Source organism: Syngnathus acus, chromosome 16 (assembly GCF_901709675.1).
Source record: "Syngnathus acus chromosome 16, fSynAcu1.2, whole genome shotgun sequence".
NCBI classification, from domain to species: Eukaryota; Metazoa; Chordata; class Actinopteri; order Syngnathiformes; family Syngnathidae; genus Syngnathus; species Syngnathus acus.
The window spans coordinates 12504188-12782855 of NC_051101.1; the positions used below are offsets into that span (position 1 = coordinate 12504188).

Consider the following 278668-nt stretch of genomic DNA (forward strand, 5'->3'; position numbering starts at 1 on the left):
TTTTCCCTCTCCAAAAATAGAAATTTTTTCCTTTTATATAGAACATCTCCTTTTTATTGAATGTTCACAGTTGCTCCATTTTATTTATCAACTATGCAATTTCAACTTCATTCAAATGATTTGCAGGTGTACCATATGTAGCAGGAAAACATGAATACAACATAAATAAAGTGGCTTTGGTTACTGTTCGTGTGTTGCAATGAAATGTTTGAGTAGTTAAATGGAGCATGACAACATTGCAAACTGGACTGAGTTGTTGACTCAACGTGCACACACACGCAAACACACGTTGAATTTAACGGGAGAATTTTGTTTCGGATGAGAAGTTATATGCTCTTTGATGACCTCTGGTGGCCGTCAATGACACTGACTTGCATTGCAAGAACAAAAGGCCCTGCCGTTTCTTTTAGCACCAGAATTTTGGCGGTCTACTCATCTTGTTGATTTGCCCCAGATTATACAAAAACAAACCCGCTGCCCACGATAAAGCCGAGAGCATTGTCATTTTGACTCTCTTCCTAAACACAAACGACAAGAAACAAGTCTTACCTGCCAAAAGATGACACGATCGCTTTTCCTGCACTTAAGAGATATATTGAAACAAGAGAAAATGAGAGGGGGAAAAAAAAGGAAAAGCAAAAAGAGCGAGAGCACAGTTGTTATTTTCTCACAAGCCAACCACAGTGTGTTTTTTATTGGGTGTTTTCAGTAATACAAGTGCACAACAGCAGCGGCGCGGGTAGCCAGTCCAATATACAAGTCCTGCCCTCTTTTCACAGGCAGACCTCCACACACACACACGCACACACACGCACACACACACACACACGCACACACACACACACACGCGCGCACACACACACACACACACATTTTTTTCCATCATGTGGTCTGCCTGCAAAAAAAGCCTTTGAAAAAATACATACAGTACAAAGAAAAAGCGGAAAAAGGTAAAAAGCATGTAAGCTCCTGTTCCATGCATGTTGAGACAAATACAACAAACAACAAAATAAAGAGGAGAAAGTAAAAAGCGCACATAGTCTTCCAGATGCCAAATTGAAAATGAGAATGACATATTTGTGTGTGTGTGTGTGTGTGTGTTGGAGGGCAATGAGTGTGATGCCTATAATCAGGGGTGCACATCCTTTTGGTTTGATCCTCAATTGGGCTTCAATTGGTGCCCATATTTTTCTACCCACCCACTGACTTCACTGAATGAACGTAAAACTTGGCACGTGCGAAATGTGCGGTGGCCGCAGAATTGATCACTGTGTTTAAATATGAATCCATTTCAAGTTTGACGTCCGTTCGTACCGCTGCCATTGTGAAGCTAGGTTTTGCTAACACTGGTTGGTTAAGATAGCTAGCTGCCGCGGGCGACCTCGTTAATTCATACAGTTGAACCACGTCATTTTTGTAGTCAGTGTGATTGCTATAGCCGTATTTCTTTCTTTTTTTTTTTTTGTTTTAGTTGTAAGGTTTGTGTGCTTACTTTAAAACAGTATAAGCGTCAACAATAGTAAAGAAGGAGAACTTGTACTGGGCGCCATTCAAACTAGTCTCCAAAATATTTGCACTTGCAGTTCAAATCAAAAGATTCAGAAAAGTTGTTTACAAACAACACAATGCTACCGCTCCTTCCCACATAAAAAAAAAAAAAAAAGAGCAAAACACGAGGTACACAACCGCGCAGCAACTGGAAACACTTATGAACTTAACATTTTCCCTCGTGTGCACCCCTGCTTATAACGCTGTGCATGAGTTTGTCTTAAATTTCCAATACAATAACTTCCAACAATCACTTATTGGAAAATAAAAATCCCCCAATCGACTAATCTTTGTATAAAAAAGAAGCTTTCAAGTCAACAAGGAACAACAACAAAAAAAAGAGGATTTTTGTGTGTTGTGTGTTTTCTAAATTTTTAAACCCATAAAATGTTTGGGGTGGAGGAAGAGGAGGAGGAGGAGGAAGAAGAAGAGGAGGGCCCGGGTACAGCGATGCACTTAGTGAGTGTGCTTTGACGGAACATGGGGGGGGAAAGAGGTAGAGTGGCAGAGTGACGAGGAAGAAGAGGAAGAAGGGGGGGAGAGCGAGGCTCAAATGTGTGTCTGCGTGCGTGTGTCTATGTGGCATATCTCTTGGTCCACTGCTTGGCTATCCTGTCATGCTCGGTTCTGTTGGTCAGGTACTGTGTGGCGATGCTTCCCACCAGGGGGTCGGCTGGAGAAAAGAAAGAGAAAAAAAAAAATGCAACGACGTGTAATCGGTGGCAACATGTGGCCGGGAGAAAAAGCAGCATTTGGCGTGAAATGACCCAATCAATTTTGGTCTCAATGCCTTACCTGGGTTGCAGTCTGTGAGCAGGGAGCAGATGGACAGCAGCACCTTGGAGATGGTGAGGGCGGGGCTCCAATTGTCCTTCAAGATGTCCAGACAGATCACGCCCTGACTGTTGATGTTGCAGTGGTAGATCCGAGTGCGGAACGTCACCTGGACACACACATCGTTTTGAGTTTCACTTTGCTGGGTTCCGTGTGAAAGACGCACGCCATGGATGACATGGGACATTTGTCACCAAAATGAGGTGGTGGAAGTCATTTAACTCTGCTGCCCTCCCCCCCGCTTTCCAAAATATCCCAAAGGAGTCTGGACATCCGTTCGGATCGAACACAGAGTCCAATGTTTTGCCTCAGTTCTTCCACTGCTAACATCTGGTCCTTCTGACCTCGCACCCGAGCCCCCCCTCCCTTCCCACACACATAGAGGAACTTCTCTAATAGGCCTTGGCATTCTCCAAACTCCCACAAGATTGAACATTATAAATAACCTTCCACCTTCCTTGAGCTCGCTGGGACACAGTGTGAGGCTCATAAGCTCGACTTGAGAAACAAACACAACGGCAAGAAATGCAAGCGGCACACGCGTGGTGGTCATGTGACGACTCCCACCTTGCACAATGGAAATGAAAGTGACGTGTGTTGGAGTGTATTCGAGAAGCGGCGGCACCGAGGGAGCGTTGAGCAGCTGCAGAAGTGGCTGACGTGTGAGAAAGTGGGCTTTGGCTCACCATCACAGCATGGAAAGAGGGAGGGAGGGAGGGAGGGGCGTGGGCAGAAACACCCGAGCCCCTCTAGAGAGGGGAAATGTGGGCGGGGTCTGGCTTGACAGCGCAGCACAAAGACGGAAAGGCAAGCAGGGTGACGGGGTGCACTGCGGTAAAATATCCCGCTAGCGACGGCGTGTCAGGTGCGAGCCCCGGAAATCCTTCAATCCGATTTGAAGGAAAAATGGACTGAGTGGACCAACCTTGGGGGGTTTGAAGGGGTAGTCGGGCGTGAAGGCGATGTCCAGGAAGAAGACGCCTCCTTCGTACACGGAGCCCGGCGGTCCCAAGATGGTGGACCTCCACTCGTAGATGTTGTCTCCTTTGGGGCCGGCACTGCCACGTGGAAACAAAAAAAAAAAAGAACGGAATGCAGATAAATGGAAGTTTTGGGACATTTTCTATTTCCTCCAAGTGAAATGTGTCCCGTTACTTTTGAATAAGAACACTTTTGACTTTGATGTCAGACGTTGGACCCATTCCATTTTATTTGTCACTTTTAGAGTAAATATCACCTTTGAGCAACTTATTTGCATGATTGAATTTTCTCAACGTGATCAGGCGCTGGAAAAACATCCCCCCGATAAAGTTCACCGCCACGGGAAATGACTTCAAAAGCAGGTTCCACGTTGACCAGATGCCGCCCGAATGCCGACAGTCACGTCGGCGCTAGTCAATACAATTTCCATATCGAGACCCATCCTTTACTCCCCCTCCCCTCCCCGCTGCTGTTTGTGATAAGACCCTGAGCTGGAACGCCGCCAGCGAGACACCAGGACAATGTCCACATTACAAAGCCGGGGAACAATGAACAATCCCCGCGATTTCATGTAATTACCGGCAAGGGTGTTTGATGCCAAGCCTTCCCCTGCTGTTGCACAAACTGTGTGTGTGTGTGCGCGCCCCGCGCCGGCTTTCCCTCCAGGCTGTGATATCGCCGCTCGTCTTTTATATTTGGCCAAAAACCAACAGAGACTTCCTGAAAGCAGATCCCCCCCCACAATAAGATCATTCTCCGCAAATAGGAATCGCTGGCGTCCTTTTCCGGTGTCAAGGCCTAATCTACTTTGCCACCTCTCTTCAAGGAGGCCCCCGCTGACTAAGCCTTTCTTAATTAGCTCATTACCAGCCGCGGCGAAAAACGTCCGCCCGGCCCCGGGATTGGGCTTTTGTTCGACACAAAAGCAAACGTTGGGATTTTCCTTTTCCTCCAGAGGGAGACGATAGAACAAATAAGAGAAGAGGCGATCGCGTTACAGTGTCCGGCGTCACGCTTTTGACCTTCGTTTTGAAAACAAAAAGCTCAAGTGTGCCAAGTGCAAAACGACACAAACATTTTCCACGGAAGGTCGACGCGATATGGATTGCAAGTTTCGTGGTTGACAGATGAATGATGTCATGTAATTAATGAACTACTGATTGACAGCAAAACATCGTTATCATGACGGCTGGTAGAAGCTAGCAAAAGTGGCGGCAATTTCCCTCGCCTCCAAAGTTGACTCGGAGCGAAGGCCAGAGTGTGTGTTTGTAGTGGGAATGAAAGCGGCGGTGTGTTTGTCATGAGGAGCTATTGATCTTCAAGCTAGAGGGCACTCACACGTCTGCCGTTTCAATGCGAGCTGTTGTTATCCCCCGAGACAAATCGCACGTGATAGCTATTACGGAGCAAACAGCACTAGCTCAAACAAAAAAAAAAAAAAGAAATCATTGGCTACTTCACACAGAGCAGTGAGCGATTTAACAAGATTATCTTTGTAAGGGCGCATCTTGTGATTTGTATCCTCGGTCTGGTCGCAGGCGTTCCTAATGAAGTGTCCTGTGGGTGTAAATCTTTCCCAGGGTGCAGCTGGCGTTCTCCCTCCGCGGACGCCTGTGAGAAGCTTCTGAGCAAGCAGCTCTGCATCTGCGCTGCTGCCGTCAGCCAAATGCCTTGATTCACTGACTATTTGGGTCATTTGTTTCAAGGGTCTGGGATGCGTTAGCAGGCGGGATTCTCGCCCAGGCCCCGTCTACCGCCATTACGCTCGGGCAGGAAAGGCGCTCTGACGCTTCTTACCACCTCGGACCACCGACAAAGACTACCGGGAATTTGCATCCATTTTGTGGTAATTATAAAATGTTAAACAAATCACAAATGGCGATTTTTGTGTGATACGGCCTAATTGTTTGTTTTGTTTTGGTTAATAAACCGCAACTGGGGAAAATGGTTTTGTAATACATGAATGATATCTGTCCATCTATTGTAAGGACAGTTTATCATCGCTTGGGTGCAAAATAAGATTTCAATCGATTAATCGACGGGTAATTGATGGACATTCAATAGTGTGGACAATAAAAAGTAGATGGGAAATTAGGCGCTTTGGATCCTCCTCCATTAGAAGTATTACCACAAGTGTTTTAGATCAACTACACAGCTTTTATTCTGTCTGAGTGGCACTAAATGTGTTCGGAAGATGGTATCGTGTCACGCCCTGCTCACTCTACATGTGTGTCATCAGAAAAAGCAAAGCAAATGTTTAGAATTATGCGGCCCAGAGCATTTCCAGGAATTATCTGGAGAACCACATCAAAGTAGAGCGACTATGACATTATGTTGTTCGGCTAGCCTGCTTTTTTGGTGGACGGTCATGAGGTGTTTACTCATGAAACACTCTTTCCTGATAACTGTGTGAGAGCGTGTATGTGTGAGAGCGAGTCACAATGTGCTGATGCCTGCGCAGGGTAATGATCGACGTCGAGCATTATTCAGCTCTAGCCAGAGGCCGGCGTTTGCGCCGCGTCAGACGACGGCCCAGATGCCGAGGGAGAAAAAAAAATGCTTATTTCGCCGGAATCTTTGTTGTAGCTCGCTGGGAAAAAAATGAAGGAGGCTCATCAACACACTCTCGCTTTATGAACGATAAAGGAGTACAGAGGAGGCATCAACAGAGATGAAACATGTAGCCGTGAACGACAGCGAGAATAATAAGACAGCTTGTACGGAGGAAAAAAATGATGCCATCAATAAATAGTGAAAGCAGTTGAGTAATACAGATAAAATGCAGGTAAGCGGCAAGATTGAAGAACTGACTAACGTGATCATCAGAAATGTTTACTTTTAAAAATGCTCCGCTGCATGTATAATCAAGTAGTCAGCCAAACACCAGGGGGCGCAAGCACTTTCTCAACTAGTAGTCAGCCAAACACCAGGGGGCGACTGCTTGGTTAAGACTTCATTACACCGCCAAAATAACAAGTGAGGCACGAGCATATTAGTGCGCCCTTAATAAATGTTAACTTCACGAGTGATCTTGTGAAGAAAGCATGCGACATATTTTGTTTATATAACAATAAAAACTCTTTATAGAAGCAGCTAAAATGAAACGCAAATCGACAATAATAACAAGCAGCGGGGGAGCAAAGAGTTTGTGTATTCGGTCAGTAACGTCAGCCGCCATTTTAGCACTAAACGCTTAAAAAAAAAAAAATGGCGTCAGTTGCGTCACCTCTACCCCACCTCGCCGCATGCTAATTGGCGGCGGGGCTCTTTCACGGTCAGCAACTAAGAAGATTGCTTCATCAAAGCTCTTCTCCTGTTAGCGTCAACTCGAGAAAAAGGAGATGTGAAGCGAGTGGCGTCGCCATTAGGAGACGGCGCGACTACGGTGGGGGGGAGAAACGAGCCGGAAGAGTAAATAATGCAGATAATGGCGTTATTTGTGCGTGGCTGTACTCCAAAAGGTCTGCTCGCACACATTCACATACAATAATTGGTGCTCCAAAAAAGGAGACTATGATTCAATAAAAAAGTGAATTATTTTACATTGAATAATTGTTCTAACTGGGATGTGGTATCATGAAGCAAATTGTCACGTGACCAATTTGCAATATTAAGAGCTGTAATTTGTACTACGATTACTATGAGACATTAAAAAGTACATTTAAAGGGAAATTGACATGAAATCATGGAGGGGTAAGAGCCTAGGTTAGATTTTTAAGGCCAAGCCAAACTGCCACGATAATTGCCCTAATTGGACAATTGATCACAAACAGCCCTTGATAACATTGATGGGAAGAAAAAAAAATTTAAGCTTGTCATTACACACCCTCCAAGTAAATATGCTTGAAAAAGCTGTATTTGTACTGTGGAGACCTACAGAATATGATATTAATGGAGATGACGACGGCGCGAATGGTCTCGTTGGGGCCGTAACTGTTAGATGTGAACGCAGATTAGCCGCAGTCGCCGGTTTATCTTTTGACATTTGTGCCGAGGAAATGAGCGGGCGCTCGCCATTAAACCGGCGAACAGGGTGGCTGCGGTGAATCCTGGGAAAGAAAAGGTCACTCCATATATATGGAAATGATCATTGCTGCCTGCTTGGCTACTTCTCAGGAACTTTGGCGGGAAAAACCATCAGCTTGGCAAAAAGAAACCGTTTTTTTTAACACCGCTCTATTTCAAGGAGACGCCTCGGAAGGAGAAAAGGTCGCCGCGGGTGAGGCCGATGTTGCGTTTTACAAGACGACGCTGCGAGTGTTGATAACACTTTTAGTGGTGTCGCTCGCTTGTGATGACAGACTATATCGCGCACTTATATTTTAATGACAGGTTATATATCACGCAAGGATATACTTTATCGGATAACTGTGTATGTCCAACGCAAAGTTTGATGGTAGACTGTCATAAAAAGAAACACTAAATTAGACCCAACCTTTTAGCTCAACGTGATTGTCACTCATATCACATTAGAAGTCGCGATTGGTTTTAAAATGTGAACAAGTTTCGCAGCGGACTCAGTAATCTGGTTAAGAATAATAAAAATACAAATAATATTTAAGTTTATTATTTACAATAAAATCAACAGACCAATTATTAAACTGATCTTGGAAATTAGGCAACACTCCGTGTAAATCCAGCGTCACATTTCCCTTTAAAATTGACTTTAATTAAGTCATTGTCTTCTATTTGGACTCAAGATTTATTCGTAAAATACCACAGTTTTTTTTATTTTCAGGGGCACAATAAGTCTGTGTTTTATTTGCATGCTTGATGCTAATGACGTTTCACACAGATAAATGTGGGGAAAAGTCTTTAAAGAGCCATTCCAAAGGAATCATTCCGGTCTAATTTATTCTCCCATTGTGCGACGAGACGGCCGACAAAAGAGCGACGGCGCATCAGGGCGACCTGATGTAACTTATCGTGTTTATTCACCTGCCAGAAAATGACTTTTGTCAACGACCTGCCGTGAGGAGTGTGCGGCGCGCGAAACGGCAAAATGTCCAAAGCGCTGGCGTGTTTCACGCTCCGAGCGAGGCCATCTATTACAGCCCGCGACAAATGTTTACCGCTAAAGCACCTCCGCAACGAGACTGCTGAAGATTCAATGACACACATGAATCAGACGCGAGCGGAAAACATTCGGGATGAATTAAACTCAGGCTGGAGGGAGGGAAGCGGGTGCCTTCTTTCGGCACAAGCTAATGTTTTCTTTTCCACGCGAATAGAAAAGGATTTTCCTGGATTGCTGTTGAAAATTATGAACTGGTCACGGCCTCTCTGTGTGACACTTTCAAATTCTGTGTTGACCATATGTTTAGCTCCGCTTTAGGCCAGGATTTTTTTTCACCCCTTTTCTGGGTCGCTGGCATTGACGGGCAAGGGGGAGTATGGAGTCTTCCCGCCAATATTCTGCCTAGTAACAGAGCCCTAACGCCTGTGTTGAGGCATGTTTACACAACAACAGTTTTGTCAAATAGACACTTTGGACATCTCTTGTTTCCATTTCTGTTTCAGATTGTTCTTGGTCATTCTGGGCTCGAAGTCTGTATTATTAACACCTCTTTTTTATGCATGTCCCATTGAAATACATCTTTACGGTCTACTAACATCCAATGCGAGCCATCCATGTTGCTTACGGCATGTTTTTTCGCAGTATCTTGAAATAAGTGCTTAGTCACTGTTCTGCTTGACATATTTCTTCTCACAACAAACTAGTTTTTTTTCACTTTTTGGTCCGATACCGAAGTATCTGATGAAAATCGATTCGTGTTCTGCTGCTGATTACTAAAGAACAGGAAAAGAAAGTAGAGATTTTTCTTTTGGTGCTTACATTTTGGTGCAACACAACATTGTGTCAAAAAGCTCTAAAATAGCCGCCATTGACAAAACCAGTCTTTAGTCATTCAACGGCCCTTTGCTGGGTCTTCGTGAAACGCAAAAGCCGCCTATTGCCAGATCTTCTGTTGTTAGTTTGGATTTTCTTTTCTCCAACTGTCACATGTGCGAGGCAACGAAACGCAGATGGTTTCAACTCAGCAGTTTGCAAGGACCTCTGTGTGAAAGCTTTTGACTTTGTATATGTTACACACGCACACTTCAGCTACCTTCCCCCAACCTCCATAGCGTCACCTTGACGGAAGAGCACTTGTGATTTCAAGGCATGCGTCTTTTAAGGTTCTTATTGTGCAGTCAAAGGGTAAACGCACTAAAAAGGTCAATGTCACATGGTAGGGGGGGTCACACAGACTGAAGGGTGGATATGATTCATCAATATTCATGAGGACGACTACGGCACGCCAATCGATCACCCGAGGTCAAAACCAAACAGCGTCGGCTTGTGTTTTCACATCTTTCAGCTAACAATCACCGCAGTTGATCCGCACGGGTCGTCGAACACGGCTGAATAGCGCCCGAGAGCTTTTCCTGAAACTCACACCCCCCTTTCGTCCCTGTCATGAATATTGATAATGCCGCCTGCTGGTTATGTCACTCACAACAAGACCCTCCTCATAATGCAGAGATGATATCATTTGCAAGAAAGATAGAAAGTTACAAAGTGGAGCCGTATTAGCATTAGCATCTCTTCCCACTATGCTAAGCGGTTGCTACCTGCTTTAAGGATGACTTGAAAACTTTCAATTGGTCTGCCCGCTGCCTTCGCCGGATCCTAACGCAGCCAGCCAACAAGACGACATGGTCTTCGTACACCTGCTTGGGTCAGCGAGAACGAAAATAAGACAATTGCGGATGAGAATAGCGGTTAGCCTCAGGTCAATAGCTTGCGGCAAGTCCGATCGCTTCTCGTCTTGAAATATTCATAACAACCGGACTGACGGCGGGGAACGAGGGCAGCGGCCCGAAGTGAAACTCCGTCTTGGTCGTGAAGGTGTTATGTTGAATAACAGTCAAAAATGTATTGATATTTACCACAGTCACTTTTCTATTTTGTCTTTTTTAAAGTGTTCTGTAAGAAAAATCTGACCGTTTTTTTTTTTTTCTGGCACGTCATTTTTCACTTCTTTTTTAACCAACCATTTCCTCTGGGGCATAAAAACCTTCAGCAATATTTCAAGGATTTTTTCCCCCCTCCTACAGAGTATTTTTTGGCCAATTGAAAAATCATATTAAGAACACCTAAAGACTAATATCAGCATGCAAAGTGAATGAAATACCTCGACTAACGTTACACCAGCGTCTCTGCGGAGAGCTTTGGCTGTGTCTTTGACGTGATGGAGGAGGAAAACTGAACGACTTAAATCGCCCTTCTGATAAGCGAAGCTGCGGGAGACGGAGGAGGAGACGTGTCAAGTGAGGAGATAACAAATGAGGTGACGGGACAGCAGATGTGGGAGATTACTGAACTCATCCTGACTAGAATCTAAAACACAAAACAATGTTTTTGTGTATTCATGTGCATGTCAAACTGCAAAATGAGAGAAATAACAACAGAGTGAAAACCTTCTCCCTGTGAGCGAGGGAATGCCGAACCCAAGTGTGAACTTTAACACGCGGCGCTTAATTCATTTTTCTCCCTCAGTGTTGTCGACAACAATTGTTGCCAGACGCCCGTGTCATCAAATTATCTGTCTGCGTCTGGCAATTTGCAGGATCTCCGTGTGAAACAGCCTCTGGTTTCATTCACTCCAAATAATATTTAAAAACAGATCAGAGCATGTAAGCAGAATAATAAACATTAATAGCGCTCTCTGGCTGCATGAATCAAAAGCGAGAAGAGAGGGAGGGACGCGTATTCATTAGAGCCGGATTAGCCGGATACCAGTTAGTTTTAGCATTTTGACGCCTACTACAGTTTAAGTGGCTTCTGCCGCTTTGACGTATGTTGCTTTGCCGCGAACTTGATCCGCTTCACTCGAATCGCACGAGCGATAAATACAAAGGAGGCGACGTCGTGGCCCGCTGGACGTCAACGCCTCTTTGTGGCGGGATGTTTAATTAAGTCTAAAACGACAGCGACGCAAGTGCGGGTGGGAGGGTGGTAGAAATGCAGCTTCATTTGCATCAGTGGGTGTGAGAGTGGAGAATAATGACCATATCAAATCCTTATCCAGGTTTCCTCCTGTCGCTGTTTAAAGAACATCAGCTTTAATAATGACAATCAGCCTCGCCATACGCCGGGCCGAGACACCTGCTGCAAAGACGGGATAACAAATTACCTATCTGAATCGTTTCAACTATTAATAGATCACAATTCCAACATGCCAACAATTTCTTCAACTACAGTCTCGTGACTTTTGCAACACTTGGAGTTCCGGTGTGACACCATGGTATTAGCGCAGCCACTTAATTAAATAACAACGCATCTGCAAGGAGAAACTCTCGGCAGATTAAACAAAAGACGACTTGGTAACGAGACGGCGAGTACGGGAGCGGACATGACATCAATCAACTGGCCGCCGACCATAAGCATCCACCCACCCACCCGGCCGGCCGGCCGTTTGTGGAACGCTCCCAAGTGGATGTCTTTAGCGCCGCTCTCCTTCCTGCCTCCTGAAGAAGGCCAACAGCCTGTGACTCCATTTGTCGCAGCCGCTCAAATGAATAACCTTTCAAGCGAGCTCGGTCCGGGGGAAAAGCGGCGAGCGAGCAGCATACCAAACGAGCGCCTGAGAAAATGTCGCTTCTCCCCTATCGCCACCGCTGTTGCCGTATATATCACCGCAAAGTAATTATTAGATGAAGGTGCTCCCCAAACACACTTACATACACACACACACGTTGTAAAAGGATTATCTCGACGAAGCTTAATTGTTTCCCAGGCAACTCGTGCCCCCCCACCAAGACCACAAAATCTCCTCTGGCGATTATTTTACTTTCAAATGACTTCCTCCGGCCAAATCCTTCGCGAGAGCCAGCCTAGTTTTATTTCCAAAATGGGAGGGAGGGAGGGAGGGGGGTCTAAACTAGATTAAGAGTACTTGAGGAAAACAACATGTAGCTTTGAGTATCATAACACACAAGCCTGGCAGCTGCGATGAAAAGGTTCGCTCTGTTTTTAGCGCTAATGACGTCGGGTGTAAACATGGCCGTCGCCGGTCAGATGACTTTGTACGCAAACTGGTTTGCTTTCAAAGGCGGAAAACACCTCGGACTACAACCGACTCAAAGTATTATAGTACTTAGTTATGTAATGTCTGGCATGAACAAACCTCCCATTTTTTTTTGGATGTATCAAATTCATTGTGGTGTCTTTGATGGATCTGAAGTTAAAAGTTAAGCTCCGTGTTAATTTCGCGGCTCATTTGCACAATTGGTAGACCACATCCAAGCCCGAAACATCTCAAACGGCAACCAACAAAATAAAAAACACTGTGTTGAATCAACCTCGTGTATGTTAAATGGCAGAACCACACAAACAGCATGCGGTGTCTTTGATGAAAGCAGTTTGACGTCAAAAACGAGGCAGACAACTGCTAACTGGCACTGCAGCTAAAAAGCCAGGAAAAACCAATTACTTTCATCTCAAACTACAACAGTCTCCCAAAATTGTGAGTGGGTCTTTGATGGACCTAAATCAATGACGATGAAAACCTAACTCATTATTTTTTTAAACACTGAAGGGTCTTTAAGAGAATTAATGTCGTGCCTTTTTGTACCCATTTGATTAATCTGCCGTAAAATAATCATCTTTGCGTTTCCCGCCACAAACGCCCGCCAAGCCAGAAAACATCAACGACACCACCGTCTCCTCAAACTACAAACAACACCGGCGGCATCAATGACAATATCACGGAAGCTGATAAACCGAGTCCTGCACGGCATCCCCCGAGGGGGATGACGGCTTGCCGGCAACATCTCTCGTCCTCAAAAGGCCCGAGACAGGAAGAGAGAGAGCGAAAACATCACACAATGAGGATTGACTGCAGCGCGCAAATCATTCAAGAATGGAAACGGCTTTTAAAAAGGTGACACTGCAGCTCTCACTGCAGCCAAAAGTGTGAGAAAGGCACACGTACACACAAACAGCAGCATTGTGTACATCAGCAAAGCAATCATCAGGGAGCAGATAAGAGCGTCTCACCTGCAATTTGGAGGAGGGTCTAATGTAATTTCAGCCAGTTCCTTCTGAATCCTAGGGGGAAAAAAAAAGCAACATTTTAGCGTTAGCATTAGTGGTTTCCATCAGTGATGTACTGGAAGAAAGTCTTCAGAAAAGCTCAAGAAATAAATGTTTTCGGTTTTTGACAACTCCATCACGTGAGTTAAATTAGGATTGAATTGAAGTTCTGGAACAATTTGTTGTTTCGTGACAGGGAACCTGCGATTTCAGACGGTGCTTGAAAGCAACACCTTCACCGACCGGTTATTAAAAGTTAAGCTCTTATTTCAGTGAGAAGGTCAAAAACCGCATAACGAGGCTACCTTGTCAAATATTGTGTCATGATGCAATTTAATTGTCAAGATGGAACCTCAAATTCAAAACACGTCCATCCTGCCGATGTGCGGTTTCAAAACAGATGTCAGATTAACTACTAAGACAGTCCTCATCACTTCATACAAAGCGAGGACATTTTGGTTTTATGCCAGCGACGACAAATGATGACAACAATGTGATGTGGGCATCATTCAAAAAGAAAGCAACGCGCGCACAGTTAGCGACCGAATTGCAGTCTAACGTCTCGGCGTTGAAGGCCGCTTGAAGCTTTTAAGCCTGGCGGACCTCATTTCAGCTTCCCATTCTGGTAAATAGATGAATAATACTTTCAGAAGTGCGTTTACATAAGTTTTCAGGAGCAGGATTCTGCCCCACTAGCCGAGATAAACGGAGCTTCACTCTAAAGCCAATCGAACAACAAAATATGTTTCCATTGAGGGTAATGAAGCTCCATTGATATGTGTGTGTGTTGTTTCCTTTCAAAAGGTGGTTTACAGTCCCGTTGAATAGCAGCCATGTTTGAAATGACAATGCCTTTGGGACCAGAGTGTTTTTTTACGCAGTTTCACACCTCGAGGGCGTCATTTTAACAAACAACCCAGTGTACCCTCCACACCGGGGGGGTGGTCTTACCTCTTGGCACTCGTCGACAGCTTAGCAGCGGTTTTACTAGAAATCTTTGTTTCCTTCTTTTTGGGCTGCGCTTGCTCGCGCTCCTGCTCGGTTGGTACCGACGACTCGCGCTGCTCGATGTCCGAGCTGCCGCCGCTGGTGCTGGGGCTATCGTCCGGTCTTTGCACTTCACTGGACATCGTGGGCCCTTGCGTGAGGATGAGGAGAAAAAAAAAAGAGCAAGACCTCACATTATTACATTGGCTTCCTGTGAGGCAAAGACTGGATTTTAAAATCTTGCTTGGTCAAAATATCTCGAATTGGTCTTGCACCAAAATACATGTATGATGTACGAGTACGCCACGAAGGATCCAAGACCCTCAGGTCATCTGACCCAAAAGTGAAGCAGCATAGAGATTTGCTCAAACTGTCCATCTGTTTACATTTGAATTGATCTCGACTGATGTTTGATTTGAATTATTTTAATCAAGTTAATCTACATGATTTCACAACGTTTCCGCAACGCTTGTATATTATTTTGTTCCTCTTTCTGCAATACTTTTAATATTTAATGTGAAGCACTTTGAATTGTTATGTACACGAGGTGTGCTATACAAATAGACTTTACATGAATATAACAAATGTGTATTCCCACGGATTCTTGTTATTTCCCACGAAAAGTTTGCAACTTTGAAAACCCCCGTTATTCTTTGCAACCCTAGAAAAGGAGGATTCTTTGTAACCAACGCTCGTACCACATCCTTTCTTTCTTTTCTTTAAAGATAGTGTCGTACGTGGTTATTTGAGCGCAGCAGGAAGATGTACGCTAAAACGTAACAACAAAGCATTCGTGACACATTAGCGAAGCGACCGTGATGGCGTCATTAACGCCAAACGCAGCTCCTCAGCGGGCGACAAAAACATGGCTAAACGAGAACCCGTGTCAAATGAATTACAAAGGCATGTGAAAACACAGTGGTATTTGTATATTTAGATATATTTACGATGAGTGGTTGGCGAAGTGGACAGACAACAAGCTCGCCTTTCCCGGGTTGGTGGAGGGGGCGTTTCATGGCGGTGGTAGACGTCGGCACTCAAACGGAACGAAAGCCGTAGCGATGCACGTCGGAGAGGGGGGGTACGATGCCCACAGAAACAAGCACTGAGGCCCGGAAAGGTTGGCGACAGTCACCTATGCCGCTCACAAGCGCCAAGCCGCCCCTTTGTGGGGGCACAAGACACAATAGGGGTCGAACGGGGGCTAGAAACCGAGCCGTCCCTGAACGTCACAGGGGAGCTAGCTGCAAGGCTAAAAGTAGGGTGCGTTACAACATCGCCGCCGGGGGGTTTAAACACAGACGGGGGAAGAAGGGGTGAGAGCAGGCCTCGGAGTTGGAAACTTGACGAAAAGACGCATAAAAGAAGGCGTTTCTGTCGGGCAGACGACGGCGACCGCGGGAGGACGGTCGACGGCGGGGCCGGCTGAGGCGACGGACCGTCGAGCGTCCACATTGTGACCCTGGCTCCCGCACAAAGGGAGGCTCGTCTCCCGCACATCCACCTCCACCTCTCTCCTCCTCCGCGGGGGTAATTGGATAAAAACGAAGAAGAAACAAACACTTTCCACGGGACACAAGCTCCGACTGTATCGTGTTTACCTGCTGGCGCTCGGCCGTCAACGCTGCGGTTCGGCGTGATTTTTAATCCCCCAAAATATCGAAGAGACGGGGATCCACAGGAACACGGCCCCCTTTCCACTCGCTCCTGGTCGTCCTTTTGCTCTTCAAACTCGCGTGGTGGAGGCAGCGAGAAAGGAACCGCAAGCAAGCAGCACTGAGAACAAGAACAAGACGAAGAAGAAGCGAGGAAAGGAGGTAAGTCTCCGGACCGGACCACCCCCGCTTGCGCGCTCCCGACACGATGCGTGCACGCGGGACCGCGCTCGACCGCCGATGCTACACTGCGCGTGCGCGCTAATGGATCAATTAAAACTGTGAGAACAAAAGAGTCGTCATCCCCATGCCAGTTACCCAATTTACTGTTGAATTCTTACACTGCTTTTGTTTTGTGGTTCCAGTAGTTATCAGATAATTGTAGTGTTCGAAATTAAAAACATATTTGGGTTTGCGCTGTAAGGCAGCGGTCCCCGACCACCGGGCCGCGGACCGGTACCGGTCCGTGGGTCACTTGGTACCGGGCCGTCCAGCCGCACAGGAATTATTATTTTTTTTTTTTATCGACGATCAATTAATTCAGGTCAAGACGCTCGTCCCGGTCAAGTGACATGTTTCCCCAGTCGACCCCGCAAAGCTAGCTAAAATGAGTAAGAATTTATTTTGAAAAATGGCGATCGTCTCCCAATTACGTCCGTCGGTTTACGTCAAGACGTTTGTCTCGGTCACGTGACATGTCACGTCAGTCGAGCCCGCGAAACAACCAAAAATGAGCAAGAAATAGAGATGTTTGGAAGGCTTCTTCGGAAAGGGAAAAAAGCCAAACGAGGAGACGGAAGAAGAGGTTACGACTTCTAAGAAAAGGAAAGCTACATGTAAAAGAACATTTCTGGAGTCCTACTTAAAATATGGATTTATCGCCACCGGTGACTGACGCGCCAAGCCCACTCTGCATAATATGTGGCGACAGGCTAGCTAACGAGGCAATGAAGCCTATAAAACTGCTTCGGCACATGGAGACCAAGCATCCTTCATTAAAAGACAAACCTTAACCACTTCGGGTGTCATTGTCTCCGATTACGCCTAGATGGGAGAAACAAGCTCAAGAAAGAAACAAGAAAGAAACAAGCTCAGTGCTCCCACTAATTCAACGTAATGGTGAGTTTTATTTTTTATGTCGTTCATACTTGTTTGTATGCCAGTCGTATCATTTTATCTTATCGTATTTATATATTTATTATAAATGTATTATTTATTTATATACATGTATTACTTATTTATATAAAGGCCGGTCCGCGAAAATATTTTTGTCCGTGGCGCAAAAAAGGTTGGGGACCACACTGCTGTAAGGTATATGAAATAACCCCAAATGTTTCAGCTTTTCAATTGTAGGAATAGAAATGTTACCAAATGAACAGAATCGAATTTTGGGAATAAACATAGAAATGTATGAAACAAATACTTTGTTAAATCATTTTAGAACAATCCCAAAGGACTCCAGGCGTCCTGATCTTTCTCTTCGGGTTCACATTTTTCCAAAATCAAGCAGGCCACCGAGCTAAGACGTGTTATGTCACTGCGGCTGCACGCTTGGCTGGCCGGAGTACTCCAGCTTTTGATGGCCCAACTTTAATGTCATGGGATGAGGAAACGTCAAACAAGTGAAGAATTAACTTCATTTGTATTGTTCCATTAGAAGTGACATTTTACAGTTGAAATAGAGCGAGCTCAATCTTGGGAAACCTGTGTGAATTCCCTAGTCAGAGTTTGCCAAAATATACAAACTCTGAGACTGGGCCAAAATGGCCGCTTCAAATGAAAATGGCCGACTTCCTGTTCTTTTTTTAAAGTTCTTGAGACTTCTTGGTGCGTTCTGTTCTGATGTCCACCCAGTTTCATGCTGATCGGTGAATTTAGTGTCCGGAACCAATTTCTTCTAACATTCAAGGGGACGCGAATGACCCCCAACACTTGACTCGTACTCACAACTCCATTGACTCACCCCGCAGGGACGAGCTGATGTTTCAACTTTTACGTCCCCGCATTTCCATTTTAATTGCGATGCCTGCTACGCGGAAAGGCCTCGGGGAGTTGGGGGGGGGTGTTGGTTGGGGTCAACGCAAAGCGGAGAGGCTGGACAGGGGCCCTGATTGCATTTAATGCGAAGCCCGGCTAGATAATTGCTAGCACATGACTGTCGTTTTGGATCGCGTAGACTTCTTAGCTGTGTTGTAAATGTGTGTAAGTGGACTTTTATTGCAAGGTAATGCAGATTTATTCCAAGCCTAAGTGCAAAAGTATTTAGCTCAATCAATGCTAGTATGCTAATTAATTACACTTCATAGATTATTAAAAGTATATTACTTGAATTTTGAGCATTTAGTTTTGGGGACTAATGCATCATTCATGGGCCAAATTGACCCTCTGCAGGTCCTCAGTTCTTCCAAAAAAAGAAAGAGAAACCCAGAAAAAACACCTTGCTGTGTTAAATTAAGGTAAATTATGTGTGTGGTTGTGTTCGTGGGTCATTGTGTGACTTTTAGCCATAAGAATTGAAATAAACACTTTTTTGTGTCTACCGAATCCTGAGAGATTTGGTTTGTGCGGTTGTGTTCATGGGTCAGTGTGACCCGCTGCATGATAACATCCCCAAAAAAGATTTCTTTGAATTGTGGTCAAGTCAGTATGTCTGAGAAAACAAAACACAACATTTTTGTTTGTGTTAAATTGGGCAAATTGTGTTTGTTTGTGGTCATAGGTCCATTTTAGCCGCTGTTTGTTGAACTATCCAAAATAGAAGGCTAGTTTGGGTGGTAAATTGTGTGTGTCGAGAATTTATTCAGCACATATTCTAGTTTTTAAGCCATGTTTTACATCAACCACAGAATTGGCACACCGCCCCCATTAATTTTTTTTAAAATCCTTTTTATAGCCAGTAACCTTTTTATTTTGTAAAGAAAGAGTATTTAATTATCCACAACCTGCCATTACACTTTGTATTTAACACACCCCTGGAGGGTGCTCACACTCCCAAGAAGCAACTGAACAGAAACAAACACTGTAAAAAAAAAAAACTGATTAAAAATGAAAGATCAGACCTTCAGACTGCAATTAACACAACCACTACTGCTTGTGGACCTTTCGTAAATGCTCCATTGTACGAGAAGGGGATTAGTCAAAGGGCACGCCTTTTATTCCGCTCTCTTCTTTAGGATTTCCTTCCAAAATCCTCCCGAGATCTGCGGAAGCGCCCGAGGGGAAGATTTCAAAATAATAAGGAATAAATTACTCAATGGCTGGCTGGTTGGCTTCAATCCACACGTCCAAATAAGGCCCAATGACTTTCAAAAAATGAAACCTAAACAAGATGTCATGCTTCACTGTCCCTAATGAAACGCATCAGTGGCATGATTCATTGATTCATACATTAGTGCCCAACTAAATCCACAAACTATCAATACTGTCCAAAATTGTGATAGAAAATAAAAAATTAAAATATCCAATAGTCACCAGAGAGCACTCCAAAAATACTTTGCTCGTTTTGCAACTTGCCTTGGTCTGATCCGCCAATCAAAGGACGGAAAAGATCAGTTCGCTGTCAGTTCATGCCACATTTTGACCGATTAACCTCAGGCGCGATTATATCAACATGATTAAGCGGCACGGGCGTGATGGACGGCGCTGACCTACATGTGAAAAAGGGGGTGCGCTACCCCTGGGCCCCCTTTTTGGGGCCCCAAGGTCACGCCTGCTCGGTTTTGTCAAAGAAATCCTTTGGATAAAATGTAAGCCCTGGAACTAAACTGAAGCCCCCCCCCCCCTCAACTTTCCAACATCCTCTAACTGCTCACTTCGTATCAACATAAGGGAAGAAAGGCATCGTGGCACTGGCTCATATAATCTTAATTAATTGATTAAAAATATCACAATTTTATGCAGCCTAGTGGACACGTCACCAATTGTTTTTTTTTGTAAGAGTGATAAATATCCCAGAACTGACGTTATTGTCTTCCAATTGTTGATTTGTCACTTGCTGCTTTTAAACACAAGGAGGCGCTCTAAGACCTGCCTGACCACCAGATCCCTCTCTCCTCTTTCTGTAATTGTGTGTGTGTGTAGCATTGACAGCCACGTGCCGAGGTCATTTGTTGTGTTCAGGAGGTGGACAAGGCGTTTAAAAGCATGAAAAATGAGCTCTCATCACACTCGTGCTAACAGGCCCCAGAGGCCTGAAAGCATCTCAGCAGGCATAATTGAGCTCCTGTATTACAAAAAAGCTTTTTTTTTTTTTTGACTCCTTAAAATCAGTACATTTGCCATGAAATTGGATTTGAGCCCAGTAGTAATGAAAGGTTCCATATCTCAACCTGTTCAAAAAAAAAAAAATCCCCAAGGATTCAACTGGACTTGACATATCTCTCATATTGCCATTCATTTTTCTTTTACGTATTTGCATAGATATTTTCCCCTTAAAATGGTGTGAAATTCACATTTCAGTGCATTCCCTCTCCTCTGATATTAAGCAAAAAAAAAAATCAAAGCAAATCTTTTCCTAACAGCAATTAAGGCGGCTAGTGAGTTTCCCTTCTTCTTCTTCCCTGCAGCCTCATTAGCTCAATTAACCCGTTTGCTTTTGTGTTTCTCCACCTTTAATCTTGCATGGATGCTTATGGATTATGTATGCGCCTTTTTTTATTCATCCACTTAGCCTGCAAACATACACAAGTGACGTTAAAGTCACAAGTTTCCTTTTAAAATGTGGATTTTACAATATTATGGGGCTAATTAGATATAAAAAATTCAAATGTGACGTACGTTTATTGCGTCAAGGCTTCCATTTTGAGTCTTTGACAGTGGGAGCATTCTTTCTGCGTACTTCATTTGCGTTTGGAGAGCGTTTCAATGCAAAAAAAATAAATAAAATGGGAGTGTTTCAGTTTCCCTTCGTGATGTCATCCATGCAAACACAAGCAGCCTATATTTCACGAAGCTGGTGATTATTTTCCAAACATAAAAGGCGTGTTGTTGTTGCTTTTGCTTTGTTTGTGAGAATGCAATTGTTATTGTTGCGTTTGGTGCTGGCGGCGATCAATCAGTGGCTATTGAAACACAATCAGGACACACGCGTATAAGTACAACAGTTGCTTTCCAATTTAGACACACAATGGCCTGTGATTGCTGGTCACACGTTGTCGTCTGGTCACTTTTCAAAATGGTGGCTGAGATGCTTTGACTCATGTGTCTTTTAATTTTTTCATTTTTCCAGAAAGTCGCACATCACTCAGAAACAAATGGACTGTCTGACTGACGAATGGATGATTGCAACACATAAAATATAAAAAAAGAAAAAGAGCTGTGTTTGTTCAGCAACCTGTGCTTACATCTTTATTTTGTCTTATATTTTTGAAACAGGACTTTTTCTGGGTTGCTTATTTGAAGCAGTAATTTCCATCCCGTGAGTTAATTTGTCTCTGGGCTCGAAAAGCGAGTCGTCATTAGCAGCGAGACATTTGTTTGTTATTAGTGTGGAGGAATGTAGTCAACACATTTCACAGACAAAGACATGTTCTCATCTATTTTTAATGATGGGAAAATAACATCACAGCAAATATGAAGGGAGGATGCGTTGCTCTGTCTGTGCTGCAGGTGGGGCCAGGAGGACACGCAAATATATTTTTTAAAGCTTCTTTTAATTGGCTACATTCCAAATGGACCACCTCTTTTTTTCCCCCCCATGTTTCGCTCTGTTGGCCCTTTTGCTGCATCTCGACTTGTTTTCCCAAAACATGCATTACTACTGCCAAGAAAAAGCCCAACACCAAAAACAAACTATCAGCACATCTGTACAGAGGAAAAAAAAAACGAGCCATGTTTTTTTTCCTTTTTTTTTTATGTTCCCGGCGAGGCAAATAACAGCAATGATTTATGGCAGTTTCAGTGACCCGAAAACATCTTGACAAACATTTAAAATAAGGCACATACCTGATAAAAAAAGAAATAAAAATTGACCATAAATTTATCTGGATTCCAAATTAACCAACTTTGGTGTCCTGAGTGACAGCATACAACAACTAAAAAAATTCTTTGGGTTTTTTCGCTGAGTAGGCCCAGTGATGTCATGGCGTCAATCGAGCCGTAACGGTCCCATGTATGATTTAAAGACGACTCGCTCACTCGTTAATCACGGCCGACAATACGTCTCAAATCCGGCTGCGTTGTAATATTCCGGACGCTAATAACGCGCCGAGGTCTGTGGTGCTAATATTTCACGTCGTCCATAAAATATTCCCGCCGCAGGTCGTTCTAAACTTCTGAGTCATTCTGCTAATCATAAAAGAAAGCCACAAAAATGACATTGCGCAAACCATACGAAAAAGCCATACTGAAGATTTCAGCGCGCAAGAATCGAATCTGTGAGGCAGACAATCGATTCAAAAGGAAACATGTTTCAAGTTACTGACAGATTGTTGTTTAACACGTGGACGGTTAGAAAATAGGAACAACGTGGGACATGAAAAGCTTTTGGAAAAAATAAATCAGCAAGCTCACTTAAGCAACATGATTTTGAAGCTTCATTTGATTAACTTTCACATTTTTTTCAACCAAGGTTGTTCACAACACTCTTCGCTGCGGTATGCCAAATTTGAGAAGACACATTTATTTTCATTTGGCAGGAATTTTGTCTGCCCCCACAAATTCTGCCTGACAACAAGTGATGTGTCAACGTCCCGTGTATGCTAATGTAAATATTTTATTACAATATTTGTATTGCCTGAATTGATACTGCGGGGGAGTTTCAGAGCTCACTATTACACCACATTCATTCATTCTTGCTTTTTTTATTGTGCTGTCATGCGAGCACCTTATAAAAGTCATTTTTATTTGAGCTGAGAGCACTCAGGCAAACGAAACCTTAGCTGACAGTTTGAGAGTCTCTCATGAACAAAGTCAAATAATACTAAAACACACTCGCACACACATTCCACAGTCGAACAAAACGGAACATAGAGACTGACGATTTGAACTGTGTCCGAGTCACTCGAGGACGCACGCTCGCCTCATGAATATTCATATACTCATTTGCATATTTTACACATCACTGCCAGCGGGAGGGGAAACATTACTGTTCCCTCCCAAAAAATTTGTACACAGCTCGAGAAATTAATTGCGCTACCCGGAGAATCATACACATTCAGAATAATGAAGTGTGGAAAACATACTTTGAAATGTTAAGTAGGTTGATTTGCAAAGAAATTTTCCTGCCATAGAAAATAAGGTAAAGTCTGTATTTTCTTGAATAAATGTACGGTTTTAAGTCTCATTTGAACATTACTAACTGTTGTGTAATGAAAATAAAGCAACTACACGCATTTGAAGGAATAATATGAGTCCTGGACTTTTCCGTTTGATAAAAAAAAATCGTACTTCCTGTTCAATTTCAGGTATGGGTCCTTGAGACTTCTGTTGTGTCTCGTGTTATGACAGACATCTAAGGGCAAATGTTTTGTCGACTTTCCAGGATTCCTCCCTCGTGATGATTAAGATTTGACGCCCGGAATGTCTGCCTCAAAAAAAAAACTGGCCCACTGCCCCGTTCAGTTTTGAGCTTGAGTCCTTGAGACTTTTCCGTGTCTTATTATGATAGATATGTCCACCCAATTTCTTTTAAGTCGGCGAAACTGGTGTCGACAATCATTTTGTTCAACTTTCCAAGAATCCAGAGAATGATCGTAAAGCTTTGACACCCAAAATGGCCACACTTCAAGGCAACATGGCTAACTTCCTGATTAATTTCAAGCATGGGTTCTCGCGACTTTTTTTTGGTGGTGTCCAACCAGTTTTTTTGTTGATCGGTGAAACGTGTCATGGAGTATTTTTTTTGTTAGAAACCTTTTGTGAAGCCTCAAATTTGCCCTAACTGGCAGCTTCAACTCAAACGTTTTTGAAACGGGTCCTTGAGACTTTTTCATACATCCTTTTATGGTCAATTTGGTGTCGATTGGTATAACTGGTGTTGATGGATTTTTTTCCCCTTTAACTTTCTGAGACCGATGTTGAAGACGGAGAATTCACCCCAAATGACAGACCTCATGGGTCCTTCAGACTTTTGATTTGTGGCTCCTGTTATGATAAACCAGTTCACAAAATTCCATATTGATTGGTCAAACTGATGTCCAGGGCTTTTGTAATTTTCCAGAGGGCGCTATTGAGTAACTTTTTGTTATTTTATTGGGAGAAAGCCAAACATCCAACCAACCGCCAGACTGGACTTGTATCTTCTGAGGCTAAATGTTGTGCTAACAAGTCATTAGCATGTAGCATCTGCTACGTGGTCCTCAAAGCAAAGCAATAAATTGCCTTTTAAGAGCTAATAACACGCGAGCTGTTTGCAGCTGCTTTTCCTGACAGCTGTGACTCACACACTCGGTTGTTATTTGGGGTGGCATGTCACTCCCCCTCCGTGGTGCACTGAGTTTAGAATCAGCGGTTGGATGCTAACGACGCTCCTTTTAGAACTGACATGTTAGCATTAAGGTGGCAAACAAAGCAGAGAACTCACCATTAGACGGGTGAGCGACAATTAATTAATCTAGTTCATGATCAGTGGCATGAGATGATGATTAAGTTTGAGTTTAGCAGTAGATGAGTGAGCTGAAATTACACCGGTGAGTTAATGGGGTGTTGACGACTTGACGGGTGAGTTGATTAGTGGTGTGAATCGCCAAGTAGTGACAGGTTTGGTGTTAAATCGAGTGAGATGAGAACGAGTAGACACCCTAATGGAATTGGAAGAATTTTTGATGAAATGGCTTTTATTAATCGGGTGGAAATGTTGAAAATAAGAAATAACCACATCTCTAAATATATACAGGAGACAAAACAAGGTTGTTGTGTTCCTGCTGTGTTACCAGAAAGGTGAAGCGGGCAATTTGTCCTCTATGTGTGTGTGTGTGTGAGTGATGGCTTGCGCTGGCACAGAAGTGTTATGTGTGTGCACCCGAGTGTGAAATGAACGCCACTGTCTACCCGACTAGGCCCCTCCTCTGACCCACACGGCACCGCCAGGGAACACCACTAAGTCAGTCAGTGTGTGTGTGTTTGTGTGTGTGTGTGTGTGTGTGTGTGTGTGTGTGTGTGTGTGTGTGTGTGTGTGTGTGTGTGTGTGAAAGAAAATGAAATGATAGCTTTTTCGCCAATTTGACATTTAAAGCAGAATTTGTGGGTCAGCCCCGGTAGCCTGGCTGTGAGGAAAATGTTACCCGTATTAGTCACCCAGACTCATTTGTGCTGTTAGCGTAGCGGCTATCATGCTAACGAGTTAAATGGTGTCTGTTTGTCCCTCCGGTGCTGACTCATCTACCAACAGAGGAGAAGAAGACCTATGACTTGAGTTATGACTTGCTTAACCCAAGTAATGACTTGCTTGGAATTTATTGCGGACGCCACTTGACTTACTTGGGATTTGCCAGTGTAACTTGATAGATAGCCATAAAAAAAAATCAAAGGCAAAGGGTCAGAGGTGCCCGCTGGTAATCAGGAAGTCCTCTGGGAAAATTAAACCCCCCCCAAAATAAAACTGTAGACGACGGGCGAGGAACCCCAAAATGTGAGCGGGCATTGACCTGCGTGCCAACAATGTAAACAAACTGATTGGTGTTCTGCGACTGGAGTAGCAAGAATGACGGCCAGCCGGGTGGGACGCGAAACGCCACGAAAAGGTCGGCCCGCTGTTCGCCCGCACGTCACTTTGAAATGGAAAAAAAAGGAAGGCCAAAGACGGGAAGCAGCAAAAGCAAAACCATGTGTGCTTACTTTCCACAGCTTTTCCACCCGCCGCTGATAGTCGCCATTACTGTCAATTAGTTGTTGGAACATGACTAATAACGACACGTTACGTGAGCCCGGATAGCTCACCACATGGCGGTCCGAGGTGGGACTCTGGTCTGCGCGCTCATTGTCAAACGACAAGATTTTTTAAAAACACTCGTACGGGTTGTTTGTATGTATAATCCCAACAAAAGTTTGACATACTAAAAGGAAACATTTCTATATTGCCAATTTTTTGAGTGTAGTACCACATTTCGCCACAGCATGCCAGGCAGTACCGAGCACGACTGGACAAGATGCAGCATTGCTCTATGCTTGTTGAACTACCAGTTGTTTAAATGTTTATAATTCCTGTAGCATCCATGCTAATTTCCATTAGCCCATCTATAGCATTTCGCGTTAGCGTTAAGCAAGAGGACCTTTGTGAAAAGACATAGTTTGCTTCATTACATGTGTATTTTGTTGAATGCACTTTTGTTCTATGTCTGTTTTACACTAAAATTCAATTGGGAGTGACCGAGTGCGAAGCGTCGGGTGCGTGATTGTGTTCAAAAATGAAGTACGTATGTTGTGCATGAGTCATGTTGCTTCGACTGCACTGATTGCTTCTCCTCAGTGCATCCAATGTGTTTACGCTTCCAACTTTTCCATCCGTGTCTCTCTTGTCAATGAAGACTTTGTGACCACCACTTATTCCATGATGCGCCTGCGTAAGGATTGTTTGTGCTCGGGAACTCTTTTTGGCTGGCAAACCGGGCGGGCGGGCGTGATCTTGAGTGAGCTGTTGAGGTTGTCATAAATATGTCCATGGCGTTACTTGTTGTGTACTTAAGGTACTCGTGTCAAAATATTCCACGCAAGCAAATGGCGAAGAGAACATTCCGTAAATTCCACTTGTATATCGTAGGAGGGGACATGGCTGAAAATACATCTTCCTTGGCAGAGGTCACAACATTTTCAATCAATGAATTAACAACTTGGCTTCCGGGACCGCTGCTGAGAGCCTGACGTCTTTAACCTTCAGATAAGAAGAATGAAGGACGGCCAGCAACTGTGTCAGAATTGAACCACGTGAATAGAAGCCCGCAGAGGACAACGTGAGGCAAGGACAAAAGTAGTCAGAGCGCCATTGTTCGCGCCAGGCCGTCGTTCAAACCCGGTCTTTGTTCACACCGGGTCATTACCAAGGTGAATCAAATAGTGACTGGTAATAGAACAGCGATAGCTCAGCTAGATAATGGAGCATCATTCTGATTCATCTTTCATGGTGAGAGCATTAAATCTCAAACGCTCACTTTTGACCGGGTATAGTCTCGGGGGGTGCTGACGTCAAGGTCGAGCAGTCCGCTGAATGAACACGATATTTTATTGTGTAGCGCAGATTTTTAAGTGATTGTTGTATGAGTCTTTACCGCAAAAAAAAAAAAAACAGCACCCAATAGTGCTGCGTGGGAAGAGGCGCGGTGATGCTGCTAGCTCGCTGCTAGCTCGCCCAACAGCACTACCAAGAGTGGCCCAAATGACTTTGACAGCTCACATGTTATCTTTTTAATCATTTAAATACTTTTCAAAAAAAGTTGTGTTTTATTTATGGTCACTCCATGACGTATTTTCATATATCGAGGGTGCGTCCGGAATGCAATTAACAACTATTAAATGGAGCGGTAATGTCTTGACTTGTCGGCTGTTATCCTCGCTGGGATTTGCAAACAGCTGAGTGGCCGTGTTTCGCGGCGTCAAGCCCCTCGGGAAGAGTCAACCTTTTGATACAGACGAGCGGCAGTCTTATGTTGTTTTCTTCTTATTTGCTGCGAAAGCAGCTCGGCCTCATTCACTTCTTGTCGGTTAGCCGTTGTTTTCCTCGCGGCCTCCATTTTATGTCAAAGCTCGTAAACGTTGCCGGGTGGTCAACTCACGCTCCGGCCAGAAGGTTTGGAGCGTAAAAAGATGAATCCCCCTCCAGGCTGGACCTTTTATTACTTGAGTTCGGTCATTTCGGATTTAATAGACATCTTTTACTGTGGAGGGAAAAAAATCGTTATCGCGCTTGTCGCGTAGCTCGCTCATTTATAACTAAATTCCCAAATAAGTGCTTTGTGATTAGAAAGTGAGCAAACACAAAGAAGTGGTACAAACTCATCAAGATCATTTCAAACTTTGGACCTTTATGGTGTTGATCTGCTGTTTGACCTTAGTGGAGCTCAGAACTCTCAGATGAATGGATGGAGTTAGAATATATTGTTGGGATGGATAAATAAATGGCTATATTTATGTATATGCTTTTAAATCCTGCACCAGGCAGCATTTGAGTAAAACTCAATAGGACCTTCAAATAAATAGAAGCAATGTGGAAAAAACTGCATTCAATGAAAAGTCTCTGCTTGTATGTGTGTATTGAGCTGGCCCCCAAACATGATTTTACCTTTTAAATATCCAAAGTGACTTTGAAAAATAAAACCCACTGCAGCCGAGGCCAGCGTGAACCTTTTCATCTTAATGAAAAGAGCTGTCTGATAAGCCATTCATTGCTACTCGGTTTTCTTTTCTCCCGATCAAAATGACCAAAGATTATTTGCTTTTCACACCAAACTGAGATTAATTTCACTATACCGTGAAAACATCTGCTTTAAAAATACGTCGCAAGGGTTCACTGCCCGTGTTATAGATTGTGATTTAAAAAAATAAAAATAAATTGCACTGCAAACAGGGTTACTGCGTGTTAGCGTGGCATTATGGGAAGTCTGGCATGCTTCTAGAGTAGATTAAAGCAGTCAGAATAGAGAGGGGGCGCCCTCAGGGGGTCCTCTGAGAATGTATTCATGACAGCAGCCCTAAAAGCCATTGGAAGCCATTCATCGCTTGATGGGACTCAATATTGCCTTTTGCTTTCGGAGCTCACATTGTCTCCCTCGAGCGGCGTCCACTCTCGGATTCATTCCGACCGCTCGGTAAAAAAACCTTATTAACGAGGAGCAGATAAGCAAATAATATCCTCCTGCATTTTTTTTTTTCTTCCTCCCTTCAACTACCAAAAACAATTAGCCGGCTAACAAGAAGGACGAGGAGCTGCCGATTCCTGTCCGGCGCGTCGAGTCCAACCTGGAAAAACAAACGTTCTGACAAATGGACGTGGAACGCACGCACGCACATCTGGACGGTCAGGAAGGGGAAAAAGAAAACAAATGAGAAAGGCTGAGCCAAGCTGTTATTAATTACAAGATGATGGGGAGGATGATGGGGAAGGCCCGAGCATTTGGAACGAGAACGGATGACAAATCAGCCGCCGCCTAAGCCAGTCGGCGGGAATCCCAGGAGTTAAAACTCGAAGATGTATATGCTGTGAGAGACACTCAAACTTGAACACACATGGATGGCGGCTCCTCAAAACGGGAATTTCACACATCCATCATCACGCCGCTTGTTTTTCCTACAAATGTAAAGTTGAGTTGTCCGCGCATCATCCATCACATTCATAGCACTTTATTTATATCACAAAAAAGCTGACATTTCAACAGGGGTGTGTAGACTTTTGATAGCCACTCTATTCTATCTTTCTAAGAAGACAAAAACAAGTGAGCTCATTGTTGCCGTGCTAGTTTCCAAGCCATCAAGGCAGATTCGGGTCAGTGAGCTTGACAAACGACCGGCGGTGGCGTGGCGCTGACCCACAGGTCCAGTCAGGCCTATTAGGGCCCGGTCAGGTCCGAACGGATAATGTTGCTGGCCCGAGTTGTCATTAATTCCCGTTCTTTTATCAATATCTAATTATCTGATCTGTCTGCAGATGCGCAGCCCCAAGATGAAGCCTGCAGTAGAAGTCCTTAAATGGCCGATAAAGCCACGCGGCAGAGATGAAATCCGTGCTCCAGTGGCCGTGTTTTCTTCAGATCATCATCATCAGGTGCGGTCCTTATGGGATGTTATTAATTTACATTAGCTACCTGGTTGGGGAGATAAAGATGCAGTTGTGCAGAGGCAAGCCAAATATGTTCCGGCTGTGAATATTTGATCTATTTTTCTCATTTCGCACACGGCATTTTAATGCATTTTTATCGGTGTACACATTCGGAAATATCGTTGCGTCAAATGTGCCCACAAAGCATGGCGCCTTTTTAATCACCCCAGCAGTGGTCAGAAGTAACAAATTACTTAAATACGAATACTTTGTCAAAATGAAGAATACTGTAAAATATAGCAAAAGAGAATTTCCAAAAAGTGTACGGATTAAAGGCTTTTCAATTAATTTCAACCCTAACTCTCGCCTTGGTTTATGTCCTCTTTTGGGTTAAGTACAGTTAAAAAAAAATTTCGCTTCCTAATTTCTTGCTATTATCTGAACTAGTGTTTTTTGTTTTTATTGTTTTTATATACAAACCATTGCTAGTTTTCTTTATTACAAAAAAATAAATAGTGCATTCATGGCATTTCAATTTATTTCAATGAGCAAAATAGATTCGAGACGTTTGATATGTGGACATTCCAACCTTCGCAAATGACTCACACTTCCTACTTGTGGGGTGTTTGGGTTATAAACACTTGACAAACTGATTTCACCGATACCACTCGCTGCTTTTTACACAGCTTGTTGTAAAAAAAAAAAAAACAGCATGAAAAGACCGTGTTTATCATCACTGCTCCTTCACGCTCAGATTATTGTGGAAGAGATAAGCAACGCTCAGATAACACAGACAATAAAAGTCTGGAGCAGGAAGCGACTCAAATGTCTGCTTATTCCTGTGACATTCCAATGTTTTCTGTTGTACTGCAACTCCACATTCCCAACACTCCATAGGGGGTTTTAAAATATAAATAAGACGTCCAAACAACCTATAAACACATCAGATTTAGTCGGAGACTGAAAGAGTTTTATAGGGGTCACTGGTGTTGGCCATGTTGTGGAAATTTGTTGAAAATTCAATCTCCAAAGCTGGTTTCACTTAAATAACATAAAATTTGGTTGGTATGTCTGTTATGATTAGACCCACAAAAAAAAAAAGAAGCCATGCCAAAAAAAGCGCAGGAAATTTGGTATTTGAGTGTGAAGCAGATAATTGAGCTGAGTAATGCCTCATCTAATATCTGGAAAATGAAGCCCCTGAGGTCAGTTTTACTTGGCAACGTAAAATTGGGGAGGCATGTCGATCATGAGTAGACCCACAAAAATAAAGTCGAAATAAGCTTTGCCTAAAAAGATTTACGAAGTCTGCCATTTTGATTTGAAACAGCCATTTTGGGTCCCTTTGGCCATTTTTAGAAGTTCTTCAATGTCTTGAAACTTAGTGATTTGATCCAGTTGCCACCAAATTTTTAATGATGGACCACGTTAAATCTTGAGATTTTCTATTGTGGGCACAATGTGGTAGTGAAATTTGATGAGTTGCAAAGAAACGGGAACTTCTAATCAGTCAGCTCCTCAAGGTCTGCTCTTGACTCGTGACTCCTGATATTTGGATTTCTTCAAACTGCATACTAGCTCATTTTTTTGTCTTGACTTTGTGTCACATCTTGGGTTGAAGCTTTAATCACTATTTGTGGATGACTCACTTACTGATGGCGGGCATAATATTTGTCAAATTTTCCGTGCTGAGACCTCATTCAAGATGGCTGAAAAGGAACAGAGGAAGTTTTTTTTTTTTTCCAACAGCGAACAAATAAAATAGCACATAATCCCACGTTCTCGTATTCCTCGCTGATCAAATTCAAGTCACAAGTGTGACTTTCTTATCAACACCAAGCGAAATGACTCCTGCTTCTCTCGTATCTCTGCAGTTCCTTCATCCGCTAAGGATAATTTCTCCTCTATTGATTTGTTCTTTTTCACATTATTTCTCGGGTTGGAGGTGAGAGGGGGGACTCGACCGTCTCCAAATGGGAAGATGATTTATTTCTTTAAAGAACAAGAAGGGCAGAATGTTCCGCGGGGTGGCACTCGTTACACCGGGGAGCTTGTAAAGGGACTTTTTCTCTTTTGTGCTACGATTTGATTGGTGCTATGCTATGATCATGCGGAACACGCTATGTTTCATGCTACGGTATATTGCAGGTTTTTTTTTATGGGTTTTTACAGTACACAGGCAAATCTGGATTTAGAGTTGCGTATCTTGCATTGTACGGAAAAAAATGCAGCGTTATTAACAGAAAGAAGAAGAGGCACAGAAAGTCTCCAGATTACTTTATCATCAAGGCTAATTTAAAATAGCCTGCCTATGGCATTTCCGAGTAGATATTAGCATTAAGCTAGCAATGTTTTGAAATGAAATAGTATGCTTGAAAATTCTCTTTTTCTTGTCAGTCATAAAAATACTCTTTAATAAATGACAAAGAGCTTGAAGCGAGCACACTTGACCTCATAATTGGAGAAATGCGCAAGCGAGCGAGTTTTCTGCTCAATTCTTTCGTCAAAGCGATGGCACACAATAGCGCTAAGAATTCTTAGACAAAACCCATAGTCTCACATTTCTTAACAGCGAGCGTTTGAGAACAGGTACAAAGGAATATAGTGCTTATTGAAAAGTGCGTTTCAGGAAGTCTAATTGTCTATATTGTGTCGATTGTTATATGGTCTCTCGAGGATTTTAATACAAACACGCAAAGCACACAAAAGGCAGGAAGACGACATTTACATCTTCACTTGAGGCTGTCGGTTGTCTACTCAGTATTTCTTGTAAAAGTTCAACATTTGCATAAAACAACAAAAATGATGAGATCAAATAATTGTCAAGTCTAGACAATTTTACCCGACGCTGTTTTGCACACGTCAAAGGCAGACATAAACTTGACAATTTTACCCGACGCTGTTTTGCACACGTCAAAGGCAGACATAAACAATGTTGTTTTTTCTGTCTATATGCCAATGCGAAACAAAATTAGCTTTAATTATTGAAACAATGATTGACTTGTCGCACAAAGAAATTTGGGTTCCACCATTCTCACATTTCACCATTGTTGATTAAATACTCTGCACATTGTCGCACTGATGACTGTCACATTTTAGGTGTTTAACTCGTCCGGGCAGTCTTATGTGTTGTCGGATACATGTCGCAGCTAATTTCTTGAACGTTTATGCAAAACAAGCCATGGTTTGTGCTCTTGTCCTATACAGTATCTTCATGTGTTTCTGCTGGAGTTAAGTGGCTGGAATGCGCTAAACTGGAGTCACGCTGCGTTCACAACAGTTGACGGGAAATTACATTTATCCCCCCACTTGGATCCTTTGCTCCCCCGCTAAGTCGCCTCGCCGCTGCAGTGACGGACAATACCGACCGCTAATCAAGGTAAAGGGTCACAGGTTCACCTGAAACGTCAACGTTGAGGTTATTGAAAAGCGTGAGCCGGTAATTTAAGGTGTTTAGTGCGTGTTTACAAGCTGGCAAATCCAGTTGGTGAGTCAAGTGGATTTCATATCGTTTAGTTTCAGTCTGGAAATTGACTTCATTTTCAAAATATTGGCTTGTGCATCCAAAGGACAGGAAACATAAGAAACGAGTTTTCGACTGTGCATACTCGCCGAGGAATCTTTTGCCTGGATGAACATTCGCCCTGAGGGCATGCGATTATTAGGCGGGTGGTCGGGTCTAACGCTGATGTCATCAAAGCCGAACCAGCTCAGCGTGAGATTCACCAGGCTGCCCAAAGACAATCTCCTGAACTTCAACGACAAGAGTAGAAAAGATAAGACATGACAGGATGACTTCATTCACCTCGCTCAGAAACACCTCCTAGCCTCTGTTTTTTTATTTATTTTATTATTATTATTATTATTTTTAAATGCAACGCAAAAGTACTTTTTCTTTCAGTTGTGGCCACTGGCTAATTTAGTTTTTAGTCATGAAGTTAATTCACAACATTTAGCAAAGCTATTAGCAAAGCTACACGAGTAAGACAAAGTTTTGATAGCATTAAAGTTGTGCTATGCTAGCTACTTTAGCTCTTGGGCATAAAAAAAAACAACAAAAAAATCCAAATTATATACATTTACACATATGTAAATAAGTCGCATTTTTCAAGTATATAATACTTAGTATTAGTATAGTTAGTAGTTTTAACGGCCAGCTCTTAAACACCATTACAAAGCTACATCCAACTCTCTTGATTGTTTTTTTTTCGTGTCCCTGTCAGGCAGTACAATATCCCAGACAAACGAGGCGTCCCGCTCCAAAGTATTTCCATCACCGGCAAGACGACGGTGATGAGGTCTCCTGGGCAAACAAGATGGAATTGCGCGGGTCCGCTAATGGATTGTGGAGTGCGATGTCTCCGGAGCGCTGCCAGGTAACCGTTCTCATTTTACCTTTTGCCTCGAAATGAATACAACTCCTGCTTAGATACATTTCAAGAAGTATCAAAACATAATAAGTTATTTATTGCATATATATACAATCCCTCAAAATTGAACAGAAACTTCCGAAGGGCGTATCGAACATGATGTAAATAGGATCCATTAGCAGTACATCCATTTAATGTAAATATTCATTAGAAGCGCAAAGGACATTAACCATGATGTAAATAATATACACATTTTTCCCATGAGGCTTTGCAATCTGTATGCAAAGAGACACGAGGGGGGAGTGACAAATGAACGAGGCGCGGCGTTGTCAGCTCCTATTTGTCAGGTGAGAGCTGAGCAGTCGTCCTGTACGTCCAGCAGGCAGGAAACACTTGTACCCAACACGCATCGCGTGATTCATAATCACAGAATGGCAACACGAAAGGAGAGGGGACAAAAAATGAAAGATGTTTCGACGCCTCGTCTACTTCCCTGAAAAAGCTTTTTTTTCTTTCAAATATTCTGCTGCTACGACAGCACCGTGAGCGCACATCTGATTAAAACCTCCGACAATGTGATTTAGTTGATATAATAATAGTATTTATTGTCATTTAAGTGGGGAAGTGTCGAGGAAACGACACCTGTCACTTTGACCTGTCATTGCGTACGGGTCGTAACAAAATGAAGCGGATGTTCAGACTTTGTTCTCTCATCACTTCAAACTTTTTTTTTTTGCCTTTCTGGCGCTCCAAAAGGGGGTGAGAATTAAAAAAAAAAAAAAAAAAGTTCAGCTTTATTTGCTTTGCTTGTTGAGCTTTAACCAGGCAATATGATTATTTCCAGCGGGCGTGCAGCTGTGTTTGTCTAACCAAAACTCCAATCTGTGTTGGAGATATTGCGTCTGGCGTGGGAATAGGAATCAAATCAGGTAGGGGAGGGGCGGGGGGCTTTATTTACACCCGCACGCTTATTTGGAATGTTTGTTTCACGGTACAAATGACAGCAGGGAGAATGAAATAGTGAGGTCGTTTCATACATGGAATGGATTGCACAATATGGGAAACACGAGTGGGAATATTAAATTGACTTGATTAACATGTGTATGCATAATAGTCAGTTTCGAACATAACAGTCAGAAATCATACCGATAGTTATAAGTGTACACACCCTTGTTGATGGCAGGTCTTTGTGATATAAAAGAAATTCATATGACCCATAACCTGGACAACTCAACTCAAAAAAACACATCTTCAATAGGGAAATTTAAAGTAAATCAAGTGTGATTATTGTGGTTGCACAAGTGTACACACCCTCTTCTGTGGGATGTGGCTGCGTCAATCACACTCAAACTCATGTTAAACGAGTTGGCTCCATTTAAAGTGCCTCCAATTATAATAAAGTTGACATGTTCTAGTATTTGTTTTTTTTTGTTTCGTGTGGCCCACGGGCCATACTTTGCCCATCCCTATTGTGTTGTGAGCCAAAATTTGAGATTCGAGCCGGTGCTACCACTCAAGTGGAGTGGAATAAACCCCCAGAGCAATTAAGGTACTTCATTTCGTTGGACGTGGGCAAGGAGAACTATCTGTTTTCCCAAGGAAATTTCCTGGAAACCAGCTGAACTTCCTGGGAATTTTCCACCTCTTTGTAACTGTGGTCTCCACCCATTCCCTAAGTGGCAAGTATAGAATGATCCAGGGGTCATCTGTAAGTAGTCGAGGAGGGTGAAAAGATCCGTCAGGCAACAAACGGCTTGGTCCGACCTTGGCGGCGGTCACTGCTAAACGGCGGGAGGAGGGGAAAATAGCTCCAGCGGAGCGACAGGATTTATGTGGGTGACAAGTTCTTTACGAGCATTACGCCGAAGATGATGGCAGTCGGTGGTCCCCGTAAATAACCCGACGCTTACATATTTTAGTGACTTTTTGATTTATCACGGAAGCGTCATTGTTGCAGCTACGAAGCCAGAACTGAATTGGAAACGGACACTAAATTTAAACCAAAATGGCCGACGGCTCGGGATTCACAGCGTAGGTTCCGTATTGATTTTTGCACATCCTATCATGATGAACATATGCGACCAATTTCGTATCAATCAGACGTACTTGTGGCAGAGGTTAATCGTGTGGCACTCTCTGGGACTCATCAAATTTTGTTTTCAAAAATATACGTTCTTAAAACTTGACTTGACCACGTCGAAGCCCCACAAAATCATTTCATGCCTTGGGCCAAAATCCATCTAAAAATCAACCGTTTCAAAAATTTGTTGGAAAAGTCAGCATTTGCCAGACAAACGTGTTTGCTTGTTCACAGCGTGAGACACCGGAGGAGCAAATGAGGATGGATTTTTTTTCAGACAGAATGATTTAGCACACTTAGGTTGGACTTGATTTAAAAATCAATCTTTGCTCCAGTAAGACGTCCCTCATCTCTTTTCTCTCGTGTGGATCAAGTATCAGCATGAAACAATTTGTTCCTCTTACTGCTACTCTGCAAACATTATTCGATTTTCCCTCTTATTGACCGTTCAGCTTTTTCAACTTTGCTTTGACTTTCGAGGGGGAAAAAAAAGTAAAATCATATTATTTTCATAAAACTGTCCTTTTCAGTAAGTCCTGATTAAAAAAAAAAAATAATCTAAACAGCAGCAAGAAGATGTGAATCTATTATTTGTCAAATAAAAATTGTAATGTGTTTATATAGTTTATAGTCATTTATCTAATTAAATGACTAGTTTAAATAACCAGTTTTTTGTAAATAGTGTAAAACATTAGTGAGCAAATAAATTGTATTTAATATTGATTAAAAATGTATGAATAGAGTATAATTGATATAATTGCTAATGATTATTCAATATCCAACAATTGAAAATGTCCAAGTTGAAAGCAGAAAAGCCCTCCTTACCACCAGGGGTGTGTGACCTGGACATGTTCTGCAAAGTTTTCTGGGCTCCCTCACAAAGCGGCTTTTTTGTAAACGTATACCAGCAAACATTTGCTGCGGTTTCATCGCAGCAGGATTAGCGAGCCGCAGAGGATTTAATGCATCAGGTTGCCGGGATGGCACGTTTGAGTCACTCAAGGACTCCCAAAATGATGTTCCCAAACAATGGAGCTGGCGAACTACCACACTCAGCTTTTAGTGGGATGGCGCTGACTAGAGAGATTAGCTCACTGCAGGGGGGCCGCGTTTGCGTTGCCATCAAAGGCTGGATTTACAGAGCTCAAGTCACACAATTTGGATTTCTGTGCTCTCAAGTGGCACGACAGGGATATATGCAAGAAGCAGATGGAATCTCCGATTGGAATCAGACCTTTTCCGAAATAGATAGAAATCAGAAATTGAATTAATCTGCCAATGAGTCAGTATCATCTTGGCTCCATCTTTTTTTCAGTAGTGGAAATGGACAAGTACATTAGCATAGCGGTTTAGCTGCTACTAGCTAGCCAAGTACATTAGCACAGCGGAGTTAGGTGCTACTAGCTAGCCAAGTAGCTAGCTAGGTGCTAGTCAAGACTACATTAACAAGTCCAAACACACAAAAAAAATCCCTCATGTAATGTACCTCTATCAAAATAACCAGTTTGAAATCTCCGGATTTTGTGTTGATTTTTTAAGGTCCACTCTCCATTTCATTTCATCCGGACGGTGTTCTTCCACACCAAACCGGTCCAAGCATGCCTTTTGTGGACTTTGTTTTGGAACAGAAAAGGAACTTCCCCAAAGCAGTGCCATAAAGTTGGAATCACAAATCCAACAGGCCGTCATCCAAGCCCTGATCCTGATTGATTGATTCATGGATTAAGAGCCGTGTCTTGATCCTTTTTTTGTGTCTTTGATGATTTGACATTTTTGGCTGGCGTCTGTTGTCGGCACAGCCTTCTTGGACTCGTCCTCTGATGATGTCACTTCTCGTTCAGTGGGAACGCCAGACATCGGGATTTCATTTGAAATCCAAAATGCAAGTCAGATGATCAGCCACGTGGGCTTCCATTCCACACGAGGTGGCAGAAGCACTCATGTGGAAGTGCAGACAGTAAGTTTTGTAATCAAAGACTCCGATACAAATAGACCTACTGATTTCTTTATTTAAGGGAAAAAAATCAAATAAATAAAGATTTGTTCTGTAGTTTTATTTTATAAAATCTCATTAGAATTTTATTTTTTTTTTTTGTATTTCTGAGCTCTCATAGTTGCCAAAATGCTCAACTAAAAATCAGAAAGTACAGTAGCCAAGTTATGAAATGTGTTTGTTTACTTCACGCAGCTGCCCTCCAACTAACCACCCACCCATCCAACCACGCCTCCTCCACGAGACTCCCCAGCTCCCTTCCACAAAAGAGACAGCGGGGCCCAGAGGACTTAATTTGTCCCCGCACACTTTGTCCCCGGCCGGCTCCAGTGGAAGCCGTTTCCAGCGTGTAGCCGGTGACATTCCAACGCTAATGCCTGGCTTGGCTTTCCGCGTAACAAGAGTCAGATGATTGGCTGAGTCACAGCGGATCACGTAGAGCCTGTCCTTCGTCTTAATCCGCTCTCCGGTGGCCTGGAGTTGGCTTCGCCGCCGGTTACGAGTTAGACAAAACCACAGTTTACTCTCGCCGTTCCTCGTAAAAAGCCCAGTTGTTTAGTCAGATGCCATCTGCTGCGGACTTGATTTAACACCACTGTTGTTTTTTTGCTGAGCATTAAGGAAGGAGGTCACCGGGGAACACAGCAGTGACCAATTACTGTCAAACGAAGGCGGGGGACGCTCGCACGCCGATTCCATGGAAGTCGGATCGTCGATTATCAAAGTACTAAAGCTGGGGTGGGAATGGCAATTTTGTTGCCAATGATAACCATGATATCACCACGCAGGCGTTATGCGATAATCGATATTGGAAGGAAAAGCTCCAAGGTTGTCTGCAACCCTCGGCGCCTTTTTTCAACTCACTTGGGAAGAATGAAGTCACAGTCTTGTGAAAATTCATATTGATGCGTTGAGGCTTTGAATTTTTCTCAATTGAGATTTATATTGTAATATTTTCCCAATTCAGTTTTTGTTACTTCTGAAAAAAGTGACAACACAAAATGACCGCCTTCATTTAAAAATACGACAACACTCCACGCCACCTTTTGTTTCACTTTTCTAATCAGCGCCGAGGCCATTCCAATTATACCAAATGTTTTCAAAGCGATGAATTTCCAACAAGATAGTCTCGCCCGGGTAGCTAATAATAATAACACCAACAATGATAATATGCATCTCCCCACGCTGCTAATCTTCCAAAAAAAAAAGAGTTTGAATTTCCAAGAGAGCGTCACATGACTCTTCATCACTTTGAGGCTTTTTATGAAAACCTCAAGTGGTTTCATGCGCGCGCTAATTAAAAGTTCACAAAATGGCGGGGGGGAGGGGGCGTATAAAAGCCATTCTAAATGGATCTTGTTGTCATTCCCCGCACAAGTCGTCTCCTCGCAATCTCCCGCTTCTTGGTCTTCTTCTTCCTCGTTATCAGTCCCTGCAGCCCGTCAAGCAGAATGCGGGCCGAGTGGACGAGCGCAGGTATTGATCTCCGGGGGAAGGCGCGATCGCTGCAGTCTAACGAGCAACAAATTAGAGTCAAAAGCTTTTGCCGCCGACTCAAAAGACACAAAAGACGCGGAAAGCCGATCGAGTGAAGCGGCGGCCCAGACAAAAGGTGAAATCAAACTTGAGGGAGATTATCAGCAGCTTTGATTGACTTCACACGCCGCCGCCATTACAAAAAAAAAACACTCGCCGGGAGTCTAATAGAACTTAACAGCTCCTTTGATATTTATTTATCGTCACAAGGGCACATTTTAAGCCGTGTTTGTATTTTAATCTACATTAGGATGAGGCCTGATTTTGATCTGATGAATTCGAGGCCGATTTGTGTCAGCGAGAAGGTAAATCCATTTGCTTTTAATCTGCTTCTAATCACGTCGTTTAAACATAAGCACGGCGAGAGCTGTTTACAATCTGCCAAAAGCTTTAAAAACGGCGAGTTGGCGCAAGGTAACGCGAAACATTTTTGCTTCAATATACCTCGTGTACAGCGTGTTCTCCGACCCATGAGCGTTTGAAGGACCACCTGCTAGCAATCACGTCCACCGGCCGGGACTCTGCGACTTAGTCCGCTGTCTTCTTCCATTTACTCCAAAGCAAAGAGTTGCACGGCAAATAAAAGGGGAGGAGAATATTTTCATCCTCCCAGCTATGAAAAACATAAAACAAGCGAGGCGAAGGGTCAAAAGTTTGTGGAGTTTGACAAACTGCTAATATTTTTTTTCTCGTTCAATCTCACAGCAACTGGTTTCCTGCCCCGGCAGAGTCGCTATCTCCCTGCATTAATAACGTCCTCAGCTGCCTCGGTCCCAGATGACTCCCAGCTGTAAATGGAAACAGCCAGAATAGTTTGGAGATGCTGCCACTTGTTCCAGTCTTCCTCGAGTCGCTCCCGGCTTGGAGGCCCCCAGGTACGAGCGCTTATCTGGCCACCCGCTGATAAGAAACACGTGGAGGGGAAGCGGTGGGAAGTCAGACTTGAGTCGCAACAGGCTAAGTGGGGAGTCGGGGGCGGGGGGGGGATGCATGTTACAAAAAGTTGGAGATGCTCCAGTGAAAAGTCCTTGCAATCACAGGTCACCAAAAGAACACTTAGCACTAACACAATGTTAAGCATCAGAGCTGCACTATAAAAAAAATTACATAAAGACTGCAACGTACAAATTTTGGCACTTCAACTCGCAATATATGTGACAACACGAAATTCAAATTGCATCAAACTAGTCATGAATGTCTCTTGCCAAGACTTGCATGGGAGACTCCCTTACGCAAGGCTTTGCCAAATCTCATCAAATTCCTGCCAGATTACACAAGATTTTATTTCCTGTAATATCCATGTCTCTCACGTTTTGCGAGATTTTTACGAAATCATGTGACTTGACCAATTCCTATGAGATTCCGGCTAAATCATGCTCGATGTCCTCGAATTACACAAAATTAGATTTATGCAACTCTCATGCAACTTCCGGAAACATCTCGCGAGACCTTCTCTAAATCACGCAAGACTTCCACAAAATTATTTTAGAGACGTCAGCATCATGTGAGACTTGCACAGTGAATGTTGTGATCTAATCATCCAAGAAATATCATGTGAAAGAAATAATGTGAGACTTCAGCAAATTTCACAAGATTAGCACCAAATTCTACAGGAATTCTGCTGATTCACTTCTTCAAATATTCGAAGGCTTCAAGCTAATCACGTGAGATTTATGTAATTCTTGCAAGACTTCCACGCAATTATCCAAGATTTACGTAAATCTCACAAGACTTCTGTCACTCTCACTCCGACAACGTTTGAAACTTGATAAGTCACACTGTATTTTTCCCCCCCGTGCCGTCTGCACGAGCGCCTTCTCCCCGTGACGGCCGCTTGATAAATCTCAAACAAACGTGAAGCGACACGCCGGGACGTTCTTGAGAGGCGAAGCAGTCGCAGCTCTCGCTCAGCCTTACATCATTTTGTACGCCAGCCAACTCATCAGTTCGGACAAGTTAACACAAACGCACCTGCCTGAGAACAAGCACTGGCACAAATGTATGCCAAGAAATGTTCTCATGTGCACCAGCAAAAAGGTTTTCCGTTTAAAACAATTTTCCACTAAGATCAGCGTTTAATGATAGGCTTGTGCAAAAACCGATTTTGTATGGAAACCAATTTTCAGGAATGTTGAAGCTCCTCGTAGCGCTGAGCTAATTGGCTGATGATTATTCCAATGTAGTATTTTTTTTGGTAAATATATTTTTATTCTTGATACTCCAAACAAATAGGATTTTGACCAGCATCTTGCAATAAATTGCTTTGGACATAAGAGGTTCTACTCGAGATTCACAAAGCATAAAAGCGGGCACACGATTGCGACAATTTTTCCCTCCCAGAATGATTCTGTTAACATGATAGCGCTTCATTCCGCCTTGTGGGTCAACAAGCTCCCTCAGGAGGCCCATTTCCCCTCTCTGGCGTCTCCTTTACGAGCGCTGCACGGATCCTGTCGTCCTCAAACTAATGAAAAGCGTCGTGAAAGTGACATCGGGATTAATGAAGTATCCCGGGCCCTACGTCACGGCGCATTCGGGCTTCTCCTCCGCGCCGCTTCACCGTGGTGGCAAATCAAGCCTTTGAAACAAGGTTAATAACGCGTATGGTGGCAAAAAATAGTCCATTTTTTCTTTGACAAAAAATAGTTTGACGTGATTGAATCTGTCAAGGATTCCAAATTCACTCATTTTGACCCATGTTGTGAAAAAACAAATTTATTTAAAAAAAAAAACACTGAAATATTTATGTAAAAAAACAATTTAAAATAAAATAAAAAATATGAAAGCAAAAATAGAAATAACGCCAGAATATATTTTAAGTTCACTTTCCCCGGAGCATGAAAAAAAGCGGTTATTTCCTTCAACCTATCGAAAAGCGTTTTAAAAGTGACAGCGAGATTAATGAAGTATCCCGCGCTTCTCGACACGCTACACTGACAAATAACGCCTGTAAATCACCGTTAAAAAACGCTTATAGATTCAATATATTTACAGGAATCAGGCTCCCGGGGATGAAGGGATGGATGGAGCGAGCTTGGACAGGCAGAATGGGAATTGAGGATTAATTGAAAACGTGTGTGGGCCAAAACGGTTGGCCAAAGAAGCCTGAAGGGGGCGCTAGCTGAGGAACTGAACTGGCAGAGGACATTTTATTTATTATTTTTGATTGGAGCAGACGCGTCATGGGGAATCTGCAAGACATGTGTGTGCGTGCCTTCTGTGTGCGTGCATTGCTTTGATTAAGAAAGGCATCTCATTTGTAGTCGATAGCGTCGCCTTCGACTTGAATCGGTCAATTCTGTCTGACCTTCAGTGCAAGTGGTACAGTCGGCCAATCAGACCACTCTTTGTGTGTGTGCGTGTGTGCGAGAGCATGCCTGAGCGGGAATGCTAAGCAACGCAGCAAAACAGAACTTTTACAATCATTTGACATAATGTGGCGTTAGCAACAAACACATGTCGCCTTGAATTGCTTTGGTCATTGATTATTATTAGGAAGAATTATCGCACCATTAACAAATGGAATGTGATCAAAGAAAACCAGCCTACAATTGAAAGGATTAAAATGTCCTAAATCAACATATCGCTGATTAGACATTCGTGGAACGGTACCATTTTTTATGTTTGAACTCCTGAAACTTTTGAGTGGTTCCATGTTAAGTCTGTCAGCGGTGATGAAAAATATTTAATAATTAAACTTATTTAAACAATGTAAAAAGTATTGAGGAATTTAATTTGAATATAAATTTGAAGGCCTGAAAAATTAAATGAATTAACAATAATTGCATGTATCACTTTTCATTTATACATCTTGTCGGCCACTAGGTGGCACGCAGTACGTCGACTTTACTAATTTATTGCTTGGCCGCCTGGTTGTCCCATATGAACCATTCTCATTTTTCTTTAGTTTTGGTCCGCAGCGACTCCTGAGGGAAATAAGCAGCTGTGCTCTTAACGCTAAGCAGCTAGTGTAACAAATCCCCCCCCTCCCCCTTCTGGCGTCTAACATGATGGATGACGGCCGACGTCACGGGGTCGTAAAATCCAAACAGCCTAGCTGAGTGGCTGCTGAACGACCCGCATCATCATTAGCTCCATTTTGTAGAAGATTAGCTGCCACCTGCCGCACAAAGGCGTCAGTCAAAAACCGCCCGACGTATGGGCGAGGGGAGACGTCCATATGTGTGCGTTAATGACCTTGTCCAGGAGACCGAACGTTAGCATTTTTTCTCTATCATAATCCAGACGCTAATAATGCGCATGATCTTTTGTGGAAGAAACTTTAGAGAAGTTAAGCATAAAATAAAAATCACAGCGACACCTGTAAAAAGTATTCACTTTTTGAATACTCACCGATACAGATTCTGTGTAAACGGACAGTATCGGGGGAGCTAGTATTAGCAGCCTCTTTGAGTACTCGATGCCTTCAAATAAGGCTGTGTGTGTGCATGTATGTGTGTAAAAAAAAAAATACATATATATATTTCTATATATAAATCATTTGATTTGCCTATCGCATATTTCACTTGTCGCCATACACTTTTAATCCCACTCATCACACTTTTCACTCTTAACTCCGTCCATTTACATTGCGCATCGGAACGCAAGAGGAAATCCATCGGGATCCATTCCACTCATCTGCCACTTTGCATATCGAGTTTATTACCGCTATGAGATCACCGTTTGGCGCTGAGTGTGAGGAATAAGAGCATAAGAAAAAAAAACAAAAAACAGGAGAGGAGTCGGGGAAGTAAAGATACGTCTGGCGAATGAAGAGGGGCTGCGGGATTAAAAAACGGAAGCCAAGGAGCAGTGAGATGAAATAAAAGGTGAGTGAGCGCGAGAGGCTTGGTTGACACATAAAACAAAGATGAGAGACCTCCTGGGAGAGGAGAGGCTGGAAAATGTAGATAGACACTTTGGAGAGAGAGAGAGGAGGAGGAGGTGGAGGAGGAGGAGAGCGAGGCCGAGGGAATGCAGGGCGAGAGAGAAAGAGAGAGAGAGAGGGAGGAAGAAAGCGATCCGCGTGCAGTTTGCAGAGCGAGCATTGACGCCGGAGTGAACACACGCGTACGCGCGCACACACCCACACGCCTGAGGAGTATATGGCCATGCTGCACGCGCGCACACACTGACACGGAGTTAAGCGTGAAGGAGCTATGGAGGGAAGCATCTTTTTCGGTGAGTCCCTTTTTTTTTTTTTTTTTTGGGCTGTCTTTTGGATGTGCCACATGCACACGCATGCACGACTGCTCGGTGTGTGCGTGCGTGCGCATGTTCCGGATGAAAGTGTGTCGTATTCAATCTGGCAGGTGATCCACTTGAGTTTCCTTTGATTGTAATCCCGCAAAAAAAAAAAAAACGGAAAGAAACATAAAGGCGGAGGAGCTCTGCATGGATTATAAACACTGACAGCACGGGGAAGTGCGGGTCCGATTCGTGGCAGGCGAGGGTGACCTTGTTCGTGGACGTAATCCCACGGATTAAAGGCATCTGTTGTTGGAGAGGAAGAGAGGAAGGAAGGGTTGATGATGTTGGCTGCGGAGGAGAAAGTCCCAGGATGGACACGACAACAGGGGGCTGCTTTTTCAACAGAACTAACTTGAAACTACTGTTTAAAAAAGAGAGAGAAGTCAACAAGTTTTGTTTATGAATTGACTTTCATTTGGGGATTTTTTTGGGGGTACAAAAACAAATATTTTTAAATCTTAAACATAGCACTTTAAAAACATTAATTGCGTTAATATATATATATATAGTTTTTTTTTTACTTTTTATGTGTTAACCTTATTAGTGCTTTGAAAATGTATTCAAAATACAAAGAAATTAAACCCTTATTATTTTTGACACTATTTTTGCTTTTTTTTTTGCTTTTTTTTTTACCCGATAAGCACATCATTGATATTATTTGAAAACAACAAACATACCCGCATTGCATTAAAATCAAATATAATTTCATACCAGTCTTTCCTCTTTTTACCAGATTTTTCTAAAGTAAATAAATTCTTAGCTTTTTTGGCTTGCAAGGTACTTTTTCTTTAAATTTTTTAAGGACATTGTAATTGCACAGAATTGAAAAAAATGTTATTTGTGAATCAATTTTTGGGGAATTTTCTTTCTCTTTTTTTCCTAATCCTCATTGCACTAGAATTAAATTACTGAACATGTTACGAAATGTTTCTACTTATTCCTGTATTTATTCCTCATATTGAAAGCAAATTGTCTTTACACCCTGCCAGCCTTTCTGCACAGTAGGCGAGCATCTGCATGAATTTAGTAAGATAATGCATGACAATTAGGAGAAAATTACATTTTCTCATCCCAGTGGGGGTCAGTTGAGTAATAACATTTGTATTTTTCAAGTGGCTGTAATGAAAAGAAAATGCCGTTACCCACGTCCAATTTGCGGGAAAAATATTGCGGCTCGGTGGTCTCGCCATCGCACGCCTACGGGAAGTTTGAGGAGAGGTCACATGCGGAGATGCAGAAAAGAACAACATCCTAGATACATTTTTATCTCATGTCACATCCTCTTAAAGAGAGAGTGCACAATTTTCAACAGTAAAAAGTTCATATTTGTCTAAAATGATCATGTCATTATTTTTCCTGTACATTGAATCCCTGTAAAAATGCCTTTTGTCACTCGCTGACCTTGATCATGTGACGTGTGCAAACTGAGCCGTGATTGGTTGCTACTCGAGCATTCGCACTCGCCATTGCGAGAATGCTGAGATGAGCATTCACGCCGATCGTAAATGTCATTAGGCAACATTTGTCTCTATCAGGTGCATCGAGACAAACATTCATGTTAATTAATCAGTAATTTTGTTGACACAGCATGTCCACAGACGCGAAACGATACGCCGGGTCGATCTTTTTAACTTATCCGCAATCAAAGCCGAGTGAAACAAGCGCACTTAAAAAAGAAAAAAAAAATCTCCCTCTGCCTTTTATGCATCCTGAGTGCTTGAGCGGCCAATAGAAAACGACGACCCGTTTCAATTATTCATACAACAGTTTGTCAGCTTTGAAATGCATTTTAAAAAGAAATGTGATCATAAACATGAAAAGCGCGGCAAGACTGGACAAAGTGCAGTCGTCTTTTCTGTCTCTCCCTTCTTTCGCTCTCGCTCGAGCTCTCACTCTGCAAAGGGCCCGGAGGAAATGGCTTTGCGGTCGCTGCGAACGCCTTGTTGGTTAACCTCAGATTACAGGGAAAGTGTGGAGTCACTGTCGGGGGCCGCCGCGTTTATTAGCCAGGCGCTCACGGTACATGTAAGGACGCTAACGGGGGGGGGGGGGACCACGCACGGACCACATGACTGTCGGGGGTCGGAGATACTCTTGTTTTCCCAATTAAAATGAAATGCATGTGCAGTAACTAATTACAGCGAATCCCGGCAGGAACCTGCGATAGGTCACCTGCAATGTCGGAAAAGAAAAATCCCCATTTTTAATACATTTCAACTTCGACACACTTTTTAAGATATTCCATAGTGCCTGTTCTCGTTCTCACGCTGTCAAGTAACAAGCCATGAGGGAGGCAATAAATAAAACGAGCTGACTGAGGCATGTAATAATTGGAAATGAAAAACAAACGGACGTTCTCCTTTGTTACCAAAACGTGTACCCCAATGTATTTTACGAAACAATTTTTACTGGTTGTTGTGAAAACCAAAAATTCCATACTTTGTGTCTTGAGGCTACATGATGCTGCATGGCTCCGGCAGAGTGGGGGGAAGGAGGCGGAGTTTTACGACACTTGCGATACATTCCAAGCGTTTGAGAGATTTGTTCTCAATCTATTTTCAACTCTTTGAAGTGGTTAAATGGGGGAAGTTTCAGAGCAAAAGATGAATACGAGACAAAAAGTCTATAGGCTAGCACTAGGCTAGCATCAATTAGCATAGATTTTAGCCGAAATATATTCTCTCTCCTCTGTGGGGACAAATATTATGACGGGAGATTAGCTGAAGACTTTCTTTGCCTCTAGATTACGCTGCAGGACTTCCAGTAGAGCTCAGTGCTGCCCCACATGTTGTGGTGTAACATGGTACTACACCGTAGGTGCGCAACTCTAAATTCAAACTTGTCTGTAAAAAAGCAGTTACTTGGTGGGGGCACCAACGACGAACCTAATATTTTGAATTTGTAATAAATATGTACGGGGCACACTGGATTCATTCTTTCGAGTGGGCATTTTAACGAGGCGGCCTGAAGCGTTATACGGCCAGACGGAGTGAGTTCATTGGCCGTCCTCTACCTTACCCTTCAACATTCACTTATCTGGGCTCAGAGCTGTGTCGAGAGCCAATAATAAAAAAAAAAAATGTCTGGAGGACGGCGACTGCCATTAATAATGAATCACCTCGCGGCACTCTCTTGCTCTCTTTTCGTGTCGTGGACTGGAGATGGACGAGAGAGTCTGAGAGACTCGGGCGGTCGGGGCGCCACTGCTTTTTTTCCCCCTTGGCAAACAGGAGAAATCCAATTATGATGAATCCAATTTTGATAGTTATTCCAACGTGATTACACTCCCAATGCGAGGCAGCTGACTCCCGACAAATGAAGGGACGTCTGAGGTGCCCGGCCAACAACTCACCGATTATTGCAAATGTGTCAATTTTGGCAAAAATGTAGGTACTTTTAGGGGTTCTGAAAAGAAATTAACTGTTTTGGTTTGAAGCAACAAAACGTTTGTGTGATCAATAAAAAAAAATGAATGAGCTAAAAAGTCTCAAAAACACATGCTTGGAATTGAACAGGAAGTCGGCCATTTTGGTTTGAACCAGCTACATTGTGATGCTAAGCTAGGACAACACAAGTCAGCTCAACTTCTCATTAGCGGACGACGAAACTTGTCTGCATTGTTCATGAAAATATTGAAGTTGCGATGTAACCACAAAAGCGTGATTTTTGGCGTTCCGTCGCACCCCCACAGTTGCCCAGTTTCAGTCTGCTTGTTCAGTGCGCACCAGGGTTGGAATGATAGTGTTCATACGTGACCAAACAAACCACGCTAGCCTCAGGGTTTGTTTTCTGCGAGTTATGCTTATGTATTTGTTGGCGTTATTTTCGCATCCCCAGCATCTCCATCCACGCTGTAGCGGTTTGGCTATTTACCATCTGGAATATGGCCCGGCATAAAAATAAGATGTTATTATAATTTATGTGGACAAATATTTGCAGTCACATTTAGTCGTTGCCGTGTCAACAGGAGAAAGACCATGCGCAAGCGTCTCTCTCTGTACTTTGTTTGTCATCCCACGTTGGCCTTCAACAATTATTGCGCTGAAAAGCAATAATATATTCATTTGACATTATTATTCAGACACTTGTTATCCTTACTTAGCTGGGTGAATATATTCAGCTCATTCGCAACAGCCCACATTTTCCACTGAGAAAAATTCCCCAAAATTTAGATATTTTCCAAATTCAGCTCATCTCTCCATATTTCATGATTTTATTGTACTCATTCAAATATTATTCAAACCATTGAAAAATTGACGTTTTTGCCCAATTCAACCACATTTCTCAAACAACTTAAACCAGTCCAATTCATTTTTCACATTCCAATACTTTTTCAGTATTTTACATTTTTACACTGAAATTTACAAATACTTAATCACCCTGACACATTTCTCCACCAATTCAAACTTTTCCAACGTCACAATGTTCAACTCATTCAAGACATTTGCTTTATCTTCTCGGTTACTGTTTTGCTGTATGTTAGCATAACTACTGTTAGCATGTTAGCATGTTGAGAAACGTTTCCAAGTGCAAGAAATACGGCTCATTTCTCGAAAAACTTCTGCGGTCACTCATATCTCAAGGCACCACTGTATTTTTTCTTCTTTCTGTATTTGCTACATTTCATTTACTCGACATAAATCCAGTTAATAGGATTCACACTTTTAATTATCAAGCCCCTGAGGAGAAAGTGGTTGTTTTGGGCCACCCGGACCTTGGGGGCTTTGTGCGAATCCCTCCGTTCTGGCCCACCTGAGTCCTGACAGACCAAAAGTAGAACTCAAATATTTACACCTCCGGCAAAAAAGCAAGCGAGAGATGCAGCCGTTGTTGTCTTGCGTGAGGACACAGCAGATATTTATCAAGCCTCATCCCCTGCGATGTCAATAAAGGCAGAGCACCAGAGGCCATTCTGAACGCAATACCAATACACTCAATGTTAGTTCAAGCTGAACTTGATTACCTCCTCAAAGCAAGACAATCTTGGAGAGAAGAAAAGAACCTGGATCTGGACGCTTTCATAGTTTCGATTGTTGACTCTTTCGCATTGGCACTCCCTTGCGCTATTGTTGTGCCTCAGATAACATTTTGCAAACCCCCCCCTGTTCTGTTGGGTCTTCAGCGTTACCGATGCGTCATATCACCAAAATGAAAGCTAAAAGAAATGATTAATTTCCCATCTGTGCTAGATAAACAATTTTATCGGCTGTGTGGCCACATTGAAAGCAGCACTGCAGGCAGGCTCAGCCGGCTAGTGGAGCAGCAGCAGCAGCAGCCATGCATGGAAGCATATGTTGCGCCAAAATCGCTTTGGACCTTCTAGCGTTGAGTGGAGTCTCCACAGATGCGCGGATTACCCATGATGCACTGAGGCACTATTAGCCCTAACCATCCCCCGCGTTTCCCCTCCTGCCATCGCCGCAGATGCTCTTCGGGATCGACCTGCCGAAAATTAGGCACACGTCCACTTTGGCCATCGCTGTCATAACCAAATATACAACACAAAGCCCAAAATTGCTTTAATTTATTAAATTAAAAATGACAAATTTATTATGCTGGCAGTCACTGATTCAACTGGTAGAACACGTTGCATGCACGTCCACATCAATCTTTGCGCTCGACCGGACAAAAATCCGTTAATAATTCACCAAAGCAAACGGCTGCAGTTACATCATCTTCCTCAAGGTCTTCCAACCACAAATGATGCAATAACTACACCGATGAGCTGCCTAAGAAACTTCATGCAAAATGACAAAAAGGAATCCGCATGCACTATTCAACTTCGTTATTTGACCCAGGCAAAGTAATTAAGAAATATGCTAAACGGCTTCAATGCTAATTTTATTTTTCTCAACCACCTAATTTGAAAGTGCGACAAGATGTGCGAGGTTAAATGCTCGGAAGGAAGCGCCGACGGCATCCGAGCGCAAAATCCAGACATTCGTTGATGGACTGGCTAATTAATCCAAAAGATAGCAATAAATGAAATGTCATTACCTTGCTTTTGGTAGATGTAGCCTAAAGGCTAGCATACTAGCATAAAGTGTCAAATGAGAAAATGAAGTGGTTATTTTGGAGGCTGGTGGTTGATGCTTGACTTGTCTGGAATCCAAAACTTTAAAACACTTGAGTTTGACTTTTCTATTGCTTGGATTAATGGCAGGGAGGTGCTATTTTGACACTAAAATGGATTAATGACATTAGGCCGCCAGAGCTCTCATTTGCTGTTACGTTTCGCTACGTTTTTCAAAGACAACCCAAGCAAAGATTTTAAACGTGATACCTGTGCAAAAATGTCTATAAAGCAGATGATGGATCTTTGCTTCCCAGTTTGTACCTTCAAAAGCGGCGACTCCTTTTTCCCGGCAAGCCTTACGATCTTCTCTGAACTTTTATTTACAACATCCTGCTCACCATAGGTTCTCCTGGATTCATTAAATTTTGTTTTCTTAAGGCACTTGAGAGATAATTCATGTTGGTTGGGGAATCTAAATTGTATTTCGGCTTGAGTCATTTAAGGTTCTTGTCTCAGATGTTATCTCATTTTTTTTTCACAGTGATAAAAGTGACATGACTGTTCCTTTTAAGTGCTTTTAGTTTTACAGCGAAAGAGAGCTACACTCCCGTTTGTTCCTCTGTACATTTGTGTCACATTAAATTGATTAATGCTGACCAGCTTAGTGTTTTGTCATGTCGCCAGTACAGCATGGCCGGAATGTACCATTTTGTGTCCGGACATGTTTAGCCCGGAGGTCACGACCGTCATGCTATCTCCTCACAGCTGCAGGCAAAACATCAGCAATCTTTTTTTTTTTGGGGGGGCATTCGAGTAGCTGCATTTTTTTCCTTGTAAAAGTGGAATTTATTTACAATTTCCCCAACACTTGAGTATCATCCATGTATTTTCAATCACGCCGCAGACGACCCAAACGGAATCCTCACACGGGCGTGTTCGAAGGCTGACGTGGAACGTGGCACCAAAACATGGCCTTTTATTGTTTATTAGAAGCACGACGCGCAAAGAGGAGCCTCCGCATGAGTCACCGCATGCGACCCTCCTGGCAGCAGATGGCGACGCTGTCACTCTCTGGCATCTTTTCTTCCTGCTTACATCTCTTCAAGCATTTATTATTATTTTTTCAACCACATATGCTTCATTTTAATATGAGTTTTATTGCTCCATTTTGTGGTTGAGTGCTTTCGTTTGACTCGAAATTGATTTGGAATTTTTCGAAGCGTTAGGTTTGTTGAGTACTCAATTGTCTTTGGCCATGTGACGTTCGCAAGATAAATTGTGTTTACGAATCTGCATTTGTTATTTTCGTGGAAGACGACGTTGATGTTTCGGCCCATCTACTGATGGCGGCTGCGTGTCACTTTCTAGCCTTCCGTCTTCCTCCTCTTTCTCGCAGCTTTTTTCGTTTTACGACGTTTGCTTTTATTTACTCTCGACTGAAACGCCGCCACCGTGGCTTTCCTTGGCCTGTAATTGATGCGACGTGTTGGCTGTCGTCAAAGCCACTCTGCTTTTCATTAGGGCTTCGACGGGCTCCTTTAATTCCGTCAAGTTCTGGACGGCCTCCACGGTTTTATCGGCCTATTCTTCTCTGATCCTGGCACGTCAAGCAAATGTCGTGCTGTTTCCAATTAGCCGTTTATGAAAACTTCAGCTGGCATGACCGACGCGGCGTAAATGTGCTCGCTCGTGACATTCGGATCATCTGATAGGACACAGGTGGTCATCCGAGGCCGCCTAATCTCAACTGTATATTTTTCTATGCTTTTTGGCCTTTTGGTTTTGGAGTCGCCCCGAGCGGAATTTATGGAAAATTGTGGCTGCGATCAAGACGAAACTCACTGTGTTGACAGGAAAATCTGATTTTGGACGTTGGCTTTGCTCCTTTTGCATGATCTCACAACTGTTAAGTGAAAATAAGTAAGACGAGTAATTGCGCTTAGCCCACTTTCGAGTCTCTGTAGCTAACCAAAACAGCAGCACCCGGCACGACGTTAGTACATTGTAGACTAAATTGGCTTTAGTTTGTAAAGGAAGAACCCCTTTAACGTAAAGACGCCTGTTAATTGAAGACTGATATTTACAAACATGTTTGATAGATTTCCTGACGATTAAATTGTCTGTTGTTGACAGTAAAAAAAAAATATGTCTTGTTGAAAACATTTACGACATAACATACATTATGTCCACTTGAAGACGCCTTTACTTTAACTCAGTAAGTGGCCAGGGTATGAATAATTTGGATCGTAACCATTCTATACGGTTGTAATCCTAAATAACCTTCATCGTTCCCGAGCGGGAATGGACACTGGACATAAATCTCCTTCCCACCTCGTCACGATTTCTTTACTTGTTTTTTTATTCTAATGTTTGAAAACGAGCTGCTGGCTATCTGATTAAAAGTGGCCTGGAAAATAGTTAATTTTTAATTGTACATGCAAAGCATTTGAGTGAGATTCATCTCTAGGGGGAAACCGTGTCTGAGTTTGGATGCTGAGCCCTCGCTCATCGCCAACTTTTTATTTCAAGCAGATGTTTGGGGCTCATAGTAACTGTTCCAATGTAGGTGAATAAACACAACATGCATACGTCATTCAAAACATGTTTCATGTGTGGAGCCTTGTTGTAGTCGAGATGTTTTTTTTTTTCCGGCAGTCGTTATCACTTAAATGTGACTGAAACGCTAAAAATAAAACATTTAGCACTCTCCCTTCATGCTGGTCAGCAGCGTGACAGCCATGTGAAGATTTAAGAGCATTAATAAAGCCATAAAACTAATGGACATGTTGGACTGAAACCATGGAAGATTTTTTTTCCCACGATGGAGCTGCCTGATAAAATTACCAATGTTCCCAAAGTGGAGTGCAAAAAAAAAAAAGTCCAGGGACCCCTCAGGCAGCAAAAATCGGGCTTAAAAAAAACAACACAAAAATATGAGGAAAATTTGAATTATTATTTAAAGGGGAACTCGAGTCCAAAAATGTATTTTCAATAATATCTATGATATTCTGATTAATATTGTGGATATGATTTTGTGCCCCCCACACAGGTAACACATGTCACAATGGCCTGGTGCCCCCCATGGCCCGCTCAGCCTTGCCGTCTGTTCACAGTGCTCTCAGCGTCAAGCACTTTCTTCCCTTCCCATTGGACAACGCCTCGGCCGCTGTCAACCTCTTCCCAGGATTCAATGCCGTGAGTGTCAACATTTATTTTATTTGAATTGATTTTAATTGATTTTATATTGTTTTATTATGATGATTATTTATTTTATTGTATTTTTTCCGTGCTGCTTGAAAAGATGGCCTGTGCATGTCCAACAACAAACTGTTGCTATTTCCTTTGTCTCTTGTGGGAAAGTGATTTTTTTGCTCTTCACATTCTTGATGTGGACTCGCACGCAAATTAGCAGAGACAATGTGGAACTTTTCAACCTTGTCGTGAAGCGCTCATCCGCCTTCCCCGTGGGCTTATTGCCATTTCCTTCCTTCCACCGCTTCCTCTTTTTCCCAGCTGCGCTCCAAACATCAAACCCTCTGTCCACCCAGTTCAAAAGAAACCGTCTGCCGGCTTTTTATGCGGCTTTTATCCGTTCCGCTTCTTTGTTTCGCCGCCGTCATCACGTTTTTGATGACGCTGCCAATTCCGACATGGCTCGTATTTCCCTGTAATGACTCTCAAAAGGGGGAAGGGGGGATCAATAGATCTGTAGGGGTGTGCACGTGAGGTCGTGCACGAGCGCTAATGCACGACACCATTATGATAGCGATGCAATCGTTTCATATGGGTAGAAAGACTCAAGGAAGCTTACAGAATATCCCGACATTAATATGACCTCTGGATTTTTGCAAAATGAGTCCTTGCACTTAATGTCGCTTTCTCGTTCAGCAGTTTCGCAGCGTCCTTGAAAGGGATGAAATCAATCAAATTAATCAAGGGCTGAAATTCCGTTTTTTTTTTTTTTTTTAAATCTGATTTATCAAAAAAAAAAAAAAGATTAAAATAATTGTTAGTTGCAAAGTGAAAGAAGATATTTACTTAACTGTGAGTGATGTACTCGGATTCCCGAGTCACTCTATTTGGTGCCCAACCCCCTTGAGTGTAATGTGCAAACACTCTATTTTATAGACAAGAGGACTAAAAATGTATTCCCATTTGTTATGGCAACCGTGGCTGTATCAAACGGCTTCTTTTTTCGCACGCGTTCAAAATTCATGTTTGTAAAACGCGGTAAAGCGCCAGCCCGCTTTGCATATTTCTCAGGTGAGGAGCTTTGAAGGCGGAGGGAGAAACACATGCGAGCTTTAACAAGAAGATGACTCGTGCTTTGGCAGCCAAGCTACTCAGAAATCATCCCCGGCGTAAATCGTCAGAAAATGCAACGAGCAGAGCCACACACACACGTATGCCGCTCCAAAATCTGTAAATTAATCTTAAAATTCACTGCTTGCCTTTGCTTTTATGATTGCCCCCTTCCAAAGGAAATCTTCACCCAACAAAGTTCACAACTCTGGAAGGCATCTTGCCTCCTCTGGCCCGGCATAGTGACGGCTCTGACATTCTTTTGTCGAATCTTTTTTTTATTTACGACTACTGCGTACGACTTGGTTATGAGTAATGCATTGCAGATACTTTGGGCTCTCGCCGCTTCCACTCATCGTGTCGAAGCGCTCTCCTGAGGGGGAAGAAAAAAAAGCCCACATTACTGTACTGCTGTAATATGTGGTTACCATAGCGACTATTTTAATGTACGTTAAATTGAATGATAATGTTTTCCTACAGTCAAGCGTTTGTTTTTGTTGAGTCAGCCTGACCAAATTCACATTATCATGTCAGTCATACTATCAATCGCAGGACTGGCAACAAATCATTACATTATAGATTCTGACAGTTGAAATTTTAAGGCCGCCTCTGCCCTCAAATGAAAAGATTGACACCATCATCGTCTTCCTCTGATTGGTTGTTTTTCCTCAGGCCAAAGAAAAAAACACTGTGAGGATTGCAATAAGATGCCAGCTGGTGTGGAATTGAACCTTTTTTTGGGCTGAATTGAAAAATAAACTTGAAGCTTAAGACCTGAAGCGTGTGTGCGGGAGTCTTTGGAAGCCTGAAAATAAGATCTGTCTCGCCCGCGGCCGACATTTGTCTTAGAGAAACAATACAAAGTCCATTTCCCCCTGCAGAGTAATCAGGAGTGTGATTTATTGATTGTGCACGCTGGGAAATTGCTTCGCAGCGGCGCGCGCACGAGCACGCATAGACACTCCGGCGAATGTACACGCACACGCCAAAGCCTCCATCAAAAGCCATTTGGGGCGTGGACCCGCACTCACTAAGTCAAATGTTAGTGTTTCGGCGTAATGGTGGTGACGGACGTGTTTATTCAAGTAACTTAGTGTGTCATCAAAGTGATGGGATAATCATCAGTCAGGATTTTGCTAGCTCTTGTTAGCATTGTCGCCGACTAAAATGCCAAATTTTTTTACATTCGACAAGCTTTTGTTGAGATGACATTGCAGGAAGCAATTTTTTTTTTCTGAAAACAAAGTACTGTGTGCTTTTGTTGGTAGAATACAGCCCTAAGCACACCTTTTATAAAAACAAAACTGTTTTCAGAGTTATAACAAAATTGTAGTAGCAGCTCGAGAAACAGGTTTCATTCATCTGGCAATAAAATATTAATATAAATGTGTAAACAAAAAAGATGATATGTTTCTCATTTCTCATGTTTCTCATTACAACGATTTGATTGGTGTGAGCTATGTTAAAATTTTGCTAGCACAGTTAGCTTGACATACGTGCATGCGTGTGTGTGTGTATATGTTAAGTGTACTGCTGCTAACATAGGAGTTTCCCCATTGAGGGAATAATAAAGGATTATCTTATTTTATTATCTTATCTAATCTACAAAGCGGCCACACAGCGGCCGACAGGTTAACAACTGTGACGCGTTTAAACGACTCGTCTTCAAAAAATAACTTTAACAAGTGTGAGTTATTTGATGACAAGAAAACTTGGTCGCATTTGAGGAGGCAATTTATCAGTAGTGGTATTTGTTGATGCGGAGATTTTTTTTTGCGGTTCAGTTTCTCGCCAGACCGTAAATGTCATCTTCAGGGTCTCGAGCGAGATATTTACAACAACAATGTGCCTGAACAAGCATCATGGTTTGAGAATGAAGCATTATTTAGGCCTTAGCAACATTTACAAACTTTTTTCGGCCATTTTGTAGTACTCATCAAATGTATAATGACTAACAGGATATTCCCACAATGCCTCTTGAAAATTAGTGAACAAGAAACGGTCACTAGAAAAGCAATAGAAAGACATTCAAGCTCAGCGGGGAGGAGATTAACGATGGCGTTTAGTCCAAGTGAAGGACGTACTCCGCGACTGTGAATTAGAGCTTCTCGCAAAAAATCCAATAGAAGAGGAACAGGCAGCTTTAAGCCATTAAGGTTATCAACAAACTTGTGACTTTATCTGCCAGTCGCCCGGGCAACCGATCCTGAAACTCACCGGCTTGGAGAGCTCGGAGCTCGTAAATCTCAGAGAGCACAAAAGTTCAAATAATTTTGCCTTTTTTTTTTTGCAGCTGGGACCATGTTCTGTTTTCTGGTCTCCATGGCGATGACGACAGTGTAATTTTTCCTCCCAAACTTTGACCTTAGTCGCGTTCCAGCTCACAACTAGGTGAGCTTTGAAAGCAAAGTGCCATACGTGTTTTTGCGATGTGCTAAATGTCCGCCGGGCCTCTCAATGAGTCATTTTATCTTGAATTTTGGGATGACCAGCGTACATGTGAAAATATAGGAAAGCTCAACGTTAAAAAATTTACCCATCGATCATTTAAAGATAATGAAATTCACAAAAACTAGCTAGCTTAATGCTAACATAAATATACAAACACCATAGACCGGCTAACATAAATTAGCATACCAAACTAATTCTACTGCTGCTCTACAAGTAGTGCTTAGTGCTGCCAGGCGTGTTGTGGCTAAACCTGGTACTTCACTGACGCCGCAAAAAGATGAAGTACAATATAAATTTTCAAGATGAAGCTCTTGCCACACGGCCAGGTGGCACCAGGTGCGACCGCAGATGGCCTGCAGAGAATTCCAAATCTCGCTACCTTTCATCCCTTTTCTTTTTTTTTTTTCCCGTCACTGTGTTGAACCCTTTGCCCTCCGAGATTCCACTCTCATGTTTACGACTGGGAGGGGAAAAAAAAAAAAGTGTCCGCCCCGTTGTTTTGGTGCAGTGCTTTTGAGCTGAAATCTGGTGTCATTCAGTGGACGCCCTGCTCGAGATTAGGGCATCAAGCAAGAATGTGGCGGAGACGATTCAGTGCAAACATGCGAGTCTTGTAAAAGTGAGCTCGAAGCGCACTTGTGTCTTAAGGATTACAAAGTCGAGACGGAAAAATACTGATAACTTGACGTACGAGTTTCCTCCCGTGATCGTGACTCAATTTAGTCATATATTAAATAATTTTTCCTTTAAATCATTTTTAAATTAAATTCTTTTCTTTAATCCAACACAAGATTGCAACTCAAATTGGATCAAATCAGCCAGAGCTCGTTTAAAACCCAAACGCAGATTTAAAATCATACTTTGGCGATAAATATCCCGCTAGAAACTCTAAAGATGACATTTACTATCACACAGAAACCGCAAAATATACAACGGGCTTTGTCGTAACATATACGTCGAGCCATCAAAGAGTGAAGAATCTGGCGCGCGTGGAGCCAACCTAATGAAATTTATCCAGGCATGCGACCAATTTGCCTACAGGGATGAATAAAATGCAATCTCGCTCGCTCACTTCAAACTTTCAAGTGTGTTTTGGAAGCTTTGCGTGCAACACGTGTGGCAGAAGTACTCGAGTAGCAGTAGAGACGCTAAAGGGACGTAGCAGCAAGACAACACAGATTGGATTAGGCTGGTAATTAAATAAGGGAGACCCCGGGGTGCGGTTGGGGGAGGGTCAAAGGTCAGCAGTAAATCTTCACGAGAAGGCCTCCGGTTAAAAGAGACACGACCTGCTGTGACTCGCCTCGGAAAAATGCGGCTAGTTATGTAGCGACGGGAAGTTAATAGGCAGGCACGCTGGAGAAATGTGTGTTCGATAAAAGAAAGTTATTATCAAATAAATAAGAATTTGATTTGCAAGTTGCTTGGTCATTTAAAAAAAAAAAGGATGCTTAGATGTGGTTGTGTCTCGTTGTCCGATGTGTGTTCAAGGACATGGATTTTCCCCGTCCCTCTCATTACTGCGTTTGATATTCATGATGGAATATTACAGCAAGATAAATGGTTTAATCTGGATTTTTATTGAACGCTGTCACCGGCGAAACACCCCCATCCTTCGTCCGGGCCGGCTTCTTGATAGTATGATAGATTAGAAATTACCCTAAAAGGGAATTTTGGGGGGAAAAAAACCGATCGAAGTCCATCCAGCAGGCCAACAGACGAGGATTTATAAGCCTCGCCTGACGTTGCACTTTAGAGGGAAACTGCAAGCTATACTTTGCACTTTTTTCTTTTTTTTTTTTGCTGATGGACGTCAGCAAGGGAGTCGGTGTAATATCCCAGCTGCCAATCATAACGACACGTATGGATGACGCGGTCCGCCTCATGTTTGATTTTTCCTGGCGAGGCAGGCAGGTAAGCATTTTAAAATGACAGGAATGAATTTGTGGGACGTGCAAAAAAAAAAAATGCTGGATTGTTTTCCTAACCCATTTGGGTTTAGAAGTCATTAATCGACAACTCATCGGTTATCAAATTAATTGATCATTATTTTATAATCGGTGAATGAATAATAATCAGTATAAAAAGAAAATGCTGGATTGCTCTCCTAACCCACTTGGGTTCAGATAATCGGTTATCAAACGAATTGATGATTATTTGTTATAATCGGTGAATCTTATAGGGACTTTATTCAATTTTTCAAAATCTTTTACTGACACGAACAGCCTCGTTCTGGTCACGCCGCCAACTCGGCACTCGGGTCCCAGAGTGCCGCTTGATTTCTTCCCTGGCTCTCAGTGCGCTTTCCTAATATCGTCGTAAGTGGGACGTTTCTATTGTGGGCCGATTTAGGAGGTGCTGAGCTTGTGCGTTATCTCGCTGCCGTCAGGTCACGCAGTCGACGTGATTTACAGTCCGCGCCCCAAGCCAAAGTCACGTCAGCTTGAAAGCCAACAATAGCCCAGAGCAGGAAGGAGGACCGGGTGCGGACGGAGCTTGCGGTTCTTCAGGCCGCCGTTAGGGTTTCCATTTCTAATCACTCCAACTCAGGTTTCCAGACAAAGTTAAGGTTTCAAATGATGCTTTTAAGACATGGTTCTCCTTTCAAGAAATTGTTACTGTTTGAAATTGGAGTTTCAACGCAAGGTTCGGGTTTCAAACTAAGGTTTCAAAAGCGGCTTCTGCTTTCAAGCAAGTGTCAGTGTCTCAAGCCAGTGCTGGGTTGCATCCAAGCTGAAGCAAGAAAAGCCTCGAGCTGTATTTTATATGCAGGAGGACCAGGAGATTCTTTCTCTTTGCGTCTTTCATCTGGCTCAAGAGTTCTGGGGCGGCCACGGCCAAACGCCTTCCGGGCAAACATTCTTCACGGTGCGGTGACGGCCTAGAGCAGAGCGAAGGGGAACAAAAGCAGAAGTAGGGAGGACATTCGTACGTGCTGGAAGGGACGAATGGAAGTCAAAGAAGATGGACGCTTTGCTCAAAAGCAAAAAAAACCAAAACAATTTATCTTCAGATTTAGTGGACTGCTTTCAGCATATTTTTGTGGCATCAATTTGGGATTCAAGAAAAAAATTCAAAGTTCAAACCTGTGACAGCTTTTGTTTTGTGTGCTTTGAAATTGTATTGATTGCTGGCGGTTCAGCAGTAAATGTCGCGTCATTGATTTGAAAAGATCACCGCTAGTTTTTGTCTTTTCTGGCAGTTCTCATGCGGGAAAGTCAGACGCCGTCGTCACTGTCGTGTTTTCCCGCCGGGGTGGACAGGTTGTCACATGACGCGCGCCAAATAAACGCCGCATCCTGCCATCGGCTCTCCCGTGACGAGACGAGCTCACAGAATGACATTTCGCATGATTTCAAAAGATGTGGTGTGTTCAAGTTGCTGTTGTGCGGAACTTTAGACTCAGCCTGACGTCTATGCTAATTTCCGTTGCGTAAAATTGTTTCTACTGCGTCGTAATGGGAGGGATTATATTCTTTATCAAAACTGGAGTGAATTGTATCATATTTCTATTGTATCGTATCACATCATAATTTGAGGGAATCGTATCTACTGGTTGTAATTTGAAGGAATCGTCTCTTGATTGAATCGTTTGTATTGTTGTAATTAGAATGAAACATCATAACTGAAGTGAATTGTATCAAATATTGATCGCAATTGGAGCGAATCGTATCTATGGCATCGTAATCAAAGTGCATTCTATTTAGTGTATCGTAATTGGGCGAATCGTATCTAGACCAACTGATTTCTGAGTGAATCATTTCTAAATTGCTTCTACTGCATTCTAAGTAGAGAAACATTTTTTGCAACTGAGTGAATTGTGTCGTATCAGGTTGGAGCAAATCGTATCTATTGTATCGTAATCGGAGAAAATCGTATCTACGGCATTGTGATTAAAGCGCGGGCAGCGTATGAATTGTATCGTATCACTTTTTAATTTTAATGTATCGCCATATAATTGGAGCAAAATAGCATCGAATAGCTACTGCATAACAATCGAAGCGAACGATGTGGATTTATAATCGGACTGAAGCGTCGGTGAGTTTGTCACATCGTAATGCGAACCTATCACGGTGTCATTGAAGTAAATGCTATCATTTCCTACCAGATACCTATTGTGTCGACTCGCAAGCGGCGTGAATGACATCACATCCCCGACGTAATTTGCGCCGGAGGCCGCGTAGACGTATCCCGCTCGTCAGGATGATTGACAGCTGCGAGTGGGATGCACGCGGCGGATCTGTTCCTCGAGCATGATGAACGCGGCGGCGTCCCATCACGATTGTGCAGAAACCGCAGAGAAGCCAGCATTATGGGATGTTGTGGGAAGCGCGCGGCGTAGGCGTTCGCATTATACAAGCACGCCGCTTCATTTAGTACCAGTCACGGCTTTTGCTAAGCCTCGGGTGATACCCCCGTGCCACTCGGTGGGTGGCTGATGCCGGAACCCTAAGACCCAAGAACACCCCCCCCCCCCCCACACACACACACTTCCAATGCATTGTCAGGGTTCAGGTTTCACAACAAGATTAAGCTTTCAAGAGTTCATGAATGTTTTTGTTTCGGGTTTTTAGCCCCATTAGATTAGGGTTCTAAATTGACTTTTCTAGTTAGGGTTTCAAGACTGGATTAGGGTTTTTTACGTTACATCAGAGTTTTAAAACAACCTGGCTTAAACATAAAACAGATTGAAAAAAGTATAAATACATAAAAAAAAAATCATAAATCAATCACCACTAAAGAATGAAACATCAGTTAAAGCAGCTGTAGAGGAAGATTGACGGGTTGCCATCAACTGACGGATGGATTGTAGGATGAAGGATGTTTTCCCAGGTCGGTCCTGATGCTGAGCTTTTGAAAAGAGTAAAAAAAAAAAAAAAAAACATGTTCGCAGGCCAGCGCGTATTTCTAACAGCAGGTCATCCTGCTCTGTCACAGCCCAGATGTTTCTCACTGGCGCTGCCTTTCCACAGCTCTGCTTTCCCAGCATGCCGAGCTGCCAGAGCAGGCCGCCAACTCCGTGTGTCATCATCCTCACACACACGCACACACATGGCAGCCCTCCCTTTGCAAAGTTTTGGGCGAGAGCTGCAAGTCTGAAGCCTCACAAGTTAACACAAGCTGCTTGTCGCTGCTACAAGTGCACACAAACACAAACTGTAACTACAGTTGGTATGATAATTGTGAAAAAAAATTACTGCAATTGTATTGGTTTTTTTGAAGGGCAGGGGTAAATAGAATTTTTTTTTTTCCTGTAAACCAAAATCAAGAGAAAATTTACCCCCCTCCCCCCCCAATTGTGTGGTCCCTCCGCAGATGGACCCGGTCCAGAAGGCCATCCTACATCACACGCTGGGCCTCCAGCCCGCTGCCACCAAGAAGAGGCACGTCTCCTGCGGCGTCTGTCGACTGAGGTTCAACTCGCAGGTACACCTGGTAGGGCTTGTAGAATCAGTAGCAAACTCCAAGCAGTAAAGATTAAAAAAAGAAAATTGTTAATTATTAAAATTCTTAAAATTATTTTCATGATTTAAATTATTTAAATCAAATCCCCCTTTATTCTTTGCCTTTATTGAAACACCAAAACATTTAACCCAACCAAAGTCCACCAGCTTAATGCTAACATTTAATGAGAAATCCATAGACACGCTAAAAGAAATTAGCATCGATATTACAGCAAGTCTAAACCTTCAAACTGCGACTTAAATACTCATGGCACATTAACTAATTGCTGAGCCTCGCGGAAGTTTATTTCTTTTTTTTTCACGGCAGAGTTCATTTATTTAAAAAAATTTTTTGTTGGATGTGGATAATAAATCGTGAAACAATGGTGGAACTCAGTACCAAATATTCACCGTGATGTGTTTTTATGTGTTGGTGCTGACACAGCACTTTTCACCTGCGCAATTTATACAGCCTGATTTAAAATGTATAGACTCAAGTGGGACTAATGCAATTCAAATGTTTTATTGATCACCAAACACATACACGTGCGCACAATGTACATAAATTAAATAAGAAAAGTTTGGCTTTGTTATTCTTTCTTTTTTGCTGTCGGTTTGCAAATGCAGGTTTCTTGTTGCTGTGGCAACACGTCGTCGTCTTAAGGCCACAATTATCCCCGCGGGAGTTTGCGGCTGAAATATCTGAGCATAAATTATCAGTTGTATGATTACAAGTGTTTTCTTTCCATCGTGTCTCAAAAGGGAGCTTGCATGTGGTTAGAGGTAAATATGCTACCCACACAATTTGTCCCTGTTATCTGCTGCCCTATTTTTTCATTATTTATTGAAGCACATTCAGACCCCAACAGCAATTTAACGGTGAACAAATCCAGCAATTTTTGCCATAATAAAAAAAAAAACATTTGAGTCATTATTCTATAAACATAAGTCATGACGTGTTTAATTCTTTAGTGTCTTATTTCTGGGCTAAAAAAGATTTCGTTGCTCCTCGCTTGGATTCACCTCGAATTTACAAGCAGGATTTTCGAGTCGGGGGAAGAAAAATGTGGAAATGTGAGCAAAAGTGACAAAGGATTGGCATTAGTGACTCAAAAGCAATCAAATAAATCGACGCTTTCCGAGTGAATAAGTCGCTCGTTGGATCACACGAGCAACAAAAACACGGTCTGAACGGAGTCGGTGAATCACCCCGTAAGATGTCTTCAAGGCTGGCAGAAAGAAAATCAAACATTTGCGCTTTGTGGCCTGAACTAATTAGCTGTAAGCTGCCGCGCTCGCCTCTTCGCTCGCCTCGCGCTCGGCGGCTTTTTCATGTTTCATTTCATCCCCCGGTCCCCGGACTCAATCCAGCCTGCTGTTTGTTCTCCTGGCAGAACCAAGCGTTGGCCCACTACAAGGGCACCAAGCACGCCAGGAAGCTAAAAGCCCTGGACGCTCCCAAAAGCAAGCTCAAAGGAACGGCGCTCACCAAGGAGCCCAAAGCAGACAGGAAAGGTTGGTGGAAAGCTCCTCCCCTTTTTTGCTGATGATGTCACACCTCACCCGGTTTGCTACAACTGAGACATGTTAGACAAAAGTGAAAACTGGCAGACACGTTGAAAGAACTTTTCAGAGGTAGGTAGCTCGGCAAATACTTCTTCGATCCAACTTTTATTTACATTTCTTCCGGTGACGTTACTGCCAGGTGGGTGCTTAAATCCAAAGATCCCAGGCAGATGTCAGACAAAAACAATTAAGAGCGCCATTCCCGCCGGATAAACGACGGCGGAATCTCTGAAAGTTTTGATTGGCGGATTTGAATACGGAAGCTGAATTTCAATGTCACCGACTGGACTGTAACGTCGCTAGCATGTTTACTAGCTAATCAGCCACGCAACACGTCACACAAAAGTCTCCCGCAAACTTCTCGGCGCGATATTGTAAACTTGTCACGCACAAAGCAGCGCCGCGGCGACCTTCCTGGCTGCGGTGGCGCTCATTAATCATCCTGAAAGACACCTGCGCATTCCTGGCGCCGCCTGACTTTGCGTTACCCACAATGCACTAGCGGCACCTGCTAATGAATATTAATACACAACGGAATTGCCCACCAGGAAGATGTTTATATCTTTGTATTAATATTATATTTTACACAATTTCTTGGAAATATGCCCGAGAACGGCTCATTTACTTGAGTCGGTGTAACCACTGCATCTGTTATATTAATGATATGATTATGAAATAATGTGGAATAAAAACGCTTCATGCATGGACGTCAGGCTAATGGTTTAATGGAGGAATCATTACTAACTTTTTACTTCCTCCATTAACTTAATGTGAGGATGGACTAATGGACATCTGGACTCACTCTGTGTGCGTCTGTCTGTGTGTGTTTTGTTGATATAAAGTAGTGTGATGTTTCATATTGTCACTGCTGAACTACATTTTTTCGCCTCGGGTATCTGTGGCTGGTATCGGCAGCTACCACGAGTCCTCGAAATCCAAAATACCCAAAAAAGTGCACGACTCTGACAAAATGTTAAGGTAGCAAAGATTTATACGAGCACTCGTCCGTATAAGTAGCTTATCGATATTCCGCCGAGGGCGAGCGGAGAGCTGCCGGGGGATTTGGGACTTTTAAGTTGCGACGGCGTGTAATGAGCGCCGATTGCTTTAATGAAAATCTTTTCATCCGACTTCTCCCACAAAGCTAATCGCATCTCAGGGGGAAACGTGCCGTCGCACCGGAAGTATGATGGTGGAAAAACACAAGAAGAAAAGAACTGAGCCTTTCCCGCCATCTTCTCCTTTGTGGCCTTGGCCTAATTCCCTCGACCGTTGCCGCTTGCTCAATTACTCCTCCATGCTTTTCTTCTCTTCTTGCCATAGTCTTGTTTTTCTTCTTCCTTTCTTTCATATCTTTAACATTCTTATGAATAGAAACTAGATTTTTTTTAAAAACTTTTCTCTTAGAAAGATCAAAAACCTAGACTTAGCTTTTAGCTAAAACGTTGTTTACCTTTCTCCGCCCCTGTGCTCGTATCTGAGCGCTCACCTCGTGACGTCCTTCTCCACATCCTCGTCCTCCTCCCGGTTCACCTTAAAAGTGCTCTCACTTTTCATTTGACTCATTCCTTTTTCTTCCTTTGCTGTCCGCAGTGTCGAGATGGATGGCGGTCGTTAGCTCCATTAGCGATAGCCCATTGACTTCGCCGTCCGTCGGGTCAAGGGTAGCGAATACAACGAGCCAGTGTAATCTAAATTACTTTTCGTCGGCTTCTTTGTCTTCAAATGCAGACTTTGCAAACTCCCACTTTTATCATTTTCTGTTAGCATCTCCCAAAAACACCAGCAACAATTTTGTAAATAATGGTCCACAAAAGAGGTTTGGCTTACTTTTTCGTCAATTGAACATTTTGTTATCTGGCTTGCATTCAGGTAGTCATCACTGAAAACATGATGACTCATTTCCGCTTTATCTCTTCTGGTTGAATTGTTTATTAAATTTAGTGACTCAACATTTGGCTCATTATGCAAGCTTTCTTTCCAAGTAATTGTCAACGATTTAATTGAAGTTTGCCTCCCTTTTTCTTTTCAAGCCAACTTGCCCTGTCGTGTTATATTGTTTGCAATAAGAGAAATGACACTGACTGAAATGCTCTGACTTCACGATTGATTTTCTCATCTTTCGCTCTTGACTTGTTTTTGTTGTTATTCTGGCAGTTGCTTGTATTGATCCCAAAAATATGATTGATTGATTATGTTCATTCGTCGCCGCTGACCGCGGATGATAAGTCATGAAGTGGCCGTTTGTCTCCCAAACACAAGACCGTCTATTTATTTATTGCTTAGAGTCGCACCGGCAATGTCCCAAACACTATAAAGCAGTCACGCTCTTATCTTTGAAAAGTTAGCACTTGAAGCTAAAAACAACGTTGAGTTTGGTCGACATCCATTGTCGTCTATCATGAGGGAGACCTCTGATAAAAAGTCAGAGGAAGCCGTGCTTTAAAAGACACAGGAAGTCGTTTTGGTTTTGAAGCGGCCATTTTAGTATCAATTTGGCGGCTTCAGTGAAGTTTTGTTGACTTACCGCAATATGCAAAAATCTCCATCCATCATCAGCTTTAATGGCGATGATGTCTCTCCAGATGTGGTTGCTAGCGCGGCGCCCCCTTCGCTGTCCCCCGCGCTCCGACTGGCAGAGTCCCACGAAACGCCGACCGACGTTGCCGGAGTCTTATCCTCGGTCCCGGACGCCCCGGAGAGGACCTCGGAGGTTGAGCTCCACTCGCCCTCAGAACCTGAACCGGACCTGGACCCGGATAAAGAACCCGAGAAGGACGCGGAAACGGAGGAGGAGAAAGCTCGCCGTCTGCTCTACTGCTCGCTTTGCAAAGTGGCCGTCAACTCGGCGTCGCAGCTGGAGGCTCACAATAGCGGTATGGCGTCATTTTGGTCTGTCACATTCAATGAACACAAATTACAGGGAGAAGAAATGACCTTGACATTTTTTGTGTGTTCATGAAAAGGCACCAAGCACAAGACCATGCTGGAGGCCCGCAGCGGCGTGGGCTCCATCAAGTCGTTCCCGCGGCCGGGAGTCAAAGGCAAGGTGGCGCCGCCGTCCACGTCCAAGGCGTCTACGGGCCTGCAGAACAAAACGTTTCACTGTGAGACGTGTGACGTGCACGTCAACTCCGAGACGCAGCTGAAGCAGGTGATTTATTTCATCTATCTTTATAAGAAATGAAAAGCTAGATTGCGGTTTTTAAAAAAAGTGTTTGTTCTTAAAATTAGTATTATCTACAATATATAACATATTTTTTGTGTGTTTTTACTTTAGGTGTATTTTTTGGATTAAATGCGAGAGTATTTAATGTTGTAAGGAGAGCGGATGTTTGGTGGTTGTCATAATGCGCTGGATCTGGCTCGTCCGTTGCCATGGCGACGCTCCACTTGCATCATTATCAGACGGCTTGTCAAAAAAAAAGAATCAGCGCAACAGGGATCTTTGTCAGTCTTCGGAAATATCAAATCGTGTCGGTTACATTACCGTGGCAACAGTGGCGCACAAATACAGAAGTTGAAAGACGACGAGTCGCGATCTTCAGAGGGCGGCATGAAAAAAAAAAGTTTGATTGCTCAATAAGACTTATCTCTAAGTCAAAGTAATTTCACAATTACGTTTACACTAACTGACCATACTTACAAAATTGCTAAAAAATATCAAAAATTGAAGTAGCATTCATAAATGTAAAAATATTTGCATTGCGTTTAAGCATTAAGGTTTATCATGTCAAATGGGTCAACGTTTCTGAATGCTAAATGACATTTTGCACGCTGCTTCAAGCTCCCAAATCGTTTCTTTTTTCAGCTCGTAGGTCTTGTAAGTGTGTGACTTTTGTGAGAGCTCACGCTGAGATTTTCCACCCAGACGTGACGCATCAATTTTTCATGCCGACGACGAAGAAGAACAAGCAGCCGCCGCAGCGCAATCAAACCACACAGGCCTTGATTTAAAAAAAAAAACAAAGATGGTGGAGATGTGGAGGATGATCTCGCGATTGGCTCATTGCCATGCCGTTCGTTTTGCACTTTGTGTGAGGACTTGATGCCGTTTGTTAAATCTGAGAAACAAATCGCTGGCCAATCTTTTTTTTGAAATGCCAAAAATGAAATCTAACTAACTTTTTCCTTGCTGTCCTCAGCACATCAGCAGTCGTCGCCATAAAGACAGAGCGGCAGGCAAACCGGCCAAGCCCAAATATACTCCCTACAGCAAAGGAACCACCAAGCAGACGGTGAGCTACCAACACCATTTTGTTGCTTTGATATCCATAACAATGTAGTTGCCATTGGCCGGAAAAAAATGATCACCCGCCGTACCTCAGCAGCATCAAACAAGACTTAGATAAGGTTCATGCACTTTTGCAGTAGGATCAAATTGGAGTATTATTCACTATTATGTCAAATGTTATACAAGAAGAATACGCTGATGTTTGGCAGAGCTGATGAGTAGACGGAAAGAAAGAAAAGGAAGGAAGGAAGGAAGGAAGGAAGGAAGGAAGGAAGGAAGGAAGGAAGGAAGGAAGGAAGGAAGGAAGGAAGGAAGGAAGGAAAAAAATAGTGAGAGAAAAAGAGAGAGGATAGATAGCAAAGATAAAGGATAAGAGAGGGAAGAGCTAGCGCTCCAGAGGGCTGGCTGTTAGCACTTGTGAGGAAAATGTCTCCCCCCCCAAGCCATCATTGAGCAAGTTAACGGAGGGGAGCTGGGACTTGTGAGACTTCCTTGTTCCGCCCCCTCATCGTCCTCCAACAGTGATTGATAAGCCGTGACACGGCGCCGCCGCCGCCGGAGCGCCGCGTTTCCATTATGGATACAGAAGATTAGGCCGGATAACTTTGGTCACCTTTTCACACTATTAGCTTCACTGTGCATGTGTGAGGCTGAGGCTGGATGGACAAAAACAAAGTCACAGCAACACCAGCCACTATCTCTTGGATTTTGTCTCGCGTTATTAAACTTTAATGCCGTCACAAAACATTTTGACTTTTTATACAGTACGTTTATTACACACATTCGGTTCCATCAAGATGAAATTGTCTTTGGTGTTTACAAAAATCAGGAAGCATGAGGTTTACAAAAAGTGATGAAAGTAAAATTGTTCAAATGTAAGCCTAAATAAAGATTCATTTTACTCAAAAATATGTTTGTAAGGTTTAAAGACAACGTTTATAACATAACACCAACATTTGGATTTAGCTAAGACGAAATTGTCTTGGTTGTTCTTTACAAAAACAGGAAGAAATTTCTCTGACATCTTAAAAACAAATGTTCTTATAGTCCAAATTGCTTTTGACGTCCGCAAAAACAAACACATTGGTTTGGTTCCTCTTAAATCCAAAATGTGTTTTGACTCTAAATTGTTTTTGATGTTTGTAAAATTAGGCTGTTTTAAGTTGATGGTTCCAAAGATACCCGTTCAATTTCTCCAAACACTCAAAATTGCATTCACAAAATGACCTTTGATGTCAAAGACCACACAGGCGCATTTGTTTCATTCGAGACTTGGTGGATTTTTGAAAATCCCATCTGATGGTCTCATGGCAACGTGCTGCGACTCTAATTAAGCTGAGAGTTGTTATTCAACGACGAACCAAAAAGCCATTTAAATACATCTGCATGCATTTGAATAAAATGACATTTAAAGATTGACGCGCCGCTGAAAACAATCTATATCCTTAATACTCATCGTATAAATTGTATTGAGCAAGCTAATTAGCATAAATGTGAGTGACATTCCACATTTCTGGTAGTAAGCCATTTGAAGATTTAAAAACCAAAAAGTCATGTTAAAATGAAAGGGAAGGCCAGAATTGGAGTCTAAGATCCAGTCAGGAGGTAAGCAGCACCATTTTGGACCAACTCGAGATGCCTGAATGGAGGGAGGACAAAAATCAAGTGACAGTAATCCAGTGGAGATGTAACAAAGGCATGGATGACAGTTTCAAAAGTAGAGGCTTGACTTTAGCCAGCTGCCTAAGATGAAAACAAGAAGGTGGATTTGACAGCAGCGCTTTGTCCTTGTCCCCCCAGCAGATCAAGTTGACTTTGGGCAAAGAACGTCAGTGCCCCTCCCTGGCCACCCTTCTTCCCGCACAACTAATGGCCGCCGCAGCCGCCGCCCTCGGCAACACGTTCCCGCAGCGCGCCGCTCCCGGCCACGCCCCCAGCCCCGGCCTCTTCCCGACACCGCCCCTCCCCGCCTCCCTCCTCCGCCCTGCCCCCGGCCCCATCAGGACCGCCCATCCGCAAGTCCTCTTTGCGCCGTATTGACCCCCCCCCCCCCCCGATCAGGCAGCGGCGGCGGACCAGTCTATGCATCTGGGATTCAAGATGGAGAGCTGTCGGTCAACTTGTACAGCTACATGAGGGCAATAATGTAACACACACACACACACACATGCGTGAACTACTATGCAGTGTCATTACTCCATGAGTGTCGTTGGGTGGCGCGCACGTTCCTGTTTGCACTTTAACTTCTGTTGACGTGCACGTTTGACGTTAGACTCTGTTCAATGGTTAGACTACGTGTCGTTTTTGGGGGGTTTGTATTAGTCCTTGCGTATGTTTACACTATTCCCAGAAAGTTAGCGATATTTGGTTTTGGTGTGAAATTTCCACATGAACCTCATATAGACCTTTACGGGCGAACGTAATTTTGAATTGGTCAAATTAAGTTCACTTGTGAAAGTCAGACTGAAATTTTACACTAACACCCCATATCTAAAAGTTCTTGTGAGTAGTGTGTATGTGTGTGTGTGTATGCGTGCGTGCGTGTGTGTGTGTGTGTTTTGTGTGGACCACCGATGCTTCTGTGTGTTACGTGTCAAATGTGTAAAAAAAAAAGTGTTCATTTGAAATAAAACAAGAGTCCTACTTTGTTAAATGTGCTTCTCGTTTGGAGTCACGTCACGGGCCATTTCATTAGGTACACCAGGTCCATTAATAATCCCATGAAAGACTGTAAGGAAGTTAATTTGGAGGATTTACCAAAGGAAACAAGTTGGAGAGATACATTTTAATACCTCTAATCATATAATACAAGTATTCTAAACATAACTGACCATCTTGTCTTTAAAAAAAAAAAAATCTAAACCATGCATTCGACAAACAAGGCTGTGATCTTTGTACAATATGTATTTTGTGAAATATTGCACATGTGGACATTTGCAAGCTGGGCCTTCTGATTCTGATGCAGAGAGCTAAAAATAGCTCGAGTCAAAAGTTGAACACACAAACACAACGTGGATGTACAAAACACACACGCACACATCTGCCCACGCGTCAATGAACAAGGATTCGGGAAGATTTGTCGCCCCCTGTTGGTCATGTTTATATTGACTTTTGAATGTGGCCGCATAATGTATTGCACTCTTATCTCAAGGCAGACTTGCGTGTCCTTAATCCTCCTACCAGTGTAAAAGGCATTATATAAAAATGAAACATCTGGAGGCTTCTCCAGCACGGACGTCATCACCATAATCACACCGTCGCTTTTTCACGGCGCGCTCTCCAAAAGCAGTAACGCGCAGTAACGCAAAGTGACGCTAAAGAACATTTTTGTGTGGTTTTCGTGCGCTCGACGCGAGCAGATGCTCGCTCTCTTTAAATATTTTTTTAGGTTGGCACCAAAGCGATAAGGCTTGATTTTGCGAAGCAGCGCTACGCTAGCATCTAGGCTTTTAAAACAAATCAAATTAATTTGAGAGTCATGAATGTGGACAGCACGGCCGGGTGTACTTATCATAGCTCGTCACTTTTCATTTATTAATCTCGCTTGATCTTTACTCACACATTCTTTCTTGTTTTGTTCCTCTCTGGGGTCAGTGATTTGCGTCCCCCTCGCTTCCTTTTCTTCCTCAAGCGTTTTATCTCTGTTAATGCAAATAGTTGGCGTCAGGTCGAATCTTCTTACCGCTGAAACCATTTTTGCTTGGCTGAGCCAGGAATCTTATTTTGTTATAACTAGCTGTTGATTTTACTTCCAATCCATGATGCCTTGAGCAGCAGTTTGGCATATATAACATAAGAAGTTTCATTTTACTCAAACCTTTTCATGGCACTCCTCAACGGATAACATATAGTAAGTGTCAATCAAAAGTGAATAATGGCATCATTATAATGGTGGCTTCGGCTCTTGTACTGACTCTCATAAGATTCTGCCGGTGACCTCTCCTTAATCAAGCCTCCCTGATGATTGACGGCTCCATCCATTATGGACTCATTCATTGGCGGCTCAGACAGGTGAGACGGACTCTTTGACTTTGACACTTTCAAACGCTGTGTGGTCTGTCTTAAGATGGAGAACAAAGGAATAGAGTATGGTCTGGTGCAAAACTTTACACTATCTTTGTTTTTAAAATGAGCCCTTTTCACAGCATTCACTTTGACATTTCAAATAGGACATATAGTTATCAGATAACACAAAAAACACATCAATTTCCACAATCAAGCAATAAATGAGGAAGATTCCCCAAATTGAGCAAAATTAAATACACAACTAATATATGGCCTAAAAAACTAATCAAGACATGTCTTAAAGCTAGTGTATTTATTCCGCCTATGCTCAAATTATATTTTTTTAAATAAGCTTACTCATAACCAATACTAAAATAAGTCATAATACCAAACTGATTGAAGAGTATTTTTTGTTTACCATTTGGGACCGTCTACATCTTGTCGTCTCTTCATCTTGTTTAAGGGATTTTATTGGAAGCCTATAAGGTTCTAAGTAGTACTTATGAACTCAAACCACATTTACTTGACGAAATTCCGCTAGTTAAAAAAAGTTTCTTTCAAAGTTTAGCCTGCTGACCCCCTCCAGGGAGCACAAGGGACATGCTGTAATGAGGAGATCAAAGCCTGTTTTTTAAGTTATTTTTTCATTGTATATTTAAAGTTGTGGGGTCAGAATATGCCAAATATAATATGATAAACTCTGAAAACGTTTTTCATACCTGAATTTGTATACTAATATGATTTTTTTTTAAGACTGATAATTCAACCGTGTGTGGTTTGAGGCATGGAGACGTTGTGACGCTACACTACTGCCCTCGCGTGTCCAAGACAGGAACTGCTGCAGCGGGCCAAACGATGCAGGTACTGCCTCTCCTCGATTTACGTTAGCTTCGACATACGTTTCCTTTGAAAATAAACGAAAACGAGGAATTAACTTATGAAAAAAAAAAAAAAGTTTTTCATACAAATTTTTACTAGCATAACGAGCACAGCCATTGACCCAGCGAGACAGCAAAAAAAGCGTACAAGAGATTCAATCTTTATTGAATTTATTAAGTCATATTCAGACACTCAAAAACCGATCGGGCCCGTCGCGTGGTTGAAACCCTTCGAGCCGTTTGCGACCTACAAGCACTCGCTCGTATAAAATGAAGACATGATGATCAACACTGTGTGCAATGCGATTAAAAGTTCCTTTTTAACGTGACACCAGAGTTGATTTTTTTTTGTTTTTGTTTTGTTAATAACACTACACAGAGCTAATTAGAATAATCGTTTAAAAAAAAAAAAAAAAGAAACACCACAGCTTTACCAGTTGGAGACGAGTAGAGAATGAATACAAAAAAAACTAAACAAAATAAAAAGCATAACCAACTGTACAATTGTTCGGAATCTCTTTTGTTGCATGGTCATTTCTACACGTGCGGTGTTGACTCGGTGGTGAGGGGGGAAGTGATCCACGAATCCTTCAGGAAACCAAATAAAAAAAAAAAAAAAAAAGATACCTCCTGTTGGGTTTTTGTTTGAGAGAAAATGGAAAAAAAAAAAAAAGGCCAGGACGTGTCAGGATGGGAGCCATTTTGTGGGCGGGTTGTTAGTTTACCACGACAGGGTGAAAAGGTGTTTGCTTCAGGCGTTGTAGTGATAACATGCATCCATTATACTGATATACACCTCTTTTTTAAAAAAAAAAAAAAACTTTTAAAAAGAAAGAGGAGGAACATCAACTGAGAAAAAAAAAAAAAAAAGGTATTAGAAATGCAGCTATACAAAGTCTTTCGCTATTTAGGACTGGGTGGTGAGGAAGCTGATGTGTGTGTATGCGTGTGCATGTTTGGTGGTGGTGGGGGGTCGTTAACTGAGACCACTGTGCGGGCCCCTCCTAGTTACTGCAACAGGTGCGGCTGCTGGGTTGGGCCGTCTCGGTCAGGTCCACGCCCCGGTTCCGCCCGCCGCTGGCGCCGGCTGTCTGGGGCTCGTTCTTGGGGAGCTTCTTGGCTGTGATGACATCATCACACAGTGTCGTCAACAGAGCTACATGACGGCGACACGTTGCCATTGAGGAGATAGATGCTCACCGATGGCCATGAAAATCTCATTGACGTTCATGGAGGTCTTTGCCGACGTTTCCATGAAGAGCAGGCTGTTGTCGTCGGCGTACGATTGTGCGTCCTGAACACAACATCAAACTATTAATCCGATGTTTCAAAAAAGCTACGGAGATGACAGGATTCCTAATAACGGATTCACAGGCGAGATTGTGTATTTTGCCGCACCTGGAAGTCAAGCGCTCGCTTGCTGGCCAGGTCGGCTTTGTTGCCGGCAAGTGCAATGACGATGTTGGGACTGGCTTGCCTCTGGAGCTCCTTCACCCAGTTCTTTGCCCGCACGAATGACTCCTGAGTCAGGAAACAACCGCGGCAATCATCAGACTAATTCAACTTGACATGTTTGATTTTTATAGGTCAGATAAGTCAAATTGTTTCTACATTTTTTATGAGCTCCGCATCACTAATTTCCTCCAGCTCAGCCGTGATCCTACCTCGTTGGTGATGTCATAGACCACGATGGCGGCCTGGGCGCCTCTGTAGTACATAGGGGCCAGACTGTGGTAGCGTTCCTGACCGGCCGTGTCCCAGATTTCAAACTTGACCGTCGTGTCGTCCAAGCATACCGTCTGAGTCAAGAAGGCAGCTGTGGGAAGCACAAAATGGACAGCGGCAGCCATTTTAGCGGGACAACAATCACGAGGTAAACTCCGAAGCCCCGCTGAGAATACTAAAAGAATGTAAGTCGTCGAAATGCCCCTCCCAAAAATATTTTGTAACACCTCAAATGTAATAATAGGATTATTCCACCAGGACAAGACAAGAGCCAAACCTCCAATGGTGCTCTCCTGGAATTCGTGGAACTGTCCCTTGACGAAGCGGAGCACCAGACTCGACTTCCCCACCGCCGACTCCCCCAGCAGTACAAGTTTGAACTGGCAGATCTTGTTGCCGGCGTTGGGCCCATTGGGCCGGGTAGCTCCGCCTCTACTTGCCATGTCGCTTTCTCCGGACGCTTCCTGCTGTGGATGCTGGGGAAACCCCCGGATAGTGTCACCTCAACACTTGTACGAGCTACGGCACGGGTAAAATGTTGTTGTCCTCAGAGACCTGAGATCTTATCCTCCCGTTTTGATTGACAGCGTCAGATTTAATCTTGGTAGTTATTGCATTTCGCACATGTTTTAAGTGTTTAGTTTTGCAAACATATGATGTAGCAAGGTAGATTTGGCTATCTTGCTGATAAGAGATATGAGTCACACTTCCCAGGTGGAAGTGTTTCACGCCACAGCGATGACCTTACATACACCCAGCAACGAGAGCGACAGCCGTCCACGCAGACTTGAGTCATCGGGATAGTTTGGAATTCCCAATGTCACACGACAAAAACACTGGTTGCTTTCACAGACTCAACAAGTAGTTGCGGCAACTAGGACAACGGCCATGAGAAGACTTGACCATAATATCCTCGTGTCATTTGAGGTCACAGGGTTGCACAACAGTAGTCATAAAATGGATATCAGGAAAACAATATGGGAATATTTAGGACGCTGTCAGTTTTCCTGGAAGTTTTGTCCACTCACACAAACATTAAATTATATTACAAGATAAACGTGCCACATCATTTGTCAAAGTTTATGATTAATTACCGTCATCTGCGTGTTACACGCACGACGTGAGCAAGTTGAACTAATCAGCTCGCTCAGTTGTTGTTGTTGTTGATTAGCGTGAAGTAGCACAATACTAGCTAGCTAACGTTAGCCGAGCGGCTACATCATAAGTTCGTAACGTCGTAACGAGAGGCGAATCTTCGCCGGTGACAGAGTCAACGGGACGGCGTGTTATCATTGGAAGACGCCGAAACATCGAGCGTGTGTGTATATTTGCGTGTGTAAGTGTCGCTTTGGCAAAACGCTAGTGATGTGCGATCAATTTGGGTGTGTACGGCTAGTGACAGCTATGATGTTAGCCGTCACTGGCTAACAGCTGGCTAACGTCACTATCCATTCGCTGTCTCAAACAAATGTGGTCAAAATGCTTCACATGCGTCCGTGTTTATCATCACAATACAACAAGCGGCGCCAATCCAACCGGTCGGACCTGCCCGAGTCACCACGTTAGCGGGTTAGCTTCGACCCCTGCAGTGTCGTCGTCAGCGGCGGACGCAGGCTAGCAAGCTAACCCGCTAAAGAGGCGCTGCGCTCGGGTTTGGATGTGTGTTTAGCCGCGGCCGCGTCCGCGTCGGGTGGAGTCCCCACCGCCTCCGGTTAGCCGCCAGCTAGCTGGTTCGTAATCGGCTCGTTTACTCACCCAACCAAGAGACGACGCCGCTGCCAAATGTTGCGAACAGAGTCCCCCCTAAAACCAAAACTACGCACTTTGATGACTGCCGGTCTTAGTGAAACATGAGATTCTTTTTTTTATTATTATTTCTTTTTTCCAGCAGGCTCCGCCACTTGTCTCAACTTCCCTGTTGGCTTTGTACGAGCGATGATGACAGATCGTATGACCGCAACTGGCAATCCTCCTACGTCTCACCGAGCCGCACCAATCATACGCGCGACTCCATTCTTATCATTTGGGATATTTTATATGATGTCTATGAATTCCTGCCTTCATAAAACTTCAACAAGGCTGAGAAGTGAACACAAAATGGCGATGTTTTCAAATCGTAGAAATGTAACGCGTTCTTCTACACGTCATTTTTTCATTGTTTTTTGTTCGCAACATTTTTTCACACAAGTTTATCGAATGTCGCGTTTGTTGGGACGCGCTCGGATGAAAAGTAGATATTTCATATATATCACCTTGTCGGCTTTTGAAATGTTGCTAGGCAACGACAAACTGTAAGGAAGCCAGACCTGTGTTCTCTCCTCAGGGAACATTTTATTTTTGGTTGCAAATTAATGGAAATAATAAGTCAGTCGGGGGTGAATATGTCAGACGCGATGAGGATAGCACAGATGCCGAGGGTAAGTGAATTTTCACGTGTTGTTGTCTGACTTTAGCCACGTTAGCCTAACTTGTGACTTTGATGTGCGTGCGGATCTGTATCTTAAATATAAATGTCATTTCAACCTTTTTTCCCCACATTACAGGCTGGAAAACGAGTGCCTTTCAGGGACACAGTAGCTGCTTGTTTTCAAGAAATAAAAAGGGTGAGTTATAACAAAGCTTTTTGGAGAGACTCCCAAAAATTCTTTTGAGACAAAGTTAAACACGCATGTTTCAAAATACAGATATTTAAAAATCGGAATACTATTCAGCTTGTGTTGAAAGCAGTCATAATTCCCCCCCCCCCTTTTTTTCAATATAATTAGCACTGAAAGATGAGGGGACAAAGTTTTCTCGGTAATTTTCCATTTTCAGAGGTAGTCAGAACAGAACTGGAATTGCACGAGTGGTAGCCATCTTCTGTCTTTGCTGGTTTATGACTTCCACCTTTTCTCCACTCATATGACTGGCATTGATGCGGAATGCCGGAATAGGGCAGTTAAGCTTATTATCCAACACTTACTTCCCACGCCCTGTCATGTTGAAAGCAATTGCGGCTGTCAGACTATTTTATGTCACAATAGACGCTGGTAATTATATCTATCATCTAATTATTGGATGGCAGGATGGAGCGTCTCAAGGCACAAAGTCATGGCAGTATTCTGCCCTCGCTGAAAGATAAGCGTCTCGTGTTACAACCTTTATTCGGGATCTCCGTGTGAAAGAATCTGAAGACTGACTCGACTGTAAATGAGAAATATGCTGTCATATATGCTCTTTTTCACAAACTAGGCCCCGACGCCACCTCCGGTTCGAAAGTACCACAACAGCAACAGACCGGGGCCCGGTGTGATCCGAGTGCATCCCGGGAAGGCCGATGACCCAAAAGTGGCCGAGGCGCTTGTTCACGGAGTCTGCACGAAGGCTTCGCTATCGGTCAGCCGGCATTTGAAGGCGTATCTATATCAGCTAATTTGATGAATAACGTCTTGCAATCTCTATTAATGCAACAAATGATAGTTATTTTTTTGGCGGCAGGCCGCGGTCACGCTCAACCCGCCACCTCTCAGCAACTTCCAACAGAAGCTGCTAGAGTTCAGTGAGGCCGACTACGCCTTGCACAAGACGGCGCCACTGGGCCGCTCGGCAGACCCCACCGGACTTCCCACCTGGTACAACGAGAACACCAGGTTTGGAATTCCATCTCATCCAGGTGCGACACTTCAAATTATTCTCTTAAGGTTTTGAGTTTGGTTGGTTTCTCATTCCTCCTTTTTTTTGTGTGTGTTTTGGATCCAGATGTGGATATCGGCCAAATTATTCATCCTTCTAAAACTTTGGATCAGTTGGAAAAGGAGGAACAAGTGGTGCACGAGGCTTATGTTCACAGTCACAACAGTTATTTTGTCGGTGAGAAATCTGCGTGGGTTTAAAAATACAAAAAGGCGAACGAGTAAAGCTGTATATAGTCAAAAACGGATTTAATCTAGAGCTAAAGATTTTTTCACACTTGGCCAAACAAAACAAAAACACTCATCTTAAACGACTCAATTGTTCGATGTTAACAGATTGTCGCCTGAGTTTGAATTTGTATTACAAAATAGAACGACGCAGTTTTACTAAATTGTATTTGTGTTGTTCCAGGTGAGCAAATTGACAGGAAGTACAACTATAATAAAGACAGCTGCTTCGGGATCCCGACGCCTTATTGCACCGACGGACGCTACGTCGGCAAAAATCTGCATTGGTTTGGAGAATCCACCAGGTGACAGCAAATGGAATAGAATAGAATAGATCTTTATTGTCATTGTCACATGTACAACGAAATTTAAAAAGTGCCAACCGATCCGCGCATGCGATAAAAAATATATAGAATAAATAGAATAAAAAGATAAAAAAATGTTTGATCCTGTTTTTGTTTTCCTCCCGAAGCCTAGTTTGTTAGCTGCCCTATAATAAAGTACGATCATGTGACTGTGTTGGTTGCCGAGCAGCAGTTGCCAGGAAACACTGCCCGTTGCTATTTCACCGCCAATCAATCATCATTTTATCAATTAGAATTGTGATGATGTTGATTAATGCGCAAAGATGTACAAGACAATCATGACAAATGCAATCATGACAAGCAGCAACCAATACAAAAAGTATTTTGGTAGCATTTACCAAAGTCCTCCTGTGACAAAAACTTATATATATGTTCCCCCTAAACTATTAAATATTTCTGTATTATTATGCGATGATGTGAAAGTGCCACATTGCACTTTGTGGGCTTCATCATCCAATTTGTTTTTTTCCTGTAAGTGTTTATTTAAAATATTTGACTTTCTGAAGGGTGTACAATCCAAACCCCGTGTGGAAGAGATCTCCAGACAGCAGGGAAAAGTTGAAACAACAAATTGGGAACGTGGACAACAAGAAGTACGTTTTTTAAAATATATTTCACACCCATCATGATGAAACTTCAACTTTTAGAACTTGTCATGTGATTCACCTAGGAGAGGAACCAAATTCGAAGTGCCTCCCAACCGCACCTTCGGAATTGTCATACCGCAAGACGAATACAGTGAGTTTGCGTCGATGGATGGCGTGAACTGAGATGGCAAGCTAACGTTTTCACGTTTGTGCAGGTGTCGGGGATCTGATCCACTCGGGGCATCAGCCGGCGGGCAAGCGAGCGCGAGGCGACGAGCGCCAGCGTTGCCTGGCCAGCGCTGTGCGGAACCGCCTTAAACAGATCAACTTGCAGAACTTCCCGTCTTTGCTGCAAGCCTTCAAGCACTACGACAAGGTAGACGCCAGATGTTTCAGGTTCAGGAGCAACCATGACGGCCTAAGCCCTGACTTCAAAGGCGTTTTTCGTTCCCAGAAAGGCAAAGGTCGCATCGATAAGGAGGACCTGCAGGAAGTGTGCCGGCACTTCAAGGTGGTCGTCAGCGATGCCGTTCTGGACGACGTGTTGAACGAATGCGACCTCGACCGAGACGGATTCATCAACTTCCTGGAGTTTGCCAACTTCCTCAACATGAAGAAAAAGATGCCGTTGGACAGGCGAGATCAGGACCTGGTCGTGGACAGTGAGTCCTACAAGTGCACAATTTCTGAAAACGAAAACCAGTCCAATTTATTTTTGAGTATCTATTCAGCCCAGTTCCAGACCGACTCAGACAAACTTCCTGGTTCTGCTCCTTTGTTGAAAACCAATAACCTGGAGCCTTTCAAGACTGGCAGCTCAAAGAAGACCGTGAGAACTCTCAGACGACCCGAGCTACTTTCTGACCGCTTCATCACCTCTGCCTCCTTCATCGGGGCCGCTGCCAGGAAGCCGCAAGAATCCGGTTAGCTAAGTCATTCTTGCATACACAATCCTGAGGTTCAAGTATTTTTAAAAAAATGACTTTCTCCCCTAGACACTCGCATCTATGGCATACCGTCGGTCCGCAAAGACATTGCGGCCCCGCCCATCCGGAAGATCTCCGACCATGTCAATTACGGCGACATGACCACGGTGATGGATCTGCTGCTGCCGTCAGTGTACGGACGTCAGGGGGTCTATCGGGACCACTTCTTCCTCCCGCGCTCCAAGAAAGAAGTATGTGCTGTTGAGACGCTGGAGCATTGCAAAAAATTAATACACGCTGATATTTCTTTTTCCCGTTGACAGATTGCTGAGATCTTCAGGAACCTGGGCGAAAATATTTCCGAGGAGACGTTCGAGGAGGCTTGGAAGCTGGCGTCCACGAGGCATCCCCACGGCGAGGTCTGCGTGGAAACCTTCCGAACGGTACTCGAGGAAATCAAGGCTTTGTAGTCGAGACAAATTTTTTTTTTACTTTGGTAGCAAATGTGGCAATTTATGTCATGATAAAATCATAACAAAAGACGTTACAAATCAAATAGAAAACTCAGCTTAATTTAGCCTATGAACAAAAACGTGTGTAATTGAGTCATGCAAATGATTTGATGTGTTTTTGTCATCTGTTCTGTGTGAATATTATATTATTTGATGTCTAATTGCATCATAGAGACAAAAGATCTTCGTTATGGCTTCTTGGAGCTATTTTGCCATCACTTTCGCTAAGCGGATTAATGAAGCGTCTCGCTGGCACGCCGCCTCGACTCGTTGACACTGTGAAATAGTTTTAAATAAATCAAAATATTAATTCATAAATTAACACGTGTGCTTCTGCTTGTGCTTCTTTATGTTTGCCGCCTTTTAAAGGGAGTGACGCGGCGGCGTGACAAATTGTTTAAACGCCGTGTCCGCCGTCGCGTTGACATTGCGTCACTTTGCGTAATCTCATTAGCGCGCTGCGGAAAAATTCGGCATCTTGTGTGAATTGATGCTAAGCACTACGAATGATACATTCAAGAGTCTTTTTCAACACAAATGTTTAACAAATGTGTCAAAATTGCATTTTTGAATGTTGGGAGCATTTTCATGACCTCGAAGGATTTTTCTTCCCTTTTTGAATATCAATAATAATAGACGTTATGGCTTTACAAATGACTTTCTAGTTCCTGGTTAATCAGATAAACCAGAGCTTTTCTTAGGTAATGGAAAGTTTCAATGTATTTTGATGCCATTCAGTCAGTTGGTTTCCAGTTCCAGTGCCAAACAGTGGTCACCATCCAGTCCTGAGATGCTCCTTTTGTCATCTCACGATGGAACCTGACAAACAAATGGTAAAACAAATCTAATAGTTAATCATCTACAAATGCATTGCAGCAATGAAAAGAAAATAACCTTATAGTCAACACAACTTTCAATTCTCTGGGACAAATCCAACAATATACTTACTCGTAGACGGCTGTGGCTACTTTCTTCGGTCTGACGCCGTCTGGGCCGGGAGACACTCGGAATATCCTGGTGCCTTCGGGGTCTTCGGGACCGTCCAGCGTCGTCAGATACCAAAGCCTCATGACGATAGTGCAAAACTTTCTACCTGCCCATCAAAACAATACAGTGAAACTCACATTTATTATTATCCAGCGCCTGATAGCACAGTCCTCTTTTCAATTGAAACAAATTTTGGTAACATCGGTTCATGTTAGAGGCATTTTGTTGATGCTTTATGATCACCCCCGCAAGGATGTAAACCTTCAAACAACTGTTAGCTGCAAACAAAACAAGACATGAAAACATGTCAGTAAACTGACCATGCGAATCAAAAACGACAGAGATGTCCTCCGGTAACACAAATATGATGTCATCCATGGAGACGGCCAGATGCTGCCTATGATGCTGAGGGAGAGGCTGACACCTCTCCTCGATGTATCGGATCATCTGAAAACCAAAACAAACACAAGGAAAGACTAAAAAAAGAAAGATGGTTGCAGATACACTCATGTGATGTTTAATTTCTCACCTCAACGGAAACCACGCCGATGAGTTCAAAGTATTTTCCTTTGGACATCAAGCTGGAGATGTGCACCAATGCCTGAGTGGTAGACAGATTTCAAATTGGGGTTATTGTTTTAAAAAGGAATTCATGTAAAAAAAATGCTAAAAAATACTCTGTTATTGTTGAGTTTGTAGAATATGAATTATTCTGAAAAATACACTATCCATTTCAGGGGTCGGCCATTTTGCCGCTTCCTGTCGCCTGAAAATGACGTCACCGTTTTCGGGTGATTACTGTCACCTGTGTTCAGTGTATGGTCATGATGTTTAAGCTAAAGCTGTTGTAAAGAAAATGTTTGGACTCGACAACCGCTTTAAGTAAGTAATTGCCTTTTAAATTGGGGGATTCAAACAGTGGTTAGGGGTTTGAAGAACGGTTTAAAAATAGAAAAACAGGGTTTGTTGTTCGAACTGGGGAGATGAGGTTTAGGGATGCGAGTTAGCATTGTTTTCAAACAAGCGTTCGAATTTCAAATTCGGGTTTCAATGTTAGCTTTACAAATTATGGTTTACTTGTGCTAGGATTTGAAAGTTTGAATTTCAAGGTCGGCTTTTAAACTAGGGTTAGGATTTCAAATCATTGAAAGTTACACTTGAGTGTAAAACTCTCAGTACGAGATGTGACTAAAAAAATCCTCCAAATATTGTTCATGTCTTACATGTTACCTGCTTCACTCCCCTTTCAAAGTCATCCGAGTTGACATCCAGGTCGAAGAATAGCTCAACGAGGAGCAGGGTCACTTTACACCGGATCCATGTGATCGGATCCGGGATGCCCACCACCGAGATGTCAGGCTGCCGGCCGGAGCTCCCGTCAGCTCCGCGTTGCGAGCAGAACGTCCTGTGCCCGGCGAACGCAAGCTTCCCACTGTTCTTAAGCTGCGCCTGCCGACTGAATCCCTGCACGGGACACCGGGACCTGCTGCACGCCAGGCCGCTCCTCCGGCCGCACATCTCGGGTGAGTTCGCCGCCAGCCACCGGCACGCCGCGAGGCGGCTGATCCGCAGCATGGCAGCCGGGAAGCGGCGGCGTTGGACCGGGAGACCGCGGACCACACTACCGGTAGGAGGGTTGAACCCGATTTCTTTCCTTTGACCACCTTACACAAGTCATCCCATTTTGTTCCCCATAATGCCCCTGTGCACATGCATTCGACTGCTGAGTTCACGTACTGTTGGACATCGCAGAACTACGTGCAATATATATATATAATTGTGCGTTTAGTCATTTAAGCGTTATTGTGAAAATAAGAGTCAAGAATGGCCACTTAAGTCATCGAATGCCCCTCATGCAAATAATACGATACTACTACTCTTATTATGATTGTTTATCATACCCACATATATTAATTTTTTTTCAGATTATTAAATTTATCACATCGTTTAAAAGTTATACCTCGTTATGCCCTCACAGCACATCTTGTTTTGGATGGAAATGAAGTTTTTAAAGGCAGGTTTCATAATAGAAGTAGAAATATTATTTACCTTATTTGTCCAGCAGAGGGCGCCATGTATCCATTTTTCGTCGTTTTAAATGCGAGAAAACTATCATCCCAGTTAGCAAATTTCTTGTGCTGTTTTGTGTTTTGTATATCATATATAGTTCATATTTGACACGTGGCCGTTGCTGTAAAATAAGACAAACTATTTAAATATTTAGTGATATTAGCTCACACTGACATAGAGCAAACATGCACTCATCAGATACATTAAAGTCTGTAATATACTACGGCAATACGACTAATATACAGCCTATATGATATACAATATTTGTCCAATTTATGTTGGTCATTTGTGGATTTATATATTACAAAGTGCCGGCAAACTAATAAACAAAAAAGTTAATCTATTATACAGAGAATAATTTCAAAAGTTTGATGGAAAATTATGCAAATAATGTAGCATGATTATTGTAACTTTTGTACATGGTGAACTCAGGAGTAAATTAAGAAGTTTAATATAAAGCACTTTGGTGCAAACATTAAAGCTTTATACAAATACATTGTCGCACCTTATTATACTCATAACAAATGAAGTAGAAATTTTCAAACTATTCTGAATCATTGGAAGACACAAATATTCCTAGTACATACATAATGGCACATAAATGAGGTTACGTTAGCAAACTGCCACTGGTCTGCATTTTGTGTGTGTGCGTGTTTGCGAGAGAGAAACTGTAAATACATAACTTTAATTTAATCCACATATATTCGGTGCCATATATCGAGCAAAGTGTGATAACAAGCAGAATAAGCAAGGGTGCTATTTGGAATTTACAAGTCTCGCAATTTGACACTTAATGTGACACCCAAAAAGTTTTAATTGAGTCCAAATAAGAAAAGTAACTGACTGACAGCCTTTTACGTCTTAATGAAGACACTTGATTATAGTGATCTTATGTATTGTATATGAGGATGGAGGAGAGAGAAAAAAGTAAAAAAAATAGTAATACATTTAAAATTTTTAACCCCATTATTGCACAACACTGTTACAAATGACTCTTAAAGATATGATTGCGTGTTTTTAAATGAATTAAATGTGTAATGATCAAATTAACAAATTCCTGAATTATATAAATTCACAAATGTCTCCCCCAAACTTCAACAGGACGTCACTCATCTTTGACACTAATGAGAGAAATGAGGGAGTCTTTTTTTTTTTTTTTTTTTTTTTTTTTTTTTTTACATTTATTTATCTGTGCATAAATTAAAAAAAAAAGAAATCCGTCCCAAATTTATTATTCATCAGTGATGTGATTAATATGCAAAATTATGCAAATGAAGACGCAATTAGGCTCCAATTCTCCAGCGGAGTTTTTCCATTATAATTTAATACAAAGTAACAGAGCAATTGGTGTCACGTGTAATTACGCTTAGCGGAGCGCACGCACACTTGCCACCCAATGCTGCGCAGAAACTTCAGAGCTGAAGCTGTTGGAGGAAAAAAAAAAATTCTCGCCTCTACCTTGGGAGGCCATAGATTGTAAATTGTCACATACACACCCACAAACATTTCTGAAATTGCATGACTTGTTCCGGTTAGGACATAACAGTACTTTTTGGAAAATCCAGGCCTTGTTCTGCTAGGAATTTGGAATTAGGTTCTTCTCCAGTCTCTCGGATTCTAATAGATTCCGTCTTGGGGGGGCCATAAATTCAAAATTGTAACATATACACACACACGTACAGTGGGAACAAAGACGTCCTCCCTCGTCCGTCCTCGCCGCCTCCACTCTGCTGGCTGTGCTCTGTCAAAGAACATAATCCCTCCACAAAATGGAAGCACAAAGGAAACTTGAGCTGAATCCTGTAAAGGCGCGGACACGCCGCACAATGCGTCCTCCCACCCGATTTCTTTTTTTTTTTTTTTTTTTTTGCCTCGCTCGCCTGACGGAAAAAATGCCCCGTGGCGCAGATCAAGCGTTTTTCTCATCCTCCTCCTTCATCATCCCTGATATACCCCCCCCCCCCCCCCCCACCACATTGCCTCCATAACCAGAGGCCAAGGTCCATTCGGACCTGACCAAGTTTCTTTGGCTACAAATTAGTTGAGTACATTCAGGAGTCGATTTGCGAATTGCTTGTGATTGTTAGCTCGGGAGTTAATCATTTAGTTATTGGAGTGACTCGCAAGGTTAGATAATGAGTTAAGTGACAGTCTAATGTCAGTTTAGGAGTTATCCGAATAAGTTTTAAGGTAGGGCGTTAGTTGAGTATTTTCAGCGGTTGAATATATCTTTTCTGAAGGCAGTGTCTGTTGTTCTAACAGAATAAATGTGTGCCAGCGCTCGTGCGTGTCATTTTAAATGTGTCAATGCAACAGCACTGTTTTATTTGTGTGAGGTGGAAAGAAAAACAGTTGTTGAGGTTAGTCCATATAGGTCACTGTTGTCGGTTGTTGGCTTTTTTTGCCTTAAAAGCTGCACCTGAGGGGCGTGCCCCGCTCAGGCTCGCCCCCTGCAGGCGGAAGTCAGAAAGGCGAGCGTCGGTGCGGTTTGCCATTAACTGAGTCGGCTGATTACATCAAACCTTTGGTAAAGTAGGCCGCCCGCGCTCGCCCCCGCCACAGGAAGGGGAAGTGCCCCCCGCGGGGTGGGCGCACCTCCACCTGTGCCGCTGCACATCTGCAAAGCGGCGAGGCGCTCCTCCCGCCGCACTTCCTGCCGCCGCCAGTGCACGGCAAATGTCAAAACGAGCACGTGAGAGATAACCACGCTTGGCTTGACACACAAATGTATCTCACGAAATTTGTATTGGAGTGACTTGTAATTGGTTGAATGGCTTAGGCATGTAGTTTAACTTGAGTAAGTCATTCACATCAGAACGCCACCACTCCCTACTTTGTCTGCAGTCGGACGCCAGATGACATCGTGCACGTGCATTCTTGTGCGTCTGTTCCAGCGTGGTAATTAACCTCGTCGGTGCGCCAGTGCCGCGATGAGAGTCAAACGCAAGGTGGCGATTGCTGTATTTTTCCACTTACCCCCCTCACCACCACAAACATCACAGACACTTGCTGTAAATTCTCTAAATGTCTTCTTTGCTTTCATGGATTACTGTCAGTATTGTGAGCTGCTGCCAGGCCCGCTTGCCTTTTTTTTTTTTTTTTTTTTTTTTTCCGGGCCCGTCTCCGCCACCTTGATACATTTGCCAAATGAATATCTGAAGCCGTAATTAAATTTATCCACCTCTGCACCTTCTGTACGGACGCCACCTTGCACACATCACACCTTATACACACACACACACACACACACACACACACACACACACACACACACACACACACACACACACACTCGCTTCAGGACATTTTATTTTCAAAAACAGATTTGAACGTCATTTAATAATAATCATTTGGCACTTTGGAGCTGTTTTAAGCACCAAATGATTCCATCATGTCCCAAGTAAAAGTATTTGTGACAAATATAGTAAACCTTGTTTTAAAAGCTTAATTGCATTTAAAAAAAAAAAAAGCATGAAACCCATTATTGAAATAACCCAACCCAGAGTTTTAGTCTTAATTCTGACTTGAAACCCTCATTGAAACTCTAAACTTGCTTCAAAACATAACCCAGGCTAACTTGAATCTGGTCTTGAAACCTTAATCTGGTCCTTGAAACCCTATTTTAAAACTCTAATCCTGTCTTGAAACTCTGATTGAAAGTCAAGTGACCAGTTGTCGGTTTATCCTGCCCGAATTTTTCAAATCCCAAATTGTAATGACTTGTAAGGTAAACCTGATGAATTGTTCAGAATCGTCTCTCCTGCTAGGTTAACCACTACACAATGTGGCCTTGTCCTTTTGACCACCACCGTGTCCGGACCCCTGGAACGGCCTAAAAGCAGCCTGCCGCATTAGCATTATCATAGCCTGGCATTCATCACTTTGTCCAACCTTTTGTCTCTCGCCCTTTTTTTTTTTTCTTTTCTGAAGGCGAGCGCGGGAATTATTAGCGGCTTAGCGTCAAGAGGCCCCCCTAAGAAGCTCTCGGGGTGTGTAAGCCCCTCTCGCGAGTCCCCGCCAACAACAGCGATGCCGTGTTCGTGTCAGCGGGAGGGCCGACGACACCGCTGCGCCGTCAAATCCACTCCCGCGGAAAAAAGAAAAAACGAAACAAAAATAAAACCCCGGGAAATATTAAGTGAACAATAGGAAGCATGACTCAGCACATTCCTATTGTTCCCGCCGTGTGTGTTTCTGCGTACAACAACACTGCACACTTTTGTGGGAAAGCCACAGCGGAGTTGAGTTTTTTTTCCACGGATTTGGGGGTACGGCGTGAAATCCTGTGGCACCTCTTTGCGGCTTGCTGGCATACGTGGGACCGAGGCGCCGGGATTGAACGCGGCTTAATGTTGGCGCGGGCCGCGTGTGTGCGCGTGATAACGCGCTGGCTTTTCTTCCCAGGTTAGCTGCCAGGTTAGCCGCCTAGCGACACCCGCCGTGTTCTCGCGCCGTATTGGGGGGGGTAGAAGAAGCCTGGTCGCCGAGGTGTTGGTGGGGGAGGGCTAATGCATGTTTTTGGAAAGGTTTTGGTAATTCCCACCACGTTTGTGAATGCAGATAGTGTGTGACAATGCGTGTAAAAACAGACAGCTAGCGCTTAGCCGCTAATGGCTGATTGGCTATTTTGAGGCTTTAAATGGTGGCAGAAAATACCTGCGTGCACACAAACTATGCGCCAGGTTATTTTTAAACTCGCACTTACATTACCTTGGCGCGAAACTCTAAAATCAAAAGTGAAACCTGGTCTTGAAAGCCTCATTGGAAAATGTAACCCTGACTGAATCCTGTATTGAAACACAAAGTCAAGCTGGTAACGCTAACTTTAGATCGAAAGCTAATTTTGAAACCCAGGCCTGAAACTTTCATTTGAGAAGTTTTGAAACTGAAGCGTTATTATGATTACATTTACAGAAATGATTTCATAACATCTGCTTGTCAATAATTATCCCGTGACCTCTGACCTGCGCCGGCAGTGAACCCCAGGTGTAAGGCAGCGGCGGCGGAGTAATGAGCGCCTTCCTTCTCTCCCGCACGCTTCAATTAGCGCCTTAATATTAGCCTCCAGAATGAAGAATTGGAAGACTGCATGGGAAGAGGACAAAATGGCTGCTTTTCTAAAGTTGTCAGCGTGCGTGTTCAGAACAGAAACATTCAAGATTCAAAATGGGATTTCAATCTTGAAATAAGGTGTTAAGCAGAAGTTTGTTTGAAGCCAGAGTGATGGCCTAATCTTATCTTAATTTATCTTAATTTATTTGATCTTAGCTTATCCTAGCTTAGCTTAGCGCCAAGCGCCTGCATGAGAGGATAAGCGCTAATAGGAGATTGATGGCATGTAATTAGCGCGTTCGACGTGGGCGCCGCGCTGCCATGTCGCAGCTGTCACCGGCAAACCAGGTGGAACGCCGCGGGGAAACGCCGCCTAAGCGCTCGCCGATGAATCACTGACAACCGCGCGTGGATGGAAGCGCAATTCTGCGCCGGGTTGACGGGATTTGAACGGCCAGTCGTTTTGATTTTGCGGCGGGAACGCAGTGTTAAATTTCCCCAAAAGTTTGAACTTTTCCTGCCTCTCACGCAATCGTGTTAATCAATCAGGGGGCAGACCAAGTCAAACACAACGGCCCGTTTATGTCTCGGATGCAAGTTACAAGATATGTACGATGTGACCCGGTCAAGTGGAACTACTGAAGACTGTAATGGCGTTAAAAAAGGTCAGACGGAGGTTCGGCAGCTTTGCTTGATGACGGGCGACATGCGAGGAATCAGGAAAGCTAACTTGGAAAAGTTACTTTTAGACGGCAACAAGTTCATAACATGATCTGCTTTGACAGCTGTCTTTCTGGAAATCTAAAACGGATTTTGAAAATAAGGGTTTCAAGTCAGGGTCAAAGTCTAACTTTGAGGACAATCAATGGATCCAATCTTTCAATCAATCAGCATGTCAGTCCTCATTTCAGGGGGGGCACGAGGGATGGGTCGCTCGCCCCCTCCCATCCCACGGCTTCATTAAGCTCAGCGTTGTAATATTGGCGAAGGGGGCGGAAGCATACTACGCAAATTGCTGCTTCGTCATGACAGGTGGGTGCCCCTCCGCCGCCACCCAACCCTTGCCCCCCCCCCCCCCCCCCTGTCGTGAATCATTTTTCACCCCCTCCCCCTGTCATTAGTGGGTAATGATTGGATTCTTTATTCGCTGAAGCAGTTAAGGAAAACAAGCGAAATGATGTCATCACTCATCGTAAGCCCGCCGACTGCGCGACTGTCATATTCTATCAATGTACTCATTAATGCATGTAGGAAGCAGTTCAACTCTCAAAACTCAAGTATATAAGATGAACCTCGTTCATTTTTTTTGTCCGTAGCCTTCGGACTTGAGCGCCACCGTTGTAGTACCACGTTGCGCCACAACATAGCAGGAAGCGCTGTGCTCCACTTGAACACAATTTACAGAAGAAGAAAAACAGTTTTTGCTCTCACAAAGCAGACAAAATCTATTCCTATCCGAATTGTTAGCTTGACTTGAATCCTTCTCATTTGAAACAAACCTTGTTTAAAACCCAAACTCTCCTGCGACAAGAGTGAACTTTCCAGTCCATTTGGACGCTGGTCCACATTTGTCATCCTCCAGATGGATGGTGATACCTCCCCCAAGCCCCTTCCATTCATCCATCGACACGCGGCTCGACGTGCGCATCCCAGCGTGTGAGCGTATCATAGCCCGTGCGCGCCAAACGCACCGCGGCTCGGCCCCACAGCCTCCAGGGGGGCCGAGGCTTTTCACGTCTCCACGGGCCAGCACGCCAGAGGTCCCGATGCCGGGGGACGTGAAGCCAATCGCAAGAAGGAGGGGGCATTATTTCTCCCCGCCTTACCCAACGCTCTCCTTAGCCTTTAGCTAAAAGCAGGCTAATGGTGGCCAAGTGTGTAGCGAAAGGGTCTGGGGGTGTTGGAGAAGCGTGTCTGTAGGTTCATCTGGATTGGCGTCGATAAGGATGCGAAGTCTCCGTCTTCTGCCTATCGCCGCAATGCACGACTCGGTGTGTGTGTGTGCCCGCGCGTGTGTGTGTGTGTGTGTATATGGCACCGAGCGCGGGGACTGGCAGTCCACCTCCAGGATGCCAACAGTGACTGATGCCACATTAGACATTCCTTTCAGAGCAAACGGCGGCGGCGTTGGTCAGCATCATGCCAGCTCGCACAGGCTCTCAGGATGCCCGCACCAAGCCCCTTCCCCCAGCACCACCCCTGAACATCCAAAACAACCCCCCCCCCCACACCCCAACCCCCTTTTCCTTTGAGCACAGAGCTGGCAGCCACAGCGACCAAGATTCCAGTGAATTCCAAGAACTTGCAGGAAAGCAAAACAAACCAACAAAAAAGACCGTGTCGGATTGTAACTTTGCAATTTAATTTGTGGAAGACTTTTTTTCTTTTCCTCTTTTGTTTTACACATCAAATGTTTGCTCATTTAGCGGAAATCACAGCTCTTTTTTCCATTGCTTCCAGCCATATTTAAAAAAGAAATAAATGATTGTCACTACATTTGATCTGCTCTCCTGTCGGGAGGTGATAGCTTTCAAAAAGGCCGGTTTTTCCACGCTTTTGTCGGTTGATATTGCTTTTTTTATTTTTTAGTATTCATGCTTCAACTTTGGTCGCAATCAGATGAAATCTCTGGAGTTGTACTTGGTTTTTAAAAGGCTCTTGCAAATGACGCTAAAATGACCACGTCAAACCAAAATGGGAGACATTCTGTGACTTTTTTTGGCATGACCTTTTAAGACTTTTTTTGTGTGTAAAGATGCTTACTAAATTCCATGTGGCTTTGACTTGTCCAAAAGTTCTGGTCCGCTTTTCTTTTCCATCTTTGAATTAACTCTGGAAATGACCCAAAAAGGCAGTTTCAAACCAATATGGCTGACTTCTTGTGTCTTTTATCAGACATGGCGACTTCAAACTTTTTTTGTTGATCTACTTCGGGGGCTGACTTTTCAAAATATCCCGCAGTGCTTGACCAAACTTTCATTGATCTTAAAATGGCCACTTGGAATCAAAATGGCCGACTTCCTGTTTCTTTCCCGACATGTCTTGAGACTTTTGGTGAGTCTAACCACGCTAGACGGGCCTACCAAGTGAAACCGGTTCTGGGTGCATGGTTGGCCACTAATAATATACACTTAAATACGAATACCTCAGTGCCAGCGTCAATCTTCTTTCACGTTCTAATGAAGTGAGTGTTTCCGGGAAAAAAAAAAAAAACTGACAAGCTATCATGACCGGTGATGCTGTCAGAAGAGGCTCTTCATGTCCAATTATTGTGGAGGTGAAGCTGGTATTCAATCGCGCTGCTCCGCCCGGGCTTAAGTGATGACACTGAGTGATTAGAGCGCCGTTAAATACCTGCGCTAATGAGCCAATTAGCCCTATTGACATCCATGGCCGCCTCCGAGGTGGAGTGAACGAGTTGTGCCGCCGCCGCCGCTCGCTAATCACAAGCGATAACAGCGCTTAGCCTTCAAATGCTAATCCTGACTCGCGGGCTGCTACTGTGATTTCTCTCAGTACCCACGCTGAGAGGAACTTCACGCTCCATTCGCCACTTCCTGCTCACTTGTAACTTCGCTGCGGTTTTCACTACCGCTGTGTGTCGCTTTACAGATTATTTTTTTGTGTTGCACGTTTAGGAAAATGTCAGAATTTGGCCTTCGCTCTCACACTGAAAAAAAAGACGGTGAGAAAATTACCGGCACTAAAAATGAAAGTGAAAATGACAGTGAGTTGAGGGGGGGATTTCATTCAAAATTCAACTCAAAACTGAAAGCGGAAAGAGTTTCAGAGTTTTGAGTCAAGTAGGCGCCTGAGTGTTCAAAATGACGGTAACAATAGACAGTCAGACCAACTTATCGAATTTGATCAGAAAATGAGGGGGAAAAAATGCTAAATTTCCTCCTGCTTTCGATACGTCTGCCGCGGCTTCATCCTGACGTGAGTCGCCTCTGTGGAATCCTTGTGAGTCTATAAAAGCTGAACAATTACAGGACAGAACAAAAAATGCCGGGGAAAGTTTCCAACCACAGAACAAAACACAAAAACAGAAAATCCTAGATTGACGCGTCTTTCGGCGTCGTTTTCAGACAAATGACTGAGAGCCATCAATTAAACTATGATGAAGAGACGTCTGTGCCTTTAGTATCAGCTTGTGGAAAGATTAATTCAAGGGTGTGTGTCGCGCCTTGTAATTTCACCTCGCTAACGTTTTATCGTCCAGACGGTGTTGAGTGCAGAGGTGGCAAAAGTACTCGCATTTTGTATGTACTTAAGTTGAAGTACTGTACAGCTACTTGTGTAAAACAAAGTGAAAAGTTTTTAGTACAGACAAGAGCCCTTGACTTCCCTAGCTTAATGCTAACGCTAAATGCCATCTGCTGTGTGTTGAACCTAAATCGTGCAGCAACACATGTACACAGACTATCGAATGGTACTTATAGGCATGTATTCTTTATCCTCTGCGAAGAGCGATTATTATTGGCACTGGGGTGAGGAGTTGAGACATCTCAATGAATATTATAGCCATCTGTCTTGTACTGCTATTCAATTGATGAAGTGTGACAAAAAATGTTGAATTCTTCTTAGCACTGTTTAATTATGCAGTTGCTGTACGATTTTATAAAATCAAATATGTAGTGCTGTAGGCACCACTGCATTTTCATCCTGGTGACTGTCAGTGTAGTACAATTTTATTTATTTAGTTTTATTTTCATTTTTTATTGCTCTTTTCTATTTTTTATTTGTTCGTAATTTATTAGTTTTGTTTATTTATTGTAGTTGGGCCACGTACTTAAAAATAAAACTTCATTCTCATAGAGTGCACATACCAGAAAAATCTAGTTAAGTTCAGTCAAGAAGTATTTGCGTGTCTCCCCTTGAATTGGCTGACTTGACTTTTGCCCCCCATTTATGTCTCTCATTCACATTAACATATTGCATTAACGTCTTGGAAATGGTCCACGCCGCTCGGCAACGGTTTGTTGTGTGATTTGCTCGAGCAGCTGCGGAGTGGCGTCAAGCGCAAAAAAGAAAATAAGCCTAAAAAGTTCCTAATGGAAGCGGAGGTCATTTGGGAGCGCAGCATCTCTGCTCGTCGGGGCCACCTTGTGGACACAAAGGGAAGCGCAGCAGCAGCCTTTCACGGGCTCCTCGGGAAAAACACAAAACAAACAACACACACATTGAAATCACCAGCTGTTGTCCGCAATGATGAAAACATTGAGTGCGAATTTATAATGATTTGGAATCTCTTTAAACTCTTCCTATTCTCATTTGGACTCCCGGGAGGAATGATGTATGCACACACACGGCAAGGACTTTTTACCTGGTTTAATTTCTTTTTTAAATGCAGATGCCCCCACCCCCCTCCCATCCATTATGATAAGTTGGTTGGAGGTACACAAGAATAAACATGAGAACTTTTCAGTTTTTTTTTAAGACGGGAAGACGACGATCGTGTGCCAAAAGAATGAATTGCATTTTTACATTATTTTCATTTAATTAACGTGCGTTTATTTTGCATCTTTTTCCTGTTTGCTGCTTATAAATTCTACTTTTATTTAAATACATTTTTTCAAAACAATACATTTTTTGCTTTGAATTAAAATGTGTTTTAATTGCCTAGAGTTAATTTAGTCTAACTTAGTGTTTTTTGTTTGGTTTACTGTTAAACTGTAATCTTTTAAAATTATTGATAATTTTTAAACAGTTTTGGGTTTATTATTTAAAAAGCAGCTCAAATTCAGTCCCAACGTTTGCTTGCTGTAAATTAAATTACACAATTTTATTCTCTGTATATAAGGTAAATATATTTGCCCATTTTATTCCCTGTTTCAGTAATTTAACCACAAAAGAATGTGTACTTACCCCCCCAAACATAATTTTGACTTTTAACATTCCACACAATTAGATATTTATTGTATACAGATTTTTCCCCCCCGTTATGCGTACGTTAGCACACCTGCAATCTGTCAAACACCCCGTCATGCACGTGCACGCGCACAGGCGTCGAACATATGCGAAGTGACGTCAAGAAAACTCTTGTCAATGCTGGTGTAAATCAACAGGAATATAATTTTGCGCTTTGTACAGATTATGATAATAACCATAATTGCGAAATTATATTTATGAGCTCTTTCATTGACACAGGGAAATTTCCCACACACAACACCCACGTTGTTCTTTTCCCCTTTTTTGTCACGTGAAAGCGTTCGCGGACAGTAAATAAACATACAATTTAATTGAAATCTGAATTTTCATCTGTCGCTGCGTCCTTAAAAGACTTGAGAGGTCAAAGACTTTGGATTTGATCGAGTTTGCTTTGATTTTATTCTCATCTTAAAAATAAAAACAAGACCAAGCCCATCTTTTACAATTACCGTTATTGGATAATTTTGATTTGATTTATGTCATTTCCGCGTCATCTGCCAGTTGAGCTGGAATGTTGGGCGAGGAGGAGGAGGGGGGGTGGCAATAAATGCAATTCAATTTTAAAACCATGAAAAAAATGTGACAAACTAACACGCGATGAAATGCGTTATTAAGATTTAAGGTCACTTGACGTGCTTCTTTTTTTCTGTTTAGTTTTGCGCTCAGGTGAGCCTGTCAATTCGCCTCTTGCGTGCGTGCGTGCGCGTGCCCGAAGCGCGCACAATACGCGCGCACACTCATACGCACGCACACACGCGCCTCACCGCAAAGTGGGGCAAGCCGCGGCACAGCTGGCAAATGATCGATTTGCGCACACGCGTAGCGGGGAGGGGCGGTGCTCGCGCGTTATACGTACCTGCCCGCCGTCCCTCTCAAAGTGCCACTCGCATGCCGCCACTCCACTCCACTCTCCTCCTCCTCCTTTCCTTCTGTCCTCCTTCCTCCTCCTCTTCTTCATCACCCTCGCCTCCTAAACCTCCGCTGCATCCTCAAACTTCAGCCCTGTTCGAAACATATTTTAAAACTAAATAAAAGAGCGAGAGGGGAGGGGAACCTTTTTTTTTTTTTCTTTACACGTTTTTTTTCCTCACCTCGCTGTGGAACTTTTGATGGAAAACAAGAGGTCGAGCCACTGCTGACTTGACAGGTACGTTCAGCTCTCACTTGCTTTCTATCTCGCCTCTTTTTAATGCGACCCCCCCACACTTCTTTCATATTTTTATAGTCATAAAGCTAATAAGTGCTGCTTCAAGGATATAGTCTGTCTATGAAAAATAAATAACATGAAAAGCAAAAGGCAGGCAGACCTTCGTTTCACTTAAAACCCAGACGGACCCAAAGTGGCTTCTTCTTCTGCTTCTGGGATTTTTAATATTTCATAAAGAGTGAGGGGGAGGAATAAAAATATGAATTAAAAACTTAAGAGCATACAGGCTTTCATGGTAAATATAAACGGTGGCTTTCAGCACGCATTCATCTCATTTTGATTTGGAAAAAAAAATGGTTCAAGAAAAAAAGAGGCCAACTAAGAGAACACACACATGCACACGCACACTCACACACACGCTCATTAACAGAACTTATTGAGGAGAAAAACATTTGATATTGCAGATTAGGATGGAGAAGGTGAACAAATAAGATTTAATGTATGTATCCTTCCCATTTCACCTTTTACAAACAGCATGAGCTCCAATGAAGGTTTACCAAGGTCAAGATTTGTAGATTTTGCAAACGTTTCACGGGCTTTTGAGCATGTTTGGAGCTACGCTGTACAACTTAATCACATTTAATTGGCATAAAAGGCAGTCATTATTGAACGATGCAAAAGCAAAATGAAGCGTAAAGACTTAAGATCCAATCCAAGACTTGTCTTCTATTTATTTGACATAAGACATTCAATTGGCATCAAGGGAAATGAAACTTGGAACAGTTACGATTTTTTTTTTTTTTTTTAATTTGTGAAAATAAAGTCAAAGTTGCACATTGTGCACACATTCTACTTAGTGTTTGGCTCGATATTAAGATACTAAATTGATAGGAAGCATTTGTTATTATATCATATAAAAGGAGTTAAGATTTTCTCAATGCTGCACATATTCGCTCTTGTTTCTCGACGCTCACTTTAGTTCTGAATGGTTCAGTACAAGAGATTTATGCTATTTAATCAGCGAGGCGTTCATTTTTGACAGATCGGAAAAGGCTTTTAACAAGGACCCACATTTGTTGATTTGGCCAAAGTTGTCCTTTGTATTTAGACGTGCTGCGCGCATGAGGTACTCCTCAAAATCCCAAACAAAAGTGCCGTCTTCTAATTCATTGACACGAGACATTCATTCACAGAGACGGTGAAAATTGAAGGCTTTTAGATTGTGTCAAAGTTGCGCTTGCAGTCTTCTATGTTTGGATCTACACTCATTTTATTAGGTACACCTTCACAATCCAAACTGAGAGCTGTATTGTATTTAATTAACACAGGGTATTTATTTTTGACTGATCGGTCGGGGGTTTTGGTCAAAGTTGCAACTCTTTCATGTTTGGAGCTAAGCTAACTTGATTAGTTACACCCGCGCGAGTCGTTAAGATCCAACCAAAAAGTGGAATTATATAAAATAGACATGAGGCATTCATTTTTGATTGCGATTTTGTCAAAGGTGCATTGTTTCATTCTTCAAGATCCACTCTATCATTTTCATTGTTTGTTAAATTCCGTGCATTTGATTATTCCCAAGGACAGTTTTTAGTCTCAAACTTTGCACAAACTCAATAACCCCACCTCGCATTCGTATTACTGCGTCTCATTAGCAGGTGTAGTCGGCTGTATTACGTCTCTTGTCACAGATAAAGCAAAGCATGTCGTGGAGCAGGTTTGTTTGTACGTGTGAAGCAACCTGGAAGTTTCTATGAAATCACAATCTGGATCAGATACTAAGTGTGAGGTCTTGTGTTTGTTTGCGGTTGATGTTGAGGAAAAAAAAAAAAAGGGGTCAAGTCATGTTGGCAGCAAACTAATCGCAGCACATCTTAGTTGTGGTGTCTCTGGACGCCAAAGACGAGCGCGTGTGCCACTTCTCGAGAAGCGGTGCACGAGAGAACCCGATAAAAAAAAAAAAAAAAAATTAAAAAATGGCTGTTAATCCTCAGTTTTATTGGATTTTATAGCCCTTTTGATCTTGTGCTCAAATCTTGAACCAATGTCCGTTATTGATCTGAAATATCCATTTATTAAACAACCATAAAAATGGATGTAAAAAAAAATAAATAAATTGTGCCATCTTTTTTCAGCCAGTGATCTTCCACTTCTTCAATTTAAATGTAATTCTTTCCCATGGTCAGCAGAGGGTATCTCCAATTTCTCGGAACTAAAACTGCGTTGTTCATTCATGCCGTTGAAGGAGGAGTTAGCCGTATTCCCCCAAAAGTCATTCTGACTTGATAGCAGTATGATATATGATCATATATGAAATATGGTTCAATCTCTGCCCCCATCTTGTGCCTCTGTTTGGTCATGTGACCTGAGACTTTAAATGTCATTTGCAGTTGACAGCAAGTGACAAAATGGCCGCCCCTCTTGAGAGGGATAAAAACAACTGCAATATTAATCAGGATGCCAAGGAAATATTAATTACCTCAAGTTGGAGCAGACAAAAATCAGCATCATGGGAAGATTTCATTAAATTTAAAACATGAATGGTTAAAAAAAAAATAGAGGGGGGTGAGTAAATGGCTAGCATAGCATACAGAGCGCTGAAGCAAAACGAGTCGCACTGGGTTGGAAGTATAGGAATCAAGAATGTGATGAGCAGAAAGTGTCTTGCATGCTTGTCATTCTTTGCCTCTTACAGTAAAGATCATTCAGAAAACGTCGCGAGGGAAAAACACATCCCACTTCTTCTTGCTTGTCGTTTCGGTTTTCACTTTGTAGCCCTTACAGTACACTCGAATGTTCATTTTCAAAACGTTTACCGTATTCAGCAAAGTTTTTTTTTTATCCCTTCTCGAGGGGTTATTTTGAGTATTTCAGAAATGATTGTGCGGTGATTGAGTTTCACAAGCGGCTGCTGACGCCCACCATCTTCGTCTCCGGCTGGGAGGCTTGTGTGAGACTTTTTTTTTTTGACCCTGCGGGGCCAATTACTCACAAGGTGGTGTCTTTTTTTCCTTTGTTTATCGGTGATGAAATAATGCTTCCGTTCAAATTGCTTCAATCGTCAAGTTTTATTCCCATTGCGGCGAGTGTGGGGGGGGGCTCCTTGGGGATTGAAACACGTGTAAATAGAGACACTGTTGCTGTTTCTATTATTTTGACACTTTTCCGGCTGTGTGTTAAACTGCTGCAATGACAATGATAAACATTTTTGACGTTTATTTTTTTAAGATTTTTTTTTTTTTTTTAGACTTTTTTTTGGGGGGTTTCTCATAATTGCCATGCCTACCAAATCTCACAACGTTAAGTTAAATTGTAGTTTATTTTGAAAGGACACCTGGAAATGATCTTGAAACAGTCGCCATAATGACGGTGTCGAGGGCATTGCTGCTTGAAACTTTTTTTGTGGGTCAACTTGTCCACCAAACTTCACGTTGCTAAGCAAAACTGGCTCTTGGGGCTGAATTTTCACCTAGGGGGGTGCTCCAAAGTAAATTTTGGGGACGTGGGTGCTTGAAACATTGTCTCAGTGCCGCATTCCATGAGGATTGTTAAACACACACACCTACACACACCTACACACACACACACACACACACACACACACAGTTTATAGGCCCCAGTTTGGGAGAGGATATCTTGGATAAAGCCATTAATTGCAGTCTACCATCTCGATGATGATGATGGCAGATCTGCGTGGCAAAGAGTCCAATTATACCTGCGGTAGGCATAAGACTAAATACCTGTTTAGATGCCTTTTACGAGACTGTCGCCAGTAAATAAGAGGGCAGTCTGCCACACGCACTTTTGGGGATTCCACCTCCAAATTTTACGATTAGTATTATGTGATTCACACAGGGTTTATTGCCTTTTTTTTTTTTTTTTTTTTAGCTGCGTGTTGTAGCGAGTTTGAATGCTGCATTCCTTGATAAGTTAGATGAGCTTCCTCCTGGGTGAGCACTTAGCGTTCACTCCCATTGCGTACGTACAATGTTTATGGAGCATGTGATCTGCAATACGATTAATCGTAAAACAAAACCATATAATCTTCCTAAAGTTCGGTTTCTATATGATTAACTGCGTTTTCCCTTCTGTAGGATACACATTGTTTGACTTTGCTCATTGTTCATGGGTCAGTCTGACCCGCTTTACATTTCGTCAGTAAAAAAAAACAAACTGCCATTTGTTTTTGTTCAATTATTTTCACAAAGAAAAAAAAAACCACTAAGTCAAGCAGATTAAGTTCAACCACGTGTTTTTCGGAGATATTTAAAGGGTCAAATTGACCCGCAACACGACAATTGTCTTATCCGCTATAGTGTTTGTTCTAGATGTTCCAATTGTGGTTTTTTTTTTCTTGCTTTTCCTTATGTTTTCCATACATTGCTCCTTATTGCCCGGGCTTAGCTTATTGTTCGCGGGTCCTCAAAAGGTTGTCACAAGAGGGGGGTAAAAAAGCCAAGTCCATCATGTCGGTTTTGTCACGCTTTTCGCGTGGCATGACAAGCCTCGGATATGCGCGCTCTTCCTCTTTGCTTATGCTACAGCGTGGCAAATACAATTTAATACAAGTTTGAAGTCACGATTCAAATCACATTAGCTCAGGGCTTATTTTCTTCACTTCATTGTCCTTCATTTCGATGCTTGTCTTTATCCCATCTGTGGAGGTTTTTGGGAATCCTTTTCTCCTTGTTGTTTTTTTTTTATTATTATGGAGGAGGTGGGAGCGTTTGCGGGAAAGCGCATCCGTCTGAGATCAGGTTGTTAATACCCACCCACGTACGGCAAAACACACACTGCATCCTTATCGAGCGTTTTGTTTCTCGCCGGATGAGTGACGCCTCCTTTGACAAGGGATTAAAGGCAAAGAAAAATATGACGATAAAAAGGCGACCAGTCTTTAAGTCGACACCCGCGTTCTTTTTATTTATTCTCTTATTTTTTTCCCCCTTCTGTCGCCTTCCTGCTTTTTTGATTCAAAATGATGCTATGACATGAAAAGAAGACTCTCGCTCTCAAACCGGCGTGGACAAATTTTAGGCCTGGCTAGTCGAGACTTTTTGTGTGCGAGTTCATCACAGCATGCCGTGTCGGATGTTTTGGCGTAAACACAAAGGTTTTGGGTGGGAGTCTCGGAATGACTCGCCACACGATATTATCTGGCAATATTTTGCCAACAATAACGACATCCTTCTGTGGAATGAAGAAACGTCCATTCGTGATCTTCTGGGTTGGGTCACGGAAGCTTAAACATGAAATCTTGGGAGATTCCGATGCGTCCCCAGGCCAATGAAGAGACTTTCTCTCCGGCATGTCCAGGGTCATCCTCAGGGCCTCCTCCTGGTGGGACCTGCCCCCAACTCCTCACCAGAGAGCCATCTGGCCCCATACCATCTAAATATACAGTGGGTCTTGCATGAAATTAATTAAATAAAAATAAATTAATAAAATAAATAACTGACCAAATAAATTTAAAAAAAAGTAATAAAATAAATAACTGACCAAATAAATAAATAAACAAATAAATAGGCAGCCAAATAAAAATAATAAACAAACAAAACTGCTAAAGCTGGGACCGCAGCATCATAGCGTGAGAAATAATGTTTGATGCAGTATGATACCAATACTGGGTGGGTTGAAGGATGTGGTCAAATTGTCCACACGTTGACACCAGAGTGGCTCTCTGACTCGCTCGCTCGCTCGGCGTCTATTTCTGTCTGCCTCACGCGATTAGAAAACAATTAAGCACTTAGGAGACGACTCTGTGTTCATTACACCTCTTCTTCTGCTTCTTCTTCATCTCCTCTCGCCTCCCACACTGCCGGGCGGACAGGCGAGGAACGTAAGAAATCACCTTCTTTCACCGCTAATTGAAAGCCACACTCGCCACGCGGTGGAAAGAGGGGGGGGGGGGAAATAAGCGGGGACTAATTGGATTTGTTGTGGAGCAGGGCGTTACGGAATATTTGCTCAACTTATTTTGCGCTTAGCACAGACGAGACGATTACGAGCCGTGCTCATGACATGAGGTTATTAATAAAACATGCAAGGCATCCACGGCTAAGTCTGTTTGCGTGCGTGTGTTTTGGAAAAAGAGCGTAGACATTGTCAAATTGACAGTAGCAAATATGAAGTGATGACAGTTGTCGTGTCTCGCGTCACCCACAACCCCACCCACGCTTGTTTGTTCCCAGAATTTTTTTGTCGTGAATTTCGTTTTCATTCACAATATTAGGTACACCCGCCCAATGTCATAAATGTCAGTCTTGGATAATATTGCATGTTTAACCCCTTCCCCCTATGTTAATTATTGTGGTCATGGACTGGCGTGACAATCTCCTATTGGTTGCTTTTTTTGGGGCGTGGTGGTTTCTCAAAAATCATATTAGAGGTACAAGATTGAACCAGAGAGGCATGATGTTTTTTCCCTCCAAGATTGTTTTGCTATTGTATGGCAAGGCAATTTTAACAAAATAGAAAATAATCTGACTTGTTTGAAAATGACCAGCTCGCCTTCACTTCTCTAAAAAATTTCCAACTTTAAAAATCTGCTACCTAACTGACAGTTTCTCAAGTTTTGGCTCCTTTAGAAAATAAATATCAGTATAAAAAAAAAATAATCAAAATGAGCATTATCAAGCAACAAATTAATGACATTCTTTTTGGCGACCTTGACAGTGTCCCTAATATTGTGTCCGGTGGTCACCAACAACACATTGGCATCAATGCAACAGATTAATTTACTAAAGCAGGATGTTTTTTTTTTTTTTTTTTTTTGGGGTAGGATTATTACACCCTTTGCTTCCTCCTATAACAATTGTGTGTGTGAATGCGGAGCCGAGACGTCGCTAAAGACCCCCGTCACCTCCCCGTCGCCCACCACTCAGACTAATTTGTATTAGTAATCGCAAATAATGCTATTAATGCCCATTAGCAGCGAGGCGAGGGGCGAGCATGAAGACATTACAACACCTACGTGCACTCAGCCTCTAAATAAAGACGCTAGCGCCGCGCCGAGCCAACTCTTCTGCATTTCCATAATCATTCCCGTCTCCTCTCCCATTAGTGTCTGTTTTTTTTTTTTTTTCCTCAACGCCCCCCCACCGCTCGTCCTCCTAAATAGACGGAATATTCTTGTCCTGCGGTTTAAAGAGCGCAGGCCCAGGTGTAGCAAACGTGTAATGACGGCTGACATTTAAACGCCTCCGTTGGCGAACGAGGCCGCTTTTGAGCTTCGTGTTTTCCTTATAAACATAGCCAAGCGCTATCAAATCAAGCCTGCACTGTGTGTGTGTGTGTGTAGCCGGGCCATAATGCTGCAAACTCGACTTGAGCCGAGCTAAATTCAGCATTCAGCTCACAATTAACTAGTTTGATTCAGGATGTCATTTTCACATTGCCAAAATTCACATAATCCGTATTTTCCGTGACAATATTACCAAATTTCTCCATCTTAACTCATTCAAGCCAACTTGAAGTCTCCAACACACACACACACACACACACGCACACACACTAAAATGCTAGATGTTAATTGATAATCAGCAATGTTGCTTCGCCGGTGCGTTCAGTGCAAGTCTGCGCTCCTTCAGGGCGTCAGATTATTTTTTTTTTGGCGCTGCAGCCATGTGGCTGCCAAGATGGCTGGCTGGCAGCGCCGCCACCTGTTGGGCGTGCCAAGGCCTGGCAGGGGTTACCGGCGCTCTCTGATGGGCGCCTGACAATCGGCGTGGAAATGACTGCGGCTGCTTGCGTCACACCGTGGAGAAAAAAGGAGCAAATTTCCTCACCACGGCTGACAAAAGTAAAGCATGTCGACACACACCTTGTGTTTTTTTTTTTTTGCAGTGCCTCTTCGTGGTTCACAGCGAGTATAAATGTGTGTATGTAGCTCGGGCAAATTGGTCATGTATCGGGATTACGCTACAAAAATACGACAATTGTAATTGTGGGTGTTTTTGAAAATTCAAGCTTCACTGAGCAACCTGAAATTCCGTAAGCATGTCGATCACACGTTGCAATGATAAATATAAAAAAGAAGTTTGCTGATTTGTATAAAAGTGACCTTTTTTGGTCTATTTTTTCAGCCATACTTCAAAAAAGAAAAGGAAAAAGCTTCACTCAGCAACAAGAAACTCAGTAGGTTTGCCACACATGTCTCTCAAAGCTACATACAAAGTCTAACATTTTGTTTTTTAAAGCAATTATTAAGGCATATTTTCAAATTTCAGACTTCTGATTGTCTACCAAGAAAGCTGCACAGTTTGACGCTGATACAAATTAGAATTCCTTGGCCCTACTCAAGTAAACATCTAATTGTTGATCCACAAGTCAAAGTTGCAGAGGCTCTCATTGGACAAATTCTACAAACCATCTTGAGACCACAAATTAAATTACCAAAAACCTTTCAGTTAATTAGTTAAAGCTGGACAGGCTTTTTTTGTTTTTAAATGGACAATCCTCAAAATCATATGCTCATCAGATGAACCAGCACTTTCTCTTAACTGCAGAACCACCTCACTTCTCTTAGACTTCCTGTTAGAATGTTTTATAATAATAAAAAAATAAAAACTGCAGCAGTCGTGAGACAACTCTTCGTTTCCGTTCTCGCGTCTTGCGGCAAATTCAGGAGGACCAGACAAACCTTTGACCTCACACGGTTGCGTGCAACAACGATTAGGGGTTAAGCGCAACGCAACACCTCTTCTTCATTTATGTCACGTGACTTAACGTGAAAGCGTCTGTGGTCGGCCTGTTTATCAAACAGCGGCTTTGCAAAGACGAGGCGATTACCACGTTTATCGTTGCGACTGAAAATATTGCTTTGCCACCTCTACTTTTGTTGTTAGTTAGCAAACGTGCTTTCTTGTTTGTCGGTTTCCTGTTCTTCTGTCTTCACCACCTTTAATTATAAAATCAGGTTATAAGTAATTGCGGTGGATCTTGTTCAGTCAAACACAGCCACAAATTGGACGGTCATTGTTTTGGAAAGTATGAAAAGATTGCTAAGTGTGAACTGTTCTTTTCTTTCCTGTAAGAACAATAATAACTTAGACTAGCCTGTGTGTGTGTGTATGTGTGTGTGTTTTGTGCTGGTGCCAGACAAGTAGCAAAAACAAAACCTACTAAAGATTCGCACGTCTCAAAAAATGGCCACAACCTCGATCGCTCATGTAAACAGACATGCTAGCTGAGCTAGCTGACAGGTGCACCCAATATTTGCGTTTACCCAACGGATTTTGGGTGTTCCGGAAGGAATATATGCACATTTGTGGTGTGCATTGTAAATGATCAACGATGTCTGATTTTAAATGCCACATCTGAAAACCAGGCACAAACTTTCTCACAAAGTTAAGCTAGCATAGCGCAGGTAAAATGAGCGGGCAGAACCACTTCCTTGACAATCTTGACATGTTTTGGTGGTTCAATAGAAGTAATTTGTTAGTGGTGCCTCAAAACCCGAACCGAGGTCGCAGTATCTCGTGGCAGCGGGTTGGTAAATGTGCAGGACTCAAACCGCCAGCCTGCAAACTGTCTTCTTCCATTCCAGTCAAGTTCGACCATGCCGCTTATATCGCGGGCCTAAAATGTTAATGACTGTTTTAGAATGCCGATATCTTAGGCCGAATGAATAATTTCTCCTTCCACTAATTCTTCCATCTTCCTAATCCTCATTAGGGTAAACCCACTCCATACAGACCCCCCCCCCCCTCCCCCCCAACCTCAAAGCGGTGAGGCACATGTGCTAACCACTAGCGCAACGTGGCACCCCGTTCACTCCTATGGGAATAAATGATTTGGAAATGCCAACACATGGGACACAAGCTCAAGAGTTTAGTTTAATCAAATCTCAGTTGGATTTATTGACACGTCAAAGAGACATCAGCTGCCAGTATATAAAATAGGCTTGCTTCATTAATTACAATGTCAGCTTGCGAGTATTTGCACAATCTGTGCGCAGTCTCTCCATGCGTGTTGACAGTTGGTACTTTTGTGGAGCTTGTCAAATATTTTGGGCTGGTAAAATGGCATCGTGTCAAGGCATGATGACCTGCTACACAGGTTTTCTTGGAAGTTACACCGCGGAACTCGGAATGTGAGAATGTCCTGATTGTCAAGTCAGTGTTTTGTTGACATCGGCTTTGTTGTGTAATGACAACTGTGAAGAAAAACGGGTGTAACAAAAGATTTTTAAGTTCATTGTGATGTCGCTGCATGTTCTGTGGCTTGATTCATTGTACCACTACTACAACAGTGAATGGAAAAAGTTTCACTGCATGTTCTGTAAAAATCATTTGTACTCTCCATAGATAGAAACTGTATTGTAGCATATTTAATATTGATGTTCTATTCCTAAAACAGAAAAAGTAAATAGTATTTGGAAAGGGGGAAAAAACTGAGACAACCCCCCCACGTTTTCCACCTTGATGATCAATAAATACAAACAAAAAGTGGCCATGAAAATATGAATGATGGATTTTACTGATTTATAGTTGCCACTAATAAATGCAGGGGTCCTTCTCACTCCAATCAAGATGATTAGAAATTCCTCCGCGCACTTTTTCCACTTTAAGCGCCCCCACCCACCCGCCCGCCATCGGGACTTTTACGGCCGGTGTGCAGGTGGAATCATCCGCTCCTCTCCAGGGACTAGTTTACCGTCAGTTTACCCCCATCACCCCGGAAATGTTGCAGCCCCCTCGGTCGCGCCATGTGCCTGCCGAGGGGAGAGGGAGCAGCGGGGAGAGAAGCAGAGGGAGGGAGGGAGGGAGAGAGCGAGAGAGAGATAGAGAGAGAGGCGGAGGAGGAGGAGGGCGATGAGTCAATACAACTAATAATTTAATGGGGACACGCAGGGAGAGCCGGAGCGAGAGAGGGGGAGAGACCGAAAGGCGGATAGCCGAGGCACAGGAGCTCCGAGCCCGAGTAGCGAGACACCTTCCTCCGCATCCTCTTCCACCTCCAGACGGCATTGGCGGCGATATAGCAGCGCGACCAGCCCCGCGGACGAGCACCCGGCTGGGGAGCGTCGTTTATCCGCGACGTCGGGAAAGTGAACGGCACTTTTTGACCTCCCCTCGTCTTTTCTCTCCCGTTGTTTTGAATGTGGCGAAGCCGCTCCGTATCGCGTTCCGGCTCGGCGTTACCAACAGCTGAGAGGACGCTGGTTCCTTCTCGCCTTCTCGTTAGCTAGTTCCAAAGCACCCCGGCTTTGAAGCGCGGTGTCGCCGGTGCCTGTGTGGGTTGTGGTGGCTGCGGTGGCTACCATGTTCCGTTCCGTACGCTGTCCGCTTCCCGGCGGCGGCTAGCGGGCAGGCTGGCAGCCTCTCCCCCCCTCAGCCTCCCACGGCCATGTTTGTATTTTTGGGCGAAGTAGTGGCAAACTGCTCACTTTGCACCCGCTTGTTGTTGTTTTTCTTCGGTTTGTTTGTCCGCATCCATGTCGCCGGACGGTGTAAGCTAACGTAGCGCAGACTCTCACCCAGCCCCAACACCGGTTGGTGGTCCCGCCTCTTGCCCGCCGGAGCCTCCGAACAGCCGGCTTGACTTCCACGCCCTCCCTCGCCCTCGCTGTCACTTACCTGCCCACAGGAAGTTTGCTTTATTTATTATTGTTATTCGTTTTTAAAACTTATCAGTCTACCCTGGCCAAACTTGAAGAAAAGAGGAATCCAAGTGGTTGGCAAGCTGCTTCTTTCCAGGTTGGTTCCTATAATTTCTAACTCCTTTCTTACAACTTCTCATGTTTCAATAATTTGTCATTTAAAAATCCCCAGCTGATTTTAATTTACTATGTTCCTGAAAGTCAAGAGTAGAATGCAAAACGACGTCGCACAAATCCATGATAACTTTTCACGGATGCAAAGGAGATGCAAGAGGAATATAATAATTATTATTGATGTGGATTTGACTTTGATCCCGTGGTGTGGATTCCTTCTCTATGCCCCCACCCTCATCCCTCACTTTTCTGCCCTAATTGCAGGGAATTACTTGGCTCATTGCGCGTCATGAATGGGGGGAGTTGATGATCTTTGGATGCGGGGGTGGTCGAGTTTGTCCTCTTTGACAGGGCCAGTGAATTAACACGATGCACTGACATGCACCGTGACTCTTACACACTCGTGCAACCCCAGCAAACGACCTAATAGACACTACAATTCGGCCATGGCTGTATTCAAACGATACAATTTGTGTGTGTTGTTTTAATCTATATTGTGTGAAAGTGGTTTGATTGTGCACAACTGTCCATCCACCCATATGCTTCTGCTTTCCTTGATTTTGCTTCTGTTGTTTATTGTGCCTGTTCCAGAAGTGACTTTCTTCGGGTTTGTGATTGTCTAAATGGACCTACTATCGGGGTTTACAGCGGCTTTTGGAAAAAGAAATTACCCCAGGATCTAATCCACCCATTTAAATTACACAAAAGACAATGAAGTAGTTAAAACTTACTACAACAAGGTTTTGGGGGGGTTCATTTAATCTCTGACACTGTTGAAACTGAAACATGGGTCAAATGGAACCTTTTTTGAAAGTTGAAGAACAACAATAAGAAATAATTCTAACTTTTTAAAACCACAATGTTAATTGAGCTAAATTCACAACTACTTACAAGTGTGGTTATGCACACTGTAGGCTTGTTATCAAGATTTTTATAATTGAGTTTTCTTTTCATTGAGAAATTAAATAACTAATCAACTGTCATTATTGCATTCAAGTGTATTGCAAAAACAAAACGGGAGGTAAAATGAAACAAATCAATGACCAAAAATAGAATGACAGCACACACGTCATGGGTCAAACTGACTTAATTGTGGATTAGAGCAGAAAGGAAAGTCTAAACCTGTTAAGTTGTCACACTGCAAAATTTCCTTGCGTGTTGTTACACAAACCAACGGAAAGCCTTGTCCAAACCTCAGCCAATCCTCCACCCTGCGTGCTCGGCTGCAGAACCTCATAGCCCGCCACTGTACGCATCCAAGTGGAATCTCCCTGAAAATTAATGTGTTCTCGCTTATATAAAAAAAAATCAACTTGTTTGGCCCACCTCGCGTGGGACTCGCTAGTGGGACGTCCATACATAATACATGTGGTAGAAAGAAAAAAAAAAAAAATGAGTGAACGCGATAGAAAAAGCAATTCCGACAGAAGTGCTAACACGTAAGTCTTCAACCACTTACAAGAGTCCAGTTTTTAACAACTGTTGTTAAAATGCTAACAGTTGGTATGCTAACATTGTGCATCCCGCGCGTAAAGATTTTAAAATTTTAACTTTGGTCGCACACAGCCCCAATCAGCTATGCTACTATTCTAACATGCTAACAGTTTTTATGCTAACGAGTCAAAAAAGTGCTGACTGAGGCAGTCAAAACCAATTTACGTTGGAACCATTTCAAAGGCGATTAGCTCACATGCTAAGACTTCTTAGGCTAACATATAACCTATAACAAAATGTTTCTTTTGCCACCACCCATATGTGTTTGAGACCCTGCGCTAAGAACTTTCCCATGTCTTCACAGGTGACCGCAGCGAGTCGAGGGTTGCTGAGATGATGATGGACCATCTCAGCGAGACGTGTCTGGGCAAGGAGAACGCCGAGCTGGTCAACAGCATGGCCGAGGCCAAGCCGCCGCCCGCCAAGCTGCCTCGCATGGAGCAGAACGGCAGCCCCCTGGGGAGGGCCAGGCTGGGCAGCACCGGCGCCAAACTGTCCGGATTGCCCTACAAGCCCGCCAATCACCTCCTCAAGACCTACCACAAGCGTGGTACGTTGCTTTTACACATGTTTTAATTCCCTCAAAATTGAAATGCGGTATGCCCGTAGAACACGAACACTGAGTCCTACCACAAACTTCCGACATTGTCTGCTAGTTATTAGTTTATTGTGTTTGTGTTAGAATGATGTCTGCTTCTTAAACAAATGTACACATTTAAAAGAAGCGCTTGGAGCTACAAACAAATAAGATGCTTCCGACGACTATTTCGAATTAGCCTACGTCTGTCACTTTAACATTGGTGTGTCTCTTTGGTTTACATAGCGTTCACATTTGATTTCGTACCATCCTTTGTTTGCAACTATTTTACATTCACAGTTTACACAGTGCGCTAAGTTTTAAATGATAATCGTAGCACTACGGGCGACGCTGTTAGCATAGCGAGCTAGCTAAGAGCGTGTTGCTGTTGCGCCAGATAACTGCTCGTGCTAAAAGAAGCGCTAAAGTTCTTTTATAGTGGGGCAAGGAAATTGCAAGCCAAAGACCCAAGTCATTGGCTGTCGTTTTAGCCCCACAACCAAAAATCAGGAAATCAGACAGATTTAATGAAGATTTGGTGCAGTAATAATAATAATAAAAAAAAGCTGCTGAGTTTAACCCAATCACACTCATTTCCAGTTAAAGTTGAGGATGTTTGTACCTCCCCATTCCCCTCTGCCTGCATGCATGCGCTCCAAAACTCTTAAACTTTCGTCACAATGCTCCTTTAGTCATCGCAGCATGCAAAGGCACGCACACACACTCGCACACACATTTATTGTGTCAGACAATGGCAAACAGAGGAGCACTGTGAGAATCATCCCTGTGTCGTGCTGCCTCGCTGCTGCTGTGTCATCGCTCCTCCGACTTTTTTGTTTACCCGCCCGCAACGTTCCCGTCCTCCAAGAGCCACTTTGCGATGATGACATCACCCCCCCAATTATTTTTTTAAATGAAGGCACTTAATTTTTTTTCACTTATATTTTCTTTATATATGCAATCAGGTATAGAATACTCAAACCGTCTCCACTGACCTTTATTTGTTTACCCGCCTGCACTTTCCCCATCCTCCAAGAGCCATTTTGTGATTATGACATCGTTTTTCTTGAAGCCCGCCAAAGCTGTCCAAAAAAGAGGCGGGGCCCTTTTTCTTTTTTTTCTTTTTAATAGTTACGATGTTTTGTTTTTGAAATGAGTTTGGAAAAGCTGCAGGTTCCGAGTCTTAATTGCACTTGGCGTGAGTACAGTGGCTTTGTTTTGCTGGGAAGGCGTCCTCAGATGGGCCGTTCTTTCCTCGCCGTCGCTCCTTTTAAATCTGCGACTGTGGCGCTCCAGCTGAGAGAGCCTAATTCCTCACCTTCATCATTCTGAGTGGAAGGAGTGAGGAGGGCCCAGCGGCCGTGCCGCGCCGCCGCCAAACCTTCACGAGAGGGCCCACGTTTCAAGCTTTGGACCACTAAACAGTCAATTATTGTTTAATATTCCAGACCTATCCGTGATAGGTGAAAATTTACAACATACTGTCAAAATTATTTTTGGAGAAACTGCAACTCCTTTTGATGGGCTTATTTTCTCATTCATGATTTAAAATCTGTTTTTGTTTGAGAGTTGTTAGCTGTGAAGGCGTCCTGGGATGTGCCGTTTTTTTTTTCCTTTTTAAATCTGCGAGTGCGGCGCTCCAACTGAGAGAGGATTATTTCTCACCTCCATCATCTGCGGCGGAAGGGCCTCGCCGAAGCCTTGGCGAGAGGGCCCACAGCGGGCATTGTGTCCGAGCGCCGGAACAATATTTACCGCCGCCCGTCTGCGGGCTACCCGGGAAACAAAGCCGGTATTGATCCTCCCCCGCCCGCCCCTCTCAAATGAACCTACACAGCAGTCTTTATTGTTAGATCTTTATCTATTAAAATGGAGGCAGGAGGAAAAGCAGCCCTTTCAGCACATTCCCGGGCATCTGTGGGCCGATTGATTGTTTTGCCAGGGCTCTGCGCGCATCTTCTGGAATGCCAGGGATTGGGAAATATTAGGACGTCTAATGGGCAGAGGACAATGGTGGGAGAACATGACCTCGCTCTCGTGGACTTAACATTTCATCGCGGTGTGCTTCAAAGTACTTTTCTTATTTAGGGAATTTTTCATATTATTTTGCAGCTGTAGTGATATTTAGACAGGTTTTGAACTTTTAACCGCGTTTAGATATGGATCCAAAGGTATTCCGACTAGAGGCGAGTATTGTGCCCATTGAAGATTCTCATAAAAGAACTTTGCCCATCCCCAGATTTCAAAATGTGGTCCACCGAGAACTAGCCAACATACATACAAAATTATTCCCAGTTTGCTTTTTAAGTGGTACTAGAACCATTTATAAAAAAAAAAAAAGATCGCTAATTTATGCTCGTAGGACACATCAAAGTCTAGAGGGATAAAATATTAGCAAATGTAGAAACATCTTTTCTTTGCTGTTGGTCCAAAACTTTTGTCAAAGTACTCTTCCTCCATTTCACACTGACCAAAGACAGCAAACAAAACGACTAAAACCGCATCTTAAAATGAGCTTCAGCATGGGTTACTATGCAGCTTCTTTCGCTGCCAAAGTCTTTAATTTCTCACTTTGGTGTCGACACAAATGGACGACAGGGTCAAGATAGAAATTGTCCCATAAAAGACGAAAAATTATTTTTTATGATCTTCACATGACCTTTGTGCATAGACAGCAATCACTCAAAAGTTTGCAATGTGTGTGTGTGTGTGTGTGTGTCTGGCAGGCAACATGCTGCCCGTCTTCTGCGTGGTGGAGCACTACGAGAACCCCTTGGATTTTGACAGCAAGGAGGAGCACGCCGAGTTCGTGCTGGTCCGCAAGGACATGCTCTTCAACCAGCTCATCGAGATGGCGCTGCTCTCGCTAGGCTACTCGCACAGCTCAGCCGCCCAGGCCAAAGGTAAGAGTCGTCGTCGTGCACTTCCTTATCCACCCCCCCCCTCCAAAATAAAATTTAGAATAATATTCAATCTTCCACCAGGTATGATTCAGGTGGGCAAGTGGAACCCCATCCCCCTGTCATACGTGACGGACGCGCCTGACGCCACGGTGGCCGACATGCTGCAGGATGTCTACCACGTGGTCACGCTCAAGATCCAGCTGCACAGGTTAGGGGCGCTCACGTGCACACACACACACACAAACGCACAGCAAATTGCTGCGGTAGCTCAAAAAACCCGGAGGGGAGACGCAAGTGAGCAGGAGGAGGATGGCTATCCATGCATTCAAGGCCAGCATGCTGGAAATAAACACAACCTTCTGTGTTCCTGCTGCTGTGCGAGCGAGCGAGCGTGCGTGTGTGTGTCTTTGTTGATGAACATGGGAGACAGAAGGAGGTAGAGAAGTGACAGAAAAAATGGAAGAGCAGATCTCTAGAGACCTGCCCCCACAACGCTACGCTGGCTTAGCATGCAGCTGGCACTGGTTCAACACCGGTGCCACTTGGATGATTGTGGGTGCCCGTCTGTGTGCGTGTGTCGCATACCTGCATTGAGTGTGTACCGCTGGACGACACAAGACGAGCCGTATTTGAGCTCGTTCCTAACGATTTAGACGAACATGTACATTCTAATTCAAAGCCTCTGCCTGTTATGTAAAAAAAAAAAAAAAAAAAAGGCCAGCACAAAAAGAGCTTTGATAACATTTAAAAAATAAAAAAGATTTTTATTTTGACAATGTAAATGGAGGGTTTTGAGTGAACAAACAGTTTTAAAAAAAGAATTTCCCCCCCTTTCATGTGATTCCGAGCAATTCTTTGGTGTCATGTGGTCATATCTGTCCGACAAATTCCAACGCAATTCCTAAATGAATTTACTGACTCATACAGAGACCTTTTGATGGTTCTAATACTTTGTCCATCAAAGCACGTATCTCAAATTCTTTTGTATTTTCCCCCCCATGTATTGTGTTACATAAATTATTGCGAATACATTTTCGTCCTAGTCGTCAAACTCTTAAATTTGACACCCTTAGACCCTCGGCTACCCCGACAGGAGTAAAAACGACACCAATTTGGAATCAGCTAACACGCTAATGTACTTTGCGTGTACATTTCCTGCGCCTTGTTGTTATTTTCCCCATTATCCCGCCCCCCACCAATCCACATCGCTTGTCCCCCACCTGACTACTGCAGACATGTAGCCAATGTTTTGGCAGAGCGCGTTGAGAAGGTAGAAGTAAGACAAAATAATAGCAGCGGCGGCGGCGGCGGCCACATGCAGCTGATGTATAATTCATGCATCAATCCAGCAGATGTGTTGTATAAAGTAATTAACTAATCAGAACAATCAGGAGAGCGAGAGAGAGAGAGAATATGAAAGCAAGGGAGCGAGAGAGGGAAAGAGGGAGAGAGCGAGCGACTAATCTCCAGATGCATCTGCTTGATGCGCCAAATGAAATCTGTCTGTCTTGGAGGGGCGCTTGCAGCAGGAAAACTGAGAGGATGGAGAGCGAGAGGGGGGGGAAGAGGAGGAGGAGGAGGAGGTGGTGGTGGTGGTGATGGTGCTTCTTCTTTACAGCTCAGTCTGCCACTTCAAACACACCAATGCTGTATATCCCGTTTGGAATATACTGTACTTGTCATATGCACTCCTGAAAGTACCTCCGGACTGTAGCAGCCGGCTAATGAAATGCCCGACGTGTCGGCCATGTTGGGAAGGGCGACGTTCCCATCCAAGATATTGAAATAAAGTCGTAACTTGCTTGTTTCTTAACCCATTTTTATGAGGTCAACGTCAAAGCGTACAACATTTGGGAGAAAAAAAAAACTGTTTTCTTGTCGTCCACTCAAATGAAACGCGCTGCACTTTGCCCTCCTAGCTTAGCGAAGGGGCATGTCGTAACTACTGAATCGGAGCGTCACGTAAGGTTATTGTATTATTCCGCCGATTTCAAAGATGGCTTTTATTATCCCACATTTCAAGGAATTGTCCTAACATTTTAATGAAGATTAAATCATGTCGAACATTGAATTACTGCCTATAATTTAATTCAAGATAGCATCAGTGCTATCTGCCTGCTCTCCATCTGAATTGTTTCTCATTATTCCTATCGTCTTCTCAAATGCCCTCCCTCCCCACATCTCCTACCCCCCTTTTTTCTTTTGTCTCCGCAGTTGTCCTAAGCTGGAGGACCTACCACCAGAGCAATGGAGCCACTCTACAGTAAGAAACGCCCTCAAGGAGTTACTCAAAGACATGAATCAGAGCTCTCTGGCTAAAGAATGCCCCTTATCACAGGTGCTGAAGCCCAGTCTGCTTATTACTCCCCCTTTAAAACATATTCTAAGATCAACCAATAGGCCAGCTATGCTGCACAAAAGTACACACACACACACACACACACTTTGTGTCCTTGACTTACTGTTACATTTTTATCAAATGCCCTGAGTTTGATCTGTTCCATTAGCTTTCCAATCCAAACCAATGAAAGCACATCTTTGCTTTTTATACCCACAAAAATGAACAGTCAGATTTTTTCATTTTATTTTTTTAGGGTTAGTGGTTCACAAACCTTTTGGTTCCGGAGAACCGGCTAAATTTGATAAATTGTGTAGTTGCCAATTTTTTTTTTAAAAAGTCACATATTTAGACGATATCAATTTAACTTAATTTTTTTTTTTTTTTTTAGAGAGAATATTTATAATGTCCATCCATCCATGCCCATTCCAATAATACATGTCATATATTTTACATGTTATGTGGACCCCAATTTGAGGAGCTTGTGGTTTACGGCACTCTTCCTGGCATCAGATGGTTTTCTTCCAATTGATCCATTTCCATTATCTCGACATCACAATATTGTTGTTGGCAAAATCTTGTGAGTTACTCTGCAATAGCCACACACACACGAGTGTGCATATATCCTGCTAAACAGGCACTCTAGTCACTATATCACGGTGGCAGCTCTGGACTCGATGCAATGAAACGGCCATATTTCTCCGTGAGTGTGTGTGTGCATGTGTGTGTGTGTGCGCGCGTGTGTCGATGCAAAGTTTGTGCAATGCGTGAGTCCAAAGTGTATTTCATTGTGCTGCATATTGTCAGTATATGTGCTACCCCATCTCCTTTCAGGCTAGCCTACGGTCACCTGGAGACCCTCTCGTGCACTGTGGGTGTGTGTGTAGTTGTTGTATGCGTGTGTACGTGTGTTCTTTAGCAATGCGGCGGCGTGTTTGTGTGTTTAGCCGGGCATGAGCAGTGCGCTGATGATGTAAAGAGTCCCTGGGTGGCGTTCAGGCGGAGCCCAGCCCAGTCTGGTAATCACCCTGTTTACGGTCCATATGTGAAGAAGGCTCAGAAGAGAGTGCGCACACACACACAGGCAAACACACACACACACACACACACACACACCAATTTTAAATTAAATTGAAGAATGCCTGAGTTCTCTAGTGAGTGCAAAAAAATCTCTTCAACTCTTCTTTTTATTATTATTGTATAACAATATGTCCGTTATTGAGCTTGTAGCTAGAGCTGTTTCTGTATTTTTGGGTGCTAATATGTTGGCGTGTGGTTTATAGTTTTCAGAATTTGTGGAAATGACGTCTGAGCGTTTCAAATTCGGTGCAATTTAGGTCGCCCATCTGTGTCGTATATTTGGTAGCACAATCTCAAAGATAAATTGACCTTTGATGGACTCCAGGAAAAGGCCAAATTGACCCTAAAAGGCTAAAATGGAAGAGGGAGTTGTTTGAGAAGATTCAGAATGAGCTTCGCCAATAAAAACAGGTTTTATTTGCATTTTGTTTCAAGCCATGTAGTAATGCCAGCAAAGCAACATCCAATCGTCATCGTTTGGATAAACCAAGTGCGGAAAAACACAAAGTGAAGTTCCTAGTTGTTTTCTATTATTCAGAGGCAACAGCTTGTGTGTCGCTTAGCAGCGCCGCAACCCGGGGTCATGAAGAAAATCTGCTTTGTTTTCATTTCGCACCTTCGCGCAATCGATGCGGCCGGCGCACATCTCCATGCTTTTGCCATCTGTCATCTCGGTAGGGTTCCATTTGACCCGACACGTTTTTTTGGCTCAACTTCTGTTACCTTGAACCGCGGTGGAAGTTGGAAAGCACGACTCAGGGGGCCACCTTTTATTTGTCGACTATTTATTTAGCTGTTTATTTATTTTAAATGGCGGCACGGTGCGCTAGTGGTCGCACATCTGTCTTGAAGTTCTTCTCCCCATCCTTGCGTGCTCCGCCTTCCTTCCTTATCCTCCCCCCAAACAATGTTGCCAAAATTATTCAGTCCTTGGTTATCACCAGGGACTAAAGTCATTGGTGTCATGTCCACGAATTGAATATTCGTGTTTAGCCACGACCGCTACACTGAAGGCTTAAAAGCGTGTTAATCCCACTCGCTTCATTCAGCCAATCAGGGTTTAGCGATGTGGTTGGTCGCTACCAAGCTTGGCAGCCCCGCTTTGCCCACTTGGACAGGAACTATGGCAACCAACGAGCTCCAACCCCCCCCAATCTTCAGACACACGCGGATGCGCCAGCTGCAAAGAGTCATCAAAATGCCATCTTAGTGTAAATGTGTGTGCGCGTTTATGTATTTGGGGGGGAGGGAGCGTTTTGTGGGTCACCCCCGTTGAGGTGGATGGCATAATTGAGCTGCGATGTTGGCGAGGTGGCAAATGCAGTTTTGCTCCCTGCCCGAATTGGAACGCATGTGCCCGATTGTGTAGGTGTGCTAATCTGCCCGTCTGCGTATGTGTGTGAGACGCTGCACCACACACACTTCTTGTCTCCCTCGATGGGGAACAGAGTAGATGTTGGGGCCTGATAGTCGCCCAGTGCCACTTCCTGGTCCTGCTGATAAGCTCAGTGAGCTGCAGATGGCTATCACACACACGACACACACAGGTGCAGAACCATGTTACCTGTTGACATGGAATAGAACCTTCCCAATGGTACCGAGATGGCATCACAGGGTTCTGTTATGTGTCGTGTTGTGTTGTTGTTGTTGTGTGTCGCACACACGCAATCACGAGGCCGGGCCCCCCGCGAGAGAGCCGGCGTGATATATTGAGGGAGAGGGCTGATTAATGAGCAGCGTTTATTAGAACATCTGTGTCAAAGATGGCGCCGAGGGTAAGCCAGCCTTGGAAAGGCATTGCGGAGAGAGGGGGGGGGGGGGGGGGTAAGAAAGAGCGAAGGGAGCCTCAGCCCAGATACACTGTAAATAAAACATGGATGGCTGGCTGGAGGGGAATTTGGGCAGGCTGAGCCAGGTAGCGGTGGACGCACCAGCATTCACTACATTAAAAGCCCAGATAAAAAGGCTAAACTCCAATCGGACGAAACGAAGGCCGTCATGCATAAATGTATGAACCATTAAAAGGAATATTTTGCCTTGCTAACCCTCCACTCAGCTCAGCTCAACTCAAATTGAATGAAGGCTTTTCAGACCAGCCACAAAAGGTGGCTTTGTAATACGCCGCATGTCCGAATGTGCCTCATCCCGCTCGCCTCCATTTCTGAGCCCCCCCCAACCCAGACGACACTAATTGGCCCCCCTCCCCTCCCCAGGTGTCGCTTGGGATACATTGATCCAACATATGCTATAAACCGGTGACAAATCCAGTAGGACTAACTCGTATTTAGTCAATGGAAATATGTAACTCAACATGACATTGGGTTACATTACACCAAACACCCGCGTGCTCTAACGCAAGCTTCCTGACAACTGTCCTTGTGTCAGAAATCAAATCAGGCCACAACAATCTTCCTTTTTGTTTTGTTTTTTGAGACACCCCTTCACCGCTGTTGCCATGAAAGGCAGTTGACACGAAATATTTTTCTTGAAATGCATCCCAACTTTCACTAACACCGGTTAGCCCTGACACCGCATTGCTAACAGGGCTTCTTGTAAACACCACAAATGACCCGGATTGCCTCTACTCCTCATAGTAAAAATAAACGGGGTGACTAGGAGGTCAGGAGTTGCGGGGATCATCTCCTATTGTTGCTGAAGAGCATCATCAGCGTCTCGGTGGAGCTTACTGCGCTCGCCTGCATCCTCCCCCAACGCATACATTACGGAAAATGATAAAGACGGCATATACCTGTAATTTAAAAACAGATGGTTGGGCTCTTTTGAATATGTATGATGATCAAAAACTAACCCCACCCGCACGCCAACCTCGATATACACCCGGAGGCCAGCGAGGTGTTCAAACATTCATTTTAATAATGAAAAGCCGCCACGGAGGAGAAGAAGAACCTCTTTGCTAATTTCCGAGGAAGAGGAGGAGGAAGGCGAGGGTCCGGCGGCCGACAAGCTCTCCGCGACCCGCCAACTCCTTCAAGTCCGAGTCGCCAACAGATTGGTTCAAACGGAACCAGCTGCTGCGATTATTATTATTAAACGACTCCATACGCCTTGTGAAGGTAAAGATTTCTTCTGTGCTCAACAGATGCACAGCTTCCCCGTATGATTAAACACAAGGAAAAAAACTCCAGACAAACTCTTGTGGCATTTGATAAAAAGGCAGAGTAGGCAAAGGCCTTTTTGTCATTTCCCTTTGTTGTTCTCAACCCAATCTGCTTGCATGCCTGATGTGTTTCACTTGTGCCGTCATTTCTGACAACTTCTTCACATCTGTGTTGCATGGGGGCCACCAAACAGAACCACTGGAATGCATTTGGCCGTTACTCGATAGCACAAAATTAATTAAGTCTGATAACTGCTTCACATCTGTGAACTGGTTTTTTTTTTTTTTCTTAAGTTCTCATTGAGTTTATTTTTCCGCTGCGCTTGTTTCACAAATATTTTATTAATTACTATTTTATTTTAATTCCGCGTCGGGATTCTAATGTAACTGTCTGTCACTCTCTTGCCCCCACCCCTCTCTCTCTCGCTCTCTCTCTCTCTCTCTCGCTCTTTCTCAATCAATCTCTTTCAGAGTATGATTTCCTCCATTGTCAACAGCACTTACTATGCAAATGTGTCAGCGGCAAAGTGTCAAGAATTCGGGCGCTGGTATAAACATTTCAAGAAGACAAAGGATATGATGGGTAAGCAGAACCGGGCGGGGTGGGGTTTTACAAAAAAAAAAATCTGACACACACTTTTGTCCTTCACACACACACAAGCACTAATACAATATACTATCTGACTAAGTGCGTCTTTGTCTCGGCTGCTGTCACATGAAGCGGCCGACACATTTTTATCTTGTTATCTAATAATTTGAGATTACGCCGCACTATTTAGCAGCTGAGCTGACTTTGCTTTGATTTGATCCAATCACGCTGAAAACAAATGGAGGGTTAGGGGGGCTTTTTTTCTTTTCTTTTTTTTTTTTCCCCCCAACCAAGGCCCATTGGCCTGTAAATGGTCATTGTAGGATTAAAATCCCTCACACTTCAGTTGTTTAAGATCTATGTGTCTGCTAACTGCTTCACATCTATGTTGTTTTAGTTTCCCCTAAGGCACACAAATTGAATCGTAGCAAACTTATTAATAAACTTTTTTGCCTTATTAATAACGTTTTTTTTTTTTTTTTTCTGCATGCCCGCTGTTATTCTGTATTACTTCCCACGGTTGTCAGTCATTAATGTGCCTGGCTGACATATTGACTTTTGGTGTGCCCTGTCCCTCCGCAGGCATTCGCCAATCTTCCCAGCTGGAGGGCTACCTGGGCACGTGCGTCCTTCGCGAGAGCCCCCGTGCTAATGCGCTAGGTATGTTTTGACCACACACACACTTGGTGTCACCCACTGGCAAAGTTAAAATTCATGAACATTTTTCTGAATTTTTATCCAAAATATTGGACCCCCCTCTCTTTCTAAAATATTTGATTCATGTAAGATTATGACAACCGGGGTGGCTTTGGAGTTGTATTGATCGTGGAACGAGTATATTCCAAATTTTCCATCCCGACTGATTTCTCATGTAACCTCAGCCCCTCCTTCACTTCTTCACCCCCGCGGCCCACATCACGTTGCCATTGTGTCTTTAATCCGGGGCCCTTTTGTGGCACCATTCCACAGGAGGACCTCCTCCTCCTCCTTTCGGGGACCGCATGCTCCTTTTCTCTATTCAATTTGCATGGCAATGCCCCCCAGCGCTAACACGCACACACATTCACATACAAGTCATGCCATCAGAGACCCGGGGATTACGGGAAAAAGAAGACGTGATTATTACCAGGATGATTTTGTTTTGTTGTTGTTGTTCCTCCCACTAACCCCCGTCACCCTCCCCTCCGTCATCATTTGTTTTTGACAAACGCTCAATAGACTCATCTCGGCCGCTCGCTTTGTGCTCGCTGACAGTCAAGAAACTGGCGCGACGACGGTGCGTATTTTTGGAAAAGGTCCACGCGGGTTTTTTTTTTTTTTTTTTTTTTTTTTAATCTTCATCATCTGCTTAAAATGTATGTCGGAGTGGCGTTTTCATCAAGTTGTGTGAATGCTGAGTGTGGAGGTGTTCACGTATGAATGCGGCCCCCTCACTGAAATTTGAAAAGGCCGCATTCACGTCCAAAGATAAAAGCACAAACATTCGTCATCTGCCGATGCGGCCGGTTAAGAACGGCGTTTAAACAAACCCCTGCCGTTAATTGCCGTCGTGGCCTCACAGCCAGATACGGTTCCTTCTGAATCTACAAAGCAAAGGAGTCTCCCCAAATTCCATCACCAGTCTTCCCACCCATTTATTCAGCACATTTACTATTTTGAATTTCACGTCCTTATTTCCTGTCCTCCTCTTACCGTCGTCCCTCCAGCTGAGATGGACGGCCTGTCCGACTTGTCTCCGCCTGGCTCCAACCACAATCACAACCACCTGGGCTTCTCCCAGCAGCAGCAGCAACAGCCCATCCCGGGCAGCACGGCGGAGCAGACCCCCTCGTCCCCCGTGCCCCCGCTGTCCCACGCCCCGCCGCCACCCCCGCAGCACGGCGGGAGTCAAGCGGGCGGGCGGCAGATGCCCCCCGGCCTGCACCACCCGGGCATGGTGTCCACTCCCATCAGCCCCCAGCTGGTCAACCAGCAGCTGGTGATGGCGCAGATCCTCAACCAGCAGTACGCCGTCAACCGTCTGTTGGCGCAGCAGTCGCTGTCGCAACAGTACCTTAACCACCCGCCCGTCAACCGCAGCTCGCACGCCAAGCCCCTGGAGCCCCAGGTGGGGTCCAACACCGAGGTGTCCTCCGAGATCTACCAGTGGGTCCGAGACGAGCTCAAGCGGGCGGGCATATCGCAGGCCGTCTTTGCCCGAGTGGCCTTCAACAGAACTCAGGTGAGTCCAACGCCTGTTTGAATTGCTATTACGATTCCCCAAGCCTTCGATGAACCCCCAAAAAAAAAAACACATGATAAAAATCTTTCAGTCGAGTTTCTCCTCCGTCTCTCACACAAACAACAACCTGTTATCTGTGCTGCTAGAAGACGGTGGCCTTGTGTGCCGTCTGGGAGCTTGTCTTTGGGGGATTATTTATTAGCTGTTTTTTCTTTTTAATAAAAGCTGAGCTGTAGGTGTTGTTAGGGAAGCTTAAGGAGGAGCTGAGGATGTGATTTATGTTCAGTCATCAAATGTGGCTGCCCTGCTCCACCCACACGCAATGAAAACAAAACAACTTTTACAATCTCGTGTCAGACATCTAGATGTCTGATGTACGTGCTACAAATTTGATAGCCATCAGTTCGGCTGGTCGGAACGTGCCATATTGGTCTTGAGATGGAAACTTTTTTTTTTTCATGAGAAAGCGCTAAGTGATTTGACGAAATCGATTGGGCAAGAAATGGCACTTCAATGGCAAGTTTGGTAACTTCTTGTCAGGCATGGCGTGAGACTTTTTGTGGGTTTTTACTCGTGATAGACATGCCGAGCAACCACCTTCAGGGGCTGGAAAAAAACCCTATAAAAACAGTTGACCAACTTGAACCAAAAATGGCCACTTGTAACCAAAATGGCGGACTTCCTGTGGCTTCTTGAGACTTTGAATTGTTTATATTTTGATCTACTCATGATAGACACGCTTACCAAATTTCATGTTGCCAAATGCAACTGCCTTCAGGGGCTGAATTATTTTTGCTGCGTTTGTGTTAATTCTATTCTCTGGGGAATCCCTCAAAATTGCAATTTGTTTGATCCAAGAATAATAACAAGGGCCCAGTGTATAATTCTGCACTGAAGAGTCTACATCTTTTATGGACATTTATTAAGAGAACACTTTCTCCTTTTTACACCAAACACCGCCCAACATTTTGACAAATAAACTCACAAGTGGCTGAAAATTGCCTCCGTCAAATTGTTTTCATAGCAAATCACACCTATTGACGGTGAGAGAATTGCTCAGCGTGTGACCGAGAGATCCCTAAAAAGGGCCAATCATGCGCCACGGAACGCTATTTACCAGTAAACAAGAGGACATGCTGATTGCCAGCTGTGTCACACTTCTAAGAATATGTCCAAGATTGCTCGCAGGGTTTGGAAACCAGTTTCACTCCAATTTGGTTTTCTCTGATGTTATTTGAGAGTCTGATTTCTGGATAATACTATTGACCAGTTTTCTTCCCTGGCCTATGAAGACTTTGGTGGATTGTTGTCCCATAAGGGACAAAGCCAGTAGTAGCCAGCAATTCATGCAACTCCCGACCACTTCCCACAACTACTCTTAATTTTTCATGAACGTTCCTTGTCCGTGTGTCGCCACAGGGCTTATTGTCTGAGATCCTGCGCAAAGAAGAGGACCCGAAAACAGCCTCGCAGTCGCTGCTGGTTAACCTGCGCGCCATGCAAAACTTCCTGCAGCTGCCCGAGGCCGAGCGTGACCGGATTTACCAGGAGGAGAGGGAGCGCAGCCTGACCGCCGCGTCCGCCATGGGCGCCGCCCCGCTCATCAGCACCCCCCCAAACCGGCCTGTTCAGGTGAGGCCATTCAATTACTCTCTCCGCTTTAAAGCAGAATCCATCCTCTGTAACTGGTCGAAATGAATCAAATATATCTGGTGAAATAGAAAAATATCTGAGAATTTGACCATAAATTCAATTCATGAAACACTGCAACACAGAACCATTACAGTTTTAATGAAATTGAGAAATATGTATTTATATAATCATTGGAAATTTAATTAATGACGGTTCCTAACACATTCAATTATTTAATGGCACATTTATTCGTTTGATCTATTTAAATCTATATTTAATTAATAAATGAAACATTGAATTAATTTATGGCATTTTTAATTAAACATTTAATGGTATGGTTATTTAATTTTGGCACTTTCGGCCCTTCATAGTCTTCTACATCTCCTGCAAAGAAAGCAATCGTACTTTTTTTTTTTCCCCCCCCCAGTAAGCTGGGTATTAAGCCCAAATGTACAACTACACAACTCGAGTCAGTGATCCGTGTTGAAAGGAACCCTACGTACGAGGAGAAGTGCATTTGTCAGCAGCATCCTGCCGCCGAGAACAGCCCACAATGACTTCCTCTGTCCTGTTTTTCGCATAGTCGCCTGCCTATAAACCGTACACACACCCCCCCCCCCTCTCTTTTGAAATGGCTGCGCACCGTCACAGAAAGTCAAAAGTGTGATTGTGAAGCGGTGGAGCCGCGCTTCCACTTTGCAGCTGAAAGCTCATCTTCACATTCGGACTCACTGTGTTTAAGTGTCAGTTCAGTCAACGGGAGAGAACACCCAAGTCAAGGAAGAAAGCTATTTGTTGAAATGCCTTGTTTCAGAATCTTTTGCTAACAGTAGCACTGAATTTAAAAAAAATAAATTAAAAAAATCCACTTATTCATAAACGCCAATACCAGTCTGACACTACGATGCCAATTCCGCCTCGCTAGTTAGCAATAAAACACAACTGACTCGATCCATCTTTTTATTGCAGTAGTCTTTTTTTACTATTATTACCCCAAAAAAAATTGTTTAGCAAAGCTGTCAAACCGGTGTCGGGATGCCATGGAATGTAGTCCGCCTTTTTAATTTGCGGCCTTATTCTCCAATCAACAACATCAGTGGAATATCTGTGGGCTGATATCATTTAGCCGCGTGATTTAAAGCATGCTGACATCTCTCGTGTAGACCTACATGAGGCAATTCTCGCAAAACCACGCACACACACACACACACACACACACACACACTTGGCCATCTGCCAGCCTCTCATATATGGTGCGAATATGCGCACATAAATCATGCAGGGTGGCAATTGAGGCCGAAACAGAGGAAGGTTTTTATAGGCTTGTAAAAAAACACATGCGGAGGTATGTGGCGGCACTCGTGCGCGCCGCCGCCATAACACTTAACTCTGAATGACGAGTTCCAGTACCACTGTAACTCTTGCCCTAGGCCCGACCCGAAACCACAAACGCATCCTCACCGGTCCAACCCGTCGTCATCACGCTTATATGAGGATGATTCATATGCTAATAGTTTCTCCGTTTTTATCAGGCAACTTGTTGCCTCGTCAAAGGAATCTCGTCAAGAAGCAGCACGCCTTGAATGAAGATGATTTGATTTTGTTGTTTAATCCTTCTGCCTCCACGCCAGAACAAAATCACAGAGTACAGCATATCAAAGTGTTGTTGGCAAAATGTGTGTGTGTGTGTGTGTGTTTTTAAAATGAATGGCCGCGTTGTCTTTTGTGCAGCCACGAAGAGAAGACTGTAATAGCGTGCGGCCCGAAGACTGGAACCCTCGCATTCCCGTGGGCCTTTCTCCTGTGAGTAAAATAAAATAATCATAACAATACTCTAAATAATGAAGAGAATTTTCTTTTTTTTAAAGTTGTATTTTTTATTTTTTTGACTTGAGAGAAAAAAAATGACATGTTCGGTGTCTTAATAAAACTCGCAGAATCAAAGCAAAGGCTGTGGAATTTGAAATATTTTTCCTTTGGGAGCAGGTGAAGCCATCCCCTCTGCCCAGCGAGTGGAACGGCAAAACGGAGAGCTGCATCCTCAACATCAACTCTAACATCTACGACGAGATCCAGGGAGAGATGAAGAGGGCTAAAGTCTCTCAGGCGCTCTTTGCCAAAGTGGCCGCCTCCAAAAGCCAGGTACACACACACACACACACAGGCAGGCGTCAGTTTACAAAAACACACACAGGGAGCCTCTAATTGAAGGCTTAGGATTTGAAATTGTTGATATTATTCTTCCCACACGGACGATTGCCCTCACACGCTCGTTAAAAACTGGCAAAGATGTGCGACCGCTACCCCCTCACTTTGCGTTTTGACAAAGCCGTTCCAACCCCCCCAAAAGAAACCCTAAAATAATGCGTTATTATTAAAGATTTTCACAGAGTCTGGAAGAGTTCCACAATCGCGCTTGATAAAAAAAAAAAACGAGGAGGCGGAAGGGGGGAATAGATCACCGGGGGTGTGGAATCATCCCGAAATATCTGCAAAGACTTTATTTTTTTTTTCCTGCTGATTAGCACGATTACACTGGCAGATTGCTTTGTTTGACCAAATTGAAGTGTGATGCACAAACCCCTGTTTTTGTGTTCAAAGACGTAAGGTTGGGGAGGAAAAACGAGGGGGAGAAAGGGGTGTACGAGGCATTTTTTTTTTTTTTTTTGCGGGGGAACGCGCTTGTGTCTGGCCGCCGATTCCCGCCTGCTTCATTGATGGCGGGCGGCTGTGAATGTGAATTGAGGAGCAGATAAGAAGTGTGCTAATTATGCCTGCGAAAGGGGGCCTAGGAGAGCACTTATCGCTGCCTCCATCTCGTAATGGGCGCTCCCCGGGCAGCTGGTACCCCCCCTCCCCCCCCCAACCTGTCCCCCAACCCTCCCACCAACCAACCCAGCCGGCCGGCATTGCCACTTCCGCGCCAGCTCTTCCTCCCGTCGCCACCTCTGAACTCGCAACTTGACAATCTTTGCGGTTCCTTTGGTCAGGTCTGCAATCAAAACACACGGCATCTTCTTTTGCATCTAATAACACGTTTGGAAAGTTTCCAAACGTGACGTAGCACTCCGATGAGAACCCAGCGGACGCATCTTTGGCTAGTCCCGCGTGGTTGAAGGGGGAAGGAGGTTCCGCTCGAGTTTCACGCCGTGGGCAGACGATTGTACTTTTATTCACTTTCATCGCCGCCCGCGGTGTGGGTGGAAATGTGAAGCCCCCTTCCCCACATTTAGCGCCCTATATTTACCCTCCTCACACTCTCTTGAGTGCCGCGCTAGTAATGATTGTTATTCCGTACGAGATGGCTGTCGAATCAATATCAAGCTGTTATTTTGGCCAAACAATTTGAGTTAGCGTATACGATCATAACTCACTTTTTCTGTACCCTTCTACCTGGGTACCACAACCTTGTGCCTTAAAGGTGCCAAACGGGAGCGTAGTGGACCGATTCAGAAATGGATCCCCACGACTCATGACGCTAACACTTACTACGACTATAAATCACTGAAGTGAGGACTCGAAAGGTGACGTGAAGAACTCCCTGGTCTTTAAAGTGCGCTGGATGGAAATGCCACATTGAATGTGTGGGTGAGGGGCGCGTAGTTAAAGGCTGGCAGAGGCCCGCCCGCGATGGTTACGAGCCTTGAGAGGGGAAAAGGATGGCAAAAATCCAACATCCCCGCCATTTGCCCTTCCCCTCTTTTTCCCGAAACACACGCGGAATACAATGAGAGAGGCCTACACATCGTCCATATTGCGCACACACACACACACAGTTGCATGCATCAGTAGACTAGTGTTTATCGCTATTCTACTCAAGAGAGAACTAGCCCACCAGAACCACCGATATGCACCACGGATAGTCGAGAACCGAACACACTGATGTAACAGAACTGTGCCAGCCCCCCCAACCCCCGCCCCTGCCCCCAACCATTCTTTTCCAGGACCCCCATCTGGGCTTCCCGCCAGTCGGGCCCATCCTCCACTCTCATCTTCGTCCCTGAATTGTGCTTCTTCAAGATGGACCATTTTGAACGGGACATTGCATGGAGAGTAGTCATAAAATTGGACTAATAGATTTACCGTAATAGAATTACAGCTCCGATATGTTTGTTGTGTCTGCCGTTTTGGTAGAGTTGCGATTGGTAGCATGGAGGTAAACGGTCATTTCTATACCTTTTATGACTGGACAATGGACGTAGCCATGCCAAAGAAATAAGAACTCCATAGAACCGACGCATACAGTTTAGAAAATGCCTTTTAAAATCCCAACAAAGCTTTATTTTAGTCTGATTTGTATTCCCACAAACAGTTGCCCCTCCACAAATTAAAATTCAAGCTCCACTTTTGACTTGCCAAAGTCGACGCCTCTCCCATCTGCAGTTGAGTAAATAATCGCTATTTGCAGCAGTGCCGCTTTTCGAGCGCCTTGTTGTCATTGGCAGAAACCAAAACTACTCGTTTGCTTGGCAGGCTAAAATTGGGTTGGGGGCGACACAGGTTGTCTTGATGTGGAGGGGCGGGGGGCTAAGGTTCGAGTATCGTTCATTCCTTTGACACAACTTTTATGTCGCAACATTCCCGACACTTCCTTAGAGGAATTTCACAACAGATGGAATCAGAGTCCCTCCTGTTATAAAACAAGCACCCTGGGAACCTGGGCTCAAAGCCCTCCGACTTGTCAATGACCAGTAGAGACTGTCGAGCCGCTCCACCAGGACCCCCCCACCCCCACCCAGGCCCCACATGCCTCCCCTTCCTTGCTCATTCTCCCTGGAAGAGGCGACGCTAATTAGCCAGGCTCTAATGAGACAGAATGGCACTGATCTGGTCCACCAGAGGGGGTGGGCAAGGGAGGTGGTGGAAGAGTAGGTTGAGAGTGAGGGTGGGGGGGCACAGGGGGTGGGGATGGGGGGGCTATGCCATCTGTCGCCCTGCACTCGCCTGGCATGGCAGTCCCAAGAGTGGAGGGAAGGGTGCGGGCGGGGCGGCCATCGGTCTGTGGAGGGTGGGGGCAACGAGGGAGGGAGGGTGACGACATAGCTGCAACTGCTGCCATCTTGTTTTGAAAATGACTAATTGGTTGGAATCACTTTAGTGGACCGACGTGATTTGTAGTTTCAGTGTGTGTGCGTGTTGTGTGGCATCATGGCTTGAAAGGAGTGATTAACTCCTCCCTTTTTTTTTGGCGGGGGTGTTTCATCTGCAAGGACTTTTTATGGCCTTAGTGGTCAACTATCAACCTAAACGCAAATTTCCAAATGTGGTGCATATATTAGTGTGCATGTCCTTTGTGCTTGCTACAACTCGACAGATATCTTTTTTTAATCTTTTGTTTTTGTCATCTCTCATGGCCTGTTCCAGCCTCAATGATCAATTGCAACTCTAAATGTCATTTTATTTTGAAAATGAAGGAGACTTTTAACATGACTAGGAGAAGAGATCACAGTTCTCTTCGTGCCCGGCATTAATAATAATAACAACAATATTAATCATCTACGTTTAATAACCGAGCCCATTCTTGTCGGGGAGTCGCCCGCCGTACCTTGCTGGTAATGTTTGCAGAGCCGTAAAAAATGAGGCAGATGAGAGCTGGCAGCCCCGAAGGGGTTCAAAAACAGGCAGCATCTGTTTATTAATTTATTCATGTATTTATTTATCTCCCGCTTGCTTATTAGGTTGCCATGGGAACCAAATTGTCTCTTATTGCAGAACTAGAGAGGCAGCTGTCTGAATAATTAATTTAGGGAATGAATTATCCGGCAAACGGCGGCATCCTCCCCTTCCCTCTGAAAATGAGCCTCTCTTTAAATTGTTTAATGGACGGTGGAATTCCCACCAGCATGTTTTTTCTCTCTCCCCTCCTCCTCATCTTCCTCATCTTTTTCCTCCTGCCGTCACTGATCGTGCTCATAGCACTTTGTGACTCCCCTGTCATCTCGCTTACGCCACCTCTCACCCCATCTGTCGGCTTTGACGCGTCACTCCTCGCCTACCTACCTCCCTCCTCCGAGGACGACGCCAACCCCGCGGGGGAAGGACTTCCTGTTCACGGGCGGGCGGGAAATAATCTGGACAGTAGAGGAAGAAGTAGCTCGTGAGTTTGACCAGTAGCTTTACAGAAGTGTATGTTGGGCGGACGCTTTAAAAAGGTAGAAAGAAAGAAATAGCTTTTAGCTCGTTTTGTGTGGCCTTGAGATTTGATCTTTTTGTCCAATCAATTCTCAGCCTCGATGTTGCCATGTCAATGGAATCTTCCCAGTATTTTGCCATAGTCTGGCAAAACTTGTTGTTCCAGCCAAGTTCACCTAGCATGAATTCTTTTAATAATCAGTATTTTTGTATGATAATGTTGCATGCTGTTGAAATTGCAACACGCTCTTTGGTGGCATTAAGAGGCCGCTGAAGGCCCAGGCACCAAACTCAGCATCCATCACTGGTTTAGCATCACTAGCTAGCTCATCCTCCTCGCCTTGCCTCTCCTTGCCTTGCTCGCTCGCCTCCTGACAGACCACACAGGGCTTGTTCTGAAGCCCATTCCCGCTAATCTGATCAGGCAGGCAAATACGCCGGGAAAAGCGCTTTAATGATCCCCCTAATTACCTCAAGTCAATACCAACTGTATTATTAGACTCAGGGAAAATATTCCATTAGGGTGCCCCCCGTGGGAGCGGCCGCCCCCGCCCCGCCCGGGCGCGCTCTCTCGCCACCCCCCCCACCCCCCACCCTCGCCCACTCCATGCTTGTAATTAATTTTATGTACACACGCAGGAATGCACAAGGTCGCACCTGCAGCCCGGAGCCGCCCGACTCGGAACCGCCTAATCGGATCTGTCATAATTACCATGCTGCATGCTTGTGACACACGCCGGCAAATATTTCAATTTAACTACGGCCCTGCGTGTGCGTGCGCCTGTACGTGTGTGCGCGCGTGCTCGGGGAGATATTAAGGCCGATAAAAGTGCTCATGATGGTGCTTGTGTCCACTCTCTCTCTGTCTCTGCTTCCTCCTTTGCCTCTTAACGCATCATCGTCATCATCATCATCACCATATTTTTGTCTCAAATCATTGCACAATGTGTTCCCTGCGTAGACATCATACCAAGGAGGGCCTTTAAGCGGCCATTTCTGGACTTCGCTGATATTTTGGACCGAAATGCCACAAGAAACTCATTTGTTCAAATTTCAAAGGATAGGAAATGGAATTGCAGTAAATTATTATTATTATAGTTCTACCTCTGCTGAACACTTTAAGCACATTAAAACGTATTAAAACGCTCTTAAACTTATTAAAACACACTTTTTCCAAAAGATTCCTTGTACGCCTCTTTTCACTGTCTTGAGACAAGACACTTTTTTTTAGCACAGTTCTCCAAATAAGAGGCAATTAAAAATTACAACTTTGTATATTGAAACATTTAGTTGAACAAACGTCTGCTAGCTTCATGCTAACATGTAATGCAAAACTCCATTGACTGGCTCATGAAGATTGATGTTAGGCTAATCATACCAGTGTAACATGCATTCAATGCGCGCTGGAAGAAAACTTAAAAGGATCCCATTCTGTGCTAAAACATGAAACAAAATCCAACTAGCCTCTCCTGTACAATGCGGCGACTTGAGTGCGGGAAATGAGAACATAGTTTCTATTGGTCTATTTTTTCCCCCCAATACTTCTAATGGTATAAAAGTAACATAATGCTTTATGACATATTAATCAAGAAAGATCTCTCTGAAAATGCCTAAAAAACAGGGAATTTCCAAGTTATTATTATTAAATTAGCATTTAAAAAGAAAAAACATATTTGGGACCAATTTCTGAGTCTAAAATGCGTTTGATGAACACTGGAAGCAAACTTGTCAGCCAATTCCAAACACTTATTGAGCTGACAGTCAATTTGCTGCTTCTCTGCCGGCTCCTAATTCAATAAGATCAGTCACGATTTATCATCTTAATTACGCTTTGATATTAGCAATTAAAGCCCGTATTTGAATTAAATCACACCCCGCGCCTTAATTGACGGAATCAGACTTTGCGTCGTCGTTTGTGTGTTTGAAATGCAGCTGCTGTTGTTGTTGTTGTTGCTTCATCGCCGCCGTGTTGGTGCATTTTTATCCTCCATCTGCCCGACTAGCGACACAAAAGACGATCAACAAAACTTTTGTGCTGCCGCAACGTCCCCAAAAAAAGCTTTGGGACTCAAAATAGAATGTACGGCGTCAACCGATAGTCATCCAAAACACATTCATTGCACTTTATTTACAAACAAATAAGCTGCTAGACAAAATCACTTATCATTGCCCCCCCAAATACATTTTTGATTGTATCTTTAAAAAGAGAAAGTAGCACTTTAATGTACTTCATAAAAACATAAACAGTAATATTAACTAAAGGTGTAACGATTAATCAATTAGTCAACAACTCCTCGATTATCAAAGTGCTAATCGATTAATCGTTTAAAGACATCATGCAAAAAAAACGGCGATTACACCTCTAATTGGCCCAAAAAAAAATAATTCTTGACGAAAGCTTGGATTTGATACCATTCCCGTTGTTCATCGTATGGTTTGAAGGTGATTGTCTTGCGAACATTGGTGTGAGCTGCGCAGGAATAAAAGATGTGCTTAAAAATAAGTGTAGCCACGCAGATGTTTAATGTGCTCCATTTAAGATGAACTGGTCATTTGCCTTTGGTTATTCTTTATGCTCCATCTGCTTCTGTTTGCTTGCCGAAACCTCCGCCCGACCCCCTCGCGCTCGTACATACGCGCGTTATTGGCGGTGACGCAAGCCGCCTGCCCCGCTGAACCGCCGCGCCATTGTTCTGCCGGGAGCGAGCGGTGACACGCGCAAGTTGTGGCGCGTCATTGTTGTCAAGTCAGCCTATTGTTTCCACGGGGAGAGGTCACGACCGCTGGCGGGGACGATAGCTCGTCACGTAGGGCGGTGAGACCCGAGCCCGGCAGCTTCTTGACTCTACACAATTAGATCATTAGTTTGAAATCAACACCTTGTTGATTGTGATGAGTCACTATTTAATCCTGTCTGGAAGACTGAGCTCGTGAGTCACAATTCCAATGTGCAGTTTTACCCATCTGTTAGTCCTCGCTCGGGGCTTTGTTTGTCATTTTCAGACAAACAACAAAATTGTTATCTTTGACCCATTGGCCGGCCTCGGCGGCCATGGCTAAGCTACGCTGAAGTCATAAATATTTGAATGATATAAAATAATACAGCAGTTCATCCGAGGCTGGATGTATTTCGATGCACTTCCCATTTTTGCTACGTTCACATAGCAAGAAGAAAATACCGACGCCCCTCCCCCTTTCCTCCGCTTCCCTCTGCAATTATTGCTTATTGTGGCGGGAGATGGGCATATGGCCCGCCGCGTATGTGGCGGCCGTCCTTAGCAGATGGGCGGCCACTGTGGCGGAATCTTATTTCCGAGTCGGCGCACGTTAGCCCGCGCCGGAGCGGGACCGACCGGTTTGCGCGTTCCCCTTTTTTTCCGATCTAACATTTTTGTCTGACTGCGCTTCTCTTGGAGCTCGGCCAGGTCCAAGGAGCTAATGAAACACGTTTGTTTACCTTGGAGGCGCTCATCATTCCTTCCGTTTCCTCATTCTTAGCAAGAGCACACATAGACTGCAAACAACACATTGAAGACTTTGTCTAAGGTTGTTGGGCTGACTAGCAGCAAAAACAAGCCAACTGGTGTGTATCTGTAGTTTTTTCATTTATCCTGCAGGCCGAGGTCAGCCAGATGAGCCCGATAACGGGCGAATGAGATTAGATGGGGAAAACTCTGCGCGGGTGCTGCTATTTTGGTTAGCAACAGAGTTCAAAGAATGCCATGTCATAGCTTTCATCTTCTATCTTTGGCTTTGATTGCTTGCCTTTCTTTATGTGTCACTTGAACGACCAGAGGACTATGTCTAGCAAAAAACGACAAACTGATGGACATCTGTCGCCTTATTTCATTTATCCGGCGGGCGGCCGAGGTCAGCTTGATGGAGCCGATAACGACCAAATGAGATTAGATGGGAAGGTGTTTGTGTGTGTGTCTATACTGGACTGTACGTGTGTGTGTGTGTGGGTACGTCATTGGCCAGCTTGTGACTTCACCTCTTCCACATCAACACTCTGAATTCCACTATTGTCCCATTTGAACCACAAACGACCTGCTGATGTTTTTACGTGGGCGTGAACTCGGTCATGCGTGGGGAAAAAAAGTCTGCATTGTGCTTTCTTGACGCCCCCCGTTTATTAATTAGATGACGGTGACCCGGAGGATTACGGTGCAATATTGTGGCAGGTGTGCGCCAGCATCGCACGATAATCCCGAGCTGTCGCTGCTTATTGCTGGGATGAACCTGTTTACGGCATCTGGGAGCTCATCACTTGTCTATAGGAGGAGGATTTCCTACCTCTCTAGGTCACCTGGAGGTTTGCGAGTACGTTGCACCGACGCCGGGGACTTGATCTTCACTTTTGGGACTTGATCTTCACTTTTGATTAAACCTCAAATGAACACTTTCTCACACCAGTCATGTAAGATTTAATACGATCGGGAATAGGCAGGGCAACTGGTGAATCATTTTGTCCTCACTAAACTGGTTCCCGTTTTCTTTTTTGTCATCGGGCACCGTGAGAACTTCACTCCTTGAACTTGAATCTGTTATTAATTTTGGGGAACTCCCACGCTTGGATAATGAGCGCGATATGTCCGTGTGTTATGATTTGTTTTCGACAGCATGTCAGAGATGCTGTGACTTATTGGTGTCACAGTTCAAAGTTTTATATTTTGGAACGTAGTTAGCTCGCTAAGTAGCTGTTGTTAGCTTGGGCTAACACCTTCTAGGTCTTGCGTTCTTTCTGGAACTGAATCAGGCATGGTGGTTTGAAACAAAACAAAATACTGCAAACATTAAATGTAGGAATTATATACTGAAATCAGTAACTTTCCGAGGTCCGGGAAGTTTTGGGACAGGTTCTGCACATGACTTTGGATCCTAATTTAATTCCGGGAAATACAAATTACAAGGACAAAAAAAAAAAAAAGTAAGCGTGTCTACCTGCGAGCTACTAGACGTAGCGTATACTTAGCGTTTAATGAAATGGACTTCCTGGCAGGCAAGGGGAGTTCCCGCCGTGTGGGCTTTGATTGGCTCTGCTACTTTGGGTTTAATCCTGCTGCTTTGCAGAGTGTTTGAGTTGGATTACGCCGTCACAGGCTCGCGTTGGACAAGACAAGTGTGTGTGTGTGTACGTGTGTGTGTGTGTCTCCTCCCTCACTGCCGAATCAGCTGAAAGCACAGACGGCCCAACTGGAGCACGGTCCAAATCCCTCTGCATGCAAATTAAAAAGGCAACAATAAATGTGGCAAAAGAACAAGGTGGGCACGGAGGCTTTATGGCCCCTCTTTCTCTTTCTTTCTCCCGCCTCCTCCTCCTCCTCTTCCTCCTCCCTCTACGGTTTGATGAGGCTTACGGGAGGATCTGGAATGGGACGCGCAAAATGCTGAGTTATCTCCCGCGTGCAGCGTGTGTGCTCGGCTGCCACGACGGGGCGTGCATGTGAGAGCGTGCACGAGGCGGCTAGCTAGCCAACCAGCGCCGCCTATGTAATCCGGTGGTGATGAACACCGGACACCAGATTACCACAACGGCCGCGCTCGAACCAAACCGGTCCTTAATGTTCTTAACGGACATATAAGTGGTGAAAGAAAGTTGGTAATTGGACTAAAATGACAAAAACTTACACAATTCCCCACAATAGTCTTTCTTTCTCTCTAGCATTCTTGTAATTTACGAGTGTCCCGATACTTTTGTATGAGGACTTTTTGTGACTGTGCGCTTTTTATTCCTCGATTGCAGGGTTGGCTGTGCGAGCTTCTGCGCTGGAAGGAGGATCCGTCTCCAGAGAACCGGACGCTGTGGGAGAATTTGTCCATGATCCGCCGCTTCCTCAGCCTGTCGCAGGTTGAGCGCGACGCCATCTACGAGCAGGAGAGCAGCGCCGGGCAGCAACATCACAACAACGCCGCTGACAGGCCGCCACACTTCTCACACATCTCGGCAGACCAGCTGCAGGTAAATTACGTCGCGCTTAACTGATAGCAGAAAAAAAAAAAAAAATCATCTCAGTTCTTGGAAAAATATACCTTTTCCACTCCCTAAACTTATTTTCACCCAAAATTCTTGAATAATAATCACCAAAATATTTTTTACCCCTTTTGTCTGAAAACAAAACATCTTGAAAAATAGTTTAAAAAAACAAAACAAAACATGACTTTATCCTGCAAAACTTTTTTTTTTTTTGAACTGCGTCAAGTGTTGTGCAAACACGCTTGTGGAACATCTCGTGTCCAGGGTGTGACTCACTCACTCATTCAAATCAAAGCGTGAGCGTTTGGACGGGTCAACAGGCAGCTCCGCTCGCCCACTCAAGAGCAGACCGCCCCACACAGAACATTTTGAGTGTCATATGTTTTAAAAAAACTTTCATGTTCCTTTTTCTGGTAAAAATATCATTTTATGGCTTCCCCACCACCCCCAATGTCAGTATAGCATTAGGTCTGGCTTGAATCGTTTTGTAACGTGGTGCTTCTCGTTGACAGCCTCAGCACCAATCGGCCCTGTCCCTGCAGCACCCGTCCCAGCCGCTCCCGTCTCAGCAGCCCCCCTCGGGCCCCCGCCTGCCCCCTCGCCAGCCCTCCACCGCCTCCCCGGCCGAGACGGAGGACGACGTGGTGCGCAGCCTGGTCAAGTCGCGCGGCGGAAAGATCTCCCTGGAGGCGCTTGGCATCCTGCAGAGCTTCATCCAGGACGTGGGCCCGTACCCGGACGAGGAGGCCGTCCACACGCTGTCCGCCCAGCTGGACCTCCCCAAACTCACCATCATCAAGTTCTTCCAGAACCAGCGCTTCTACATCAGCCAGCCGGCCAAAGGGCCCAAGGAGAGCTCCCCCGCCAACAGGAGCGGCAGCTGCAGTAGCAGCAGCGGCGGCGGCGGCAGCAGCCCCGCCGCCTTGGACGAGGAGCCCTCGGAGCCCGGCGAGGCCCTCAAGGAGACGGAGGAGAGCACGCAGACCAACGCCTTTGTGGTCAAGACAGAGGAGCAGCTGGGTCGTGGAGGCCCTACCCCTGTTATGGAGCAAGCTCATGACTAAAAGTTACTGACTGGGCTGGACTCTTGATTTTTGCATTTTGTAAAAGTATTGTATTATTATAATGATGATGAGTAGGACTCACTGTAAAGACTCTTCTGGCATCATTTTGAAACCTGCACAAAAAAAATGTGGAAATTGTCAGTACATCTTTAGCCTGGTAGTGGAAGTGCCCGAGTCGTTTTGGAACGTATTATCTAAATGAGAAAAATCAACAAGAATTGAATCTTTTCAGATTTTTTTTCTGATTAAATCATTGCAAATTACCATAACACCAATGACTGACAATCTACATAGACCCCCCCCCCACCCAAAATAAAAAACAAAACTATATTCTTTTACATTTTATATTTGTAAATTCAAAATGACTTGGGCAATTACACCATAAGGGGAAAGATTTGCTAACTGCACTCATCTTTTTGGACGTGTCCACACGTAGTCGATTTCAGTTTAGTATTTGGTCTGTCCACATAAATGCGATTTGTAAGATGATACCCACCCCGCAAGAAATAGATGACTTTAAAAAGTATTTGAAAAAATGATTTAGCAAAAAGTCTTGCCGGTTTCAAAATAACAAAATGTTTGCTCCCCTTACTCAAACGTACGTGTGGATGCCTCCGCGCACTGACTTTCCTTTCCTTTCCTTCTGTCTTGGAGCTTCTAATTCAGTCAGGCAAGACAAATTGACACTGGTTTGACCCACTTCTTGATTCCAAGGACGATTTTGGTGTTTTACGTGTGTAATGATTTTTTTTTTTTTTTTACAAAAATCAAGGACCAAGTTGTTTGACAAGGCCTTAAAAGATGTGTCACGTATTAATATTATGATGACGATCAACAGGCCAACACTCCTGTGGGGCTTGCTGACGATGGAACAGAATCTAAGGAAAAGTTTCTCTCTACTGTCTGTGTATAAATGAATAGATGTGATATATATGATCAAACTATGCCAGCAATGCCTTGTACCACACGGTTCCTTTTGCCACTGGAACACACGAGAAATGTGAATGACGCCATCTTATTTATTTGCGGTGTTGATAATGTAATTGATGTTTTGTTTCTTTTCAACATTTCTACCCCACCATCTTTTTTCTATTTATACACGGACGGACGGACGGACAACAACAAAGTGTCTTAAAAGTTTTCCATAGCAGAAATGTGCTTTAAAGGTGGCCTATAATCCCAGAACGATTTAGAAGAGGGGGGAAAAAGCGCAAGGGCGAGTGGCATTGATTTCATGTTGTATGCAATTTTTACAAGGATCATGCAAATAAGCTTAATAAGCGTCTAGAGGGAGAGAAAAAAAACTTTATGCAATCTGTGTGGAAATCATGTGCGTCTTCCTTTTTGGTTAACGAGCTAATTGTGGGGAACAAATGATTTTCCTTTGTTTTCGTTTGATTCCGACTTTTCGAAGCCGAGCGGACGCGTTTGCTCCTCTCGAAAAAGATGGCCATCGGACTTTTGATGTTTGTACAAGTGTACATAGCACACACACGCACACACATCCACACGCATCAATGTAAATAGAGTGCAAATGTGCTGAGCAGAGAAAAGTCTGTGGTGCCTCTCTTTCAATCAGCTTCTTCTTCTGCATCTTTTTCGTGCCGAGTGTGTGTCGAGCACTCGGGACGCACCGGCGGGGTGGTCAGCGTGCACTACACACGCTTGTCGCCTGTTTAGTAACCGCCGCGGTGTGCGTACAAGTTAAGTCGGTCCTTGCCGGCCAGCTATTGATGTTCTGCTGTTTTTTTTTTGTTTTTTTTTCATGAATAAAAGCCACAGTGAAAGCTTGCTAGTGTTTGTCCTTTGTTGCATTTTGCTTGAGAATATATTTTTGGGGTCCTTGACATATTTTAGACTATTATTAATTACGTACGTACGTCTGTGATATATACATACATGTACATGTACACATGTACATATACATGTACATATACATGTACGTATACGTACACGTCCGTCAGTCATGCACACACACGTACGCGTCCGTCATGCACACATACATGTACGTGTGTACGCACGTCCGTCCGTGGAAAAAAGAGACACCTTGAGAAAGGACCACAGATGGGAGGACCCCCCCTTCCAAGATGACCAGGCTGCAATGGATGCAGACATAACATACATTACATAACATTACATACATACATACCAGTGACGTGCGGTGAGGTTCATGACTGGGGAGACACTGACAACATACATACATTACATACATTACATCAATGCTTCTCAGATAGTGGGGCGCGTGTGACAATAAAGGTTTCAATCAATCGAACTTGCTTTTCTTTTGGCTATAATAGATTAAAGGGTAATTAGACATCCACTGCAGTAGGTGGCGGTATCACTGGAAGAATGTGCGCAAGGAGTATTCGCTCTACAGTGTAGAGCGCAGGGAACATACGCACACACTAGTGATGTGCATTACAGTTCTTTTAAGTGAACTGAATCTTTTTTTCTTTTCAGTTCAGCTTTGGCCATGATTTTTCCCTAATGAAGTGGCCTGTTATTAGGTACACCTGAAAATGGCGGCGTACCAAAAGGAGTGTCCGTGTGACGTCACAGATCAAACAGCCAATCAGAAAGTGGGGGTGAGGGCGGGTGTGGCACTTTTCACTTAAACCAGGGTTGTCGACCTCCAGTCTTCGAGGGGCCGCGTTCCAACATGTTTTCCAAGTGACCCTCGTTAAACACACCTGCGTGAAAAGTTTTAGCCCCTTTCACGTTCCGCAGGAGCTAAAACTTTTCACGCAGGTGCACTTAACGAGGGAATCACACGGACACTCCATTAGGTACACCGCCATTTTCAAGTGTACCTAATAACAGGCCACTTCATTAGGGAAATATCATGGTCAAAGGTCACAGGTGTCACGCTCTAGTCCTCGGGGCCACGTTCCAACATGTTTTCCAAGTGACCCTCGTTAAACGCACCTGCGTGAAAAGTTTTAGCCCCTTTCACGTTCCGCAGGAGCTAAAACTTTTCACGCAGGTGCACTTAACGAGGGAATCACACGGACACTCCATTAGGTACACCGCCATTTTCAAGTGTACCTAATAACAGGCCACTTCATTAGGGAAATATCATGGTCAAAGGTCACTGGTGTCACGCTCTAGTCCTCGGGGCCACGTTCCAACATGTTTTCCAAGTGACCCTCGTTAAGCGCACCTGCGTGAAAAGTTTTAGCCCCTTTCACGTTCCGCAGGAGCTAAAACTTTTCACGCAGGTGCACTTAACGAGGGAATCACACGGACACTCCATTAGGTACACCGCCATTTTCAAGTGTACCTAATAACAGGCCACTTTATTAGGGAAATATCATGGTCAAAGGTCACAGGTGTCAAGCTCTAGTCCTCGGGGCCACGTTCCAACATTTTCCAAGCGACCCTCGTTAAACGCACCTGCGTGAAAAGTTTTAGCCCCTTTCACGTTTCGCAGGAGCTAAAACTTTTCACGCAGGTGCACTTAACGAGGGAATCACACGGACACTCCATTAGGTACACCGCCATTTTCAAGTGGACCTAATAACAGGCCACTTTATTAGGAAAATATCATGGTCAAAGGTCACAGGTGTCAAGCTCTAGTCCTGGGGGCCGCGTTCCAACATGTTTTCCAAGTGACCCTCGTTAAGCGCACCTGCGTGAAAAGTTTTAGCCCCTTTCACGTTCCGCAGGAGCTAAAACTTTTCACGCAGGTGCACTTAACGAGGGAATCACACGGACACTCCATTAGGTACACCGCCATTTTCAAGTGTACCTAATAACAGGCCACTTTATTAGGGAAATATCATGGTCAAAGGTCATAGGTGTCAAGCTCTAGTCCTCGGGGCCACGTTCCAACATGTTTTCCAAGTGACCCTCGTTAAACGCACCTGCGTGAAAAGTTTTAGCCCCTTTCACGTTTCGCAGGAGCTAAAACTTTTCACGCAGGTGCACTTAACGAGGGAATCACACGGACACTCCATTAGGTACACCACCATTTTCAAGTGTACCTAATAACAGGCCACTTTATTAGGAAAATATCATGGTCAAAGGTCACAGGTGTCAAGCTCTAGTCCTGGGGGCCGCGTTCCAACATGTTTTCCAAGTGACCCTCGTTAAGCGCACCTGCGTGAAAAGTTTTAGCCCCTTTAACGTTCCGCAGGAGCTAAAACTTTTCACGCAGGTGCACTTAACGAGGGAATCACACGGACACTCCATTAGGTACACCACCATTTTCAAGTGTACCTAATAACAGGCCACTTTATTAGGAAAATATCATGGTCAAAGGTCACAGGTGTCAAGCTCTAGTCCTGGGGGCCGCGTTCCAACATGTTTTCCAAGTGACCCTCGTTAAGCGCACCTGCGTGAAAAGTTTTAGCCCCTTTAACGTTCCGCAGGAGCTAAAACTTTTCACGCAGGTGCACTTAACGAGGGAATCACACGGACACTCCATTAGGTACACCGTCATTTTCAAGTGTACCTAATAACAGGCCACTTTATTAGGGAAATATCATGGTCAAAGGTCACAGGTGTCAAGCTCTAGTCCTGGGGGCCGCGTTCCAACATGTTTTCCAAGTGACTCTCGTTAAGTGCTGTTTGATCTGTGACGTCACACGGACACTCCTTTAGGTACGCCGCCATTTTCAGGTGTACCTAATAACAGGCCACTTCATTAGGGAAAAATCATGGCCAAAGCTGAACTGAAAAGTGCCACCCCCCTCACCTCCTGATTGGCTGGTTGCTGTGACGTCACACGGACACTCCATTAGGTACACCACCATTTTCAGGTGTACCTAATAACTTCATGCATTTTTTGTACGTGTCAAGAATGTGTATTTGACTACTTAGAATAGAATAGATCTTTATTTGTCATTGTCACATGTACAACGAAATTTAAAAAGTGCCAACCGATCCGCGCATGAGATAAAAAATAAATAGAATAAATAAAATAAAAAGATTAAAAAAAAAATACAAGCTAAAAAAAAAAATAAAAAAAATACTTGCTCTTTATTTTGGAGGACACCAACACATATTACACAACGTAAAACATAAATATTGTCATATAAAGCAGTTAACCAAATGTCAGATCTTTGTTTTCATGCCCCAAAAAATAAAAAGGAATAAAACACCAGACAAGTTTTAACAGGTTTTAATGTTTATTAAAATAATAAAAGTAAATTTCAAACCAGGATTCTAATGTGAAATTGCAGTAGATATATTGGATAACAATTCAGGCGTATATATGCATACACGTTATTTTAAGTGTTATAAAATCAAGATTACCCAAAAAGAAGCATAATCTCCCCGTTGTTGCATAACGGCGCATCCCTTCATGCAATACAGTTAGCCGTTAGCTTGGAGAAAACGTGCATAAAAGTGGTGTTTCAGTGAGTGGTTCTTTCTTTCCTTGGCTTTCCTCGTAAATTGACATTCTGGCTTACATAGTTCACGCTAGAAGGGAGACGCAACACGTTCACTGACTGATCCGTTGATGCACGGGAAGGAAGGAAGGCAGTTGACCCATTGACTCGTTCGTGAACGGGAAGTTACGTCATTTTCTTCTTTGTTTTGTTTTACGGTGAGGTGGCACCATCTTCAATGCGCATTACTGACACCTACTGGTTGAAGTCATATGAACTGAAAAAAGAATTCGTTCACTCGTTCACTGAAAATGTTTTCTTCTCCCTAAGGGTGGCATCACAGAAAATAATTGAGAAGCACTGCATTACATACAGACATACATAACACATACATAGATATTTGCCGATATCTTAAAGCCTGCTGTGATTCATTCACGATACATCACGATATAGTGCTCTACGATCGATATAGAACAATATCCTGATTTATAACAATTCATACGCAAAATAAACAAGGTACTGCAAACTCTTTATTTAGGAAATTACAAAGTGCTTCCAAACGAATGACTTGAAGCCCAAAGGGGAGCGAATTTCCTCGTCTTCTTGGACACTAGCCATAGCACCAGCCCAGGAGCCGCGTAGTTGTCGGCTCCCCTTTCACGTGCCTGCTCTGCTCACAACACAACTGCTCCCGGAAAGAGGAAGCAAGCAACAATGAACTGGATTTCAAAATAAACTCGCGTCTAATGTCCGAGGTCAAAAACGGGCGATATAGATCGATGTTTACGTTTAGCATCGATGCCAACAAATCGTAGCGCATGATATCGATTAATCGATGTGTATCGATGAATCGTTACACCCCTAGTTTCAAACTACTTTTAGGGTTTCTAAGAATAGGGTTTCTAACTAGGCTTTCAAAACTAGGGTTAGGGTTTCCGACCAGGGTTTCCAAGGAGTTTTGCCATTGCTAATTAGGGTTTCAAACTAGGGTTAGGGTTTCCGACTAGGGTTTTAAACCAAGGTTAGGGTTACAAACTAGGTTTTAAAGCTAGGCTTAAGGTTTCCAACGAGGCTTTCAAACTACTTTTAGGGTTTCTAAGATTAGGGTTTCTAACTAGGCTTTCAAAACTAGGGTTAGGGTTTTCGACTAGGGTTTCCAAAATTAGGGTTAGGATTAGGGTTGGGGTTAGGGTTTCTAACTAGGCTTTCAAAACTAGGGTTAGGGTTAGACTTAGAGTTAGGGTTAGGGTTACTAACTAGGCTTTCAAAACTAGAGTTAGGGTTAGGGTTTCTAACTAGGCTTTCAAAACTAGGGTTAGGGTTTCCGACTAGGGTTTCCAAGGAGTTTTGCCATCGCTAATTAGGGTTTCAAACTAGGCTCAGGGTTTCCGACTAGGGTTTTAAACCAAGGTTAGGGTTTCAAACTAGGTTTTAAAGCTAGGGTTAGGGTTTCCAACGAGGGTTTCAAACTACTTTTAGGGTTTCTAAGATTGGGGTTTCTAACTAGGCTTTCAAAACTAGGGTTAGGGTTTTCGACTAGGGTTTCCAAAGTTAGGGTTAGGGTTTCTAACTAGGCTTTCAAAACTAGGGTTAGGGTTAGAGTTAGAGTTAGGGTTAGAGTTAGGGTTAGAGTTAGGGTTACTAACTAGGCTTTCAAAACTAGAGTTAGGGTTAGGGTTAGGGTTTCTAACTAGGCTTTCAAAACTAGGGTTAGGGTTTCCGACTAGGGTTTCCAAGGAGTTTTGCCATCGCTAATTAGGGTTTCAAACTAGGCTCAGGGTTTCCGACTTGGGTTTTAAACCAAGGTTAGGGTTTCAAACTAGGTTTTAAAGCTAGGGTTAGGGTTTCCAACGAGGGTTTCAAACTACTTTTAGGGTTTCTAAGATTAGGGTTTCTAACTAGGCTTTCAAACTACTTTTAGGGTTCCTAAGATTAGGGTTTCTAACTAGGCTTTCAAAACTAGGGTTAGGGTTTTCGACTAGGGTTTCCAAAATTAGGGTTAGGATTAGGGTTGGGGTTAGGGTTTCTAACTAGGCTTTCAAAACTAGGGTTAGGGTTAGACTTAGAGTTAGGGTTAGGGTTTCTAACTAGGCTTTCAAAACTAGAGTTAGGGTTAGGGTTTCTAACTAGGCTTTCAAAACTAGGGTTAGGGTTTCCGACTAGGGTTTCCAAGGAGTTTTGCCATCGCTAATTAGGGTTTCAAACTAGGCTCAGGGTTTCCGACTAGGGTTTTAAACCAAGGTTAGGGTTTCAAACTAGGTTTTAAAGCTAGGGTTAGGGTTTCCAACGAGGGTTTCAAACTACTTTTAGGGTTTCTAAGATTGGGGTTTCTAACTAGGCTTTCAAAACTAGGGTTAGGGTTTTCGACTAGGGTTTCCAAAGTTAGGGTTAGGGTTTCTAACTAGGCTTTCAAAACTAGGGTTAGGGTTAGAGTTAGAGTTAGGGTTAGAGTTAGGGTTAGAGTTAGGGTTACTAACTAGGCTTTCAAAACTAGAGTTAGGGTTAGGGTTAGGGTTTCTAACTAGGCTTTCAAAACTAGGGTTAGGGTTTCCGACTAGGGTTTCCAAGGAGTTTTGCCATCGCTAATTAGGGTTTCAAACTAGGCTCAGGGTTTCCGACTTGGGTTTTAAACCAAGGTTAGGGTTTCAAACTAGGTTTTAAAGCTAGGGTTAGGGTTTCCAACGAGGGTTTCAAACTACTTTTAGGGTTTCTAAGATTAGGGTTTCTAACTAGGCTTTCAAAACGAGGGTTAGGGTTTCCGACCAGGGTTTCCAAGGAGTTTTGCCATTGCTATTTAGGGTTTCAAACTAGGGTTAGGGTTTCCGACTAGGGTTTTAAACCAAGCTTAGGGTTACAAACTAGGTTTTAAAGCTAGGTTTAAGGTTTCCAACGAGGCTTTCAAACTACTTTTAGGGTTTCTAAGATTAGGGTTTCTAACTAGGCTTTCAAAACTAGGGTTAGGGTTTTCGACTAGGGTTTCCAAAGTTAGGGTTAGGATTAGGGTTGGGGTTAGGGTTTCTAACTAGGCTTTCAAAACTAGAGTTAGGGTTAGGGTTTCTAACTAGGCTTTCAAAACTAGGGTTAGGGTTTCCGACTAGGGTTTCCAAGGAGTTTTGCCATCGCTAATTAGGGTTTCAAACTAGGCTCAGGGTTTCCGACTAGGGTTTTAAACCAAGGTTAGGGTTTCAAACTAGGTTTTAAAGCTAGGGTTAGGGTTTCCAACGAGGGTTTCAAACTACTTTTAGGGTTTCTAAGATTGGGGTTTCTAACTAGGCTTTCAAAACTAGGGTTAGGGTTTTCGACTAGGGTTTCCAAAGTTAGGGTTAGGGTTTCTAACTAGGCTTTCAAAACTAGGGTTAGGGTTAGAGTTAGAGTTAGGGTTAGAGTTAGGGTTAGAGTTAGGGTTACTAACTAGGCTTTCAAAACTAGAGTTAGGGTTAGGGTTAGGGTTTCTAACTAGGCTTTCAAAACTAGGGTTAGGGTTTCCGACTAGGGTTTCCAAGGAGTTTTGCCATCGCTAATTAGGGTTTCAAACTAGGCTCAGGGTTTCCGACTTGGGTTTTAAACCAAGGTTAGGGTTTCAAACTAGGTTTTAAAGCTAGGGTTAGGGTTTCCAACGAGGGTTTCAAACTACTTTTAGGGTTTCTAAGATTAGGGTTTCTAACTAGGCTTTCAAAACGAGGGTTAGGGTTTCCGACCAGGGTTTCCAAGGAGTTTTGCCATTGCTATTTAGGGTTTCAAACTAGGGTTAGGGTTTCCGACTAGGGTTTTAAACCAAGCTTAGGGTTACAAACTAGGTTTTAAAGCTAGGTTTAAGGTTTCCAACGAGGCTTTCAAACTACTTTTAGGGTTTCTAAGATTAGGGTTTCTAACTAGGCTTTCAAAACTAGGGTTAGGGTTTTCGACTAGGGTTTCCAAAGTTAGGGTTAGGATTAGGGTTGGGGTTAGGGTTTCTAACTAGGCTTTCAAAACTAGAGTTAGGGTTAGGGTTTCTAACTAGGCTTTCAAAACTAGGGTTAGGGTTTCCGACTAGGGTTTCCAAGGAGTTTTGCCATCGCTAATTAGGGTTTCAAACTAGGCTCAGGGTTTCCGACTAGGGTTTTAAACCAAGGTTAGGGTTTCAAACTAGGTTTTAAAGCTAGGGTTAGGGTTTCCAACGAGGGTTTCAAACTACTTTTAGGGTTTCTAAGATTGGGGTTTCTAACTAGGCTTTCAAAACTAGGGTTAGGGTTTTCGACTAGGGTTTCCAAAGTTAGGGTTAGGGTTTCTAACTAGGCTTTCAAAACTAGGGTTAGGGTTAGAGTTAGAGTTAGGGTTAGAGTTAGGGTTAGAGTTAGGGTTACTAACTAGGCTTTCAAAACTAGAGTTAGGGTTAGGGTTTCTAACTAGGCTTTCAAAACTAGGGTTAGGGTTTCCGACTAGGGTTTCCAAGGAGTTTTGCCATCGCTAATTAGGGTTTCAAACTAGGCTCAGGGTTTCCGACTTGGGTTTTAAACCAAGGTTAGGGTTTCAAACTAGGTTTTAAAGCTAGGGTTAGGGTTTCCAACGAGGGTTTCAAACTACTTTTAGGGTTTCTAAGATTAGGGTTTCTAACTAGGCTTTCAAACTACTTTTAGGGTTCCTAAGATTAGGGTTTCTAACTAGGCTTTCAAAACTAGGGTTAGGGTTTTCGACTAGGGTTTCCAAAATTAGGGTTAGGATTAGGGTTGGGGTTAGGGTTTCTAACTAGGCTTTCAAAACTAGGGTTAGGGTTAGACTTAGAGTTAGGGTTAGGGTTTCTAACTAGGCTTTCAAAACTAGAGTTAGGGTTAGGGTTTCTAACTAGGCTTTCAAAACTAGGGTTAGGGTTTCCGACTAGGGTTTCCAAGGAGTTTTGCCATCGCTAATTAGGGTTTCAAACTAGGCTCAGGGTTTCCGACTAGGGTTTTAAACCAAGGTTAGGGTTTCAAACTAGGTTTTAAAGCTAGGGTTAGGGTTTCCAACGAGGGTTTCAAACTACTTTTAGGGTTTCTAAGATTGGGGTTTCTAACTAGGCTTTCAAAACTAGGGTTAGGGTTTTCGACTAGGGTTTCCAAAGTTAGGGTTAGGGTTTCTAACTAGGCTTTCAAAACTAGGGTTAGGGTTAGAGTTAGAGTTAGGGTTAGAGTTAGGGTTACTAACTAGGCTTTCAAAACTAGAGTTAGGGTTAGGGTTTCTAACTAGGCTTTCAAAACTAGGGTTAGGGTTTCCGACTAGGGTTTCCAAGGAGTTTTGCCATCGCTAATTAGGGTTTCAAACTAGGCTCAGGGTTTCCGACTTGGGTTTTAAACCAAGGTTAGGGTTTCAAACTAGGTTTTAAAGCTAGGGTTAGGGTTTCCAACGAGGGTTTCAAACTACTTTTAGGGTTTCTAAGATTAGGGTTTCTAACTAGGCTTTCAAAACGAGGGTTAGGGTTTCCGACCAGGGTTTCCAAGGAGTTTTGCCATTGCTATTTAGGGTTTCAAACTAGGGTTAGGGTTTCCGACTAGGGTTTTAAACCAAGCTTAGGGTTAGAAACTAGGTTTTAAAGCTAGGTTTAAGGTTTCCAACGAGGCTTTCAAACTACTTTTAGGGTTTCTAAGATTAGGGTTTCTAACTAGGCTTTCAAAACTAGGGTTAGGGTTTTCGACTAGGGTTTCCAAAGTTAGGGTTAGGATTAGGGTTGGGGTTAGGGTTTCTAACTAGGCTTTCAAAACTAGAGTTAGGGTTAGGGTTTCTAACTAGGCTTTCAAAACTAGGGTTAGGGTTTCCGACTAGGGTTTCCAAGGAGTTTTGCCATCGCTAATTAGGGTTTCAAACTAGGCTCAGGGTTTCCGACTAGGGTTTTAAACCAAGGTTAGGGTTTCAAACTAGGTTTTAAAGCTAGGGTTAGGGTTTCCAACGAGGGTTTCAAACTACTTTTAGGGTTTCTAAGATTGGGGTTTCTAACTAGGCTTTCAAAACTAGGGTTAGGGTTTTCGACTAGGGTTTCCAAAGTTAGGGTTAGGATTAGGGTTGGGGTTTCTAACTAGGCTTTCAAAACTAGGGTTAGGGTTAGAGTTAGAGTTAGGGTTACTAACTAGGCTTTCAAAACTAGAGTTAGGGTTAGGGTTTCTAACTAGGCTTTCAAAACTAGGGTTAGGGTTTCCGACCAGGGTTTCCAAGGAGTTTTGCCATCGCTAATTAGCGTTTCAAACTAGGCTCAGGGTTTCCGACTAGGGTTTTAAACCAAGGTTAGAGTTTCAAACTAGGTTTTAAAGCTAGGGTTAGGGTTTCCAACGAGGGTTTCAAACTACTTTTAGGGTTTCTAAGATTAGGGTTTCTAACTAGGCTTTCAAAACGAGGGTTAGGGTTTCCGACCAGGGTTTCCAAGGAGTTTTGCCATTGCTATTTAGGGTTTCAAACTAGGGTTAGGGTTTCCGACTAGGGTTTTAAACAAAGGTTAGGGTTACAAATTTGGTTTTAATGCTAGGGTTAGGGTTTCCAACGAGGGTTTCAAACTACTTTTATGGTTTCTAAGATCAGGGTTTCTAACTAGGCTTTCAAAACTAGGGTTAGGGTTTCCGACCAGGGTTTACAAGGAGTTTTGCCATCGCTAATTAAAGTTTCAAACAAGGGGTAGGGTTTCCGACTAGGGTTTTAAACCAAGCTTAGGGTTACAAACTAGGTTTTAAAGCTAAGGTTAGGGTTTCCAACGAGGGTTTCAAACTACTTTTAGGGTTTTTAAGATTAGGGTTTCTAACTAGGCTTTCAAAACTAGGGTTAGGGTTTCCGACCAGGGTTTCCAAGGAGTTTTGCCATTGCTAATTAGGGTTTCAAGCTAGGGTTAGGGTTTCCGACTAGGGTTTTAAATCAAGGTTAGGGTTACAAACTAGGCGTGTAAATCGCGGGTTTTGTAACGATACGATATATCGATACAAAGAACCACGATACGATATTTGCCGATATCTTAAAGCCTGCTGTGATTCATTCACGATACATCACGATATAGTGCTCTACGATCGATATAGAACAATATCCTGATTTATAACAATTCATACGCAAAATCAACAACGTACTGCAAACTCTTTATTTAGGAAATTACAAAGTGCTTCCAAACGAATGACTTGAAGCCCAAAGGGGAGCGAATTTCCTCGTCTTCTTGGACACTAGCCATAGCACCTGCCCAGGAGCCGCGTAGCTGTCGGCTCCCCTTTCACGTGCCTGCTCTGCTCACAACACAACACGCCGCGCACTGCTCCCGGAAAGCGGAAGCAAGCAACAATGAACTGGATTTCAAAATAGTCGTGTCTAATGTCCGAGGTCAAAAACGGGCGATATAGATCGATGTTTACGTTTAGCATCGATGCCAACAAATCGTAGAGCATTATATCGATTAATCGATGTGTATCGATGAATCGTTACACCCCTAATAAATACATTACATACATAACATACAATACATACATAGAATGATTGATACATGGACGGACGGTTGCATTAATAGACTTGTTTGCTGGTCACAACGATGATGGACTTTGCGGTCGTGTCATCAGACTTGCGATGGAATGTCTTGGACACAGAGAGTGTCTTCTTTTCTTTTTTGCAGGCCTGAGTGAGCTTGCCATGGCGCTGGAGCCATCTGCGCGTCTTAAACCTTCTCCGCCGCCGCCCGAGCAAACACGTCTGATCCCTGGCAAAACAGACATAATGAGCAAGAGCACCTCGACGCCGCTCGGCTTGTTTGTCAGCGTCTTCACCTCTCTTTATTTGTATTGACAGATATTTATTGATATTTGTTTGTCGGCGGGACGGGGACTGAGTCGCTCGCTAATTGAAAAGGGGAGTGCGCTGAAAGCCAAAAAGGATGACACTTGACTAAACAATGGCAGCTGAAACATACATGAATTCAAGCCCAAATTTGAACAATTGTATTAAAAATGTTTTAAAGAATATCAACCCATCCATCTTCTACCGCTTATCCGAGGGCAGCAGCTTCAGCTGTGACTTCCCTCTCCCAAGCAGCTTCGTCCAGCTCGGTCGGAAAAAAACATTTTTGTGCCTGTTGATGACTTGTCTGTGTAGTTTTGGAAACAAAATATTCCATTCAGCGTCAATTGTGCAGACACCCTGAGCACATTGTTCCCTAATTGACATATTAATGGGACAAGAGCAGCTATTAGCACTCACAATGATAACAATGACGTGTACGGTGAACAAAGGCGCTGAACTTGTTTCACTTGCAACAAAGGCTTCTCAAACACGTCATGCTGAGTAACTGCAAGAACGTGACCATCAAAAGCGGACATTTTGTAATAAGGAAGAAAAGAAAAGAAATAAGACGTGTCCCTGGTTGACAGCCTGGCGTAAGGTTAAATATAAATAAAATATTGGCTGGCCTATGCTCAGAATTGTTGGTGGGTTTGGTTTCTTTGTGTGGTCGGTTGGAGGAAGATGTCTATCGTGACATGGCACTTCCCGCTTGACTTCCTGTTGCATTTGGGCACAGTCCCGAGGGCTTTTGGTTAGACGGCCAGGAGCGGACTCGGCCAGGAGCGGCGCCGCCGATGTCGCGCTGACCTGCGGGCGCTTATTGCATTATTGGACTTCATCTGGAGATAAAGCATCAGCGAGTACCTCTGCTGCAGATTCTGGCGGGCCTGCAGTCCATCACGGCTCAACGTGAAACTTGATTTCCGCCAAGGCCAAATGATCCTCGACTGAAAAACAATCAAACCCCAAAAAATTGGGCCAGGGTTAAAAGAAATTTTTGTTTAGTCTGCTCAAAAAAAAAATGCCATAAATATTTTAATATTTAAATGAGTTTGAGCATTGTTAATAAAGTCACCCAACAGGCGAGAGTCGGGCTATTAATAAAACTCTCACGACTAACAAGTGCGCTGCTGTTCTCCTCTCGAGCGTCCTCTTGTCGCTCGTTGAACCCGCGAGCTCCACTTCGCGCTCGTCCATTCCCAAGCAATAATGCGCCGACGCAACCCGTCGCCGCCGCGTCGACACTTGTGCATTGACCAAAACAGACTCGACAAGCCTCGGTGCGCTCAGGTGCCACTCGTACGCACAATAACTTTTTTTTATAATAAAAAAAATAAATAAATACAAATACAAGCACTCAGGTAGAATACTTGACTTCCACTCACTGTCTGACGTGATCTTTTATTTTCTGCTTATCTTTCTTTACATAACTGAAAGGCAACAATGGCGCCATCTGTTGGAAATGGACGTTTTTTTCGGCACCTTTTTTAAAACACGCGTCAGAAGCATTGACTTGACTCTTCCCCCACAAATCCCTCTCAGTCTCCATCTTTGATTTCCCTAAATGTCGTTAAACCCTCGTAGAACCTCGGCGATATTTGAACCTTATTGAACCAAAGTCTGCGGGATTTAGCAAAAGCGCGCTCGCACCTGGGAGTTGGCGGGATCCTCAGCCGGGGGAAGTTGCGGCGAGGCGGTCGGATCCCGAGATCACGACAACGCAGTGACAGATGGCTCATAGCAGAGAATCATTTTCCAGAAAAAATAGTAAAAGAGAACACGTTTTCAAATGCATCAAGGACAAAAGTTGCAGGAGTGGAGGAAATGCTACGTTATTAGCTTAGGACGCTAACATTATGCTAATATGATACAACGTGCTGCCCGTTAGCCGCTGAAAACCCGAGTTGGATTTGACCCAATAATAGCTATCCAAGTGTTTTGAGATGCCATCTTAGCCGCAGCTGTGACCCGGCGTCGGCTTTCGGATCCCACCGTGGCCTTAGAAAGTCTTTTGTTTCTCGCCATTTCCTGCTATTGAAAGCTGGGCAGAATGATCATTTTTCTCCACCATCGCAGAGGCCCGGCCTGACGTCACCTTTCAGCCCCAAAATAGAAATAAGAATCTTTACATCATACAAATACCAACAAGATAAAACAAGACAAACTTGTTGAAATGTACAACTTTTCGGGCGTCGGCCGGGTGGCAGTCAAATGGGGACGAGAGCGTGTGAATTTTAATTGCGCTGGATGTCAACGCACACACAAACACGGCGGTGTTCCCTAAGGTATAAAAATTTAAAATCAACTAAGTAAGAAAGAAAGTCTCCTTAAATGGGGTGACAACTTGGGAGGAAGATGGGGGGGATTTTGAATTCCCCAACGACGGTTGATTATTCCGCGCTAAAAGGAAGCGAGAGCGGGAGTGCTCGCCGCCGATGCGTCGCATTAAAACGCTTGCCGGGTTACAAAGACCAGATGTTGCCACATACCTTATTTATGCGGCCGTCAGCTCACTGCCATTGCGTCCGCAAAACAGTCCGCCATCTTTCAACTGTTTTTGTTGCGCCTGGAACAAAAACAGGCAGCGCCTTGCTAGTTTCGGCAAGTTGGAAAACAGCTCAAATCCAAAGTGGTTAACAGAGGGGGGGGGAAAGACTAAAAACAAATCCAAACGTCAAAGCAGAATCTAATCAACCATTTAGTCGTATAGTAAAGTCAGTACAATTGTTAGTTCGAGAAAGGTTTTCAGGTGGTAATAAACTCAAACTTTCCGTCAAGGATTTTCGGTGACCTGTTTTGTTTTGCATCCTCCCTTGACCCGAATACAAACACGCATCATCCAGCATGAAACGGCGCTAAAAACTATTAGCCGGAAAGGCCGACAGATGCTGACGTGCTGTTCGCCTTTCCAGGGATTATTATTTATTTACGCTACTCAATCGGGAGGCGCCCAGATGCCGGCGACGACTCTGGCATAGCACGCACGCTGGGAATAGCGGCGGGCAAAGCAAGGCATTCTGGGTAACTAAGAAGGCTAATGGAGATGTTTGGTGGCACGCCAGGCCGGCAAAATCGACCTGATGATGCCGCTTTTGTCCCTAGGCCGCTAATCGCCGAGCATGCGCTAATGGCCAGCGAGCTAATTGGCAGGGTGCTAATGGCTAGTGCGCTAATAGGCCCGGCGTCTGTCACACTCACGTGATTGTTTTTGACTGGTCGTCCCATTTTGGGGGGGGGGTGGGTTGGTCATCTGGGCGCGGGAAACAAGAGCCCGCCTAACTAAGCCACCACCTCGCGCCCCTTGTTTCAAAACATGTTTCTGTAGCCTCTCCGCTAATGTCTGTGGCGCAGGCATCAACATGCTTTGTGCAAAATGAATTACCACTAATTAAAAATCAACAGAAATGAGCATGCAACACTCTGTGCCCCATTAATATTTTAACCAGGAGAAGTAGCAGCAGCAGTAATTAAAGCAGCACTTGCTCTTCTCTTGCTCGCTGTCCACAAATTGCAGCCCAAAAAAAAAAAAAAAACCCAAAAGAAAACAAGAGTACAGGTGTGTTTGCCTGTCAAGCTCACTAATGTCATGATGGATCGATATCATCCTTCATCGTTAGCCAGTTCAGCTACATCGAGACAGGAGGTGGGGGCTTTGTGGCTAGCAAATAGATGCTAATTGCTTCCATAACAGAGATGCTTTTACTAAGAAATATGATGCAAAAATACAGTCAAGCCGCTTTTATCGCTTTTAATGCAAATTCCAGTCAACTCGTTTGTTGCGGGGGTTATTTTCCATATGCAACTGGTGAGAAAAACAAAAAATAATGATTCAATCTTATCATCTCACATCATCTCTTCATCACACAGTTCTCCGAAAAACAGCCAAAGTGCACTTGCTTTAAAACTAGGGTCAGGGTTTCAAATTAGGGTTTCAAACTAGAGTTAGGGTTTCAAACTAGGGTTAGGGTTCCAAACTACGGTTTAAAACTAGGTTTAGGATTTTAAACTCGGGTTAGGAATTCAAACTACAAATTGTGCGAGCAAAACAAATCGTCTAACAAGAGCCTGCCAGCTTAAGGCTACAATACCATATGATGCAAATAAAAAAGATCATAGATGTTGGTGCATGAATAAACTTGCTAAAAGTTAACTGGGATAAACTCCAACTACCAAAGTGTCAATGGGCGTGAATGCAAACATGAATCGATGGCAGAACGATTTCAAACCTGCTTAATTGAGAAGAAGGAAGTCACGACTGGCTTTTTCTCCTCCTTTTACGATGTTTACAAATGGCTGATAACTTTGAATGCGTGAGATCAAATCTAGTTTTTATGGTGCAAGTGATGCCGATCAGCCCCCTCCCCTCGCCCGGCTTTAAGTGGTCCAAAATAATGTGCGGAGTCGCTTGTATATTTTGCCTTTGACATTGATGGGCCGCGTCTCTGCCTTTGATTGCATTAAATGCCATTATTGCTATTACGCCCATTATTACGGCTAATGAGGGAAATACGGCCCTGCTTTTCCTCAGCCGGACTTTCACCACGGAAATAAACGAGTAAAAAAAGGCCTTGATTGAATTAGACTAAAAGCAATCTCTAATAAATGGGCCTCCTCCATGAGACCGCGCTGGCCGCAATGAAATTAGGGTGAGCTGATGCCAGGGCTGGGCATCGCCTTGGGAACCAACGATCTCGCATGTTTGGGTGGAGAGAAAACACGTGAGCGTTCAACAAGTTGGGATTCTGTTCATTTCCTAATGTTTCTCTCAGCTGCAGGTGCATGCTCAATTTTTTTTTTATCCAATCAGATTTCAGCCTCTTGTTGAAGGCCGAGTGGTGACTTTTTTTTCTTCTCAGTCAGATTTCAAATCATCCTCACCAGGCCAGGAAACGGGCCATCAATGACATCAGCAATTTTTCTGTTTTCGGACTGATTGGTCAAAGTTTTCTAACAGAATTTTAACAGATATTAAATATTGCTAGCTCAGCAGTAAACAACAGATTAGCGTAAACTTCTAATAGTTAGCACATAAAATATTTATTCATTTTAGCTGAGAGGTTTTCATCTGTAGGAAAATAAATAAATAAATAAATAAAATCGCATGGGGGAAAAAAACAGCTTTTAATTTCTAAAATAAATCACTACTACAGTGAGTGAATGCCTACGTTCTAATCATCAGCCATCTGTTGCCCTTTTCCCACCACAGATAGTCTGTGAGTTTCTTGACTTTATGAATTTGCTTTTTAACAGCTTTTTTTCTTTGGGGGGGATTTTTCTTATCATAGAATTCCATCAGCAGCCCACAGGGACTTTTTATTGTGACGAGGTCAATAGACTTTGTTGAGCATAATGTCCACATTGTGTGTTTGGGACGAGGTCAGGTCACACGATGCAACCTATCACCCCCGATAATCAGCGTGTTGTTGTTTTACCAGTCAATTCATTCAATGCACCCCCAAAAATAAAAACCTTGGGAATAACATTACGTCCTGCCTACCAGGGTGGCACTACAACACTTCAGTCACTTCACACACAAAAAATAGAACAAAACCCACAATGGGGGAAATAAAAAAAAAAAAAAAAACACACAATAAAAATACTAAAACTAACAAAATCTAAATAAAATAATAAAATCTAACAAATTTGCTCTAAAAATTGGAATTTAAAACAAAAAAAAGTCAAAATGAAATCAACACAAAGTGAACTCTGATCTCAAGGCACTACGACGCTATCATGTGGCAAATACGTGCAAAGCTTGCGGTGGCGGTGTAGGTAGCGAGCCGCAAACGCGATTTGGGACAGCGCTGGGTAAAAAGACGCTCCACTCCTCCGTCAGATCCCTTTTCCACCTCTGGGGGCCAACTGGCGATCAAGATGGCGCCAAGCAAGGCCACATTTGAATATCCTAAACCAGCTTAGGCTTGCTTTTGCCCGCCTGACGCTGCCAAAATGCCAGGAGAGCGGCAGCGTTGGCCGGCCCCCCTCCTCCCCGACACGCCAACCCAGCCACCCCCGGGCCCAGCCCCGGCCCACCCGCCGCACTATCAGCTGACACAGCTCGCCCTCGGGCTGAAAGCGTCTTGCTCGCAAAAAGAGAGCCGGCCACTTAGCGGCGAAGGTTGGAAATGGGATTTTCATGCGAGTCGGGGCTCCCCTTTACATCAAATGACTGGATGCCCGCATCTCTGGCCAAGCAGGTGCCCCCACTTGACACCCTGTGACTTTTTTCTTCGGGGTTGGTTAAGAGCTGATCGGAATTTTCTTTTTTCATGTTTAGTAATTCCGTCGCTCACCACTAGAGGGAACACGTACTTCCACACGTAAAGAAAACTTGTCGATATATACATGAACAAACATACAGTATGTAATGTTTGTGGATCAAGCGGCCATCTTGGCTCCTGATTGTCTGACAAAAGCAGTTTAGTAAGAGGAGACATCTCAAACTCCTCACGGTGACGGACGGGCAAATGCAAAGCGGCAATTCTACTTTTTTTTTTTGCATTCGGTGCATTTTCTTTGTCCAGACGGCGGCCGAGCTGCTCCCAGATCAGCTGCTGTTGACTCAGTGTGTTGACACGTGAATTTGGGGGGCAAAGTCCTTCTGTGAGATGTTGATTTTTGAGCTGGAGGCAAGCTGTGAGTTCCAATGGAGCCTGCTGAAAACATCCAGCAACATTATTACGGGATGTCACTCACTCCGATGTTTATTCTGGCTTTACGTCACGTATCCATATTTAAATGTTGGTTTTCCTTTTTGTATTAACAAATAATAGCTCAGATCATTCTTTTTTAAGATTCTGCTTCTCGGACTGCTTCAAAACGAGGCCCGTCTCCGCGTGTGAGACGGATAAAGTTTTATCTTATTTGATCAAGACTACGATATTATGGATTGAAAATAATAAATCAATGAAAGTTGCGCGACATTATCGTGGAGGCGGTGCATTAAAAAGCAATTAACATGAACTATTGCATTAGCTGAGAATAAACCAAGTGGGCTGTGTTTTGTTCCGTAAGCAGTTCTTCATTAAGCGTTATTAGTGCGAGCCAGTTAACGTGTTGATTATCAGCTGCTTAAATTAACACAAGAAGAATACGTGGATCATGCGTTCAAACTAGGCTTCAGTTTTGAAGCGGTAGAACTATATTTAAAAAAAAAGGATGTGGTCACGTTGTTGCACAGTCGAGCGATAATAAGAAGCAGTTGTTGTTTGTTAATGAAAACTCCAGCAGGTGTCTTTGTGCCAACTTCTAACAAACATGCAGCAGGTGCAGCATTTTGGGTAAATATTGATCCCGGAAATGCGCACCACCACCGCCGCCAACAACATGGCGAGCCATCGTCTCCCACAAGGCCACCGTGGGGAGCGCGCAACTGTTGCGAGTGGGCGGCACATCTGTTCGCCGAGACAGGCAAAGGCTCCGCGGGTGGCGGCGCGCTTAGAGACGGGCGGGTGCGCGACAGGGTTATCCAGCTAATGCTAATCGGTGCTCTGGTGCGGGCGCTCGGGCCTTGATGGGTGCCACTCGCCGTCAGATCCACGCCACCACTTTTCTAAGTGTTTGTTGTCCTCTCCTACTTTCTGTTCTGGCGCCGAGTCGCACTTTGCCATTGAAGCGCCATATGTAGACTAAGCGCTCACATACCGTGTCTACGTTTGCCAACGAGAGGATCATTTATCTCGATATGCGAGGTTGAAATCCGATTTAGGGAGCACCGTGCAGGTGGAAGTCAGGTGACCACGGTGCAGGTTTTCCCGGGGGAAAAAGTGAAGGTTGAGGTAGGCGGAGGGCGAGCGGAGAGCTTTGAGGATGAAGGATAGCGACTAATCCTCCACATGTGGCATCTTGGTCTTTTTATTTTTGTTTAAGGAAAGCCAACTGGAGCCATCTTTTGGACTCTAGGCCAGAGGCTCCGGCAAAGCGTCGCCTGAAGCCAAAGCACATAGTGTGAAATGAGAAGCTCAAGCCTGGATGTGCTTTTGTTTATCGGAAAAGTGCACTCCAAGTCAAGCTTGGCAGCGGCGGACAGTCTTCCACAACTCCGTAAGTCACCGGGACGCGAAATGGCGGATGCGGGGCCGGAGCCGCGACGCCGCGCTGAGGCTTTCAGGCTCGAGTGGCCCGAGGACGCTCAGCCACTTGGCTCCCGACACCGCCGCTCGCCGTCGTAATCTCCGCAAGACAACGTGGCGAGCGGTCAACGTAAAGGCGGGAGAACGTCGACGCGAGAATAAAAAGAGCGACGTGGCGAAGTGTAGCCGTCGCGACTAAGCTCTGAGAATTGGGAACGCAGATTTGCCGGTGACGAGGTTTTGAGATGAAACGCGGGAGCGGATCCACGACCGGCTCAGGCGGAAAACTTCACAGTCGGCACAAAGTTGGGAAGAAGCTCACGGCTTTGGATGGATCGCAATTTGGGAATCGGCGCCAAGGTCAGTAAAGGCCGCGAGAAGATTACGACTGAGGCACTTGAGTAACAATTGAATTTTTTGACTAAAATAAGGCCACTGTTAGCGGGTTAGCCGCACAGTTGGGAGTTCGAATATCAGCTACTGTTCTCCCCATGCGTGACTTTTCTCCAGGTACTTATTTCATTTTCAGAAAGTGATTTTGTAACTTTTTAGTCAAACAAATCTATTCTTTAAATTGCCCTTCACACTTTGTTCCTGCTTTCCTAGTTCTTCTACTTCCTGTTTACTTCCTGCTTCTGTCCTCTAGTTCTTCCGCTTCCTTGCTTCCATCTCCCTTCCCACTTTGTTCCTCCTCGCTTGGTGCTTCCTCCTCGCTTGGTTCTTTCCTGCTTCCTTTCTACTTCCACTTCCTGTTTTTTGTGACTTTTTCCTCTTCCAGCCAGCCGAGCGCTGCTAAACATCTGTTAGGCCAAACAAATCATTAGTAACAAGCGTGGCTTCCCTTACCGCTCGCTCCTCGACTGAACGCCAATCACAGCGAGACTCCCGCCCGACTCTTCGCATCCTCTCTTTTTTCCCCCCCAGAGGGTAAAAATTAATTCCTCCTCCTCCTCTCCTTTTTTTCTTCCTCCTCCTCCTCTCTTTGCTCGACGCCAAGGTGCCGCTCGTTCGCTCGCCTCTGGAAAGGAGGCGAATGAGAACCTTTCCCGAGGGGATCCAGCTTATATAGCATTTCATCCGCATTTCTTAAATCCTCTGATAAAACGTGAATGGCGTTCTGTGGGAAACTTGCGCAATAAAAAGAGAGATTATTTCCCGGAGATACTAATATTAGTCTTTTGGCAGCGCGCGGCGCTCGGAAGGGAGGCGGCTATTGACGTCGCCGTTTAATCTCACCGCGCTCTTTTGTGGCGGCGGGGATGAAAAGGGGGGCTTGTTGTTTTTATTTACATACCTGTGAGAAGAGGCAGCCATTCATGTAGATGACTTATCAGGCCGCGGCAGAACCTCCCCTCTCCCCACGGCAACGACGATGAGGAGGAGGAGGTTCCAAGGAGAAGTTAAGTCGCTCCCGTTGGCACGCGGCGGCGCAACTCAACTTCCTACACAAGTTTGCCATTGTTGCTTGGATCTTCGTCACAAGACAACTAACAAATGGTATGCAGTCTATTTATCGCGGGAGGAGGGGATACGTTTCAATGCCAGGTGGAAATTCTTAACACAACCTAAAGTCACAGTTTGTTTCAAAAAATAAAAACTGATCATCAGAAAAACAGAATAGTGTACAGGTCTTTCTTTAAAATTATAATACTATAAACCTGTATGAATATTATGATGTATGTTTATTATCTCAAATGCTGCTGTTAAAAAAAAAAAAAAAAAAGTACAAATATGGCCATTCGTCAAAACTACAAAATGTTAATAAAACATTCTTGTTATGATATATTGATTACTATGACGAACTTTTTTTGTTAATGTTCCCTTTTGGGCCTCCTTCAATGTGACTCATCGGGGCCCGAACTCTGCTTTAATCCACGATTACCAGTGTCCCAATTAAACCTAATCTACGATTACAAAATAAAATATCTTTCCCCACGCTCAAGTGAGATTATTCAAATCCCCGCCGGTGTAATCGCGGCCGAGAGTAATCTGGACCCGCCGCGTTTGCCGTTCATCCGCCGGTGTGTAAACAAAAAAAACGCAGAGTGGCGGGGAACGGCGTCAAACTTCGCAGCCTATTTCCGATCATTAAAATATTAATAGCAGATTAAGCGCCTTAATGTCGTCAAGTACAATAGTTCCTCGGCGTCCTTCTTTGAACGGGAATCACGCGGCGAATGGTGGATGGGAGCGTAATCCCCCCGTCAACGCACTTTGCCGCCACCTTCTCGCTAAAACGTGTGACTAATGGCCACAAAGCCGCGGCTTTGGGAGCAACGCCGCAAAGCACGATTGCGCTCAAACGCACCTCCGGGGTCGCCGTCCCGTTATCCCGCCTTGCCGTAATGGCATTAAGAGAGGAGGAGCACTTTGGGATTTGAGGAGGGGGCTCCAGCTGGATGATAAAGTGAAGCTTTCGGAATGTTGACCACCAGCAAGATGGCATTTGGAATTTTTTTGTGAACATTTTGGAAATTAAAAGCTAATTAAATCGTTTTTAAGGCAATGAATTGAAGTTCTTTACCCTATTAAATATAATTTGTAGGCTGTAATTTTGGAAAAATTAAGTTTAAGACTTTGAGGTCACTTTTAGACTTTTTTTTAAAGGTTTTTGGAACCTTTTTTTTTTATTTGAAAGTGGAAACCATGTAGAATTAATTTAAATCATATCCATAAAGTGCATTTATTTACCGATTGATAAGGTTTGGATTTTGGAAAATCAAATGTGAGACTTTTTATAAAATTTAAACTCTACTTTGGTAATCCACATTTTTTTTAACTAAGGAACTTTTTAAGGTCATTCAGAACAATATAACTATGGCCTTTTTGAAGGACTCATTTTGAGTATATTTAAGGCCTTGATTGTAGAAAGTCTCATTTTAGAATTTGAGCCTTTTATTGAAGGCCACTTGAAATTGAAAGCGCACTCTCTCTCCTCCAATAAACAATTGACCGCCCAGGACATTGCAGGTGAGAGTGGCCATCTTTATTCATGCGCGGGGATTACAGCTATTACTGGATTACACCCAAAAAGGCCGGATTGGTTAGCCCCAATTTGTCATCGTCCGAGCCAGATGTGCTCCTCTTCCTCTATTCCGTTCTTCATTCCTTTCTTTCTAGGAAGTTAAGTTTTAGCATCAAAGCGAAGCGCTGATTGTTGTTTTTTGTTTTTTTTCCTTTTTCCCACGCAGGTGAGATTTTGTGGATCCAAAGCAATTTGCGCTGTTGTTTTTGTTAAATACACTTTGGGAAATGAGGTGAATGAAACCTATAAAATGAAGTTTGCTTCCGGCTGAATCGTTAATTCGCTGCACCCCATCCCTAGGAGGAAAAAAAAAAAAAGCCTTCCTCCCCCTTCCAATAATGACAGTGTTTCGCCGTTGTTTGATCAGCCTTTGCAAATTTGAATGGCAAATTTGTTGTGCAGGTGTTACCCATGGAATCATTTCAGCGCATAATGCGGGGAAGGTGCTCTCTGCTTAATGCGTTTTTTAAGCGCCAAAGCTTGAGCTGAGTTGATTCGAGTTTAGGTGGACGGCGAGCTGACACCAGGCTAACACGTTTGGGTGGAACCATTACGACTTAAAAGGTGCTTTTAAGAGTATGGCAAAAAAAACAACAACAACTCCAAATTAATGGTGGCCAAATAAAATAGTGACAGTCACGAAAAAAAAAAATACAACTTACCAACCAACCGTGTAAGACATTAACCAACTACCACGCCCACTTTTAATCAAGCATTCACTCAGTGTTTCATTTTTCTTTGTTTCACGTGCCAATATGACCCAACTTTCTCTGCAGGCCCGTGAGGAACCACATATTTGCTCAAAGACTGGCTCCGCATGTAAACACACACACACACAATAAAGACAATGGCTATTAGCGTGCGCACCTGTGCTCCCGCCTGCGCCACGCTGCTAATATCTTCTAAATCTCCACATAAGGTGCGCCTTCCACGGGGCTTACAGCACCATTTGCTCTAATAAATTCTTTTGGCAGCACGGTGCGCAAGCTGCTACTGCGAGAGCCCCGCAAGGAGCTCCGCAGGACGGGAAGGGAGGGGGGGCGGCATTGGAATATGAGGATAAATCGTGGCTGGGTAAGGGAGGGGCGAGAGGCGCCGGGGTCCCGCAGGACCCTCAGCCTCCTCATCCAACTGGAATTTGTGGACGTATGGATGAATTCTTCATCATTTAGCTCATGGCTGGCTCCGGACCACATCACAAATTTGATCAGTATCACTCCATACTACACAATAATATCATCTCAATATCGATATTATTTTGTTTTCTTTCATTCGAATTTTTCTATTTGTTTTTCCAGTTTGCACGACTCGAGCACTCCAATTGTGTGTGAGGAGGGCCTCTCCCTTCAAACTCCATCTCGAAGACGATCCGCCAACGAGAGGCTCGTTAGGAGAGTCAGGAAGGAGCGCTGAGAAGAGGGGAGGCGGTACCGAGATGGGGGCGCGGAAGGGGGGGGGCTTAAGTGTTGACTAATAGAGGCGCTCCAAGGTATTTATTTCTTATTGTTTCTCTAGAAAGTCATTATAGCACACCAGAGCGCCGCCTTCTTCCTGATTCCCAGCGAAGCGCACTAGAGTGATCGCAAGGGCGTGTGTGTGTGAGTGTGTGTGTGTTTTAGAACCCCCCCACTCATCACGCCTACTTTGAGGGACTGGCTGTGGGGCATCTTCACAATAAGAAGCAGCTCCTTGCAACTTGTCAGATCATGACAGTATCACATCATATCACAGATAACAGTATCACCATACCAACACTGATACAACAATCACGATACCACAAACGTGGACAGTGATCCAATACAGACAGTACTAACCCATAACAAGCGCGTCACCGTAGAAACAGTATCAACACACCAAGCAGTATCACAGCACCAAGTGCATCCATTGATGGCAACTGTGTCCCGATATCAACAGTATCATGATACCAACAACGTCATAATAGTAGATCTTTAGTTTTAACAAAAAGCATTTTGCTTCTTTTTCCTCAGACTCTATGAATTAAGATTCTGATTGTAACATTCAAGCATCTTTATACAAAAGGGAATAAAAGCACATCAGCCCCTGACAATCGACGGCCTTTTTTGTCTAAGTGGTCGTCAATGGCAGCAGCTGGCGATTGCTTTTGGGGGGGTTAAACACTTTAATAGTAATTATGGTCGAGCAACGCGGCGGCATTACGAGGAAACTTTTTACGGGCGCTCAGATTGTCTTCACAATCGTTTAATTGTGCGGCGGCGGCGCCCACGCAGCCGAGCTAGGACGACACGAATACGATTAAGAGACACCTGCGGACCTCTACGCTCACGTTTCAATGCGCCGCTCTGTCAATTGACTTCCGCCGGTGCGCTAAAAGCTAGCTAGCGTGCACAACGTAACCCACTCGCAAAGAATAAATAAGTTGACATTACAAAAAGTTTTCTGCAGTCTTAATCAACAAGCGGTACACTTGATTGTGAAGCCGCCATTAAGCGCTATGACCTTTCAAGGCGGAGAAAGATCAAAAAGGTATGCTGGAGGAGGAGGAGGAGGAGGAGGAAGAAGAGGGCAAACACTCAGCATTCGAAAAGTATGAGCAGAAGTTGCTCAACACAGGTGACACCAAACTATTATGGAAACAATACTGACACGCTTATTTGTCAAAATAGTGGCTTGAAGTGGGGGCTTGCAGTTTTTAGGCTAACTTTGTACATTTCCCTCACTCACAGGCACGAGAGCAATTTTCAAATAGGGCCGTTCATAACGGCATAGAATTTTGAAAGCCACCTTGCAAGAGCAAGCTAGTATTACCGTTGTAAACAAGTCAACGTTAGCTAGCTGAACTTAGAAGCATGACTGAATAAAAGTGCTGAAATACTTTGTAACACTAAGAAGTGTTATGATCATGTGATCAAATTGATGAACGACTGATACAATTAAAACGACGGCACACTTCCTGTTAGCTTACATATGGTATGTGTGTGTGTGAGGTCCCCATTTGTGCGTATGCTGGCAAGTACACACACAAACACACTTGAGCAAAGCCAACCAACCTCTCTGATGGCTTGGGCCCCGCCAACGTCTCCCATGGGGGTCATCGAGCTGCGCCAGGATTCCTCCACGTGTGTGTGTGTGTGTGTGTGTGTGTGTGTGTGTGTGTGTGTGTGTGTGTGTGTGTGTGTGTATGGATGTGTGTTAAACAAAAGAGATGCACTTGCCAGTAGTTGCGTCAAACACCAGCAGCGGCAGCAGTCTCGTCGGACGGTCAGGTCGGTCCATGAGAAACCGTTGGGAACCTGGAAAGTGGATGAAGGGGTTTTTAAAGAGGGTACAATATGGAAAAGTCACTTTGTATGGCTTTTATATACTTTGATACAATGATTCACCATTTGGGAACTTTGGAGTTTGAACCAGGGAATTTTTGAAAAATTAAAATTTAGATATTATTCCTTTAAAAAAAAAAAAAAAAAACTCTCAAGGGAGTCTCAAACTCTCCAGAATCTCCCAAAACACAACAAAGTCGTTTGATTTGCCGTGAGTCACTCTTTTGACAAATACCAACTGGGTCGGAAAAAAAAAATTGCTGGCAAAAGTTGAGACGCCTGAGCCCCGTCGTGGTCGTCACGGTAACAGAAACAATTTGCAAGGAACACACTGTCCCTCCGCCCAAAACAAAATGATTTCAAGAATTCTTCATGCTTTATACATTTTGAATTTTAGAGTATTTTTAAAGACACCTGGGAAAGGTTAAACTGTTAAAAAAACATTTGCCTTTTAACACCAACATTTGGAAACGCTTGCGCACAAGACGGTCTTTTAGGTTCCTGTGAATACCTGAATCCCCCCCTTTTTGTACCCCCCCTCCCTCATCTCCCTTTAAAAAAAAAAAAGAAAAAAAATCAGCAAATCCATTTTGCTCAACAGCTGCACCTCTGTAGTGCGCAGATAACAAGCCAGGCCAGGCCCGACGCGGCGGCAGATAGGCCCAAATCTGGCCCCCTTTTTTTTTTTTTTTTGCTCAAATGCTAATGACGACGGGAACGGAAACACTTGGCGGGCCAAAAACAACAAAAAAAGGATGGACGTGAAAAAGAGTGAGAGAGCGAGAGAGGGGCTCTTGTAGATCTGTCACGTTCTCTGTTGACAGATATGTGCTTGTAAGTGCGCTCAACACTTGTTCCTGGTGTCTTATCTGGCGCCGCGCAGAATGCTGACCTACATTGCATCAAGCACAATGACGCCGCGCACAAACATGCTCTTCTTCTTCTTCCTCTACCTCTTCTTCTTCTCCTCTCTTGTTTGTCCCCCTCCCCTCAACAGCCGCCTCCCACCATCACCTTAAAAAACAGATGGATTGAGAAGGAAATGCCAGCAAATCCCGCCAACAGAAGGTATTCTTCCTCAAACAAAAGCTTAAGGCTTAAATTAAAAAAAAATTTCGGCGTCCTTCCTGATGTTTTATTGCGGTGGCAGGCGGGTGAGTAAATACAGGAAATATGGCCTTAGTTGAACGAGGAAAAAAAAAAACATGGCGGTAAATTGACATAATTGAAAAAAGAAAAAAAACGTGGCATTTTTCAGCCAAAACGGTGTAAGGGAATGTCATTATTTAAAAAAATATATATAAAATAAAAAATAAAAAAAGCTTAAGGGTACAAAAAAAAATTCTAATTGGAAAATTGGTTTTGATTTACAAGATGTAAAATATATCAAAATACAGATCAAATTGTCTTTAATTTACTATTATTTCCAATTTACTTCTTTTTAGGCATCTGTCGATACAGAGTAGATCGTATACATCTGCAAGTGGGGGAAAAAAATGTATCAAAATTGTCTGTTTTTAATTTGAATAAAAGCATTCCAACATGATCCCTTTTTATACGCCTTTAAGTGAAGTGCGGCAGTAATTCGAACAAAGTAAACAAATAAAATATTTTTATAGCTGATCAGTAATGCAAACTAATTACATTTAAACATCCTGTCTTCTAATCTAAGACCTAAAGTAGCATAGATTTTAAATGCTCAATGAATCAATTTCACAGAGTGCAACATTGTAGAAGGAAAACTAGAGCACTTAGCCACAACGCTAAAATGTAGCCTTGCATTCGGCTACAAAGAAAGACAAAGGGTGCCGACTGGTGTTAGGTGAAATTTTGTCAAAGCAATGTTTAAGAGTTTTCCATAAAACCAACACAATTTCTTCGTTTTGTACCAAAGTAAACAAGTCAATGTTACACTTTTCTATTTATAAGTTTATCGCTCATCAGATGAAAACAAGCGAGTTATTATCGGCAAGCGACCATTATTTCCCATTGCATGACGTTCCCGTCTGCGGTAATTACGGGCTCTTTCCTCCACATGCTAATTGCGGATTGACTTAATTGTGTTTTGATATATGGGAGAACATATAGCTGCTGCTGCTGCTAAGATTGTTTTTGTTTGACGGATACGTCACCATGGACACCCTCTTTGGGATGTGACCCACACTTTGAGCTGAGCAGGTGTGTTTTTTTTTCCGGGTAGCCCTTTCGAACAAATTTTTGCGGGAATTTTTGTTCATGTTGAAGACTTAAATATGACTTTGAAAGGTTTGGCAAGATTTGGATGCAAAGGAGGAGTGGCTTCCACACAATGAGCCTTAATGCCGCACGCGAAGGTCCGGAGGAAGCAGGCGAGCGAGACAGCGTAAACAGTTTGTCGGCGCCACGGGCTCGGCGTCGCCTCATTAATCGCTGATTGGCATCCACGAGGAGTTAAACGCAATGGCGGGGCGCAAAAAAATAAAAATCCTCCCTGGCACAGGTGCTCGCTTGACAAATAACTGCTTTAATTAGCCTTATTCAATCATTCTCCTTCTTCTTTACATCACCAGCACTTCGCTTGTGGAGTGGTTGTCGCCGCCGCCGCTCCACAAACACCCATCAGAGGTGTTTAGGAGACGTTCTACCTGCTCGCCGCTCTCCTGTCGTTTCACCTCCCCAGGTTCGTCAAAGGGAAGAAAAGAGAGCACTTGGATGGGTCGAGGTGGAAGGAGGCGCGCCGTCGCCTTTCAAGGGAAACATCTGCGAGGTGATGGGAGGGGAAAGTGGGCGTCGATGCACCTGCTTTCGGGCTCCACAATGTCTTCCTATTAGGGACCGAGAAGGAAGACATGGCAAGTCAGCACACTTTGAAGTGGATATTTTGGAAGTCATGTTGGCCAAGTGCACGGGTCTTGTTGGCTGGGTAAGCTCACATTAAACAGGCACACAAATAAATATTAAAAATAAATAAAATGTTTAAAAAATAATAAAATATTAGAAAATAATAGTATCAATAAAAAAAAATATACAAATCAGTCCATATCTTGGCATAAGTTTTTGTAGGCTTATCGTCCCAAGGATAGACCCACAAAAAACGGAGAGTCCTATTTATCAACAGGATCATCTACTTTGATTCCAGACTGAAAGCAACTGAATTGGGTAAAGTTTGATTCACTTTGTTTTTCAGCCAACTCAACTTTCTCCGAGGGGAGGGGCGGGGGGAAGGAGGGGGGGGGTATCCCATTTCAGATTTGCCGTCATCTGATTTTGATTTTGCACTTGCATAATGATATCATTGATTGGAATTATAATTAAAAACAAATGCAGTTTAGTCATGTGGGGACATAATTTGCAGCAGGCAAGGATGGAACAGCTGCCCCACAAAAAATGTGATTTCATTTATTATGCCGACAAAAGTATTGGGACACGGCTTTTAATCATTCCGAAGCATGTGCAAAGACTCAGAACTATGACAGGTATTATTTTATTCACAAGGTGTCCCAATACTTTTGTACACATCTCTCCTGGCTTAAAGCTAGTCATTTTCCCTCGGGGAACTCGCAACACAACACTGGCGGATTTGAGTGGATTGACACAAAACAAACGAGGTGATTTCCTTTGGAGGGGGGGGGGGGGGGGCTGCGCTCGCCGACAAGTGGGGCTCCCCCGGGAGCGCAAATAGAGATGTTAGCACTCCAAAGCGAGAGCGTCACAGCTTTCATGTTAGCAAGAGACAGAAAGATTCTTCTTCTACTAGTGCGTCATCTGTCATGACAATACAAAAAGTGTGTCACTTTTGGTTTTACTTCTGGAGTTATTGAAAGCATCTTTACAAGCATCCAACCAAAGGAAGATGCGTTCAAACTCGTACGTTGGAAATCATCCATACATTTTTTTGGATCTGCAAGCCTGACATTTCACTTTGTGTTCTGGCCTGATAACACACAGACACATTTGACACAGTTTCGGACCTCATTCTGTAATGTTTAAATATCGTTTAGATTATGGCTCATTGTGAAAATGGAAAGACAGAACCCAAAAAATAATTTGTTTTCCAATTGAGCATATAATGAACTATGATGTGAGCAAAAGAAAGAAAAAAAAAAGCAAATCATTTAAAGTGATCCAATGGTTTGATGCCTGACTGCTCGTGTTGATGGGCAAAAGCCACTAAAACTTATTTGGAAACACAGCTGAGAAGCTTTTGCAGTTTCTTAACAAATCATACTTCCCATACAGAACCTCCTGTGAAGAGCTAACATACCTGGACTGGAGACAAACAAAGCTGAGTAATGTCTCAGAATGGCCCACCATTAGTCTCTTGTTGAAGACAAGTTGTAGCACTCAATGGTGCCCTGTGAGGACCTTTAGCTGTCCACAAAGGTGCCTGACTAAATTATCAACAGTATACATTTGTGAATTTGCAACATGGTTTTCTTTTCCTAAATGACATTGAGATATCTAAGATCCCATTTTTTTTATACAAAATTTAATTATTTGAGATGACATGCTTTCTAAAGGCTCGAAAGCATTACCATGCTAGCAGGCTAAGCTAAATTAAATTTTTTTAAAAAAGTCAGCTTCTCACATTTTTAACTGATTCTTACAACCTGTTTTTTTTATACCAAATAGTATCTTAGACATCCTTATTCCGCATTGTGCTTATATGTTTTAAAATAGATTATAGAACATGACTTCTGTCAGACCTAAATGCACAGATTTAATCTTTGCGATTTGAATATTCATCATAACAGTAGGTGTTACCTTCATTATTGTCTTCTTGCATTTGTACAGTAAGTCATTAATTAGACTAAATTTAACAGGCTGTTTAATTACTTGTACAGGCGAACAGCCCGATCGTCTGACAAAATCCTTATTTTCTCTTTTTGAATGAGCCTTCATGATGGCATCGTGGGCTTGAGGAAAACGGAGAGAGTTGTTAATGAGATGTGATTGTCCTTATGAGAAAGAAGGTGCTATTGAGTAGATAATGTCCCGAAGAGCATCTGATAAACTGCGGGAAATCATCTCATTGATTCTTTGCCCTGCTGACAAATGTCATTTGTTTGCTCAATTAAGCTTATTCGGCATCTTTAGCCTCAAATGGCCACCGCCGACATCTGCGGTGTCGGGATTTTGTTCATGCATAGAAATTGTCGCATGTGCAGCAAAATTTCGGGGCTCAAAATTCAGCCAAAATTTCTGAATATTTTTCATGACTGTAAAAACAAGACGAACAAAAAAACAGGTTTTAAAATGACAAATTAGCAACTCAAGGTTGTCTTGGCTTTCAAATGACTTGAGAGTTTCAAAAGAAAATTTCACACTTTCAAATCGGGGTTTGAAGCTAGGAATCGGCTTTCAAATTGGGGTTTGAAGTTTGGGTTAGCCTTTCAAATTATGCTTAGAAGCTTAAATGAGTGTAAATTCAGGCCAGGGTTCTATTAGTTGTTACTGAGCTACCACGATGCTGGCTGGGAAAAAAAAAAAAGTGTCCTCTCCCCCGGATGGCGCAGTGGTGAGCCGAGGCGCGTGCGTCGGGTCTATTAGTTTAGTAATTGCTGGCCGATTAGCAGACGCGGCGCTTGGCAGGGCCCGGAGGCCCGCCCGCTGCCTGGAAGGAGAAGCAACTCCTGGAGGATCCTGATACAATACAGCCGCCTGGCCACCATACATCCTGCTCGTCCTCCCCTCGTGGCTGGCCGCCTCCATCAATCCTCCGCCGCCTGTCTGGACGCCCACCAGCTGGCTTCATTACGGCCTACTCCTCCTCCTCCTCCACCTCTTCGTCGTCTTCCGCCACATTTTCTCACTGTTTTATCTGCGGTGCCGGTCCAGCCTTCAGACCATCGCGGGCGCTCTCTTGCCACGCAACTGGCGGCTAATGAAAGAAGCCAATCGGCTATTGTGTCGTTTCGCTCTCTTGTGCTTCTTTTTAAAGTAGAACTCAAGTCAAAAATGTTCTTTCCAATAAGATATATGCGGCCCCGCTCATCTAAACGTGGTTTTCTGATTAGTATTGCGGAGTACGAATTAAGCAGTGTTTTAAATCAATCTCAGGGGCGGCCATTTTGAAAAAGGCTCAAGTATCGTCCGGTTTCTTAAGACTGTCTCAGGAGTCAAAGGAAACCCTCAAATCTGTTTGAGACCCTAATTTGAGACCCTGACCTGAATTCAAAACCTTAACCCAGGATTGAAACCCTAACTATCCCCTTTTTGAAACCCTAGCTTTAGCATTTAGCGATTAGCATTTGAAACAAGGTCAAGTTGGCCCTTTGACTTCATTCTAACAAAATGAAATTACCATGAGAAATTTCACGTAACGTTAAGCGGCACGAGAGTGTACTCGCATGTTTCATTTGCATTCATCTTTGCGTCCCTGTTGGCTCGCATACACCAAACACAAAGTTTTGAACTTGTACAAGCCTCTTGATCACAGAGTTAAATTCTGACGCTAATCAGCAGGCGTCCTGATCCACTCACTTGACTTAATCCGTGTAAATCCAGATTAAAGATGCCGTTATGACAGTCAAATAGTCTTTTTTTCCTCTCCCTTCCCTGCCACTGTGTCTGTGTTTGACGGAGCTCTGCAGTTGGACGGCTGACTTAGTCACCCTGCCTTTTCCCGTTTGTCATTATTTGCTTTGGAGGGACGACGGGAAATGGAGAGCAGACCGCAGATGGTCCTGTTGATTGTTTCTTGATAGGACGTCGCTGATAGGCAGATGGCAAAAAAAAAAAAAGGGTGGAAGTGGAAGGCTTCTCTCAAGTCTTGATGAAGTCAGAGTCGAAATAGTGGATCCATCATAAGGTCCTTTTATGAGCGGCCCTTCACTCTTTGTCCTTAACAGTAATTCTGTGTGTATTGGCGTTACAGCATCATGTCTTATTTTTCTGCTTCTTTAGCTTCCACAACACAAAGACGAAAAAAAAAAAAGACGTGCCCGAGACGTAGATTTAATATCCTCGTCTGCAACAAGGCAGCGTCTTGATGCAATAATCTCAAATTAAATCATGAATAATGGAAGGAGGAAAGTCATGAAGTCATGATTAATAATTCAATAGATAAATAATTTACAAAATAATCAAATACATAAATAATGACGGCCGCCATAAATAAAAAATCCGATTAAATCTTTCCTGGCAGGCAGCTTGGTGCATGAAAGCAAAAAAACCAAAAACAAATTACTGTATTTCTACAAATATATATATATATGCATGTATTGAGTGAGAAATAGCTTTGCGCTGAAGTCGTACATGTTATTTGACAAGTGGAAATTAAGGTTGGATGGATCACTGCATGCGCGCGCACACGTACATTCCAAATAATTTCCACATATTGTCATGTGACACGTTATGCAGCTATGAAATGGCTCATTTAGGATTACATCTATTCCATGGATCATGTCGACGTCGTCATACTGTACGGCGCCGCTTCATTAGAAGCATGCGCAGAATAATGACATTACAACACGGTGCACGTATTAGGAATTCTACAATGTTTATATTTTGATATACACACTCGTGACATGGGCAATTGGACACCGTTCGTGCGTGACACCCCCTATCGTTGTGCCGCATGGTTGCTATTAAAACATTTTAAAGATGAAAATGCCTTTTTTTTTTTTTTACAATAATCCAGAGGGATTGTCAAACGTGTATTTATGCATGAAATAAATACACCAGAGAATTCCGCAGAGTGCCAAACCTGTCTGTTGACCAAATTGCGCCATCGTTTAGTCCTGCTTTTAGGGAGTCTAAAATGTAGCCCACTTGTTCCTCACCGAATTGACGGGTGTGCCGAGCATCATCTTTACTTCCTTTAATCTCAGTCTACTCGTATTGAGTCCTCCGTTTGTCAAGTGTGATGAACAAAACGCAGTGTTGTCCAGTCCTTGTGATAGGAACCGATAAGGAGGAAACATCCGGAATGCGACACCTTAACGCTCGTCCCGGGAGCATGAATGGCGTCCCAGGGACTCTAAAAGGCAATTATCTGTGTCACAGCCACCTTGGGAGTGTTATCTATGTCCGCACACCTCTTCGCTCTCAATGCGATATGACAGCTCCCTTTTGGTTCCCCACCTACTCGCAGTTTGGACGTCCTGAAATGCTTAGGAGATGTCGGGCGATATGAATTCAAGTGTCATTACAAAACGCCATCCAGCCTTCTTTGATGCAGAGATTATGTTCACAGTTTGCCGCGACAAACTCGCTATAAGTGAAAATCGCTCATATAAGAGACCATAGGAAAAATACTGACGAGTATAGACGTCAAATATTACTTTGTACTGGGCTGGCAGTGACTGAGTTAAAGATGAAAACATACTTTTGTAAAGTATTTCTCTCGAGCTCATGCTGTCAAGAAATGGCTCCATTTCAGTTTGCTTGTATTATGTTAAAAAAAAGAAAAATAGTGGGGGCGTGAACGACGCAGCGCAATATAGCGGGTATTTCCATTTGTATAAGCGGCAGGCAAATTGATTTCTTGCCCGAGCGGCACACCCGGCTGTTATTTACATTTTAAAGGCACTTTCTTCCAAGTGCACATTGTTCACGCCGCAAAGAGACTCTCGAGACTGCAAAAACGTCAAAATGGTGTCACCGCACGTTGGAAATAAAAAGCAGCTGAAGAAAACGGCAGTGAGGGAAAAAAATCAAATAAGACGTCACTAAGCTGATTTCTGTTTAATCAAGGTGGATATAATCGATCGATAAGAATTGAGCAATCGTGTGAAATCGATTAATTGTTGCTTGAAGCAAGAGAGACAAAAAAATTAAGTCAGGGAATAAAATCTTAAATTTAGGACTAGGACTGGAGGAATGCTGTCAATGTCATTTTCTTCCTCTTATAAGTGTCACACGCATTGACAGAGACGACGTGGTCTTTTTGTCGGGCTGTCAAAAACATCAGCGGCTGGTTTCCGTGGAGACACAAAAAAAAAAAAGAAGCATCATTAATTGATGCGCAGTAGCTATCAGTCTAAATATTTAGTCACCTCTCACAGACGACTTCTTCATTTTAAATGGCTTAAAAATACTTTATGTGTCCACTTGGGGCTGTTTTTAAATATTTGATCAACGTTCATGAATAATGAATTAATGACTCATGCACAATGTGTTTTTCATTTATGTCCACAACCTGACTTTATGGGACGCCATTTACTTATGCATTTCTTTGTCCACAAGACCTGAAACTAAATTTTGTCAAGTATTTATGCCTATATATTTATATTTAAGGCTTTGGGGTTATTTTTGGGCCAAATAATTGACTCAGTAGCACCCCCCTGGATAGTTTCTAAAATTCCCCAACGTCTATCCAGATTTGTAAAAAAATGTTTTCTAAATTTTCTGAACCTTTCAACATTCCTTTTTAACCAATTGTCAAAATCAAAGGCCAAGAAGAGCTGCAGGGTTGTTGGATGCAGACATTAGTGGAAAACATAACAGAGAAAAGAAAATATTTTGAGAAATGATCCAAAATGATACTGCTGTTGCATATCAAACTTGACTTTTTAAAACATATTTTAATATGTATTGGCATGGTTACACCACCAAAACATGGCAGCAATGTGCTTAAATGAGCACACGCTGACGGCATTAAGAAGACATTAGGACTGTCGTTGAAAGTCATTAAAAAACAAAAACAAGCCTACGAAAAGAGTTTTGAAAATGCCAGAAAGCCGCTGGAAGATTTGATCGACGTATTTCCGAAAACCGCACTAAATGATGTTAAGGTAATTGATTGCAAGTTGAATAGCTTGTTATTGATTACGTTGCGTGGAATTTCGATCTTCTTGATATCTCATTGACATTTCAACACATGGTTTGCGATTACTGGTCTACCTCGATATTCATCACATTTCCAAAATGGAAGTGGCGTTCAAATGTACGAGCGCTGACCACGGCTGAAGTCCAGCAAGTTGAACTTTGGCTTCAGTTGTCACTTTGAGGAGAAAGAACAACGATGGCGGCAGCTGGCAGGTGCGGCGGTTTATCACAACGCCAGAAATAATCCAAAGTGACAACTGGCAGCGGCACAAATGATTTATTAGTCTTTTTACTCGGCTTCCAACCATCCTCGGGGCGGGAATCAATTATTCACCGACGACGTGTCTTCGAATCATTAATTCCGCCAGCGGAAGAAGAGTCAAGCGAGCCCTTGGACGAGGTTTACAGGGCATACGATGTTATAGAAATTGCTAACCTTTGCATTCTTACGACACAATATTTCGCGAATATACACGCAACGTAAGAAAGGCCCGACATTTCCGCAAAGGTTTTGCGCCGTGACATCACACTACGATGTCATGAAAACGTCAATGTTACTCTACGCCACAATGTTAATTGTGCACCTGGAGCAGCCCGCGTTTCACCGCTAGCACTTTCTCCATTTGTTAGCAATTAGGCCTGTCACAATATTAGGAACAGCCCATTGACAATCGGCGATGAGTGAGATTGACGACATGAAAGGCGGCGCGCAGCCGACTCATTCTTCTTGCTTTGCCTGGGAAAGGCTTCAAGTTTTATGTATAATTAATTTGGTTGTGTTTTGGAAAGTTGCATTTTATCTGCCATAATTCCAACCCTCTCATCTTTATGAATACAAAGCATATATAATGCGCCGCCCGCCTGTTATTAATTATGGAAATAACACAACAAAAGCACATCCTAAATCCATTACGCTGGTAAGCAAGACTTGTCTCAATAAATCAGCATCTACAATCAAAATTGAAATCATTTTTTATGCATAATGTATGTGCTTGTTGCCCGCAACATCTGTTCATTATGCAGAGTAATGCATTCTTGTAGTTTTTTAAAAACTTGCGTCCTATAAAATAATCATAATGACTGCTTCATTACGGCTCGCGGGAAGACACCAGTACATTTTACAATACGCCGCGTGATTTACGCCTTCATTTACTTCTTTTATGGGCCGTGCCGTCGCAGGTTTGAAGGGAGAAACGTGTTTGTCGGTTGCGTTTTTTTTTTTTTTATGTTTTAATACGTGCAAAGTAAATGAAGCACACGTGTGAAATGGCTGTGAAAGCTATGCGGACCTTGAGTTCACCATTCCATCGTCCATCACAGATAAAATAAAAAAAATAATGCATTCGGGAAAAATCTTTTCACCTTCTTAAACACCATCCGATCCAATTGTTCATTTAACCGTCACACGTCTAACATAATGGTGGCCAAAGTACGGCCCGCGTGCCATTTGCGGCCACTGTGCATTTTTTCACAGCCTAAAAATAACATTTGACACGGCCGGAAAAAAGCATCTTTAGAGTGTTGGTGTTGGGAAAGAAAAAAAAAAAAAACATGGGGGGGTGTTGCGACACCTAACCCCTTTCCTGACAACTACTGTACTACGAGAAATAAGAAATTGCTTTATTTCTCTGGTATGTGTGCTCCCTCTAGTGGTATGAGAAAAAAAAAATCACAAAATTAATGTTGAAAGTGTACATACGCTATTGTTGCCGTAAACCTTTTTTTTTTAACGCTGCACGTTAATTTATTATTTATTTAGGAGCAATATTTATTTTACGTGCAGAAACCGATTCACTAGCTAAACACAATTTTTATTTTCCAATATTTAAGCAGAGTGTTGATGTTCAATCTGTTACAGTGACTTTAAAAAGATATACTATTTCATTTCGCGCCCTTGTAATTGTAGCTTATGTAACTTTATAAAACTAATGGTGGGGCTGATTGTGTGTTTTGAAGTCACATAAATGATTTAGCATATCTGATGGTCTATTTTTGAGTAAAAAGTTGGGCGCACACAAATTGGTATCGTGTGATCCGGTCCGACCCTGGCAGGCGACCATGTGGCTGGAAAGGGATGATGGGTTTGCAGTAAGCGGCAGCTGAGCCGGGTGGGGAAGAGGGGGAGGGGTGGCCCGACGAGGAACGAATGTTGTCGGGGGCGGTCGGGGATCAGCGAGAAACAACAGCGCTGCTCCTGTGCGTCTGCTCCCTGACACTTTCCCCTAATCTGATAACCGACGAGGACAGGTTGCTCCATTTGCTACCTGGCAGCCCACCTGCCCGACCGGCGCCATCAGATCGGGGCGGATAAGGCCTCGGCCCGGGTTTGGCAAGCGTCGGGGCCCGCAGCCTCGCGAGGATGCTTAAAGGGTGATTAATCATTGTTTAGGCGGCGGGATGCGGCGACGGGAGGGGAGGCTGCGTCGCACACCTCTGAAGCAATTAATCCCCGTGATCTCCACCAGGTTTGTCTTGTAGATAAGTCGGCCTACCAAATTGTTCCCAATTCATCAAGCGCGCTCGAAAAGGACTACATTTATTCCCTGTTGGTTTTTTTCAACTAAAAAAGCACCAACTTTGGTATAAAATATACACATCAGATTAAAAGGGAAATCTACTTTTTCGTTGACACGCCTCTACTACCAAACTGCATGAATTGGGGAGGGAACTCATAGATGATGTAACTAAATATTTAATCATCTTTAACAGCTTGATGTGAAACAATCATTTGACATATTTTAAAACTTGGCTTGCTTCGCCCGCTAATACATTTTGTTGACCTAGAAAACGACCCATAACATTTCGAATCGGTTTACCCATTTTATCGAGACCAATAATTTATGACATTTGTAATATTTTCATTTATGACATTCCAACATTGGGAGCTTGTTTTCTCAAAGTTGACTAATAGCGGTCATGAAAACATGATTTTTTTTTTTTTGGTGGCGGGGGTTTCAAAGAGAATTTGTTTTGGGGTGGTGGGGGTTGCAAGGAGAATTTTTTTTGGGTGTTGGGGGTTGCAAGGTGAATATTTTTTTATTTTTTTTTTTGGGGTTGCAAGGTGAATTGCAGGAGGATAAAATCACCTGTGACGTAATTACTAATCCGCATGATCTTCAAGTTTGTCCTGTTGATAAATTGTCTTCCCAAATGGTTCCAAATTCATCAAGCGACTTCTCTCGCACCCGCCCCCGCGTAAACCACACAATTTATTCCCCATCGTTTACGGTGGAGTATTTTTTACATAAAAAAAGCCGCGACTTTGCCACATCGGAGGGTGCGTTATATTAGCTCCCTATAAGATAAGTACCCCAGATTACGACGGGAATCTGCTTTTATTGCTCGCATCTGGCCCAGTCACAATTCATTTTCGCATTTGCTGTGGCAAATTTTGAGCGATGCTGGCATAAATCACGCCGCTAATCAGAAACATAAGTGACAAGAAGCCGTCGCATCCCCCGACCCCGCCCCTCCCCTGCCCAACAAAAAAAGTAACATATGGCCTGGAAAAGAAAAGCTTTTATTTGCAAGGTATATAACCTGAGCGTTAAAAAAACATATTACTCGCCCTCATTTGCATTTTTCCGTCATCGTGACTTTCGCATGCTCGACTTCAATAATGGGCGAGGAAAACATTTGTGCCTCGTTATAGATTTGATTCTCAACCCGAGTGCAGTTAGGGAAATTATTTTTTTGTTTTTGCAAGGTGAATCACGGCGCAAGGGTCTTTGCTAAAAAAGCACAAATATATTCAATCATTTTGTACAGTTTGATGTTTTCTTTTTAAGCAAAGTCCAACATAGTCTTTGTATTCCCTTTTTGTCGCAAGCCCAATTATGGGGGCGAATATCTCTGCTGAAAGTTCACGCTTCGCCTCTAATAAAGCGTACTGGCAGGCGAACCTGACGCTGATGCGACAAGACGAATCCCAGTTATTACGAGTTCTCTGCGGAAAACTCCCGCCTCTCGCTTCCAAATCATATTTGGAGAGGAGGGAGAATGAGGTGGGCCGAGAGAGAAGGGGGGGGGGGGCGCGCGCATTCTTGCCAATGATAGTAAAATGGCTGCGGTTTTAATTGCGTCATTACATAGCCAATATCAGCCGCCTGCCTGCCAATATCAATATTGCCATACCGCGGGCGGAATACAGATGACCCCGGGTGTATGCGGGGCACCCCCACGGCACCGGGTGGGTGGTTGAGAAGGGGGGGGGGGTTCGCTTGGCGACTTGTTTTTCTAATGTCCCGCCCCAGAGTCCCCACCCTTGTTTGGAGTTTCATGGCGGGATGGTGCCACACAGGAATTGATGGGCCTTCAGGGAAACATCTGCGCGCGTGTGTGTGGTGTGTGCGTGTCTTCATAGTGTTGTGGTCACTCAGGAACGGGCTCAGCAAGAAAACAAGTCGATTGAAAATAAATACAATTACGTATGAATCGAAACACGAACCTTCACGATCTTTTCTACCTTGCAGTATTTCAGTTTGTTCTCCACTATTTTAGATCAACTTCACACGTGGCTGCTCTTCGGATCTAACCTACATACCCCGCCCCCCCCGCCTTGATGATGAGACCCCTGATTGATGGACAGGGTCCAGGACATCTCGGCGATCGACAGCTGTTGATAGCTCTGAAATGGAGAGCAGCAGTCGGAGCGTAACAATGAGCTCATTGCGCTCTTGGCTTGGATCGCCGGTACTGGAGGGAAAAAGGGGGGGGGGGGGGGGTACCTTGCGAATTTCACGGGGGACCACAAATGAGTGCACATGGAAATTGAGCTGAGGAGGGAGAGCAGAACTAGTAATACAACACTGATAATTACAATAAGGACAGCAAATTGAAAACAAAAATGCAGATCAACTTTTGATTACGATTGAAGATTCTAAGGCAGATTTTTTTTTCCCGGGGCCTACACTACACTATCAAGTTGCATTTCAGCTTATTTTTCCAGGGTTAGTGTTGACAAAAAAAGGACACCCAAAGGCCTTTGTTGGTTATCCTACCTTGAGGGATACAACTATCAAATTGTTGTGGACACCAATTTTAATCTCACTTTTGGAGATATGGTCCAACAAAAACGTTTTTGTACGTCGCGGGACACGAACGGGAGTCCAGTAGTCAGTCCTAAGAGCGCAAGACATGAAGGTATATTGTTCTTTTGAGGTACACAAGAAAACAATGGATTTTTATTTATTTATTTTTTAACAAGTGCATAAGATAAAATCTGTTTTGATATGTACGAGGAGGCCAAAGCGTAGCTCCGTGTCGCGAATACGTTGATATCCGCCCTCGGGGGTTTCCCAAAACAACACATTTCAAAGCGAAATTAGCATTGAGGGAGGTCAGCCGTCCCGAGCTTAATTAAGGTGATTTCCAAATGTTTATTTTATTCCTCTTCCTTCATTTTTAAAAGCGCTTATTTGGCAGCTGTTTATTTCTTATATTAAAAAAGATAAAATTAGGCTGCAAATGATTTGGCAATGATTTTTTTTGTGAGTTTTGAGTCCTCTATTGAGGGAAATGGCACCGTGATGGAACGCTTAATAAGCGTTAGCGCGGCGGCTGCCAGCGTTGCGCGCGCTAACGGCTCGCTGGAGTGCGCAAAGACTTGTAAACTTTCCAAGCCTCGCAAAGTTCATCACGGCGGTATCGACGATTAGACGGGGAAGGAGAACATCTTTAATTGCGTTAAAATCTGAATGCATGATATGACGGGATTAATTTGATTTTTTTTTTCTCTCTTCCCCTCCTTTGTACAAGTAGCAGATGGTTTATGTCTTCGCGAAGGCTCCTGTTGTAAGATGAGATTCCCCCAGCACGCCTGTGATTGGTCACCACTAATGAAGCATGCTGGGCTGATTATTGATTTAGAAAATGAGGACAAGACGAGTATCGCGCTTGTGTGTGTGTGTGAGCGTTGGTAATAAATTAAAGACAAGCTTTGTTTAGGACTTGACAGAAATCCGCTTTTAAACGACATCAAATATTACATTTTCCGTTCAGGTGCTCTCCGGCCTGTCACACTCGTTTTATTGTTTATTTCCAAACAGCCACTCTTATATTTACCGCTAACAAGCAGATGGTCGACTTGACTTATTTGTGTTTCTCAATGACCGATCGGATGCATGATGGGAAAAGCAATGAGCTGCTTGTCAGTGGGGGGAAAAAAAAAGGCTCATTCCCTCCATTGACTGCTGGTTTTTGTCATTTTTTTCTGGTTATTATTGGCCGCCGCAGATGTTTTCCAGCCTCCTTGCCGACAAATTAACATCCTCACGCCGACAGGCTTGGGAAATAAACGACATGTTTACGGGAGAGGTTGGGCCGGTGGCGTCGCCAGGTTCCCTACACTCGACTTTGGTGGTTTTTGGATACGGAGCAGGTTGATGGGAAGAGTTTGCGCTATGGCGATTCACGCATGAGCGAAGAATTTCTTGCATTATTGAACACGTCACCTCTGCCCATCCCCGTCTGAGTCGGCCCACTTGCGAGTCGGTGCTCGAAACAAGCCCCCCGGTGGCGTTTGGCCACCTGTTGCTAATCGCCGAATGAACCCGTCACCACGCCAGCGATGATTCGAAGCAACTCCAGGCAGGGACTGGAGACTTCATGGATTTTTTTTTTTTTTTGCGCACTTAACAATTGATGCATTGCCACTTCCTGTTATTTACACTGGACTGAGGGTGACGCGGGGTGTCCGACGGGAACTGACGGCATGTGCCAAGTCTTTAATATTGTAACGCAGACGCCACCTGCAGCCGGAGGCGGGAGGGCTCCCCCCCACCACCACCACTGGCTACAAGGGGGACTTATAGAAGAATATATAATGAATAAAGTCCACCGCCCCATCCCACAGGACAGCCGTGATGTTCACTTGACCTGCTTTAGCTTTCACTGCACACCGCAATACACGCATCATTACCTCCCCCAAGGCAGCCTCGGCGGAGGGGATGGCTCACCATCGAGCCTCCATATTGCATCTTTCAGAAATAGAGTCATACTTTAGCATACCACAAGAGGGAGCCCAAGTGCCACCACACTGGACTATTAAACCTTTTGATCATTCAGCGTCCGTCTTTAAATGACGTTTACGTTTGAGTCATTTCACGACCCGAGCGAAAGTTTACCGAGCGCCATTGTCGTTTTTGCAAATAAAAATGAGCGAACCTGTCGCATTAATCGAAGACGACGGCGCGTTACAGGAGTTCAGCACATATTAGCGAGGCGGCGCGGACCCGAGGCGAGCGAGCGGCTCATCTAAATGCAGACGCTGCGTTAAATCCATTAAAAATAACAAGACGGGGGAATAGACAAACAAGATTGACGTGCAGATAAAGAGCGGTAGCACGAATAATGAAAAATCCTTTTATCGACGACACATCGAGGAGCCTCTTTAGGTGACGCTTGCTTTAATCCTGTTGACTATTCTGCGCCACTATATTTGTCTACCCAAAAATGCGCGCCTTGACAAATTGCTATAGAGCCGCAATCCTATTAAGGCGCGCTGTACTGTGCTGCGCTGTCATTAATGCACGGCAAGAGCGTTGATGTATTTTTAGAGCTTTGTTGAGACGCTTTTGTGAAGTCAATCAGGCAAAAAAAATAAATAAAAAATGGCAGCGAGTGAATGGCTTGACTCGTTTCAGTCAACTTAAAGCAGTAGCGATTGCACGTGTCTGAACTGACGTGGGTCGGTTGACAAGTGTGGAACAACTTGCACGCCAAAGTTCATGTTTGATTTGAATGAACAGCTCGGACGGGTGAGTCATGAATTAGATAAAATGTTCTAATGAGTGATTCAATTTAATTCAGGTATACATAGGGCTTACTTAGCTTTACTAATATTCAAATTTAAGCAAAAAAAAAAAGAGAATAAATGTGAAACATGAAATAAATGAAAAAAGAGCATATTTAATTAATTTATTGTATTTATTTATTCATTTATTTATTTATCTGCCTATTTATTTGACTTGACTTTATCTTCCTATTGATTTATTTATCTGCCTATTTATTTATGTATAAACATCACATTCACTTATAAAGTAATATTGAAGCGAAGAAATAAACATTTCAAAGTAAAATTCAAACGTAAACGACATGACTCCTTACATTTTTGCCATTTTTATTTTCTGGTAGCGCCTTCAACATGGGTCTCATCCTTACGCCATCAGATAGGTCCCTTTATTTACACACGAGTACTTATTAACCCGAATGATTCAACAAAAGCAGAAACACGTACAGAAGATTATCATTCACATTTTTAGTCGGCGACAATTATTACACACATTGTGTACGCGACGACATACTCAACCGCGGCGACTGATCTCAGTTCAGATTCATCCCCCAACGCTCCGCCCAGCCGCAGGATTAGCGGCTGGGTAATAAAAGCGTGAATCCGCCGTCTATTGTGGGCCACAATGCGTCGCGGCGCGGCGAGCGTGCCAGGATGCTGCGGCCGTTTGACTGACTGCGGCACTTATTAGTATTAACCATCAGCCAGCCAGCAGATTGGCGTGCGAGCGCCGCGCTGCAAAAATGAGAAATGAAGCAATTAGAGTGCTTCACATACATTATTTAGCTCTCATTAGCTTCCTGTGACGCCAACGCCGCTAAAAACGCCTTGGCCGGGCACAGGCAATTAGTAAAAATTAGCGGCGGAGGATTTGGCCTGGGTTCAGGCCACATGGCGGCCGAGATACCAGAGACGGTGTCACGCGTGTCATTTGCACTTTTGGCCGACAAATAAAATACGGTAATACCGCTCGTATTTGTGCTACACTATTCACATATTAACCAATTCACGTTTTCTTTTCCTCTAAATACTAATCCCAGCAATTTGGAGTTGTGTTCCTTCTGAAAGGTTGTAAGATGTGACAAGCTAGCGCTAAAGCCAAAGCTTGGTCTAAGAGGAAAGCAGTTTAGCAAGGTTATTTGTATTTTTTTATAATTTTGTTTGAGAGTAAACTCGCATTAATCGACTGGATGCTTCTTTTTGATTAAATGTTCTGACCATTTTCTCTGACTCGCTTTTTGTTAGGCCTAACCCCTGACTTTTGTTTCTTAAACTTCAAGTTTTTTCAGTAATGAATTTTAACCGTTACGTTTATGAAGTTTCCACAAAGTGCGCGTCTGTTGTCAAATGTAAAACAAAAGAAAGCATTTTACGTCTCTAAAAGTAGAAAATAACACGGTGAAAGAAGCAAAACAGGTGTTGCGTGCGTGAGCTAGCTAAGGCTAACGTGCGGCGGCTAATTACACAGCCGCGCATTACGGCGCGCATGTTAATGAGCAGGTACGCCCGTTGATTTCCTCTTATAATGCTGCTCGGTGTCATTAATGATTCATTTTGGCATTTTTTACGCACCTGTGCTGCCGCTGTGTCGCCGCGCTCGCTTGCGTGGACTGACAACCATTGATTTACATTTCACATAACACTTACTTGAGTACAACCCTAACCCGAGCGTTCAACTTTTTCTCCAAACTGTTGATGTAAACTAAAAACTTTTATCAAACCTGACAGTACTGACTAGCTTCACTCATGCGACTCTTTGGAATGGGTTCTTTTGACAATGTCGCCCCCTGCGGCATATCTGGCTGTCAAACAAGCGCAAACAACAAAAGTTTGTCCTTGAAATTTCACACCTGCGCCGGCTGGAGGCATGTTGTTTGTCCATCCTCCTCTTCTTTTTCTTCCAACATTGTTTGTCCTCCATTTTGCGCTGCAGCAAAATCGCAAATTGTATTTTGTTTTTTTTAACGTGTCACCTCCCTGGAGGTGCACGCTTGGCGGCAGGTGCGGAAAAGATAAAGATTAAAAAAAGAAGGCAAAGAAAGCAAAATTGAGCACAATCTCCCACTCATCCAGGAGAATTTATGCCGGCGTGTGATTATTTAGCTTCTTTGCGATGTAAATGCATGCCGATGACAATATGGCGCGTAAACTTTTTCCGCAGTTAATTGTTTGGCAAATGATGATAAAAAAAAAGTGATAGTGCTGTGAGCGCTGGCCAGGTTTGCGGCTTCAAACAATCCGCCTCCCCGTGAGGTACCAAAAAAAAAAAAAAAGATTACTGTACTTTTAGAGGTTTATAATGTCTCGTCCCCAAGGGGGTGCCCTCAAAAACTTTTAATAAACTACCTCTACTTTTTAAGGGTGAATAAAACAAAGCAAATATTAACAGTAAATTCATCAATTGTGATTTGAACTATTCAATTTATCATATTTGGGGAAGGTCAAATACAGAAGTTAGCGGTTCGATCCCCAGTTGATGATGTCATCGGTCGGTGAAAGAAGAATCAGGGGTGAAGCGCTTTGAGTACACCTTAAAGCGGCGTTCCCGCAAATAGAAACAAGGAGTGGCGAGGACGCACGCGGGGAGGGACGTCAACAATTAGCAGGCGTGAAGCCGACGCTGGAATTAGCATGCGGTGATGATAAATATGCATGTAAAGACGCTCCCCCGGGGGGGGAGGAACATCTTTGATTGATAGCTGCGCAATTGAAGGATGTGTAAATGCGCTAGCTAGCTGGCTGGCAGCACTTGTTAAAAGTTGGAGCAACTTTATAATCCCTCACGCCACATCTGCTCGCCGCCTGTGAAACGTCATTAAATTATTACCGGCAGCTGGCCGCCGAGCCAAGCTAACGCCGCTGCGTCTTATCCGAACGCTCCCTGATTTACGCCACGTCGCTAGCTGAATAAATGATTGTGTTGCACGTCTTTAAAATAAATGCCTCGCCCCGCAGAATTCTGGAGTTTGTAGTTGATATAACGGTTGTTTGGAGTTCGTTGCCTTGAGGTTCTGGGTTTGAATCCAAACTTCACATGTTTTACTTTCAGAAACTAACACGGTCACTTCTCGGCCTGCGCGGTAAGGCTAGTGGTTAGCACAGTTGCCACACAGTTTTGAGCAGTTATGCAAGTTTGAGATTTTTATTTTTTATTTTGTTTTGACACTTTCCGTACAGACAGTTAATTTTAATTAGATTTTAAGAGCATTTTTTCCCCCCATTTTTATCTCTATTCATTTTTAAGATACTTTTACGAATGTATGCATCACCCCCTCCCCTTCTCTCCGTATAGTTGAGATATTCTAAAGTTCTCCCTACTGCCATGTGACATGTTGAAGGCAGGCAGCCTCACTGGGAAGACTTGCAGCGCCACCTAACGTCAAGGTGGGGAAAAAAAAAAATTCAAACCTCTCCACTGCACTGCCAATAAAAGTGTTGTGTTGTTGCTGTGTTCTAGGGGGATGGCATCCTCAGTGCTGCATTCTCCCGCGGGTCTCACTGCACAATGAGGGGGCGACCATATTAAACACCAAATAAAAAATCTGAGCGTGTGAGCGCGCGTGTGTGTAACTCCCAGGGGGGATTCTTTTCATTTAGACACTGCCATCGCTTTATCTGCCTCAATTTATTTGACACTCTCATTTGATAGTCACACTGGACTTACAATATAATAAAATAATGAAAAATAATTAATATAGTGCCTTCAATTACGTTAAAATATTTGTAAAAAATATTTTACATCTTTCCTTACAGACAAGTGTCTTTCTTGAAATTAATTTCGCAACAAATTATAATTATATTAATAATAGTAATGAGAGCAGTTTTGCAGAACTACAACACTTTCTTCTTGTCATCTTATACACATGAAATGATCATTTTAAATCCTCAGTAGGAGGCCTTAAATGCTTTGAAGTAAATTTTGTCAAGGCACTTTTTACAGCATTAAACACACGCACACACCGATGTGCGTCAGTAAGCATGCGTCTTTGTCTTCCCGCCCTCCTGTTTTCTCCTGATAATTCCTAATGTCCGCATTCTTCTGTTGTGAAGTTGATCCCTCGTCTTTGTAGAAACCCACACCGGCAGCCAGCGCCTGTGTTCTGCTGCCGGCGTAGTGGCCAGGCAATTAGTGGGATTCAAACGCACGTGGATATAGCTTGCAGGCCTCCCGGATCTTTCGCTTTGGCCAGTACGGCTTCGGATATTCTTCTGCGACTGTCCGTATTGCTTACTATGGGCTCGTATTGCTCGGTTATACTGAGGTTTGCTCGGCGCACATATCACTCACTGAGAGCCTGTATCGCTCTGATATCATGCGATGGCTGCTGGTATTGATTAGCTTGTATCGTTCTACGACTATCACTCGCTATTAGCTCGGATCACTGACTGTGATGTACCCAATATCGTTTGCTGGTTCTCTTCATTTGTCTTGTTGATATCACAAGCTAGGCACTGGTATCAATGTTTAGACTTGTTATGACTTGATATCGCTCACTATTGGCTTGTGTTGTTTTTCACAAAGGATAAAGATTATATGACACTATTGTTGCTCGCTTTGTTTCTTTATTTGGCCACCATTTGTGTTCAAAGGTTTACAAGTCACTGAGGCTAGTTTCATTGGCCTGCCTATGTTGTTTTGCATTATGTGTTATCATTAAGCTAACGGATTCTTGTAACGCAACATTATGTGGGTTGGTTAAATACAAGTTATTTTTCTAACAATACTGAGTGCATTATGTTATATTTTCATGACTTAAGTGCAATCGTGCAACTGTTACAATTATTCAAGAAATAATATAAAAGAATAAAAATGGAAATAATCCATGGCCTTTATTATAATAGACTTTTGAAAAAAAACTTTAAATTAAACCCTATTTCATCATCCAGACGCTTTTATGTACATTTGTCCCCTTCTCATTTGCTTTCCAAACAAACAGATGTGACATGATAACCTACACACGGTGAATGTATTTTTTTTTTTTAAAACAGTATTTTGGTCTTTTTTTTTGGGGTTTTTTCCTAGTAAACGTGCGTAAAGAGAAGAAAAACCATCGCGTCTGGAAATAATTACCCGAGGCTGCGTCTAGCAGCATATGGCGAGGTCGCGTGGCAAAGGAGGCGCTTGTCAATCATCTATCCGCAGACGTATGGAAATCAACGGCACAACTGGCGGCGACTCGTCAAGTCGCTGTCACAAGGGCAAACTTTTACCAAACAAACTTCAACAGTTATTTCCAGAAGTCCTATGAGCTTACTTAGCCACGTGTATAAAAAACTGCTAGCATAACTAGCTTAGTGATAGGGCCGCTATCTTTTAAAGATAGAAGTCACCGGTTTTGATCTGAGCTCTTTTTTTTTTTTTTCTACACAATAGAGTGGAAAAGTGTGTCGTACAGAATATCCCAAATACATTTGAGACTTTTCTGAGGTTTTCTCCGACGTACTGGTGGGTTGTCGTAGCAAACTATCCTTGAGTGAAAGTTAGCCACGAGGGAAATCGACACAAACTCCTTTTTTTTATGCCTGCTTTTCTCTCCTTTGCCGGAGCGTATGACAGCTGCATTTAAATATGAAATAGCTGCAAATTTGCTGCGGCGACAGCATCGCGGCGGCAAACAAAGGCGACGTTTGGAGGCGAAGAAAAAGCAAAAAACGCGTGTAAAGCAGCTCTTTGTCGCTGTTCCCCGTGCCGCCGCCTTTGTTTGCACACAATGGGATGAAATATTTTTAACCGGTAATTACCTGGCGGGGATCCGACGTGCCGGGATTCGCGGGCCAGTGTGGCGCGGCAGGTTGGAAGGTACCGGCGCCGTGTGAACATGTGTGTGCGTGACTGGCAGAAGCTTTCCGCAACTGTCTCTTCGACGTCCAAGACGGAGTCACCGCTTCACGCCAAGTCCATCACGGGCGAACGCGAGCGACGGATTTAGAAAGCCTCGCCGCTTCCAAATCCAGTCCCCGTCTGTTGTCGCGCCTTTCGTAAACTATTGTGGCTCGTCGCCGGTTATTTTTACCTTCTTGTGTTGTTTACCGGGCTAAAGTGTAAGGGGCTTAGAAGCGGGCCCAATTCAACTTGTACTGCACAACGGCAAAGAACACAAGCCAAAGGAAAATTAAGCAGTTCTTAAAAATGGACAAATAGACGGACTTTCCTTTGAGACTATAAAATAACTTGTTTCAAGAAATGTTTTGTTTTTATTTGTTTTCTTAGGTGACACATGCTGCATTTGTTTGTATTGCAGTCATAGAAGGAAAAATACTTTTAATATTTCCTAATTTCCTGACAGATGTTTTTTGAGGACAAAAACAAAAGACGTCAACAAGAGATAAATCCCAAACGGCGTGGCTCGTCACAAGAACACAATTAAACATCTCAAGGTCTGCTCGCATTCACTTTTTGTGTCCAGACAACAAAGAAAAGTGTCACTTTTCAACTCGTAATGAGACTTTTATTTTACTGTTAAATGACCTTCACTATTCAGACGAAAAAGCTGTTATTTTTTTTTTGCTTTTTAATTCCCCATTTTTATTTTCTTTGACAATAAAAACTATTGTGGATTTACACCGGGCGATAAAGTAGCGCGTCTCATAACATGCTCCAATAATCCACCTGCTCTAATTACAATCATAAAGTGTCGGAGTCGAGCCGTAATGTATGGCACTGATTCATGTCAGTACCAACTCAACTTTTTTTTTTTTCCCCCTTTAACTTTTGTGAGTCAGCGGTGACAACAAATCCGTAACTTCATTATTATCAGTTTTATTCTAATTAATGAAATAAAGCCAATAAAAGTAATTCAATATATATATATATATATATATATATATATATATATATTTTAAAACATGCTCAAGCTAGATCAACATTCAACAAACTTTTTTTTACACCAATGACAGATTTTGTGTAAAGACATATTTACCAACTGGTATAGATTTAAATAAAAACTTACAAACGTACAACTTACCGTTTCAAGGAATGTAGTTTGTGACCTCTGAGCAATTTTTTCTTCAATGAGCTGGTTCCATATAAAAGCTTGTTTTGGTTTTTTTAAGGCCAGTCCGGAAACATTTTGAAGAGGAAACATTTCTGGCTAAAGGGGGAGAAAAAAAAAACTTTATTGGCAATTTGAATGCTTTTGATAGCTTTCGAAAAGTGTGTTTTACTCCTTCCAAATTTCCAGTAGACAGGAGAAATATGTACAAGGGCAAATTCAAAAGGTATATAAATGACAATGTTCAATTTGGCATGATTTGAGTTCAATACGGTGAAAAGCTGTTTAACGGCTGAATGCATGAAAATTGGATTTTCATCATTTAGACGACGATGCTACCGATTAAAAGTAGGATTTTTTTTTTAAATTCATGCCATGATTAACATTTGGATTATCACAACATAACAAGCAGGTAAAACGTGGCAGCAGATCATCTCACGATAACACAAACAACAACCGAATGACGAAGACGACAAAACGGAATTTTAGCATATCGGAAGCTAACAACCGGCTGATAAAATCTCACTGTTGTTGCCTTGAAGATCAAAGTTGATGGCATCGTGTCACGGATTATAATATCACGCCAGAACCGGAACATATCGATAACTTGATGTTATCTCTCGTTGAGAGGATACAACATTTTTTTTCTTTTCCCCCCTCTGTTGTATGAAGCTTAAGATCTCGCACACACTTTGTCTTTTGTCTTACTAGTGAGAAAGAAGATGGACCTTAAGATGGATATGGACTAAATGCTACGGCTGACCCTTTTTTGACATTTGACTGAGCGTTGGTGTGTTTGTGTGGAAATTATTAACATCTGCCGCACAGACATCAGGAAGAAGTCACGCGTGCCTTAATGGGCCCTTGTTTAGGCATTTATGGCTAAGCGTGTCATTACGCCGCGATTTACGAGCCGGCGTCTCCTCCCCGAGTTTCACCTCGCCACTATTTATTTTGGGGCTTTTTACGGCCATGGAGGCTGCCTAACGGTCCTCCCTCGCTATCCAATTAATGCTGATGATCCGGTGCATCACCACGCCTGTTTTTTAAACGCCCTTTGCTGTGACTGTAGAAATAAAAAAAGGGGGGGGTTGTGCATTTATACTTTTAAATTTGCTTTCAGCATTGTTTGTTTTGTGAGGATCAAGTGGGAGTGTTTTTTTTGTCTAAATGTGTCCAAAAACCAACCTCTCAAAGTTATCTTGGATGACATTGTTAAAAGAAAAAGAAAAAAAAATTGGGTGAATTCAAAATTTCAATAAAAATGTTAGGTTGGCCAATTCCACCAACTTCAAACTTCTTGTTTGCTATTTTAAGCTCATTAATAAAACAAGCATGTTTTGCCCAGAAGCAACAACTTCACTCACTTCAAGTCCTCCACTGCTGCTTGGAAGTAATAAAAACACACCCACTCAAGTCTTTAAGCGCATCAATGTCACATGACCCGGTGTCGCTGGTGCGGCGCCGCGGTGAAGAGGCCCGACGTGCTCGCACGCTCTAAATATTCGATCAACTAATGACACCATTGGTCACGGTGAGCGGCGACATGCTCTCGGAAGCAGATGGGGGGGGGGATTAAGGTGTACAAGTACTGTATTTCACAAACTTGCCACACAACCTAGAGACCCTGTTTGGTTTTCCGATTGGCTAAAATTGTCGTAGAGTCCGACGGGTTAGAGCTCCACCTGTTGGATTAGCGTGGTATTTATATTTTCGACCGTTGCGTGTCAGTATTCCGTTAGCGTGTTGCGTTGTGTGTTTCACATTCACGTCAAGCGTTATCTGTCGGCGAATGTCATCCGTCAGCTCGTCGCCGTCACGCTGCTTTTTATGGCGTCTGCAGCCTCTCGTTGGGCTGATTTATGCGCCTGGCGCAGATGTTGCTTACATCCCAGATTTTTATTTTTTTATTTTTTTTATTCAATTACCGAATCTATCTGGCTGTTTTAATTACGGCTATGAAAAGCCCCATATCCTCCTCGTCGGCGCCTCTGCCCGGATCAACGCCTTCTTGACATCACATCACACACCGGCAATCTATGAGGCTGCCTGAACTCTGCTTTTGAAATATCAGCTCATATTACATGCCTGGGAGTGGGTGTTATTTCACTGTAGGCTATATTAATACATTTTTTTTTTTTTTTGAAGTAAAAGACCAGTTGAGACCAAGGCCTAGAACAGTTATACAATAAAATAATTAACTTGTGAATCCTAACAATTCTAGACAGGCATTCACCTGCACACCCCAATCGGCCCACTACTAAACCTCGCCCATTCCTAGTTCAGAGTCAACCTAAAATGGATATTTGTGGAATAAAAGAGGAGGCTGGCATACTCAGTGGAAAATGGAGCTGGGATTCGAACCTCCAAACTCGCAACAGTGAGTCGACCACTTGTCCACTGCGTCGCCTCCCAATCACCACATTGCTTAATTGCTACCTCTGGGGTAGAGTGTCAATCAAACATGAGACGTCTCATTGCGTTCCTACTCGAGGGCGCGCCTCACTTTCCGGCAAGTTTCTCGCCAAACTTTTCTCTCCGGCATTCGTCCTGCATTTCATCTCGAGTATTACTCTCAACAAGAAGGAGGAGGAGGAGGAGAAGAAGCGCTGAGTCGACGGCCAGCGATAACAAGATGCACATCCGCACTCATCTGAAGCTCCTCCGAGGACGGACTTGGCGACTCTCTAGCTCTTTTTTTCCCTCTCGCGCTCACTCTCAGAGGTTTTTGTTGTTGTCTTTCTCTCTGGTGGATGAGCTCTGGAAGCTCATGCATTTTTATTGCCATCTGGAGAATACCAACAGGTCTTAACAAGAGAGCTCTCGCCGGGGAAACGCTTGACTCGCAGTCGACGCCTTTGACTGCCTGCTCCCAAGTGTGAGCGTGTGTGCCTCAGTGTGCGCAAATGTGTATGTGTGCGTGTGTACATTAGCGGTGGCAATCATGAAGCTAACTTGCGATACCAGACTAGAACGATATCTGACCAAATACAGTGGGACCTTGCCTCTCGAGTTTTCCAACTTTTTCCAATTTCTTCTCAAAACAAAGTAACCATATTGCCAAGATTTTCTCAAGTCATTTGCTTCAAATCTAAACACACATTTCCAAAGGACGTTGACGTTAACAACGCACTGGTCAGGTGCTACTTTCTTCTCGCTTGGGCTGAACGATTTGTTCACTGAGGCGGTAAGCCGTGAGGATGCTAAGCATCCCGTCCAGCCCCCCCCCCTTGCCTCCCGTCGGGGGGGTTGCAAGGTGAGCGGGAGCCGCGCTCGTCACGGCTGCACGCCTGCGACAAACATTAGTCGCCGCTAATGACGGCATGGTGACGGCGTGCAAGTCCCGGCGCCATATGGCAAATTGCCACAACAATATCCTGCTGGTTATTAATCAGGATTTTTCTTTTTTTTGCGCCGTGATAATTGGAATAATTAGGAGAGGAGCAGGCATAGGGACGCCATGGGGGGAAAAAAAAATCCATCTTTTGATGTCTGGGAGGGGGACAAAGCAAGTGTGCTCCTCCTGGGTTGCCTCTTATTTTGTAGATCCTAATCACCTTTCAAAATAAAGTCAGAGGCACCAGTGGACATATGAGACATTTGTTCCGGAAATGTCTCCAAAGTAGAATAAAAGTTTTCCTCGATCACACTGATCCATAAATTTGGAAGCAAGCCAAAAGATGGTATTCTTATTTTCCATTTTGCTATTAATTTGGAGCTACATCACAAAGGAGTCACACAAACACGTGTTTGTGATGTGAAGGGGGGGTCGGCGCTGTCATTTCACACAGTTTATGAAGGTAAAAACGACAAAAAAACATCTGCTCCTGTGACTGTCAAGCCCTCCCTGAGCGTGGCCCTTAATTGTGAGCGTCCCCACCCGGGCCAGGCTGAGGTGGAGGAGGAGGAAACGATCGGAAAACCAGGTCACGACTGAAAACAGAAAGCATGAGGAATATCCTTACATGCATATTTGAATCCAGGTATAAGCAATGGGGTGTGCACACTTGCGCAACCTGATTTGAATTATTTTCACTTCCACTCACGAAAAAATGTCTTGTACAGGTTATAAATCGCATTTTGGTTTTGTAATTATTCATCTTGGTCTCATTATTTTAATATCAGGGTGTGCAGACTTTTGATATTCACTGCATGTAAACTTGACGGTTTAGTTCACTGACCAAATTAAAGTGACTAACTTGCTCGAAGCTCTCGACCACTTGAGGAACCGACTTGCATGAATGCATCTATTAAGTACTACAAGATGCATTTGCAGACATTTTGCGCTTTGGTTGATATTGACAACGACGTGTCCTTTGAAGAAGTCGTCACTTTTATTTGTCTTTAAACTGTTATGCAAGCACACGCACACACACAAAAAACACACACACACACAAATAGGGATGAGTTCACACCGTGCCTGTGATTTGCGCGCAGCCCTCAGAGGACACACTAATGTTTCCAAATGTATTTACAACAGATGTTGCATTTTATTTTTCACGATAACGAAAACAAAAAAAGAAGCGAAGAAAACATTTTTGCTTTTTTTTTTTTTTACTTCATTAAGGCCAAGTTTGTCTTCTCACGCCTCCTTGAGGTCGCATGGCCATACGGTGAGAGAAGTGCGCCACCTAACGGCTGCATGCGTCAGTGGTTTTGATGTGTTTGGGGGAGAATGCAAACTAAAACGCCCCACTCGCATCCACAATGAAAATGTCTATATGTAGATTTTCGACCCCCAAAAAAAAGTTAAAAATGTACTTTTATTTTTAATTTACTAAACTCCAAGTAAAATATGGGCAGTATTGTTTTCCTTTAAAATACAAATAAATTCATCTTTAATAAGTTTAAAGATATGAACAATAACAGCATTGTTTTTTTATTACATTAAATTCTATTTAATAGTATATCATGGTAATATATATGCCCAGTATGTTATTAAATTCAATCAATTTTTCAATATTTAAATAAAATTAGTCGATTTTTTTTTCCATTCATTCATCTTCCAGACGGCTTATTTTATTTTGTTTAACATTTTAGTGAGTTTTGAATTGTGTGTGTGTGTGTGGGGGGGTGCATCATTGATCCGGATGGGAAAGCGGGACCCCGCACTCCCTCGGTGGTGATCACTCTTCCTCCGCCTCCCTCCCCTTTCTCCTCAAACACCCTCAAGTGCTGGCGGTGGCGGAGGAAGAAGATGAGTGATTTTTCAATAAAACTGACAATCGACGCTTCCTCTTCTTCCTCCTTCTTCACGCTTTGATTGATCTGCGTGCGTTGATTGATTGGACGGCCTGCGGAACTCTTTCTCGGTGGCGTTTGTCAGCGACTTGTCATCCATCGCGTGTTTTAATGTTAAGCGCACTTCATTAGCGACGCACTGAGATTTGTCTGTGTCTTGAAGTCAAGATATTGACGACAAAGTTTGCCATGTTGATTATGATGGTTATCAAAGGATTTTTGTGGGACCTGTGAAGACCATTCAGGCCTGCACTCGCCTTCTAACTAGCCAAAGACTGTCGTGGCATTTAGCATGAGGACATATGGTGCAAGCTGGGTTAAAAAAAATAAAAATACAGAGCGGTAACCCCTCCGGAGTCACTTTCATCTTCATTAGGACTCGACTCTCACTTGGTGTTGGCCACCTCGCTGGCTCAATGCAGACAAATGAGCGTCAAGTGATAGCCGCGCTACCTCCACTTGGGGTGTCTCATTCATATTCACGACGGCGGAACAAGTGACATATGGTCGCTACTCACGCTACGCACACTCTAAACGAGAGCTACCAATCCGGAATTGGATTTAACACTTCAATTCCCCACTGACCAACAAGGCCGACTCAATTACCGGAACACACACACACTCGGAACACACACTCACTAGTGTAATCCAATTAGACCACAATGAAGATGATGATGATTGTGGGTTTGTGTGTGTAAGAAAAAGAGCTTACTTGAAATCTAATATATATGCATTTGTGTGGATCTACTTGCCTACCTACAATAGATTTAGCATTTTAGAATCTTTGTAAAAATATAAATCTTTGTAAAAATATACTATATTTTTACAAAGATTATAAAATGCTAAATCTATTGTAGGTAGGCAAGTAGATCCACACAAATGCATATTTTTCAAGCAGGTATAGATTTTCTTTTCTGTTAGGGTAGTTAGGCGGTTGGGTAGCTCCATATTAGGTTTTATTTGCATTAAGTATCGGTAGCTGGTATTGGTAGCCTCCACAAGTACCAAAACCTTAAAGTAAGACCGATAATATGTTATCAGTACTCGCCTTTCCTAGCTTCAATGACAGATATAAAAAGTATTTCATAAGTTGAGACTCTGAATTTAAGTAAACTGGCAAGTTATTTACATTTATTTGAATGTAAACCTAACCTATCAAACGTAAACATTCGTCTAATAAATCTAGTGCTTACTGTAACACCAATGAATTCATTGCTTAAAAAAAACATGGGAAAATATAATCACATACTAAATTATCATTATGTTGATGGAAAAATACCATTCCGTTTTCAAAATGTGTATTGGGTCAGTCAGTTTGGCCATTATTGTCAGTTTGATTGACATGCAACTGGTTAGCTGCTAGTTAGCCGCGTACGCCATTGGTAGCTAGCTCAAAAAGTTAAGCGACAAGTATCCAATAGGTAGTTAGGGCAAGTACGGTTAGTAGGTAGTAAACTATATATAAAAATGTATATATACAAATGTTCCAGCTACAGTATTTTTGTCGTTACAAAAAAACAACACACCCAACCGACCCACAATGGCCGACAAACAAAGCCATCTTACCAGTACGTCGAGTCAGGGGATTTATCCCGTGCCTGTTGCTGTAAAACAGTATCCAAAAAGGCGAGGAGGCCCCCGGCCGACTCCCCCGCCGCCACCACCCGAGGGGGGGACACTCCCGGGAGAGCCATTAAGCTGGAGCTTCGGTAGCATCAGCCGCTGAGGGAACGGGGGGAAACTCACGGGAGAAGCGGCCCAACGGAGGGACGAACACGCTCGCAACACCTGTCACCCCGAACACTAATGAGACACACAATTAGCAATTAGCAACGCGTCGTTCTGTCAGCGCTAATACCTACCTCGCGCACACAGCCGCACTTTCGCCAGGCGGCCTCTGCGAAACCGTACGCACGCAAAAAAAATAAAAAATAAAATCAAACGTCATGATACTACTGTATATTCACATTAAACTAGCTGATTAGTTTATATTGTTTGGTTGAATATTTCAAATATTCGATTAATCAACGTGTTATTCTCTTTTGTGTTTTACAGTAAAATTCATTTGGGGCTGACCCAATAAATAGCCAGAAGCAAACAAGCTTTATATCTTATTTAGACAACTATGCAAGCAGCAGTCTTCATTTTATTTCCTAAAAATAGTCCCCAATTGCTTGTCATTCAATTTATACATGATGGAGTGGGGGGGAAAATATCTGTACATGCACAGTGTATGAATACAGTAAACTAAGGGTCATGCATTGGCTAACTTAAAACAAAATGCTACATTGCCAACATTCATCAGTTTGCTGCAAAATACACAGATATAAATATGATCATTTATATGACAGGCAACATCTTAGTGCAAACATGCGTTATGTAGTTTCGAGAATGTTATCCCAACCCAACTGCAGTGTTTTCTACCTGTGCCCAATAACAAGGCAATATAAGCTAAATTAAATGCAACATTTGCTTTTACATGCATTAGCGTTTACTGTTTGAAAATCCTCCAGCTACCATCTTGCCTCAGTCATCATTTCACGCTCAAAGAAGCGCATGGCCCTGATTTGCGATGACAACTCAAAGAAAAAAACATTAATAGAACATAGCGCAAAGGGAATTGTTTGCTTTGGTTAATTATTAGCATTGTTGTTGTCACTGGCTACTAATTACAAGCTGGGAAGCGAGGGAGCTCCTCCAAGGCCAACAAAGATGCCGGGCATGTCCCTGCGGTGGCGCCAGCATTGTCCCTCACCGCCACTATTAGCTTGGCGTTAGCTCCACTTGCCAGCCACTATTAGCCTGGGTATTAGCATTGCACAAACTCAGCATTACCTGGATGACTGCTCATTTGAGATTTGGAAGCGCTAATAATAATAATTACGACAAGGCCTTCGGGTGCTACGCTGAACCTGCTAATTTATATTGAGTCGAAGTCATGTTGTGAAAATTAATATCTGTGTAATCGTACAAAGCTAATGTAAGGGAAGATAAGCTATTATCAGTAAATAAGGTCAGTAAATAGTTAGGAACTCGTAGCTGGTAGGTAGCTAGGTATGCACAAAGTGGGTAGACAGGTCGGCCGGTCAGTAGGCAGGTATTGTCGGTCATGTGTAAGTCTCCCAGATCGTAGCTTGGTGGGTAGAGTTAAGTAGTAGGTAGTTCAGTTGGTTGGGACTCGGACTGAACTCAAAATGGCTTCCTGGTCTGCATTGTAAGAAACTGTTCAAAGCTGCCTTACTGGATTAAGCCATGGAAATTATTGTGACATAAGTTAATAGATAGTTCTTGTTAGCTTAGCGTCACGGTGAGCCTCAGTATTTTGACGTAGGGATAACGCAAGAAAATATTTCATCTTATTTGCACATAGACAAACTCACCTGACTGCCTGACATGGTCCCAACAGTGGTGAGTTCAGGCATCGTGGGAATTCCCAATTTTCCAGCTCACACAGCAGAAGGGCCCAGTGAGAGAGATGCATGAGTGAAATGATACCCGATGCTTGTTTGCACACACAAATGCAAGCGATGTGTTTTTAGGGCTGAGCAAGCAAAATGAATTTGACTTTTTATTGGACTCTGCGGATTATTTCGAGTTGTTGTGTTAATTTCTATTGTGAAAGGTGGCAGTTTTTATGATCTACTGGAGTCATCACATTAATTACAGTATATCCCTTCCATACATTCGATTGTCTACATTATCGGAACGTACTGGACTTGTCAAGTGGGCCCAAGTACATTTTGGACTGGAGTAGTTTGAGGTGAACGTAGGTATGACTTTCATACTTCCTCCCTCAACGCGTTGTTTAGCGCATTGCTCATCGGGCTCGGTTCGCTCCATTAACACGGCGGCGTCGAGGTGACTTTAGCTGCTAATGAAAAACAGATGTGTCCGTTTAATAGTCTTAATAGCGTATGTGTGTGTGCCTCATTAAAACAGGAGGTCTGATGATGATGAGAGGCACCTAATGAATGAAGACAGACGTGTTTAGCGGCTTGTTGGCTCTATCATCTCGAGGTTTAGTGAGCTATCGAATGACGGGCTGGTCACTACTTTAAAGTCAGCCGCCTTGACGGGCAGCAATGGCTCTCACGTTTCCTTCATTTGGAAAAGTGCTGACTCAGCAGCAGGGAGGGGCAGGAGGTGAAGTGCCCCAACTCATTCGTTCACGTGAGCTTCTATGGCCCACAACTGATGCAGACAAGCTAATAGTCAGTTAACAGCCAGCAGCTTAACTGAGCAAACAACAGCTAATTATAATTGTATTCATTGGCGCACACGTCACTCACCGGACTAGGCTCCGCCTTCTAAATCCACAGTCACAGGTACTACAATGCGTAACATGAGTATGAGTTATCCAAACTTTGATATTGTTTTGTGTTGCTATTGTTAAAAGGAAAAAAGACTTTTCCTCTTGCTTGATTAATCGGTGGGATAATCGATAAAAGTTTTGATGGATGGAGCCCGAAATGTGATCATTCATTTCCTCGGTAAGCTGCAGTAAAAGGTCCAACTTTTTAGCTCATCATCACTTTTATTTGTTTTTGTCATATAATCTTTTGTTTGCTTTTTATTTTAATAAAGTACCATATGTTCATCATGACACTGCGATGGGAAGCTGCTGCAGTGAATTGTGGGAAAACGGCAGGTGCTATCAGCTCCCGGCTGAATAGAAAGAAATATGATTAGATTGAAAACTTATGAGCCGCCTTAGGGAGGGAGGGAGGGAGGGGGAAGTGGGGTGCTGCTACAGGGAGGGTAGGGGGGGCATACAGTTAAGAATTTCATAGGTACAAGCTGCCATCTAGTGGTCCAGATATGGAATTGCATGACAGACTGACAAATGCAGTTAATTCAATACAGTATAACAAATGGGTCAAAAAATAAAATATCTAAGAGACATGTCTCTTAACTTTTTAACATTTTGCCACAGAGAACTCAAAATGTAATTATAATTCTAAATTCAGTCCATTCTTTAGGTACACAAGATAGTTACACAATTAACAATATTTGTACAAAAAGTGTTTTGACATTTTAGTTTAGTCTTTCAAATTTTAATCGTCTTTAGTTTATATTTATTTAGTTTTACCACACAAATATTATGACTGCACGCTTTATTAGGTTAATTCATTCCATTCATTGGGTACAAAATCACATATATTGGTTATTTAGTTGAGCAAAAAATACACTGAAATTACGTACGTATTTAAATGTTAATTATATCTTTAGGTCTACTCAAACTACCGCCCACGCAACAATTAGTGGTGTAGTTGCATTGGCCGGTCATGGCCACTAGATGTCAGCAGTGCACCACTTAATAGTTGATTTGCTTGTGGCCAAGCCAGGGCTGGGAAAACGTTTGTACCATGTAACATTTTATTCACATTTTACGTGCAAGATATATCTATATCTATCCTATTTCACTAAATTATAAACCTATTTTTATAATTGTATTTCTATCTATATTTTAGCATTTACAGCTCTGAAAAACAATACTAGACCAAATATTGTAAATTAAGTAGTTGTAATTGCTGAATAAATATTTTTTGATAAATATATTTCAAGTCAAGAAATTTTGTGATAACGATTTCAATTAAAAAATATAATTGTGCCCCCCCCTCAATATTTCAAACACTTCATTGTTCAAAGAAATCATAGAATTTTGTCCAACTAAAATCCACTAACTTAATACTAACATAGTAGCAACCCCGTGACGTCATTGCTTTTCTTGTCTATGGTCTCATCTTTGCTAAAATTTCATAATCGATACGTGTTTGGCCTATGAAAACTAATAGCTCTTTCACCCTGGTCCAGACACGTTTTTGTCCTAATGATTGCGAGATGTGCTTTTAAGATATTGAGAAATGAAGTACTATAAAAATGCTAGACAGAAAACATGCACTGCTGCTTGTTTTATGTTTGTTTGGCTAGCGTCCAAATGGAACATTACAGGCTATCTTTTGAGGCGCCTGTCTGGCTTTTGGACTGTTCAACCTTTGGAGTGTTGGGGCGTTTCGCTTTTAAATTATTTGAATGGAATTTGCTATTTGTAGTATTTAACTTTTGAGGTGTATGGCTTTTGAGGGTTTTCTTTTAGGCATTTGATATTTGAGGCGTTTGACTTTTGTGGTCTGACTTTTGAGGTACTATTTTTTTTTTTAACCTTCATTTAACAAGGAGTGATTTTTATTGGTCTAACATTTCAAGGACAAAGGCAGTTGTTTTTTCCTGTCTGGAGAGCACCTCTGCGAGCGTCTTCCTTGGGATTATGACAGCGCGCCGGCTGCTGCCAGGCCTCTTAAGTGCTGCACAAGAGGGCTCGCTTGTACTCACTCCCAACACGTTTAGGGATGAGTTGAGCATGAATGCTTCCCAAAGAAAAGGCACGAATGCTGCAGCCCTCGCTTGACTGATTTTAAAGTATAATCTCACCAATGCTATTTGTTAGCCTCTCTATGGTGTTTTGTATCAGTAGTTAGCCTTAAGCTAATCAGCATTTGTATGCTTCAAGACACCACACAGCAGATGTGTTTTTAACAATGCTTTTTATTTATTTTTTTACCAACTGATTGCTAATCAGTTAAAATGCTAATTATTTCCCTCCATTCTGCAATCAGAAACGCACCACGGCACTGAAAGACAGCCTTGTTTGTGGCATTGTTGTTATTAGATCTGCACAAGTGAACATTTATAAACTCAAAATATGTTGCCAGCAGCCAGCTGCACCCTTCAACTGACCACGATTGTGTAATTAGGCAGTTTGATCTCAGCAGTGGAAACATCTTCCAACTTCTAGAAGCTAACAAGAGGGAATTATCATCTTGGTCCACATTGAATAAGTTGTACATTGTGTTTATGAACTTGGCAAACCGATCCAAGAACAGTACTGGGCACTACCAAAGTAAAAAGGGTCCACATACGTATTAACCTAATGCAGAATGTCCACTGGTGGTTCTGCACATGCACTTGCTGGTTGCTTAGAAATCTTTCCCGTCACACTTGTTCACATAGTACATATACATATATATATATATATATATATATATATATATATATATAGGTGTTACCTTTCAGTGCCGGCGTCAAGAAGAAGAAAGCTTTCAAATCCAACCCCTTTGTCTTAACTGATGCCTTTTTTTTCCTTTATATATATATATATATATATATATATATATATATATATATATATATATATTTTTTTTTATAAAATAAATCTTTTTTTTTTCCAACCCAGGTAGTAGTAAAAGGGGGTGGGGGGGAGTAACAGGTATCTCCATATATACACATCAGGTTTGCTTGGCACGCAACAAGTTCAGGAATGTAAACATTTCTTCCCATCACATTCACTATTGTGCTTTAAGGAATATCTCGGAATACGTGTGTGCGCGCGCGTGTGTGTGTGTGTGTCCAGAACGCAAAGAACTTCACCAGGCACCAATGCAATAAAATTCATAAACTTTGCGAATCTTGTGCGGGAGAAACGGGGGAGTTTAGGCAAGTACAATGTTTTTACGATCATCGTGTACGGCGTAACCTTGATGGTCCATCGACCTGAAAAGTCGTAACATTTTGGAGCTACTCCAGACATTTCAGGTAATTCTTTTTGGCCCATGATCAAAAATTGGAATAGACATTGCACCTCAAGTCAAAAGACGAAACTTTCAGAAAATCTCGTAAAACTCATAAGACGTAAAAATCAGATGGGATTTCTGCAAAACCACGTGAGACTTTTACAAAAACCTTGAGAGATTTTTGCCAAAGTACCATGTGGCAAATCACACGAGACTCCCACTAAATTACGTGAAGCTAAAATCCCACAAGTCTTCTGCTAATATCTCTGCAGAATTCTAAATGCTAAAATCCAGTGAGGAAAATTCCGCAAGACTTCATCGGTTTTATCCCCGCCCACTCCGCCCAGCAACTGCTGTGTTAGCTTCTTAAGCTAGCCGCAAACTGGTTAACCGCAAACTGGCTAGCCTCCTGTTAGTTTTTCCTGAGGTTGGTGGTCAAACTTCAGGATACTACCGTACAGGCCCGATGACGTCGTTAACGCAGGCCGAGCGTTTTCTTATGGAATTTAAGTGTCGCTTTCCTCAGGACAAATACCTGAAGATTATTCAGCGGCTACGTCTGGTAGGTGAAAATCTTTGGTGGAATGCGAGATGGACGTCAAATGTCGTCTTGGTCATCGTCGTCGTCTGTGAGCTCCGCCTCGGCCGTGGCCTTCTCGGGAATGGCCTCCATACTGCGCCGGCTACTTTTGGAGTCGGACGAGCCGCTCGCCGGTCGTCCTTTGCCAAGGTCGCACGTCAGTGCGGCGTAATGAATCTGCTTCAGGTTCTCCTGCACTTCGCCGCGGGCGTGTTTTAGGAGGTCCGCCTGGCCCTGAAGGCAGAGAACAATAGAAATGTTTTTGGTAGCCAAACTGACCTTATCACTGTCAGTACATCATGACGTTGCTTTAATAAATAAATAAAAAAAGAAGACAATTGTGAATGAAGGAGTCACCTTGAGGATGGTAATGTTCCACGTGAAGCTCTCCACGGCCTTATGAAGCTTGCGACCCTTCAGACCTTCCTTCACCGCCAAGTCACGGAGGTTCTGGTGGAACTGCATAGCTGAGACACCAATCAACATGAGATGGGAGAACTTTTTTTATTAACCATTTTTTTATTCCCTCATCCAGAACTGGCTGCACCTGCTGAGCCGAGGCTTTGCTGTAGTCGGTATGAAATGTGATTTGAAATGCCTTCATTGAAAAGGCATCATTTCAAGCTATTGTTTTTCAAAGTATTGCCAGCCCCCGCGGGAACCTTTGAGTGTGTAACCGAGAGCTAAACTGCACTCTGAGCGAATGAACATTGGAGGGGAGACGTCCTTCTGCTCTGTGTGTGTGTGTTTTTTAATGGCCCAGACTGTTATTGCTTTTTTTTTACAACCTCCAGTTGGAACGCAAGTGAGGCGGGGTCTTAAGAGGCAGTAAAGTCAAAGGAACAAACGTAACGTTAATGTACACAGTCGGTCGGGCAAGGTGATGACGATGACGTTGGATGAAGAGGAATGAAGCCTCGGTGGCGTTTGAGCGTGCTTGACGTTTGCTAGCTTACGAGGTTCTGGCGGGCGGGCGGGCACGCAACCTACATATTATCGGCGGCTTCTGCCCTCAGCTGGAATCGAGGCTCCTCGTGGGTCCTGTTGGTGCCGTTGCCATGGAAACACGAGAAGACAGAGGGGGGGAATAATCCGTGGGGCGTTTCCCCCGACTGACGTGAAACGCTGAATGACATCACGCCAGCGCCTCTTTACCGCGCATTTCCAATTCCGTCTGTCTGCACGTGATGACGACAAGACGCGAACGTAACACACGTATATGTAGGGGGGTTGCCTAGCAACACTGGACAGAATCTGGCAGGAGCACAGCGGGAGGAGGGAAGATCCTTCTTTTCCTGAAGGGTGACTGCGCAAGGACAGCAGACGGACAGTTGAACGCAAACTCGGGAATTGCAACTAGACTATCTGGAAAATGAAGGGTCCGAACAAGCGCGCCCAGACAATTTTGGTTTGAAGCAGCCATTTTAGGGTCATTTTCAAACTCAACAATGAACAATGCCACTACAAGTCCAAAGTGGGAATCCGCCTGTGTGTCTTTGTTTTCATCTGTGGTCTATTTTAGTCATGTGTCCTTTTCATAATTGTTTTATTTAAAAAAATAAAATAAAATAAAAAGACCTTTCCAGTCATGCTTCAAAGACCAACTTGTCAACTATGCAGAAGCCGGGGGGATTTTTTTTTCTCTCTCAGCCCCCCAAACCACTTCCAGTGAGCAGCATGAGAGTTGGTACTGGTAGGCATTTTCTAAACTTAGCAGAGCCACAAAAGCAATGCCTGCAAAGAGTCAGGAAGTCTGCACTATTTCAAGACAACTTTCACCCTTCAAAGACTCTGGATTTCTATCGATTCTGTGTCTATCCAATTTATTTCTCAATTTATTTTAAAAGCAGTGCCTGGAAGCGAGAAACCATTTTGTGCTATGTGAATATTAGATGAACTTGGATCTAATTAATCTACCCTGAATTTTATTTGACTGTGGAAAATGGGACGTTTGCTAGCGAGCGCCGCAGGTAGACGAGTTCCCCCATGTTGAGACCACACGCGCGCTCAAATTGCTCAGAGACGAGAAGCTTTTGTTTTGGGATTTTGGCTCACAGTAAAAGAGAAGGACAACCAGTTTTGTTTGTTTTTGCAGGCAGAATATGAATGAATGATTACAAGCGAGTGATTTGGGGGATTTAGCTGTGTTTGTCTTTTGATTTACCAACAGGCCCTGTCTGGTCGCGGCCACCCACTTCCTACACAACACAATTCATACACTCCCAAAGTGAGTAGATGTGGTTGCAACCTTCACTATCTGTTCTAATCTGATTTGACTTTATGAAGATAAATATTGGGGTTTTTTTCCCCAATGCGTATGTTTGTATTCACACTTCAGCAAGGATTCGTGTTTGCTCATAAACGCCGTGACCGCCAAAGCAGCACTTTGTCAACAGGAGTTGGCACATTTTGTGTGCGTGCGTGTGCGCGTGTTACAATAACAGTTACATCACATCCTGGAGTGCTCCGCAAGATGTTAAGCAGCAGCGGAAGAGGAGCTCCAACTAACAGCTTGTTTAGCTTGAGATATCCTCAATTATTTTGAGGATATTGCTCGGCCTTGAAAAACACGAGGCTGGCCCAAAATATCGCTGACTGTTGTTACTTTGCGGAAATAAACTAGGGATGTTCGATATCCACTCTTTTTTTCCAGACCGAGTACTCAATTAAGTAGACGCCGATACCAATTCTAAGTACCGATACCACTTGTATTTTGATACATAAGATTTTTTTGTTTTTAAACTTGACCTATATATATATATATATATCTCTCCTAATACCAAATTTCCTTAAAATCGCTTGAAATGAATGTTAATTTTATATTCTTCTAATTTCTAGTTACCAGCCTTATCTACCTTGAAATTTGGTACCGATACTAAAACCTGCTATCGGTACTGGCCCGTCCCTCAAATAAACCAAATGTAGCTTAATCCTTACCGGCTTTTTGGGTTTGGAGGATCCGTTCGTAGACCCCGTCAGAGTTCTCCAGAAGAGTCTTGCTGGTCTGGATCACCTGGCACCAAGACACACACACACACAGAGCATTCACATTAGCCACATGGTCACGCTGTGGTTTTCAGGAATCTTTTGCGCATGGGAGGTCTCTCCGAAAAAGACAGCAGCCACTATTACAGGAAGGCCCGCGTGGGCGAGGTCGCAAAAGCCTGAAATTAAAGGGAAAGCAGACAGGAGGGACTTTTCTATTAAAAGCCTCGCTCGCGTCTGGAGGGCTGAAATGCAGACGCGACTGGCTTTGAGCAGACAAAATGTGGCTCTTGGGGTAATTTTAGCAAGTCAAACGGCAGGGTGAGTCATGGCGAGATGCTAAGTTTAGCTGTGACGCCGCAGGCAGACGCTTGCTTACGGGGCGGCGTGAATTCTTCAACAAACGACAAAACGCAATGGAACACGAGTCTGATTGCAATCCCGGCGTTCGATTTCGGGGTGAAAATAAATGTGCTGCAACACCACGTTCATTTCCCAACATGTGTGCAATCGGTTTATTAGCAAAGTTTGCGAGTTTCCTTAAAGCACACAGTATAGTGTTTTTTTTTTGTTTTTTTTTAATGACGATGATAATTTTGTCGCAGCACGGCAAAGCCCCGCCGGTGCAATCGTGGCGACGCCGCAGCTGCAGTAAAAACCTGCTCATTGCTGAGGTGGCGCACGCTGTCATTACCTCCCCCAGGGTGGAATCAAATGGCCATGTGATTTATTTTAAGATGCTGCTTCCATCTTCCACCCAGACAAAATACAGGGCCCCCTTTTTTTTTTTCCTCCAAGTGGTTTGGGAAGTGTCTGCTTATCTTGCCACAGCCAATCCTGCAGGTGCTTTTTTTTTTTTTTTTTTTAACTTTTACAAAGTGTGAAAATCAATTATCTGCTCAAAACATAATATTCACTGACCTTGTTTATTAACAAAGACATTTTGCTCAAATTAAATTAATTAAATTCTATTTTAATTAATTAAAATTAATTAATTAATTAAAAATAAATTTTATTTAGTATATTACTTTCGAGGTGCACACGCAACGCAGCGTATATCCGCACATCTGAGTGGCAAACACATTTGCATTCCCCTTTGCAGTGCAGCTTTTATTCCCCATAAAAGACTTCTTTTTATAGAGAACTCTGGGGTCAGACCCAGATTCTCTTCCCGCCAATTAGGAAGCAGAACAGTCCGTCCCCACGGTGGGCCCGTCACACACAGCCCAGTGTGTCCTAATGATCCCCCACATTATTTACAGCGCTCTTAGTTTTCATGAGGTTGGTGGTTGTGCTGGGCAAATACCTGACACGCACACACACTCTCTTCCCCCTGAACTCAATTGTCCTCTTTCCGTCACAAGCAATTACCTCGGCGAGGGTCACCTTAACAAGCGCGCGTTACGTAATAACAAATAAAAAAAAGCTAAACAGGCCCGTGCTGCGCATTTGATTAGCTGCTAAATTATTCAGCGGCGACGACTGACAACAACATCCGCTCGTCTAATGTGCCAAGAGGCTCTGGAAGGAATTCAGCAGTGCGTAACAAAATAAAAAAAAATAGATTAAAAAAAAAAAAAAATGGGAGACGGGGGAAGCCGAGTGTGTTGCGTAACGCGCGGGTATTGATTTTATTACTTAACAGCAGCGGCTGCGCTATTAACTCGCCAAGGCCGCGTGTCCCCGCAAAAATCAAGCTATTGATGTGAACGCTGCTGACGCTGATTATTTTTCCATGCTGGTGGTGAGCCAAAAAGAAAATCAAAACTCAAACGCATTCATGTCCGTCCATTTCTTACAATGCTCTTTGCTAGAGAATAAAAAGTCATTCTTTTAAAACTATCATATTCGACTGGACTCACCAGGTCATAAGTGGTGACCACCTTTTTGAGGACCTCTGGCAGTAAACCTTGAGGCTCCATGACTGGATAGTGGTCAGCCAGGTTGAAGAGTAGAAGGGGTCCGCTGTCCTGCGCGCTAAGTCGCGGGGACAGCGCCAGGATGCACTGCTTGAGATTAGCCACCGCCGAAAGGCCGCACAGTTCTTTAAAGGACACCACGGCGTTCTGCGGAAAGAGTTTTAGAAACCATTACTTTGGTGTCACCTTGAGGAGTGGACTCAACCAAATCGGACCTGCATGTTTTCTCGGAGGTCCGTGGCCTCCCTCAGCGGCGGAGTGGCCGTCTTGAAGACGTCGTCCAGCGCCTTGACGAGCAGCACCCTCATGCTGGCGTACTCCCGGTTCTTCTTGGCCTTGCGCACCGACAGGCCTCTCTTGTGGGGCTTGCCGCCTCCCCTCCGGTTGGTGATGGCCACGTGGACGAAGAGCAAGGTGTGCGGCAAGACCTCGCCCGTCAGCGACTGCAGCGGGATGTGGCGGAAACCCGCTTGCAGGCACTCGAAAGGGATGGTGTACTGGCCGATGAACTCGTCGCCGATGTAGTCGTCGTCCAGCACCACGAAGCGAACCATGGCCAGTTCGGGCAGGTTGATTTGAAACTCGAAGCTCTCGTCGAAGAGCGGGTTGTCCCCGTTCTGGTTGACCGTCTTAGTCCTTTGCTCGGCGCAGTCGGCGGGGATGCCGTGGATCTCCACGTAGACGTACGGGTCCACCACGTCCCCTTTGGCGCCCGAGCCTTTGGGTTTGGGAAAGTTCTGCCCGCTGATGATCTTAATGTGCAAGAGTTGCGGCGATACGCCAGGCACGGAATCTTTTGTGTTGGCACTGAAATAGGACACCTGCTCGCGCATAATGGACGGCCGCAGGACGTAGCCGCAGTTCCCGTTCTGGCGGAACCAGCCGATGTTCAGGTCCATCATCAGACCCGGAGTCTGGTAGTTCATCGCCACGATCTGGCAACCGCACTTCCAGAAGTCCTGCGGGTTCATGTTGCTGGAGTCGATCCGCATGGGACTCGGGTAAACCCGGGCCAGGAACTTCTTGTTGTAGTTGACAAAGTCCCCGGGAAAGTCGCTGGCGCAGCGGCCGGCGAAGACCTCGTTGAAGGAGCAGAGCTCCCAATGCTTCTGGCCTTGGAAGGACGTCGGGAAGTCCTTGAACTCCACCGACTTGCACAAGGTGACCAGGTCGGAAAGGTCCTTTGAGAGCTGGAACTTCTTAGGCGCGGCCGTCTGTTGTTCCGGCGAGTCGATGCTCATTCTCTGCGACATCTCGGCGCCCTCGTCCTCGTCCGTCACCTCGCCCTCGTTGGCGGTGCAGTTAGTTCCGAGTTTCTTGCCCTTCAGCAAGATCTTCCCCTTCAGATCGGCGGGGGACGGGAGGTAGCAGTCGTCGGGTTTGGGGGGATCCAGGCTGAGCTTATCCCCCAGGATCTTCTTCAGGTGCTGAAACATGACCTTCTGCTGCATCAAAGAGCAGTGGTTCTCCAAACACAGGATCAGCGGGAACTCCGACGCCACAAAGGCGTACTTGTTGACCACGTCGATGACGCTGCGAAACACAATCTGAGAGGTCATGGTGTGACCCGTGTATATGACCGGCTCGTTCTCGGGTCCGTCCCAGACGTCCAACTCCACGCTGCGACAGCCCATTTTCAGTGCGCGGATGTAACCCGTCACGTCTGAAGGACCCCTGAACTGATCTTCTATCAGGTACGTGTTGTGAGATGCGTTGATGTAGTAGTGGGACAAGGGCTGCTTCATGTCTTGGCACACCGTTTTGTGCTCCGGGTCGAATATGTGGCACTCGGGCGACAGAAGGTAGTTAGTGAAGCCGTCCAGAGAGAGCCAGCCTCTGAGCCGACCCTCTTTGGATGGCTCGTACTTCTGGATGACCTCGGCGCTGGTGTCCTCGCTGACTTGCGCCATGCCTTGCTCCGCCTCCAGGAAAATCATCAAATCCTTGGTGTCCAAAAACTCCTTGTTGCTGGAGAACTGGACAAAGAGGAAATAGATTTCCGGCCTGGTGCAGAGGTCGTGGAAGACCTCGATGAACTCGTCTCTCGTCACCTGAGAGCCCGCCTTGTCCTTGACTTTGTGGAGCTCTTTGAACTTGAGCTCGATTTTCACATTTTTAAGTCCCGGGTTCAACTTTTTGACCAGCTGCACAGCAGCGCAAATGGTTATTTGTTGACTGTTGTCGCCGCGCGCTTCGCTGAAAAGTTCACCCAGCCACGACGAACGCATGTTATTCTGAGTGCTCTCGATCATGTTCAGCGTATGCTTCCCGTAGGAGATCAGATACCTCAAGCCGGTAATCCAGGTGTTGGCTACGTCGGCGGTATTGGCCACCAAGTCCAGCGACTCGTAGTTCTCGCCAAAGATAACCGAGAAGGCGCAGTCCTCCGAGATCTGGTCGTAAGTCCCGTTGGTTCGAAAAGTGTCCGTGTTCTTCCCCGTGCGAACCTCCTTGATGGACTTGACGTCGATTTTGGCCTTGTCCGACTCCTTCTTGGAGGGCTCCCAACGTAGGGACTGCATGTCGGCGTCCAGAAGGAAGTAGCGGTGGTAGACGCGCGAGTTGGAGCGCACCTTCTTCAGCTCGGAGCCTTCCACCATGGCGGTGATGCAGTCGCTGGCGCTGCTCATCTTCTTCTCGGTGGGCATGCTGCTGAACGACACCGTCTTCTTCCTCTCCTTACGCTGTCTCGACGAATCCTGGGAAGTTCAGAAAAAGAATGAGCTGCCTGGCATCAGACCGGACCGGCGCCGCAAAAAAATGGCCAATTTCAGCAAGGTGAAAAATAGGGTTAAAGAAAAAAATAAATAAAATAATAAAAATAAATCACACCTTCCACTTTATTATATTAGGTCACCTAGGAATTTTTCAAAATTGTTGAGGGAAGAAAAGAAAAAAAAAAAAGCGTGACACGTCTGCTTTAAGGCATGAAATCACATCCAAAAGCGCCGCCAGCCTAGTCGCCTCCTGAACTGTGAACATATTTTGTGCTTCCGACTTCAGCCGTGGACCACAAGTACCTGTCAATGTGCATTACCGGGAAGTTCCCTTCCGGAGAGAAAAAGTTGCCCACACGAATCGACTCAAAGTCTCCAGGCAGCGTTGACATTTTCAGTGAACTCTTTTTTTTTTTCCCCTCACTTTTTTATATTTATTATTTCCCTATCGTCGCTGCAGCAGCAGCAAGTTCAACATGAGGGCAAACTTTTATGGAGTTCAGAAAGCCAGACTTGTACGTCATGTGAGGAAATAATGGTGCCCGTAAAAACTCGAGTGACATCGTGACTGAAATGTTCCCATGTTAAAACTTCATTATGCTGCAGTCTGCTTTTTTTTTCAGCTCATTTCCATTTGTGTGTTTGAAGTCACAAAAACTTAACACAAACTGGCAAATGTGTATGAATGCATGAGCAGACATAATCCTTACGAGTCGGGCAAAAGCATGCGAGCGAGTCAAAGCAGCGGCGTGGCGTGCTAATGACTCGTGTCTACTTCCTGTAGATTAACCTCCGCTTCCTTAGGTCAAGTATTTTTTCTCTGCCGTCTCACCCATTTGCTCGATCCAAGGAATCCTTTCCCTTTAATTTCTAGAGCAATTTTCTTTTTTTTTTTTTTAAAAGGCCGGGGGCCATTTGAGCAATCCAGGAAATGGAAGGGTGAGGCGAGCGACACTTGTGTAACTCTGTTACACTTCATCTGACGCAAGAATAAGCAATGTGCACACATCTGCAACGGCTGGAAGAATTTCTCCGACGTGCCAGCCACCTGGGGTCGGGGCCGAGAGGCTTTCTCGAGGCTTGGAAATCAATTGAAAAAACACACGGCGTCTTGTGCGGGATAAACAAAACACCTGTGTCTTCTCGGAGCCCAGACGTGACTGTCACATGAGATGAGACAAGAGTCGGTTGTGTGACTGGCTTATGAATGCTCAATGTGGATGTCTTTCCACAGCGTCGGCATGAATGGACAAGAGGGGGGCACTACCCAATCAGATGGGAGCTAGCGGCGATGATATGTTTCCCATGATAAACAAAAAAGGGAAATAAATAACCGTGTTCAAATTCTTCTCAAGAAAAAGGTGTTACATTCGCCACGCCGCAGAGAAGTGTGAGTAACAACGCTGACACACGCTGGCTGTCAAAAGGTTTAAATTAAAAAAAAATGAAAAATGACAACAAAAAATGAAAACATTCTCACCGTAACACTTTAAAGCGTTTTTATTTCGTTTTGAGGGCTTTAGACAGCTAGCTAGTAAGCTAACCGCGCGCCAAAAACGCACGGGCTAGCCGCTGATGCTAACAAACCTACTCTTTCTTCTATAGCGGGGCAATTAATGCCACACTTTATAGGGTGCCTTTTAGTTTTAGTGAAAAAGGATAAATACATTTCAACTGGCGTGAGCTGAAATGCAAAGGAGGCTATCATCACGATCACAAGACACCTGCTAATTTGCAACTGCTTAACGCCGCCAGCCAGATGGACCAGTTCTGTGTTTCCATCGCAAAGTGTAAATACGCCACGGGGCCGGGTAAACATTTAACACTGTTTTTTCAAACAGTCTTGAAAACAGACCCAAAAAAAATCCAGTTTCACTGACATGTCTAAAATGGTTAAAAAGAGAGAAACGTGGAAACAAAAGGCCACCATGGAGAGCAGGAAAAAAGCCAATGCGTCCATTTGTTCCTTTAACGCTGGGATCAATGAGAAGATGATGTTTATTTTAAATAGCCGGAGGCTAAAAGTGACTTGACAGCTGCCGAGCACACAATGCAAAATGAGGGTGATTCAAGACTGACTGGTTTGCGGCAGTTTAAAGGAAAACAAGCGATATGTCCCGCGGTGTTTGGTTTGGTGCGGACCATCGTAATTATCATGGTAAATATTGGGACGCTGATGCCGTCCAGAAAAGACAAAAAGTGAACGCTGTGTATCCAAAATGACAAAATGAAATCCACAAATTTATCAAAACAAAATTTAAACACCAGGGAAATAATGGACAATAAATAACTCGTGATGTTTCTCCATCGGCGTTGGAAAAGCCAAGGGCCGCAAAAGCACGCTCGGATTTGAAAAGTGTTTCACAGTGCATATCAATTATCTTCCGCGCTGATTCACAGGGGTGCTCGATGGCGTCGTGTGATTATGGGACTCTTGTTTTGTTTTGGTTTTCAGGCCACTGAGCATTGTGAATATGCTGGGTAAGAAAAATAGAAAAACAGTGTTTCAACGCATGGCGGCGACAATGCCACACGTGGGAACTACTGGACCGGAACGAGAGAAGTCATAATGTTATTTTTTTAACTACCACTCCTTTCTCTTCCATAAAGTAGTGCTGATCCATGTAACGTCAACTGTGAGTGTTTCTTGAACCAATCATATTCTCTCCGTTTTTTTTGTCTTCTGAAAAAAGGCAACATCAATCATGCCTGGAGGAATCTGCAGAAAATATTCTGAATCCCTCCAGAGAATGATGTATATTATTCTGGTTTTCGAGATGTCATTTGATAAATAATGATGTTAATACTGTTGTGTGTAGTATTGATTAGCAACCATATTGTGGTTTCCCTAAGAAATTGATAGTTGGGTTCCCACTGGAGGGATAAATGCATGGTCCAATACTGTTAAAAAGTCATTTGTACACCACGTTTTTTTTTTTTTTTTTTAATGCTGAGTCTTGTGGTATCAAACTTAGCATTAGCTGATGGAAACGTCTGCATGGGGTTACGACACGCGGAAGGCTCCACTCCTACATGCTGTCATCCCTGTTTGGCAATCTGAAATGACTGATGTTTGCAAAATAATCAAAGTACACAATGTACTACTGTAAAAAGCCCATTTGGTGTATCAGGGTGTGTATTGGAAATCATTCAAATATGTTTTAATGAGCTTCCATATTTCCACTCACCTTGATGATACTGCTCCTACGGGGCATGTCTGCCTTGTTGTCGGGCTCGACGGAGGCTTCCACGCTGTCACTACCTTGGTCGACCATGTTGTCTTCACACATGCCACAGTCGCCGTTCGACACCGAGCCCTCGCCGGGCATCTTCACAGCCGCTTGCACGCCCACCTCGGCCCCCGCGTGATCCAAGAGGCTGACGCCGTCCTCCTCGAACTCCGCCATGGACGCACACACACTCACTCAGTTCCGAAAAAAACCTCCTGGTTCGGATTTAATCCGATTTCCTGGTTAGGAACATCCGCGCGAGGTGTTTCTGCTGCCGCTGCTTCTCGATCATCCGCAGCCGGGTGCTCGGAGGTGCCGCGCGGCTAGCAGGGAAGGCGTGTGCGCGGGGAGACGGCGGCGGAACCACTGGTGGTGTCGGTACACGACACCGTGACATTGGATCGCAAGGGTAGCGAGCGGTTTAGACAAATTGCAAGGCAGACGGTTGTCTTTCAATGGTAAAACCGCCGCCGTTCGACTCACCGGGGGATCTCCAGTTCATCGGTGGCGGGGTAGTTCTCCATTTGAGGGGGGAGGCGGCGGCGGCGGCGGTGCGTTAACAGCTGCTCCGGCTACTGAGTGCCGCTTAGCTACCTAGCCAGCTACCTAGCCAGTCAGCTAAGAGAGTTAGCCAACTTGACAACTTCTGGGTGTTTGAAAAAAAATCTCCTTCCAAAAACAAGGGAGACCACTACCAGCTCGGAGGGGGGCGGGGGGCTTCCCTGGACTCTGTATCCGGGAAATGTGCAAGCAGCCGTTGTACGTTTGAACCGCAACTACCACAATTTATTCGTTCACGCGCCAGCAACTTGTGTCGTCTCGTGAACGCGCGCCGGTCGGCAAAACTAGAATGTGCTGTCAATCAAAACTCATTGTTATTGTTGATTTTTTTTTTTTTTTTTTTTTTTTAAAGTGCAGCAAATAAGATCAGACCTATTTGACTGTAATGAGTTTGTCATTCAATGCATGACACACACTGCGCTACAACCATAAAATAAAAACTTCTCTGACATCGTGGCAGCAGCCTCACGTTGATGTTGTTGCTAATGAGAAAAGAAATACACTTGCATCAGTTAACAAATTAATGTTGTCGTTTTCTGATGGAGAAAAGAGAGTGGCACCAAATAACATCAGCATCGAGCATCAACACACGAAATGCATAATCAGCGATGATCTTGCATGACAGCTACCAAAGAACTTTCTCGTCTCATCACAACGCAATGATGAACACAATGAAGAACAGAGCACATAAAGCATCCAATCAGACGACATGATGTTACTCTGCATGACTTCATACATTTATGCATAGGCCACTGGTTCACATCCAGCAAAACAAATACTGGACTGTATGGAATCTCTGCAGAGGCAGCGTGAGGGGGGACACAACTGAGGGGTTAGACAACAGTGCCATCTGCCGGTCAGCAAGGATTAGCGACGTCAATGTACATACATTTGATTAAATTTGTTGAAGTATGTAAAAGGCAACGCTTTCCGACAAAAATAATTTCTCCTTACGATGTTTTTCGCACATTTTGAATATTATATTTCTTAAATTAATTACGGTGATTATTCACTGAATTCATGAATTAGAAAATGGAAAACTTTCTTGGATTAAATAAAAAATTAGAGAAATACTGTGTAGTTTAACTGCCATCACTGGACTATTTTTTGACTGCGTCAATTTACTGACATCACAAAGTATGATAGTTTGAATTTTTTTTCTGGATTGGATGACCACCAAATTGTACCACTTTTTGAAGTGCTCCATTTGGATGTTCCATTGTGATGATGATGATGATGATAAAGTGGTTGCAGATGTACCTAACACTAAGTCATCATTTTAAACATATCCGCCTTGCATCCATCTCCATTAAAAAGTAAACAAACAAGACCAGGTAGGAATAATCCACATCAGTGGGAATAATCCATAGCTCTCATCTATTGAAATGTTGTCTTTTTTTTTTTTACATTTTCATTTTAACAAGCTGAAAAAGAGGCTTTGTGCAAGAGCAGCTTTTTAATCTCTTGAGACACAATGAGCATCTTGACTGTTTCCAAATGTGCTTTTCCATCACCTAGTTACATCTATGGGCGATTATAAACCTTTGTAAGAGGAGCTTCATATTCCATCTTTGCCTCTTCTTCTTGCTCCTAATTACAGTGTTCCGTTTACAGTGGACCCCAGTGCTGCCCAGCATGTTGAACTCCAATATAGCTGCGGCACACTGTAATCACTATCAGATCAATAACTAATCTTGCAGTATGGCACACCACTAGAAGACAATACGAGGTTTGCATGGTGTGATTCAAACCCCTTCCAGAATTTCTTTTAATGAGTGAAAAGAAGATCGAGATAGTAATAGCAGCTTTCAAGTAATCATCAGCTGTCGCATGGAAACCCTGCAGCCTAATGCACCAAGGGAGGAAGGTGAAAATAATGTGTGGGTGAGGGTGGAAAAACGCTATAGTATGTATTCATACAAAACGTATCCTTTCTAACATCTTAGGAAGGCAACTATTCAAATTTTATTTTTAAGTACCTTAATGTACTTGTTGGAAGCCCATCTATTAGGAATTTTAGGACCAAAGAGAGGCCTCGACAAAGTTGACAAGTTAGGAAACCAGACTTTGCATATTTCACCATGCGCGCATGGTACAATACAAATTCACTTACTGATGTAAATAAAAATAATATTAGCGCGTATATATGTTTCAATGGATAAACTAAACCCAAGTGATGAGGAAATATGACTAAAGCCAATTTTTGCATTTATTTAGGGGTAAAAAAAACCGGCAGGTTTCCATGAGGCTCATTTTCTCACATTGGCCACTAGAGGGTGCTGCTACCTCACTATAAAACACAGCGACGCCCCTGATTCCTGTTCACGGCAAGGAATTGAGGACGCGCTTTAAACCAACCTAGAATCTAAAACGAATTACCTCCACTTTAAGTAAATCACCATAATGTGACAATTACCTAGATGTAAAAGAATTATCTTTGCTACAGCTTTGGTACTGGATGTCATTCAAATGTGTCCCTAATGAAGTTGCCGTGGAAACCACAGTTTAACTATATAAAATGGTTATTTATCCTTATTGCGGCTATTATATCTACATAGCTAGCTAACATTTGATCTTTTGTAGCTATCTGTCAAAAATAAATAAAAAAATAGCAATAAAGAAAGACCATTTGCCTTTGGATAGTGCGTTTGAAGATTTACAGTCACATAAATGTACAAAGTTAATTAGTGCGTTGTTAAACATTTGAAAAAGTCGTCCTACTCTGTATTCGAGGGAGGCGAGTCCACATCTAAGACAGAAGACAACTGACATAGAATGTTGACGCATGCTTCGATTCAAATGATCTCATTTAAGGATGGAAGGAAGGGAGGGAGGGGTAATGGGTCAAATTGTAATAAGTGTGACTGTAATAAAATAAATGTTTGGGCCCTAAATACTGCTGCAAGTAAAGTCCCATCACAGGTCTGTCTTGAGTCTATCCCCCCCTAAAAACATCCAGCCCCCTGTCCTCCCTCGACTCTGGTATTTCCCAGTGACCCCCCCTAATTCCATCCCCTCCCCTCGCGTCTCCTCAGATGGATTCTTCAGCCAGTCGAGTGGAAGCTGCACGGCAGACGTCGACTCGAAGCTGCCGGGTCACAACACTCGCATCCAGACGATCACGTGAACGCGCAGACACGCAGGGTCCAACGCGCGCACACGAGCACGGAAGGGTGGGGGGGTGAGAAGAAGGAGGAGGAGGTGGTGGTGAATAATGTGACAGGATGTGGTTTCCCTGAGCTGGCAGAACATCCGCACGCATCAAGCGGGGACTTGAAGAGTCTTGTCGGCCGCTTCTGGAGTACTGCGTTCAGCCACATAGGAGAGCTCGGAACCAAAACCGCCTTAACCTTCCTCCACGCGTGGGATGCTTCGCTCCGCGTGACGCTGACTCAACTTTAATCCACAGCGAGAGGTAAGTTCGCTCATGCGCTCATTTCCACCCCATTTGTATGTTTAATGATGAAATTAACGCAATTGTGAGTGCGTTTTACGCGCTGATTGCAAAGTTGACAGTTTGTCGGCCGTCACCGGTGCGTACAAGTTTGGTGCACGCGTGCCTGCGCTGACGTCACGTGAGTTTTGGTGCCAGCGCGTGTCGGTTCCACCGGGATCGGCCAAAAACGGACGATATTATATGAATAGCTTAAACATGGCATTTCAAATTTATCTTATATGACTCTTAAAGATAAAAGGCTTTCAATTAAATGAGCTCAAGGTGTGAAGAAGCTGGAGTGAGTGACGCTAATTACTACTTTCCTATATGTCACTGACAGTGACAGCAGGGACTTGTGGTCAGGGTAGGCAAATGAGGCAGTGCCGCCCCCCTGCTGGCTGTTCTCTGCATGTGAAGAGTAAAAGAAGAAAAAAACAACAACTCATGATTATATTAAATCATGTTCCATTCTAGTTCTATATGTATTTGTAAACTTAGTCAACAACTCTTATTTCTGCAGCTTCATGAGTCACAGTCTTTAGTCCTGACTCAATACAGACAAAAGAAAAATTAGTCAAAATTGCAACTGGTAAATAGGTGGTGCTTCCCGGTATTGCGCAATCATTGTATTGTCCAGACATACTCCATATATGGTCATAATATTGCAATGCGAGTTTCGGTAAGTGATGGCAGGTTAAATAGGAAAAACAAGCTGAGGGATGTCAGTGAGGAGGAAGTATGGGGGCATGAGAGAGGAAAAGGCGTGTGTGTGTGTGTGTGTACGTGTGTGTGTCTCTCGGCGTGCTTGTGCGAGAGTGAGAGTGCAGATAATTAGTTCCAGCTGGTGGCCCGTGGAGTTAACTTTACACTGTTGGTACACACACACAGTAAGCGTGTATACACACAATCACAGACACACACAATTGTAAATGTGGAAGTGATTGGCGTTGCGTCACACTACAGTCATGCCACCAAGCCTCAGGAAAGAGGTCAAAGTTGAACTAATGGCCAGATGAACGCTGACGAAATGCGTAAAGTTTTGTTTTCCTTCCTTTCCTTCTACCACGCTCTGTGCTCCAGATGTTTGTGTCGCTGGTCAGGCGTGACATGGCGTGAAACCTCGGTTTACTCCGCGTTAAGTCTGCAAGTGAGTTTCTTCTTTGGATTTTCGATGGTGGAACTCAATCCTTGAGAACTTTCACCAGGGCCTTTTAAGATAATAGAAGATCGCGCCATGTAGCCATCCAACACATGCGAAGTTGCTAGCTAAGCACATGTTTACACTCACGACTCTGTAGCGCCCCCCCTAGGGACTTACGCCTCTCGTTTTGTAAACATCATTAACACGGACGGTGACGCGGGGACATTTCCTTTGATTGGCTCTTTACCGCCGTGTGTCATTGTCTGCTTTTAACGACTTGATGTTTGCGTGTTCGGAGGTCCCGTGTGGGTTGTTTAATGTCATTCAGGTAAATTGACTGCTGACTCAAATGGTTTCTCCTGACTAAAAGACAAATGAGGAGGAGTCGGGGAGCTTTCAAAGGGCACCCACGTAAACGCAAAACTAGCAACTTTCGGAGGAACATCTTACAGCAGGAGCTATTTTTTTTAATATAGCCTAGCTTCAGCTTTGGCTAATTTAATGTGGCCCAAAAAAAAGGCACTCCAACCTCGACTTCAAACCCTAATTCAAACCCCTAACCTTTATTTAAAATTCGTTCACCGCCAGATTAATTAAAATGCGTATTTGACGTCTATAGCCGTCAATGGCAGTGAACGGTTGATTAAATAAATTAAACCCCGCATGTTTATTGATGACACAGGTGTCAGTCAGCATAGCCTTTATTTCCGCCTCTCTGTGGATTCAAACTGCATGTCTCCTCCGTTCCACTGGTGTTAAATTGTCTGTTTTGTTTTGGACCACGGAAGCGGTCCGACAACACGCTGAGCGATCTGTCTTTAGATGAGCCCTGCCGTTTTCATCTCGAGCAGTGTCATCTCCGTTGCCATTCCTTTTTGCTCCTGCTGCTACTGCAAAAAGCTCTTCTGCGAGGCCTCCCTTTTCTTTTTTTTTTCCCATTTCCTCCCATGACAAACGTGTACCTACACGGCGTAGTTATAGTCATGCAAGGATCACTGACTTGTCTTGTAACGATTGTGTCGGAAAATTGCAGCGCTTATTGATTGTGTAATGCGCACCTGTCGATAAACGCCTAAGGGCCTAACAACTTCCGCTTCAGGCTAGTTTATTATTATTATTTTATGAATTAATGAGCCTTGGTGGAGCAACTTTATGTGAAACTTTGAGTCGACAGTCCAGGAGCTGATAAGATACCAATGTCGATAATGCGATACCATATATGGAAAAAGCTAGTCTACATATGAGGTGGTTCACTCAAATTGATGTGATTGCGTCATTGCTTGTAGTGTTCAGAAAAAAGATTCAAAATGATTCATTGAGATGATTCGCTCAAATTTAGGGCTGCAGCTATGTTTTTGGGTTTTAATATTCTGATAGTTAAGCGATCGATTAATGGAGCAATTGGAGCGATTTTAGTTTCAAGCATAGTTTTGGAATTAAATTTGTATCTCAAGCTGCCACTTTGATTCATTTCGATTCGATAAATTACAATCCATGATGCACACTTGCGACCTCCGCTCAATCTTTCAACAATTGTCACAAATACCGAGAGTGTCTGGAATTTTCCTACAACTTCCTCTCCAAAACCAACTTTGAATCCCATCGTGTTTGCGAGCGTTCAGACGGTCGACTAGCTCCAGGCTGTTTACAAACATGACGGAAATGCTTTTTTTTTTTCTTAACCTAAATCCCGGTGCAGACGGATTATGCTGTGAAAATCAAACTCATGACCGCCTAAGGCATGCGAGAGGAGCCGGGAAGAGAAGAGGAGGCGGCGGCGATGGTGGTGGTGGTCCTGAAGAGAGCCAGAAAGAGAGAAAGTGACAATGAAAGAAGAGAGAGAGCGGCTGAGAGAGACTGCTGCCTATTATTCTTCTGAGAAGCCGACAGTCGACGAGGGGCTCGTTCCCATGGCGATAGCAGCCTTCATGTGTGTGTGTGTGTGTCTGGGCCTTGAGATGGCATGGAGGCGGTGGCGGGTTTTGGCTGGGGTCGGCATTGTGCCGCTCGCTCGCGTCCTGAAATTGGTGCACGTGCGAGGCCCTCTCCGATTGGTCGCATCGCATGCACGGCCGATGACATTCGGCGATGTCAAGCATTGTGCGCATTTTAAAGGGAAGCCACTTCGATCGGACCGGGAAAAAGCACTCGGCACCAAAATGGGGTCTAAGTTTCAACGTGTTGTGAGATGTGCCGTCGTTTCGTTAGCCACGCCACTTCCTGTTTACCCCTCCGACTGATGCGTTCCCAAATTCATTTCCAGCATCTTCTCCCTGGGCTCCTTTTGTTCGCCGTTCCGCCGCATCTTCATTTCACGCTCGTCGGTCCCGCCTCGCCCGTTTTCCTACCTCGATTGAGTTTCACCTTTCCCCCATTCTTGCCGCTAACCTCATTAGCCCAAGCCGCCGTTTGCTCATTTCCTCTTTTTGTCCCGCTACCACCCGCCAACTGTGCACACTTCCTCAGTGCATGCAAACACCCGAACCCACAAATCCCCCGAGGGGTGGGGGTGGGGGGGCACGTCCTGTGCTGTCGTTTCATCGTGTCCGGGCAAGATCATGTGACCGGGCCTAAATAGCCCCACATTTGATTTAAAAGCGAAAAGCCGCCGTGTGTCCATTGGTCGGTTCTTCTATCCATCATTTCCCCTTAGCCTACGTCCATCCATCGATTCCTTACACAAAGAATCAATTTGGTGTTTTGGGGATACGCTACGACTTTCCGTCCTTCTCCTTCATGCTAGTTTGCATTTCATTTGCACTCTGATGTGAAGCGCAAAGCCGTGAAAAATCAGCCGTGTTTATTTTTTTATTTATTTGAAAAGGCTTATCCGCACTTTTGTCATTTCTTCTGCCTTTCAAACTCGTGCGTGAATGTTACATTCCCGACATGTTTTTGGAATGCTTTATGCTAGCCTACCTTTCAGCTGTAGTCACACTGATTATGTTGCAGAATTTGATAACTGATTGGGTGTGGGGGGGGGGGGGGTGTTGCGCTGTGCTAATGTTGTTTTAATGTGCATTCACTATTCATAGGTTGTCTTTGAACCCGACATAAATTAAAATTAATGAGCTCGCTCGCTTCAAAACTTTAACAATATTTACATTGTCAAAGGAAAAAAGTATTACAAAGCGGCTGCATTGTTTTATTATTAAAATGTCCAATGTAGGTTTTAGTTATTAACGAGTTCGAATAAAAGATTTGTAAGGATGCGCGGTAGAAAATTGAAAGAATGCGGATTGTTGTTTTTACAGGAAAGCTGGCTAATCTGCCAGCTCATCATTTGGATGCTTCTGTTGTTTTTTTCCTCCTCCACCTTCCGCAAAAAAACATTTAGTCTGTGAAGAGGCTTTGGGAGATAACCTAAGGATAAAGCTATGAAGCCCAAACGAATAGACGACCCGACAAATAAAAAAAACATGACTTGTGATTTGATGTGGTTTGTTAAAATGTGATTATTTTGGACATAACCTCAACGGTTTGGAAAATCGAAACTTGAAAGAACCGAAGTAGTGAAACTCCAATGTGTTTTCAGTGTTGGCGGTACACCGAGTGGCGTCATGGGTTGCGGACTGCGTAAGATGAAGCCTACGTCGACCGAAAAGTCACCGGGCAAGATTTACTCCACACTCAAAAGACCTCAGGTGGAGACCAAAGTGGGCGTGGCCTACACCTACCGCTACCTGGATTTCCTCATCGGCAAGGACGGTAAGCAAATAAAAACTTTTGTCACTTTTAATACTGCCGTCAATTTGATATAAATTTAAATATCATTAAAGGCAATTTTTAGTTTTAAACCAACAAAGCGGGTAATCATTTCATTTTTTCCATTGCCATTTGAAAAGTGAAACTATGAAAGCTACACCGATGACTGCGCTTCTTAAAGATTGGAACTTTCGTTTCTGTGACGCTTCCACACAAAGCGATGAGTCTACTTAGCCGAGGCCGCCGTCAATGTCACAAGCATTTAGCGTTTAAATTCATCTACTTGTGGCTTTTTGGGCGATAAAACAAATTAGACTTGATGTCTTTTAATTAGTTTTACGCCGCTGCTCTCTAAGCACTTTCTTCTCCCAACACATCCGAGCTACTGTTATTCATCCTTTGCCGGGGAAGGGATTTTTATTCCAAGATAACTGATTGATGAATTGATTATATTAGCAGCAAAACATTGTCAGTAATTACAGAATCTCTTGAGGTTTGTGAAAATATTGGAATACAACCTTGGTTATTGAGGTAAGCAATGTATGAATTGATTTGTGTATGCTAGTTTGAGCTAATTGCTAATACTGTATTCATTATGGCTGTAAACCTAATTACTGACACGGTTGTGGTGTTTTTTTCTGTCTGGGGTGGCAACACCGGTTTGAAATGATGAAACAATTAAATCATAAAAGGATTCTCTCTCAAACAAAAAATCTCTAAGTCACTGCTTAAATTGAACAGGGCGGCGGCCATTTTGGTTTGGGGCGGGGCTTAATCATTCTGAGGCTTCACCATTAAAAAATGAGCCCGTATTTAATAGCTGCTTGCGGCTTTGACTTATTTAGTTTTTTGGAATTGATGTTGTAAAACATGCAATTATGAGCAAATAAATAGTCTGTCTTATATTAGAATCATAAAAATATGGACATTTGCAAGCGCTGCAGTAAAATGTTTGTATTTATCGGCAATAAACAGGCTTTGTTTTCACTTTTGTGTGTGGGTGGGATAATGGAATGCAGGGGGAAAGGCGGAAATGCTGAGTGAGTATTTTCCTGCCGACTGAAGACAACTCACCATATTGTTTCCACTGTAAAACTTTTGTATCTGCTGACTGAGTGGGGGGGAAAAAGAAAAACACTCAAACAAAATGGCACCGCCTACTTGGCGGGAAGTGAGGTGAAGGCCGAGTTCACTTCCTTGTTTGTTCCTCTGGGTGGAGGCTTTTTTTTTATGTGTGTTAAATTTAGACACGTTGCTCCTCTGCTGCTCGCCCGGACTGATTGGATTTCACCACAGTCAATAGACACGTATTGATCCGAGCCGCAGTCCAATCACAGCCAATGAAGCGTTCCTTTGATGCCTGCTGAAAAGAAGCGGCCGAGCGCTACGCACCTTATTGCTTCCGATAAATAACTTTGGCAGCATTTTGAGTGCGAGCGTGATGCAAGACTAGAAAGGGGGACGAGAAGAGAATTCCCGACTCAATGTCACGCCGGCCTTCAGTGAGAGGGGATTCAATTGCAGCTCTCCAGCCGCTGAGCCGCGGGGATAAATCGCAGCTCCCCCGCCGTCCCGCCGCTAATCTCCCACCGGAAAGACACTCTGGCGCGACGCTTTCCCGCTGACCTCTCCCGCAGCGACGAGTTGCATCTGAGAGCCGCTGATGCAAAGACGAGGCGGAGGCAGGAAGTCACGGAAGGGGGGACAAATTATTTTTTATGCGTCCCTCACCTGACGCCATGACGACCGCTCGCGTCAGTTAAAGGGGGGAAGGGGATTCAGGAGATTTCACACACAGCCGGCCGGCCGGCCTCATGTGGCCTCATATTTTCAACAATTGCATTTAGCGTAAACCAGATTTGTGTGCTTTGGAGCGGCAGCGGCGGTCACAACATCAACAACAACATGGAAGCACTGGCTCATCCCTGTGGCGTCGCAATCCCAATATCAGACGCTTTTGTTTTTGTGTGCGTGGCGGCGGTGAAATAAAAGCAGATGACAAGCTTTATTACTTACAGCTCTCCTCCAATTTACGCTGCCTTTCATCAGCCCCAAGCTTATTTTGCTACATTTGGAAGCCGTTTAGAGCCTCTCTCTCGCTCGTGATGTCACACTGAGGTAACAAGTGATTGCAAACTCCGCTCTCAGCCTAAAATAAATAATAATAATAATAATAATAATAATGTGGGGAAAAATGCACCAAAAATAAATAGTGATTTTTTTACGGATAAAACTCACAAACATTTGAGTTTGGATCGATATGAACATATCAATTCCACACAATTCTGAAAAGAAAATCATAAAAAATAACCCAATCTTAACATGGCTTGTAAAGTAAACCTTCTGTCTGCAGCTGTCAATCAAACACAGAAAGCAAAATCGCTGACTGGGGCAGAAAGGAGTACCACATTTCACACTTACTATATCTAGGAAAGTATCTTTAATTATTTCATGAACCTGAGTGTTTTTGTGTGAGCACCTCACCCGACTACCAGAGAATATTCAAGTCAAGTCTTTAATGAAACATGAAGAAAAAAAAAACGAGTATAAATGTAACAAGGTCATTCTGGATGCACGTGGGAATCCAAATGTGCTGATGCAGTGAACTTATTTAGCCACCGGGGCGGCGCCGGTTGGCAGGCTTTCAGATCTGGCGGCAGACATGCACTCCCTCGAGGAAGACAACACACACACACACACAACACACACACACCGACAGTGATAGACAGCGCAAAGGTCGAGTGATTGTGTTAAGAAGCAAACAGCTCACGCATGCACTAACACACACAATAACCTACACAAACACACACACACACCTTCCATCCTCTTCATCCATCCATACTGTCCCATCCTGTCATCCTGACACGCTAATGGAGACTAATCAAGTGTCGGAAGGAGCACAACGGGCGCTTCGTCTCCAGACTTTCCGGCTCACCTCGCTCCCCGCCCACCGCGTTATGTTTAATGTGATTGATGGGCAGAAATAAGTACACAGACACGTACTGACCACTTCATTTGGTGCACCTGCCCATATCGTAGTGAACTGTATCGTATTGTAGTTGTAATGAATCGTATCGCAATTGGAGGGAATTGCGATAAAATTACAATTTTATTGTAATTGGAAAGGATCGTATTTGTAATCGGAGTAAAACGTATTCTAATTGGAGCAAATTTGATCGCATCATAACTGAGGTGAATTCATCACATTATAAATTGGGGTTAAACGTAATTGTGCTGAATCATACTGTAATTGGAGTGAACCTGATGACATTGTAACTGGAGTGAATTGTACTTAGCAGTAATTGAAGCAAACATAGCATAATCGAGGCTAATTGTATCATTATTGGACACAATCGTATTGGAATCGGAAATGTATTAAAGGGAACCAAACTTGGAGTTAGTTGTATCATATTGGAGAGAATCGTATGTATTGCAAGTGTATCAGCATTGGCTGGATTGTGAACACGTCCGTGCTATAAACTCTAGCGCTAATTGCCACAATAATGGGCAATCAGGCCTGACTAATCAAGCACAGATCCTCAGCCGGATCAGCAGGCATGACCTTGAAAAGCAGCAGAACAACTTTTTTTTTCCCACCCGGCAGGTTGCCATTGTCAGTGCATTGCTGGTACATAATTAATGAAAGTTGCATATCATTAAGGCGACTTGAAAGTAAGACGGATGTAACTGAACAGATGCTAGCATATGGCCAGCGTTTGCTAATTCACAACTTGCTGATGTAAACTGCAGCTCGCCAAGGATTTCCTCCGCATTTCAACTCGTAATGTTTCTCCGAGGTAAATTGCAGTTTTCATACTGTGTGTTGTATTGTTTTGTTTCGTATAAACAAATAAGTTGCGGTTGATTGATGATTTTTCCAACATGTCATATTTTTAGGCTTTTTGATTTCTTCTACTCCCAGTTGAAATGTACTGTAAATTAAATAAATATTAGGGCAGTTAATTTATACATAAAATGCACTAATAATTAGCTCCTTGCGGCTAAAGCCTGACGGCAGCCATCTTACGTTGCCACTGTTACTGACAATTTCTGATATTCTCTTTTCTCTGAAATCATTGGATGTGTTAATTCTTTACATTCTATTTAATCATGTTTTAACTTTTTTTTATGTCACACAATATTAAATATTGCTACCAACATTGCTGACTTTCTTTGCACTCAACCACACGTAGGATCTTTCTTATTTTTCATCGTCCTGTCATGATGGACACGCAAGCCGAATTTAGTATGACTGCAACGTGCTGGAGGCGAGTATTTACCTGCCGTCTTTTTTTTTTTTTATTCCCGCCGCTGCTGGTGAAGGGTCCGTTGATTGAGGTGCTTTTTGCATGCACGCTGCTCTTTGATTGCAGCCATTTGTCGGCGTGACGAATTTGCCGATGTGCAAGAGAGACGAAGAGGGAAAAGCAATCAGAATTCACCTTGCAGCGGCTGCCGTGTGGATAGATTTCCTCAGTTTGAAGCCGGAATGTTCCAACGTGCCGAGCTCGGTTCCGCTCGCCTGGATGACGTGTCCGACATCGCCTATATAACATGTTCGCTTTTATCATTGAAACCCAAACTAGAAATTGACGTTCAAAGTTTCCAAAGGCCTAAATCTTGCTCGGAACACAAATTAAACATCAAATTAAATTGAAGTGAAAACCAAAGGGGTGAAAAAAACGAAACTAAACAATTAAACATAATAAATCAGGAGTAAAATCTGCATGTGGCGAGACAATGAGGCAATCCATCATATGAACACGAGCCTCTTAAATGTCACTCCTTTGAGTCGCCTTTGTTTGCATTGACGCCACAAAAGTGGGTGTCAGGTTTTTACCGGGAGAGACCACCTGTCGCTCAACGGGGAGGTTTTGCGCCCATCTGTAATTAGACTTAATTACTTCTCGTGACGCAGGGTGATGGATTAGCCACGTTTACCTATTAGCATACGCTCGGCTTTGGTTTTCCAAGACGGCCCTCATTAAATACAGTCGCAAATGTAAACGCCTGCCAAATATTCTTTGATTTGCCATAATCACATAAATCAAGTAAAAAAAAAAATAAGAAATTGGCACAAAACTGGGTAGACTTGTTTAACGTTAAAGGACGAACAAAAAAGTCTCAAGGACAAGTGCCCCAAAATTGAACGGGGAAGTCAATTTAGTTGAAAGTAGCAATTTTGGGTGAATTCCAGGTCTTGTACTTTGACATGTCTCTCGTAGGGGATTCGCCCAAACAAGCCCCAATTGGATGCTGGCAGCTGCGGATGATAAATTGACAAATATTTTTTGCCCCTCGGAGTCTGTGGGCAGAGCATGCTGTCGGAGTTTGATCATTTAGAGGATTTCTTGGTTTGTACCTTTCAGGCAACAAGTAGTTTTCCAATTTCTAGAACTCAAATGTCAAGAAAAAAAAAAAGTCGAACCTTTGAGCGTTCAACGCCGGTGACAAAATGTCGTCTTCCAAAAACGACAATTATGCACTTTGTTTTCCGAGAGTGAGGCCACCCAAAGACAATTGGACTGTCAGTGTTTAATGGCTCGGTAGATAGATAACAGTGAGGGTTGACTACAGACCCGAGGCAGTCATACAGTTGAGATTCAAGATGCTGACTTCAAACCGCAGCAAACGGCTCACTGGAGGCCCGGCTCGCTTCCGCAGTCGGGAGCAATTTGCAAGCTTGAAACCGTTTTCACACGCACGCTATTTTTAGACGCTCCAGTGAGGTGTATGCGCTTGCTTGAGAAACACTTCGTCCAGGCTTCGGGCTTGTTCAAGGAGACACAAACACTTCTGGAATTATTGATAAGCTCAGTTTCTGGGAAAACTGAAATAATGCTAGTTTTTGGGGTGCGGTGTTTTGTCACTAGGGAGCTTTGACTTGTAGCCTTAACACAAGACAAAACAAAATGGCCGCCCCTAAGATAGATGAGGGTAGATTTCTACGTTTAATTTATATTCCGCAAGTGCTATAGTAATCAGAACACCTTGTTAAGACTTTTGACTTTATTTCCAGTTTAATAAGATAGAAATTAGAAGGCGCCATAAAGTCTCATGAAGCCCTGCCAGAAAAAAAACACAGGAAGTCGGCCATTTTGGTTTTAGCGGTCATTTGAGGGTCATTTTCACTAGTCCTTCAAAAATGAACATTTCCTCCTAGGGTATGCAAATTTGTGAGAAATTGAAATTTTGGTAATCGCTAGCCGATACTCCATGAAACGCTAAACTAGTCATGATGAAGAAACCAGCAACAAAGTTTCATGAATTCATAGTACAAAAAGAAAATAGCAAATGCTTAAAATTCCGAACGCAAACAGGAGAGATAGTAAATGAAGTCTGCACAAGAGGCAGATTTTTCGCACGGTCAACAATTTGCGCGTCCTTGAGATACTTAGCTTAGCCACATCCTGGCCGGGCACGTGATGCTAAATAAGAACAGAGGTTCTCAGGGTAAACAAGGTATCTAAATGCTAATAAGGCTGTCTTCTCTTATGTGCGGGCATCATTTAAGACAACTAAAGCCAGCCGGGAAACCGTGGAGACGTCCACCAGCTAATTCCCTCTTTGCTCAAGACCCCAAACGTCATGTTTTGAAGGTACCTAAGTGGCAAGGCGGTGTGAAACTACCTATAATTTGTTCAACAAAAAGCTTTTTAAAGAGAAGCATGTTCAGGGATTAAAGTGGACCTCCATCACAGGAAGCCGGTGCATTTTGTCCGTCTTTTCCGCCGCTGACAGTTGCCAAGAGACGGCGGGAGATGAGCGAGGGGTTTAGACACGACACGTCTTTTTTTTTTTTTTTGTTCAGATCTGCACCGCGCAGCCAGCCGCACACAACTTCCTGGTAATCAAATATCACATGTTCGTCTTAAAAGGCAGAGCCTTGGTTGCCATTAGCATAATTTGGATGTGGAAATGCGACAATTACACTCTCGGGGTGTTGAGGCGACGCCGCGGGTCGTCCATTAGGTGCACTGAATTGGTGGGTAATTACCTTGTCATCCTTAAAGACAGCGACTGACGCAAACAAATTACGATATACTCGGGCTGAATGATTCGTCGTTTTCTGATCAAAATTGCGATTTTAGACAATGAAATTCTGTGGGGGGTTTTGTGGGGTCTTCCTACAACCTACCAAATGGCGAAATCAGAAGTAGCATGCTAGTTTATGCTAACGCTATCGCCTCATGTTTTGTATCTTCATTGAAGATATGTGAATAAGCTTTGGACAATGAGATTTTATGGGTTTTATGTTTTTCTTTGGTGGGGTCTTCCTACAACCTGCCAAACGTGAAAAATCAGAAGTAGCATGCTAGTTTACGCTAACCAATCAGGATTAGCTTTCGTCTCATGTTTTGTATCTTAATTAAAAATATGTGAATAAGGGTTGGGAAACACCGGGCTTAGAGGATGTTGAAGACTTGGCAGATAGTCTTTCATGTGACAAAGCGTCTGAGGAAGTGTTTTGACTTTCACTTGACATTCCTCTAGTGCGGAGGTTTGAAATGTCAGTGCAGTAGCGACTGGGTCGCCCGCCTGCCTGCTTGGTGGCTTCCTAAGCGAAGGAAGACAAATGCGACATGTCACCCAGGAAACCCTCACAGAGGGACTGAGAGACACAAAGATAGAAAGATTGAGAGACCCGCCATGTTGGGCGTATTGTGGAGATTAACGTCAGGATTTGATGCGCATTGCGTCGCCATGTAGGAAGCGCCGAGATATTACAATGTGCATTCCGTTCAAAAAAGAAGAAACCCTGGTTGAAAACCCCTTTCAAACCCTAACCTTGACTTGAAATCCAAATTTAAAGCTTACTTTGAAACCTTGCCACTAGCTTCAAAACTATCTGCTATTTGAAAAGCAGCAGCGGTGCAGTGAAAATCCCACGGGGGTGCTTTCAAGCAGAAGTAAAGCAGGGGGAGAATGTAAAGCAATCCAAGGGGAGGTGAAGGCGACGACGGACGCCGCCCACCTTTCGGGAGGCTAATGACAGGAAAGAGGGAGCCACCCGCGGGGGTCCCCGCAGGTCGAGGCCTCCTTTTAATTGGTCGTAGGAAAACAAGACGGAGACTTCACGGGGAGAAAAGTCGAGTGTGAGAGGCCAATTACAGCCACGACTTCAGCCATTTATTATTCATGTGCTCACATACAGGATGGATTACGGTACAGTTTGGTTCATAACGTGTTTGACCACAGCCCAATTTGAAACACAAACCAAATAGATTTAAAACCCGACTTTGAGCCCCAAATGTTTGTCCCAGGTGTCTCATGTCAGACCTGCAGACCGTCTCCCTTCTTGGATGCCAGCCTACTTGCATGCAAATGTGTGTGTCTCTCCCGGAGGTGTTGTGCGTGCGCATATTAATTTCATATTTACTCATCTATTTTTAAACCTGCTGAGTGATGACGGCCTGGCACCAGCGAGGCGTCAAAGTCGATTTGATCTAACGCCGTTTGTGTGACTTTCTCACTTTTGAGGAGGAAATGTGCTGCTTATTGTTTCATTGCTTCTGCCACCTCCGCTTTGAATTGATTCATTTCTTTATCGAGTGATATTGTTTGATTTATACAATAGGGTTCTTGCTCCGACATATAAAAATCCCGAGGTCGAGCGAGGTTATAATAGTTTTGGAGTTTGTATGATAGTTGGTATCTATTTCATTTTGTCTTTTGTTTACTAAATTCAGTTTTTAATTTGTTTTTGATTTTTGTGTAGATTTATTTCATTGATTTTGTTTTACTATAATAACTGTAGTCTTCTTGTGGTGGCATCAAAGATGATGTTTGAAGCCGCCCAATAACGTTCCTGATCAATAAATGTCCACCTCGGAACAAGAATGACAAAAATCGATGCGATTCTTGCTCTGACACGAGACAACAATCAGCGAGAGTTAATTAAAACCCAACGCTGACACTCTTGATTGAGTGGTATTTACCCTCAGGGACCAGAAAATAAAGAAGGAACGAGGTTCTATTTTTTTTTTAATCCGTTCTGTGTGACACGATTAACATGCTTCGTGAGGGTTTCAGATTGCGGTTTGGAATTGGAAATAGATGTTTGGGTTTCAAGACCTGTTTGAAGTTGTAATTTAGGGTTTCAAATGCTAGTTTTAATAATTACAATCAAAGCGTAAAGGTCAGAGATATTGCTCATATAACAAAAGATGTAGTAGCGACTTCTGCGCTTTGCTAGCAGCGTTACGTAAAAACCGCACATTCACTTTCCAGGAAACTTCAGAGTTTATAAAATAAATCTCAAATGCAATAACTGTCATTTGTGACGCAATTTAGTAGTTAACCGAAACAGAAACGGCAAGAGTTATTGTTTTTAATCGTTTTTTGTTAGCTAGCTAACGCAAAAACAACAACAGATATTGTGTTGAGATTTTACAGGGAATTTTATTACCCTTTTGGTTACGGCACTTACTGTAAGTTTTCGACCATAATTCAGGAATGTTCCAGTTATGACGAAAAAACAAACAAAAAAACAGCCTGACACAAAAACTGAAATGAATGTCAACATAAATAACAATGTCACAGACAAACACGACGGGTGGCGTCACGCCACCTCCAGCTCCAATTTCCTTCTTAGATTGTTTGCTGCCATCTTTGATTAGGAGCTCTCACTCCATCAGCTATTCGGAATCCAACCCCCGAGGCTAGCGCCGCCGCCGCCGCCGTCCTCATGATGCATCCATATAAACAACCCCCCCAAGCCTCTGTGTGTTTAATGCTCCTGTCTGACTCTTCGCTAACACAATTTCCACGGAAAACCAATTTGTTGCCTGTCAGACAGAAAAGCGTCTATTTTTTTCGCCGTGATTTGTCATAACGCCGCTTCGTTTTTCTTGTACGCTACACGCACAAAAATCCGCAAGCACTTTTTCATGTTACAAAAGTTTCCAAGTATCAAAAGTTTGGAGTCCCCGACACCAGTTGCACAGATTGACATGGAATTGGGCGGACATGTCAATCATAACACCACGCTGGAAAAAGCCTCAAGCAATTAGGACAGGAAGTTGATTTGCAGTAACGATAGACTTTCAAATCATTGCGCGAACGAACCGCTGTGATCTCCGATGAGGAAAAAAAATCACACGTGTGTGTTTTTAAAAGACGAGATTAATAGCGACTCCCAGAGTGATTAGCGCCCACTCGGGGAAGAAGAGGCCCGCGGCTGTGTTTCCACAGCTAATTGAAAGCGCTCCTTATTTACTCTTCTCTGCATTTCGCTTCCTGCTCTGATCCTCGTGGCGCGTGCCGTGATAGCTTCTTTCCACCAGGAGTTCTTCTCGCACCAAAGGCAAGAAAACCAAATTAGGAATCACAGAAGGATTAATGCGCCAGCGGTGCAGGAAGATGGAAATGGAGGAAGGGGGGTGGGGGTGAGACGCTTCAGTCATTTTCCATGGCGGCCTATTTCTTCCTGTTAATTCCTTCACGCCTGTTAGTTTTCAAAGCGGCGGCATTGTGGTGCAGTAGGACACTATGATTGAGAAATTGAGAATTATTTTTAGACGAGCGCTCACTTACACCCCCTGAGGACATCATTCTGTTTCTTTTGCTTCTCTGTCAGCACTTCCGGAACACTTGGGATGACATGCTGGGATGTCAGATTCGCACTATTGTCGCGTCGCTAGCAGACGCAGTTTTCAATCAAGGGGCTTCATTGATTTGGGATAATAATGTCAAGAAATGGATGTAAAGGTCCAGAAGAGAAGGAGTTGTCCCGGTTGGGTCATTTATCATACAAATTTGAATTTATAAAAGAAAAAAAAATTGAATATGCATTGTAATATTCTGGTTCTGCCTTTCACGAAATGTAGAAAAAATTAAATAATTTAAATAATAAATACATAAAATAATTAAAAATATTCCGGTTCTGCCTTTTACGATATGTAAAAACAAAAACTAAATAAATAAAATAAAAAATTGAATAAATGAATAAATAAAATAATTTTCATCTCAATTAAGGGAAATTGGTTCATTTACACATCTGATAATCTCTCATGTTGCAATGGTTGGGAATGACTGCTCGAAATGTTACCACCAATCCATTGCCGAGTTCTTTATGAAGACATTAGCCAAGGTCTCCCGACTTTACTTGGACTCAAGACGAAAACTCGCCCGTGCGAGACGTTAGCGATTTAGCGTTAGCTGACCTCCAAGGCTGAGCAGCCTTTTTGATGGCCTTTTTATTTAACAACGCCGGGCGATTGCAGCTCGTTAGCCACCGCTAACGCCGCGGCTCTCGGACCAGCGAGCCGACGAGCACGTGCGGCGTCAGCAATCAGCGCTGATTGGATTTTGATCTCCTCCGATTAGGTCTGGAGCACCGAGTCTAATTTAGCAAACCCGACCTGAAGTGAATTCTTAATCACTTGACTATTTGAATTGCAAATTGTCTCAGATCTTTTATTTATCTTTCTTTTTTTTTTTTGTAGGACAGTTTTAATTATAGTTAACGACTGCTGCAGCTGCAGATGTTCGCTCAGAAATGTCAACCGTTGACGTTTGTGTGTTTCATCAGTTCTTCTTCAGTAATGATGAGTTATTTTTCTATGCCATGCATATCAATGAACAAAAAGGAGGCCACTTATTATCGTTGCTAGCCGCAGACAATGTTAAAAGGGCAAAGCAATCATGACAGTCTCCCTGTTTGTGTCTCAGGCGGGACGTCCACGTTGCGTCTGTCGTCAGTGCGAGAGCTGCCGGAACAGTTGCAGGAGCTTTACCAGCAAGGCTTCCTCCTGGCCGCCATCCACCCGTTCATCCACCCCTGCGGCCCGGAATCCAACAGCCCGCAACACCAACTCTACCGAGCCATCTTGGTTCAGAGCAACGATGGGTACGTCAGAGCACACTCATTTCTTGGCCAAGTATTATATTGATGTTTCTTTTCAAGAAATGCAAATTGTATGTATGCTTCGATTCTTACAAAATGGCTGCTTTAAAACAAAATGGCAGACTTCCTGTCCAATTTCGGACATTGGCGCTTGACTTTTTTTTTTTTCATGCGCCCTGTTAAAATTGACCCACTCAATCCGTTTAGCTGGTCTCAGTCTCGTTGATGCTTTACAAATATTCTAGGGGGCGCTAGTGAGTAAGAATTGGGTAGTCATGTTCGGTACCCTAAGATATCATATTTTCACCAGGATAGAACGAAAACCAAACTCTGATTCTCATGGGGGAGTTGATGGAGGGACCAAGTTAAAGATTCAGCAGGGCTTGAATGAAATATTTATTATTCAAAAATGGAGTGTCTTGTGAGATCGGCCAAGTTAATTTTAAGCTATTTTGCTGTTTTATCAAGATTGCATTGAAAATAATTTAACGAAATAATCAGTAAATAAATTTCCGCATTCACATTACTGAAAAAAGTGACCTAAAATGCTTTTTTTTTTGCATATCTGTCAGATGTAAACAGCGCCAACATGCATCGTGGGCACTAATGCAGCTCGAAAACAAGACAGCGCTGTAGTACCTCTCACTTGACTGACGCGAGGGGTAATTTGCCCCCCCTATCCACCCCCTCCCCACGGAGTCCCCACCTCGCCTCAGAAAAAATATAAAATGTCAACTGTCAAATCCCCCAATGTTCCATTAGGCAGCGATGTGACCAAGTTACACTTGAACAGGCAATGGCTGATGGGAAGTATTCATCATTACTGGCTGATTGTAGGGAGAAGCGGACGACGAAGCGAGTGGGGTGGGGGGTGGGGGGTGATAATGAGGTCCCCACTAAAGAGCAGTAGAGGTGAGCGGCCGGCATGAAATGACTCACAAACAGGTGAAGAAATGCTCTGTGGCACGCTGTATTGTCATAGCAATGGATGGAGGCCATGCATGGATGGCTGGAAGGAAGGAAGGGAAGGGGGAGCGCTGGAGCAGAGGGAAAAAAAGAAGAAGAAAGGCACCGGAGGAAGTCGACTTCTCCGCCGGGAGTCTTTTTATAGCCTTGTCGTCGCCTGTTGCACGAGAGAAAGACTTTTATGTTGCAGCGCTGAGTGCACCTCATAAATGTCCACTTATCTGACAGGAAGTGATGTCACAAAGTGAAGGGGTGCGTGAAAAGCTGCAGCGTGGCGTTTAAAAATGACATTTTAAAAATCTCTTCTTGCTTCAGCGTTTCATTTGTTTCACCCTAAACGCGTTATAAATGAACGTCATCTCGATTTAAGCTCCTTCAGATGTCCTTAGTAGGGTTCTGAATTTGACAGGTCTCCATTTTCACAGCCAGCGCAAGTCTAGGGCAACAAAGGGACGTTTGCGCCATTGAGGGGGTGAACACAGCCGACGTGCTTCTTGCCTTCCTGCTTGGTCACAGCGGGCACAAACAAGTCATCCATGAACCCCAAACAGCAACATCTGTCACCTTAACGCAACATGAACGTCGTCCTGCGGAGATGGGGGCGGGGCATCAGTTGCCGCATGTTTGTCAGAGTTCACACAGAAGGTGTCGCTTTGGCATTTTCAATGCCCCAGGGTGCAAATGCAAACAAATCCGTCTTGTGTTTCCTTCTTTATCACTTCTCATTCCCGTCAATATTATTTACTTTTATATTCCGTTTGTGGAATATGTTTTAAGCAGCAACATCTATCTCAAGGGGCGGCCATTTTGTCACTTGCTGTCGACTGGAAAATAACCTTACAGTGCCGAAGGGCTCAGCTTGTAAAGGTCACATGACCAAACTAAAAAAAACACGAATGCCGTGATTGGTTGATTTGTGTATGCTGCCCCCGGTGGCAAAACACCAGAAGAAGAATGTCGTCGTCTCCTCCACGCCGGATGCGTTCTGAACCTTTTCCCGTCCAAATCAAATTACGGCGCATTAGAGCTCTCGATGGCTGGATTGTCTGAGGAGCCATTGTCACGACTCTCGGCGCACAAATGACAAAATTGACTTTTTTTCTCCACTCGCTATCCGGTGGCGTGTTCATGCTAAAAGCTTTTCATTTCATCTTCTTCTTTACGCAGTAACTTGAGAAGAGATTTTAAAAAGTATGCGAGTGCGCGTATAAAACGAGCGCACATATGGCTCCCTGGACGATCGCAAACAGAGCACGAGGGTGTAAAAATAGATTAAATGCAATGTATGATTCATAACCTCATGTTTGTATTAGCCTTTGATGTCATCTACGCCGAAAAAAGATTTCTTTTTTGTACATTATATGGCAGGATTTAGGCGGGATAAAAAAATCTCACATTTCATTTTCTGTTTTACATTTTGGATCACAACGATGTGCAAAAAAAAAAAAAAAAACGAATCTTTTACACAGCAAGTGAACGTTGGCCGAAATTGTTGAATTCTAGTGACATTGATTTGCTCTTGCTGTTAAAACTGTCACCATGACGACAGAGCCACAATGCTTTCCCCTTCCAGACCCACCAAGGTTTTTGTTCATATTATGCAATTTTCGTTTCAGAATTTATAACTACCCAGGTGTCTTCATAAAAAGCCGCCCGGCATTCAAAAACTCACAAAGGATGAAGAATTACAGCCCACTTATCATCCATAAAGACGCTTACAATTGACATTTACAATATAATGCACGTCGATTATGATGCAATTCACTCCAATTGTGATGAGATCCTGCAAAATGATTCAATCCATTCACGATACCTACACTCCAATGATGATTCACTCTGGTTTCAATACGATTCACTGCAACTATGATACGATTCACTGATCACAATGTGATACGATTAATTCCTATTCGAATATGATTCAGTCCAATTCCAATGTGATTCACTCCAATTATATGAGTCACTCCAACCACGATCTAATAAAATTTATGGTTTAGGCCATTTAAAATATATTTCACATCAACTATGATAATAAATAAATAAATAAAATACATTATCATCCGCTACTGATTCAATTCATTCTGGATCTAAATACAATTCTTTTCTATTACCACAATGCAATACAATTGACTCCAGTTACTGTTTGATTCACTAATTACTATTCAATTCCACTTTCTAAAACGTTTCTATGGCGATAAAAGTAACTGCACAGATTGGCATCCGGTTGTGTGCGTGCGTCTGAGGCGTTAAAAGTCAGCAAGTGTCAACTTCTCTGCACGCGAGATCGAACACCAGAAGCTCTGATGCACCCTGCTGTATATCGGGTGACTTCACTCTTGTCACGCACACACAAACACGCACGTGGTGAGGAAAAGGCCGTTCGGGGCTTCTTGTCAACAGGATGAGCAGCAGGGAGATGGAAACAGCAACGTTCTCCTCCTGGGGGCCGATGTGGGAGAAGATCGGAGGGGAAACGTCGTCTTATAAATAGAAAGCAGCCTGCTTGAAGACACTTCAGTGTGTGCGTGCGTGTGTGAGGAAATTTGCATGGAATTTCCTGCCTTCACGCGTCTTGCCTTTCATCTGCGAGAGTCTTTAAGTTGGTTACATTGTCATTGTCGCCTCCCGCAGGCCAACAATCCCAGCAGCAAATGTTTACACGCTCCCTGCGTTTACACGGCCACAGAGAACAACACATTATTTTTTTTTAAATCTCTATTTGAACTTCTCCTGAAAGTCAAAGTGAAACTAATGTTGTTTTCTCCCCACAGGGTGGACAGGAGGCAGGCGGTGTGCCCGCCGTGCAGGCTGCAGTTGGAGCAGTGTGTGCCCGTAGAGCAGGTGCCAACCCCGGAGCTCATCCAGGGCTACGTCAAAAAGGTAACAACTCAAACAACATATAAGCCATGAACAGTCACCTCAACTACAGTACGATTCCCTCAAATTTATTCACTCGATGGTACGATTAATTCCAGATATGGTGGAAAAGATTCACTTTGATGATTTGATTCACACCAATCACGATGTGATATGATTCACTCCAGTTGGGATACATTACATTTATGACTCACTCCAGATTCCGTGCAATACGAGTCACTCCAGTTTTCATACGATGGTACGATCAATTCCAGATATGGTGGAAAAGATTCACTTTGATGATTTGATTCACACCAATCACGATGTGATGAGTCACTCCAGTTGGGATTCATTACATTTATGATTCACTCCAGATTCCGTGCAATACGAGTCACTCCAGTTTTGATACGATTTCAGTCACTCCACATTTAGTGGAGGATTCACTCAATTGACTGACTCCAACCACGATTCAGTCATGTGATACGAATCCTCCCAATTAGCAAAACGGTTCACTCAGTAACATTACGATTTACTCCAATTACGAAACATTGATTTATTTTCCCCTAATTTGAACTCAATGCGATACGTCTCATCTTAATTTGAGTTCTTCATCTTCTCCAACATGTTTGCAAACACCGCCGGGATGTTGGCACCCCAACACCCCGCCCCTGGAAGTTTCCCCCCTCGAACCCTCTTTGCCCTTCCATTAGTCATGCCTCCGCCATCCTGTTGGACCTCATTACCGCTGCTTATCGTTTTCATCTGCTGAGCTGAGCGGGAAAGCTGGAATTCTATTCCAACTGAGACTTACAGGGATGACTTTTCCCTTCTCTATCATTATTTTAGCTTTCTCTCAATCTCTGTCATTATCCGCCGGCTTGCATCATGACCTTCAGATGCCTTCTCCGTAATATCGGCGGCGGGAGGAAATGGGGAAAAATTCCAACTTGTTACCCCGCCGGCGGGATGTTTCCGGAATATTGTTCTGCAGAGTTTGCGCCTGGCAATCATCTTGGCTAACGAAGGGGAAAGCAAGCGGCGCAAAGTGCTTTGACCTAAAAGGCGTCTGGCTCACCTTGTCGCTACCTTCTCGGTGTTGACGCCGCGGGAAACGGTCGGGCCCGAGGTCGCGTTTGACGGGTGCATCTGTCGGCGGCTGATCCAGACGGAAATATCTCAACTGTGTCATGAATATATCACGGTGACACCCGCAGCAATCATTCCTGATCCCAGGAGGTCTGCGCTTCATCGGCACGACTTCTCGCATCACGAGGCGCGCATCATACACCAAAGTTATCGGTGTGAAATTTCAGGAGCAACCAAAACTGCACTCAAAAAAAAATTTATTCCAGCTCAATTTAATTGAATGTTAGCAAAGAAATGAGCACAATGGGCTCCAAACTGAAGCGAATATTTTAACACTTACATTCATACAATAACATTATGGGCTATAAAATAATGACTAAAAGGAGCTAATGAACATATTTCCACAGTGTCATTATTTTTTTCTACAGGCAGATGTTTTGATAGCAGATCTCATTAGATTGCCAAGCTAATACCGCAGGTGTGCTTTGGATGGCGTTATTGGAATTAATGTGTGTGTTCTACTTGGTCAAGCAAGGCCTTTAACAAAATGATGTTAATGACGATAGCGTTCTTGAAAATGAATTCATTCAAATGCGCCGGTGCTCTCCGTTCGTCGCCCCCCCCCCTCCCTCCATCACCTCGTCCATCACCCCCCCTCCGCCGCCCTGTGTATTATCCTTAAATGAAAAAACAAGCTTTTATCTGTGTGATTCCATTTGGACGCATGGCAAGGAGCAGCGTGGCGTGGCAGCCGTCGCCTCGCATCAAGCGATGAGACTGGGAAGCCATTTGACTGTTTTCCAATTTAATTTCATAGTGAATAACCTGCAATTTGATTTTTATTCTCTTCCATCACGGAGAGAAGGCGTGTTTGGATGCCGAGAATGGCGGCCATTAACGTTCTTCCACGGCAAACGGCTCAATCCTTCTCTCTGGAACAATTGCAACATAAAATGCCAGTCGACGGGAACGCAATCTGAGGGGGGGTGCTGACTTTTGAAAATCTTCCAGCTGCCTTCCCAAATGTTGCCGGAAATGATTATAAAATGTGTTTTTCAAACTAAAATGAGGCTTTTGAGACGATTTTGTTTGTGTGCTTATGATAGACGTGTCTACCAAATTTCATGTTGCTAGCTAAAACTAGCTTGGGTTTTCAAATGGCTGCTAACGTGTCTGACTGTCTTTCTTCCCAACAGCAGATCCAGGACGCGGCTGAGCAGGGTGTCACATTTGTGGGCTTCGTGCAAGAACCCTACGGGGCACCCTGCACCATGATCCGAGAACCAGACACCCCCTCGCTTTCCCTGCACTCCAGCCCCAGCTCTGTGCTGGGCTCCCTGGGGAGCTGCAGCCCCTCCGACCCCTCCAGTCCCACCCGCCACGGACATCCAGGAAAGGAGACAAACGCGTGCGAGAACTCGGGGAACCACTCGGGGGGACTCTCCGTGGCTTCGTCACCGATATCTGAGGAGTTGACGGAGGAGGCGGAGTCACTGTGCCAGAACAAAAGTGCACCAGAGACAAAGCAGAGGAGCAGATACCAGCAGAGAACCTGTGGTGAGTGGTAACCATGGTTACGGTCTTTCAATTTCATAAAACAATACACATGTATTTTTTATTTTTTTTCCCAATCAATAACTTCAATCTGGCTTCACACAGTTTCTGCAAAATGGTAGAACCAGAATTTCTCAGCTTGTGCCTTTCTTGCAAAGAAGAACATTGCTGAGGCCTTCCACCATCAGATAATTAGACGTCATCATCAACTAGAAAAGAAAAGTATTCATCTCCTCAGTCTGGTCGCAGGAAGCCAACAAGCGTTTGTGTTATTTTGTGCGAGTAAACCCCCTCCATCCCTCCCCTCCCCTCCAACTACACTAATTGGTCCGTGGAGGGTCGGCAAAGGTCATCATTCCCGTCTGCGCGCAGCTTGTCGAGCCACAAAGACACGCCGGACATTTTTATCCTGCCCGACAAATCCAAACAATCGCGATAAGGATGTAACACACAAAGCGCTAACGAGCTGTAATTAAGATAGCAAAAGGTCAAAAGGTCTAATCGGGGGAAAAGGACACAACTGCTTGACTCATTTGACTGCGAGCTATTTTAGTGGCTCTGTTTATTTCTAACGGTCATGAATAAACCAATTGGAGCGGTCATATTAATCATGGATGAAGGGCCGCAAATGGCCCCCGGGCCGCAGTTTGGACACCCTTGTCTTTTGAAGTAACACCAGCGCAGCGGCACGCTTTCCCGCTATTGCCTCAACATTACGCCATAGCACTCCGCCTCGGGCGGTAATCCTCCAAAAAAAACAATCATTCCGCTTAAAGAATATCTTGCCCAATTAGCACGTCTGCGAAATAATCCGCAACTGTTTCGTCGGGTTCCTCGCAGGCCTCACATGAATAGCGCCCACCCGTGCACGGTCTATGCACAACTTGAACAGATGGCGACGCCCACTTCACCCCCGAGAGAGAGCCGATCATGTAAGCTGTGCCATGGGAGAAAAAAAAACAAAAAAAACACTAAATGTATGTGTGACTCGTATGAAACACGGCATGACATGTCTCCATCTGGGCGTCCATCTTTCTCGGTTCAGCCCAGACGCTGCGAGAAGTGGAGGCCCCGTGCCAAGCTCCCATGTCGCTTGGTTTCCTCGCTCCAACGCCTCGAGCTTGGGCCGGCTTGATCCCCGAGCGTCGCGGCCAGCGTTGGCACACCAAGAGAGAGGAAGCGAGACGTGACCGGAAAAGCTTGGCAGGCTTTGATTGATCTGTCCCACAGGAGCTTTCTCGCTCCGATTAGACAAATGTAACATTAATAGGTTGAATCACTCGGTGCTTTGCCTCGTGGCCATCCGTGCGTGCCGTCGACTATCTGGCTGTGCATTAGTTCTTTTTCTTGTTTGTGTTTTTATTGGGGTGTGCCAAGCGAGGTTATATTATTTTGAGATTTTTCATTTTGGTTCATTCTTAGTCCGTTTCGTGGAATTTTTTTTTGTATTTAGTTTGTTTTCATTAGCAGGTTTAATTGTTTGCATTAGTTTGTCTTTTTTTGTTTAATTTTAGTTTCGTTTTTATTATTTGCAGTATTAATTTTATATTTTTAAAAACACGTGTATTTCATGTGCGTAAGATTTAAAAAAATATATTTTTATTGCTGTTGGCCATTTTCAAGTTAAAGCAAAGAATGAGTCAAAACTTCAAATAACTCGACAGCAAGTGACGGAAATGGAAACTTGATGATGCATAACGGACCATAATGACCATTTTAGTGCTTTGCTCCAGAGCACAAACACAGCTCCAACATCTCGCTTTTAAAAAGCAGCAAAACGCGCCGAGTCAGCAGAGGAAGGTCACACGAGCTCAACAAAGACAACTTATTTGTCTTTATTATCTGTGAAGTGCAAGGCCTCTGCTAAATGATTGATGTTATTTGCTGCTGAGGCCGTTGGAGATAAAGAAACGTAAACGTATCTGCTCATCTGGAATTTTGCACTCTCGGAGGTTGGGCGTCATCTGATATCATCTGTCGCTTCAAAATCGGGCCTCGTTTTCAGTATCGTCCACACACCGAAGCTAAAGTTCACAATCGGTCATCTTTATTTCGTGTCTCCTGCAACGGTATATTCTTTAGTCGTAGTCGCCGGTGGACAATTTCTTTTTTTTTCGGCTTTGAAGACAACGGGAAGCACTCCCGACTTCATATTTCTAGTTTTGTTCATCTCTATGAAATCGTTCACTTGCTAAGTGTGCCGTGACCAACTGGGGGCAGTATAATATAATTTATTCATGGCGGAGGATAAAGAACGCATGCGTGTGAATATTGCATTCGCCGTCTACATATTTCTCGAGCTCGTGTTCAAATATTGGATATGCTAAAAGGGTGATGAATCCTTATTCAGATGATATTTGTTAGTAGTTAGTCTGAAATGCGTTAGCATTAAGCTAGCAGAATTTAAGTCAGAGTTGCGCGCTGGTGGCTTCGTTAAAATTCCGCAGCGACTGGCCGAAATGTCAACATTTGGCGGGGAGACTTTGGCGTCCGGCCGCCTCGTCCGTCACACCAGCTTGACAGGAAGCGCTTATGAATGATTCATCTTTGCCCACGCGCTGACACCGGAACCGAGCCCTGAATCTCACTTCGGGGTCTGTTTATGTGCGAGTTGTTTGTTTTCTTGTGCTTGTGTTGTTTTTTTTTTAAAGTGTTTGTTGTTTTATGTATTCTACTTTTTTTTTTTCACGGGGGGGGGGGGGGGGATTTTTTACATTTCATGTGCGTTTGTGCCAATCTTGGGTCGTCTCTAATTCTGCTTTCCATCTGGTCGACTGTGGTTCAGGTGCACTCACTAACCGCCTCCTTCATCTGCTCGGCACTCGGCTTTTGTCTTTTTTCCTCCTCGGTGACTGCAAGCAGAGCAAAAATATTTCCACCAAAGGAAGAAGAAAAAAAAAAAAAACTCCCACTTGGCCTGTCTTTGATACAGGGACACGTGCGCTCTTTTCTCTTCTCTCCCCCTAAGCCGTCTGCATTATGTATACGCTTCCTCTTGATGTAAACAGCGAGCCGGCGGCAGAGCCTTTAATGCATTATTCACTCAGTCTAGCCGCAAATTAACTCGCAGTGTAAACGCTCCCTCTTAACTCGCTGCATTCCTGGAAAAAACAATCGCGGGAAAATTGCGAGCTGCTATTAATTCGCCGCACGCTCGGGTCGGGGAGAAGAGACGCGACAAAAGGGGGATCGAATTTTTGCACATCAGCACATATCGCTCCAGCGGAGTGTATGCTAATCATACAGAACAGACGGAGCAAAGAGTCACCAAAAGTTCTGATAATGACCTGAGTGACTTAGTCGTCTCACAGGATGCTACAAATCACGATCGAGCGTAGACTTTGAGTTGAAGGCCGCGAGTCGAGACAGTCGGGGAACAAAAACACACAAGAAATAACTCGAGAACTTTACACACTGCACTTAGCACTGGTGTGCGCAAGGATGCTAGCAAGCAGCGACAAACTAGCTCATATTTGTCTTTTCTCTCCACAGGGGCTGAACTTCTGGCTTTGTTCAACCACCCGGCGGTGCGTGAGGGTGGCACGGTGAAGTACTACACGGTCAAGGTGCCGCTGCGAGTGCACGCCGGCATCAACGGCGGCGGCGACGTCCGAGAGGTGGAAGCTAACTGGCTGGATCACATGACGCAGCACTTTAACAACGGAGCCTCGCTGGTCGACGGACACTTCTACCTCGGAGACATTGACGGTAAATAACGGGCGGTCACAACATCCGTCTGGCTTTCCTTGCCGGCATTCAAACTATTTCCTGTTTGGGTTCTTTGGTGGGCTTTGGTGGAGCATGGCAGTGAGTGTCAACAAGCTGTAAGTCATTCATCTGGCAACGTGAACATCTGGAAACGGATTTTACACATGAAAGCCTCCTGCCCAGCTTTGTGTTGACAAAAAAGTTTCTTGAAAGAAGAAGACTAAAATCTGCCATACTCGGGTGCTGCTGTTTTGGTTAGCAACAGAATCCAAATGGGCCAAGATGCGAATTAACTCTCGGCCGTGTGTAAACTATGGCATACAGTTCGGAAGAAGCTCGGCCGCAAAATTAATAAGTATGCGAGTTAGCCTCCGTTTAGTAAACAAACATCAGTGTCAAGTTCCCGCGTTGTGACCTTTTTCCAGCAGATGTTCCAGCATCTTCCATCTGATCCGCTTTGTTCTAGAGATCGCCGCGAGTGCTCTTTGTACACGTGTTGTCATGGTGACATCGCGGCCGGCCTGCTGTCATCGTTTGCATACGCATGTCGTGCGCAGTGTGTGTGTGTCATATTTGGAGAAAAGCGTGTGAGCGTATTTTCCTCTGTGTGTGTTTGGCTGTGGCCGCAGGTAATACAAACGTATTAAATGCACCCAAATGCATTAAACATTGATACACGAGCGTGCGCACACACACGTCGTCACCAGAGTGGAGTTTCCTGAGCAAGACGTGCAGAAGTGCAAAACAGGACTGTGTGTCTTTTGTTACCCGAATGGCTTAATCTGGCTCGCTCGCTCTCTGTTGTGAGGATTTAGTCTTTTTCGTTTCTTTTTTTTCCCCCCTTGTCACACACACGCCTGAGCCGCTATTCAACATGCGCCACACTCGGCTCGCCGCGCGTTCTAAATTTGGGCAAGGACGACAAACGCGCTGCCACTCAAATCAGCCCACGTGCACATTTTTTGTATGTCATGAAAAAGGTTTCGCAAAGTGTTGCTGTTAGTTCGTGTTGTTGGACTTGTGGGACGTTCAATTGCTTAAACAAAACGAAGGAATGTCCATTCATATCGTCAGACCTATATATTAAAAAAATAAATTAACATATTATACATTCAAATGAAATTAATGTATCAAATAAAAATGATGTTAAAATTAAATGAGTTAATTCAAGGAATATATTAAATTAAGATTAAATGAACGCATTGAAATTAAATAAATGTTTTTAAAATGAAAATCTAATTAATTGTACATTAAAATCATTTTAATACATTATAATTAAAACTTGCTTTCCTTAAAATTGAAACCAATGTATTAAGTTAACATGTAAAGAATCACACAGTAATGTATTAAAAATAAATGTTTTTAAATTGAAATTGAATTAACACATCAAAGTAACAATTCATGTTCTTCGAGTGCATGTAGCCCACGTCTCCTCTTAGCTGCATAGCTCCAAAATACGATGCGTCTAATGCCGGAATCCAGAAAGATGCAGGTGCATAACAAACATCGAATAAATAAATAAATAAATCGCCATTGACGTTGCGACAAGGAAAGCGGCACCGAGCTAATCCCTTTGTTACACATCGCAAGCTGTGTTGGACTAGCAAAAGGATTAGTCTGCATCCACAAACATTACTGTTGCTACTCCTGTATTATCGTCTACAGCAGGAAATAATCATGACTTGAATGATTATTTCAATCCTTGGCTTCCTTTAACTATTTGAGACGGTCAAAATAACGACAAGCAAGCATTGGTCAATGTCTATGTGGGTCGGTTATATTTACAAATGATGAAGCAATCTAAAAGAATATATCATGATACAAAAATGACTTCATAAAAAAAAATTCCGCCATGTTGTGGAGTCTCATTGCAAAAGAGCTATGTTGAAGTGAGCTGAGGAGCTTCATTTAGACAAAACTAGTGCTTTGGTATCTATAGACAATTACAGCTTTTTTTGCAGTAGGGACTCAATTGCTCACAGATGTTTGCTATTCGCAGCACATCCCTCAACTGTCTTTTACTGCCATGTAAATTCTGCCTAGCAACAGAGATTAGCAGCCTGCGTACCAGCTACACGCACACAAACGCGCACACAGGTTCACCAGACCCCGTCCCGTCCACTGTGTGAAATATAAATGAGCTGTCAGCGCCGGTCCCGGCCTCCATTTTGAAACGGGCAGACATGACCTGGTCACACGGCTTTCTCCGAGCCTTCATGCGCACGCACTAATGAGCACAAAATGATGTGTATTTCATTTTTCATTTCACACAATCATTTATTGATTAACCACCCAGAATGCATCGCTCTGACATGAAACATCGGAGTTTGCCCGGCGGTGCGGCTTTCCCCTGTAAATGTGTCAGTCAAACGCCAAATCCAGAAGCTCCGTCACACTTTACTCACCCGGAAAATGTCGTGCAAAACGTGAACTCTACACACTTCGAGAATGCGGCGATTTGATTGGTTGACAGAGAATGGTCACTCCAGAATGGGGAGAGGAAAAAAAAAAGTCTGGATGCTTGGATGGGGGGGGGGGGTCTGGAGTGAACAATGTCTGCATTTGAGGGAGCCAGCAGATGTCTGAAGCGTCTTCAATTGAGAGTGCACCAGCCCCTAATTAGGTTTTGGGGAGGCATCTATATGAATCCCCCCCCCCCCTCCTCCTCGCTGTCTGTCCTTCCTGTCGCTCTAGCCATAGGCCCCGCCCCTCCCCACCAACACTATGATTGGGGTCTCGTAATGAAATGTGGAGTGTCTTGTGTTGCGTCTGGGCTCGGGCAAACTGTATTAGCGTGGAAATGGCAGGGCAGTAATGAGAAAGCACTCAGGGCCAGCCTGGATGACCGTGCGCCAATTGCCCAACACACGTGTGTGCGTGTGTTGAAAAGGAATAACAAGAAATGCGGAGGGGGGGGCGGGGGGTCATGAAGGCCAGTCTGTCTGGGATGAGATGCAAAGGGAACGTATCAGCAGCGTTGGAGCATGTTTGAGATCATGTGACCCAGTCACCCTTTTTTGCACTGGCTGTCAAAGACAAATGTATTAATACTAAAAATGATTTTTTTTTTTTTTTTCATTGCAGATTTGCTTCCCAAGTCGGTGGAGAGCGTCTTTGTGTTCCAGGAAGCCAGCGAAGGCGAGGCCAATACTACCTACGACGCCATCGTGGTGGAGCAGTGGACCGTCATTGACGTAGGTGCACTTTTGGTCAGATTTGAACAAGAGTATATATGAAGTATTTGATTTCAAATCATATCTGATCAAGATTTGGGGGTTGTTCCGAAGAAGCCGAATCAAAACAAGCTTTGGTTCTTTCATGCAACAATTTGACCCTTTCTGTGTATATTTGTCCAATTTCTCTCCTTTTTATTGCTTTTCTGCTTGTTTGTGGAATGAAACGTTGAAACATGCAGTACATCTTATTGACATATTGAGCGTGCGCGTGTGTGCCGGCCCGTGTGTGTCAGTCGCGGTAAACAAGCGCTTATCTTCTCCCGATTATATCTTCCGTCAGCAAAGGTTTGGTGTTAAAATGGATTTCTGTCCAGTGTGTTAAAAAGGTGTGTATGCGTGTCCATGTGTGTGTTATATACTGTATGTGTGTATACAGATGCTATCTCGCTAATGGAATTTTGACTTTTCTCAGTGTGAAAGGACGTTTTCTTGTCCCACCAATTCACCTCTTGACGGTCTTAACGAGCTAAGTGGGGCGTTTACTGGGTGAAAGTGCAGTCAATTGTAAGAGAGGTGAACATGAAGCTTCATTGGTTCCGAGATCTTCTCGCATCACCCCCGTTTAATGTAAAACTTAAATAGACAATGAAAGTCTATTCGCTTCATGCTATTATGTCATTTGAAAAGAAACTGACTGGCTAACGCAAACTAGCATAGACGTTACGATACTTCTAAACTATTAAAACATTCTGTTTGACAAAGTGTAGTAAAAGTTGAGCAACTTTATAAATTAAGAACTTGCACAACATTCAAGGTACTTAAAACGTACGTAAAATTTAAATAGCTAATGAGAGTATATTAGCTTAATGCTACTATACCATGTGAAAAGGCATTGACTGGCTAACGCAAAACTAGCATAGACCTTACGGTACTTCTAAACTTCAAAACTCCAAATTCTGCTTGACACAGAGCTCACACAACATTCAAGGTACTTTTGTGTTATTTAGTTGAAGCCATGGGAGATAAGTTTCACTTTAGCGTCGAAAAAACAAGAGATGGAAGCAATCTTAATTGACCCATTTGCATTGCGCTTCATCTTCATCATGCTGTTTACTTTCAATGCTTCTCAGTTCCCCGAATTTGGCTCAAAGACTTCAAACCACAACAGAGGCTTTACTTCATTTATTTAAATCAAGCGGAATGTCCTTTTAAAAAAAAAAAAAAAAAAAACTCCTGACGGTTGCTAGTGAGCATTGTTCCTTGGTTCTTATCGAAGCGGCAGAATCTGACAGGCCGAGCGACACCTCTCCTGCTGGGCGCTGGTGCAAATTAGCCCTGCCGCTATCTGGGTCGCGGCTCTTGTCTCACCTCCGCCAGGGAGAACCGAGACATCACACATACTGCAAGCAAGGCGTGTGCCACATGCAAGCTGGTGACGGATATATCTCGGTTAAGTCTAAACTAAAAATTAAAGAGCAAACAATTTCGGTTTTGACAACAGAAGAAAATCTGGATATACCCAGGTGACATTTTCTGCTTTTACATAAAAATAACAGTGATCACTTTCGACAGTGGTGGGGGGGGAGGAAAAAAAAAAGTCGGAGCAGATGCGTCATCTTTAAACAAAACCCAATGAAACTCAAAACTCTTCCCATGAATAAAAATGAAGGCGCGCACAGCGAGTGAACTCGCAAAAAAACAAAATCAAGCCAAACTTTGGTTGGTGACTTTTGAACGCTGTTGACATTTGAATGCGTGCAGTTGTTGACTTGCTGAACACGTTTGCTGCTTATCACTTATTTCTCTTGCCTGACATTTTTATGTTTATTTTTGCGCTTTGCCTCCAGGCTGCTTTTGGCTTGTGCGTCACCGAATGAGTTTAAATTGTATTTAAATGTTTGTGATGTTTGACATTTATTATTTGTGTCTGTTTGCAGGCCTCGTTAGCTTTTTCCATTTATTGGTCTTATCAAAGTGCATTAATTCAGACTTCATTTCCTGTTGAGGCTTACTTGCTGCTTTTATTATGTTTTGGTACGTGCATTTCAACATCAGCGGGATTTAAGCGTGTGGGCACTTAATATGAAACATTTCTGCATTTGGTTTGATTTGACACACTTTTGCTCACTCAAAACATGCATTAAATGAAGTCCACCCGGCACATATCAGATAGCATTCAAAATAACTTTTTATTTTACTTCATTCACTCTTGCCCACTGAGAACTTGTCAAATCTTGTAAGAAACTCTGTAAAATCCCACAGGACCTGTCCTAACTCCCATGAGACAGGCTAAATCCCACGAGATTACAGCTAAATCCCACGAGATTTCTAAATCCCACGAGACTTCCGCTAAATCTCACAAGACTTCTGCAAAATCCCATGAGACCAGCTAAATCTCACGAGACTTCAGCTAAATTTCACGAGACTTCAGCTGAATCTCACGGGATTTCAGCCAAATCTCACGAGATAACCCCAAATCTCAAGTCTTTTGCTCTCACTTTAAAATCCACTTGCAACACATCTTTTTTAACTACAATTAATGTCCTAAAATAAATATGTGGGTATTGCCTACCTGATAGACACACAAAATGAGTTTCACTGAGCAGCCTGTTTGTTCAAGGTCTTAGTGTTGCTGACAAACTCTTGTCATCAGCTCAGCGTGTTGCTATGTTGACTCATAGCAACCGAGGATTTTCTACGGTGCTTGATTTATTTTTCCAACCTTTGGAGCAAACTCCAACACGACACAAAAGCCTCCAATAGAAGCGGTGATACGCATAATCATGCAAATTGATTGTACTAAGTGCTGTGTGTGTGTGTGTGTGTTTTTTTCCACAGGGTTTACAGGTGAAGGCTGACTATGTCCCCCTGCTGCAGTCCTTGGCGATGTACGGCTGGAGACTCACCTGTGTGCTGCCAACGCCCGTCATCAAGACCAACAGGTAATCAGCCATTCGCCATTTTGGGGGAAATTCAGAAACGAAGCTAGCTTCACTTAGAAACGCACAAGACATGCTTGAAAAGATACAGGAAGTCGGCCATTTTGTTTTGAAGTGACTATTGTTGGGTTGTTTTGGCCGTTTTTAAATCGAAAAAAGGGTTTGTCCCCTTCTGGAAAGATGTGTAATAATAATTGCGCAGCACTTTACTTTTTGTCACCGCGTGCGTGCCGCATGGAAGCGAAGTGAAACGTGAAAATCTTTGCAAGTCATCTCCTTTCACACTTGTTTGTGGCTACGCTGACATTTCTCTCCACCATCGCTTGGCCTAGATTGTATGAAGTGGAACACAGCCAGCACGCACACCTTGTCTCGACTTGCGGTTCAAACAAACTTCCTGCTCGAAAGACGTTGACCTGAATCTGCTTCCCCGCAACTTAAATAAAAGCTGAGCAACCGTCACAGGAAAATCTCATAACGTTCTCTCGGCTAAGCTCGTACTGACAACGTTGGTGGCGACGACAGGAAGGAGGAACTTCTCGTCTAAGATGCAAAATTGCTAGAAATGACCAAGAAAAAAAAAAAAAAAAAGCTTTCACAACCGACTCATAATATCATGGACCCCCCCCCCCTCCCCCTCCCGTTTACACGGCGCAACACAACGGCGCTAATTAATCAAGCCGGCCTAGATAGCGCACAACAAGCAGCTTATTTCTCACCCAGCCTGCAAACAGTTTTGATGATACATTTCACTCCGATACTCATTAGGCTCGTCTATTCGCCCGCTGGATGAAACAACGTGTCTGCAAACGGGTTCCGGCGTGGTTGTTTTTGTCTCATCTGAAATGGATGCTAGCCGACGTTCGGCTGGCGTCTCCGCGCAACATTAACCCAGACGCTCATCTTGCCTTGGCTGCATTCAATTAGTGTAGCTGGTGATTACATTTTGGAGCCATTAAGTCATTTCTCATTGTTCGCCGATAAAAAAAACGCATAAAAGTCTTGTTCGATTGATGATTGCATATGAAAATCAAAGCTCATTATGACAACGAGAAAGATCAAGTTAGACTATTGGACCTAACGTCAGTTCAACCCAGTGAGGTTTTAGATACATCAAATTATTTATATAGTTTTGTTAGCAGGTTTTTCTTTTTTTTAGCCTCCAGGTCCATTCAGTCGTGAGTAGACGTGAAGTCTTAATAGCTCGGCGACAGTGTGTGCCACAAAGGCCTGTCATTTCCTCAACAGGCTGGACTGAAGTTTCTGCTGGGAAAGCGTTCTTTTTTTTATTTTTTTTTTGCCTTTGATTCCCCCCACAGAGCTCGTCCAGCGTTCTCGACAGCCGAGAAAATAGCTCACGCAGACGTCTCGAGCAGGCCGCTAATGGAAAAAAGTGTTTTTGTGAGGCTTTTTGGGTGGTTTACATAAGGAGTCTTGCATCTATTTCATGTCGCGAAAAGGGAAGATTTGCAGCGGGGGCTTTTAATGTTGCCGAGCCCGTCATCAAGCTCTTATTCGTGGGCGACGTTGGACGGGCTTCGTTTTTAGCCCAAAACAGCAGGATGGAACATGAAAGCCACAAAGCCAGACGCAAACAAGAAAGCTGTCAGCGTCAGCCCCAAGCGGACGATTTATACAAAAACAAAACGGGGCCGACGTCTCGTTAATGAGAGCGGCGTGAAGAAAGAATGAAAGGAGCGGGATCATAAAGAGGCGCCGACCCAAAACGTGACACGGGCCTATGTTGTGAAAGCCATAGAAGCTTTTGTTAGGTGCGGCAAAACAGACGCTCAAAGATAAATCACAAAGTGCGTCGCCGACAGATTACGAAAGTAAGAGCTTATCAAGAGTCTGAAATATTTTTTTAAAGAACATCATCCTTTTCTCTGCAGTGATGGCAGTCTGGCGACCAAGCAGATTGTGTTTCTGCAGCGACCAGTCCTGAGCCGGAAGCAGAAGGAATCCAAGGTACACTTTGCTTTCATTGTTTTCAAATGGCCGCTTCCACGCAGATGTTTTCCCTTTCACGCTAAACACAATGGCCTCTCTGTGAGCGTGATGGTGGGCGAAATGTTTACAGAAGTCGAACCGGACATTTTCTGGAGATGACCTCTGAATAGTCGTGATAACCTCTATGAGTGGAATGACATAGGCCAAAGATTTAGGAGATAGCTCAAGTCCAACACATTTCCCTTGACGGCAACTTTTGGCCACGGACCTCATCAGTCAGATGTCTGCATTTTATGTAGTATATGATGAACACTAATCCAAAACTTTCCATGTTCCAGAAACTGATCTTCAAACCTCGTGGTAAGGCCACCAAAAATGGCATCAAAAACAAAGAGAAGAAGACAAAACCCAAATCGGAAGAAGACATTCCCGATCGTAAGGAAAATGGCGAGAAACCAAATGAGCAAGATGAAAAGATTGAAGACCAGAACGCTGTCAAGGTTGAAACTGTTGAAACAAAGGAAGAAGCGGAAGTCGTAGAAGAGATAGAAAAGGAAACCTTTGAACTTGGCGAGGAGGGATTGGCAGAGTCTCCGGAGAGGACAGACGTCCAAGAAGTCACAGAAACTGCGGCTGACAACAAAGACGACCAGATCGTGGACGAGCGAGAAGTTGAAGTTTCAGTGGAAAATGGCCTAGAAACGGACGAAGATAAAAATGAAGACGAACCAGACCAGAACCAATGCACGATTGAAGAATCAGTTGGCCTGGACCTCAAGGACAAGGGTACGGTGGCAGATTCACAGAGCCCAAATGAAATCCTACAAGAGTAGCCCAGAATTTGAAAAGCCCTACCTCGAAAACCTCAAGACAGGGTTCACACCAAACATTATTGGGACTTGGAGCACCATCGACTTTGAAATCTGCCATCTTTCATCTACCGACTGCTGTATAACCACACCTTGTGAATGTACCACGTATCCTGAAGGAAGCAAATGAAGATGCTCGGACTAGACTTGGATCAAGAGCTTGCAGTCTATTAGCTGGCCGGTGCCTTTTAATGGCCAGACTGATATCTGCGGGAAAAGTTATTTTTGGACTCTTGTTGATCTAGGTGACGAACTTAAAGTCTAAAGACCACTGGCCAACCTCCGTCATACTGCTGACTGCCTAAGGACAGAAAAGACTTGATTCATTCAACTCTACGGGATCTGAAGTGTTAGCCTCTGGGAGTGGGATTCCTTTGCGACAGGCAATCCAAAGTTAGCGACACAATGTTGACGGCTACGCTCACCTCGCATACAGAATGTTCCGAACAAGCGGATGTGAAATTCACGGGACTATCATGTAGCTTTTATCTATCGTATCGTAAACAACGTATGCTATGAAACTCGACTTCTGTAGCCGTGTCTCTTGCCATACTGAGGATTTGACAAATATATTCCATTAAATTTCACTTGACAGCAGCCTTTGATAAAAAAAAAAAAAAAAAACCACTTTTCTGAAATGTCCATTCATGCCAGGGAATGAATTGAGAAAATGGTGCCTGTGGCGCGTAAAACGAAATGAACTGACTCGTTTTAAAGTAATAGCGGTTAGCATGGCTCTTACCTGCGGCTATTAAAGCGCTCCTCAGCGGGTGTTGTTTAGAACAGTGAGCGAGTCGTGAGATGGCGTTGCTTGCCTAAAGGCCGGACGGCGGGTGGGTCGCGACCACATACGCTACACGAATCGCCCGTTAGCTCTCTAATGGTTTTTGTCAGTAGGGCATCTGTCAGGAATTGTGCATTTCTTACAAAAGGAGACTGAGGGATTCATTTAGCCACGGCGGTATTGACAATAATGTCGAGCCCAGGTACCTTAGCAAATAGCTTTGAGATTTCACACAATTCACACTTTGACGTGAACGGAATGATTTTTTCTGGTTTGATTGTTTTGCTGTTTAAATGTTACAATTACACCCAACGAGACGCCGTGTTTTGTGCTGTCCATGTGTTGTCTGGTGCTGTTTTTGTGTAGAGCGGAAAACACACGAGACCAGCTTAGCCTTAATTAGCCAAATTCTCAATTTTTTTTCTAAAGTTGCCTCTTAAACGACTTTCCCATCCACCAAAATATTTTGCTAGTGAGGCGCCTGCCTATCCTATTGAGGCTTCAAGCTACCTCCCGAGGGTTTCTTGGTTTTAAGCTTGATGTCTACGCCCTTCCCGATGGCAAAATGTGAGGTCATACTTAATGGCAGCCCAGGTTCAAGGGTCACATTTGGCCGCCGGATTGATTTTTCCAGAGGGTAGAAGCACTCTAATTGTGTTCCAAGATGTGAGGAACATTCTCTCACTGGCTTTTGGCTGCTCCTGGGCTTTCATTGAATGTTTTATTTCGTGCTTTACAATGATTTATGCAAATGGCATCGCGCTTGGGCGCCACAGAGCTCATGTAGTTTTTTTTTGTTTGTTTTTTTATACAGGGGTTACTTGGTTTACATATGGTTGGGAACAAAAAAAATCAGACAGTGACGATATCAAGGTTTTGCGATACTGTATCGTGACGATATTATACGTTGCCCATTGACCATAAAAATACGTGAGTGCTAACATGCTAACATTTAACTGTTCATTGGTGACAGCGGATGTTACGAACCGGACACGATGTTTTTTTTTCATTACGGTCAACAATCCGTACGTCATGCTGGTGAATCGGCACCCGATCGTGGCTGATAACGATTCGGTCCTTGGTGGTATCGACGTTTTGTCACGTCATATCAAAAGTTGTCAATTCTGCCTTGAGGCGTTTATTTTCATCGTTAGAAGGAATTTAATTTCATCAATTTCACCGGTTTGTTTTTTCCTGGCTATTTTAAACATGGCAATCAGCAACACCCTTGACCTGCCGTCCCCTCAGTGACATCATCAAGGTCACATGATAGCACTGTTTGTCTTAACATTCCATTCGGACAGGCATCGACGGTCGTACCTTGATGAACATTTTGTGGGTAGTTGTGTTTTATTTGTTTCGTCAGTAAAGAGACATTTGAAATTTTCAACATTCCAGCTGCCTGTTTTTGTGTGTAAAAAAATGCCAGTGATGGTGTCAAAGTATTCTTTATCTGTGTGCTGTCCCGTCCATCGACGTTGTTATTGTTAGCCGCCGCTACTGCATCTGTACAATTTGTACATTATAAAAGTATTTATATTTAATGTCCACATGTGTGCTTCTTTACTGGGTTCTTAAACAATGCCAGTGTCAGCAAAAATGTTAGTTTTTATAAATTATAAAAAAATCCTAAAAATGTTTTTTCAAACAGATGAAACAATAAAATAACTATTGATGAATATCACATTCCCTACTCATGTCTTCACGAAATGATCACATTAGCACTCGAAGCCATGTTTTGTTGATGACATCATTAAACGAGAACGTCATTAAATGTGCATTTGGGCTACTATTTGGCTCACTGTGGTAAAAGGTCAAAAGTTTGCATCCAACACTGATGGGATATTTGCGCCGCTGTTGCGCTGCAACACGGCGCCCAAGGGCCACATTACACAAACACACACACACACACACACACACACACACACACAAATGTGTGTATAAACACACAAATGTGGCTTGTAAAAGTGCAGCAAGAAGGACAAATGAAAGCGGGGGACACATGAGAAGCTTTTGCTTCTGTATGGACGTGGAATTCCTAATAATGCCCCAGCTCGGCCCTCGCAGGTCAATATTTCAGCCCAGATAATAACACGGCTCGGCGTTATGAAGGGCCCACAAGGCCAACTCAATCCATACTGCCTAAGACTAAAAGATCATTAAGAGCAAACCCCAAACACCAAAGCACTCTCCTGTCTGCATTGATTGATTGCTAATTGAAGACATTGATGAGTCCATCACACACACACACACGGAGACATCATCAAAGGTTTGCATGTCTATTATGTATGAGCTACAGGACCCCATTGAATCGCATATAACTCGGCTGAATATTTTGCACAAATGTTTTGTTTTGTTTTTTCAAAAGGCTTTTCGTGTCTAATCGAAGGAGGATAATTGACACCGAGGAATAAAAAACACTAAAAGTGGGCAATTTGCTGCTCCTTAATAAAGTGTTTAAATTAGACAGCGTATGTCTCACTGGTTGTGGTTCTTAGTCTGCCTCAATGCCACACTGCCCTCTAGTGGAGGGCAGTGATACATCAAAATAATTACACTGCTAGAATTTTGGCTTTAATTTGAACGGAAAAAATGCTTTCAAGAGAGGGGGGAAAAGAAATTATATATAAAAAAAATAAAGATCCCTCAATATAAGATTATTTTTAGCTTTTCAGGGTGGACTCGTGAGTTGGGGGTGGTGTTTGAGACCCTTAAAATGCATACATTATATTAATAAAATGTTAAATTTGGTATTTTTGCCACTTTGCAATCCACCTTGGTACCTGCGCCACTGTCAGGAAGTCACTTCTGCACGCTCTCTGCTCAACTTTGAATATAATCACCGGTAGGCTTGATGTGGCGTAATGAGGTCACATGGTGATGATATGTAAATGTGATGTCACTACGGCGGTAGAAGAGGAACATTAGAGACATGACACAGAGCTATATGACATCATCACTCACTTTACAGGAGCTGCTGGCAGGGACAAGTCCAGGAAAAAAAAAATCATTTTATGTTAAAATAAAAATAGTTAATCAATCCCCTGCCACGCTTTATTATTATTATTTTTTTTTAAGTGCTGCCGAAGGTGGATTTGTTATATTCATTTGTGTCTGCCATGAAAGGAAAATGGCTGCAGAGCAGGTTAGTAAGCAATTAAGACCCTAACTCTTGTTTAGAAACGCACCACAAATGAACTTTTGCTAATGGCGACTGTCAGAACCCCCCTTACAGGGTGCAGGCCAAAGTCATCACGTCGTCAGAGGAGGAGGCCGTCGCCGTGCTCTCCTCGCTGTACGACGCCGACAAACACCTGAGGGTCCTCCACTCGCCCGCCTCCGACTACCACATCATGGAGTTCCTGGGGGAAGGCACCTTCGGCGACGTGGTCAAATGCTTGAAGACGGCCACTAGGGAGGAAGTGGCTGTCAAGATCTTCAAGCAAATGGACGCTCTGGACTTGTTTAAGAAAGAGGTGCCTGACACGAGGCCCCGTCGGCTACTTTGATGACTTGATTTGATTGAAATGTCTTTTTCAGGCCCGGGTGTTGAAAACCTTAATGGATTTCGACACGGACAAAGTCAACCTGATCCAGTGCAAGAGCATCTTTGTGGACAGAGTCTACATGTGTCTCGAGTTTGAGATGTTGGACATCAACTTGTTGGACTTCATGAACAGCAGACCCACCAAGTGCCTTCTGGTCAAGGAGATCCGACCCATTCTGCATCAGGTACGTTTACCTTCGTCTAAAGTGGTCAAATACAAAATGTTTATATTTTCCATTCTCCAACGGCTAACAAAGGTAAAGAGGAGTTCTTAATTCCCAAACAAAAATCAAAGCAAACATTTGCTCGTGATTTTGCTACATGAAAACGAGAATTTTAACATGATAATCAAGCTGTGGCAGGGTTGTTTCTTTTTGTAGCATGATGCTAAAACTGTGCATGAGCTAGCAAGGGATGTTAATCCATTTAACAGGGTTGTTTCTTTTTGTAGCAACATGCTAACACTATATGTAGAAGCTAACAAGGGATGCTAATCTATTTAACATTTCAACAAGTGATTTTAGAGAGGGGTAGCTTTTCTGTATTTGTTACATAAAAACATTTTTAAAACGCACAGTGTTGGTTAAGTGTTTCTGTCGATGCTTATAGCTGGCATACATCGGCAGGGCCGGCCTGCTACGTCTTCAAAAGCTAGCAAGCCAGGCGGATGACGCTATCATAATTGAATACCATGTACTCGTGTCTTCAGCTGGCCGTGGGCCTGCATTTTCTGAACAGTATTGGACTTATCCACGCAGACCTGAAGCCCAACAACATCATGTTGGTGGAGCACATCAGCCGGCCGTACAAAGTTAACATCATCGACTTTGGCTTGGCCCAGCACGTCTCGGAGATCAACCAGGGTCAACACTTTCAGAACCGCCGCTACAGGTATTCGTTTTGCCCTCCTAATTTTGTTGAGATACTTGATAACTATTTGCAGTACGTATTGATTTTACTTGTTTTCAGGGCGCCAGAGATCATTGTCGGTTTTCCCTACGCGGAGGCCATCGACGTGTGGTCTCTTGGTTGTATTCTCGCCGAGTTGTTTCTGGGCTCGCCACTTTTCTACAGCACCTGTGAATACGACATGGCAAGAAAGCACCCGCCACTCCTAAAAACCTTTCTCAATCCTAAGTGGACCGACATAAGGTCACTTCAATCTCAAACATTTTTTCCTCCCCACAGTTGAGGAAGATCGAGCATATCCTGGGTCACTTTCCACAAAGACTACTGAACATTGGAGTCAACACTACGTATTTTTACAAGAGGGAGCGGAGCTTTCAGTCATTTCAGTGGAGACTAAAGGTACAAAGCAAATCGGGTGCATTTGTAAACTTCCGATTAGCTACTAGCTAGCAACAACCTCGGATTTTTAGCGGCGAACGAAATTCAGCATCACTTTGATTCTGACAGTTTTGTATCACCTTTCCCTAGACGACCAACGAATACGGCTACGTGGCTTGCACCAACAATTTTATCAACTCTCTGGATGACCTTTGTAAGGTATCAAGCTTTGTTGTTTATCGTACAAAGAATGAGAAATGCCATTTTTGTGACTGCTGCTGCCAAGGCGAAAATGCCAAACAGAATAAAAAAAATTGGAACTACCGGTCAATTCACAATCTGCGACCTTACAAAAAGTGATTCTTTATATGTCTTGGTATTAAAGCCTGCAGTGTGTTCCGGTCCAGGTCAGACAAGTGGTCCATCTGTCAAATGAGGACACCACAGCAGAAATCCAAGACCAAGAGATCTTTGTGGATTTGCTGAAGCAGCTGTTAAGACCCGACGCCGGCCAGCGACCGACCCCCAATCAGATTCTCCAGCACGCCTTCGTCACTATGGATGACCTTGCGCTCAACCACGCCGACACCTTCTAGTAGGTTCACGGCGAGGTACTGTCGAAGCCGCTTGAGTAGATTAAACGCCTCATTTCTTCTGTTCAAGCTTGAAACTGAGCTGCGAAATGATGCAAGCCTGTCAGAATCCAAGCTCGGGAACTCGGGCTTCACACGACGAAACCGCGAGCGCTCGTCCCACTTGGCATATCCACCGGGAACATCCCGACATCGTTGGCATCTCGTCACACATCACGAGTGGCCTGAATCTGGACATGCTCAGCTCGGATCCACAATTGAGCCTCGCGCATCAGCTCCATTCAGTTTGCCTCCACAAGTCGCCGCCCCAGGAAAACATGTGGCACATGGCAGGGTAAGCTAGTTAGCCGATACCGCTGGCTTAATAAAAACTACCGATTAATCGGTCACATTTTTCAGAGAACCACAACAGAAGGAGGATCAGGAGCAACGAGGTACGTTTGAGCTCGCTGTTGGAACGAAGCTACGATGACATCACTTGTGACCTTCCGACAGGGTCTTCCGCCATGATGACCAGCAAATCGGCTATATCTGACCCTCCGGCACAAAAGAGCAATCAGTCAGTTCTGGACTTTTTTTGGGGGGGGGGGGGGTCTAGATTTTTTTGAACAGGTCTGAAGTTTACAAGTGTTTTACTTTGACCAGAGTGCCTAAAAGTACTAACCGAGATGGTGGCCGGATCACCAATGGTGACCAAACAAAGAGTAAGTCACACTTGGAATTTTTTTTTTTTTGTATCAAATTTGACGCCAGCGCAAATCTTGGTTGTCATAATTCAGCTGGCCGTCTGCCTGCATTTTCTGAACAGATTTGGACTGTTTTAATCAGTCTTGAACACCACGTCGTCCCTTTTTTCCCCCAGAAATCCCCAACGGCTTTACTGACCCTGCGACTATCAGGATGGCCACCGCGGGGTCTTCGACGGCAAGGAGCATCAAGTAAGTTTGTGTTCAAAATTATTTTTAACATGTTTGCGTGTCATTCATCTTTGGTGTTTTTACTGGTCGAGCACCAAGAGGAGGAAATGGAAAACCAATCCGGGCGCCATCCGCACAACACAAGGTAAGTAAACTACTGTAAGAATAACGACAATAAAAACAATTTTTTGGAGTGTGTTTGTGTTGTCATAGGAAAAGGAAAATTGAAAAGAAGAAGGAGACCCACACCGAGCAGAACAAGGTCAGTGTGACGTCACGCTTTTTTTTATACTGATACATTGCTTACAATATGTTGCCATTGGTGCTCAGGGAGTCGCCAATAACAAAGAAGAGAAAAATGAATCCCAAAGAACCCCCGACAACGGAAAGTAGTAATGAGTCTACGGCTAAACCAGCAGAGCCCAATGTGTAAGTATTTGAGACTGACTGACACTGTTTTACTTTTTTTTATGTCTAAATAAAATTAAAAAATATAAATAAAATAATAAAATATCTAAATATTATCCACTATTATACTTTTGCAGAAAAACTCAATCTAGAGGCGCCCTGGCGAAACCTAGTAAGTCACTCCGCGCAATATTGGCTTAGCGAGCGAATTGCGTAATCAGAGTGTGTAACAGCATCTTGCCTCTCCTGACGTCTTTCCCCCCCCCCAAGAAATTCCAAAGCGCAAAAGGACACGGAACACTTACTCGGCCTGGAGAAGGAGAAATCAATCTGCGGGGAAATTGAAGGCAGCGAACACCAGAAAATGGAACCAAATTCAGCCCTCCTCCGAAATTACAAAGCGCAGTGGGTAGGTTAGACGGTGACGTCATAGCCTGCACTTTTTCTTTTCTCTCATCAAAAATGATTAGCAGCGCTAAAGCACCATCCTTTTTTACAACAGTGTGGGCAATGACAACACCAAAAAACACAAAGATAAGACGTGACGGTGTCTACGATCAAAACGTGAGCTTTTTTATTTGATTTATAAAATGATCTTTCATTCCTTAGCAATGTCAACAAGTCTTTGTCCTTCTTTGGGTAGACCTTCCTAAAAACAAGAGGACCTGTTTCACAGCCTGGTCCAGCAGAAGCTCCAAACCTAGCGAGGCAACCAAAGCTAACCCCGATTGGAGAAGGGCACGGTATTCTAGTGCATTAAATACTCTATACCGAAAGTTTATGACATATATATTTCTTACTTTCAGATCTGTTGATTGCCCTGACGGTGTCTCAGCAGACTGATAAATTCCCGGTGGCAGTCCAGGTATGACATCTCACAATTTAAATTTTTGACACACTTAACTTCAAATTAACGTCTTTGCTTAGTCTGTTCAGGTTTCAAGGAATGCGAGGAGTCTTCAAATGATACAGATGCGAAAGAAAAAGGGTACAAACTACTCTAAAGCAAACATAAGGTTGCTCCATTTGTGTTGCATTCGCAGACCGTCGTAAAACAAACCACTTACAGACCAAGAGTGAGCTGACATTAACAGTCATAAAACACATACTTGTAAACAAAACTACAGATCAACAATCAAGGAAAAACACATGTATCTGAACCAGAGGCAAGTGAGCAACTCCAAAAATAAAACATAGCCTTAAAACTCAACACGTACATACATAACAGCAGCCTTGAGCTCAGGCCAGCAACAAAATGGCGGGAAGGCATAAAAGATTTGTTTAACTTACTTTTAGATGACTTGAGGCTTCGTTCCGTTTTCTTAAGGTCCATTTGCTGCCTTTAGGGGTTCCATGCGTCCGGCCACAAGTTTGTAATTTCTAAATATCTAATGTTTAAACTGTCGTAAAAAAAAAAACAATAGCCTGCAGTCGCCGTCCATCAAACTTCCTTACCTGCCCACCGGTTCTAATTAACTGAGCTCGTTCACGAGAATGCGCGCGCACTGCGTGCTGTCTTGGACACAAATTGGCCAGTAGGTGGCACAATTGGTCCTTTAAAAAAAACAAATTGTTCCGAGAAAAGTTGTATTCAAACAAATATTGCTCCAACAGGCAACCTAACACTAACTGCTCCGTAAATACTGTATATATGCATACGACATATATAAAATGAAACTACAGGAGTAATTTTCTTATGACATTTAGACAGAAATTGTATTTATCAATTCAGGACATACTATATCATGCGATTTTTATTTTAAAGTTCCAAGAGCTTTGTCGTAAAATATTGTTTAAACGAACAAATAGTTTCAAATTAAAATGTAACATAAAATTCTGAAAATACTTGTTTTCTTCCTCCTTTCTCAGGATAGCCAATCAGCAACGAGCAATGACCAGCCGTGGCTTCCGACGCGCAGTACCGCCGAGTACCGGCAGATGTCACTAAAAGACAAAGATTTACTCACACTTGCTCATTAAACGTATGTGCTGTTCCGCTGGTGCGGATTAAATTTGTTTGTAGTTTTATTAACTTAGTTTAAATGGTGAGTTTCAAACACTACATGTCAAGTGGGTAAATTTTATATTTTATTTGAATTTATTGATAGTGTTGGTGATTATGTTTGAAACAAAGGAAGAAGCGGAAGTCGTAGAAGAGATAGAAAAGGAAACCTTTGAACTTGGCGAGGAGGGATTGGCAGAGTCTCCAGAGAGGACAGACGTCCAAGAAGTCACAGAAACTGCGGCTGACAACAAAGACGACCAGATCGTGGACGAGCGAGAAGTTGAAGTTTCAGTGGAAAATGGCCTAGAAACGGACGAAGATAAAAATGAAGACGAACCAGACCAGAACCAATGCACGATTGAAGAATCAGTTGGCCTGGACCTCAAGGACAAGGGTACGGTGGCAGATTCACAGAGCCCAAATGAAATCCTACAAGAGTAGCCCAGAATTTGAAAAGCCCTACCTCGAAAACCTCAAGACAGGGTTCACACCAAACATTATTGGGACTTGGAGCACCATCGACTTTGAAATCTGCCATCTTTCATCTACCGACTGCTGTATAACCACACCTTGTGAATGTACCACGTATCCTGAAGGAAGCAAATGAAGATGCTCGGACTAGACTTGGATCAAGAGCTTGCAGTCTATTAGCTGGCCGGCGCCTTTTAATGGCCAGACTGATATCTGCGGGAAAAGTTATTTTTGGACTCTTGTTGATCTAGGTGACGAACTTAAAGTCTAAAGACCACTGGCCAACCTCCGTCATACTGCTGACTGCCTAAGGACAGAAAAGACTTGATTCATTCAACTCTACGGGATCTGAAGTGTTAGCCTCTGGGAGTGGGATTCCTTTGCGACAGGCAATCCAAAGTTAGCGACACAATGTTGACGGCTACGCTCACCTCGCATACAGAATGTTCCGAACAAGCGGATGTGAAATTCACGGGACTATCATGTAGCTTTTATCTATCGTATCGTAAACAACGTATGCTATGAAACTCGACTTCTGTAGCCGTGTCTCTTGCCATACTGAGGATTTGACAAATATATTCCATTAAATTTCACTTGACAGCAGCCTTTGATAAAAAAAAAAAAAAAAAGCACTTTTCTGAAATGTCCATTCATGCCAGGGAATGAATTGAGAAAATGGTGCCTGTGGCGCGTAAAACGAAATGAACTGACTCGTTTTAAAGTAATAGCGGTTAGCATGGCTCTTACCTGCGGCTATTAAAGCGCTCCTCAGCGGGTGTTGTTTAGAACAGTGAGCGAGTCGTGAGATGGCGTTGCTTGCCTAAAGGCCGGACGGCGGGTGGGTCGCGACCACATACGCTACACGAATCGCCCGTTAGCTCTCTAATGGTTTTTGTCAGTAGGGCATCTGTCAGGAATTGTGCATTTCTTACAAAAGGAGACTGAGGGATTCATTTAGCCACGGCGGTATTGACAATAATGTCGAGCCCAGGTACCTTAGCAAATAGCTTTGAGATTTCACACAATTCACACTTTGACGTGAACGGAATGATTTTTTCTGGTTTGATTGTTTTGCTGTTTAAATGTTACAATTACACCCAACGAGACGCCGTGTTTTGTGCTGTCCATGTGTTGTCTGGTGCTGTTTTTGTGTAGAGCGGAAAACACACGAGACCAGCTTAGCCTTAATTAGCCAAATTCTCGATTTTTTTTCTAAAGTTGCCTCTTAAACGACTTTCCCATCCACCAAAATATTTTGCTAGTGAGGCGCCTGCCTATCCTATTGAGGCTTCAAGCTACCTCCCGAGGGTTTCTTGGTTTTAAGCTTGATGTCTACGCCCTTCCCGATGGCAAAATGTGAGGTCATACTTAATGGCAGCCCAGGTTCAAGGGTCACATTTGGCCGCCGGATTGATTTTTCCAGAGGGTAGAAGCACTCTAATTGTGTTCCAAGATGTGAGGAACATTCTCTCACTGGCTTTTGGCTGCTCCTGGGCTTTCATTGAATGTTTTATTTCGTGCTTTACAATGATTTATGCAAATGGCATCGCGCTTGGGCGCCACAGAGCTCATGTAGTTTTTTTTTGTTTGTTTTTTTATACAGGGGTTACTTGGTTTACATATGGTTGGGAACAAAAAAAATCAGACAGTGACGATATCAAGGTTTTGCGATACTGTATCGTGACGATATTATACGTTGCCCATTGACCATAAAAATACGTGAGTGCTAACATGCTAACATTTAACTGTTCATTGGTGACAGCGGATGTTACGAACCGGACACGATGTTTTTTTTTCATTACGGTCAACAATCCGTACATCATGCTGGTGAATCGGCACCCGATCGTGGCTGATAACGATTCGGTCCTTGGTGGTATCGACGTTTTGTCACGTCATATCAAAAGTTGTCAATTCTGCCTTGAGGCGTTTATTTTCATCGTTAGAAGGAATTTAATTTCATCAATTTCACCGGTTTGTTTTTTCCTGGCTATTTTAAACATGGCAATCAGCAACACCCTTGACCTGCCGTCCCCTCAGTGACATCATCAAGGTCACATGATAGCACTTTGTTTGTCTTAACATTCCATTCGGACAGGCATCGACGGTCGTACCTTGATGAACATTTTGTGGGTAGTTGTGTTTTATTTGTTTGGTCAGTAAAGAGACATTTGAAATTTTCAACATTCCAGCTGCCTGTTTTTGTGTGTAAAAAAAATGCCAGTGATGGTGTCAAAGTATTCTTTATCTGTGTGCTGTCCCGTCCATCGACGTTATTGTTAGCCGCCGCTACTGCATCTGTACAATTTGTACATTATAAAAGTATTTATATTTAATGTCCACATGTGTGCTTCTTTACTGGGTTCTTAAACAATGCCAGTGTCAGCAAAAATGTTAGTTTTTATAAATTATAAAAAAAATCCTAAAAATGTTTTTTCAAACAGATGAAACAATAAAATAACTATTGATGAATATCACATTCCCTACTCATGTCTTCACGAAATGATCACATTAGCACTCGAAGCCATGTTTTGTTGATGACATCATTAAACGAGAACGTCATTAAATGTGCATTTGGGCTACTATTTGGCTCACTGTGGTAAAAGGTCAAAAGTTTGCATCCAACACTGATGGGATATTTGCGCCGCTGTTGCGCTGCAACACGGCGCCCAAGGGCCACATTACACAAACACACACACACACACACACACACACACACACACACAAATGTGTGTATAAACACACAAATGTGGCTTGTAAAAGTGCAGCAAGAAGGACAAGGATTATGTTTCCAGAGATGGCACAAGTAAACAGATGAGGGTGGATGATGTAGTTTGGAGTCTGGCGACAGGCATCAGCAGTAGACATCTGAGGAAAAGAAGCAAGAAAGCAAAATAGAAGCTTTCCATCTTTCTGACATTTGATAACAAAACTAGTTTGGAAACTAATTTTAGGATTTCAAATCCGTCCAGCGCCATCGTTTGTCAAAAGTGCTGACACCACATCTTTGCAGGCCAAGAGCCCTCCCCCGAACCAAATGATGTTTATCCACCCTTGCTACTCTCAGCTTGACCTCTACAACAACAAGAAATGATGATGGTGATGATTGACAAGCTATTGAAAAGTTCTCAGCAGCGGAAGATTGTTTTGAAAGCAAACATTGTAAAGCACACAAGTGTGTCGTTTAAGGCCGCTGTGTGCGCGTGCGAGACACTGACATGTTTATTAGCGGGCAACAATGCACGCTGTCAATGATCAGTCCTCCTTTAGGTCTCCTTATCTCAACATTAACTATTCCCTGCACGGCAATTCAATTAGCGCTCTCCACCCCTCCCCTTTTTTAAATCTAGTGTTGTAGCCGATTTTATGCACAGTGTCATCGCCATGGAAACGTTTGTTTTAGTTGGGCTCGAACGGCCAAACTAATCCCGCAAACGCAGCTGCCCGGATTACCGGTGCGCCTTGACCTCCGGCTTTTTTGAATCTCTGCTCTTCCCATAGACAAAAGCCTCCGCCGGCCTCACCTGTCACCGATGGGCAGATAAACGGAAAATTCCGATTAAAGAACAGAACGTCTGATTGCTATCGGTGACCGGTTTCATTACACTAAAACTGTTTCTCAATGGAGCTGTTCAGAGAGCAGTAAATTAGGGTTTGAAGACAAGGTTCAGATTTTAAATTGGGGATTTTAAATATAGGATTCAAGCCTGGGTTTGGATACGTGAAGTATCGGTGGCATGTATCGGCAGCCTCCGTGAGTACCGATATCTTCAAATAAATCCGGTATTAAGAAAAATAAGGTATGTTTCAAATTGGAGTTTCAAAGCTGGGTTATGATTTGTGATGATCAGTCCGATAAGCTCAGCGTGCAGTCATGCTCAAGCGACGCTCGGGGGGGGATTAACGGCACGGACGATTGGTCGCAGTCGGCTTGCGAAACGGAAGATGGGAGATGTTTGCCTGTCAATGAACTCATTCGCTTCATTTTAAAACTGTCAAATATTTTCAGAATCAATTAGAAGTACATGGTGGGTTTGAAAGCTGGGTTTGGACACAGGCTAAGATTTCAAATTAGGGTTTGAAGCCCATTTTGCACTTATGGTTAGAAGTTGCCAAGGCTGTTGTGGACTCTTTATATTAAAACTGACAAATGTCTTTGGAATCAAATTAGCCGCAATTAGCGTCGGTTCTTCCAGAGCACACAATGAGGACCGGGAAGGCGGGCACTGATGTGTCACCCAACATGGACCTTCCCCAGGGAGGAACCCAGCTGGGACTTTGTAGCTAATGGACTCATGAAGACATAATGAGACACGAGACTCGCATCTTGAAGGGAAGGGTAAGGCGGGAAATGGGTTTAGATCCAATGTTGGGTTTCAAATTCGAAGATTGCAAATAAGGAATTGAAAACAAGGTTACGGTTTCCCATTAGGGTTTCAAATCCAGTTTAGGATTTCTAGTTAGGAATAAGGTGGGGTCCAAGGGGGTGAGGGAGTACGAAGTACGGCTCCTGTGTCACTTGTCAACACCCTGACGCTTTAATCTGTCACGCCTGCGCACGTATTAAAAGATTATGCCTTGCGTTGCGCTTGGCTTCCCGCACACCGCATAAGGGGCTGCTTCTGGAGGGGGTCCTCGGTTCACACTAAGGGGGGGGGGTCAAACTGAGGCCCTTATAAGGAGAGAGGAGGTGGACTCAACAATCCAGACTTGACACACTCATTTTGAACCCTACCTTGAAAAGTTTAGGGCCTAAAAAAAAAAAAACCGCTAGCTAAATTGAGATGGATGTACGTGTTGATAAATACGCCGCTGAAAGGTGTCTGCACTCGGACACTAGCACCTTCTTCTGCGGCTCTCAGCACCCGGGGGTCCTCGACCGGGGGGGGCCCCTGCAATAATAAAGTGCTAATTGAAAAAGTGCCGCGAGCAGGGAGGCGGCCAAAGACGATGAAAGATCAGCAAGATCAGCAAGACCACCGGACGGTTCGCTTCTGTGTGGCCTGTGTGTGTATAGAAAATACATTGTTATAGTCTCCTTTTAAAATGTGCGCGTATCAGTACACGATGAGTGACAGACGTATGCACACACACACACAGATATAGTTAGTATTCCATTTCCCGTGTTGGTTGCGTGCGTGACATCGGTGAGCAATGTCTGCTCTTATGGAAATGAAAGCAGGGTTACTGTAACCCTGTTAAAATCTAATGAGATTCTGATTAAATAGAACATCAGTATGACTAATTCCCCGGGCTCCCCGAACGCGGCGCGTTATTGATAGGCCAGCGCGTAAGTGGTCTCCGCGGGCCGGGTCCTAATGGCCCAATAATGCATTAGAGGGGCCGCGCTTATTGTGCCCCATTGGAAACACCTGGGAGGGGCATCCATCAAGGTGAACTCAGCGGGGTCTTCGCGAACCTGTCACTGGACGTCTTGATCCACTCTCGGACTCCAGGTCTGACCGGGAGGGGGAGGCGGATTCGAGGACAGCCGGGCCGCCAACGCTTCCTGGAATGGACGCCATCTTGGAGAAATATGTGAGGATGTCGGGAAAACTGGAGTGATGATGAAATGGCATTAAAATGTCACGTGACAGAAATGATTGTCGTGTTATTGATTGTATGAAAGTACTTGTGTAGACAAATAAAAAATACTTTTCTATATTTAAAAATCTATCAAAATATATTATATGGTGTAATTCATTCAAATCCAAATGACAATTTCCCGTTTTAAAAACTTTTGAGTTGAATCAGGACTGTGTTTTAAAGTGGCAAATTAACTTTAAATAATATTTAAAAAATTATATAAATTATATATAATTATATAAATTATTATATATTCTAAAAATATTAGATATTTTTTAGATACATGCAATAAAATGCAAGATATAAAAAAATCCCTTTTTTACTTATTTGTCATTTTTTCCAGGTAATAATTTGTTACGTATTTAACAAAATAGTATTGCACACAAAGGCTTGGCGAACTTATAAGAAATAAGAAAAAAAAAGTTGCAAAAAAACATTGCGACAAACTAGTGAGTGTTTAGTGAGCTGACTGGTGGTGAAAAGGTTGAAGAATCTTTTGCTCAACATTTTCCTTGTCCGCCGCTGAACCTTGCCATGACCTTGCACCCTAAAGCAACATGTGCACTTTCTAAACATGGAACGAATTTCACTCTTGTGTTCAAATTGTGGTCGTCGGCACACGAAATGTGTTGACAACACCACGGGCCCGTTGCTGTGAGACAATAAACTCTCCCACGCACGCATGCACACGCGCACGCACACATGTGCAGCGGGTGGCCGCCGGCGTTGAAGAATGAAGACGCTAACCGTTTCAATCTGTCAGAGGCCGAAGCATCTGTCAGTGAACAGTCTGGCCTGAGAAAACACGCAATGCAAATACACTCTGGGTGTGTGTGCGTGTGTGTGTGTGTGTGTCTGTGTGTGTCAGTAGCAGCGGTCAAGGCCATTACATGTTGTGTATTCAAAACAAAGTTTTATCAATTAGCTTAATGCTAACAAACAATGCAGAAGACCATCGACGTGCTAACGAATAGCATCGGCGTATAAATAGAACAATAATATACTGCAATTTCCTGGAAGCCAGCATAAAATATTGCCTCGTTCTTTGAAGAAAATCGAATAATTTCTGTTTTACGTTCACAGTCAAAGACTTTTTTCAACAACATTTTTTTCCCGCCTTTTCCAGTGACATTTAGGAAGAATTAAAAGCCGCTAAGTGACTTTGGCAGCCTCAGTTTTAACATCAGTATCATAAGTAGCAGCCATGAAGACTTCCCGGCACCTCCTCCTCACCCGATCCTCCCCCCCCCCGACAACTTCCCAATGACTAAAATGATGTGATTACGTTGAGGCTAATGACGGCGGGCATGCTTAGATCCATCTGCGACGTTTTTCTTTGCTTCTGTCCTGATTCAGCGGCCTGTCAGCAGCTTCTTGGAAGAGCTTTTCACCACCGCCACGACAAAGCATCGTCAGACGCAGCAAAGCATTCTGGGAAGGCTCCGTCAATGACTATACCGTGACAAGAAGTCCAATTACAAGAAAGAAAATATTTGAGATATTCAAGTTATTTGTTGATGGATTGAAATTGAACCTGACAAATCACAGCAATCTTATCATGCTGTTGATGGAAAAACATTTTTTTTTGCTTCGGGTTTAGGCAACAGCCACGCAAAATTCAGCTGACATATCGAATCAGCATTTGATTGACAGGGCTTGACCTCTAGTCTAGCGACAAAGAAGCTGGTTGAACCAACCAGCTGCAATCCTCCAACGCATTACAGTAAAAACGACGCAAATCAAGTTAGCGGCGGCGGCGGCCTCTTGTGCTAATATTAGCCGCGCCTTTGTTTGCGGCTCCAGCTGCGAGCTTTGTGACGAGTCGCAAGATTGAATTTTGCAGTCGAGACGACAAAGTCGGGACTCATTTGTGCGTGCTTTCTAGCACAATGCACTCAACCAATCACTTGTCTTCTTATTGTCTGCTCCAACTGGGATCTTTTCAAGAATGCTTTTGCATAGAAAAACAGAAACCATAACAAATGGTTAAATAAGTAAAAAAATAAATAAAATAAAATAAAAAATACAGTAAGAAATGACACCAAAATGATAAGATGCAAACCAATAAAACACTTTGTACTAAATAATAAAAATGATGATACGAGTGCAGGCCGGTTTCTTGAACGAGCAACTGAGGAGCTCCCCTGTGTAATCACATCAGGACGGAAAAGTTTTACTTATGGCAAACGGAATTGAGTTACGATTGAGCGGCGGGGCGGGAAGCCAATTTGTATCGATCCCCATAGTAAAGAGCGCTCGCAGTCAGTCTATCTATTCAGCGCGGGAATGAAAGGCCGCTCAGCCTATAGAGCCAGACTGTATAATCCGATGTTACCCGATCAATAGCGGCTGAAACCCGGCTTTTCCCGTCCCGCCACTATCGGAATATTGTGTGTGTGTGTGCTGATGGAGGTGGTGAGGGGGCGAGGTAATAAGTGCTGCCCATCTTGCCGTCTGGCAGCGACATCACACCAGAAGTGAAGTGACGGAAAATACAGAAGAATCCAAATCGAGACTCGTTTGGAACTGGAATCGTTTAAATTATTTTTTCTCAACGTGGATTCTGCAATCTCATATTTTTGAACATGCTAGGAAAATCAATATACTGCTACACCGTTAAAGCAGTATAAGGAAAAAAAAATATTATAAAAAATTCATGAAATATGGATTTGTCAGCACGCTGAGTCATCAGGTTGTGTTTACATCATGGCGTCACACAGGCAGATTAGCTGCTTGACATTGATCACCCAGCAGTCCATCAATCACCTATATTCACTCCCGGTCTCCCCCCCCTCCCCTCGCAGGGCCGCCAATGCGCTAAACGCCCACGCCGGCGACCTCTCGATGCTAAAACGCACAAACAGCCGTCGGTCAGGAGGTCTCCACGACCCACAGGAGCTTTGACATTGGCCAATCTGATGACTAAGAAATCCAAATATGAGATTAGCCCTCGGTGACTATCTCACTCTAAGTGCCCCCTCCCAACACACAAATGGGGCCCTAAGAAGATAATAGCGCTACAATTGGTTTCACAAGGGCGTGGAAGGGGGGGGGCTGTCATTCGATTACAAGCCCCCCGCAGAGAAATGTTGCCCGAGCGAAAGTGCAGATGGGCCGTGTTTGGGTCGGACCAATCGGGAAGACTTCATCAGGAGAGAGAGAAAAATGGACAGGGAAGTCACTATCAATCAAGATAGTGGCTAGTAAATACAAAAAAATGAAGCTAAAATTCTTGTGCGTCCCAATACTTTTGCTCATGTCATCATTTAACTGATAAACTGCAAGAAGTCAATCATTCTGAGGTGACTAAAAAGTAAAATATGATTTGTCTAATCGATTGCTTCTTCTCCCAGGAGAAACTCGAGTAGGCAAAGATTATTAACAGATATTACAATTATTGATCGATTGAGTCAAAGGTGAAGGCATTATCACCTTGCTGGCGTCCTATTGAAGTATAAGAAGGTTACAGAAGCGTTTATGTCCTATTTAGCTACATTTAGCATGTCGTGGCTTAACTCACCAGAATGTTGGACCACACACACACACACACAAATATCTAGCCGCCAATCATCCTTTGGGCCGGACGTGGTGACACAATACGTGGATGCTGCAATGTTTTCTGGCTAAACAAGGCTGTCAATCATGGTGGGGGGGAAACCACAGAATTTTCATTCCTAATATTTTGACCATCTCAAGAAGGCCACCCTAACACAACGCAGAATTTTCCCATTATCAGTTGTACCTAATAAAGTGAGCAGAATGATTGATGTCATCAAAAGGAGAGGCAATGTGACCGTGAATACAATTAGCTATACCTGGCACACACACTCACACACAGACACACACCTAGCCTGGGGCTCATCCACTACCAGGCAAGCTAATCAGCTAACGAGCCGCTAATGGCGTCAGCAGCAGCCGGGCGACCGCCGCCGGCCCTCTAAGGCGGGAAGAAGGCCGCGTCTGTCATCAGCGTCCAATTGCACCTTTGCTCCACTGTCCTCTCGGACGTCCTTTTGGACGTCTTATTCTATCTCACTCACACACACACGCGCACAAACAAACACACACACATTAGCGATCTCCTCGCCTTCCCAATTAGGCCTCTAATTTGGCTAATGGAGCATTAATGGAGAAAGAGGCTGCTGAAGACCCGAGCTCAGCACAATGTCCTCACACACACACACACAAAGACGCCCACACACACACACTGTCCTATATAATCCAATACCACGCACAGATTTGATTTCATTAACAATAGTATCACAATGCTCCTCTCTGATGACAAAATAATAGAAAACATTTCGCACACAAACAACACTACGTTTGCTTTTTCTTTTGCTTTTTGTCGCACCGCATGGAGCATTTTGGGATCTTTGCAAACATAGCGATAACCTGATTTATAGATTTTCACAATATAGCTGAGATTTTTTTTTTTGTGTCTTCAGTGAACATAAAACAAAGAATTTTTATAGCACAGAGATTGTGAGTGTGTGTGTGTGTGTGTGTGTGTGTGTGTGTGTGTGTGTGTGTGTGTGTGTGTGTGTGTGTGTGTGTGTGTGTGTGTGTGTGCGCATGTGTGTGATAAGGAGAAGTGTGACGGCGCCATGTTGATCTTCCACTCAACAATGCCGCACTTATTCCCACGCTGTCCACATCTTTTTAATGAGTGTGTGTTCTGTGTCAATGTGTCGCATTTCTGTATATGTGTGTCTGTGTGTGCGTGTGTGTGTGTGTGTGTAGACAAACTGTCCAACAAACAAACTCACATCAGTAATTAAGTAGAAAGAGAAATATTTGGGTGAGAAGTACTGTTACTTGTGTATGAGTAGAAAGTACATATATATATATTTATAGCTATATATATATATATATTTATATATATAGCATGATGACGCCGTGGCGACAGACGTATCTGACGCTTTTGACCCGTTTCAAGTCGACACACACACACACGCAGTGTGTGGAGATAGCGTCAGTGGCTCAGTCTCCAGCCTTCGATAAGGGGGGACCCCCTTGAAAAAAATGAAGTGCGTGTGTGTGTGTGTGTCTGCTTACAGTGAGCAATGGAAACGCTCCAGTCGCTTCTAATCTCCAACTCGGCTCCATAAACACAAACTCGGAGGGGATGCGTCGTGCCGATGGGCTGATGATGTCATCAAAAGGCACCCGGCCGTCGTGTTTGAGCCGCAGCTATGTGAGGCATGCGTTTGTGTCATTTCTTTTTTAATCATACATTCTTAGAAGAGGAGGTTATTATTATTGTCTCTGCATAGGAAGGCCTGCGGTGGGTTGGCTAGTTGATTGCGACTAGGGGCCTACCTGATAAGAGTCGGAGCCGGCACAGCGCAGGCCGGCCGTCTGTTAGCATTCCTGGCGTTTCTGCATATCCTGTTGACACACACACACACAAGTTTAGGAACCTGGAGATATTCAAGTCAGACTCGGTGGACCTTTAAAGGAAACTCACTTGAAGCAAAATTCATGATTAGCTTTAACAAAATGGCCGACTCGCTGTTTAGTTTCAGGAATCGCTGCGCAAAACTTTCCAATGTTATGGTAAACATTTCAAACTGTGAAGTTTTTGACAATAATAATAATGGATCCAAGATGGATGCAAGCAGGCTTTGTGGAGGACAAAAGCCCCTCCATCATGAACGGCCATTTTGGCCACAACTTGGACTTCCTGTCGAAAAAAGCTGGCCATTCAAAATGTCCTGCCGCTGTTCACTGCTTCCTCCTTTCGCTCTTGGGCACTTTCACTCATTCACGCATTGGGAAGTGGCACGCCATTTGTCACGGGGCCTTGTTTGCCCGTGTCGCCTTTTACGAGACAACCAGAGGGGCGCCGGCTTCCCGAGGACCACCCAGCGCTCGGACCCTCGACTGAACTTGAGCTGGTTTTTGAATCTGTGATATAAGAAGAACTGAGCTTTTGCGAGATACTCTGACATTTAAAATGTTTGTGGTATTTTCCAATTTTTTGGGGTTAAATTCCAAACCTTAGTGTCATTTTAGTTCAATTAATAACTTAGCTAATTTTCCAATCTGTGGTAATTTCTCTCTTTTGGCAGATGTGCACTTAGAAAGCGGTGGTTTGCGCCGTTGTGGGTGTGAACACAGTCTCTGCGGCCAATAGAAACGTCTCTTCTAATTTAATTAATTAATGCAAAGTTCGAGAGTGTAATTATTAACCCTCAGGTTATTTTGACGTGTCACAGAATATGAAAGGAGAATAGCAGGATTAGCGGCAACTGTGAGGTAATGGCGTCACGAGGCCTCGCCCCCTCGCCGTTCCAGTCGTGCTGGGATGCCTGAGGATTAAAGAGCGTGCTGACAATCGCATCTGTTTTGTTTCTCCAGTGCGCTAAGCACTGGTGTGGAGAAATAGTGTGTGAAAATGTCGATACGGGAGCGGCGTAGGTGTGTGCGTGGAGTCATAAATACAGCCGGGCTTAAGTGCGTGTAAACAGTACCAGCGAGTGGCGCAATATTTCTTGGGATTCTCGTAGTAAAAATGAAAGCTTCTTTCACAACAATGTGAATGAAGGACCGGCTCGTACCGTGCATTTTTTTTTTTTTGGGGCTAAATTACAAACTTTATTATTGGCCTCAGGCGAGACACTGGAGAGCCAAAGTGGCTCGCCATTCTCCTGAAATCCTCCCAAAGCTCCCCCTCTCTTAGCTCCTCTTGTGATCCACGGGATGCCCGGAGGCCTCGCCAACACGCCACCTCAGTGGTGGGACAATTAGCAAAACACACACAAGAACCACTTTGAAATTCTCCACAAAAGCGGCTCGTCTGTTAACGCCGCGTTTTTCCGCATCCGGAAAGCTCAAAGATGTCAGATGAAAGCCAAGATGGCCGACGAGCACGACGGCTTATAAATCCTCATTTCAACTCGGGCTCAATAAAAGTCTTAAATCACTCATGACAACCTGAAAACAAGCAAAACCGGGAATGAAGCCCTGCTCTGTAGCGGTTTTTACAAGTATCACGCTAATTTACAATAGCCCGTCTATGGTGTTTCACATTAAACGTTAGCATTAAGCTAGCAGACGTAATAAAAGGCGCATGGAGGAATTTTGGAAAAATGTATGGGTTTTCCCTGACAGCTGATCTGGAATTTGGACAAGGGTGTGTAGACTTTTTATATCCACTGTATATACTACAAGGCATTCTTAACAATTGATTAATACCGTATTTTCCGGACTATAAGGCGCACCGGACTATAAGGCGCACCTTCAATGAATGGCCTTTTTTAAAACTTTGTCCTTATATAAGGCGCACCAGACTATAAGGCGCACCATTAATGCATCATGTCAGATTTTTAATCCAAATCAAATCATTCTCCATTTTATCTTTTTTATTTCAACTTCAGATGCAACAAGTTCACTTTATAATCACAAAATAATGATCCATAGTCTTTTTGATTCATGATTCATAGTCTTCAGCGGGCCACTTATGATTGATTTCATGACACAATGCTTCGGGCCAGTTTAAATTTAGGAATTTGGTCCATATATAAGGCGCACCGGACTATAAGGCGCACTGTCGGCTTTTGAGAAAATTTTAGGTTTTTAGGTGCGCCTTATAGTCCGGAAAATACGGTAAATTATTTTTAGCCCAGAAAAACAACATGGCAATAATGCACATTGTTGCTTTTGGCATTGTTGTCTTAATCGGCTTCAGCGATGTTCGGATTGTGCTTCTGTCTCTCGGCCTGCCCACAAAATTGGAAAGTAAAAAGGCTGCCGTGAGACAATCGCTGACAAAGCATGAAGTGAGTGAAAGGCCTGCAACAAGTGCACGAGGACACTTTGAGCAATGGAGACGTTTAGAATCCGCTCCGAAACAACAAGTGCTCGCAAAGTAGGCCATCCATCACACGATGGAGGGGCTTGGAGATTTGGGGGGAGGATATATGAGTCATGGGTGGTGAAGAGGGGAGGGGTGTAGAAAGAGAAGGATGCTGGCTGAGTTTACGCTGATAAAGGCGAGCTCTGCCGGATTAACTTGTCCCGAGTTTTGTTTCAGTGGCGGCGAGGCTAAGCGAGGCGCTCTCAGCTCGCCAACATCTGGAACGTGTCAGCGGAGACCAGACGCCGCGTCTACGCTGGCGCAACGCACACATGATGCATGCACACACACTTGGAAGATCAACACAAACAATCACACCACTAAAAAAAACACACACATGAACATACAGTATCATTACAAACACAAATTCATAATAATTAACATTTCACACTAAATCAAATCAACATGGATGCAATGACATGAATGAAACCATCACACACACGTCAATAGATAGAAAACTATTAAAAAAAATAAAAAAAACACACATCCAAATAAAATAATACACATAAACCCACATTAAAATACTGACAAAAACACACACACAGAGATGGATAACATCAACACAACACCTGAATGTGCAAACAAAACCAACATATGGAAATACAAATAACACAAACGTAAAAATAAAACACACATAAAGGTGAAAACAGCAACACACACACACACTCACGTGCACTCTCACACACTGTCTCTCTCAAATGCACAATCAGACAGACACACATCTACTTACACACACGCACACATCACAAACTAACACTCCCACTCTGACACACGCGAGCCCACATACAGACATACAGGTCAGACACATGAAGACGGAGTTGTCGTCTTTGAGGCAGCCGAGATAAAGACTCCTGCTCCTTGTCACACGGACACACACGCACGCACGCACACACGCACGCACGCACGCACACTCCCAAAAGCCACACCGCAGTCGCTAATGATGGACAGCTGAAGGCACACTCTCGGGGCGCCAATCAAATTTGCAGGCCTCTAATTGGATTACAGCGGGCAAGAGGGAGGGCTTTTATCTCGCCCCGCTCACAACACACACACACACACACTCGTTTGTTTGTGCTCTCGTCTGCGCTTGAATGATGGACAAAAGAGCGGCCTGTCGACTGGCGGCTGAGTGCTGATTGGTCGGAGCCGCCGTGGCTTTGTTGTGTTGTGTGCTTTTTGCCTCCAGCTTATGTGTGAGCGTGTGTGTGAATGTGTGTGTGCACGAGGCGTCACC

The 278668-nt window shown here is 43.6% G+C and overlaps 8 protein-coding genes and 4 long non-coding RNA genes across 27 annotated transcripts; 4 read left to right on the top strand and 8 right to left on the bottom strand.

Annotated features, from left to right (window-relative positions):
- Window positions 1–1457: 1457 nt before the first annotated feature.
- On the bottom strand, window positions 1458–16287 carry LOC119136527 (ubiquitin-conjugating enzyme E2 E2). 2 transcript variants are annotated; one of them, XM_037275132.1, is made up of 6 exons: window positions 15379–15401; window positions 14396–14582; window positions 13409–13459; window positions 3308–3440; window positions 2344–2491; window positions 1458–2221 (listed from the first exon to the last, which is right to left on the bottom strand). In XM_037275132.1, the coding sequence occupies exons 2-6, from the start codon at window positions 14572–14574 to the stop codon at window positions 2124–2126; spliced, it is 609 nt and encodes a 202-aa protein (XP_037131027.1). In that variant the 5' UTR covers window positions 14575–14582; window positions 15379–15401; the 3' UTR covers window positions 1458–2123. The 2 variants fall into 2 exon arrangements, with proteins under 2 accessions (XP_037131027.1, XP_037131026.1); XM_037275131.1 differs by lacking the exon at window positions 15379–15401 and adding an exon at window positions 16033–16287 and having other exon boundaries at window positions 1466–2221.
- znf385d (zinc finger protein 385D) lies at window positions 16110–71669 on the top strand. 10 transcript variants are annotated; one of them, XM_037275112.1, is made up of 14 exons: window positions 16110–16248; window positions 17135–17205; window positions 29660–29776; window positions 33994–34146; window positions 38062–38177; window positions 38409–38569; window positions 40455–40624; window positions 54065–54210; window positions 63085–63204; window positions 64607–64727; window positions 67364–67654; window positions 67745–67932; window positions 68924–69016; window positions 70813–71669. In XM_037275112.1, the coding sequence occupies exons 7-14, from the start codon at window positions 40570–40572 to the stop codon at window positions 71050–71052; spliced, it is 1254 nt and encodes a 417-aa protein (XP_037131007.1). In that variant the 5' UTR covers window positions 16110–16248; window positions 17135–17205; window positions 29660–29776; window positions 33994–34146; window positions 38062–38177; window positions 38409–38569; window positions 40455–40569; the 3' UTR covers window positions 71053–71669. The 10 variants fall into 10 exon arrangements, with proteins under 10 accessions (XP_037131007.1, XP_037131012.1, XP_037131013.1 ...); XM_037275117.1 differs by having other exon boundaries at window positions 70816–71669; XM_037275118.1 differs by having other exon boundaries at window positions 63085–63195.
- On the bottom strand, window positions 39538–40573 carry LOC119136532. The gene is made up of 3 exons (XR_005100770.1): window positions 40453–40573; window positions 40194–40362; window positions 39538–39725 (listed from the first exon to the last, which is right to left on the bottom strand). It is a non-coding gene; the product is annotated as an uncharacterized LOC119136532 (long non-coding RNA).
- Window positions 71670–74040: 2371 nt separating the features above from the next.
- On the bottom strand, window positions 74041–77570 carry rab5ab (RAB5A, member RAS oncogene family, b). The gene is made up of 6 exons (XM_037273813.1): window positions 77376–77570; window positions 75898–76096; window positions 75560–75711; window positions 75294–75416; window positions 75096–75189; window positions 74041–75015 (listed from the first exon to the last, which is right to left on the bottom strand). Exons 2-6 carry the CDS (start codon window positions 76061–76063, stop codon window positions 74900–74902), a joined length of 651 nt encoding a protein of 216 aa, XP_037129708.1. The 5' UTR covers window positions 76064–76096; window positions 77376–77570; the 3' UTR covers window positions 74041–74899.
- Window positions 77571–77760: 190 nt separating this feature from the next.
- On the top strand, window positions 77761–81930 carry efhb (EF-hand domain family, member B). Of its 2 annotated transcripts, XM_037273811.1 has the most exons (13): window positions 77761–78037; window positions 78164–78223; window positions 78852–78995; window positions 79098–79272; window positions 79359–79469; window positions 79704–79824; window positions 80391–80477; window positions 80555–80622; window positions 80687–80847; window positions 80926–81133; window positions 81203–81394; window positions 81467–81648; window positions 81721–81930. In XM_037273811.1, exons 1-13 carry the CDS (start codon window positions 77972–77974, stop codon window positions 81865–81867), a joined length of 1722 nt encoding a protein of 573 aa, XP_037129706.1. In that variant the 5' UTR covers window positions 77761–77971; the 3' UTR covers window positions 81868–81930. The 2 variants fall into 2 exon arrangements, with proteins under 2 accessions (XP_037129706.1, XP_037129705.1); XM_037273810.1 differs by having other exon boundaries at window positions 80926–81394.
- A 589-nt stretch (window positions 81931–82519) lies between these two features.
- si:dkey-82o10.4 (uncharacterized protein LOC797793 homolog) lies at window positions 82520–84617 on the bottom strand. The gene is made up of 5 exons (XM_037273812.1): window positions 84127–84617; window positions 83426–83497; window positions 83217–83343; window positions 82858–83002; window positions 82520–82728 (listed from the first exon to the last, which is right to left on the bottom strand). Exons 1-5 carry the CDS (start codon window positions 84469–84471, stop codon window positions 82644–82646), a joined length of 774 nt encoding a protein of 257 aa, XP_037129707.1. The 5' UTR covers window positions 84472–84617; the 3' UTR covers window positions 82520–82643.
- A 10261-nt stretch (window positions 84618–94878) lies between these two features.
- On the bottom strand, window positions 94879–96923 carry LOC119135697. The gene is made up of 2 exons (XR_005100599.1): window positions 96806–96923; window positions 94879–95168 (listed from the first exon to the last, which is right to left on the bottom strand). It is a non-coding gene; the product is annotated as an uncharacterized LOC119135697 (long non-coding RNA).
- Window positions 96837–139728, top strand: LOC119135696 (DNA-binding protein SATB1). Of its 4 annotated transcripts, none has more exons than XM_037273467.1 (13): window positions 96837–97096; window positions 110611–110856; window positions 113610–113786; window positions 113868–113994; window positions 116001–116124; window positions 120794–120905; window positions 121494–121571; window positions 122618–123132; window positions 124552–124764; window positions 126496–126567; window positions 126748–126906; window positions 136643–136858; window positions 137386–139728. In XM_037273467.1, the coding sequence occupies exons 2-13, from the start codon at window positions 110640–110642 to the stop codon at window positions 137935–137937; spliced, it is 2562 nt and encodes an 853-aa protein (XP_037129362.1). In that variant the 5' UTR covers window positions 96837–97096; window positions 110611–110639; the 3' UTR covers window positions 137938–139728. The 4 variants fall into 4 exon arrangements, with proteins under 4 accessions (XP_037129362.1, XP_037129361.1, XP_037129364.1 ...); XM_037273466.1 differs by lacking the exon at window positions 96837–97096 and adding an exon at window positions 107741–108795; XM_037273469.1 differs by lacking the exon at window positions 96837–97096 and adding an exon at window positions 107741–108795 and having other exon boundaries at window positions 116001–116049.
- Window positions 139729–150701: 10973 nt separating this feature from the next.
- On the bottom strand, window positions 150702–160330 carry LOC119136352. Of its 2 annotated transcripts, none has more exons than XR_005100720.1 (3): window positions 159938–160330; window positions 153509–153585; window positions 150702–151966 (listed from the first exon to the last, which is right to left on the bottom strand). It is a non-coding gene; the product is annotated as an uncharacterized LOC119136352 (long non-coding RNA). The 2 variants fall into 2 exon arrangements; XR_005100719.1 differs by having other exon boundaries at window positions 152670–153585; window positions 159938–160316.
- Window positions 160331–165281: 4951 nt separating this feature from the next.
- LOC119136358 lies at window positions 165282–194274 on the bottom strand. The gene is made up of 4 exons (XR_005100721.1): window positions 194146–194274; window positions 189920–190045; window positions 168040–168219; window positions 165282–165388 (listed from the first exon to the last, which is right to left on the bottom strand). It is a non-coding gene; the product is annotated as an uncharacterized LOC119136358 (long non-coding RNA).
- Window positions 194275–202414: 8140 nt separating this feature from the next.
- Window positions 202415–215024, bottom strand: LOC119135785 (inactive phospholipase C-like protein 2). The gene is made up of 6 exons (XM_037273661.1): window positions 214148–215024; window positions 208458–210941; window positions 208186–208389; window positions 206276–206351; window positions 203696–203805; window positions 202415–203572 (listed from the first exon to the last, which is right to left on the bottom strand). The coding sequence occupies exons 1-6, from the start codon at window positions 214364–214366 to the stop codon at window positions 203357–203359; spliced, it is 3309 nt and encodes a 1102-aa protein (XP_037129556.1). The 5' UTR covers window positions 214367–215024; the 3' UTR covers window positions 202415–203356.
- A 2788-nt stretch (window positions 215025–217812) lies between these two features.
- Window positions 217813–256359, top strand: LOC119135883 (raftlin-like). Its single transcript, XM_037273855.1, has 10 exons — window positions 217813–218165; window positions 222863–223035; window positions 234706–234883; window positions 238615–238723; window positions 240982–241342; window positions 244832–245047; window positions 248132–248241; window positions 251062–251165; window positions 253055–253130; window positions 253451–256359. The coding sequence occupies exons 2-10, from the start codon at window positions 222888–222890 to the stop codon at window positions 253943–253945; spliced, it is 1797 nt and encodes a 598-aa protein (XP_037129750.1). The 5' UTR covers window positions 217813–218165; window positions 222863–222887; the 3' UTR covers window positions 253946–256359.
- Window positions 256360–278668: the final 22309 nt, after the last annotated feature.

Excerpts from the sequence above, each read along its gene's own strand:
- LOC119135883 (XM_037273855.1), top strand. The coding sequence starts at position 222,888 with ATGGGTTGCGGACTGCGTAAGATGAAGCCTACGTCGACCGAAAAGTCA. Across the intron at positions 223,036-234,705 it reads TTTCCTCATCGGCAAGGACG|GCGGGACGTCCACGTTGCGT; the intron begins GTAAGCAAATAA and ends TTTGTGTCTCAG. Across the intron at positions 248,242-251,061 it reads AGCAGTGGACCGTCATTGAC|GGTTTACAGGTGAAGGCTGA; the intron begins GTAGGTGCACTT and ends TTTTTTCCACAG.
- znf385d (XM_037275112.1), top strand. The coding sequence starts at position 40,570 with ATGCTGCCACTTGTTCCAGTCTTCCTCGAGTCGCTCCCGGCTTGGAGG. Across the intron at positions 63,205-64,606 it reads TCAACTCGCAGGTACACCTG|AACCAAGCGTTGGCCCACTA; the intron begins GTAGGGCTTGTA and ends TTCTCCTGGCAG. Across the intron at positions 69,017-70,812 it reads AAGGAACCACCAAGCAGACG|CAGATCAAGTTGACTTTGGG; the intron begins GTGAGCTACCAA and ends TTGTCCCCCCAG.
- LOC119135696 (XM_037273467.1), top strand. The coding sequence starts at position 110,640 with ATGATGATGGACCATCTCAGCGAGACGTGTCTGGGCAAGGAGAACGCC. Across the intron at positions 110,857-113,609 it reads CAAGACCTACCACAAGCGTG|GCAACATGCTGCCCGTCTTC; the intron begins GTACGTTGCTTT and ends TGTGTCTGGCAG. Across the intron at positions 120,906-121,493 it reads GAAGACAAAGGATATGATGG|GCATTCGCCAATCTTCCCAG; the intron begins GTAAGCAGAACC and ends GTCCCTCCGCAG.
- rab5ab (XM_037273813.1), bottom strand. The coding sequence starts at position 76,063 with ATGGCAAGTAGAGGCGGAGCTACCCGGCCCAATGGGCCCAACGCCGGC. Across the intron at positions 75,417-75,559 it reads TCTATGACATCACCAACGAG|GAGTCATTCGTGCGGGCAAA; the intron begins GTAGGATCACGG and ends TTCCTGACTCAG. Across the intron at positions 75,016-75,095 it reads TGAGATTTTCATGGCCATCG|CCAAGAAGCTCCCCAAGAAC; the intron begins GTGAGCATCTAT and ends ATGTCATCACAG.
- efhb (XM_037273810.1), top strand. The coding sequence starts at position 77,972 with ATGGAAATAATAAGTCAGTCGGGGGTGAATATGTCAGACGCGATGAGG. Across the intron at positions 78,038-78,163 it reads GGATAGCACAGATGCCGAGG|GCTGGAAAACGAGTGCCTTT; the intron begins GTAAGTGAATTT and ends CCCACATTACAG. Across the intron at positions 79,470-79,703 it reads TCACAACAGTTATTTTGTCG|GTGAGCAAATTGACAGGAAG; the intron begins GTGAGAAATCTG and ends GTGTTGTTCCAG.
- LOC119135785 (XM_037273661.1), bottom strand. The coding sequence starts at position 214,366 with ATGGCGGAGTTCGAGGAGGACGGCGTCAGCCTCTTGGATCACGCGGGG. Across the intron at positions 203,806-206,275 it reads CCTCCAAACCCAAAAAGCCG|CTATGCAGTTCCACCAGAAC; the intron begins GTAAGGATTAAG and ends TTGGTGTCTCAG. Across the intron at positions 203,573-203,695 it reads GGAACATTACCATCCTCAAG|GGCCAGGCGGACCTCCTAAA; the intron begins GTGACTCCTTCA and ends CTCTGCCTTCAG.
- si:dkey-82o10.4 (XM_037273812.1), bottom strand. The coding sequence starts at position 84,471 with ATGCTGCGGATCAGCCGCCTCGCGGCGTGCCGGTGGCTGGCGGCGAAC. Across the intron at positions 83,498-84,126 it reads TTGAAAGGGGAGTGAAGCAG|GCATTGGTGCACATCTCCAG; the intron begins GTAACATGTAAG and ends TCTACCACTCAG. Across the intron at positions 82,729-82,857 it reads GTAGCCACAGCCGTCTACGA|GTTCCATCGTGAGATGACAA; the intron begins GTAAGTATATTG and ends TTTGTTTGTCAG.
- LOC119136527 (XM_037275132.1), bottom strand. The coding sequence starts at position 14,574 with ATGTCCAGTGAAGTGCAAAGACCGGACGATAGCCCCAGCACCAGCGGC. Across the intron at positions 3,441-13,408 it reads GACCCTCCTCCAAATTGCAG|TGCCGGCCCCAAAGGAGACA; the intron begins GTGAGACGCTCT and ends TCCACGTGGCAG. Across the intron at positions 2,222-2,343 it reads GCTCACAGACTGCAACCCAG|CCGACCCCCTGGTGGGAAGC; the intron begins GTAAGGCATTGA and ends TCTTTTCTCCAG.